General features: G+C 45.4%; 8 protein-coding genes across 25 annotated transcripts; 2 read left to right on the forward strand and 6 right to left on the reverse strand.

Moving 5' to 3' along the window:
- Positions 1-55,801: 55,801 nt before the first annotated feature.
- Positions 55,802-61,131, forward strand: mmadhcb (metabolism of cobalamin associated Db). 2 transcript variants are annotated; one of them, XM_049021527.1, is made up of 8 exons: positions 55,802-55,879; positions 56,655-56,693; positions 56,780-56,915; positions 56,997-57,199; positions 57,301-57,409; positions 57,948-58,078; positions 58,230-58,316; positions 60,502-61,131. In XM_049021527.1, the coding sequence occupies exons 2-8, from the start codon at positions 56,685-56,687 to the stop codon at positions 60,694-60,696; spliced, it is 870 nt and encodes a 289-aa protein (XP_048877484.1). In that variant the 5' UTR covers positions 55,802-55,879; positions 56,655-56,684; the 3' UTR covers positions 60,697-61,131. The 2 variants fall into 2 exon arrangements, with proteins under 2 accessions (XP_048877484.1, XP_048877478.1); XM_049021521.1 differs by having other exon boundaries at positions 55,854-55,953; positions 56,653-56,693.
- Positions 61,132-64,555: 3,424 nt separating this feature from the next.
- lypd6 (LY6/PLAUR domain containing 6) lies at positions 64,556-79,452 on the reverse strand. 5 transcript variants are annotated; one of them, XM_049021532.1, is made up of 7 exons: positions 78,913-79,452; positions 70,586-70,731; positions 69,823-69,976; positions 68,423-68,612; positions 66,836-66,934; positions 66,294-66,424; positions 64,556-66,180 (listed from the first exon to the last, which is right to left on the reverse strand). In XM_049021532.1, exons 4-7 carry the CDS (start codon positions 68,538-68,540, stop codon positions 66,004-66,006), a joined length of 525 nt encoding a protein of 174 aa, XP_048877489.1. In that variant the 5' UTR covers positions 68,541-68,612; positions 69,823-69,976; positions 70,586-70,731; positions 78,913-79,452; the 3' UTR covers positions 64,556-66,003. The 5 variants fall into 5 exon arrangements, with proteins under 5 accessions (XP_048877489.1, XP_048877486.1, XP_048877500.1 ...); XM_049021529.1 differs by lacking the exon at positions 69,823-69,976 and having other exon boundaries at positions 78,913-79,451; XM_049021543.1 differs by lacking the exons at positions 69,823-69,976; positions 78,913-79,452 and adding an exon at positions 72,674-72,783.
- An 11,544-nt stretch (positions 79,453-90,996) lies between these two features.
- lypd6b (LY6/PLAUR domain containing 6B) lies at positions 90,997-111,595 on the reverse strand. Of its 4 annotated transcripts, XM_049024437.1 has the most exons (6): positions 97,998-98,057; positions 97,702-97,843; positions 94,504-94,653; positions 94,186-94,284; positions 92,445-92,575; positions 90,997-92,271 (listed from the first exon to the last, which is right to left on the reverse strand). In XM_049024437.1, exons 3-6 carry the CDS (start codon positions 94,622-94,624, stop codon positions 92,098-92,100), a joined length of 525 nt encoding a protein of 174 aa, XP_048880394.1. In that variant the 5' UTR covers positions 94,625-94,653; positions 97,702-97,843; positions 97,998-98,057; the 3' UTR covers positions 90,997-92,097. The 4 variants fall into 4 exon arrangements, with proteins under 4 accessions (XP_048880394.1, XP_048880387.1, XP_048880378.1 ...); XM_049024430.1 differs by lacking the exons at positions 97,702-97,843; positions 97,998-98,057 and adding an exon at positions 111,399-111,595; XM_049024421.1 differs by lacking the exons at positions 97,702-97,843; positions 97,998-98,057 and adding an exon at positions 111,355-111,590.
- A 962-nt stretch (positions 111,596-112,557) lies between these two features.
- Positions 112,558-137,868, reverse strand: kif5c (kinesin family member 5C). Of its 4 annotated transcripts, none has more exons than XM_049029191.1 (26): positions 137,349-137,868; positions 129,967-130,054; positions 129,559-129,632; positions 127,804-127,908; positions 127,674-127,722; positions 127,525-127,580; positions 127,220-127,307; positions 126,791-126,915; positions 126,530-126,634; positions 125,462-125,610; positions 124,440-124,588; positions 122,693-122,868; positions 122,200-122,268; positions 121,506-121,712; positions 120,480-120,623; positions 119,310-119,498; positions 119,044-119,161; positions 118,574-118,650; positions 117,952-118,061; positions 117,766-117,867; positions 117,605-117,665; positions 117,257-117,328; positions 117,028-117,132; positions 116,391-116,607; positions 116,062-116,179; positions 112,558-115,007 (listed from the first exon to the last, which is right to left on the reverse strand). In XM_049029191.1, exons 1-25 carry the CDS (start codon positions 137,472-137,474, stop codon positions 116,070-116,072), a joined length of 2,871 nt encoding a protein of 956 aa, XP_048885148.1. In that variant the 5' UTR covers positions 137,475-137,868; the 3' UTR covers positions 112,558-115,007; positions 116,062-116,069. The 4 variants fall into 4 exon arrangements, with proteins under 4 accessions (XP_048885148.1, XP_048885154.1, XP_048885140.1 ...); XM_049029197.1 differs by having other exon boundaries at positions 116,025-116,179; XM_049029183.1 differs by lacking the exons at positions 112,558-115,007; positions 116,062-116,179 and having other exon boundaries at positions 116,213-116,607; positions 117,952-118,058.
- A 1,184-nt stretch (positions 137,869-139,052) lies between these two features.
- On the reverse strand, positions 139,053-149,722 carry epc2 (enhancer of polycomb homolog 2 (Drosophila)). The gene is made up of 14 exons (XM_049018131.1): positions 149,298-149,722; positions 147,332-147,491; positions 146,957-147,102; positions 146,641-146,847; positions 146,401-146,549; positions 146,147-146,273; positions 145,823-146,005; positions 145,569-145,658; positions 145,168-145,313; positions 144,726-145,048; positions 142,161-142,297; positions 141,614-141,773; positions 141,087-141,408; positions 139,053-139,937 (listed from the first exon to the last, which is right to left on the reverse strand). The coding sequence occupies exons 1-14, from the start codon at positions 149,448-149,450 to the stop codon at positions 139,865-139,867; spliced, it is 2,376 nt and encodes a 791-aa protein (XP_048874088.1). The 5' UTR covers positions 149,451-149,722; the 3' UTR covers positions 139,053-139,864.
- A 1,820-nt stretch (positions 149,723-151,542) lies between these two features.
- Positions 151,543-175,247, reverse strand: LOC125745235 (methyl-CpG-binding domain protein 5-like). 3 transcript variants are annotated; one of them, XM_049017912.1, is made up of 10 exons: positions 175,113-175,247; positions 164,251-164,938; positions 163,150-163,252; positions 162,820-163,006; positions 160,474-162,486; positions 157,929-158,140; positions 156,715-157,791; positions 156,463-156,536; positions 155,643-155,718; positions 151,543-154,832 (listed from the first exon to the last, which is right to left on the reverse strand). In XM_049017912.1, the coding sequence occupies exons 2-10, from the start codon at positions 164,361-164,363 to the stop codon at positions 154,761-154,763; spliced, it is 3,927 nt and encodes a 1,308-aa protein (XP_048873869.1). In that variant the 5' UTR covers positions 164,364-164,938; positions 175,113-175,247; the 3' UTR covers positions 151,543-154,760. The 3 variants fall into 3 exon arrangements, 2 of the variants coding, with proteins under 2 accessions (XP_048873869.1, XP_048873955.1); XM_049017998.1 differs by lacking the exon at positions 175,113-175,247 and adding an exon at positions 165,625-175,065; XR_007398627.1 differs by having other exon boundaries at positions 154,770-154,832; positions 156,452-156,536.
- A 28-nt stretch (positions 175,248-175,275) lies between these two features.
- Positions 175,276-180,543, forward strand: orc4 (origin recognition complex, subunit 4). Of its 4 annotated transcripts, none has more exons than XM_049018459.1 (14): positions 175,276-175,390; positions 175,992-176,062; positions 176,204-176,280; positions 176,556-176,646; positions 176,900-176,975; positions 177,062-177,147; positions 177,433-177,481; positions 177,595-177,746; positions 178,353-178,529; positions 178,632-178,718; positions 178,876-178,984; positions 179,423-179,518; positions 179,618-179,685; positions 180,050-180,543. In XM_049018459.1, exons 2-14 carry the CDS (start codon positions 176,006-176,008, stop codon positions 180,230-180,232), a joined length of 1,308 nt encoding a protein of 435 aa, XP_048874416.1. In that variant the 5' UTR covers positions 175,276-175,390; positions 175,992-176,005; the 3' UTR covers positions 180,233-180,543. The 4 variants fall into 4 exon arrangements, with proteins under 4 accessions (XP_048874416.1, XP_048874330.1, XP_048874565.1 ...); XM_049018373.1 differs by lacking the exon at positions 175,276-175,390 and adding an exon at positions 175,632-175,803; XM_049018548.1 differs by lacking the exon at positions 175,276-175,390 and adding an exon at positions 175,635-175,803 and having other exon boundaries at positions 178,353-178,526.
- Positions 180,544-180,643: 100 nt separating this feature from the next.
- On the reverse strand, positions 180,644-213,501 carry LOC125745360 (activin receptor type-2A). 2 transcript variants are annotated; one of them, XM_049018157.1, is made up of 13 exons: positions 212,551-213,501; positions 212,192-212,371; positions 196,025-196,229; positions 194,867-194,976; positions 191,529-191,683; positions 189,411-189,434; positions 186,343-186,486; positions 186,074-186,217; positions 185,545-185,690; positions 185,079-185,193; positions 184,701-184,839; positions 184,417-184,547; positions 180,644-183,670 (listed from the first exon to the last, which is right to left on the reverse strand). In XM_049018157.1, exons 2-13 carry the CDS (start codon positions 212,244-212,246, stop codon positions 183,476-183,478), a joined length of 1,563 nt encoding a protein of 520 aa, XP_048874114.1. In that variant the 5' UTR covers positions 212,247-212,371; positions 212,551-213,501; the 3' UTR covers positions 180,644-183,475. The 2 variants fall into 2 exon arrangements, with proteins under 2 accessions (XP_048874114.1, XP_048874206.1); XM_049018249.1 differs by lacking the exon at positions 189,411-189,434 and having other exon boundaries at positions 212,192-213,501.
- Between the last annotated feature and the right edge of the window lie 74,857 nt (positions 213,502-288,358).

Raw genomic sequence — 288,358 nt, forward strand, 5'->3', positions numbered from 1 at the left:
GCAGAGAGATCTCCCAGCATCCTCTGCAGCAGCTCCTAATTGAGCCATGGGCTGCTGTGCCACAGCCTGGGAGATGGGGCCAATCAGGTCACCGGCTAAGAAGCCGGCAAACCGTCATTCCCGAGACGGGTGAGTAAATGGGGGGGATTCAAATAAAGCCCAGGGGGTGGCATGTGTGTGGCTGCGGAGCAGTTGCAGCGAATGCAGAGTGAGATTGAGGGGAGGAAACGCATCTTGGAAGGGTCATGCTCAGGGGCCCAACGGTAACATCACTCTGCGGACCTTCGTATTACAGGCACACTGAGCCGGACACCGGCCCGCATTTCGCTAAGCTGTGGACCTCAGAAACAAACTCCAGGTGTGAAAATGTAAAAATCAAAACATCACACAAACACAAAAGTCACAAAAAAATTAACAGCAAGATGGCAGAGGGAGCAGAAATGTCAGAAGGCAGGAAACCAGGAAGCAGATCTCACTGCAGGGCATAAATAGCTTAGTCTGTAGATTGCAGCGTCATCACGGCAGAGCTGGGAAAAGCTGTGGTTCGTAAGTTTTTAACTGTGTGCCTGCTGGGAAAAGGCGTGTCCAGGTGCATGAGGTCATGCCCAGAAACGGTGAGTCATGCCCGCGTTGGAAACTCCCGTCTTGCATGCTTGTTGTCAGAAGGAAATTTAAAACGAGGCTTCACAGGCGCGGTGTGACCTCAGCCGACAGCATTCGTGTCCCCTCCACGTCCTGTCTGCATCAGTGGGGCCAGCTGGCCCAAGCTCCATCTGGTAGATGGAGGTGTGGCCTGTGAGCGTGAAAGAAAACACACCATGTTGGATGTGAGCAATGCCAAAGGCCACGCCCACTTCTGATGCCTGCAGCAGACGAAGATCCCATGTACTGAATCGAAACTGGAAACGGGTATAAAGACTATTAAATATTAACGTAAATGTTAATGAAACATTATGGTAATCTGATGCTTGGACAACCCATGAAGTACGCATCTATTTATCCGACTAGTCATGAGCTTTTGTATCGATCTAGAATGTGGGAAGGGCACAACTGGATTGATGGAACACTCATCATTATCATTGCATTTTACTCCAAAACATTAATGAACTGATTCAAAGAGCCTGAATTAACGTCTTTTAGTCCTAGAGCAACACAATCAGCAGATATCACTGACTAGTAATGAGTCAGCAGTAAGAATACAGGTGAAACAGAAATATTTCACCCTGGCTTATCTCTTACGTCTGAGGTTCTGATTTTGTGCTCTGGAGTGATGTGGCAATTTAAATGAGACGGCATTATTGTAAAACATGGCTGCATGTACGTGTGCAATTCCTGAATGAGCCACGTAATGCGTCCAGTCTGGGCTCAGGGTTCAGGTGGCTCAGAATCTACGTTTGATTAATTATGTGTGGCATGGTGCCAGAACCCAAGAGGCACCCCCCCCCAACCCCCAGTTGGTGTTTTGGAGCAGATTTAAAGGCTTTGGAAGAATCATGGAGTTTAATAATCGCATTATTTAGGGGCAAAAGTGAATGAGCCTGAGGTGGGCAATAATAGCAAGTATTATTTTTTATTATTTTAAATGAATCTTATTAATTAATTTATAGAGCATATGCAGATGTTTGCTGTTGTTTTTTTATTTATAGTCCTTTATAATTCTTTTTATGTCTGAGTTTACAGCAGAGGATTCTGGGATGTCTCAGTCTGAACATGGCTCTTGTCTGAATTCTGACCGACTGCTCAATTCTGCAGCTTTCGAGCTGTCGGGGGCACGGGATGCTGATTGGGGATTAAACAGCTGGGAATGCAGAACTCCTGCCTGGGAATTAAGCCCTAGCTCAGTGCTAACCCGAGAGACACCGCAGAGTAAAAAGGAAATGTTGGAGCGCGTGCCAGGAACAGCGAAACCCGTCCAAGCCTCCAGTCCCAGCTCCCGGGAAGGCGGAGAGGAAGCTGGCACCACAACGCCCCCTAGATCATTCTGCATCGCGTGCAGCGCACAGAATACGCAGGAAAAAAGTGCCTTTTAAAATGCGGGGGGTCATTTTAAAATGTGGAGGCCCTTTTTAAAAGCTGGGGTCCTTCAAAAATGTGCAGTCCCTTTGTAAAAAGCAGGGCATTTTAAATGCAGACACGATGGGGGCCTGGTGTGCCGAGGCCAAGGATGGTAGGACGGGGTGAGGTCTGGACTGTCATACTCCTTCAGTTCACCTATTCTGTATTTCTTAGGATTATAACTGATTAAGTATTTTGAGTCTTTCCCTTCCTCAAAAGACACTTTAGACCGCGATGCCAGATCCGACTCCCGGTCCTGTTTTTGTGCGTCTGTCTTCCCCTTGTGCTCCCACTCAGAAGGCTATGCTTTGTTTTCACCCCCCTACCTTTGTTAAATCCATCTCCACTCCCAGCCCCCCATCCCCCCTATGTGTTGTGTGGCTCTGTTTACTGTCCCAATCTCACAAGGACAATGCATGATCTCGCGTTAAGTCAGAGATCAAGATAATGGCAGATGAGCGTCTGAAAATGAAAAAGGTTAAAAATAATAATAATAGCAACAATAATAATACTCATAGTAATAATACTCATACTATGACTAACAATAATAATAGTTATAGTAGAAGAAGTAGAAGATGATATGGAAGAAAAGATATAGTGTAGTATTTATTGCATATACTGTATAATATAGTGTATATTTCAACATAGGTATGATTTTATGTTTTGTATGAAGGATGTGAAAGGATGTGAAAATTCTGTTCACCACACGCTGCAGGTGACATCACCGTGAACCTGCTTTGAAGGCACTGCGGCACGGGTGCCTGCTCTGATGGGAGCAACGTGAGGCCCCGCCCCCTGCTATTGATAGTGAGCACACACTGGCTGCCCCTCGGCCGCTGATCGATAGCATCCGTCTGGTCATTTGCACGTTTCTAGATGGCAAGGACGGCGCCGTTGATCCCTGAAGTGCCTCAAAGGCCGAGGCAAAAGCAATTAGTGTCCACAAGCGCAAATAAATCATTATCCCTCCAATAACGGCCCCCGTTACTGAGGCATTCGCATGAAGACGTATATTTATGTGAGTAAACAAAGGGGGCCGCGCCGTGTGGGTATAAAAAATCACACCCTTCTAAATGGATCATTTCTTACATCTTTAATTTCCTGCTCCTTTAATATCTTTTAAATCCTTATTAATCCGTGTCTCGCAGCCAATATTAAATATGTTCTTTCTCGCAGAAAATTAATGGGAGATTTTATTATATCTAGCTGTTCTCCCATTTTTGGGAAGTGGGACATTCCTGAGTGCATCAAGGGTCTGTCCCCTCCAAAGTGAAAGACAGTTCAGCTGGTCCCTAAATGCATCAACATTTGCAAGATTTATATTTTGGTGGGAGGACAACAAAGATACAACAAAGGTAGCAATATAGTAAGACCCTCTTAACTGCCACAATCACTGACCCAGACACCTGTGGGAGAAGTGCATTCTGGGACATAACCGGTACCCTCCCAGCTACTGCTGCATGTGAGGGATTTCCATGGTCTATTGAAATTTATTGTTATTTTATTGGCTGTTACCACGTCAAAAGGGTGTGTTACCATGGAGAGAAGAGAACAATGCATGACTGGCCCAGGCTGGAGAGGGCTTTCCTTGTGTTTCCCCAGAGGACGAGGGGAGGAGGGGAAAAGGGGGTTTGTTAAGAGCCAATGGTCCGCTGTGGTCAGTAATTTCTCCTCTCTCCCCCCCCCCGGTAAAATGTACAATTAACAATTAACGACTGAGAGTGCATGGTATTGAACAAAGCCATCTCCACTCCACGCATCCAATTGATAATTTATTTCCACTGGGATTGGCTTCATCTTTAAAAAAGAATTCAATGGCGCTAACAGGCCTCAGAGTCGGCCCCCACATGGGCAGTAATGTCAGCATTTCTGCTGTTTTAAGGTCCTAGGGCCAGGCACCACACCCTGAGCCCTGGTGGGAGGGGAGGCAGTCATGTTTTTATGTGACTTTCTGCATCTCACCTTCTTCATGGATATACCAGCCTCCCCCCTGCGTGGGGATTGTGTAAGAGGCGTCAATTTCTGAGGAGCCTTAGATATGATGGGGGGGGGATTGGATGTGGAAGGACATACAGTACTGCTGTTAGTACCGGCTGATGTGGGGGGAGGGGCTGTGGGGGGTACTGGGCTCTATGGGGAAGAAATCCTATCTCAGCAGGAGAACCTGATTGTGGCTCAGAATGTATGTGTGCAGTTATACAGACCATTTAAAAACCTGTAAAGTAATAGCCCACTATCCACCGGGCATTACTGTCGCATCTGGGGCCACAAACCTGTATCAGAAAACACGCGGGACGCGTTGCGGCGGGCAGAATAATGCGGCAGGCCATCTACATGCTGGGGAAGGCTGCATCTAACGCAGCAGGGAGTTGATGTGAGTCTGCAATGGATACGATGGCTGTGTCGGCGGCTTTGATTTCCCTACAGTTTTGCCTACGTGTCTGAGTGTGTGGCTGTGTGTGTGTGTATGTGTGGGTGTACATACATAAGCTCTGTGCAGACAGCTCTGCCTGATGCCTGTAAAAATGTGAATGGGGGGGGTGCTAGGAATAAGAGGCTATTATTTAATTGTGGCAGAGCTTATCTCAAACAAGCCATTCCTGGTCGGCGTGGGTGTCGTTTTACATAGATAAGGCAGGAAGAAGAATGGGATGAAAGATCTCATTGTTCCTACGAGGCCATGTGAGAGAGCGCCAGGCTCCCCATTCTAGCAAACCCGTCTGACTCTGCGAACGTGTCTCCGCGGATTTAACCGGAAACTCCCGGGTCGCCGCCGAGCCAGAAATTGCGACTCGTTAAACCTGGGAACTCGACGGGTGTCTCCGTGACCGATAGTTACACTCAAAGCAGAGAGCTGTGCCATAATTTGATGGTCTTACGCAGTTCATTACCCCAGCGGTGCTCGACTTGCGGTGTCGTGGATCCTGCAGTTCTACTTTCAGGGCAAGTTCACCCAGCTACAGGCTGTTAGGCTCCACGCTTAGCGATGATACCTGATCCTCTCCATTTAACGGCTGTACTCAGTGTGCCCAGATGATGTGAATTAACCTTATCTCCAACATATGCAGACTTAGAATTCCAGGCTTTTGATATATTTTTCTTCTGGCAGAGTAAGCTTCACCTGGATAAGCAGTTTGGAAAAATGAATAGGCATGATTTTTTTTGGAGATAGCAGTTTTTGAGGGGCCAGTGTCAAATTTCTCACAAAGTATTAAGTGTTAAACTTTTAAATTGTGAAGGCATGATGATCTTTCATTTTGCCCCTCACAAAACAGTAATGTTTACTGTTTTATCATGCATTGTGGAATTCTGGGCTGGAATGGCAGGGCCAGACGCAGGCCCAGGATACTGGGAGCCTTTCTGATTCAAAATACCAGATCTGTGAATGGGGCTCATGTAGCCAGATCCACGTAAGCATGTTGCAATTGTATTTAAGCAGCACGGCTCACTGTTAGTGAACGCAGTCTTACTGTTTGCGGCCAATCCACAATCTCCGGCACCCCGCTGACCTTTGATCCTAAGAGATGAGGTCAGCTGAGGTCACTGCCTGTCCCCTCCTCCTTTTGGGTTTTCCTTTGAGCCTCTTGCTTGATCAGAGGCTTCAGACATCCTGTTCTAAACCACGCTACTCTGTCTGACCTCTCTAGAAAAGGTCACAGCTCTGAATCTCAGGAGAGGCTGCCCTGTTGTATCTGTGGGGAGACTCTAATCTTTCTGTCAGCAAAGTCATGGATGTCATCTTCGATTCCTCCGTGGAACAATTATAATTACTGGGGTGTCCATTCTTTGGCCGAATTACAGGTTGGACACATGATCTCACTCCAGTGGCATTTCATTCAGCATCATTGATCAGGGTGTCGGTAAACTTCAGGGTCGCCAACTTTGGTCAGCTGGCTGGAGTGAGATTTTCAATTCAAGACAAGTTGCACACACATTTGCATGTATGTAAATTTTATTACCTTGTAAATACTCTGTAGGGTTTGCAGACTGCTCTTGCGATTTTGATGTAGCTAATTTTTGTGCTATGCTAGCAGGTTTAGCCAGTTGAGGATTGTTATTGGCCTATGCGCTATGCTAGCAGGTTGAGATGGCTAAGGTTTGTTTGTGGCTTAGATTACTTCGCCACAATCTTTACTGTACTAGGTTTCTTAGCGTATGTCTATCTGTCAAGACCTGATCCATCAGGCTGTGTTACTTGTTGGCTAATAAAGGCAAACGTTCCCCATGTGACTTATTTTTAGCTCATTAACAGCTGTCCCATGTTCAGGAAGTCCGAGTCTTGCAATGCCGTTCGAAAGCCTCTGGCTCTTCTCATCGTCCCCTGTGCATCTTCAGAATCACTTATTCAGGCTCCCATTAAAGTCCATTCAGACCCCTTAGTGTCTGTGGTTTCCATGCCAAAGGAAAATGTTTTCATTGTATCATCGACCTTCTGCTCATTATGGTTCGGCTGAAATGGCTCCCATCCCAGGCTTTCCAGGTGCTCAGGATAAGGCACCTGTGTGCACGTCCATAGGTGCAGGTCCGTAATCAGGTCCCTGCAGCCTGCACTGGTGTAAAGATGCCCCCCCTCTCCACCCGCAGCCTTCTGAAGTCCATAATGAGGTTTTCAATCTCACTACTCCCCTCTTTGTTTGTCATTCTCAGAAACTGTTGCCTTTCAAACCCCCAGTCTTAACCCTACATATGTTTGTGTGCTGGGGGTCATTTGGACATTTGGAACTTTCAGTTATTGTCTGACTGCCAGTAACTCATCACACACCAAACTGGAGACCCACAATTGTACCACACTTGTTAGTTTTAGTCCTGTGAATTCAGATAATTGACTGGAAATGTATTCCCATGTGATGCTAGTCCTCACGCTAAGCCATCCACGTCCTTCAATGGACTAAGAGATCGTAAGCCGTAATCCCTCACTGCCAGGTCCCCAACACAGGGTTTGCTGTCCCTGGTGATGGTCTTACACCAGTTCATTGTGATTATTAACAGCATAGATCTGACTACATGAGTTTTGTTTCATTCGCCCTGCCTGAGCTGTGGGGCAGAAATTACAGCCATAACCAGATGGATCAACCTCACCTAGCATGTGTTAGCAGGTTATAGCCATCTTTGGGAAAATCTAGAATGGAACAGAGCCGGCAGGCTGAGCAGCCAATTGGGGCAGGACTCAATCGTTGCTCTTGTTAGTGGTTTCTTGCTGTGAAGATGGTTCCAATCTGAGGTGTCGTCACCCATCATGCCTGTCCCATAAGGCAAAATGGTGATGTGGAAGAAATCTCATTGCAAGGGAAATATTTCAGAGCAGTTTTCCCTAAATTTCGTTATCCTCCTAGAAAAAGGTTAAACTGTCAGACAGTCATTGTCACGTAAATGTGAAACTGCAGAGATCAGCTGTCAGACACATAGGGATGGGACAACGGTACTGGCATTTCCAAAACGATGAATTTCTCGTATAACGTCTGTGCTTCACGTGGCCTACACCATGTTAGGTTCTGGGGGGGGGGGGGGGGGGGGGGGGTCAGGGGATTAATAAATCAATATCCTGCTCAGCTGGGCTGTCTCCAATCTGATGTACCTCCGCCGTTTGTGGTCTGCATGCGCAAATTAGCCTGGCGTTGTTGACCTGGAATGCTTTCCTGAAGGTAATTAAGCAGACAAATTAGCTTGATTTCTCCAGGGACGCGGAAAGTGCAGCCAAGCAGAGCACACAACCCCCACCCGCCCAACAATGGGTATTATTTGCACGTATACCTGACGAGAAGATTTTGGTGGAAATTTGCATCTCCTTCGATTTTGTGAGCAGGTGTTACGTCAGTCTATCTGAAAGCAGTGATGGCAGGTTAATCTGCTGTGTTGTTATGCAGGGATTGTAGGGGGAACCTTCATTTCCTGCTTGGTTAGCCCGACACAGTCGATGTCAGTGAGGATGTGTGGAACCTGTGCTGCGCTCCGCTATGGATTTTACTCTGCCTTTCTTGCCTTTTGCGGACCACGGCACAGCAGGTAATGTGTTCCCATGACAATTTAACCTCCAAGGACACGACCCTGTTACCTTGAAAATGCACGAAGGGAAAAAGCGTTAGTTCTGCTAGCGCTGAGAAGGCGAAGCTTCTTGACCCGAAAAGCTCCATCAGGCTGGTTGGAGGACGTGCTGAACGCAACCAAGGGCCATCATTCATTGCCTCGGAAATGTGGGGGTGCTTTGCTGGGATCACATGATGGCTGATCTCTGCACACTGGACCTAAGCTTTAGCCATGAGCGCTAACGCCCTGGTCCTCCTCCAGCCTGCTTCCAGCACCACGTTTATCTCCTCCTTCTTTAAATGGATTCTCATTTAGCACCATGATGAAAGTAATTCCGGAATGATATCTTTTATCGCTATTATGCTCTATTATCGTCTAATTTACCAGCAAGGCAGCAGCTGTCATTTCGGCAGATGGAGAGTGCGGTAAATAAATCATGTGATTCAGGTTATCACAGACTTTTGTGTTTGTTTAGCCATCTAAACCATAGCATGGCATCCAGTCACACAGTGGTGCTGAGAGTCTGTGAAGGGCGGGACTCTCCACTTAGCCTTGCCCACCCAGGACCTTTCTCACTATCATTGGGTGATTCACGCGGCATTTAAGAGGTGCCACATTAATTAGCCTCGCTGCCAGCCTCACCTCCCCGAGAGACACCCGGGCCCCCGCGCTGTCCACGTGCGACTCTGTGCCGCGAGGACGGCCGAGCCGTGCATGAGGGCGTCGCCTGACGGCAGTGCCAACAGCGAGGTGGGTGGTTGATAATCAGATTGTCACAGGGCGTCCCCATGGGAGCCAACTGCGATACATACGCGGCACGGCCGAGGTTTCCGGCCCCATTAGTTACCGTTACTGCAACACTTATGCCTGCATTTAGTGGCTGGGGTGTCATTTTCAGCTTGTAAAAAGTTGCGTTGAGGGAAATTAAAGGAGAGGAACCATAACTGCTCCTGTCTTATGTGGTTCGTGTTCCCACAGCCAGAGCCCCTACCTCACAGCTCCTTGGGCCCCTGTCCTGTACAGTTTTCTAGGGTGGGGGGGGGGTCATCTGATTGCAGGCTGAGCTGAAGTGGAGGGGTGGGGGGGAACTTCCTCTATACCTCCGACTTTAGGATGGAAAGTCTTTTTTTAAAAATCTCAAGCATACTGAATAGTAAAAGTGGACTCTGTCTTGGCCATGTTGGGCAATATTCAATAATAACATGTAATAATGAGAGGTGGGTAATATATTTAACTAAATACCATAAGAGAAAGGAAATTAAGAGAGCAGGACATAGAAATGGTTACACTTTGTATCGTTCTGCTCTTGAAAAATGGACCAAAATGTGTGTAATGGAGGTTCTGACCTCTGGTGATGATTTAAAGCATAGCAGAATCATTAAGGGGTCTATAGATCTACCCCCCCCCCCTCAATTTCCATCCTTATATTGGGGGGGGGGGGCATATAAAACACCAAAGCCATGATTTATGACCTCACTCTGGGTTAACTGGCCTCACCAGACACAGCCCGGCCTGTTCGACATGGACATGGCGAATTTGGGGAGGGGGTTTCTGGGCTAATTGTTTTGCCCATGTGGAGTGAGTGTAGTAAGTCACTCATAACCCCCAACAAGAGAAACCAGTGGAGCCTTCAGAGCGAGCTCTTTGAGGAGAACATCCTGCCAAACATAATGGCCGTCCTCGTTTTCACAAAATGCAACGGCGATTTTTGCCACCATTCATACCACATGTTTGTGTGGGGCCCCTCAGATTCGGGGGCCCCCTTTTGGCCACAAGCAGTCACTACCAGCTAGCTAGCTGCTATCTTGCTGGCTTTTTATTTATTGAGTAGGACCCCAGAAACAAGAAACCCAACCCCCCCCCCCGGCAACATTGTACTTGGCAAGTGCTACATCAAATCAGCTCATCTTCAGAGACGCTTCTATCGTTACCATGACGATGTTGCAGCCGACTGGCTGCCGCTCCAGCAGAGACCCTGCTCATTTCATTAACGCTGCTGCGGGAAGCCTCATTATTAATACGTTAGTATAAAGCTCTTAATGAAACATTCGCCTCCCCCCCATCTCCCCCACCTGACGTCCGTGCCTTAGGGGACCGTGAACACGCCCCCTTCCCCCAGGAGGAGAAACAGCCTGCTGGCCAGGACCTAATGTGCCAAATCATCTGTTCCTGATGCATTAAACTCATTTGGCGGCTTGAAGAAAGCCAGTGGCTGCCGGTCTCGTCCTAACGAAGTTACGCCTGACAAAAGGGGCCTTGGAGAAATTTAATTTGGGACCGCAGACTCTGTTTCTTCATGACGGTCACCTCCATAGCTACACAGAAGCAGTATGAGCGCAATATACCTCAATGAAGGCTCTCCATGAAGGTTTCCATTATATATGTGACAGAGAGGGTAGTCTGCTGGCCAGCCGGAGAGCTGCCACCGACCCCCTAAACACCCCCAGCTAAGTGCCACTCAGACACTGTGACCAGTCCAGTCGAGAAGTGCATCAGAACAGAGGACACCCTTGAACCAAACTGGCCCTGCTGGGTTTCATAGCTGCCCAGTTGAAGGGCTGCAATTACAAAGTGCAACTGGGCTTACGTGGAGGGGATGTGTGATTTCTAGGACAGAGGGGGCAGCGTTTTGATTGTTGCTGCAGGACTGGCCCCCTCCAAGGCCGACCACCTAGCCATCCTCGGGATCCAGCTGTGAACACGTTTCAGTCACTCCGCAGATCCAGAAAAGTCTCTCGCCATTAAGGCTCTTCCTTTCACCCATGCCACGTGGCGTGTTTATCGGCCATGCTCGTACCTAAGTTGGCTGCCTGACAGTCGTGAGTTTCTGTGGTATTATCTGCCATACTTGTATGTCACTTTGGACCAAAATGTCTGCTAAAGAAATAAAAGAAATAAATGTAAGTGTAATATTGGCCAGGGGCATGATGGGTAATGTTATATCAAAGTGCATCTGGCACGTCCTTTGTTTGACCGCGTAGCATGGCAGCAAATGGGCTGTTTTTGCTGAGTCAATCGGTCCTGCCATGATGGGTGGAAGTCGTTCTCGCATCACGTGCGTGTGTGTTTCTGTATAAAAGGAGATGCGCTGGTTTGAGGCCAGAGGCAGAGAGAGCGGCGGTAATGCGGCTGACGGCGAGGAGACAGAGCCGCGCCTGCATCCCAGAGGCCAGTTTTATTTAGAAACGTCTTCGGAGCCAAACTCCACGGGCGGCGCCGGTGCCCGTGCCAAGCAGGCCAAGGCCATGCCAGTGTAAACACTCGCCGCTGGGGCTCCCCGGTGCCGGCTGCCTGCTCCTGCCATCTCTCCATGCCATATGCTGCAACTTCAGGCTGGCTGGTGGCCTCACCTCCTCCCCCCCACCGAACTCGCCCCATTCCCGGCCATCTGGTGCCCCCACTGGCGCCCCTTGCCCTCCCAGCCCCACCGAGGGGTAAAGTGACCCGACACCTGCTTTCGCTCCATGTCCCTGACTGGCACTTAGCTCCCCGCCAGCCCTCCTGGGCATCTCTCTCGAGTGCCCAGCTGGCATCACTCCGGGAGCCAAGGGGTCCTCGAAGGCTGCCCCGAGGTGGTGCCAGGATTTTAATTTATTTTTATTTTGCTCTGAACAGAAATACCAGCCCTTTTCCAGTAGCCTGAACCTGACACAGAATCTGGGAAGTCTGTGACTGCAATGGGCCGTACACATTTACCCTGTCCGCAGGCAGCCTAAGGAGGACTGACCCGCGTCCTGAACCTGCCCTGTCACTGGTGCTGTGTGCACTCAGGAACCAAGGCCCCCATTCCCCGCATCCACGAAAAAAAATGATTGTGGTGATGGTCCAGTTCCAGGAACTGAGGATACATCAACACTGATTTTTCATGGGCTGTTACCATGGAGACCCAACGCCGACACCTCTCCCTACCTTGATGGCTATTAAAAGAAGCAGCATAGTGGGCATTAGACCTGGGGGGGGGGGGGGGCACATTATGCTGAAAGGGCGAGGGTGTGCAGGTGTGATTGGCACCTTTGCATCCAACTTCCTTTTCCTTTCTGCGGAGCATGCTGGGGAGCAATGGAGGAATAATTGCATGTCAGACGGCTGACGTGTGTTTAAATCCATGCCAATTACAGCCCTTTCTTTGCCGTGTAAATATTCATCTGGTTCTGTCAATGGGTCAACAGTTATACACAGAAGCTATAAGAAGCTGTCCGCTTCTACAGCGAGCAAACCTGATGTCAGCATCGCCAGCCAAAGAGCATGATGATGATTTAGCGTCTTCGCTCACTAGCACAAACTGCTCTTCGGGAAACTACTTCTCATTTGGCAAAATGCTGAAATTTACATGTCATGGTCATTTTTCAAAGCTGTTCTGAAATGCTAAATACCTTCAGGTACAGCCTGACATTGTCACGTCGTGATTTTTCCCAGCTTCCCCAGTTTTACTTACATTTTTTCATCATCAGTCATATTTCAGAAGTAGTGCTTATTGGCTCCTCATTTATAAACATTAATAAGACTGTCTGAGCATCCATATCACGTGACAAAATGACTGCGAGAATCCTGTATCTTCATTAGCTGATCCTAATTTTCATAACAAGCGTAAGAAAATGATGAATATGTCTTGACATCCTCGCCCTCATATGGATGAGCTCTGCAAACACTCTGGCCGCTGTTACTGTCACTCCCGGGGAGTGATCATCTCTCTCGGATCATCCACAGTAATCGGAGTCGGTCCTGCCGCCGACCGCGGTGCTCCGTTTCATCAGGATCCCTGGCCGCCGGGCACAGCTGACAGGAGAATGGCCCCCGTTCCTCTCCTCACATTGACAGCCCAAAGTGGGGTCTCACAGAGGATCTCAGGGGACTTCTGAGGAGACGGTCACGCAGCGCGACGATCACGCTCCTCCGGATTAGCATCCCGCTGTCAACTAACCTCGTTATCACGGCCGAGTGTCGCCCGCCGGTCCCGTGCCTGGGGGCTAGGCTTACTCTCCATCCCAGCCTTCGGGTCTCACGGAGCCTGTCTACACATATCACCCCCCCGTGTTGATGGACACAGGGGTTTTAGAAAGGCACTGGCTTATGCAGATGTATGGACCTCCCTCCTGGGAAGGAAAAAATCTCAAGGGATAAAGAGGCCTGAGATATATTCCCTCAGCAAACCCTTAGGGATTTTAATCGGTCCCTCTGGATAACAGGATTCACCATTAATGGGCTTCCAAATTGTGTTGGTGGAGTGGAAGTGAGCCATTAGCATCTAGTCATGCACCCCCTACCTGCTCAGGCTGGTTAATTTGGCATTCCCATTATGGCCACTGAAGATCTGTATGGTATGGATCAGGAAGACAACCTCGAGACAAAATGGCTGCAGCGATACCCACATATGAGTCTAAGGAAAGGACCGGGGCTCCCATGTCGGACTACTGCTTTGCCAGCCGGTTCTGTTAGACAGGTCATAAGGTTGGAGAGGAGCTGCCTCAGCCTAATGAGAGTAGAGCGGGTTCTGACGGCTTGTTGGTTTAATTGAGGGTCTGCAGTGTCGAGGGCAGGACGGGGCAGCTGAGAAGCTCAAGGCATTTCGTCATTTTTAAGTATGCTGTCATCTTCTCTGGGCGGAGTCAGATCCTCCCCCAGACCCCCCCCCCCCCTCCCATATGGCTCTGAAGACAATAGCAACACAGCTCCTCTCCAGACAAAGGGCTGGGGGGTGACACTGCGCTTCACCTGACTGTAGTCACCCAACCCCCCCCCCCCCCCCACTGAAAATACTAGCTCACGCCATTCACTTCCACCAAATCTTATTTCCATTAAGGATTCCTGTAAAACCTTTCAGTTCCGTACTCCCCATTCTCCCGGTGGTTCACACATGCCATGTCTACCAGTATGTTGGCTAATTAATATCCAAATTTAAAAAAACACTGGGTCCCACTGTTCTTATGGAAGCCAGTTTTATTGGAATTTATCTTCATCAAGTGATAGAGCTATCCATGCTGAAATATTTATGAGACGATGTCAGGGGAAGGCTATCGTTGATTTGCTTGACTTGCCATTCACCTCCCCCCAATTTTGGCTGCTGGTAGACTGGTCACCATGGGAAGATCTCTATTTTCTAGGCGAGGCTCACTGGAACCTCAGCTTGATCTGATCTCCCCCCAGTTCTCTTTTATTCATTAGCCAAACACAGAATGACGGCAGAGGGAGCTGGACGGTTTGTCATCACAGACTCCCCTGAGACCTCAACGCCTGAAATGGCGTCATTGTCCTGTGATGCCCATGGCTGGCGAGATCCCAAAGAGAAGGGAGGGAGAAGGCATCACCTCTAGCTTAACTGGGCCATGCCGAAAGTTCTGAGAAACAAGCTTAGACCCTTAGATAAAGAATTCTTCTGGTATTTGTGGGATGTCCACAGAGCTGTGATTCACAATCTGGATGTAATCTAACTGGCACAGTTTACTGGTGACTGCAGCCATTTTATAGAAACCACCATGAATTCCTCTGAATCCGAATAAGTAACATCTACATCCTCTCGCCCTCAGGCTGACCACAGATATGATGGCAGGTTTCTGCTCCAAAGGCAACATTGGGTTAGAGAGGTTGACTGATTAATATTGATTAACGACCGTTCCAGCATTGTAAGAAGTGCTGTTTGTGGAGGAGGTCATCGCCCGCTGTTTAGGATGTGGTTCCATGTCTGACACAAGAACCACGGACGTGGAGCGTGACCCAAAGTAGCAAACCGAGCTCCAAGCACAGCTTTTTGTTTCTGCTTCATGCCATTGAGCTTCCCGAAAGCGCTGGCGCCCTGTGGCAGGATCAAATACCTCTCAACAGCATGCTGAAACACTAAAACGTTCCGCCTTGCTACAAACCTCGTTCCTCCATCAGATCTCTGGCTTGATCGGTGTCTTTGAAAGGAATTAAGCCCATTGCTGATCTGCCTTAAATTCCAAACATGCGCCTGTGAAAACACCTCTGAGTATACTAACCGCTTTGATTAGTTTTTAGCACATATCTTGTGCCATGTGCAATAACTGTAACGAGCTAAACACTGATGCCTTTATGGGTCTTGTTAGTAAAACAATGCCGTACACGATTTCAGGCCACATCGACGTTATCATTGCCGGCTGGTTACCCCGGTGCCATGCAAGAGGCCAATCTTTCCTCAGTTAAAATGCTGCCTGTCATTTCCAGCTTAGCTGGAAGCACAGCTTTCAGTCACCAGGTCCAATTTTCTTTTTTTTTGTTTTGGCGCGACGCTATTTAATGTAGCAGGAATTTTCCTGGTCTTCTCTGATGCCTTTAGGTAATCAGCTTAAAGAGAACCTCAGAATCTGGAGGTATCTAAATGGCGTGTGGGTTAAAGTGGCTCCGAAATAATGTCCGTTGACCAGCTAATGTATTATGGGATGGGAATACATGGGGAAAAATGTGTTGCTGGGGATGAAATATCCCTTTCCCTTCACGATCTCCTTCTCAGAAATAGGGAACCTTCCAGCATTCGCCAAAACCCAAATGAGGTACATTAAATGCTGCCCTGAGGCGTGGAATTTCATTACGAGCACATTGTCTATCAACTAAACTAGTGTTGCGGGCTGCAGCCTGCGGACCCCCCCACCCTGCGGTTTTCTATGACAATGCCGGTGCCAGTGATGGTAAGAACATAAGTAAAACCCCTGGGACGGAGCGTGCAGGTGGTCACCTGACCAGTGTGCTCTAAGGTCCGAGCCCCTCGAATGGTGTTCAGTGATTGACTTTATCTTTCTTCATCTGAAATAGCTGTTTCTCTCCGATAAGTCTCAGGCCCACACTGTGTTCAGGGTGCAGCCTCAGGGACCTTCTGTCGCATCTCATAACATCCCACCGGCAGAGTCTTGTTTTTCCACCCTAGTTGTCCCACGGACTGCAGAGAAAAAGTTACCGGTGCCCTGAAAAATGTTCAGACTGACTATTTTTGGCAAACTAAGCAGGAGAAGCTAAATTCGGTGTGGCGAGTCCTGGCACCAGGACATATCGTTAGTTAATGGTCAGAATTTGTGTCAAGACCTTATTTTCCATGGAAAGACTCCTAACAACATAAAGGCAAAAATAGAATCGGTTTTTAGCATTCATATTTCATTCTGAATGTCATTTTTTTTTCTTTTTATGTGAAAATATTCAGTCTTGAGGTTTGATTCACATAACAAGAGAATTCTTTATGCCGGATAAGAGCCAACAGATCATGGAAATGGCAGAGAGCAGGACTGGTACTGAATTCTCACCTTAGCCACAAATCTCCCTGAAACCAATTAGCGAAGTTTTGGCGCCATGTGTTGATTTAAAGTTTCCCCGGTGAGAAGGCGAGCATCCACAAGAGAAGATAGGGTCTTCTGTTTGAGGAGACATTGATCATCTTGTTGGTCATTGTTTACATGACAGCTTTTAGTGGGAAGCGCCTGACAGAGAAGGTAGGAATGGTTTGTTTAGACTGGAAAATTTATCAAAGTTACCAGATGATGGATGCTGTTCTTTGGTTTCTTTGTTTAGCTCATGCATTTCGTAACCTAGAAATGAGGGAAAAATGCATAACACAAACAAACCGTCAAGCGACCAAGGCCCAGACTTGCCGGTTCCCCTTATTTCAAGGAAGTAGCAGCCCCATGACATCACCTATCATAATCTGATTGGCCAAAATCTTACCAATGACAGGAGGCTTCAAAGCCTCAGATGATAAGGCATGTCTTTGACATGAAGGATTTCAGAAATCTGTCAGGGTGCCAATGATTCATCCAAATCACTGTCTGTTGTGCCATAATTGAGTGCCAGGGGTTTACCTCACATTCACATCCTTTCATCCTCCACAAATATGTCTAAAAACAGCAGCGTCAGCAGCAGACAAAGTCCTGAGATCCGCCACCACAAAAAAAACCTCATGAGAGACGACCAGATTGGAGCAAAAACCCTAAAAATAAAGCGATGTGGGGTTATTATCTCCCAGACTCGTCTCTCGGCTGATTGGCCATCACAGTGGAGCCGTGTCAAGGCAGTGGATGAGCCGGGAGCCCAGGAGATGAGGAGCTCTGCTTAGCGGTCACCCTGCTAGCCGCGGAGCTCTGCTTAGCGGTCACCCTGCTAGCCGCGGAGCTCGTTAGCACAGCCTGCAGGATTTGCAGAGCACCCGGGCTCTCTGTCTTCTCTTCCCCGTACCTACGCTGTGTATCCCACTGTCATGAATTTAGACAACGTTTGCCATTTTATATAAGGTGTGACGTCCATTGAGGCGGATTCTACAGAGGCGCATCCGAATCTCGAATCTTTTCACGACGTCCTTTGCAGTGATTTGTTCCATTTTAAAACACAATCAGAGTGGCTGCTGTTAAAATGCGTATAAATGTTGATGCAAATATGGAAGACCCCATCCTTTACGTGTATTTCAAAACAGTGCATATCTCAAAGGAAACAGTTACCCGAATGTATCTTTGTGGATTGTGATGCAGCCCACAAAACCTCATAGCCTTTTAATCTAATCACTTTACCCAATTAATCTAATTAAATTTACTCCTCTGAGCTGATTAAACTGTAATATCTTATTAGCGTTTCCCACGATGTCATGAAGTTGTAGATCTCGGCCCTGCCTGCTGGGAAGCCGTGTTATAGCCTATAACATCCAAATTCTGCTGTTTTCAAGTATTTCTGGAAAGGAGAGCAGGTTCGAAGAATGCAAACCCCAACGGTGACAGCTTGTCAAACAGAGTTACATTATGCTTGTCCTGTTGGTGTGGTTTTTTTTTGTAGATATTTCTGTGCTTATGCAGAAAGTCCTGTTTATAAAGAAACAGCATGCTCACCTCCCAAAAATAATAATGGTATACTATTGTGGTATTCTATGTTAAGGATGAGTCAGTAAAGCATATGAAAAATAAACTCACGTGCACTTTAGATTATCGTAAAAGCAGCATTTACAGACAGACTTTTTATGGTGGTGTAAACAGAATAACAGTTTATTATCACCCTCCCGTGCAGCGAATGTGCAGTATGGTAGCTTTTCGTTGATGCTACCACAGCGCTAAAGAGTCTGAATATGTTAGCGAGGAATCTCCCAGAGGAGGACCAAGGTCATCTGGCAGCTGATATAGTTTCCAGCCAAGAATTTCCCCCCCCACACACACACATACACACCCAATCTTAATGATGTCATTGGCCTTGATGAACCAATGCAAGCTTTCATAGAGCATGTGCACACAAGATAAGTCACTGGGACAGTGTTAAGGCAGCGTTACACCTCATGTTGAACAAGGGATGAGAGGACGCCAAGTCACTTTAAAATGATAATCTCCAGAAGAGGTAAATCTGCTAGCAACACAATACTAAAGACATATGACTATGGTTCAGAGTAAGGCAGAGCGTGGTAGTTGGAGTTCAGGCAGTCAGAATCATCTTAATGAGCTTCCATCATAATGAAGACTGCTTTTTGTTAGCAGGCTTGTTTAGTCTGTTGATGAGGAAGAATGTTTTCGCCAAGGTTGCAGTGATTTGCTTAGTGTGAGGTTGCCGGGACAATTGCAAGAATATTTGACCACAGGGCACTTAATTGGTTACAAGAGACAAAACATTTCCATCCCAGGCCCTGGTCTCGGTGCTGTAGCCCCCCAATCCAGCTCTGATGGTACCGCCAAACGCACTGTACTGGCTCTACGCCCATTAATTCCTCACTGTGTCTCAGGTGCTGCAGGCAGTGGTGAATTGTATTAAAATCCCCAGAGAGTCACCACTGCTGTACCCTGCAGCTCAATGCTTAACCTGAACTTCTTTGTTAAATATCTGCCATAAAATTCCTTGCTTTTGAAAACCCAGGCAAATATTACCCAGGCTAACTATGCTCTAAAGCCCTCTGTAGGTCTCCTCATTTTAAATGATGAACAGTCAGCACTTATCCTATTAAACACAGCTATCTCTAATCTCCCTACCCCAGTGTGGAGAACCTGACTAGGATGAGTCAGATTGCTGCTCACTTCCTTCTGACAGTATGGTAGGCAAGAACCTGAGGTCACAGGAAGTGATCATCCCCAACCAGTAACCTACAGCCTTATAGCTGTTGATTAGCTCTGCAAAGTTTCCATGGAAGTGACTCTGAGCCAGGGAAATACATGACGTTAAGCAGGGTTTTCATAAATCTGCTTCGCTAAGCCTGTGTGGCCACAGTGACTCGGCTCTGTTTCGAGGCTGTGATATCTCGAGCGCTGCAAACATGACCCCGGTGTTGTCCTCACTCACTCGAGCCTGTAAGGACGAGCGTCTGTCTCTTGGGAAGAAGTCCCACCTACTTTGGAAATTTTCTAAGCTCTGTAAATTTAGACGGCCTCTTTCCCTTTCCTCTATCCGTCCCTGGTGTGACCCAGAAACCCCTACCTTGTGGAAAATGGTGGTGTGTGTGTGTGTGTGTGTGTGTATGTGTGTGTGTGTGTGTGGGGGGGGGGTGTCACACACTTCCTGAAATGCAGATCACTGATCCTGATCACTGTACACCCCTCTATTTCTGGGAAAAAAAACGTCATTTCTGCACACCTCTTAATTATTATTTATAGCACTTGCCATCTCTCACACAGAGAAGCCCCCGTAAGCAAGCTGACAGCACGGATCAGCCTAATAACGTGCTATTTTTCACTAATCTTTTTTTTTTTTTTTTTTTAAAAAAAACCCTGTTGAGATAAGGAGCTTCTTTGCAGAAGGAAAATACCTCAATGGGATTAAGGCATTTGGTTTGGCAAAAAGGGGGTGGGATCAACCGCATGCTTTTCAGCTCATCTGATGTAAATATCTCATTCATCACCTGTGGAATGTTTAGTGGAGTTAGCCTTTAGCAATGACGCTAAGCGGTTTTCACCAAAAGAGCCCGGTAATCCACTTTCAATCAACATGGGAATAAACTGCCTGTTATCTATCTGACCTGTTCATCAGGTTATGCTGTAGATCCAGGTGCCCTGAAGCAACTCTTAGGAAAATATTACAAGAAAAATAAACAAAGCCGGTGGCCTCCTTGGTTCCAGATGGTAAAAACACAGAACAGGGTAGGTTTCAGAGCTTATAGAGGAAATAGATTATTTCCCAAACCACTCACAGAGGTTCCTAGCCAAGACCATCTCCGATCAGTCTGACTGCTTTTTTTCTGTTGATTTTACTGCTGGTTTAAAGATTCTGAAGTATTTCAGCACCTTTGAAAGCCTTTCTGAAAACGACAATCTGAAGCATATCATACAGCTGGTGGCGGGATTCTTATAAACAGGTATTTGGCATCCAAAGTCTTGTGTTTCTGAGCTGAGGAAGCTGTAAAGTCCTACGCGAGGCCTGGGGAGTTTTGATCTGTTTACCCTTTGATGTGAGTTTTGCTCCTGGGTTTGAGTCATTTCAAAGGATCTGTATACTGTTTTACAAATGAATACGCAAAGAGAGGGCAAGGGGCATCTGAAATATCTGCTGGATGTTTCACCAAAACAGAGCCGATGAGCTGTTAGCTGTGAGACTTGAGGGCCAAGGTAGACATGCCACACTGTGATTGACAAGGTGCAAAGAGTCCTGCTGATATTTTCCTTTTAAAAATTTGTTACAATTTTGCAGATGCATGTATACAGTGCGACTTCCTCTTTTGTTGGGAGAGGGTACGGCCAGTCAGTCCTTGCAAGCCCTGAGATTTAAACCAGCAACCTTCTGATCATAGCTACAGCAGCCTGAGCCACTAAGCCACACAATGTCAATGCTGTGAGATTAGCATCATCCCACACAGAATCTGGCAGAGAATCCTCATGCTTGATTGTTGTCCCATTACAAAACATTAAAAGACCGTATCTGATCTCCTCCCATTCTTATTTTGTCATCTAAAACAGAAAAAAAACAAACATAACATAAGGCCTTTCAGGGAGAAAGGACAGCTGTAAACTAAATTCACTGTATTGTATATTAATTTAACAGGAATTTAACTTTAATGCTCTTCTTTCTTGAGATTTGAACTGAGAAAACTGCATTCTATATTTTTCCAGTATGTGTAAGAATGGACTGTTGTACTTGATATTAATTATTAAGGGGTGGTTACTTTTTGAAAATGAGCCTGGCATGTTTCAGGTCTAAATTCATCACATTTTAGACTAAGACTATGAGGATTAAATCGTAAGTATAGTTCTAAGCCTGAGGATAAAATTATTAAGTTCTGATGGTGAATCTGTAGTATAGACCACCCGGTTCGTACACTTACAGGAATCAGTGTGAATCAGTTATTCTAAGTGCAGTGCAGGTCAAGTAGCTTCCTTGATTTGATGAGGTGTTGCTTGAGAGTGCCTGAGAGCGCATCACAGAACCAGCAGTTTGACCTTTGAACCAGGATCCTGATCCTCATTAGGAGAAGCACTTGTTGAGTGTGAAGAAGACTGTACTGGCATTGAACTTCCCATAAAGGTGACACCTCAGGTGTGGTTGGAATGAAACTGGCTGTGTCTTTATTTTATCACAGTAATGCTGACCCAGTCTGGGTCTCTAGTTGTGACTGGATATTTTACTTCTGTCTTTTTGATTGTTGAGATTAAGGCTCTCAGTTTTAATTAGGGCATTTATATTTTATTTAGCAGACAATTTTATGGAAAGTGACAAACATTTTACTTTTTTCAAGAAAGAACAATTGGGGGTTAAGGGTCATGCTCAAGGGCCTAACTGTGAAATCACGCTACCGACCCCAAGATTTTAACTATCAGGTACGGTATCCTAACCCACTGAGACACACTGCTTCTGATGGCTCATCCATGCTGTCTTCTTAAACGCCATCTAGGGCCTGCAGCCTTTGAACCTTCCAGCACATTACCAGCTTGTGGGAGTTTTACTTTAACAAAAATATTCTGAGGGCAGAAGGGAAAAAGATTGGTACAGAGAGATAACCAATCAGATTGTAGAGGAGTTGGGTCCAGGTAACTAGAGGAGGTGGGAACTAGACATCTGATTGGCTGGTCCTGCTTCCTATATCTTGGACACACCTCCTCTTCAATCTGATTGGTTATCTCTCTGAACCAATCATTTTTCCTTCTGCCCTCAGAATATTTTTGCATAAATGAATCTCCCATGAGCACATCAAAAGTATGGCTGTTTCTAGAAGCTTCACCTTGAGGAGAAAAGGTCCAGTGAAAGGTTGCTGACACCCTTTGAAAATCCCTGACTGTTTTTTGCGGTTTTTGGTTGGAGCTGCAGGATGGCATGAAGGTGCATTTCTTACTGATGGGCTACTCCCCTGCTGTCCAGCATTGCAGGCGCGATCTCTTTGGAGCTGCTGAACATTCAGTTGGAGTAAATGTACGTCCACTGCCCATGGCCTACCTTCCACATGGTCCCAGAGTAGAATATTCAGCCTCCACCAGGAAACTTGCTGTTTTTCTTCAGGAAAAAAACACCCCCAGCCGTTATATTTACACAACGTGACAAGCAAATTTACGGGGGCCGCTGTGGCCGACATGTTCAGTCGCTGGGGAGAAATTCCACTGCCTCTGAGTTGAAAATGCAACTTTTCTTCAACAAATCACCCTTCTGACATATCTAGGTCTCCCACCTTGGAAAACATCCACATTCCTCAGCCTCAAGCCTGCAGACCATCCCAGTGACGTGGTCCCAAGTTGTCACTGGAAGAGTGCATCCAAATTGCTTTATTCCATTTTCATTTTCATTTTTTCACCAAAATGTCAAGTTCAAATTCATCATGTACCATTTTTATGGTACCTGAAGCTGAATGTTTTCTGCAAGGTGTGGCACCTCAGACTTGTATATGTGGCACAGCAGGTGATCAGAAGGTCACTGGTTAAAATCCCAGGCTTGGCTGAGTGATGTCACTATCAAGCCCTTGAGCGAGGCCCATAGCCCCCAGTGGCTGCTGGGACTGGCTGACCTTGCTTTCTCAGAAATGTATTTAATGAATTGGAAATGCCAGCTTGTTTTTCCCTGTGACCTATCTCATGATAAACAAACTGAAGTTTTGTCCTGACTCATGAAATTCTAGTGGTGTGTGTAACAGTTTAGTTCTTAAGCTTTGCCTCTTCAGCCTTGTTTGTTGGGAATTCTAGGAATGGGGCCCGGGATGGATCCCTCCTGTTATTTGCATTACCACAAATCACTTGTAGTGTTGTGAATGCTGAGGATCTGCTTCTTGCACAACCGTCGGCCTTCATCTTGATTGGTTTTGTTGCTTAATTTTTTTTCAAAGATGTTGAATGGATAAAGCAGAACTGAAAGGAAACCTGATGTTCCAAAGCCGGCTCTGATTAACAAACCTGAAGCATGAACCTCTTTCCCGTTGGTGATGTCTTGGCATGGGTGTGTCCATTGGGGCGGCAGGCCCATTTTCTCGCCGGACTCCGTGCCTCAGGAACGACTGCGAGTGCTTGTCTATCTTCAGATGAAGCCGTCCAGCTCTTTTTCTCATTTTCTCAGCCTCCCAGGACTGGACTCACCATAATCCCACAAGGCTATGTCTGGACACAGATCCGGTGTTTGGAATAATGCATGCCAATAATGCAAAACAGCCATGTTTTGTGCTGCTGGTGAAACTGTCAGTGTGGGAGGGTATGGCTAGGAGTACTGGGAGGGAGGGACAACCTAGCTGAGAGAACTGGGAGGGAGAGGCTAGCTGGGAGGCCTGGAGGGAAGGAGAGCCCTGGTGAGTGGACTGGAAAAAAGAGGGAGAGTCTAGCTGGGAAGATGGGGAGGGAGGGACAATCTAGCTGGGAGAACTGGGAGGGAGAGGCTAGCTGGGAAGACTGGAAGGGAGGAAAAGCCTAGCTGGGAGGGCTGGAAGTACAGACTGGGAGTGTTCCTACTCAGACTGGGAGTGCAGGATGGTTTATCTCAGCGTGATGTGGGAGACATTTGGAAGCTCAGCTTACCTCATGCTGAGTCTGTCCCATCAGGCTTAGAGGAGGTTAAACCCCTAAGTGGCATCTTTCCTTACATTTTCTCTGCCAGTGGCCTGGCTTTCCTCAAACAGCAGCATCACAATTCACCTATTCCCCAGTATGCCGAAGCGCTGCTCTGCCGTCCCGTACCGGCCCATATCTCTGTGGCCTGACATAAATATTTTCATTTTCACGTGTGAATGCATTTGGGGATTTCAGCCGCGACCACACTCCAAAGAGGTCTGATTTATGATTGTGGGCAAACACAGATCGGAGGCATGGCAGGACAGCTGTAAACCTTTCCATTCAAACGTAGCTGTCAGTCGATTAAACATTCTGTATATGAAACCAAACACCACATTTTTCACAGACAAACATTTACCGTGGGCTCAACCCTATTTCCTTTGTCCACATAAACAATGAAATTTGATTTGTTTTGGGCCGGGAGACAACGGGGTCAAAGGTCGCACAGGGTACAAGTGCAGTTAGGGAGGTACTGCAGCAGGGGCATGTGGTAGTGAGGCATCATGGGTGTATGCTCCTGCCATAAATGATGGGTGGATCAGAACCAGCAGTGTGAGGACAGGCAACCATCATACTAACCAAATAAAATATCTAAAAATATTATTTTGAGTTTCTCCTGTTTACTGTAGGTGAATCAAGACACAAACCAACCAAGCTCTGGAGCCAGTCATTCATCTTTTTTGACACCCGCAACACATAACAGAACACATTCATAAACCGTCAAAAGCAATCGATCATCGATCCAACCAAATCCACATGGTGATCCATCTAATATACACACATGGCATGAATACTTTTTTCGCCTTAGAGTAACCTCCCTGTCATATATCCCAATGCATTTCAACTCCAACTTTTCCAACTTTATCTGTCACCACAAATCACTGATTTTCTTTCTACCAAAGTTGAACATTTTGTTTGGCTATATCGTAACCTTTTCGTTATATGGTATATGCTATAATTTGTTACACCCACAACCCCTTCTCTATTATTGTCAAATTATAGATCATTTAACGGGAGAAACTTACGATAGGTTCTCCATGGAGCTTAACTCTGGTGACAGCAATTTTCGCAGACATTAGCATCTCTGCATGTTGCTGCAGCTCTCAGCAGCAAGGGAGCTGCAGTAACTGATGGCTGCAATTATAAAGTCAGACACAGCAGCCTGCGTTTGGTGTCGCATGTGGGCCACGACATCCTCCCTGCTACACACACACATGAAAACACTCACACGCATGTAAGCATGTGCACCAGCAAAGGCACACGTACATCATCGCATATTTAATCCCATTGCTGATGTACACCAAAAACATTATAATTTATTTCCCTCTTGTTGTGGGGGATTATTGAAGGGCTTTTGTTGTCTGATACTGTTAATAATCAGATCACTAACAGGCCCAATCTGATATATGCATTGTGCAAACAGTCAGTAACTCATAAGCGAACATCAGACATATAGCATGACTGTGAGTGATCCTTCACAACTCAGGATCCTCCCATCTAGACTCGCCATCCCCACCCATGAACGAAAGGTTAGAGTTTACTGCAGGGGAGGACAATCTTATTCGTAAAGGGCCCATATGCATGCAGGTTTTTGGGATAACCTTTAGGTCAGCTGTTCAAACCCAGGTGTGAGGACTCTTCAGCCAATCCGTCCTCTAATTCGTAATCTAATTAGGGAGTTGCAGTAAAAACCTGTATACCCAGCGGTCCTTTCTGGATAAGATTGGCCACCACTGGTCTACTGGCATTTTCTTCGTCCTTCGTCCATGGCAGCTCCCCAGCCTGAAGGTCAAAGGTCTCCTGTGATTGGCAGGGGGTGTCCGTGCCCTGTTTAAGATGGCGGACTATGTGACCAGAGACCCAGCCTGGTCGCTGCATGCCGCTGATGGTCCCCAGTGACTCTGGACTAGGCACATGGAGGTAAGAGGATCTAATGCAGAGCCCAGCTGGCCTCATCCCCTCACTGTCATATTTGACTAGCTGGTGCAGTGACAGCTCTGCCTCCGTGGGCGGGACATGTCTGATTAGATGAACAGTGCAGGCCTATAGGGGTGAGTATGCTAATCTTGTAAATATACATATTAATGAGGCTCTGCTTGATGTTATGTGCATCTGTGATCATGGCATAGCAGACAGTGTATGTGTGAGTGTGTGTGTGTGTGACTGAGTGTGTGAATGTTCATTTCTATGGTGGTGTATATGTGTTTGTGTGTAGTTTTGCATGTCTGCAGGCATGCGTGTGGTTTCGTGCTAATGTGTTGTGTGGGTGTGGTTTCTTGTGTACATGTTTATTACTGTAATGTTGCTGCAGTATCTGTATACCTCTGTACTTCCGTGTGTGTTTCTGTGTGTCGTAAAGCAGTTTGTGTTTGTAACTGCAGGGATTCTGTTTCAGAAACAGCCATCCGTCAGTGGTTAGAATCAGCCCACAGCGGTCCGTGTGTCTGGGGGGTGGTTGGGGGCCCAAAGAGGTGGGAGGGGGGGTGGTGTTCCTCTTCAGCACTGACACTGTCCAGATGTTTTCTGTTAGCAGCAAAACAAAGTTCAGAGCCAGAGAGGCCGGTAACCTCCCAGCCCCCCTTCCAAAGGCTCCCCCAGCCGGAACAGGGTGTCTGGACAGATCGGTGATTTGTGCTTTGGGGGGTGACATGAGAAAGATGCGTTTCTGTAAGATAGGTGCTGAGAAAGAAAAGGGGAGAGGGGGAGAGAGGGAGGGGGAGCAGGAGGCAGAGAGGAGGAGAGATGGAGGAAGAAAGAGAGAGGGGGAGAGAGAGGGAGGGAAAGAGAGGGAGAGAGGGGATAGAAGGAGGGAGAAAGGAGAAGAGAGGGGGAGAGAGAAGGAGGGAGACACAGGGAGAGGGAGAGAGGGAGGGGGGAGCAGGAGGCAGAGAGGAGGAGAGATGGAGGAAGAAAGAGAGAGGGGGAGAGAGAGGGAGGGAAAGAGAGGGAGAGAGGGGATAGAAGGAGGGAGAAAGGAGAAGAGAGGGGGAGAGAGAAGGAGGGAGACACAGGGAGAGGGAGAGAGGGAGGGGGGAGCAGGAGGCAGAGAGGAGGAGAGATGGAGAAAGAAAGAGAGAGGGGGAGAGAGAGGGAGGGAAAGAGAAGGAGAGAGGGGATAGAAGGAGGGTGAAAGGAGAAGAGAGGGGGAGAGAAAAGGAGGGAGACACAGGGAGAGGGAGAGAGAGGGAGGGGGGAGCAGGAGGCAGAGAGGAGGAGAGATGGAGAAAGAAAGAGAGAGGGGGAGAGAGAGGGAGGGAAAGAGAAGGAGAGAGGGGATAGAAGGAGGGAGAAAGGAGAAGAAAGGGGGAGAGAAAAGGAGGGAGACACAGGGAGAGGGAGAGAGATGAGAATTATGGTGGATTAAAATGGACCCCTGGACTGCACACACACACCCTGGTGACCATCATGAGGGTCAGAATGGGCTTCCCTCTTAACCATTCTGTCTCCCATGCGGGACATTAGAACCAGTATGACATACTCAGCCTGCGGACTGCGAAACAGAGGCGCGCCTTATGTTACCCTGTGGGGCTATTAGCGGAGTGGTCTGGGGATCTGAAGGTCACCCCCCTCTCAAATATGGCCCCCTTTTCACAGTCCTCCATCCCAGGCGTGCTGAACTTCTAAGAAAAACAGCTGATGTCAGCATGTTGTTTTGTGGGGCAAAATAATAAGCAAACAAACGTTTGTTTTGTGTCTGATGTTTGTTGCTGGGTGGTGGATGTGTGCTTTGCTGTTGTTGGTTTTTTGTTTTATCTCTGGTTGCCAAACATCGTGTGCAGCAACATCAATGAGAATGGCTGGGTTTGCATCCGCAGTCGCTCCTCCACTGGACCCGGAGGCCAATGATGCTGGTCTTTGGAAAATAAACAAACACAGCGCTGGAGAATATCCATGCTGCCTTTTTTTTTTCGAAGGCAGCAGTGACTTGTATTGAAATTGCTTTTGGTAGGCAAGCTTGCAGTTTTCCCCTCTGGTTCACATGTGCAGAGCCCAGCACGTTTGAAATCTCTGTTTTCCCAGGGGAAAACTCCCATAACTCCATGGGGCTGCCGGAGAAATGGGAGCACCAGCCTGAGAAAGAGAGGCGACCGGTGTCTTTTTTGGCGTGCTGTGATGCCTGTGTGTACAGCAGGGAGAGGCCACAGGGGGTGGAGGGGTGCAGAGAGATTGAAGGGAAGGAAAAGACACCCAAGGCGCAAAAGGAACGCCAAGGAAATCCCAGAGAGCAAGAGGATGAAACAGGCATATGGAAAGACAAAAACCATGAACTCCAGATGGATGCCTAAGACGTTATACTACAAATGGCCTGGAATAGCAAAGTTCTGTTTTGTATTTTCATTGAACGCCCAATGCTCCTTCCCAGTCTCTTCTGTTCCATCTTTTCAGACACCAAGGCCTCAATTAAAGCCCCCCCCCCCCCCCCCCCAAGTCAGCTGAGACGTCACTGGCTGTCAAATGATTATCCCTCCCTCATCCAGGAGAAGGGTTGGGTGTTGTGTTCCATTGAAAGTGAGACTGGGGAATCATTAGTCACAGAACACCTCACCAAAATGGGTCATGAAGTATTAGCATCTACTAAATCTTTACACTGTACTCTATATTCACAGAGGTTCAACAGGAAGCCTTTAGGGTCGGAGTTGTTAGTTGGAAGCCTGGTGTGACGTTGTGGGATCTATGCAGGAGTGTGGTCAGGTGGGTGGGGTTAGAAGGGGTGGGGTCAGTGGAGGTGGGGCCTGAAGTACTCTCCCCTAGAGACAGATGGGCTTTATTCAGCCCTCAAAATGTTCCAGTCAGGTGTGTTGCCCGGGATTCATGATGACTGGATGGTCATAGCAGTGTTATAGCAGAGGGACACACAACTGTAAACTCATTTATTGAGTTCCTAGGGTATAGGATGCCTTGCAGATCATCACCCAAATATTAGACATATTTTAAACTGTAGAATTTCTCCACTAACAGAAGCGGTGTCCATGGCTGTTGAAATCTTTAATGTGTTTCCTCGTGTTGTTACATGAATGAGGGGGAAAATTAGATGATTACATGGAATATACAGCTCTTGCTTTCGACTATATGCTGGAACAGGGGACTGCGTTTAGTGCATTGTTGTCTCGCCAGCACAGGAGGCTCATGGGTGCTTCCGCTAATGCAGGGGTGGGGATTTAATTCCCCGGCCAATTTGTCTATTTAATCGGTGTGTCGGCTTTGTTGCTGAGCCTCTGCAGAGCCCGTGCGGTGGGAAGCGGCCTGAGATAAGGCAGTTTCAGGCACTGGGCATACGTTATCTCTTGGCTTTACAGGGTGGGTGTTGGTGACATCACCATTTCAGCGACAGGCCTAAATATTGCATATTAATAATACTAATAATAAATTAATAATATGAGAAGATCCAAGTTCCCCCAAATGCCCATGGCCTCTTGCATCCTTGTAATGAATTAAAAATTGCCTGTATATACACATTGGAATTCTTTACATTTCCTCATCTTGTTCTGCTTTAAGACACACATAAACACATACAGTCAGCAGCATAAATATTTGGACAGAGACAAAGTTTTTAAATTTTTAAGTTCTGTACATTACCACAATAAATTTTAAAAGAAACAAGTCAGATGCACTTGACGTGCAGACTTTCAGCTTTAATTCAGTGGGTAGAACAAAAACATTGGCTACTAAATTACTAAAGTAATTTTTCTACACCTTTCAAGGGCTCATAAGTAATTGGACAAATTAATATAACTGCAAATAAAATGTTCAGTTCTAATACTTAGTTGAAAACCCTTTGCAGCCATTGACTGCCTGAAGTCTTGAACTCATGGACATGACCAGACGCTGGGTTTCCTCCTTTTTAATGCTCTGCCAGGCCTTTACTGCAGCAGCTTTCAGTTGCTGTTTGTTTAAGGGTCTTTCTGTCTGTAGTTTAGTCTTTAGCAAGTGAAATGCATACTCAATGGGGTTCAGATCAGGTGACTGACTTGGCCATTCAAGAATATTCCACTTCTTTGCTTTAATAAAGTCCTCGGTTGCTTTTTCTGTGTGTTTTGGGTCATTGTCCATCTGTATTATGAAACGTCGCCCAATCAAGTTGGCTGCATTTGGTTGGATTTCAGTAGACATGATGTCTCTGAACACCTCAGCATTCATTGGGCTGCTTCCATCCTGTGTCACATCATCAAGAAACACTAAAGACCCAGTGCCACTGGCAGCCAGGCACACCCAGTGTTCTTTGGATCATAAGCTGTTCCAGAACTGTGCTGGCTTTTTTAGATGTTTTTTTGCAAAGTCCAATCTAGTCTTTCTATTCTTAATGCTTATGAGTGGCTTGCATCTTGCAGTGAACCCTCTGTATTTGCTTTCATGCAGTCTTCTCTTTGTGGTAAACTTGGATATTGATATGTCCACCTCCTGGAGAGTGTAGTTCACTTGCTTGGCTGTTATGAAGGGGTTTCTCTTAACCATGGAAGTGATTCTGCTATCATCCACCACTGTTGTCGTCCGTGGACGTCCAGGCCTTTCTGCGTGGCTGAGTTCACCAATGCTTTCTTTCACCTGCATACTGAGTTCCTTTGACTGCATGTTGTATGTTCACACCTCAATCTTCAAAATGCAAACAAAACACCTCAAATCACCTCCAGGCCTTTTATCTGCTTAATTGATAATGGAAAAATTAAGGAATTGCCCACACCTGTCCATGAAATAGCTTTTAAGTGAATTTTGGCCCCTTTAAAAAGAGGGTGGCACATGTTAATGAGCTGAAATTTTTAAACCCTTCATCCAATTTGAATGTGGATACCCTAAAATGAAATCTGAGAGTCTGCCTTTATGGCCATGCCCATTGTATAACTTCAATTGGAATATATTTCAGTAAACAGGTAAAATAGTAAAACTTGTGTCAGTGTCCAAATATGTATGGACCTAACTGTACATTGGTCAGAATGAAGCTTACGGTGAGCCATTTATCCGGTGTCCTTGGCGCATTTTTCAGGGCTCACTGATGATGTGACTATTCTGCTGACTATGGGATTTAAACCCCTTCTACTAATGGTCACCGAGGCCAAACCCACCAGTCATATACCATCAATATTGGGCATCACTATCCTCAGCCTGCGAACCAATAGCAGCAGCTCCCTCCATGGCCTAGCCCATCCACCAATCACGGTGCGAGGCTCATGTGTGTTTCCAGACGATGAAGATCATCTCAATAGTTTGTGATTGCAAGACATAGTGCAGACAGTCAGGTGTTTCCAGGAATTTTCCTTCTGGAAACATCCTCCCCCTCGCACCTTCGGCTTGTTCTCCACTCACACAAGCACATATTCTTATGACTTTTTTAATTATTCATTCTTCTTTTCATATAGGTATGTTTCCATTTCCCCTGAGCAATACGTAAGGGATCCTGAGTGAGAGTTAATTGTTATACTATGGTGTTCGTTTACTGAACTCTTTAACTATTAAATACGCAGTAACGCGCAACTTCCTCACAAGCGGGGTGTTCAAAGCCATTAACACGGGTCAGTTGCTGCTATGCAGTCAGTGGATTCATAATGGTTAAAGGAGAATGTTTCTGCCCTAAAGGTCACTTTTTAAGTTAGGTTATAGGATGGGCTGTGTAACGCAACTAAAGTTACTGCAGGATGCAACTTTAGAAATGGGTAAGCTTTGCCAATTGTTCTGGATAAAGCTGTCAGTGAACGATTTATGGCTATGCTGCTAAATACTTTGAGGGTGATGGTTTTTGTAATGGACTGATTTACTAGATAAGTACACGTGACACTGAAGTCTTGCTGTCCTGCTAACTGGAATGATCTCTCTTCTTGCCCCTGTCAGCTCTGGCATCCATACAATACAGCAGGAGTTCCCAGTGTTTTTATGTTCACTGACCAGTAAAACGGCAGGGCGGGGAGGGACCATAGTGCCAGATCAATGGATGATTTCATAACTTTAACTGTTTCCATTTTATTTTCAGATGCAACCAAAATACGCAAACGTGAGGGATTGTAAAATAGTGCTCTAGCCTGGTGGAATATGGACCACAGACTAGTTCTGTGGGATGGGAACCACTAACCTACAAGGTCATTACATCAAAATACACTGAAGTCTTTCTTCCAGTCTAAAAGGACTCACACTCCAAGCACGACTATATCTATGAACATTTCAGTGTATGAAACTGGGACACAGGATATTTAAAGAGTTACTGGCTACTTTACGGACATTGAATATTTAACAGATGGTGGTATCGGAAGAGAGGCGAATCGGGCTGGGAATGTAGATCCCCCAGTGTGCGGTATTACACCATCTGGTCAGCTGTAATTTGGGTTTTATTGACAAGCTGAACTCCCTGGATGTGATTTTCATTCATGTAAGGAGCTGACAATGTTCCTTTGAAGGACTGTAATGACTCGCCGTGTCAGACCTTTGTTGTGTAGTTTAGGAAGAGCATCTATGGGAGCTGGTAAGGACCAGGTCCTGTAGGAACTTGTCCCTGAACAAAGCCAGCACTTCCTGTCTGCTGGCCAATGAGAACCCATTGTTCAATGTCAAAGTCAGTGCTGCACTGTTTACCGTGTCTCTCACAACAGGCTAATCCTATTGATGTGACAGAGGTATTTGAAGTGAGCAGTGAAATGCCAGGCTTGTGGGCGCAGTATTAATCCTGACAGCGCCAGCATCGTATGTGTTTGATATGGACTTGTTTTGATTATAACCTCGTGTTCCTCCTGAGGCAAAATAATGATTAATTAACTAATTACATATCCTTTATGTTTACTAATACGGTTCTGCAGCTTTGTAATCAACCTGATGATTGGAGAAGTTGGCTGTGGGATGTGGGTGAATCTAGCTGTTGACTTGTAGCACATGGTAAACCAGGAGTTTAGTCCCCATTTCCAAGTTTCTATCTGAAGACCGTTTCTGTCAGGCTTGATCGGAAAGCTTTAGGCCACACTGTGGAATTGTCAGGGAGATCAGCAATGTTGAGGGTACACAGATTCCGACTGGGTGGGAAAGGCAGTGCAGAATGACTTTTGGCACACCTGCCTGCTCTTGTCATTAGTGTTACGATCAGGATACAAATGTGTGTCTGCCTTCCCAAAGTAGTCTTCTGATCGGGTTAAACTTGGGGTGGGCATTTATCTTGCTATTAGGATAAAGTTTCCCTCCTTATGTATTCATTTTGGCACCCAACACACATAAACACAACTGGTTTGGTACCAGGTGCCCTTAGTCAACAACATAAAACACACTCTGCTCCGTTTCCAGAATCCAAGATAAATAATTGATTCTTTAATGAGCAGCAGTTGTCTTCTTCCTTCTGAGTAACTCTCCCATCCCCGCGGTGTGCTCACACGAGTTTGCATTTTATTGCTGCGTTCTCTGTTAGGTCATGGTCATGTGGATGGCGTTACCTGAGGACGACGTAATCTGTCATATCTGTTTAGCTTCAAGGTCACCTGTATCATTTGCCCTATTAATGAGATTCACAAGCTGCCTTGTTCCTGTGATGGAGAGACAGAATAAGCAGGCAGTGTTCCGGATTTTTCCACCTATTGTCTTAAACTATCTACTTTTTTGCTATAAATAAGAAAAACAGCTGAATTACATGCTGCTACTATTTATATTTGTCTTTGCATTATGTTGTTAGTCAGTTGCTCTGACCCTTGTTTTGCGAGAAAGCCGGCCATGCCATCATTTGGAAGTATGTGATCATTGGTCTAAGACCCCTGCACCAGATATGGGGGCTAGAGGAGCTGTGTGAGACTGGGAGGGGTGGGATGGAAAGTTTTGGAGTTTTTACAGGATGGATGGGGACAGACCAGGACACTGGTCATGTCAATGATACAGTGTTTCAGTGGGCACCAGAACCCAGTACTGGATTAGCTGTGTGGATGGATGGAAGGATGGATGGAAGGATATTTCAGTGAGCATTAAACAACAAACTCAAGTGGGTGAATCATAGAACAAAATAATCTTTGCTAGGTCTTGGAACAGCACAGAGTGAGCAGTGCCTGGTCATGGGAGGGAGAAAAAAATGAAACATCAATTTATAGATGCCTCAAAACAAGGCACAGATGACTAACGAGTCCTCAAAAGCCCAGTCACTTCATTCTCCTTCCTGACACGGCTGTATGCCCCCCCCCCCCCGCCCCCCACCTTGCCCACCATGAGTTGAAAGCACAAACAGATGACAGGTGCAATATAAACATTTCATTTAATGTATTTTTTTTTCATTGTTATGTATAAATGCAAACGGAAGTGCATGAATCAATTTTATTACTTTATATAGAAATGTGTTTAAGTTCGGCATTATACCCTCACACTCCCCTATTTGAAATGCAGTGTTAACTAAGCTAATTAGCGGTAGCTGCACCCAGTTGGAGGAAGGGGTGTCTCCTGGGAGACATGCACTGAAGCCAGTCCCTCCTGGCTTGTTATTCCAGGCAAGCATGCTCTCTCAGGGGCTGCTTCCTTCACTGGGAGCCTGGGGGTCTGCGATCTGGCCCGGTTTCACCTGGCATCAGCGGAGAAGCTCACACTCTCCGTAGGGGTCGCATTATCCTCATCCTGATGTTTGGAGCTCAACCTGTCTGCAGAGGACGACCCACAGAAGATGACCCTGTGAACCAGGGTGCCGCAGGTGAAATCCGTCAAATTTTCGTGGTCCGGCGGCTGTTTTAAGCACCACCCTGCCCATCTTCTCAAGCGCTTTCCGGCACGTTCCGGTTGGCTTAACTCCCAAAACACCAATTTGTTCTTAGGAGAACTTGAAATCCAGTTCTCAACTAACTTGGAGACTAAAAGCTGAGGTCCAGTGATGTCAACAAGCAGGAGTGGAGTTTGAATGTCGCTGGGTCCTCACTTTTTGCTGAAGAACAATTGTCAAATACCTAACAGTGTGAGCAAGGAAGGAAACAGCTATGATAAGCGATGTCCTCAGAGTGAATTATAATGTACTTACACGCAAGAGCCGGGTGGGCCTGTCGTCTTCAGAAACACCAGCCAAATACAGAGTGCTCACTTTGGCTTCAGTACTGAGTGGGAGAGCATAACAAGCACTGAGGGTAAGGCAGCAGGATTTGGTATCGATCTTTCTCTTCTCCAATTGTAGTAATGAAATTAGAGTCAGCTTCCCAACCCTTTCTAAAGTCCGTTTTCAGAGGGTAGGAGTAATATATCAAAAGCAATTTCCTTTAAGAACTCAGGGGGAAAAGCCTTGGAATTTCAAGAGCATGGCAAATGACTTATGTATGAGCAGAATGTATTTTAGGGGGCGTATTATGTTCATAAGATGGATTTTAGGATTGAAGCCCACGCTGTCGAAACGACTTTAGATGTGTAGAGACCCACTCTGGAGAGATGCCCGGTTTGCGGAGATTTCTGGAGGTATCTCCAGAGAAGGATACAAGGATCCAGGAGGACATTAGCAGGCGTGCAGTACTATGGGAATTCTGGCTTGGCCAGAAGCCAGGAGCACAAACCATCGCTACATAAATCACTTGCGAAATTTGACAGAGTTATAGGCTCCGTGCCCGATTCGCACGCGCGTGCATACGCACACAGGAGGTTTAACAGCCTTGCCGGCATTTTGCTGCGCAGGTGTCCTGATGAACACACTGTTCTGGCCTGAAACCCACTACCGGGGCAGGTATGGTCATGCCCCCCATCCCAGAATATACAATGAGGATGTAGCATTTTGGAGCTTGTTTTCTGAGCTGGGAAACCTGTTGGGTGGGGTGAAACTAGGACCAGCGTGCACCTGGTCTTTTCAACGTGCACCGAAACCAGCTTTAACCAGGTGGGCCAGCCCATCATTTAAGTGTCAAAAGAGGAAACCACAATTTAAAAAAAAGAAAAACATATAATGGGGCATATTACAATATATCTGCTTCTTGACTAGCTCCCACCATAAGTAACACCTGACTCCGTGGCGATAAAAACAGAGCAGAAGAAGACAGATCTGAAGAGCTGCCATACAGCCAGACCTCCAGGACCTGGCAGAGCCAGTCAACCAATATAAAGAGTCATCATCATAGGGGGCGCCATCATTTGTACCAGTACTGCAAAGCCACCCCATGACGAAGATTCAAAGCATCCCCATGGACCTCAGCTCAGGCCTTTGACGTGCACCGTCTACAGGAGGCTTTGACTCATGGCCAGCTGTGTGGGAACGGTGGTGTGACGTGGCTTAAAAACGAGCCAACTGCTCACAGCACACTCATCTTCTCATCTGCTTGCTGGCTCAGGCACCTCTTACATCTCCAGAAAGATCTAACTTTGAAATCTCACATTTACATTTTTAATTTGTGTGGCACAGCAGGGACAGCCGCTATCTGTTTGCTTCAAAGTGCCCAGGCAAATATACCTCTCTCTGCCTCCAGTTCTCCCTCCATCTCTGCAGCTCAAAGATGCATTCCTTCTGAAGCATTAATAAAATTAGTTTAGCAGCCACTGAGGAGGAATTGCATTTATGTGTCTGGAGTCGGCTTTAGGGGTGATTCCTGCTCCCAGGAGATGCCGATTGGCTGTGACTCCTGGGAGTGGGCGGGGACACATGACTGAGAAGGCGGGGCAACCTGTTACAGCACAAGGCGAGTCTCCTGTGGGCTCGATGTCCTGAAATGGTGCCGTGTCCCTTTATGAAAATGAGCAGTGATGTGATCGGCACCTTAAGATGCAGACAGGGAGCTTCTCTGCATCCATAATTTATTCCTGTTTGTTGGCAAACAAACTGACGGCAGACGCCGAGGTTTCAGCTTAAAAACAGAAAGCCGTTAATGTCGGCTGGCAGACTGAAATCATGGCCGCGGGGGGAAATACAGTACTGGGTACAGAGACGATGCCCCCCATCCTGTCTGTGCTATGAATCAGGGGTTCCTCAGACAAACCCACTACATCCCCGGGGACAGTGTGTGGTTCAGCAGGATGATGTGCCTATGATCAGAAGGTTGCTGGTTCAAATCCTGTGGTTAGCAGAGTGATTTGACCACTGGGTCCTTGAGCAAGGTACTATACCCCCAGTTGCTCCAGGGCCTGTCTGATCCCGCTTTCTCAACCATATGTTGCTTTGAATAAAAGCATCTGCTAAATAAATATAAGTGGCATACAAACTTGTGCTTATCAGATGCTTGTGTCAAAAGAGATATACAAGTAGGGGCCAGTTAGTAAGGGGTTAAGGGTTTTACTCAAGGGCCCAGCAGTGATATGGTTACTGTGTTGGGCATGGGATCTGAACCCATGACCTGCCGAGTACTTGCCGAGCCACACAATGTCCCAATGCTAGCATTACAGACACTGCTGCGAAGATCAGCCCTCAGGGACTCTAGACAACAGTATTGGACAAATAATGCATTTTGGCAGTAGGAATTCTAGAGGCACGACTTCTTCTAAAGCAGGGGTGGCCAATCTTATCCACAAAGAGCTGCTGTGTGTGCAGGTTTTCGCTGCGACTCCCTAATTAGATTAATAGAGGACTGATTGGCTGAAGAGTCCTCACACCTGGTTTTGAACAGCTTAACTAAAGGTTATCCCAAAAACCCACATACACACCGGCCCTTTGCAGATAAGATTGGCCACCCCTGTCCTAAAGCGTAAATGTTTATGTCAATTGACCTCCAGCAAGGCTGTCAAAGATCCCCTCAGATACCAGGCTGCAGAACAGCCTGCGCCAGACTGAGATACCAGTCTACAGGTGAAGATGGGAAAATGTCGCATTAAAACATAACTGGCAATCGCATTACCCCTTGCCGCGTCGGACAGAATCTGTCAGGAGAACACTAATGTCTCTCACAGCGTGGTTTGTGAAAATGGAGGTAACCAGGTATTGCTGTGAAGCACAGCAGGGTAATTTCTTTCTTGGTGTTTTCTTACCTTGATTTATTTGATTTCTGATTTGTTTTCTTAGCTGGAGGCAATTTCAGTTGCTTTGTGTCTCACTGCCACTTGAGGCTCGCATGAAATCTATTTGTTTTTTCTCCTCCCTTACTTAAAGAATCAGTCAAGCCAAATTGCTGTTAGTTCAGTATATTTGAGGCGGAACTCCGCATGGGGCAGTGTTGCAGCCCGCCCTTCCTACTTCCTGCAACCTAGTCCTCAGAGAGTCCACATTTTTGTTCTCTCCCACCTCCCAACACATTCGTACCAGGTATTTGGTGTTTTTGATTGACTGAGACCATCCGGGAGTTCCCAAGGACTGGGTTGGGAAATGCTGGCATAGTGGAAGGTTGATCAATCGTCATCTGTCCTCATCCCCCCTGGAGTCATAAACCTTTATTGCATATAGTGGCTGTAGCAATATGGAGTGTGTTTCCCATGAGGCACTGCACTTATGGTTTTCTGTGAACAGGTCAGCCTTGCTTAACACCAGATAAGCAACATATCATACAAGGCAGTAATTTTGCCTACCTAAATCTGCGAGTAGAACAGTTTGTACAGTTAAGGACCACCACATTCCTTGATCACCCCTATTCCCGGGAGATATGGTATGTTCCCTCCAACACAAGGGCAGTGTTTGTTAGGCCTGTCACCCTCACTGTGAGGGTCAAGACCTTCACCATGAATAACATTCTTCCCTGTCAAGCTGTGAAGGTGATCTGACCACAAGTCGCAGCTCCTTGAACTTTATGCTGTCGTGGCCATTAGAATAACAGACTGAAGGTGACCAGCCTGGAAACGGCCTGCAGACGGAGCTTGGTGTGGGTGTGTATGTGTGAGTATGTGTGTGCAGTGTGTGCATAATAATGTATATATTACATTGTGGGGACCAAAAACCTGGTATTCGGACACTCTGGGGAGCTCCCTTTAGGTCCCCACAAGGGGAAACTCAGTTTTATAAAAATCTGTAACTGCAAAACTAACATTGTTAAAAGTCTTGTATTTTGTTTGGTTACTTATGCTTAAGGAGTGGGTAGGGGTTACAGTCATCAATGTTGGGATTAATAGGGTTCTGCCCATAGAAATGAGTGGACCGTCTCTGGGTGATTCTTATGAAATCTTGGTTTCAAAGATTTCAAACATGAAAATCAACCCCACACAAAGATACAAATGCAAACATGCATGTCTGTATGTTTGTGCATGTGTCTGTGTGCAGATGTGCAGGCTGCGGGATATGAGAACCCAATACGCACCAGAGATCTACTGAACAAGTCTATGCATGGATTAACTCTGTCTAATGAACCGTATGCGCAGATCAGCTCTTTATAATAAGCCGTATGTGCAGATCAGCTCTGTGTAACATGCGGTACGTGCAGATTTTCCCTATGTAATAAGCCATATGCGCCGATTAGCCCTGTGTAATAAACCGTATGCACAGATCAGCTCTATGTAATAAGCTGTGTGTGCAGATCAGCTCTGTGTAATAAGTTGTATGCACAGATCAGGTTTGCATAATAAGCCGTACAGTGTATGTGCCGTTGTGTATTTTCCCACCTGTTTTTACAATGTTTTCATGCCTTCCATTGCTGTTCCTGATTTGACAGCAGAATGAACGGGGGTTAATTTCTCCCATCTGTGAATGTCATCTAACTTTTCAGTGTCAGTGAGGTCTAGCTCCACTTTCCAACCCTATTTTTTATTACAAAGCCATACTTACATCCGTTGACTTTCCTCATTACACGCATAAAATCTCTTCCTCTCAGCAAGATGTTTTCGAGTTACTTCATTTGCCGACAACTCGGATGTCTGTCTAGACATCCCAAAAACACACATTTTGTCCCTTCAGACTGTTACTTCTGTACAGCAGTGTTCCTCAAAGATCCCTCTCAGAACATTCAGCTGGGAGCCTCGGGGTCACCTGGACCTGTGTGTGGGGTCACACCTTCCAGGAAACGCGACCTACGAAGGATGTGGAGCATGCATGTGGGAGGTCCCGCTGCCTACAATCTTACTTCTTATACCTTACTTACTTTATGTATTAGTGCATTTATCTGATGCCTAGTATTTTGTCTACCTATAGGGTACCAACACACCACTTACTGTATGCAAAGGTGCAAATTGCCAGCGTAGAACATGTGCAATACCGGCTTTGCCAATTAATTGCAATTTCGATTCTGGTGTCCATGTCCGTGGTGTACAGCAGATCATCTCTATAGCGGAGTGGATGGGGGGGGATGATTTGGTTAGCAGTTAAAGACCTGGAGTCATGACCAAAGCTTTCCAGGAGGAAACCTCAAGAGTGGGATTCGGCTGGTGTACCCTTAAGTAACGGCGGGGGATTCCTGGGATGCACTTCCTGTAGGGGAATCTGGGCCCAATAATGCATTTCTCAGGTGTTCTGTATGGTTTTGGCTGCCAGGGAAGAGCAGAGGAAGCAGAGGAGACTTGGTGAGAGAGTATGAAAGACCCCGGCACCTCTGAATAACGGCTGCAGAGGCATCTAGCAGGCTGCATGGAAATGTACGCAGGCTTCGGTGAAATCCTCAGCGGCTGCTGGTTCATGTTTCACAGAAATATCTGTGAATCGTCCTGCCTGGCACTTAATCGCAAGCGAGGCTCCTTCTCTCCTGTTGGACCAAACCGCGAGAGGCGACTCACTGTAATGACTGAGTGAGCCCATCCAGGGCACTGTGGCCGGTTAAAACCAGATCAGCGCGACCCGCGAGATTGGGGTGTCTCTCTGAAGCAGTTCCGGGCCCAGTCTCACGGTCCCTGACAAATGAGTTCTTTAAAGCTGAAAGCTGCCATCTGTAGCTGTGGTTAATCCTGTCCCTCTCCAGTGGATTTGCAGAAACTTGTTTAGGAAATTATGTCACTGAAGCATACAGGGCATGAGCTGTTCTCACCTCCTTTCTTTAAGCGGCTCTTGTTCTCCTTACCTGTACAAACACACAGACACTTTTTGAAAAGTTCAAAGTTAAGCACATTCTTCTAAGGGTCAAAAGAAGTTCCCCTCCTGGAAGTGGCGGTTAAGTATAAGTCACTAACTGACTGCTTTTCTATAGCTGAGGACCTTCTTTTGAAAGTAGCTGACATACCACACTGAATATGCCATGAATTAATGATTCACTGTACCCACCCTTCCATACATGCATCTGCCAGTCAGCATCAAGTGGGGGGGGGGGGGCTGAGGCCTTTCCCATCATCCCTCTGGATCTCCTTTGACTTGGGGAGGAAACCTACAATAGAACATGGAGAGAAGTAGAAGCATTTTAACCCCCAACCCCAGAGGTATGAATCTAGAGTGATATCCACTGAGTCACCTTGATTAACAGTATAACGAAATTTACTCTGCATTTATTTTTTTGGCAGATGCTTTTACAGAAAGCGACATACATTATTGAGAAGGCTGAGTCAGCAAGTTCCAGGAACAACTGGCGGTTAAGAGTCTTGCTACAGACCCAGAGATGAAGGCACTCACAGGCACAGCGTATTTCTCAATATGCATACTTGACTGTACTTGTGTTCTCACATATCCATTTTACATCATCTTCCATTGCTGAAGATCAGTTCCAATACCCAAGAGTAGAGGTGGAGATGACAATACAAATCCCCAGATGTTCTTTTTGCCCCACCTCAAATATCAAGAATACTTAGTTTGCATCCTCGCCAAAGGAGACCAGTCCCATGATTCACTGCACCCCCGAGATTGTTCTTGGAAGATAAGTTAGGAAGACCGGTCTTGCCAAGACCACAACTACAATTCTTGTGTTCTTGGCATTGAGAAACACCCACAGTGTCCCACTCAGCTGAGCCATACACTGCCCCCCCCAAATGAAAATAAATCCTTAAAGGTACAGCACCTATGATTGTTTAGTTATATGCTTGTTTAGTTATAAATGATTAGAATGTGCTGAACAGCGGTGATAAATATACTCAATCCATCCATCCTGTCCATCCAGGCTGGCAATCACGATCCCCCTCCCCAGGCCCAGCTACTGCCTTTCTAATTTCCTGCATCTCCTGCTCCCAGAGGTGCAGCTGTGCCAGTCATTTGCATAAGTAATCTTCCCCATCACCTCTCTCATCTGCCGGCACTTAACGGACCAAGTAGCCTGGTTCTTTGGGAAAGATGACGCAAACACACCAGTACATAATGACACGGAGCGTGCATGTCACGGCATTTTGATACGTCTGTAGGAGCTTTCTGTATTATTATTTATACAGGCGTTTTCCTTGGTTCTGGGGCCCCGCTGAAAAAGACACATTCCCCTTAGTGTAGTCACTGTCTGCGGCCAACAGGGGGCCTCCAAACCTCAGGGGACCCATGCAAATGTGTGGTCTTTAGTGGTGTACAACACCACCACTGTTTATTTATGCTATTTCACTCTCACCTTGTTTACATTTGGGGGGGGGGGGGGGGGGGGGAGCCGGTGCTCCAGTGCAATCCGGAGCTAATGGCTTCTTTATTTTTGAAGTTATTAGCAGAGAATCATTGTTTACTGTGGCGCAGCTTGAAGGTCAGGTCACAGAGGCCAGATGACTCTCCTCAGCTTCATTGATTTCATTACAAATACTCAAGCCTGCAATTAGCGATCCTGAGCTTTCAGAGCCCCATTAATGGACTTACCAAATAACCCGGTGACCAGTCACCTCCTAAGGTGCAGCTTACTGTGTATTTTCTTGAACCTACAACATGGGGGAGTTGGTAATGGTAGGGAATTTTCACCAATTCCACAGCCGGTGGCATAAACTTTACAGCATCGCAGTTCAGTTGGTGTTTATCTTGATTCACCAGGCCGGGTTTGAGACCCGCTTATGGATTGGGCCGATGGCAGGACCAGCAGCCATAATGGCATCTGATGCTTTGGCCAAACATGACAAACCCTGGGTTTCTGGCTCTGTACCATGCCACACATCCTGTCAGACATGCCCAGTCAGATCCTGCTAGCATGGCCGTGGGTCACACAGGAAATAAGGTTATTTTCTTTCTTTTTTTTTGCTTTTGGCAGTCCGTGCTGCAGCTGGGTTGTGGTATGGAGAATGAGGGAAGCAGTGCCTGATGGGTAGGCAGCTGATGTGCATCTTTGGGGATATTCTGCACAACTGCCTGTCCTCCCAGGTGACGTGTTTCAGAGCCTGTCAGGCTGCCATGTCTCTCTGTCTCTGATGCTAAAACAAGCCACTCCCCTGAAACAGTGCCTACGTTGTCCTAACGACGGTAACCAGACTGATGGGAATTCCACTGGAAGTATATCCGCTGCTATGTGCCATATTAGCCACTGTAGCATCTGCTGTACCTTCACACGTATGTTTCTGTGTGCATGTCTGTGATCCCTTCCCGACATGTAGTGTGACTCCCTCAGGGGAGTCCCTCCCTGTGGTTTGAGACACCCCTGCCCCCCACCCACACCATCGCCCCTCCCTGTGGTCCATTACCTCCGGCTGTGTTCATTCTCTGTAAACGGGGGGCCTGGGGCACTTTTCCGCTTCTCCCACTGAGGGGGTCATCTTTGTTTCCTCACAGGATGTCCCCCCTCGATTGACACCTTTTACCTTCCCCCATGGGCACCAGGCAGCATGACCCATGATTTACATGTGGGGGTGGGGGGACAGGGACAGACAGTAGACTTTTGTTAATGGAGTCTTAGCTCCTATATCGATGGCTGTGAACCGGAGACTATGGTCTGCAGCAACAGAGGCGGAAGATGAACCTGGATATTGACTGTCAACAGCACTGGTGGTGGGGGGGCAGGTATGGGCTGGGCTGGCTGCCAGTCTCTTGCCCCTCGGGGCAACTCTGTCAATCGATACTCTCTCAGCGTGGTGCTGGGAATCACCGGGGGGGTCGGACACTGTACTGTCTTGTAGAAGGCTGGTTAATCACCGGCTTGTTTTGTCTGTCAGCTTCTACCAGAGATACCAGTGTAACCAGTGAGTGTTACTCAGCATTTGGGAGATGTGGAGAATGAGATTTTTAATTTTTTTTGCCTGATGATTTTTCTCAGGTTAGTTCTGTACATGGTGTTAGTTCTGTTCGGTCCTCTGAGTCTGTTGGTCCTTTCAGTCCAGGGTTCAAGCTTAGGTTGTGCCCGATATGCCTGGGTGGAGGAGAGTGTTATTTCTGAGCTAGAGGTTATGGGTTCAGGAACAGAACTAGCCTACAGGTTTATGGAGGGAACACATGACAAGGCCAGGCAGGGCCTGAGAGTCAGGGGTGTCAAACGACCCCTCCATCTGCCGTGTGAACATGGTCTGTCCGGTAGTTTCATCCCAGGCTTGAAAGGACAAGTCGTTCCTCCTGCCAGTTTCATGTACCTATGCATCTTTTTCTTCTAATCAAGACACTCATAATTGATCCTTTCACTCTTAGCAGATCAATTAGCGGCTTATAGGTACCATATGGGGCAAGGGGGACAAAGACTGTGTAAAAGATTGTTGATTACCTGAGCGAGCTGGTTTATAGAGAGCTGTCCCCAGCAATATCTCATAGTCACTGGAGCTGGAAATTGCCAGAAAATCATTAAAAGAGGAGCATTCATAAGTATCATTATAAATTAAAACCTGGTGGTCCTACTTGCCACACCTGATGTTCCAGCATGAGGTATTAATGCGGTACAATACTGTTAAGGGCCTCAAAATTTTGACACAAAATATCAACAGTTCAATGTGAGCTGAACAACTTACTTATTCTTATTACATTCCCAGATTCAAATACATGCAATATCAGCACTCAACTAAATTGTATTATTTATGTGAGCACAGTTGAAATTCCTTTTGAGGATCTGAGATGTAATAGATTACTCTGACCTTTTGAAGCCCCGACTAATCGATAGCATGATTCCCCTGAGTCACAGGGTATGAATGCCTTGGGTTAGTCCTGCCTTTAGATAGTGTGATGCTTGCATTTTGAGTCCCTCTCAGAAGCGTCCACCATTCTCTGCTTTCACACTGCAGAAATAGCATTTTCCAATCATCCAGTCATCATATTTCAGGATTGTGACTATACTTGCTTGGCTTGTCAGGAGAGCTTGACACCATTTGAGTTATGCTTGACTCTGGAACAGATTTCTAATTGGTGATACTAGAGGTGTTAGGAGGCTATTGTTTTTTTTAGAGGTGGACATTTCAGGTCCAGAAAGTAAAATATTTTACCAAGATTTTGTTTCAAGCAGCCAGTTGAGTATAAAGAGTCACAGTCACAGAGTCCTCGGCTAATTGATTAAAACAAAATCTTGGTCTGGACTTTTACTTTCTGAACCTGAAATGTCCACCTTTGGTCTTTGTAATTTGCAGCTCTCAGCATCGGAGGTCATTGGTAGGACTCCCATGCTAACGGTGGCTAGCATACTCCATGGGCTGTTTGTGTACGAGGCATCTTTGCAGCTTATGGAGACAGGACAAAGGCCCTGTCGCCATGGTCATAATTCCCTCCCGTTTACGCTCTTAGGATTAGTGGGAGATCACAAAGCGACAGATACAAAATCGATCATGGTCTGGTCAGAGCCCCTGTAAAATACCAGTATGTAACCCCATTAACAAATCCTGTGTGTCGCCTGCTTTGTAGCTGAACACAGGCCTACCTGGTAAGCATTGGAACGAAAGTTTTGGTATCAAAGTTGTAACTGCACCCCAGGCCAGGAGAGCAGGTGCACCCCTGCTCTGTTGACAGCTGCCCCCCCCGGAGCTCCCCACTAGTGCTGATCACTGCCAGGCCCCAGGGATGGTGCCTCCCACTACATCAGGCTCCCAAAGGCGTGACGTGACACGCCTCATTTGGGTTCCAGTAGTGCCGCATAGCGATACCATCTCTTCCTGTAATGTTAATGAGTCCCAGTGCTGCTCCCTGCTGGCTATTAACCACCCAAATCACTGCTGCTGAGTCTTGTGGACTAAAATGATGGATTTAACCCGCGAAGGCCTGATGGTCTGCTGAATTATTCTAGAATTTTCTCTAATGACCACTGTGGACTCGGTCGGTCTCATTAATGCGCCCTCGACATGGAGACGCAATGGCATCTCACCGGAAGCAAAAGGCTTGAGGTTTATGGCTTGCTGGTAGTGACATGGGGGGGGGCAGCTCATTACCCTCTCCCCTCACCAGCTAAAAGACAAGTCTCACTATTGACGGAGGCAGAACAAATCAGTCTTTAATTAACCAGATCGGAATGGCCTCTCTGAATTCGTTTAGGCATAACTTACTTAATCAGGCACTTCTGTGGTCCATCCCGGATTGAGCTGTGAAACAGCAGTTTAAATTTAGGCTTCTTTAAAGACAGATTTCAATGTCTCAATTTAGGAAGAGCTAAAATTCTCCTTTACCATAAAAATAGTGCTCGGGAATGTGGTACTGGTGCAGGAGATGATCCGTCATACTGGCCGCAACTGCAGGCCTGCCTTTGTCGTCGGTTCAGATTCTTCAATAGCAGGACCTTCACTGACCTCATGTAGCACAAGACTCACCGATACCAGCAGCAACCTCAGGATGCATCAAACACAAAGAATCTCCTCTTCGGGCTGGAGGTATTAGTAAAGGTGCCAGAGCTTAACATTAGAGTGTGATCCAGCACGGAGCCTGAAGCGAGCTTCCTCGTCTTTCGGAGTCCACAGTGCCTTTCTGGGTAATACTGCTAATAAAGCGATTAGGAAGCCCCCCCCGAAAAAAAACAAAGAAAGGGGGCATCTTCTGTATAAATAATAGGTTCAGCAGATCACGGCTTTCAGCACGAGTTTTTTTTTCTGTGCAAATCAGCTTGCAGATAAAGGTCTTTAAAGACATTAATGAGGACCACACCCTCACTGTAATTTAGTGGAAAAATTTAAATGCATAAAAGCTCCACATTATGTGTTTCAGTGATACACCCATAGTCATTGGGGTGGGGGGGGGGGGCAGGGTACATACTGTGGTGGTACCTATACCAGCACGACTCCCACCCACCCTAAAAACTCAGAAGAATCTATTGACTCTCAAGTAGCAGGTCATAATAGGATATTCTCCTCCTTATTGTCAGCCACCTCTGCTAATAAAAAGGAATTAATTTGACTTTCATCGTGCTATTTAAATAGTAGTTTTCTTACTGGTTTAAACAGTGCTGGAGGAGATAATGCTCACTATGTACCAGGAAGCCTCCGCACCACTAAAGGAGATTGCTGGGCTGGAATGGACCTGTTGGGTGGCGTCTTTCCCTATGTGATGATAGTCAGAGGAGATGAAGAACACCTATTAAAACAGATTGCTGCTTATATGATCCAAACCACACCCATGACTCCCCCCCCCCCCACGCCCCCCATGTGGGTGCCCCCCTATCCTCATAGAGCAATTGCTTTTAGCTGTTTGTTAGTGCTCGTTATTGCTTAATCAGCCAATAAGCGGAAGTCCAGTAAATCTGCAGTTATTTAGGAGTTACCCAGCATACAGCAGTGATAACGCTGGAGCCCTGACAACAGCATAGCTAGTTTCATGTTATTTCTTAATTGGTTTCCTGTGTTGGAAGAAAGACAGTATTCTTAGAATATGCACTGATGCCTGACGACCTTTGGATGATAACCTTGTGCAATGCAGCGTTCATATCTCCATCTGGCTCTTTGTGTGGTTGTTTGTGTGTGTCCCCCCCCCACCCATTCCCCACAGACTGTGAGTGACCTGTCTGGGGCTCGATGGGGGTGCTGTCAACCCAAGCACGGTTTGGGTGACTGCAGGTTAAAAATGAAGAGACAGTCGACGCGAGCACGCCATTACCTGTTAGAGCTTCCCATTCTCTGGTCGTCTCCCACCTTGTCAAGGGGAGGGTCTAGGGGTTGGGTCTCACGCTCTCCATTCCAGACCGGACCGCGTGTCTCTTGGCCTTAACGCATGGCCAGAAACAGCCAGCCATACCCCGGCCAAATTATCACGGCGACATAACCAGTGTACCATTCATATATGTAGTGCACTTCAGTCTGATCGTCATGGTTACCTGGAGGCGAGATACCATTAAGCAGAAGAGCTACTTTAAGTTCTTTTTATGGCTTAATTAATGCATCCCGTGCAATGACCACCTCCCACACTCAAGTGAAGACTCTAATTAATTACCCATAAGCATCTGCCTAGACAGACCCTTAATATATCATAGAAAACTTCCACAAAAAAACTGTATTTAAAAAAAATTTACTGTGTGTTGTTTTTATTCCTTTGCAGAATGTTCATAACCTATTAATCATCACGCCATTGTAGAGATTGCTGTGATGGTAAACTGCCCTTCCTCCAGCCTCCAAACTCCCCACCCCAATCCTCCCCAATGCAGAACATCAGCACCTACTGGAGCGAGGGCCACAAACTGGGGAACAAACTACTGGACTCATCACTGTTGGGTCCCCAGATCCACATTTGATACCAAGATAGTGACATGAAGTTCTATCTCACCAAATAATCAACCCTACCTACATTACCAGGGAGGAGGTCTACAAACACCAAGGGAGAACTTATTTCAGTAAAACATCATCCCAGAAATGGCTATATTGACATTGTCTTGAATTGTAAATCTGTTCAGGCAATAACTATAAACAGAGTTTGGTCTAGCATGTTGTCTACAGACTTTGTGTTGAACTTAACCTTTGAGAAATATATCTTCATTCTGCATGAAGGAAAATGTCTGGCATAATGTCAACGTAAGATATCCTCCAGCCTGGAGTCCAACTCACACACCCTTCATTGCTGGCTGGCTGAGCCTATTACCATTAATTTAGTGGTTACCCAGACCAGTGTCCTTCACAAACCTACCTAAGCCTGTCTGTCTAATGTTGATTTAAAGTCTCCCCTGAAGAGAATAACCTCTGTCCTTCCTTTATCTGATGACATGTCAATGGGCAGATTGTCCGTGACGGTTCCTCAGAGAGTCTTGAGCCCGGGGGAGGGTGATGTTTACCAGCGGGAAGAGTTACTGTGTTACTGTGCGGGAAGAGTTACTGTGTTACTGTGCGGGAAGAGTTGCTGTGTTACTGTGCGGGAAGAGTTACTGTGTTACTGTGCGGGAAGAGTTACTGTGTTACTGTGCGGGAAGAGTTACTGTGTTACTGTGCGGGAAGAGTTACTGTGTTACTGTGCGGGAAGAGTTGAGTGGGCTGTTGGTCGCTGGCATCGCAGAGGAGGTGTTGTGAAACTGTGAGGGACACATACACACACACATCGACGGACGTTGGTCATATGTGTGATACTCCCTCTCCAGCACCACATTCGGGGTAATTAGCTGTAAACTTGTGTACAAAGATTTCCACAGTCTTCCACAGCTAAACCCGCAGACAGTCATTGTTGGTGTTTGTTGTAAAAAAATAAGCTATTTTCTAACTAAATTGCTCAAAATGTACCATTTAGGTAGAGTGACAGGTTGCATGATTTGATGACAAATCAGCATCCTTCAATCAGGATCATGACTCTATAGAGGTGAGTGCCTGGCATGTCCTGGTGGGGGGGTGTACCCTGCTTGGCTGCAGAGATATGTCCCTCTGAGATGCCCCGCATAGTACACAGACAGTCTTTATGTACCTGCCTAGACCTGTCCCCTGGGGGGGTTTGGTGTCACAGGTTTGGGTCCACACCGGCCCCACTGTCATTGTCTGTGTGATGGGGATGTGAGCTGACGAGCTGAATGGGGGGCCGCCGTGCCGTACGGGCCTGCAGAAATGCCCCACCGACCCCCCTGTTTCTGCCCCGAAGCCCTGATGCCAACACTGGACTCGTCACGCCGCGAGGCCTTCTGTCAGAGTGCGGGGCTCGGGGTGTTTGAGAGTGGTCAGGGAGGGGGCAGGGGCCTGGTTGTGTGTGAGGAGGTAGATCAGGGCAGTGGCACAGACGATGTCTCACACAGACAAAAGAAAGCTGGCTTAACTAATATGATAAAAGGTTCAAACGAAAGATAGTTTGGATCATGCAGAGTTGGACTCCTGATAAATATGTACTTGTCGTTATATCAGCCATCCTGGCCATTCCAAATGGAACCGCCACCTGTCTGATGTAGAAGTTAAAGTCATGTGCCTTGTATTAGGTTAGGCTCATTCATTAGCGATACTGAGGCGATACTCCACAAGGTGGGTTCCTTTTGCTTAATTTCTATTGGCTAGCTACACATCATTTTGTCATCCCGTGCAATTAATGGTAACCTTTCCATTTTCACATGGCCTAACTCTTCCTAGAGATAATGTCGGGAACCTCCTTGCACATGCACAAGTTAAGATAAAACATACATGTTATATTATGTCGTAAATCACAGGTAAGGATACAAAGGTCCCATCTCTATCTTCTTTGACAATTTGACAATGTGCACTTTCCTAATATTCTTTACTGCAGTTACTTTTTAAATATATACATGTTAATTTCACTACTTAAACGTCATTTGATTTATTCTCTGCTCCCACCCTGAGACATGCATTCTCTCCAGTTCCTTCTGTGAGCCTCAACTAAAGCTGTCTCCATAAAGTCCAGCCAACTCGGGGCTTCCTTGAGATTTCCAAAGTGGGCATCAAATCGGAATTAATCAGACAATTATGCCTATTTTGCTGACAGTTCCAGACCATCCTAGCTCCTATGGAAATGGCTGTCTGTCAGCTAGCCCCCTAGGGCGTCTGTAATGGTAATCTCGACCCATTGTGGCAGTTTGGATGGTGCCAGGAAGAGATTTTGACACCCATCTAAGACATGATTTCCTCTTCGATGATCATTTTATTTGGATTTTAGTGAGATGTAGATTTTTTTTAAGTTGCACTCATATTATGTTATATAAACAGATGAGATACATTTTTTTGCAATAATTTTGTTTGGTTCCTTTGTTATAAAGGATGGAATTTGTAAATGTGTTGAGGATGAATCACTGATATCTATGGCATGAAGTCTGCAGAGTGGTAAGTAAGGATTCTAACAGTCAATAGTAATTAATATTAAAAGGTACTAGTGGTTTAATGCAGCCAGGAGGCTCGTAGAGAATATTTACAGGGTGCTGAAAGTGTTTTGCATTTTATTAAACATTAATGAATACCAGTGAGCAATGATCAGGGAAGAGATAACAAAGTTATAACAGAAGGTTGGGGTTTTATGGGTTTGTTCCTTGTTCAGTACGTGGCATGTTCAGTGGGGTGTGGTTTTCAAAGGGACACAGCAGATCCTGAGTGTTCAGCTCCTCCTTGAAGCCTGTTAATATTGTGTCTCACCCCATACGCCCCCTTATGGAGAGAAACCCCGACGCAGCCACATTCATCTTTTGTTTGTTTCTTCAGCCAGTCTCATTCAGTGAATGTTTCTGTCCTCCCTCCACTCATCCTTCGGGGAGGAGTCAGAATGTATGCAACCCCCCACCCCACAACCTGTCCCCTGGCCATTAGAAATTCTCCGCCACAGTGACTGTGGCTCGTGGTGGAGCTCCGGGCAAGGCTGGGGAACAAAGGGGTGTGGAGTCAAAGTGAAGCACGCTCCCCCTCCACCTCCTCCCCTTTGGGTGGACATGGGCCCCAGGGGCTGCTGGGAAGCCTGCCAGCAGAACCCGGCGCCGATGAAATCTGAACCCGCAGAGTCCATCTGGCGTGGTGGTAGGACCCAGCCGCGCAGCGGTTATATGTGTGATGACTGCAGCATAGGGCTCTGGACCCCGGACCCCGAACAATGTGGTGGGAACCCCACAAGCCTGTGACTTTTCATGGTGGGCGTGGTCATCTTAAAAGTGCAGAATGTTGCAAACACCATTGCTCCCTTTGTTTCCAAATGGACCCCCAATCACAGGAAATATCTGAATGCCTGCTGATTGGTTGCCGATATTTCAAATAACATACCTAACATGTCACTGCTTAGAAAACACATTCATTGCAACATGTTCATTTATTGGTCCATGCGCTACACACATAATGTATGTTTGTATATGTTTTGTACATGTGCGCTTGTTACCAGAACATATTCTTGATTTTGGTACATATGTCATGTGACAGGCTCTATGTGAGTTGCCAACGGTAATCAAATTAAGGCTTAGTCTGGAACTTATAATGTATTTTGTTTGTGTTCATTTTGATCTGTAATCGATCACTTTCAATGGGTTATGAAACATCTGAAGGTTCTGGTTGGTCTCCGTGGAGGTTTGGAGTTGTGTGATTCCACCTTCTGTTACATCTTAGTGAAAATAGCGTGTTTATATGTGACGTTTTCAAATGAAAGGCTGCAAAGGAGGACAGGGTGGCCACCCATCGACCTGCCAGTTTCAGAACCCCTTCAAATACTGATGTCTACAGGGGCTCATAGAAATCTTTCCACCTTCAGTCATACCGCATGGAGCTGTGTGGCCCACCAGAATTCGTGTGGGGCCTCGGACATTTGGGGCCCCTCTGTTGGCCACAGATAGTCACCACGCTACAAATTAAACAAATATGTTCCTGGGAGACGTTGAGGCATCGAGAACATGGGAGATGCTGGAGCGACATCTTCTGCTAACTAACTCGCTAACTCTTCTGAATCTTCTTGCTGGCTATTTCCTTTGTTTCCAAAACATGTTGGGGGGAGCGCAAATTTACTTTTTGAGTGCGGACCCAGAAACAATAAACACAAGGGGGACGGGTCAGGCCTGTAGCAGATGGTCTCAGCCGAGAACAGGAGACCATTTTACACAGATGTTGGGAGACAGAATGTAAAATGTGGGCCCATCACACCTGGATCAGGGGCAGGAGACAGGAAAGGAGCTCTAGCTCCCAGCAGTCATTAATATCGACAGTTACAGAGAAGGTGCCTCCCTGACTTCTCAAACCACCACCACTACCCCCCCCCCCCCCCACCACCATAAGTATTGTTCTTGTCTGCTGTTGAGTGAGGATGTCCACGCTACACATAACACACTTTAAGCGATCTCCCAAGGCATTCTGGGTAATATCTTTCGACAGGAAGTGAAAGAGGTCAATGGCAGGTTTCCTCACGTCAAGTGACGATGTGCACTGAATACCCAACAGATGCTCTTTAAAGGAGAACAAAGTGGCTGTTAGGAGAAGTGCTGATTCATCACAGAAGTCATATCTTCTCCTCGCAGCATCAACAGTAGAAGCTCCGTGAGGTTAGCTCCTTTGTCCCTCATCTCAGCGCCACCAGGCCGAAAACCGACTGACATCCTGAGATTTTGCCAAAAGCTGTATGTGTGTAACAGTGTTGTGTCAGTCAGGTCTAAATTTTTATGGCTGAGCCTCATAACATGGTCATGTTTTATAACAGTATTATGTAAGAAGGGTATCCTTTTAAATGCTAAATCTTACACTGAATCTTGAAAGAACTAATAAACTTCATTCTATGTGGAAAAGTCAGCCAGCTTTCCATCAAGGTGGGAGATGGCAGGGAGTCAGATCCTCAGATATAAATACCTACAGTAAAATACCTTCTGGATCCTTCCATCGTCCTGCTGCCATCTGTCCACAGAGTCTGTCAGGCTTTCTGGGTCCGTCCCTGCAGGTGGCACTATAAAGCCGGGCCTTGTAAAGGTCAGTGGGTGATCCGCCGGTGCCCATGCATGGCTCTCACAGAGCCTATTAGCGAGGACCCTGTGGTGCCCGAGGAAGTGCCAGCCAGGGGTGGGGGGGTGGGGCAGGTGGGATTTCTGCCTCTGGGGGCCGCCAGCGAGCTGCTTGGGGAAGGAGATCAAGTCAGCTGTGAATATCGACTTCAAACAAGTTAGGGAATTAGCATTCCATGCATGCAGCATCAAGGAGGATGCCCTCAACTCGTGTGCGGTGAAGAAAGGCCACAAGGCAGCTCCCAGGCCCCCCACCACTGCCCCACCTCTCCCCCACAACATTTATCCATAGCACAAGAGGCTGAAACATTGGCATGTCAGCCTCAGTCCAAAAACACATTAAGTAACCGAATCAGGAACAAAGAAAGAAGGTGGAATGTTTAGGATGAATAATATCCGGTGCAATCACCATTACGATGATGAAAACATTCATCAGTAATGATAGCTAATTGTGACTAATTAATAGCCATCACATTCATAAAACGCAGCCATTACAATAATACCGCAATAATGAGGAGTTCAGGGAAGTGCACAATTAGCAGCCATTAGCGGCAAATTCCTTTCACCACCACTGCTGAGACGGCCAGCGTGAGTAGCTAGGAGTTGCTGGGGGCCAATAGCACTGCTGATAGTGGGGTTTCACTCCCCAGAGAGCAGATGACTGACAGCGGGGGATTCTCACTTCTGATTGGCACTTTACCTTGAAGGTAGACACACGGTTGCCAGTATTTTTAGCATCATCGGGTCACTGTTTGTGTTTACAATACAAACTCGGATTTTAGTGTTTGTGACACGTAAAGCTGTGCTGCACGCTGCTGTACCCCTGTGCCTGCCTCCCTCCCCCTGCCCCCCAGTGTGGGGCTCTGGCAGGCCAGCAGGGCCAGATGGCTCCCTGTTCCACTACAGCTGCATGCAAGAACCTTCCAGCCGCTATGGGGGGGGGGGGGGGGGGCACATCCCCTTCTGATCCACTCAGAGGAAGAGCCACTCAGCCCCTTGGCATCCCTGGGGGGTTCTTCACCTCCTCCTGCCCCGACCTTGACATGGATGCCCCCCCTGCAGGCCCCCAATGCTGTCACCACACGGGACGTTGGCACACTGCTGCTGTCAACGCGTGTCGATAGTGGTGGGGGTGGGGGGGACACCCAGGGGGTCTAGAGGAACAGCTCCAGGCTCCCCCCCCCAATCCATGCCCTCCGACAGGGATCATGAACCATCGTCTTTGCTCTCTCAATTTCAATTTTAATGGATCTTTTTTGCTTGGAAATTAACAATTTTATTACCAAAGCATTTTCCAATAGCAGAATAATAGCAGAGGACAAGTGAATAAAGATAAAGATAAACAATAAATGCAATTATAATATGGTGTGGGAGTACATATATTATATGCAGTAGGCCTATATACAGTACGTGTACCAATATGCTAATGTGTTAATAGAGCAAGTAATAATCCCCGGTCTCTCTCTCCCCTAGGCGCGCATGATGTAGCAGCTGAGCAATTAACTGGGAACCAGTGTGGCGTCCCGTAAAACTATAAATCCGCAGCTGTGCTTCCTGGAGCTCTGATATTAAGGTGAAGCCGATTTGAATTATTATCAGTAAGAACACGCAGGTTCGGACCAATAGGAGAATCGGGCCGGTATCACTCTAATCACCTTTATGACTCCAGTGTCCGTGCCGTGTTACGCTATTCTGACATCTCTGCCGGACTAAATCAGAACCGCTGACATTTTTAATACATGCAAATACATTCTGGCGCAGTTATTAAATGTCCTCCCACTTCATTAGTAGTTCTGCGGTGAATAAGAGCTGAAATGTGCTGTAATAATAACGCAAAACAAAGACAGAGTTGTGAAAGCGTGCACAGTAAGGGAACAGACGGATTAAATAATGATTAAGATTTGCCCTTTCCCGGACTTCTCACTAGTTTTATATTGCATAATAAACTTCTAATGCCAGATAAGATAACTAATCCCAGTTCACACACATGGGCGCATTGCTCATCCATTTTCGAATAAACCGAAATAAAAAAACAATTGCAATCAAGAAAGATGAGTGGAACTGCAGGAAACAGGAAGGAATTATAAATGCATACAATTTTCACTCTGATGCGTGCAAAACATATTTCCTTTTCAATACACTCAAAAGCACCTACAAATACCTACAATCCAAAATCACACGTTCAATTTCTTACGGACTTGCATTCACCGATGGTTGATAATGGAGATTTTGTGACACCTAGTGGAGTTACATTGTCTATGGGAAACCAAATGGTCCATACTAACACCAATTTTCATATTACTCCAAAATCGGATTGTGATTAAACATTTGTTTTTTTAAATCTAGAATTTAAATAATATATAATAAAATAAACATTAAATTGTGATATACATATATTTTGGATTATGCGATATGAAATAAAGTGTCAGAGGTATACTGTCCAATGGCAATTTCCGTAGTGACGCAAAAAGTGAGCGACGCAAAGTGAGTTGTCGGTGAAACTATTTGGATAGGTCAAAACAAGAAGCTTAGGTGAGACAAGTGCGGAAAACCCATGGGTTTAGTCAAGAACCGGATTTTTACATAAATGGATACATTTGCGCGAAAGTTAAGGAAAATGTCGCTGTTTGCCAGATGTGTTTTAGAATGGATATGGACAGTAGCAAATTGAAACACCAGCCTAAAAAGCTAGCTCGTAGATTTTTTTAGAACTTTCTCACTTAGTGATGGGTATTGTGAATCCGTGAGGTCGTGTGGGTATTTATATTTAAAACAGGCTGCTGTCATGCAGCGGTGCCAGTTGTGTTTTTACAAGAAGGACAAAATGATGAATCCCCCGCTTTTTATTACATTAGACTGCTGGTATTACTATTGCATAAAAAGCAATGTTACTAAAGTAAGCAGTAAATATCGATTCGAGCGATAGCGTGCTGTCATTTTTGATGAGGGCTTTTCCGGGGTGACCTGCTTGGTGATATGTGGTTTAGTCATTAACGAAATAAACCGAAAAGTAAACTTGTACTTACTGGAGACCCAAACTGCGAAACCAACATCTAAGAGAACTAGACTAAGTGTGTGTGCTTAAACGCTGTTTACTTTCTTTGCTTTAGCCAATAGCTACAAAAAGCTGTACAAATGTATGGTGACACGTTGCACAGTGTTTTCTTAGGCTAGCTGGGAATTGATCAGTGTTCACACTATGTGGCCCTGCAACAGGATTTAGCAATTGGTTTGGTCAGACTCCAGTCCCCAAGCTTCTCTGCTGTACTTTATGGATGTTGTGGTTTTATTTTCTGTCTTATTGCAGGTGGACAGCAGTACAGAGGGACCCAGCAGGATGGCCAGTGTAAGCGTTCCCTTCTGCCTTGTAGAGATCTGTTCTCATCGTTGGTCTGTAGCTGCTGATGTCTGTGGCGTTTCTCTGTCTCTCAGGTGCTATGCAGTCGGGCCAGACTGGTGTCCTACCTGCCTGAGCTTCAGGTCCTCGTTCGTAGGCTGACGGTCTCCAGGGCATTCTCCTCCTCGGGCTCTGATGAGGCACATACTCCAGTCACATCCCCCGACATGGGTATGCCTGTTTACACGCTGTGACGCTGCCATCTCTCATGAAGCAGCAGGGAACATGTCTGACCCAAATTTCTGTGCCCAGGGCCTGGGACAGTATGGCCGGATGAGGACATGGGTCCTTTCGGTCCGCAGGACCAGCGCTTCCAGCTGCCGGGCAACGTGGGTTTTGATTACCATCTGCAGGGTAGGGTCCCGCCCCATAGGGCCGTGCCGGACGTGCTGTCTGCTCCCACCAGCAGCGAAAGGCATGCGATTGCACTGGCTCAGTTTGTCAGCGAGTTCCAGGTGAGCTGGTGCGTGCCAGTGACACATGACCAAACACTGGCAGAGTGTGAGTGCCCTTTCCACGTAACCCACCAACCTGTCTTCTTGCCTTACTTTCACAGGGAAACAGGGCCCCCACCTCACCCCAGAGCATCAGCAAAATGGAGGAGTATTTCGAAACCTCTGCTGTGGAGTGTGCTGTGCAGCCCTGCCCTGAGCTCCTGAGGAGAGGTGCCTGGCTCCTACACACATTACTGTCGAAATTGCTACGAAGCTTATGATTTCCACTTGGGAATTTAAGTTGCTGTTTCAATAATGTCCAGTAGGGGGATCTGTTAGTGGATTTCTTCTTGTGCTGCAGGAACTTTCCCTTCAGTTTAACTCTGGCTAGCATTAATGGAGGTGGCTTTTTAAGGGCCGAGTGTTGGCTCTGAGGCTAGGGATCTGTGCCTGCAGTCGGAAGGTTGCTGGTTAGAATCCTGAGAACTCCAGCAGTGATCCTACTCTGTTAGGCCCTTGAGCATGACAATGACATCATACCCAGGACAAAGCAAATCTACACCCAGCTCTTTAAAGAGGTCCTCCAAATAACAGGGAAAATTTGGGTTGGTGGTAGATTTGGCACTGCAGCCACTGGAAAAGTTCAGGACTAGTGTGGTGCTGAGGTATCACCCACTGCACGACTGCACTCAGGTGCTGCAATGAACTGTAATCAGCACGCACCCTTTACCTTTTGCCCCTTTATAAAGAAAATCCTTCTCTCTGACAGATTTTGAGTCCATGTTTCCTGAGGCCCCATCTAGCAGTTTGACCGTCGTCACAGTGACTCAGAAAACTCAGAATGACATGACGGCGTGGTCTGAGGAGGTGGACCGGGAGAGGGAGGAGCTTTTGGATAAGGTGAGCAAGCTGCTTGTTGACCAGTAGCCAAGGTTTGTCCCCTAACACTCTGGCAGGCTGAGCCATAACCCTGCCTCAGGGCAGCAATCCTGGAGCCCTGCCTCTTACTTGAGGATGATGCCATTTACTGTGTGCCACTCTCTCCCTCCAGTTTGTTAGTGGCGCCAAAGAGATCTGCTTTGCGCTCCACACTGCGGGGTTCTGGGCCGACTTTATAGACCCCAGCTCCGGACTGGCGGTAAGCAGCGTGGTCTGTGAGGCACAGTGTTAATTTTGTTGACAAAAATGATGATGATAAATTATTCACCAAAGACTTTTAATTGACAAAAATGAGACGATAATAAAAATTACGTTTATGATGGCAGGTATTAAGAAAATGTACAGATACTTTTCTCAGCGAATAAAAATGACAAAAATTTTAAGAAGTGTCTATAAAAAACACACGTTCAAACCTAATGTTATTCCATAATGTGTGTGTGTACGTACATAAAATTAAGAGAAATTTTCAAATAAATGTCAAAATAGTGTAATGGACCTAAACCTGTTTCATTGACTGCAGGTACTTTTACATTTAGTTGACTTAATGTCATAATTTTCGACTAAAGCTAAAAAAAAAAAAAAAAAAAAAAAAAAAGATGAAATATGGCTAAAATAAATGGGATTTTCCTCAAAAGACTAAAACTAAGTAGTCATTCCATATCAAATTACCCAGTTTGAAAAGAAAAAAAAAATGTGTGTGGGTGCCCTCATGTGCCCATTGATTCCAACATCGGGCGACTATGGCATCTGAATGCCTCACATGTCAGGGAATTGCACGATACGCCCACCCAGCCTCATGCAAACCCACAGTGTGACCCCTATCAAACTCCCGGTAATGTGCTGGTAAGGCTGTCTAATGCGTCTACGAGGCTCCCTCTGTGTCTGACGACTAGACCTGCCAGCTCCTTGCAAAATAGAACCATTACATACCCATCGTTGGCCTGCACGTGTACCAAATTACACCCAAATCGGACCATTACTCCTGGCTGCTTAACTTTTTTTTTCCACTGAGTATGTATGGTTACTGCTTACACATGGCCTAAAATGTCATAAATGACTGGGGGGTGAAAAGTGAGGGCTTTATCTCACAAAAGAGATGCCATTTTGAATTTTTGTCCATTTTCACAGCCTTGTAGGAGAAAAAGTAGACAAGATGCAGCTAATCTGGTTACATTTATGAATTCTGCAGGCAAAGTTGGCCCCAGTCACAAAGTTTGCTGAATATGTCATATTTGAGGAGCTATTAATATGGGAATTTGGACCAAGAAGCATGTTTGGCAAAACGCACATTTCAAAGGGCTGTAGTTTCAAAACTTGAGATGCAGACCTAATATTCGGGATTTCTCCTTAAGTTTACTGTAGAAGCACCTGTGCATATTTTTTCAGCGAAAAAGAGGGTGACATGGGAACCATTGGGTGATTTTTATATGTCCCTAAGTATGCTGCGAAAATGAACACTGCTTAGGTATGTAGTCTTAGGCACTCAAAAGAAATGTTTAACGCTATTTATCTGGGTAGTAAGTGCACATTTTCTTAGAACAAAAAAATATAATTTAACATAAGAACATATGGAAATTACGAGTAACACAATAAAAACTAGTAAAAATGTCTTCTGTTCTCCAAAAAGTTACCGATATCTACTTGGATGGCTAGATGAACACCACTTCAGTTCCCAAACTTCTCCTCAGTGGCACCCGAACCATTCTATGTATTTATTAAATTTCACCAGCAGCTCGCTTGATTAATTAACTTAATTAGTTAAAGTGAACGTGATATTGAATAGATATATGAGGTGGGCTAGTGGTCAGGTCAAAAAGTACACGGGTATATTGTATGGTTGCTGGAAATAGTGTTATTTTAGCAGAGGTTTTGAAATGGCTAAGCTGACACACTTTGCTAGGCGTAACAGCATAGTTTTACACCATCATGACAGTTATTTAAACATAGTTTTTTTTTGGGCTTTTGCTCAGTACTGTCGGTGTTTGGGAATTGGTTCAAATGATGGAGCTCATTTAGCAGTGCAGGTAGCAGTGTGGATGACCGGCTTCTCCGGCTCTTTGGGGGAGATGTGTAGCTGAGCAGGTTGGGATGCTGTGCCCATGATCGGGAGGTTGCCGGTTCTATCCCAGGGTCGGCAGAGTGATGTCACCGTTGGGCCCCTGAGCGAGGCCCTTTAAAACCCAGTTGCTCTAGGGACTGACTGACCCTGCTCTCTCAAATGTATGTCACTTTGGATAAAAGCTTCGCATAAGTAACGTGAATGTTGTCCTGCATGTGGATTTGATTGCAGTGAATGCTGCTTTTGTAATCTGGTAAAGACTCGCCAGGCATGTCAGTCATGAGACTGCCGTGAACCTTTTCTTTGTCTTTTTTTTTTGGGACAGTACTTTGGCTTGTACACAAACAACACGCTGTTTGAGACCGACGAGCGTTATCGCCACCTGGGCTTCCAGATCGAGGACCTGGGCTGCTGCAAGGTTATTCGGCACAGCCTGTGGGGGACACGCGTCTTTGTGGGCACCGTGTTCACCAGCGCCCCCCCCGACAGTGCCATCATCAGGAGGCTGCAGGGCTGCTAGCTCCGTGCTCGTGTGGGACTCGCTCGGTGGCCGTTGGAATCAACCAGAAAATGTGTACAGGACGATCGCCTAGTTTTAAAATGAATCAACACTGAAGCTTTTGCTCTGTAGATTTAGCTGTGGTGCAATAGGTAGAAAATACCCTCGCTTGACCCCTGGGATGAGTGAGAGGACTTTGAAGGTAAGGCTGCCCCCTGTCTGAGATGCGGCTGTATCACTCATGTTCAGGATATGGCCAGTTCCGCTGAGCTCAGTCAGGGGGAGATTCCTATCTTTTGACTTGTCAAGTGTTAGAACTCTTAAAGATGTACCATGTGAAGCGTAATAAACCAAAAATGTTTAACCTCAGAAATTAGACCCCAGTCTTGTGTGACTGTGAAACACTGGATCTCACAAACTGTTACAGCTTGTTTATTGATTAAAGGTCAGAAAAGATGTTTTTGTTAAATTTCTCTTTTGTGATGGTGATGTTCCCGTTTGTGGTTTTTTTCTCAATGTTATGGTGAATGTATTTTTCTGCTGATGCCTGTTTCGGTGCGTAGTGCTGGTCGAGGATGCCAGCTGTCTCTCAGGTGTGTCAACTTCACCAGTCACATTTCTCTACAGTCTTTGCTCAGCAAAACAGGCTGTCATACAGTAGCAACGTCTTCTATTCTCCCAGTCACGCTTACGCCAATCAGCGAATCGTCACGTCCACAGTGTACAACCTTCCAGAAGATTCCAGAGCTGTGCTCCTCAGGTCACTGAGTCTGACATCTTTGAGAGGTGGTTTACATGTTTTTCAGAAAGGGCAGGCTGTTAGTATTGTATTTCAGGATGCTTGAGAGCAGGCCGTCCAGAAGGGATGTTTAAAGGGATGCCAACCACCCAGAGATTCAACATCGATGTAGGCGTCTGTAATCAGTGAGTTTGATGGCCCTGTCCAAGACAAATACGCCAGCGGCCCCCCGCAAGCAGCTCTGCGTCACCTTAAGGCCATTTGGGTTCTCAGAGCCTGGAGAGCGGGTCGGGGGTTAGAGGGGGTCAGGAGGGGCCTGGTGTCTGTAAATAGGAGCTGGGTGTGTGTCTCACATGACCTGTATGCCCCATGCTGTCAGAAGCTTTCCTGTTTGTGATGGAGGGCCCGCCATCGTGGCTCGTAGGCTGGGCCACGGCGCACCGTGTTATTTTTGGGAGTTGGCGGTGTCAGCCTGTCTCCTGCCGCTTTGTCAGCCGCTTTTCCACTCCTAACCCACTTCCCACACCCTGCCTGGCTCATTTCCTGTGTCGTGGCAGTCATCTATGCACAGGATCCACGGTCCAGTGGGGAGTGTGTCCGCCGATTGCGATTCATCCCAGGATGCATGTTGCTCCCCAACATGAAGGCAGGAATCGCTGCTCTGACTCCCAGCACTCTGGGAGTATGGAGATAAACAGACTTTCCTCACCACCTGATGGTCTGTGCTGTTGTACCCTTGAGCAGGTCTCCAGTGAAAGTCACGTTGCATCTGTAGTTTGTAAAATGATGCACCAGTTTTTAGTTGTTGTCATAAATGAACAATATTCTAAGGCTTATTGTGGCTTTTACCCTCCAATCAGCTTGGGCTGGGCCTTTATGCATGTACTGAGTACTGTGTTCAGTGTACAGTTTAGTACAGTACCCAAAAAAGTGATTTTTTTTTTGGTTCTTTTTGTATCCATAACTGTAGTTATGATGTTTCTGCTTAGAATCTGTTAAGAATATCATAATTACTCTGAATGGGTGCATTTAACAGGGTAAACAGTGTTTCATTGTCACATTAATTCGGTTATTAGCATTTTCTGTCCTGCTCTCGCTGGTTTGTGCCAGACTGCACCCTGTTTTCCTGCTTTCATTGAGCCGTCACTCGCCTTCCTCTCCGTAAGCATTTAGCACTTTCCTCATCCTCTTGGTATCAGCCAGCTTCTAAGTGGTGGCCGCTGTCTTGGTGCTCCCACAATCCTTTGCTTTCATTGGTGACACTCTGCTCCCCCTGTTTGTGAAGTCATTATTTCAGCACAAAACTCCAGACTGTGCTTAATAGCTACAATTATTCAAACTGTGAAATGCAGAGAGTGAGGTAATTATTGTCCCAAGGGCACATTTTAATAGCGGTGAGTGAAAAATGGTGCATGGCCTCAGTACTTTAATCGCCGTGGTAACAGTGAGTAGGGTGCCATGAGGGTTCTTGGACACCCTGCAGTGTTACTCAGCATTCTGAGGAAAAATGTCTGCTTTCCTGACAGTCCTCAGCAGTCTCCTGTTCCTGGGCATGATAGGCACCAGCACTGACAAGCAGTGTTTTTTTCCTAATCATCCTCAAGGCTTCAGGGATTTTAGGAACTGTAGCAGCTTGGATCGAAAACTGGTTAACTGACAGGAAAGCTAAAACCCTGGGTTCCTCAGAGCTAGATAAGATTTTAACAACCCTGAGCTATTAGTTAAGTTCTCCCCAAACGAGCTTGATGGGCCGAATGGCTTCATCTCGTTTGTAAATTTCTTATGTTCTTATAGGGCATCAGCCTGACCACCCGATCCTTCAGAAAATCTCATTCATCAAGCAATCCAGGTCAGGAAGCCCTTTTTAATATTAAAGGTTTTGTTTTTAAATCTTAGCTTTCACTGCCATATGCCTTATGTTAACGACATGTTCATTAAAAGCACATTTAAGCAATTTTGCATAAACACGCACAAATTGAACCATGAATAAGATCAATCATGACAGCCTTCCTTTTTCATTTTCAAGCATGTGGGCTTCGTCAGACTCCTTATCCCCCCCAACTCCCCCCCCAGAAGCCGGTAAGGTGTAAAAACACAGATAAAGCAGCAGAGCCTGGGCTCTGTGTGTGTTCGGGCTTTTTGTGGCCCAATAGCAGTGTCTGTGGTTTTCCACGGAAAAGCATCCATCCATCCATTTTCCAAACCGCTTATCCTACTGGGTCGCGGGGGGTCCGGAGCCTATCCCGGAAGCAATGTGCACGAGGCAGGGAACAACCCAGGATGGGGGGCCAGCCCATTGCAGGGCACAGTCACACACCATTCACTCTCACATGCATTCCTACAGGCAATTTAGTGACTCCAATTAGCCTCAGCATGTTTTTTGGACTGTGGGGGGGAAACCAAAGTACCCGGAGGAAACCCCACGACGACATGGGGAGAACATGCAAACTCCACACACATGTGACCCAGGCAGAGACTCGAACCCGGGTCCCGGGTGTGAGGCAACAGTGCTAACCACTGCACCAACGGAAAAGCATTTCCATCTGAATTTGACCCAGTTAACCACCAAATTCTGCTGCATTTTTTCGCTAAACGTGTCTTTCCCAGAATTCTGTGGCGTGAGCCTTCAGTGTTTCTTATGCTTTTTAAAACCAAATTTACCAGAAATTTGTTAGTGGATTTGAGGGATACAAGAAAAACCCACAGAGGCGTGACATCCGCAAGAAGCTTGAGGCCCCAGCACTGCACACTCCCATGCAGAAATACAATGATAACAGCCTGCCCTTTCTGAAAAACATCTAAACCACCTGCGTTCTCATGTTTAGAGGCACTAGCACTGCCCGGGCCCCCACCTGCACTCCAGTACAGAGAATCAGCAGCACCATGTGGGCCCCCGCTTGCGCTGACGAGAGCAGTGAGGAGCCAGCATCACACGGGCCCCCGCCTGCACTCCAGTTTAGACGAAGGACCGGTGACTGATGGGCTTTAAGGATGAGGATACACACATCCGGGGGGGGGCGTCGTTTTCTCTGCCCCCAGGTCCTGGGAAATCAGCAAGCTCTGTGGCTTAACACATGAAAGCGAAATCATGTATGTTCACTTTGTGCTGCATTAACATTTATCATGAGACGACAAAGCAAATATTCCATTTTATGTATATTTATACATGACATGCAATATTTACAGTAATGTATACAGAATGCAGTGCTTGGTACAATCCTGCTTCTAATTTTAACAAGATTCAGGTTTATACTGGGGACTAAGGTTTAACAGATGGTCAGCATTACCTTGTGTAAAGAAGAGAGAGTGAGACAACTTGGGTTGGTTACTCCCCTTACTGTTTGGAAATCAACCAGCAGGAGTGAAACGTGTCTTGATTGGCGGGTGGTGCTTACATATGGTAGGTGAGGCTAAAAGGCTATCGGCTTAGCATTAGGACAGATAAGTGCGTTTTCGTATCTATGGGCTGCCAGCTTAAAGCGACAACAGGCAACTTTTAGCAAGATCTGCATTTCAACCACAGGAAGGAAGGAAAGGCCAGAATGTAGAGGGCAACGACGTGACAGGGTGCGCCATCTTCAACATCCTCCCACATCCTCCCACCAGCACAGCCGGGCTGTGCCAAGGAAGCTGTTCAATAGCTTGTTAAAACAATTTTCTTGTTCTAAAATGCATTACATGCTGCATGCAACTGGTAAGGTAAGTGTATGCATGGCAAAACACAGTACTGTACAGGTAACTATGCATGGAACCAAACGAATGTAGACTAACATGCACGTATAACTATCCATAGTAATGTACAGTTACATTAAGTAACATAGGATGACCCCCCTCCCAACATGGTTGATTTTACAGATTTCAAAATTTAGACACAGTCTAAGCAAAATTGTCACCATCCACCCATCCATCCATCCATCCATCCATCCATCCATCCCCCCCCTCCCACTTGTCCTTTGCAGAGTGGTGGGGGTCTGGAGCCTATCCAGGAACTTACAGGCACAAAGCAGGGAATAACCCAAGATGGGGCACCAACCCATTATGGCCCTTGCATTTCAGGGATCCCAACACGTCTGCACAGCAAATATGAAAATACAATAATAAGCTAAAGATCCATCATCAGCCCGACAACAAGCAATCAGCTGTTAGCTCTTAGCTACAGTGCTGCAGGACTCTATATACTCCACGGCGCCCCCTGTCCGCGTGCAAATAAATGTATGTGCATTTACATTTGTTAAGTATAAAAAGTGTGTGTGGGGGGGGGGGGGGGCAGAGACAAGTGCTCAGTTGCTAAGTGCTTTAACTTGCACTGCTAGCATAATTTAACTCTAGCATTAACATACTGTACAAAAATAAATACACTATATACATACAGTATGTTACACAGAATACAACCTGTACTTAGTTTGGCACCCAAAATCTACTAGGGCGTGACACTGCATCCGAGGCCTCATAGTCAGTGTTGTTAAGCCAACATGAAGCTGTTAAAAATCACACTAACGGGGCTAAACAGTCAGGAGAATTAGAAAAACACAACGTAATGTAATACTGTTCTGTGACCGCTAAGCTGCTGCATCTTGCGGCTTTGCTTCCTAGATGCGACTTAAAAGGAGGGCTGAGGCGACTGCGGTGAAACAGGTGACTGCCGCAGGCCTGCGTGACGTCCAGGGAGCGCTGCTGAGCGGCGAGGTGGTGCTGAAAATGGCCTCGGTGTCGTTTAGCGGCACCGGCATGTTACAGATGTGTCCCTCGCAACAGGAAGTGCAGACCTGCAGTCGGGCAACAGGTGTGGGAAAGGAGAGGAAGTCAGGATGAGATGTTAGCAATTCCACCGCTAACGTGCTAGAAGATGGGTTCAGAGGGTTTCTGCTGATACTGTGACCTGGTGGCCAGGGCGGCTGGTGCCGGAACAGCCAGTGGAGAGGCAGTCGGCCAGGACCGCGCAGTGTTTCGTCACAGAGATGCTCACTCCCTGCTCGTCCATCAGGTGGCTCGTGGAGCAGTACCGGGCCTCTGTCGGGGTGTGGGATGCAGTGGAGCATTATGGGATAAGTCCCCAGCAAAGGGGGATGGTGAAAAAAATGATAAAATTATAAAAAAAATAAAAAATCTATAATTTCAGAATTATACACAGTAATAAAAGTATGATAATACAATAATAATAAAATTATAAAAACACACTGGTTCTAAAACCACACTAATTAGCAGAGGAATCCAGAAAAGCTTAAATTTGGAGCAGTGGGATCACATAATTTAAAATTAAATGTATTCATATTAAAATACTTCAGATGAATTAGGAGCACTGGTACAATAGGGGGACGTCTGCTTCCTGGACAAAAGAAACTGGGAGCTTTGAAGACCAGTTCTGTGTGGCAGATTTTTTTCCCGTTTGTGAGGGAGATGAGGGGGCGGCAGGGGGCGTACCTCGCGGACAGTAGACGTCTGGGGCGTAGCGGTTGCATTCGTAGTTATCCGGTGCATTCTCACATGTGAAGCACTTGAATCCCCCTGGATAGGGAGTTGCTATGGGGACCACAAAGGAAGCAGGGAGTCAGGCCAGCGTAAAAGACCCTGCACATATACAAACGGATACTGAATGACAGCCAAGAATGACATATTCAGGAGTGCACCACGGTCTTCATACATGATCCCAAAATTAACGTGAATAAATTGCCTCCAGTGGACACTGAGCATTCCTGAAATACACATTAAACACATAGTGTCATGACCAAACCTGCATACAGAACGAGCAGAGTGCGCCACTGTAGCTGTCAATGCGGGCAGCATGTAGATTAGTGCCGCGTCGTGGTTGAACGGCAGGTCAGATTCGCCTCGCCCATCTAGCCCTCTTAAAAAGACGCCTCCCTTTAGCTCCATCAGCTGTGGGTCGTGGTGGGGGGGGGGGGGGGAGGTCAATCGACCGTGGCTCCACCCCCCCCCCCCAGCCCGGTGTCACCCTCCCACTCTTCTATTTTTATTGAAACAATGTCCAAGGTCCTCCACGGGGATTAGGTCTTTTAGGATATTTAGGATGAGCACTCAGCTCTGTCAAAGAGCCTTATTGTGGCTCCTAACACACTACATACCTGGAAGAGAATAGTGATAAATCAGTAATATGCTTTGTTCAAACAAGCCACCCTCATTATTCACGTTTTCACAGTGCGACGGCAGTAATTAGGGGTGCCATCAAAGGATTATGCTACAAGAGGGGTCCCAGACTAGATGACGTGTATGTGGTTTAAACAAAGTAGCAGAAACAGGATAATGAAGCTGCACACATTCTCATTTACGTTTGGGTGCAGCTGTGAGGGGGGTGGGTGGCCTGTAGTAGCCGAAAGAGAGCGATCGCCTCCGGGAACTTTCCATCTGAGCCCCTGACCCAACAGTGACCCCAAAAGCAAATGAGCTCAAGCTTACTTATTAATCCTGAGCTTTGGTGGGGGGGGGGGAGAGGGGGCAATGAAAGTGTTGTGTCTCAATCCAGGACGGCCAGTAATGTGTGCCCAGAGGACCCTCCCTCCCAAGAAAAGCACCCACCCAATTCCCATAATCCTTTCAGGGTGTAAAAAAGGATGAGGAAGATGTGGGAAAATTAGTAATGAAGGTGATAAGTTTGTTCACTAATCACACATCAACATGCTGAGCCAAAACAAGGGCTGGAAAAGTGGACCCTGCAGATTTGATTGTGTCCCAGCAAACTTTACGGAAAGCCAGCAGAATGTCAATGGCAATTTTATCACCCCAACACAGAAACAGAGGATGACAGCTCACCAGTGACAGGGGTCTGATGTCTCCAAACAGCTGGCTTTGTGAAAATGCAACATGAAACCAAGTCAAGCAGCTGGATGGGAGACCTTGCAAAGGCCTAAGGAACGAGGCATTGAATGCAGGCTATGTACAGAGGGATGCACTAACAGGCATGGAAAATGTCTAACTGATCTGTTGGTGTTGTTGCAGCATGTGAAAAAAAAAGTATCAGGATATCAAAGCTCAGGTAACTTCAGTTCTTACTTGAAGGATGGAGAAAGACGATGTCCTTCACCGTGAAGTCCCGTGATTGGACAGATTTCACCCAATCAGCAATGAGAGCCAGGAGCAGGACCCAGGCCAATACAGGCCAGGGTTCCATTTCTGGGAGTGGCCTCAAACATGCAGCTACCCAGCTGACCGACAACACTTCCAATCAAAAGAGCTGTGGTACCTGTTAAACGAAGAGTTTCAAAATTTAGGAGGATTTTGCCACTGCAATGCATCACTACCATTTAACAAAACAAAGCTTAAATTGACCCCATAACATTTTAATTAATTTTCTAAATAATTCTGTCATTGATGAAGTCTTTTCTTTCCCGTACGCCTCACAAAACAGACGTCTTTCTTTGAGCCCAACTGCAGGTCAGCAGAAAGGTGCTTTTCACAGTGTGCTGCAAGCCTGCAGGATCCAGTGCTACGCATGGGATTAAAGGTTCAAAGAGCAGACCGATGGCAAGGACCGATAAGCACGTGAAGCTCTTCTGCTCCACGGTGGAGATGTTGACTCAGAGCCCAGAACATAAGGAAATGTTTTGTTTTGCCACACTGGAATCCAATCACGCAGCACGAAACACCTGTAGGCATTAAGGGTTTGGGTTGCTGGAAGGCTCAGATTAACTTTTTTAATCATATTTCAAAAACAAACAAAAAAAAAAAAAACAAGATCCTAAAGGATGGGAAAGGACCATCAGAATCATGGCACGTCTAGGGTCACCAATAATCATTCATTATTTTCACTGTTTTAATTTGATTTCTGCGTACCATTTATGAACTCAAAAATCTGAATTCAGGAACAAAGATAAGCTGAGCATCTAAATAAAACATCAAAATGTTTTAAAATCCTTTAAAAAAATTTTTTTTTAAAAACTACGACTGGCATCTCAGTTTGCGGTCTTGTCCAGGCTTGTGAGGTACAGTGACCATAACCAAATTCCAGCACATGGAGTAAATTACCATAGTAACGGCATTATAATTCAGCTTGTTGCATCTTTGGATAAAACGTACGTGCTGGTGCGGGGGCCATGGCTGCCCGTTTCCATAGCTGTGGGGTCCCCCCATCCCTGCAGGATGGGTCACGCTCCGACAAAGAATGCAACACTAATCCCCGGATAACACCCTGGGCTTTTGTGTCCCAAGTACTTTTTTCCGGGGTCAGGGGCAGAGCTAACGTTAAGCCCCTCTTCTGGGGCGGGTGGAGGGGGCTTTAATCACGGGGCAGGAACCGTATTGATTGCGGGCACTGGGGAGGAAGCAGAGCGTGTTTGAGGGTCACTGGGGTCATCACACCAGCCAGCCCTGCCTCCAAATGCTGGAGGATACGAGACTGAGAGATGCAGAGCGTTACTCCTCAAACAAACATCATTACAGTGAATCTCATTTACCTGTCGGCCTCTGAAAACCATCTGCTCTGGCTGTTTTGGTTGCATTCGATTGGTCTTTTAAATGCTCAGTTTAAACAAAGCAGACCAGATACTGTTTCGACCCGTCCAGTGCCTGGGCATTTCAGTCAGTATGGAGATGAGATGTTCTCCTTCCCTTTAATGGAGAAAGTGACAGACCCCATGATGGACTTGGTAAACCACCACACAGCTACGCAAACACCGGACGCACAGGCAACATTGACGTACATCAGCCCCGACCTTGTCAGTCTCGTGTGGCCGATTTGGAACAGTGATTGGTGGCTCCCAATTTGGGAAGGCACCCTTCTGTTTATTTTAAGGCAGGGGGAAGGGAGAGAGAGAAAACTTTCCTTTCTGTGTTTGACAGGCTAGCCATACATTGTGTCAGAGGTGCCTGTTCTCATGCCAAGCCAGCCACTGGGAGATACGGCGACCGGGTCATACCCTGCCACTCGCACGAGGCTACCCAATCACACGCTTCCTGGCAACACACTTCCTTTTTGTTTAATCGTCGCCAATGTAAATATTGTCAAGCCCACAAAGACAAATCTTCCTGAAATGTATTGTTTACTATTTCCTTACAAAAATATCAAATGGGACAGGCTGCAGCACACTAAGTAATGTAGTAGACTGCCCCTTGTAATAATATTGAAATTCTTAATGGCATCGTTCGAACAAAATATTTATGGTCGCAATGATAAACCAAAATGTTTAACATAATACAACAATGGGGTTGCATTAGTACCTGTGTGAGTTATTCATGGAGACCTCCTGCACCTACTTCGCAGTACACTTTCAGCAGTAGAGCTATCCTTCATGCAATTCCACCTTCCGCCCTGTGGACCAGGAATCCAGCCACTTTCTCAAATCATCCCTGTCACATGATCACATCTAAACCAAAACGATGAGAGAGGAAAGAAAGCAACGATGACAGTGTGCATCAATCCCATCCCGATGACCTCAAAATAAAATTTAAATCAGCAACGTACAGCAGATTACTGGTGAAGTTCAAAATGCATAATTCCCATAAAATCAAACCCTACAGCTGCACGGCATCGATACTGATGCTATGATGCCATGATGCAAGGTGGCCATCATGTACCTGCCCTTTTATTCCCATGGGAGCCCAAATCCCATCCACATCAGAACCAGTGCAGCCGTGGGCCACCTTTGGGGTGGTTCACCTCCCAAGTCCCCTGTTCATGCGAGGCAGCCCCCCCTTCTTTGATGTTTGATAGCCCCAGTACAGACCCAAGGCGTGGTGACAAGGTGATAATCTCCACACAAAGTTCTGGAGCTGTCCTCCTGGTCTGCAGAAGTTCATCACTGACAGTCTTACAGAGAATTCCAGAAAAAGTCTGTGATAACTGGTATCGATTAGGAGATGTGTGATTGATAGCCCCTTTTGAACTCAAGTCTAGATGTTTTTCCCCATTGGTTAGTCATCAGTGTATCTCCCCAAAGTCACTCTCAGAGTTCTGAAGCTGAGATTTTACAGACGGCCATTGCGTTCTGCTGGCCTGCATTTCATTATAAACTCAGAATTTATAAAAGCCGAATTGCCTCTTCTCAAGGCCAGACCTTTGATTAATGTCTGCACATAAAATTTATTGCAGCCCTTCAAAGAGATACGGTTTTTCAAGCACCTGTGTCTCCTTCCTGCAGCTCCAGGAGATGATGTGATACAGCATAAATACAGCAGGCAGTCGGACCCCTCCCATGTCCACGGCCCATTATGGAATAAAGCAAATAAGCTGGCATTTCAGCATCGGCTCATCACCGGAAAACACTGCCCTTTCCCTAGCCGTAAATGGATCTATTTTAAGGTTATTCCCAATTACTATCACAACACACTCCAGGGGATTTCCCACTGCCGTCAGCCCAAAGTCCGATGGGACACTTATTTAAAGCACAAGATCCGTTTTCACAAATCCCAGGAATACAAAAAGCTGCTGGAATTTCTGCGGGAAATGGAATTAATTTTTTTTGCTGGGTACACACACACACACACACACACACACACACACACACACATGATTTACTGCTACCGAGGTGCTTTAAAAGGCCTGTGAACTTGACTTGAACCTATAGAAGTTGCCATTGACCTCAAATCAAGTCAAATGGGCTTTACAGTCACACTGGCGTACAGAGGCAGGGGGTAATGTTCCATCAGGACCACAGTCCACAGGGGAATGCCTAGAAATGATGGCCCCCCTGACAAAATTCTACCTTGCCCCCAATCCCACCAGCCCTGCCCAGTTTTACGTATAATTTTATGTACTGAAGGGCTCCTGTCAAATGCTGGGCCCCCTGAATCTGCCAGGGTGTCCATGCCCCTCTAATGTCTCCAAAAGTTGTAACAGTAATAAAAGGGGGGGATTCACAATTTACAGAAGTACAAAGCACAGGACAGTTCAAGAGGACAACCCTGGTCATGCACGATAGTTTGACACAGCCGTGATCATTTATGCAAATGACAAAATATTTAACATTTGAAAAATCCAATTTCTATTGCATAATGGTCAGAGGCTTTTCACGGTTTTAAAATTACCAGTAAACATGGTACCAGATGCGTGGGAATTCAGATGGCAGACTGGACGCCACAGGCAAATGAAATACAGCGAAGCCTGATCGTCACCCAATACCAGGGCAGAACTGGTACAAGCGCCTGGCCTCTATGCTGCGTCACAGAAAGGGAAGGCTTGTCACTTAGGGCGTCGGAAAGGTGTCCACTGCAGCTGCCCGCCTCCATGAATCCTAAAGCACTCGGCATGTCACAGCCCGGCCAGAAAAAATGCATGCTCTAGAAAAAATAAAAACCTCGTACACCTACCGCACACAGCCCCTTCCCAGCTGCTGCAAAACAACAGGAACATAACAAATTGCATCCCCCCCAGTACCCGGGACGAACTGCCTTTCTTCCAGCCCAGCACAGTGTGGGAGAGGCCATCCATGCCGGCAACGTGATATTGCAGGTCACACAGCGCTCTGTGAATAGCGGTTCCTCCCATTGGAGGATAGAAATGCTAATTCCCTGCCCCCACGGCGTCTCCCGAGCCACACAAACCCCACAAACCCGTTGGACCAGATGCAGCCTTGCTGGGTGGCGATGGCAGACTGTTCCGCGACTTCTCGGCCTTTTTCAGCAAGTTTCTACGGCAGCAAAAGCGTCGACGGATCACTGGGACGCTTTTCAACCCCAATGGCAGGGGTGGGGGGGGAGGAAGGGGGTCGAGAGGAATGTGTACCCCCAACATTTACATTTGAATCCATTCATCCTCCTCAAGAAACAGACCGTTGTATTTAAATTAATAAGTTGTGTCACCCCATTATCAAAGTCTCTCCTACCACAATGCTCGATCCCTCTAAAAGGGTTTGTGGATGTTTCACCCGCTGGAAGAGTTACCATTTCGGTCACTACATGACTGAGCAGAGGGTCAAAGCTCAACCTCACAATTCTCACCTGCCTTGAAAAGTTGAAAAGATAAGGTCTCCCTTATCATGTGACACAGAGACTAATACAGCTGTGGGATACATATTACAACCACCTTCCTCAGGACTTCATAGGATCCGAACCATTCGCGTCCTTAATTAAGCACTAAGCTGCCAGCTGTATCTTGCTAGACACACCATAATTCCTGCTGCATTCGATGTTCTTCCAGCTGCCTGATTCCGCATTCCTCTGGTAGCATCACACACATGAGGACCAGCGGGATTAACCATGTACTAATTCCCCCAGATTACCTACCACTAACACACCTTGTGACTACAGCTTTCCTAATCTAGATGTAAAACCTTGGGAGACTCTCCCACGTTCCATAGCACCACCACCTACATTGGGTGAGACTGAGACCAGGCAGAGGTAGGCCTATCGTATTAGCACAGGATGGATGTCACAGCTCAGCCTCTAAGTGTCACAAAGTCCTCTGGATCTCCTACGCCCAACCTCAGTGTTATGGATGAACAGAACAACTCAATGGCAAAAAGGCAGTGTGACAATGTTCGGGATGCACAAGCCAGCAAAGTATGGTATCGGAAACATATTTACACCACTACAGCTAAAACCATTGTTAAGGGACTACATCACATAGCAAATTAATGGAAAAAAGGAGGTTGGGCACTGCACTCTGCAAGTCATCCTTGAAATCTACAGAAGGCGACACCTGCCCATCAAGACAAAACACTGGAGGCTATGCCATTGCCCAGCAAGGTGCGGGGACACAAAACCGCTTTGAAGACAATGTGAGACATAAAACTTCCTGCCTGGGGGGGGGGCAGTAATACTCCCCCGCGGCAGCCAACGTAAGAGACTGGAAGAACTCGAACTCAATAGTTGTGGCAGTTAAAAGCCAGAAAGATGAGCTAATTGGGATCGGAGGGCCCTCCTATTTGGCCTTAAAGGCAGGACTGAGGAGATCTCCCCGCCCCCCCGGCTGTAAAGAGTTAACTGGCAGCTTGGCTTTCATACACACAGAGAACAAACATGTGAGGGCAAAGCTTCCGGAGTGTTCCGTTTCATCACGAAATCTCAATTAATGGATCTTACTGTCAGAACTGGAACATGGCAGATTAAAAAACTTTATATATTGATATCAGAACTTGATAAGAAAGACGAGTCAATATCAAGTTTGAAAAAGGCTCGAGAAACTGATGTCACCCCACAGAAGAGAAGAGCAGGACTGAGTCTAGGTTGGCCAGATCGAGGCAGCACCTGAGGTTCTACCTTATTGCAAACTGTTAGCTGAAGAATAACTAAATATTATTTTTTTTTGGGGGGGGGGGGGGGGGGGAGCACACTGGCCTGCAGGTTAAGGGGCTGTATTCACAGGCAGCTTCCATATGGAAAGCCTGTGTTCCCCCCCCCTTTTTTCAGTGGAAGGACAAGCCCTCCATCTGGACCTCATTAACATGCAGCTGCACTCGGTGCTTGTGAGAGGTGGGGGGGGGGCAGAGGGGGTGGAATCCTCTGAAGGGGACAGGATGGATAGGTGGATGAGTGTCCGGAGCGCGGCCCTGTTGGCTGAACCAGCAGGCCATACCCCCCATGCCCCCCCCCCAGCTGTCAGGATGTCAAGAAAAGCATTTACCCAACACCCCCCAGACACGACCCTGAAAAAGAGAACACTTTGATGTCAGCTTGTGCGATGTTGGCTGGAGCGGGCGGTTCCACACTCCCCTTCAGAAACGTCACAAGTTTTACGATTCCGGCCACGAATTGGATGAGGAACACCAACGTCAGATACAGAGTCGAGAAGAGGAAGGTAGAACAGGGGGACTTCAAAGCGTAGAAAGATCTGGATAATTCACAACTGCAATGAATCAAAAATTAACCAAACCATATCCTGAACCAACTGATTTAGGAATCCTTACAGGAGAAAAAAGCTTTCACTAAATATTGGAGAGATTTGAGAAGCTTTTTGAGAAGCTAAAGATGAACAAAAAAGATAAACAATTTTTTTCCAGAATGACTTGTGTTGCTGTGTGTGTCTTTCACAGAAAGAGCAGTCGCATGGCCAGCAGCCCGCTGGTGGTAATTATGTAAGTGCTGAAAGGATTATTCTCATTGGCCACACTGGAGAGCAGCGAGGGAAAAATAAAAGCATTTTACTGAAATGCAGTGGTTCTGCCTTTCAGGCCATAGACTCTGGGTATGACATGCTAGAGGCCCCCCCCACAGAATTACGTGAAATAAGGAAATAGGAAATAAGGAAATATTTCTTTTCATAAATATCAGTATTTAGTTTCTGTGAACAGAACCAGACAGACAAACGCACAGTGCGCTCACAACAGGCGGCAAAAACCACAACAACGCAACCGTGAAAATCAGATTTCATCCGTCTGGCGGATACATCTGAAGTATAACTCTAATCAGCTTTAGGACCAGGGCAAATTAAAAACCTTTCCCCTCCAGATAGAATCTTCTAGAACGTGCGCAGCACTAATTTCCCAGAATGAACAGTGTACCCCAGTCACAAATTCTTTGAATGGATTTTCCATGGCAAGGATACCTGTGCAACATCCTATCAGTTTGGGGCCAGAAAATAGTTCTTTAAATGAGCCTGAGACTAATAAATCACTCATACAAAACTGTATGTAAAATTTTACATCCATATCCTTTATCCCTTCTAAAAAAAGGGGGGGGGGGGGGGGGTACCAGACGCATTTCAAGGTTTCATTGTGTTATAAAACACAGATTAACCAGGGGAAACACTGAAGAATGAGCCACTTTGCATTACTTTTTCTCTCCTATTTTACAGATTAATAAACCAGCACACATAGCATGTTAAACCTGATTACTAAAAGGCAGGTCTCTCCTGCCTAGATCGCAGTGCACACAGAATAGGTATGTTTACCAGCAGACTGAAGGCTGTGCTTTTACAGACAGGAAGTGATGGGGAGGGGAGACTGAGCAGGTTCTGTCACCCCCAGGCAGAGATACTGTCCCACCTCCTCAATCCCTAATGAAACGGAGACCGGGGCAATTATGAGAAGCCGCCCTGGGGGCAGATTCTGTCTTGTAAAGGCAAGGCTTCCTATCCTAAAACCAAACAGTATGAAAGAAGTGGAGAAGCCCCAGAAACAGGGTGTTTGGAAACCTGTGATTCCATTTACGTTTTAGTATTTTAACAGATGCTTTTATCTGAACTGATGTATATTATTGAGAATGCAGAGTCAGGCAGACTGGGGTCTTATCTGGGGTTTGCTTAAGGTGACATCATTATGTTAACACGGGGATTTGAACTGACGACCTTCTGATCACAGACATAGCACCCCAACCCACTGAATCACACCAACATAGACAGTTTCTCCATCTAAATATGGGATCCAGAAAACGAGGTCCCTAGTACTTCCAGCCCACAGTGACCCCAACACTGGACAGCTCCAACAGACTCCAAGCAGCTTTGCTTAAAAGGCCCTGGATAGGATACGCCTGCTCATTAATTCTGCCGTACCCAATTACGGCAAAGTTCAGGCATGTTCCAGACAAATATGACATCCGGATGCATACTGCACTAGTATTCAGGACTGTGTGGAAATGAAACAACCAAAGTGAATGAAAATGGAACAAAAGTCTAAAGGATCAGAACCCCGACACTGCAGATCCGGAACAGAAATGCATTTGGGTCCAATGGAACGTGTCATATGTGGCAGAGAGAAGACAAAATTACTACCACATGTGACAGAAAGCTTCAGCAAGCAATGACCCCCTTGTCTGAATAAGGAACCCCCCCCCCACTCATACCCAAGTGACAACCCACATGTCACGTCTGTCATCACTCCTGCACAGCCTGTCACACTCCGGGTGACACCAAGCAAACACCTGCCCATAATAAACCACTCCCCAGGCCAGTTTCACCATGGGCACGTACATATGGAGCATGATGGGGAAATGAACATCTCACAGGAGGTCTGGAGGACCCAGGAACATGCTCACCTTCATGACCACAGAGTGCACCGCACAGATCATCCATAATAAATACGTTAATTATGCCTCAAAGCTTATCTGGTCCAGGAACATCTCTGTTTGCCTGACATTATTCACACTTTCTGCAGATTCGTCTTATTAGGTTCTTGCATTGGTTCACAGATGTTGTGTAGCTCGTGCTCCTATACTGCTTACACTTATACCTGGGTGTTCACAGAAAGCTCAGCCTAGCAGCACTTACGCTGAATGAACTCCTTGAGAGCTGTGTGTTTGTAATGTGCCATTTGCCTCGTTTGTACAATGGGTTTGGACAAATGCATCTGCTAAATAAAACAAATAAAATAATCACACAAGCACCAGAGTCATTCAGTACTTATCTATGCAGCGTCATGCTTGAGTGGAATTATATCTACCTTACCCAAACCGTGCAAAGTTCAGGGGGTGGAACAGCAATGTGCCCTGCCCCCTTTAAAAAAAAGCCCCCCTCCCCAGTTTACAGGCAATTTTTGCTTTTAACATATAATCAGTCCCTCTAAGTTCATCCCCCACGAGAACATGCATTTCACCATTAAGGTTTCTGTGAGGATTCCTAACACTTCATGGTGTAGGGCACTACAACCAAAAAAGCTCATTACCGAACCAGTATGATGTATCACACCAATTAAGATAAAGGTGCAATTTTCCATTTTAACGGGCTGAGCAGAATACTGTGTGTTTTTTTTTTTTTTTTTGAAAAAGAAGCAGGCAGCACAGAGGAAAATCTCCTCCCCCGGGGGTTTGGCGTGCAGACAGCCGGTGACTCCTGACCCCCCGGGAGCCCATCTGGTAAAGGAGCCCGTAAAGGCGCACCTGCTGCACCATGAACAGAGAGCACCGCTACCTAACCGGTGACTAGTTTCATGTTATACTAACCAAACGTGTAATGATACTTAGACATACTGCGTTTTACCACACTGACCGCGAACAGACGGTTCTCAGCTGCCCAAACTCATACCTATATCACCCACTAGGGTGACCATACGTCCTCTTTTTCGGGACCGAAAATTGTCTGAAATGTTCGGGATTTCGCTTTGTTTCATGGTGACGTTTGTTTTCTACAGTCAGAGTACTTTGTATATAATTGCGTTGCTTTGACGCTTCTCTTTGCGTCCTGCCACTGCAGTCCTCTTTTCTGCACAGTAAAACATGGTCATTATATCCCCCAGTTCACCAGGATACCACGAACCAGTTATTTAAAAATAAATCAAGCGCAAGAAAAATCTGTATATATTAATCCAAATGTCCTGAGTATTTAAAGACCGAAAAAAGTAACAGATTTCCTCCGACAAGTTCAAAGATTTTCAGACTTTAAGGCGTTGCAAGAATTTTACGCAAAACATTCAGGAAGCTGCTCGCATGTCCTCCGTCTTGGAAACCGGGTGATTTACACCTGCAGTGATCAAGGTGCGGGCGGGTGAACCTGGAGAAACGCAGGATATCGAAGGAGCTGTGGCCGCAAAACTACCTTCGCAGAGCAGAAAACCGCCGACTTCTGGCTCCGCTTCTTCCCCACGCTCCCAGGATCATTAATCATTTAGCCAATTTTTTGTTAATTTTCCCGGTACTTAACATTAATATCAGGTTATTTCTCGCGGCGGCGGACCTACCGGTAGCTCCCGATCTCTGTCTTCCCCACGGTGCGTCCGCTCCTCGGCCCCCAGCGCAGTCCAGCTGACCCTATCGGAGGTACCGAGAGGCGTGCTTCTACCCGCCGGGACCGTCCCAGTAGGCTGCACCCTGACTCCTTTAAGGGGGGAAAGACAAGCCAGGAAAAATCCCCCAGCACCCTGACAGCGCTCTCCTTTAACCACTAAATAAGCTGCTTTATTTCCTTCAACCAAAACTCCCTCTAGTAATTTAGGAAACGCGTATGGCGGTGTTTTCTGTTAGCAAAATTACGTTTTCCGCTTGATATGGGTGCCGTGTCCTTAACAAAGATACAATCTTTTCCGTTTTTATACACTATATCATTCTATAAATGTCTGACGTGTAAGCTTCTCTTATTTGTCAGTTTCATATATTTTAGATTATTTTTCAATCAGAATAAACTAAGTTGGTCAACCATTTTATTGTTAAAGATCCATGTTAATGAGAGATAGCGCTCTGTGACAGAAGCGGAATGAAATGTTTTAAGACTCTTCGAGAAATAGCCGCGAGCGTAAGTTACATCTACTGAAAAGTCATTTTACATTTCCGAATGGGATACGTTCCAAACAAAACAAATAAATCAGTAAATTGAATATGGTTGAAGGTATGCTTTTCACTTTATATTTAATCATTCAATACCAATTCATCTATCCAATTGTGAATTATAACTCATTGCCAGACAGTAAACACTGGTATAACGATTACCTTTTCACATAGGCTATCATACAGTATATGATCAAACAAAAACGCCATCTGTTGGACACGAAAAATTACTTTTTTTAACATTATCTGACCGATATTCAAATCATGTTCTCTTTTTAAGTCTACTTCTATATTTTATTCTTCGCCTTCAAAATCCGCTCTAATTCAACGCCTGATAACTCGTCTTTACTTAAAACTACAAATAAACTGCAGGAATGTGCGTTCACCTATTTTACTGACAATTGAAAGAACAAAAACAAACGTGTTTAAGGCAAAGTCTTGCCCACGTAACTTAGTTAGTTTGATACATATCCTACTCTGCCAGTAAGCCTATACAGCTAACCCTGTTTTACATCATGCTAATTTTAATTGTAAATATTAAAATGTCCCATTGCTTCTGGGATAGGCTCCAGACCCCCCGCGACCCAGTAGGATAAACGGTTTGGAAAATGGATGGATGGATATTAAAATGTGAACGCTGAAATTACTTGTATTCCAAGAAAACCTGTCCCGTTTATTGCCCCGGAAAGACTCCTGTCAGACAATAATTGTAGTGTGTAAGCAAGAAGAGGCTGCCATTTAGTATAGGACGCAGTCCCCATTTTACATGAAATGTGTCCTGTTTTTGAGTAGACTACAAATAGACATAAATACACGTTATCATCCCTTTGTTCTTGATGTCTTGACGGATAAATCTAGCCGATTTAACCTGTAATTCACATTCTTTTCAATCGGTAAGTGATTCCATTTTCTAATCTCCCCCTTTTACTGTAACTAAAGTGGATGATGACACCAGAAAATTTAGGGATTATATATAGGCATAGTTTACCCCAGAGCCATAAAACCATGCATCACAATCCGTATTCATTGTTTTACAGAAACAGGTGCGGTTATTCTCCTGCACATCGTGGATGATGTTGCACTTAAGGTGGTGTTTTGTCTCCCACGCCTCAGACGCTCGACATACACTAGTCTGCGTTCCATAAAAAAGCCAACCAACACATCCCAGTAAATCTGCCTGCAGACACATATTACATTAACGGGGTTTCGTTTAAAATGCCATTTAATCTTGACTTGTAAAGGGACAAGGGAACTGATATCATATGGCAGCGTTATGCGATACGAGGCATGAGGGATTAATGGAAGCAATTTGCAAAAAAAAAAAAACACCCTCCTTTAATATGCTGTCGGTCACAGGGATTCTGGGGTTTTCTGCATGCTAAAAGGCCAACAGGCGTCACGGGGAGCCACGTGCACACCGATCCACACCTGTTATTACTTGATGTGGCCATTTTTACGTTAGACACACGTTTACAGCTATATACACCATCTTACAGGTTTTGTTACTGGTTATAGTTAACTCTGTACACATGCAGCGGGTAAAGTAATGGTAAGGACAATCAGTCCCAAGAGGGCGCCCGCTGTAGTAGCCTTTAGTAAGCTACTTAACCTGAATTGTTCTATAATTGCTCTGCAGAAAATAGGCTAAGTGAGAAATGTATTGAAAGGGAGCTTGTTTCTGGGTGTATGTTTTCCCATTGCAGACAGGGGACCTGTCTATGTTACCTACAGGGAGTCGAAAAGCAGATGGGTGTAGTCTTAAGGGTAGATTAAACCATAAATGTAAAATTACACTTTAAAGGTGACGATACACACAGGGCAACTTTTTGAGCAATGTTGTCGAGCGATGTTGCTGGCCAGTGTTAGTCGCGCACTTTCCCATTGATATTGGACAATAAATTTCTATTTGAAAAACTTTGATTAGTGGTGGGCAAATTTTCGCAATCATGCGAGTTGCCCTTTGTCTCACTTGATTGGCAGCTACCTGGCACCATTGCTCAAAAAGCTGCCGAGATTCATCACCTTAAGCCAGGGGACATGAAGTCAAAGTAAAATAGGAAAAAAATGTGAAAGTTGCCATTTTCATTAAGAACATTTATTTATCCATTTGTAAAAAATAAAATTACATTCATGCTGCAGTGTGCAAAAAGTAAATAGCCTTCAAAATGTAAGTGAAGGGGATTAATTGTCGATACACCATCACACACAATAATGAAATGTATCATCTGCCCTTAATCCATATGTGATACAGTAATGAGCGACTAATGCTGTGCCTGAGAATCAGTGTGAGGTACTTTGCTGGTTTGGGATTCGAACCAGCAACCTTTCAGTCACAAGCACATTTCTCCATCCATTAGGCCACTACACTTGTAGAACATGTTTGTGTAGTTAGATTTATTAAACACAGTTTTATTGTTCTACGATATTATCACTTCCATGTGATAACATCAAATTATACCTGTTTCGTGTTAATGAGAAGCGCACTGGATCCTATCATGGCAGAAAAGGGCCCATGATTTTCTGCCGGTGTTGAGTCATGGGGCCAGAGTCAGTGTTGTTACTGAGCCAAACTGTATACAGGGAGCTCTCTAAAAAGCACAGCTGTGAGATGAATAGGGGGCAGCTGCCCTCATCAGCACAGTGCATTATCATGCAAGAAATCCATATGCAATTAATTACCCAGATCCGCTGAAAAATCATTTATAGAGAAGGGACTCCGCTTTCCAACCTGCTGTGTGTTTCTAAATGGGTTTTCTCCTCGAACTCATAAATGTCACTTGATAATAAAAAAATTCGTGCTTCTTTTTTCGGTCTGGATAATTTATTTTTAGATTAGTCAAACGCTTGGTAATCTTGGGGGGAAAAAAGTTAAATGCAGTTTCAAAGTCAGTCTCTGTGTTTTTTGTTCTGTTTGCTCGATTGTGATGGCTGCCGACTCAGGGCTCTGCTTATGTGGACTAACCTAAGTTAACATTAAAACATTCTGTCAATATTGAAATATATATTTCATATTTAGCAAATATTTGAAGCTTTCATCTGTTGTCGTGGGGAAAAACCAACATAATGTCATGAGATATTTCTGGTTAATAATCCTATCAGACCCTCGATAAGGGTTGATGGTGTTGAGTGCTATGAGAAGCTGAGAATCTAGATCAGTCCACTTCAGAATGGTTTGCATATTTGTAATCCTCAGGAACAGATGTGAGTCAAATATCGAATGCATTTAATAGAACATTAATGTAAATACATTGTCTTGCACCAAGGTCTCTCACCTCAGACTCAGGCTAGCTTCTCCATTGTAAAGCGGGGTTTAAAAAATAAACAAAAACACATTTCATGTAGAGATTTCAAGCATGACTGAAAGTTAAGATCGCCAAACAGCCATTTCAGCATAATTATAACCTGTGGCCTATGGGCGGGACCTCACCTGGCAGTAAATGTCAGGGCTTCCCTGAAAGGAATAATACTTCCTCCGGATTAAATGGGATCTTCAGGATTATTCGAGTTATAGACAAAAAACGTGAAGGAGACAGTAAATATAGAGAAAAAAAATGATTTACTCTGCGGATGGAACCACAAACGTCAAACGTGTATCAGAGTGACATGCCCAGAGTGACACCAAGCTGCGTTTTGGGTTTAAGAACAGGATGGGGCCCCTGATTGGTCACAAACAGTCACTACACTTGGGGGGGGGGGGCAGGGTGACTTTTTGAATGTGGTCCCAGAAAAAACAAACCCCACCATCTTTGTTTCCTCCTGCCCATGTCTGCAGCCCCTTTTCCATTGGAAAAACAATGCAGGGATTGTGCACCTGGGCTTGGGCATGACTGTGCCAGACTCACATGAGGAAAAGCCAGGCCTGTTTCTGACACTGCGGCAAACATCCGGATGTCGAGTACAGGCTGCTTACGAGTTCTCTGACTAACCGGCAGGCTGCCTGTCATGACCAGTTCTCCATCCCACCAAATCCCTCCACCCTACGTTGTAAAGTCCGCTGTCCTACCAGCTTGCGGCTGAGGTTCCAGCTGGCAAATCCGTTTATCTCAGAGTGAGGCAGGCATGAAATGAGCTCAGCCAATTAAAACCTGTTCACCTCCGACAAGTGAAAACCACTCACAGATATAATAGATAATTTGGTGATGGATGCTTGGTGATTCCTGGGTAACATAGTGGGGTCTGCCATGTGCTTCAGGATTACCTATTGTCCATAAGTGACTTTACACAAATGAGAGTCAGAATCTGCATGCAGAGAGGAAGTGGGCAGCTTCTTAATCTCACAATTCAGTGTCACATGATCCAGTCACATGATCTCTAAAACTCTGCACTGTGTTTGGTACCATGCTGCAGAGAATGCTGGATAAGTGAATGTGAGTTCCATTGCTGCTAAGATAACCATAGTCTTTTTTGTGCGGTTGCCCTTCTGTTTTCATTATAAAACATCTTCTAATAACATAAGTGTGTATGTTTTTATAACTGAATTTAAACTAAATTACAGAGTACAAGGTTTATTTGCCCTGAATAATTGCCTGGTTCCCAAAAGTGGCACAAAGCAGTGCATTCTGGGTTAGGGTCCATTTGCGTTATCAACAGTGGGCCTGTCAATCAGCGGTAATAGCAGCAGCCATGAGGATGAGACCACTGACAAGGGTGTATTCATATCAGTAACTTTAATGGCTTGTAGAAAGTCACTGGGTGCATTTCTACTGGAGACAATGCCTGTTGCTGTTTACACTGCTAAGCTGTCTTCAAATGTGCCTGAGCAAAAAGACCCTGCGTCGAATTGAGTTAACAACGTGAATGCCTTTGTGTTTGCTAATTTGAGGTGCAGGAGTACAGAGGAACCCAGACTAAGCTCAGAACTGCACCAGTAAATGCAAAATGTGTAAAAAAAAAATGTACGCACTTAATGTGTTATCAACTTTGCTCAATAATGCATAGTACGCCTATGGAAGTGTAGTTATAACTGACCAAGAGTAGTGTGGAACAGATTAATACCACTGACAAAGTGTGTTGTAGAGAGAATAAAGGCAAATCAGATACCTTAAAAGTTTCATTGATGCACTTCTGTGGGCTTTTTCCCAATCCATAACTGGTTCTGTGTATTTCCACCACAAAAAATGGCCCTAAACCAAAAGAAAGTTGATTTCAGAGTTTGGAACCGTAATGTCAGTGAAAATGGGTTGGGCTATCACATCCAAAACTTCTGCATACCTGGAAAATTCAATCCATAACAACTATAGTTTTGTCTAATATCGCTGGTGCCAAAAGTGACACGACTTGGCAGCTTATTAGTGGAATAATGTTACATCGTTTTGTTTATTCTGTGGAAAAAGAAAGACTGATCTGTTGGCAAGGTTTAACACAATGAATTATAAACATGTTGCATAAACCTCCCTTTAGGTGCCACCCTGCTGTGGCGCTTGAGTGGCGAAGAGATCATGAGGCGGACAGCGAAATTCAGTTTGTTTATTCTCGAAATTCAGACTTATTGCGCTATCCTTAAAAGGACAGCGGTAAAACAGCGAGCAAGAATAAATTCACATAATCGGGGAGCCTTTCAGGAGACGAAGGCGGATACAGGCAATAGAGACATACTCTGAAAATTATGAGACTTTTTTCTCCATAAAGGCTCAGTTTTTCAATTCCGCAGCTTATAAAATGCTAATGGGAATGAGGTACTGGTGATCAGAAAGCCAAGAAAGAGTCACTTTGACTCACTCTGTAGCCACACCCACTAAGCTGTCTGAGTCTTGGAGCTCATGGAAGAAGAGAGTAGGACGTGTGTATCTTACAATTTTATCACATTATTGTCTCTCAGTCAGAGGGCCTGCTTCCCCATAGGGACATGCTTGGGCAGGGGTACACCCACCCACGCCCCCCCCAACCAGACTCTGGTACACGACAGGGACAGTCCATCAGCTACAAGATCTTCAAAAGGTCCCAAGCTTCAATGGATGCCCCAGGCACATCATTTGCTCCTTATGAAGGACAGGGACATTCCCCAACCCCCACATCCCAGGCCACCTCTCTTCAGCAATGCCACTGGCAAAGCAATCATTTTTACAGGCTCCCCCCCCCCCATGCCCCCACATTGACAGATCCCATGTGTGATTCTGACGCATGCCGTGTGTCACCTGCCCATCGGCATACTAGAAGCAGCTGTCCCTTGGGGCTTAGGAAATTTGCAGGAGGGCAAGGCACCTCAGTTGATCTGTATCTGCCGACATCCAGTCACAACTTGCAAGAAGAATGATGCATTTATCACGTAGCGGCAGTCTTCGCATGGGATGTACAGAGGCAGCACAAAGAGGGAAGGGTTGCTCTTTTAGGTCAGCTGTAGGGGTGGCATGTGGCTCAGCGGTTGAGCATGCTGTGCTTGCTATCAGAAGGTTGCTGGTTCAAATCCCCGTTTCAACCCTTAGTTTCTCCAAGGACTGTTTGAACCTGCTTTAGATAAATATGTATGTCATTTTGGATAAAAGCATCTGCTGTGAATAACAATAACAACAAAATATCCATTTTCAATTGTGGCCGAAAAACAGATATTGTCATTCCTCATATAACTGTACCTGTGGTGGAGTATCACAGGAGTAAAGTAGGGTGATGACCCTCAAGGGCAGGTGAAGAGTCAGGTGAAGGGAACAGCATCAGACTGTCATGGCAAAGCAGCCACCCTCATCAAGGCATCATGAAAAGACGGTAACACAGGATCCCATCAGGTGACATAACTGCCCACCTAGGGGGCCATCTTCTCAGGGGGTGCCAACTTAGCAAACTGATTTCACCCTGCCTTAGACAGGGGGTGCAAGACAAACTTGCCTGTGTGGCTCCATGTGCTTTGACTGGTACTACATGGGATGCTATTAACAGCGAGACACACGACTGAGATGGATAGTGGGGTTTAAACACCGTCTGGGCTTGTTTACCTAGACACCTAAAGGGAGGTTTAAATGTTTCCATTCTGTCAACATATGTCATATGCATCAGGGCCTTGGGGGGGGATTCAGACTGGTACTTCAAAGGAAGGCACCATGTGGGGACAGGGACTGGTACCTGGATCTACCCTGGGGAGTGGGCTCACTTGTGGGGTGGCAGTTAAACACTGTCCCTACAGTCATGGGAATCTCTGACCCCCCCAATAAGGGAGGCGGGGTCACAAACATCAGACAGAGAGCCAACGGCCTTCACAGCAGGGTGGCACCGTGCTCCCAAGGGTCATTACTTTTACCCCACCTGTGCCTGGCATCTCCCTGTCCATCTTTGATTTTCCCAGTGAATTCTGGGAAACAGTCCAGCCCCTTGTTCTTATTGAGTCCCTGCGGCTTACGGCGATGTAGGCGAGCCCGACCCCTGTTTACTTAAGCTGAGTGTAAACGGCTTTAAGAGAAAACACACACGTCGTTATCTCGGAGTATGCAGAGAAAGGCGTGTGTTTGTGTGTGTGAACAAGGACTGGCCTTTAATCACACATAAGGGCCTTTTGGAGAATATGGAGGAGTTCACCTACCTCCCTGGCTGAAAGCTCTTATCGATGTCATGAGCCCTGAAATATCAGGATAAATGAAGGTGATGAGCAGACAAGGAGGGCAGAATCCAGAGAAGATCTCTGAGGCTTCTGTGTTTTGTATAGTTTTATTTCACTTTCAATTTAGAGCTTATTCTTGAAACTTGTTGGAAGTTATTCTGTAGCAATTTAGAGAAACTTTGATCATTCTTCACTGTTATTTTGATGTGGATCTTCAAGCGCTTCAGGTTTTTATGTCCATTTTTATGAAAAGAGCACCAAATTATTCCATACACACCCAGGACATTAAACAAAAGTCACCTCCTCATCACACCGGACATCATACGCACACAACAATATTTGACGAGCACTGGGTGGTGTGATGGTTAACGAACTGAACACTGCAAGGAAACTGCACACATACATCCATCCATCCATCCATTCTCCAAACCGCTTATCCTACTGGGTCGCGGGGGGTCCGGAGCCTATCCCGGAAGCAATGGGCACGAGGCATGCACACCTACGGGCAATTTAGCAAGTCCAATTAGCCTCAGCATGTTTTTTTGAAACCGGAGTACCCGGAGGAAACCCCACGACGACATGGGGAGAACATGCAAACTCCATACACATGTAACCCAGGCGGAGACTCGAACCCGGGTCCCAGAGGTGTGAGGCAACAGTGCTAACCACTGCACCACCATGCCGCCCCTTGCACACAATCTATTGTACATTTTTTTGGAACCATTTTACAATAATGCTCCCTTTTGCCACTTGGAAATGTCAGCATTTCATTAATAAAAAGAAAACTGTGTTATAACTTGTTTAAAATGGTCTATTAATACTTTACAAAGTGTTGCAACCTAATTAATAACCAGATTATAAACCATTCATAAACCGTTTATATGGGTAGCCTTATTGTAAAGCGGTACCATTTTTTTACACGGTGATGTTAGTGATTTTACCACAGATTTTAGTCAGGCTTCATTTGTCTTTCTGAGAGGATCTGAATCAGGAGCGCGACCGTTCTGGGATTTGGTAGGACTTGTCGTACTTGAATGGTCATGTCCTCATACCTAATTACCTACTTATAATCACCCACGTCCTGTTGCCGTCATGGACTGCCTGTCTCATCCCCCAAGGCTACCATTTCTGGAAGGATCCGGGGGCAATGCGTGTTGGTGGAGCATGGGAGGCTTGTCATGGGCTCCGTGTTTGGGCCATCGGACATCAGCCCTCCCCGATGTCACATTAGCTGAGAACTTGCCGGCCAAGACGAGGCCCACCTGTCCTCACGAAGGGAAATGTCTGTTTCCTAAATAAAGCAGGCTGTTTGGGGAAACGTTCAGTTTGGCGGCCCTTTCAAGAGTCATAATCAACTGTAAAAACTATAAGCAATTGTGGTGATCAAGCTGAAAGGACTTGCTGCCAAATCAGGGATCTCCACAAGCTTACAAACCATATTTGGAAACAGAACAGCAGAAATCACGCCTGTCTGGTAAGACGTCATCCTTTCATCTCAGCCATACAGCAACCTTGCTTTCTTTCCCTAATTGCTCAAGGGGGGGGTCATTGACCTCATGGGGGTCACTGGACCCCTTCGAGGATCCATCTCAGCAGTTGGTGCGTTTAGGGGCTCAGATTCAGCGCTCGTTATGACCGAAATCAAAGGCACAAAGGGAAGTGCTGGAATCCCATTGGAAGAGTAGCCCCAATTAGCACGGGAAAACCTTCTCCTGGGTTGGAATGTTAATCCAGGGAACACTGGCAGGCAGGCCGGATAGATATGCCGGGGTAGCGTTTCCGGAAAGGGGGAGCAGGCTTCTTTTTATCACCTTAAAATGAGCTAATGTATTTCAAGGACGGCAGATGGATAAGGAGGCGGGCAGACAGGATATTTTACACCCCCCAGCTAAGCTGTACTGTTAGGATAGTGCTGGCTTTGTTTATATAAGTGTATCTAATGCGGGCCTGCAAAAGTGCAGCCCCTCTCTGGCCGCTGTGTCGTTTACTGATGCAGCTAGCGTCAAACCCTGTCCCAAAGCCGTGGTGTTCATTTATCAGAGGACGACGGAGAAGCCCAATTACTTTAACCACTTACAAAGGGCTCGTGTGTACGGACCCAAATTTGGCACAGCCAGAGTTAGCAGCAGGACAAAAGGAACTTTCTAGAACAAATGGTGTAGTGGAGGAATGTGTGCAGTCACTGCAAAGCCTGGTCGACTTTCCCTCGGTTAGAAATGAGGAGATGCACCTTTCCGTGATGCTGTAGAACAATGTAACGTCCCTCACAGGGCCAGGTCATATTTGCATTCCTGCGGGTAGACTGTTTGGGCTTTCCGCTAACTGATTAGCAGGAGAACAGTGCCACTATCCTGGGGAATGTTGTCTTGTAAGGATTTTAGAGCCTGCAAAGGGAAACAGACCCCAACCAGTGGGTGGGTTTAGTGCCACCTGATGCAAAGCAGACGTGCTTTTAATGGACAGCTTCCAGGAGACGGTGATAGGTCCACATTCCATCAAGAAACAGGCTTGATGTGTACATCTGAATGGAGGACCAGAACACAGCGGGTGCCTGCCTGTTCATATTGGAAGCTTTGGGTTGAGACATTCTGATTACATTTACGGCTCATGCTGTGGTTATTTGAGTTACATGCATTTCCATCAAGGTTTGTGGTGGAGCAGATACTGGAAAAGCTGGTATATCTTGTGAATATCTGACCAGGAGCTGTATATCACCTCAAAAGTATCACAGAAAAATACTAGGGGTGCAGGATGGATGGCTGGCTCTGCGCTCAAACTCGATGAGAGCAAGATGGAGGCACACGTGCCTGCTCTCAAATTTATACAAATGCAAAATAAAATGTAATTTTTTTCCTGTTTGGCCAGCCCCAAATTCCCCAGTGTGAGGGATGCATGGGGTCTGTGGCTGGCTTCACAGCCCCCAGAGAAACAGAGGTGTTTCTGGGAACCCCGATGAAGATAATGTCTACGGTGCTTCAGTGAGGGCGATGTGTCAGAGCAGCAGGGACCGGCAGGCCTCAGCACAAGCCAACTGTTAATCATACCCCCCACAGAGACAGTGAGTTAGTGCTTTTAAACTGAGTGTCCCCCCACAGTGGGGCTCCAGGCTCCCAGTGCCCAGCTGTTTAATGTCACAGATGACGGCTTGCTCACTTTTCAGGCCTCCGGTAAAAAGCACGGATACCACATGGGCACGGCATGCACAAACGATCGACGCAGATGTGACAGGGCTGTGAGGAGCTGCTGATAGTACGGAGGAGGTGATTTTCCTGAGAACAAACACAGAATAGCTTAACAGGAAGACACAACACCTCCAATAATGAGCATCAACTTGGGATTTTAATCACATACCAACTGCTAACCATTTACTCTCACACACACACACACACACACACACACACACACACACACACACACACACACACACACACACACAGCTTCAACAGCTACAAATGAAAATTAATGTAATATATGTATATGTGTGTGTATATACACTTACAGCTTAATATTTAATATTTTGACTTTTTACCCCCTTTTTCCCTCCAGAACCTTCTGGAATAAAATCTGTGGCTAAATATAATGAAACCTTGTTTTCTACTTTTATGGAAGAAGTTGTGGAATTTTATCACGCCGTGCCCCCTCAGTGATCGTGGGTATCGTTTCACTTCCTTAGAAAGGTCAAAATCAGCGTAAAACAACAAGCGATGGCTTGTAACATTCCATAGTCTTAAAAATCATCGTAAAGGAAGATTAGAAAGATAGGGCTCGTGTGTTTGTCTCTCTGTTTTAGTGCAGCGCAGCGTAAAATCCACAGCCCTCTGGGTAAAAGCATCACTGCCGGCCATATATTGGTCTCCAGCTTCGGGGAAGGTTTAAACATTTGCGATGATGCCCTTAAGGAATCTGAGCCACACAAGAACTTCTTACAAGCAAAATCACATCTTCTGCTCCACACAAAAAAGAACTATGACACGAATAGAGACCATTCTCTTTATTACAAGTGTTATCTCTCCTGAGAACTTACAGGTTAGAATTTTGCTTTAAATTAAAGAGTTTCCTAATTAAACACTGAGTCTTATGGGATTAGGAACTCGTCATTATATGCATTAATTTAAGAGGACATGTTAAGAAAGAGCGCGCGTCTGAAATCGCATGCTTACATAGTACATACTGAATGTTATTACAGGCCTACTACTCATATGCATGAGAACAGTATGAAAGCACTTTTTGTGGTTGCCATCTCGCATATTACTTGTTCCGGATGTTTACCAGTGGCATAGTGAAAGTAATACGCATTAAAATGAAATTACACAACTTGGCACTGTTTTCTACTTAAATGTGTACGGATATGGCAGTTCCTCCTCCTTCATGGACACAAATCTCTAAGAAAGTGAAGTTCTTCTTCTCTGGCTGCAGCTCCAGTGGCCTTGTGGTGTAGCGTAGCGTCCATCAACCACACAATTTCACAGAATGTAGTATGTCATCCATGTACCGTTCACCTCTTGTCATATCCATAATCAGGATTCGAACATTCTTCTCAAGTCGCATACTACATTTTGCCTACTACGTAGCAAACAAATATGCGATTTCAGATACTCAGTTTTCTTCCCTTTGACAAAGTGCTAAATGTGTTTTGTTGGCTGCAGTAATGCACACTGGATTTCTTACATCCTGGCACTATCAGATGTCCTCTTCTCATCTTCAAGTAACATTGAGCAAGCATGCTCTTCTAACACCAGCCTTGCTGATGGAAGTCCTACGACTTCCCTGCAGGACTACTTGGAGATCTCAAGTTTTGTGGCTGTTGGTACTGAAACCCACTGCCTTGGAGAAGGCCCTCCCCTCCCCTAGAGGGCCTGAAGATGTTGACCTGCTCCCAGGTGTTTGACAGAAATATAGCAGTTCACCATTCTTTAGTTCAACTGGCTGATCCAGCAGTCAATCAACTGTAGCGGCTGTAATCTGATAGGCCGGCCGAAGGTTCTACCTTCACCTGGAACCCTGACCCTGTGCTGTACTTCTTGGGATAGCTGTAGGTCAACATAGCAGCCTGGGATGTAATGGTGGTGTTGAGTTCTCACCACAGCATTAGTGCAGCCAACGTCACCAAGGCAACAAAAGATGGAGGTTTCCAAGCAGGTATGAGGTGCACAGACGAGCTCTGGGCATGTCTGAGGGCAAGCACGGCATTGCTGTGATTGGTTGGGACCTCGACGTTACACACCATGCCCTCACAGCAGGATACACATTCCTGCAAAACATCACAGACAGGAGGAGGACCTTAAGCAAGGGGAGGAGTCTGGAATTTATTGTGGAGAGGAGGAAATAAAAATCAGTTAATGTGACAGGTGCTTTAATGAGGATGGGAATACCCTAGAGGATGATGGGGGTGGAGCTTAACACAAACAACGTTGAAGGACTCACAGTGTGGTCTGTATCACGGTGGTGTCGGCAGCCCACTGTAAGGCAGTCCTCTCTAGCTGCACAACGTTTGGTGACAGACCTACTCTTCCCGTAACTGCTGAAACGATGAACTGTCATACAGAACCTGGTGTCTGTGGATGGTATGACAAACAGCCTTTAAGTCACAATATCACAACACCCTGGAGGCCATGGTGTAATGAAATCATTTTAATAAGACTGTAATATAAGTTAAGGGCAAAACCATGATGTCATCTATTCATGTTTATTAAATTACCATTAGCACGGAGAGCTTTTTAATATCTTTTGTCCTTGTAACTGCTAAATACACTCATTAATAAAGTCCTGAAGAAGTCTGCCTGCTACGAATCTCCACTTAAATGTTTGCTCAAATATTCAGGCTATAATCTGGTCTTATTTTACATTGCTTGACAGTGCCAATGTATGTGTTCGTGCGCATCGGACTTGCTGGGACCAGTGTCGTTATCGTAAACTAAAACTGAAGTAAAAATGGACACTAAAGAAAATGATTTGTGTTCCTCCCCCTCAGACCACGTGGATTAAGGATATTCTGTTTTTTGCTAAAGTTGAAAAGATAAGGTGAACACTGAATGGTTCACTGCACAAGTTTAATAAGCTATGGGGTCCTTTTTTTTTTACACATGTTCAAAAACTAGGGTTGACAGCCATCCCTGAGTAACTAAGATTTATTTTTGTATTTTGTAGCCTTGCTGGGTTTGGAATGTTGTCTGTTTTTGCTTGACAACAATCCTGTATCTGGTTCCATTTAACATCCGGTGACCAACATGTTTGATTATTAGCTGCATATAATGTTTTTTATTTTGTTTTTTTTTTTTGGGGGGGGGGGGAGGGGGTCCTTTTTTCTCTTCTATGTTTGACTTTCCATTAATGGTAAAAATGTCTTCTTGTTAATTTTCATGTCATCAAAAATTCAATTAAAAAATTTGAGGAAAAGAAAATAATTCCTGAACTGAGATAAAAATGAAAACCCAATAATAATAATAATAATAATAATAATAATAATAATAATAATAATAATAAACACGCCACACTTTAATCTTCTTAAACATCTTTTTACCCTGTTTAACCACAGTATCTCCTCTTTTAAAAGAGGCTGCTGATCTGTCCCTTCCTTCATCATGAGTTCAGTGTTTCCTGTGGCATGCCCCACGCTAACCAGATATATTATGCATAAGGATACGCCAAATCTATACAGATTATTAACTTTTGGCCATCACAATACGCATCTCATTAATATTTTAGGCAAAATACTAATCTGCTTATCGAATTGTGGGTGAAAATAATGTGCTGAAAAACCGGCATGCATTACCCAAAGCCCTGCAATGGCATACAGCTCGTTGTTGTCAAAATTAAAGTAACTTGAATGGTCAAATTAATTTTCTGGAGGAAAATTAATAATTTAGATTAATCAAAGCAATCGATAAAATAGTTGATTCATCTATCTATAGAAAATAGTAATTAGTGGCAGCCCTACTGTAATACTAACACGCTAAGACCGCCTCCCAAGATATTTACACGACAAACCCATATAACGGTAAATGATCATCTAAAGTCAATAAACTCATGACTTCAGATGACATCATATATTTACTAAGCCTTTACTTTGCACATCTCGCAGCACAATTTACTCATGATATTAAGAAAGGTATGTGAGGATGGAAGTTTAGCCCCCCCCCTCCTCCGGATTCCCGTGAACACTCACTCTCAGGGCACCACTTATCCTCTGCCCAGCGGTTGCAGTTGTAGTTGTCTGACTCCTGTTCACACGTGAAGCACTTAAAGCTCCGGGGGAAGGGTGTGGCTGGAAAAATCACACACATGTTCCTGATTAAATTCAATAACAATGAGTTTATTCAATTACAAAGGAACTTGAAGTACAGAGTACAGAATAGCGACTGCTGTTGCAGTGGTAACGCTGGTCTGTGTAAGAACCACCACTGTGAATGTTTTAAAATAGATGGTGCGTTTATTTTGGTCTGTACAGGCATGACCAATTTCCCACTAATGAGTTGATGCTTACCATCCACTGGGGGACTGAGATTGTGGAAGTTGATATTTCTGGTGTCCCCTTCGTCACACGCTGTCAAGAGCAGAAGGACGCGAAGCGCAGCCAGGTGACGTAGGATCAGTGGGAGGGGCATTCTCACTGTGCAAGGGCCTGTCAGGTCACCTGGAGACCGGCGGGGCCAAAACGTCAGAAGGTATGTGCAGAAATGTAAACGCAGTCTTAAGAGTAAATGGCAGCTGGAGACCAAACGGATGAGCTACTGATGCTCTGCAGTGCCCTTAACCCCCGATTCTCTGCAGTGCCCTTAACTCTCTGCAGCGCCCTTAACCCCCCGATTCTCTGCAGTGCCCTTAACTCTCTGCAGCGCCCTTAACCCCCCGATTCTCCGCACTGCCCTTAACTCTCTGCAGCGCCCTTAACCCCCGATTCTCCGCACTGCCCTTAACTCCCTGCAGCGCCCTTAACCCCCGATTCTCCGCACTGCCCTTAACTCCCTGCAGCGCCCTTAACCCCCGATTCTCCGCACTGCCCTTAACTCCCTGCAGTGCCCTTAACCCCCGATTCTCCGCACTGCCCTTAACTCTCTGCAGCGCCCTTAACCCCCGATTCTCCGCACTGCCCTTAACTCCCTGCAGCGCCCTTAACCCCCGATTCTCTGCACTGCCCTTAAGTCTCTGCAGCGCCCTTAACCCCCGATTCTCCGCACTGCCCTTAACTCTCTGCAGCGCCCTTAACCCCCGATTCTCCGCACTGCCCTTAACTCTCTGCAGCGCCCTTAACCCCCGATTCTCTGCACTGCCCTTAAGTCTCTGCAGCGCCCTTAACCCCCGATTCTCCGCACTGCCCTTAACTCTCTGCAGCGCCCTTAACCCCCGATTCTCCGCACTGCCCTTAACTCTCTGCAGTGCCCTTAACCCCCGATTCTCTGCACTGCCCTTAACTCTCTGCAGTGCCCTTAACCCCCGATTCTCTGCACTGCCCTTAACTCTCTGCAGTGCCCTTAACCCCCGATTCTCTGCACTGCCCTTAACTCTCTGCAGCGCCCTTAACCCCCGATTCTCCGCACTGCCCTTAACTCTCTGCAGCGCCCTTAACCCCCGATTCTCTGCACTGCCCTTAACTCTCTGCAGCGCCCTTAACCCCCCGATTCTCCACAGCACCCCCTAACCCTCTAATCTCCAGCCCTTGACCTCTGACCTCAGGCAGTCAGCCACGGACCCAGCATGTAAGGACTGAACCACAAACATGCCAACAATGACAAAGAGCTCCAAAGACAACCGCTGCTCACAAAATCTCTCCTGAAAACAATCCCCATTAACAAGACTTTATGCAGGACTGGGCTAGGGGAGGGCAAATCGTGTTCCTTTCAATGCCGGCACATTTCTGGAACTTTCTGTGTGACGACAGCGCATGAAGGTGTCCCAGGAAAGGCTTTGGGTTCTACTCCACCTCAGTGCCCGTGGCCCTGCCCCGCATTCATGGTCAGACCGCCGTGCCAGGCGTAGTCTGTCAAATGGGGCTGCGTGAATGGAGCCGTAACGGGGATGGTGTTGGCGCCGGCCAGGGTGAAGGCCGGGTGTCAAAGGCGCGTTAATTCCCAGACGTCTCAGGCTGTAACGGGGGGAGGAGAAGCAGGAGGCACCGACAGGGACAACCCGCCGTCACACAGTGTGGGCACTGGCAACCATCCAGGGGTCAACATATGGCCCAAGGTGGGTGGCACCGTGGAGCTTTGCCCCATGGGAAAGTAAACCCAGAGGCACCGTCTGGTCCGCCCAGCGCATCCGGAACCAAAATCTCCACAGCTATGGAATGACTGGCAGGTTTGCTGATGAATAGTGAATGCGACCCCCCTCCCCATTCCCCCGCCCCCTCTGTAAAAAGCACAATGCAAACTGACACATCTCAGAGAAAAGCCAGGAATATAAACTATGTGCTCTGCTGGTGTCTAATGGATCCCAGCCATGACACAGAGAAATGCCCAACATGACAATGCAGCGCTAACACACTAACAAAACGCCTTCATATACATAGCACCTGACATAACAATGCAGCGCTAACACACTAACAAAACACCTTCATATACATAGCACCTGACATGACAATGCAGCCCTAACACGCTAACAAAACGCCTTCATATACATAGCACCTGACATGACAATGCAGTGCTAACACGCTAACAAAACGCCTTCATATACATAGCACCTGACATGACAATGCAGTGCTAACACGCTAACAAAACGCCTTCATATACATAGCACCTGACATGACAATGCAACGCTAACATGCTAACAAAAGAAGTACTGTACACACACCTTGAACTGTGTATGTCTATTAAGCAGGTACAATAGATCGTGTGCTTCCCAACCCAGAATTAGCTGTACGCTAAATTTCAACTGCTGTGCCTGGACCGGTGACATACCTACAGCCATCCAATAAACAAACACCAATGAGGGATAGTAAAACACAGTGATTTTGCAGAATATTAGAATAAAATTTAAATATACGTATATATACACAACAAGATACACAATATAATGTCATAAAATCCAAGTATATAAATTATAAAACAATGAATGTCCCAGCTACATAACACCTGCATGGTTTCATCAGCTAACGGATAAATCCTTTCTGCCAGATTCAATGGAAAAACAGCTGCACACTGGTATGATGAGGCCAGCAGGTTTTTTGTTGTGATTAGCATTGTCACTATGATACAAGGCAGAACTCTCTAACCAGCCTGGAAACTATGGCACCCTGGCTGTTTGCATGACGATGAACTCTGACCTTGCTTGTTCCGCAAGCCAGACTGGAACGCAGCGTCCTGCAGATTCACCCAAACTGAGGGGTGTCCGTCTCGCTATATATCAATAGGGCAAAAAACAACCGCTGGAAGAGACTGCTCGGATAGTTGTCATACATTCTGGGGTTTTAGAACTAATGTCCAGACCAGTTTAATTCCAGTAATGCAGCGTGGTGGGCCACACGCAGAAGGCATCCCAGCATGCACTACAGAAGGCAGCTGGGGCAGATCAGAGGTCCTCCAGGGCAGCCCAGAGGTATTCCTGCAATGTGCCTGAGCCGTGGCCGGGATCTTCAGGTTTCAGGGCGTGAGGCCAAACTGTCGGATGGTGCAGTAAATCACATGCTGCAGACACTCGCTCACAGAAAACATGGCTGCCCCCCTTCGTGCCCGATTCCAAATATTACCCTCAGTTTCAGCCGCCTTCCAGCTAAACAGGTCTGGCCTCTCCTTAGAGCGTCGAGGCTGTTAGTTACAGCTGACAGGTGATGTACTATTTTAACTGCTCAGCCCAACCTCACAGTCTTGAGTGCAGGGTCATGTTTCCACCTTAAAAAAATACAAATTCATGAGAGGAAAAAAAAAAAACAGCCTTTTAACCTACAACCTCAGATCCATATAAAGCAATCACACATGCACCTGAGTGTGCATAAAAACAGCATCTTTTTTCTGTTGGGGGGAGGGGGGGGGTCCTCATACCTACCCTCAGTCCCATTATCATTGACGCCCTTGTATGGACGTCTGCTTTGTGATCTGGAAAGTGGAGGCTACCAGGATCATCCCAGACTGGCTGATCAAACCTTGTTCTAGAGACAACAGTTGGCGGAAAAATGCCAGCAGCCTGGATAAGATTACAAAACCCCTGACTGAACAAACAAGATAGAGGCAGACATTTATACGCCCTGCACGGTGCACGGCCCCACAGAGCAGATCAGACACCAATCTCTCAAGAATGACATGTTCTGGCCCTCCGAAGCCAAAGCAGAGCCACTGAGCAAACAGCTCTTCCAGGCTACACAAACACAGAAAAGCCCTCACTGTTAATCTGTTTAAAGTATGCACTTGTTCAGTCTGACTGTGTGAAAAGCAGTGAAACATACACACATGCACAGTTTAGACTGGGAGGTCTCGGTAGTGGATTCGATGGAGTGGGATTTTTCTGCACGACACACAACCCCAGCATACGAGTGTTCTTGCCCGTTCTGATCACTGCAATTTCACATTTTGGTGGCTGGTGGAGTCGACATATAAGCAGGTGGTCCCCAGCGTCATTCCCCTGTGACAGTGCTGATTGATAACTGTCCATATCCAGAGTGAAATTTTGCAGACTTGGACCCATTTGATGAGAATGTTTAACAGCAACACTGAGGGCCACACAGCTCAGGACAAACAAAAAGCAACCGTAAAGCACATACCTCACCTGCACTCCTACAATCCCGGCTGTGATGAGACACCCCTTCATGCAGAGCATGCAGCACTACAGTCACACCCCTACCTCCACACTACTTTGCTCTGATTGGATGACTGGTCAGTGTGGGAGGAGCACAGCCAGCTGGGCAGGATGTAAAATTCACGGCAGAATGTGACTGATCCTCCCTGATGACTAATTACATTCATCAAACACATACACACACACACACACTGAACCTCTCCCCAGTCTACCTGTGTGGGCTTGACCATCTTGAATACTCCAAGAGGCACACAATTAGTCTGCAGTAAATTTAAAAGTGCAATAATGAAAAAGGCTTAAAATATAATCCGATGAGGAGATACAACATGACACTGATTTGACATCTGTTGTTGATTTTTATGCAACTCAATAAGACACCAGTAAACTGATAAGTCTGAAGCCCTAAAACGAATTTTCCTAAACACTAACAGCTCACAATTATTTAACATGCAGGAAACACGTGTCTTCAATGAGGGGTTGTATAGCGCTAACAAAGTGCCCATTTATCTAAGCTTTCCTGACATCCATGCTTTAACCTTTGACCCCAAACCCACAAAGGTCATCAGAAGCAAATTAACCCAATTGTTTCCTGAATTTAGGGAAAACACCACGTCTCCCAAACATAAGCCCTCAAGGAATCAACAGTCGAAGAGTCGACCCTCTTTGTGGCAGCTGTCCCCCACACACACCAATGACATCACACATGGGCCACCAGGCCACAGGTCCGGGATGCCCAGGAATCTACCACCACTTCAGCGTGAGACTGTAAGACTCAGCAAAACCCCTCACTTCAGAACCAGCCCCGAACACGCCAAGAATTACAAAATTCAGGGACAGTCCAAGTCCATCTTTGCTGTTTAAGCCTCTAAAACAACTACCCCCGGGAGCCCCCACCCCCACACAGAGGAAACCATATGAAAGTGAAGGAAATTGAGATGGGGGGCGGAGGGGGGGTGCAGCTAGGTAGGCCAAAAACTGTATTGCTCTACAGGATAAAATCCCAAAAAGGCGGACAGGACCCCTGCACCACTCATCTATAAAACTGAAGAATGAAACTAAACATTTAAATGACTCTTAATACCCAGCAGCTAAAGGCAAAAGACAGTCTGTTGCTGGTCCTGGGCAGGGTCAGCTGGTGTACCCTCAGGCGGGTACTTAACCCGAATTGTTCCAGTAAATTCTGCAGCTGTACAGATGGACAGACAAAGGCATAAAAAACTTTGCTTGAGTGTCGGGGGGGTGACATTTTTGTGAACTACAGGGTCTCGAATTTGTCAGGTTCCTGGAGAAGTGCAAGCTTTGGGTGACCACTTTAATAAAAAATGACATAATAAAAGTGGGATTTTCGTCACGCTAAGGAACTCAAATGCACATCAGACCTCGAACTCATAAAGGGTCTGACCTGTTCTAACCCGCCTTCAAAGCTGAACGCCTGTAACCCAACCCAAGCAAGTCCCTCCGTCTTGGAGGAGTAAGATGCAGGTGGCAAACTACAACAGGAGGTCAGGAAGGTCACAAAGGAGGCGCCTGAATACGCAAGCTCATCACATCCATTCAGATGTCGCCGAGCCCGGCTCATGCGCGGTCACAAAAAACAGGAAGTGGAGGGGAGTTTATAGATACAAGAAATAAAAAAACACTGGGTAGGTGACAGGCAGGGGAGGCGCTATAGGCGGGCAGGCGGGGCTACTGCCCCTGGGGCGGGGCAGGGCCCTCCCCCCAGCAAGAGGACCCTCCCATATACTAAATACACATAAAGTTATACTGATATAATTTCTCTGAAGCTCTTGACAGTTAGAACATAATTTTTATACTTTAACTGTGACTTGCGATTTTATATATCTGTCATTTTTTGTATACATTCTTATTATGGTGGGTGTATGGCAGTGGTTCTCAACCTCGGGGCCCACTGCCCTGTTTGTTTTCCAGCTATTCCTGCCCTACACTCTGCTGATTGACTGAACACACCTGATACAAGTAATCAGAAGCTGAAAGACAGCTGGAACTTGTGTGTAGGACAGGGATAGCTGTAAAACAAGCAGGGCAGTGGGTCCCGAGGACAGAGTTTGAGAACCACTGTGTATGGTGTAATTTTAAATTTTTTGAAGAAAAAAAATCTGTAAAATTCCTACAAACTTAAAATATAATACATAGTAATGTTCTGAAGTCAAAGTAAGCTGTCCCATTTGTATTTAATGGTTTTCCGTTTCAGGAATTTGCAAAAAACTGCAATGATGGGTAGGATCTAAAGGCTGCCTAACGTCCTCATTCGTCTGACGACATCAAGACTAGGAAGGTGCATAATGTTCATGCCTGGTTGCGTTTGTTGGTCCAGAAAGTAATTCAACATGTTTAAAAGTAAAAGTGGGCTATTATATGCCATGGGACTTTTCATTTGTTTGCAATTTCACCAGGTAGGCTACCTTCTTTAAACTGCGTTTTGTTATACTGTATATTTCGGGTTGTTTTATTGTAGTCTTTGTAAATATGTGTATAGTTTAGCCTAACTCAGCCACTTAAGGGAGCAAGCCAGCTCAGCTAGGTGCCGGTCCCAAGCCCGGATTAATGGGGAGGGTTGGCGTCAAGAAATAGACTGTATCTTCACTGCATCACTGATGTCAAAATGTGGGAAATACGTGGTTGAATAAATAAATGTGATAAAGTAGGAAAATGATTCTATGTTGTCTAAATTGTATAAAAAATCTCTAGCCATAGCCAAACAAATCTCCTCCTGTCTGAAAAGGCGTAGAAAACGCAATTTAGCCACTAAAACTTTACAGTTTTTGTGAGGGACAGTCAAATTCTCTCGTTAAGTTTTTTGTGATCCTGCACCTACACTTTAAAACTCGTTTCACCGCCGCTACATACACGCGTGCGGGGGGGGGGCACATTACAACTAGGAAATGCGCCCCCATGAGGGCGAGTGCCGCGACGTCAATAAGAAAGCGGGTCCCCTTAATCTCCGTCGGACGCGACTCGAGTGTCTGTGACATAAATCATAGTGGTGACAGCGACACTTGTAGCGTTTAGGGATCTGATGCAAAGAGAATACGAGGATGAAATTCAATGAGGCCGAGCGGAAAGCTCCGGAAGGCGATGGTGCTGCAGGCTTCAGGTCTCTGCTCAACAGGAACAGCGCAAAATGAAAGTCCACACTCTCCTCAGTGAGTGCTGCTGGGAAACCATATACAAACACACACATACGTAAAAATAAACTGAACCGAATGAGTAAAGTGTTTCCCCCTTTTTTGTTTTTAAATATCAGCCTTTAATGTACTGAAATGAACAAGATGGTGAGATGGGAAAAGCTGTAACACCATTTAATATACAAGCCTTTTCATTGAATAATGGACTCATTCATTTGCATGAAAACCCCTTTTCTGTTTCTACAGTTACAGCAATCTGGAGCCGATTGCAGGAGGATTAGGTCACGGCACACCGATGACATGGTGTCAGTACGTCATAGAAAGTATTTTTTTAAATACTATTTAAATTATCAATTAAAACTAGATGACATTTGAACAGCACCAATGTATTCCCTGGACGGTCCCATAACACACCCCCCCCCCGCACCCCCATTCCTACTCCCACTCCTCCCATATCCCCAAACCTCTACAATCTCCCCCTACACACTCTCCCCACCTGTCCAGAAAAATCTAGTAAAAGCCCAACTTGGATTGTCACAATGCGATCAGCTGCCCCAGATCAGCGGCTGTGGCTGGTCCTTTCATTTCTCACCACTATGTCTCCCAATTTCCATGCAATTTCATGCATATTTATTTATCCCAGCTAATTGATGATACTCAGTGCAGGTCTTTTAAATTCAGTAAAGGAAAAGCTGTCATGGTATCGCTCCATTTAACAGATCCTGCGTTCTTGCATTTTCCACTCATAATAATGAATATAATTTGGGAGATAAATGGACTACAAAGGCATTACAATCATCGTTTCATGCTCTTTACTTTGTTATCAACCCCAGTATTTCAACAAGTGACCTATATATCCCTGGGTGCATCGGTTAAAAAGATGAAAGAGGCCCTACTCTTAAGATGGAATTCTCCATAATTACTCTGCTGCCGATATGTTGATGGATTAATTATTGGTTGTGGTGGCCGTCTCGGGGTGGGCAGACTGACCTGCCAGGGACTCGAGGTACCAGTTTCTTAATGGCACTGCCTTCTCGCACGCAGAGCGGTAAGAGAACATTTGGGGCGCGGCAGCCGAACACATCGCAGGAATTTAAAAGCGGGGTCTCCGGCTATTTTATTTTTCTGTCACATGAACGTGACTCGCATTCTCCCCACACTCAACCGTTAGGTCCCAGCAAATTCCAGATGTGGTTTATGACACTGCGCTGATGCAGTGTGGTGTCTGACAGATTTACGGTTTTGAGTTGATGGCGTGAAGGTAAACAATCACAGTACTCAGCCTGACAGCTGCCGGGGGCTGGGATGTGCCCAGCTGTGTTGTTGGGACATTTGGGGAGAATCCTGAAATGTGAGGAAGCACCGTCCTGCCCAAACACGACGTGAACCTACTTTAACCACACTTATAATAAAAGGAGGGAAAGAAGTCGTGGAGGCAGAAAAGAATTGTGGGATATTATGGTATTTCATCAGCGACATTTAAGTTACCGATATGTGATTTCATGCACGTGCTCAAAAAAAGACCATAAAATTTAACTAATAACAGGATAAAAAGGGCGCACTTATTTAAGTTAAAAACAATGTAAGAACAAGCCTCAACTATTCAGGATCTAAAGATAATGGTTCTGTGCAGCCACAGCAAACTCTATGAAATCCCTTCAACCTGTGGCACCACCTTAATGGGGACAGTGCCAAATGACAAATGAAAACGCGAATGAATCAGAATGCACAGGAATGCTGGCATCGGATACCCGACCAGGCGGATCCATATCTGCCGGAACACGAAGGCGCATTCCTCAGACGGACCTGGATCAGAACAACGGATCCTCCAGGACCGTGCAAACGAAAATCACGATTAAGGTTATTTATCTGAGCCTTGTGTTTATATTCGCGCAGAAAAACACTGTTTAACATTATATAAACACATACATACATATTATTGTATTACTGTTAATGTAACAATACTTTCCTTTTCATCAAAACCATTCTTCAAAAAGTCACAGATCTCTGGTGGCGTAGCTAGATAAACACCACTTTCGTTACCAAACCTCCTCACTGGGACCCCCCCCAATTGAACTTGGGCTCTCTGTCCAAATCCTACCAAGGGTCAGAAGCCCACCCCCGCCTAAAACTCATCTCCCTTACAGATGTACATACCACAGAGAAGCAAAACCCTACATCATGAATGTATCTGCAAACCAGCTGGCTTATGTCCCATTATCTACCAAACCAAAACATCAATGGGCCTGCCTGAGTTTGCATGCAGTTCCTTAGCAACTTAGGATGAGTGCTTTGAACCTGCAGGTTATGAATCAGTGTCCTGAACTACTACCCTACCTGCTATTTTTCACATCCCTTCACCAACACTCACCCCAGTAAAGGAAGTCTCAGTGTTTACGGGGTATAAAAACTGCAGACAAAGCAGCCAGGAATGAGAATCCCTACCACATCCCTTTACTGTGTCATTCTCTACCCTGACACTTTGCGTACAATGGGCCAGTAAAGTCTGCCCTCCGCCACGTCAATGGGACCCCCCAGCCCCCCGCCGTGACCATTGTGTGGAGTGCGATGTTCCCCAGACCTGACGCCGAGTGACTCATCCGCCCAGGAGGAACGGCAGAGATTGCGTACCGGCCTCTGCGGGAAACCCTCTCCAGCAAACGCTCGTAAATGAGCGACACACGGCCTGGAGGTTAACCAGCCGCAGACATGGCATTCACCTACCAATTAACGTCGTCTGGTGTCCCTGCAGGCACTCGCAGGCACGTAAATCGTGGCACGTTCAAGTAATAAATTTAGTGATACCCAGAGCATTTCGCTTACATCACTGAGTCACATCCCGCTGTATGCATGGGAAACCATCCCAGCTGCACCTTGTAAACGTGACGGGGGGGCTGCACAGCATTTCGCTGGCCCATCTGAAGATTTTTATTGAGATTTCTGTCTGGTCTTCCTCAGCGCCGTAACTCTTTTCCCTGAGTCCTCATCTCGCTTTGAAAGACATCAGTGACTCAGAATCACCCAGTGGAGCCAAGAGAGATTCTGACTTAAACAGCAGAAATCCAGTGCGCCTCAGTCACCTGACCTCCAACCCAAAGCCCTCTACTCCTCCCCCAGAATCTGCCCAGCCCCCCCTCCACACCATCATTACAAGGGGGGCAGGAACTGGTCCCCCTTAATAGGCCGTTCGATTACATCTCCTCCCAGGTCCTCAGCCTGCTCGCTCCTGGGGGGAGGGGGGGGGGGACAGAATCGCTAACCCTTCACACAAGGCCTCTTTGTATGGACTGTACAGACAAGGGTGGGGGGTAATCGAGATGCCCCCCCCCGCCCCCGCCATCAGGGCCCCGTCGTAGCCGAGTCTCAGGTGTCCTTCCTTGTAGGACCACCTCCTGCTCCAGCCTGTGCACAGACCAGGTGAACCTCCAGAGCTGTGTCCAAGGACAATCCCTTTAACCTTCAAACGGGCCATAAAAAGAATGGCTGTAAGGAGAGGGTCTAACAGTGGATACAGCCAATCAAAACCACCGTGTGTTGTATTAGGAAACCTAGGGTAACAGCTGCCATTAATCACGTCAGCTCACAACAATAAACTTTCCAGCTGACGGTTGATCAGTGTATAAATTCTGACAGGCCCAAAAGCCCAAAAGCCAGCAGAAAGTGCAGTGATTTCAGACATTAGGTTGGGATCTGAAGGCTATTGCTTCCAGTCTCAGCAGAGACCCTGATCTTATACCCCTGAACAAGACACTTATTTATTTTATATGGGTGCATGACCGTAACACTGCAAGCAAAAGTGAGAAAATTTCAATGATCGATTAGGTAAGTAAATTGTATGGCCCATTTAAGGAACAGGTAAACCTCTATAAGCTACATTACTGCTATGTCACTCTGAAAGCATGCATTGGATCTGTATCAACTTTGTAATAGAAGGACAGACTGAATCACATGCACAGGTGTGACTTTCCCTACTTACTGTACTCTGGTAGATGTGCAGAGGGGGAGCAGTAAAGCGACCCAACAGAACCACCTTTCACACTCAGAATACACCGGGCCACTCACAATGCAGGGTACCGGAGCAAGGTCTCGAATGGGTGGAATATGAATGAGATACATTATTCATGAGACAGAAAGCATGTCCGCCTTCAGCTATGAGCTTTCCCTCCCAGAGACAATGGGGGGTCTGTACATGGCTAAGCCAAGAATACAAAACCAATACGGAATGGTGTGGAGCCTTGGGAGGGCGATCACATGTACGCGTCATCAGGGAATCGCGGCTTGCGGTTCTGTATCCGTTACAGTCACAGATTCCCTCCCGCTTGCAAGCCATGAGCGTCTCCAAGTCAAAGAATTCTGGACAATTCTATTCTGGGTATTGGAAACCTGTCTATCACAGAGTCGACAGAAGAAATGACAAAATAAAGAATTCAATGAAAGAGTGTTTGTGTGCTCTAGAGGGACTTGGAACCTAAAGCATATGATTAAGACATTCCTCGGCTGGGGGGATAATTATATACACAAGGACCTCTATCCTGCAAACACAGGTATAATCTAGGGCCCCATCCTAACCTTTAATCTGACCCGAGACCCTTCAAGAACGGCTCTTTATTAAGGATTCCCGGCTTTCCTGGAAAGCGAGCAAGAAAAGCACAAGAATCACCCGCCTGCCCTCAGCACTAGATCAGCGTTCCTCTACTTGGGCTTCACAGGACCATTTCCGTTTGCTCATGGAGTTTGTGTGTTTTTTTATACATATATAGTTACTTTTACCATCACCTTGCTCCCCCACCCTAGTCAACGACTTTTAATTAGGGCCTTAAAGAATCTGAGATCATCACACAGTTGTGCTTTCGATTCCACCTCCATTAAGCAAAGAAAGGACGACCATCAGATTTCCTGTAACATCTCTGAGCTGCTTCCAGCGCGGATTCAAGAAAATCACAGTGCCCCTGTCAAAGGTCCAGGTCAACCGAGCATATAATCAAACTAATTAAGGCAGTGGTTACCTGTTCCAGCAGCTGCCTCGTTACACTCTGTCACATGGTGGACCCCCCCCCTTCACTCCGCCGCACCGTTTATCTCGGCCGGCGATCTAATCTTCCCCAGCGATGAGAGGCAAAGCACCTCCCAGCCTCTGATCCTTCTGCGTCCGCCTTAATGGTTAAGATTAAATCGTACCTTTCAGCTGTCCCGACCTGGGAGTCACGCCAAAGCAATTTAGCAGAGGCTGCAGCTTTTCCTGCTGCGGTTTGCCCGTCTCCCCCTCTTCCTCTACTGTCTCCTGGACCCTAGATACCCAGCCTGCCCCTAAAACTCCGAGCTGTACGCAGCCCCAGCTACTCAGGACCTAAAAACTCCACACAAAAACCCCAGAGACCATAATGTCACAAAAATATTCTAAAGGCAGTAACGTAGAAAAATGACGGATGTTTACCAACATCGAATGCTAATACAGCCGAACAGAAAAAACTCAGTAGTCAATGAACAGTATCTTGTTTTTAATCACAGGGAACAATTATGCCGGCAGTGGGAAGCGGGAAGACGGCCGTGCTGGCATGAGCCGCAGCTGGTCCACATTTCTGAATGTCCCATGAGAGACACGGAGGCCGGAGCAGACGAGGACGAAACGGGAGCTATGCCCCCCAAAGGCGCCTGCGGGGGCTCAGAGGAACGGAAGGATTTACAGAGGAAGAGAAAAATCCGGAAAGAAGACCAAATGCGGAGCGAAAATGAAAAGGTGTGCAGACATATCAACAGGCAGTTATTAAAAAACAGCTCAGGGAATAAAGAAAAGCACGCAAGCACTGCGGTCAGAAAGACAAACGGAAACATGCTGTGTTAATGCTTATATGGGTTGGGGCAGGTTGGACTATCCCAGCTGCAGCCTGGGCCAATAGGAGCGCAGCGTGTGCGGGGGCCATTTTCCATCCATTATCACCTCAGACACCCCGAAAGAGAAAGACAAGCATATTCCCTGTACTTCCCGCCTTTCAGTGCCAGGATCGCGCCAGAATCTTAAGGCCGCCTGCGATTAATTCGGAGCACGTGGGTCGAGGACACCGAGGACAAAGAGAGATGGAGGAGACTTAGGAACGCCTTCAGACATGTTGACAAAGCAGGCCTGCCGAGCGCAGGAACCTCTGGCGGGCGGGGACGCGGACGAGCGCGGTAAGACTCCGAGCGCGGCGCCGGGCGGGGGAAGGGGGGGCTTTAAAGGCAGCCACAACCCGGCACAGCCAGGCATACAGGGGGCGAGGAGCTAACAAAGTCAACCATCATTAATCTCGGTGGAGTTGTCATGCAGTCACTTTTCATCCATCATGAGAGTCCCCCCCCCACTGTGGATTTCAAGCCCCCCTCCCACTGCTAGTTTAGAAAAGGGCACAGTTTACATGCCACATGGAAAGAAAAGGTACGACCAGGCCATCGCCCCGATGCCCCTCCCCCCGGCTCGGTTCCCATGTAAGGCCTGGTAGCTCAGGACTCTAGGCCAACCTATACAACCAGATGAGCTGGTGATATGCAGAGACTGCAGAGACTGCTCCCTATCTTACATGGGCTCCTGGTGACCAGTAAGTGGAGCTAAAGACCTGCCTCCTTAGTGTGGCTCAAACTGGACCAGGAAGTGGGCGTGACCCCCCCCCCCCAATCCCGGTAATTCAGGACTAATCACCATTCCTGGGTCACAGCCCGTCAATACAAGAACAAAAATGGGTGTCACTTTGAAAGGGGGGAGGGACAGGGACAATATGGAGCATATTAAATTACATATGTGAGGGGCAGAGGTGAAGCAGGCATACCCCCCCATAATCTGTGACCACAAGGGAGGATGAAAATAACCAGAAAAAGCTTGAGACTTTGCAGAAGTGGAGAGAACCAGACACCACTGGGCCTGGCTGCACCGAACCTGTAACAAGTGTCACAGGTCATGACTCCAGCTGCTGCTGTCGCATAATCAAGGGCAGCTAAACAGCTGTGAGCAGTCAGCTCCCTCTAGCTGCCTGGGCCGCCCCAGGGACAGACAAGTGGCACCGCGTGACCCCAAGTAACCATTTGGATTAGGTTTGGTCCCTGAAAGAAAGCATCTGTAATCGAGCCAGCGAAGGAAACAACATTTCAGCACCAAGTTCAACTAAAGAAGGTTCAGACTTTTAAAACTAATAAAAACATGGGGAAAGAATCAGTCTCCACCAACTGCCAGTAATCAAAGTATTACAGAAACCCTACAGAAACGTTAACGCTCTTCTGAGCACTGGACTGCATTCCATCGGATGAACAGAGAGGGCGCCATCCTACCTTTACAAATACTCCCCGCTGTAAGGCAGGGGTGTCAAACTGCAGTCCTGGGGGGCGGAGCCCTGTGTAGCTTATTTCTTTCCCTGTTCCACCACAAATGATTCAGCTCAAGTGCTGTGTGCTAATTACCACAAGGAGTTGAATCAGGTGTGTTTAATGAGGGGAAACCTAAAAATGTGCAGGGCTGTGGTCCCCCAGGACTGGAGCTTGACACCCCTGCTGTAAGCACTGGTTAAAAAGCACAGTAGCCCTGACAGGGAGTTGTATGCCCAGCAGCCCATGAACTTCTGACCTTATCAGTCTGTCTACACCCTTGGTGTAAACAAACACTAACAACATCCCGTCGGTTTCCTCTATCATTCTTCTGTTTCTACCTCATGGCTGTGATAAACCAAACCTGAAAAAATACACTCCATTCTCAGCTCTAGAGAAATGTGGATTTCATTAATATTTTCAGCTCTGACTTCTCATCATTACACCTTATTCTCTCGGTCATTCGCTTATATCTACAGATGTTACGACTCCATAAACTCTTCCTAATCGTGCGGTCTTCCCCTGGGGGGCTTGCTGAGGGACTGACAGACACATGACTGCAACTGTTTACAGAGCACCACAGATACAAAAAGTGAAGTAACTTTCTCAGTGCTGCGCTGGACAGCACAGTCATCCACAGTAACATGGGGGGGGGGGGGGGGTTTGGAGTGGGTTTGGCGGTGTGTGTCGGAGAGGGGAGTGGTTGTACATCTCACTCTTGGCTGCTCAGGAAAATCACTCACAGACACGCCGCCCCCGCCCCCCAAAAGTTGCCTGTGACACAGGTCTTCAAGCTCGGATAATCAAGAACCCGGATTATAAGATACACAGGGTGGACAAGCTGAAGGAAGCGAAGGTGAACAGGCGTAACAATTAGCATTGTTAGAGTGCGCGCCTGAAGGTCAGCTTTTTGCCTAAAACGTACAATAAGTACCTAAAAAGTGAAATGCTGATCGCATAGGCTCCAAAGTATGGTACCTGTCACTGTTACCCTGTTGTAAACAGGATAAGCGTAACACAGAAGGAAAAGCATAATTCACTACTTGGGTGCAATATCTGCTGAACCGTAAATTGTGATACCGTTCCCCATAGAGACAAAAACGTTTTAAAATCAGGTACAATATTCCATCTTATTTGCACTATAATATACGAATCAAAGAAGGCTTTCCCACACCTAAAAGCCACCTAAACGTTTCGTCCATTATGCAAAACACCACACTCAGTAAGAGTAAACGCTTTCCCTGCTTATAATTAGAAAACTGGACATTTAACATCAAAACACCCTTTAAGTTGCTTTTTTCGCATCCACTTGAGTGGTTCCCGTCGTAAAAACGGTTTCACCGTCTCACTTTCTTTTTCCTTCAATATCGTTATGTAATTTTAAACATGATATTTTGTTTCACTACGTATTATGCACTCACTGATAAATAGAATGATTCAGCGACCTATAAATATTATTATATACTTTATTTTAAAATTAATTACATCGAGGTGCTTCTTTCCGAACCGTCATTTTAAAAATGAAGTATTGTCAGACATGCCGAAAGCTGTTTGCGATAATGGATCAGGGAACCTGGCAAATGTTAGGGGCGGACCCCCCTACAAACCTCACACACAACACAAACGCACAGGCGTATACGTATAACCCCAAATCCACACACAAACACGTAGAATACACCTAAACAGAACAAACCCAAATGCACATACATTTGCGAGGAAACGCATCGCAACAAATTTTAGTGTATTAGGTCTATGAAATGCGAATTTCTCCTTCCCATCCAGATTCACAAAAGTCACAGTGCACCGCGTTTCAACACATTCTACCGAGACTGGGGAATCTGAAAGCCCCGGTTCAGACAGTATACAAAGTTTTGGCCCATTGTGTCCCAAGCCTAAACGTCAGTCTGCGCGCATTTCAATGGGTCTCACAATAGCTTTTGTCGGTGCAGCCGGCTTTGGACCCTTCAGCAGCCTTATCATCTCATTGCGAAGAATTAAAATCCATAAAGCCCGGGTGCGGGATCCACCTTAAAACCGCACGCCGATCGGAGATCTGCGGCTTTTAAAATGAAACTTGTCTCAAAGTTACTATCTGGACTGCGAAGTCTCTGCCCATTACACAGACCGCGTCTTACCGTCAGCGCAAACTCCTAACGCCGCTGCCGGGATCGCTTCATACCTCCGTCCCCGCCGGGGCTCAGCTCCCTGTGTGCCGCTCCCTGTCCGCCGCGGGCGGTGACTGCGGAAGGGAGGAGTGAAAGACGAGCGGAGGCGGGGTGCAGGAGCAGGTAAGGGAGACCCAAGATCTGGAGAGAGAGTACTGTCCTCCTGGTGCCTTCTACTGCCAACCAGTCCTACCGTTATTACTACTTATTTAGATATATTTTTAAAACTGAGTTGCACAAGCTAAAACTCGAGATTCAGCTGCATATATTGCATTAATAATTCACATTATACCCAATGGCAAAATTAGCCGTCTTTGAAATTCAGTAAACCATAAGATTAAGTAACCATTAACACGCACCCTCAGGTAGGCTATCTGACATGTTAATTATCTTCAAGAAAGCGCGTTTTCGGCTCCATGCTAAATCCTGAAAAATATCCCAGAGGAGTCATGGAGGTGTAAAGTTTTATTCGACTTTATTTATACCTTTTTCCACGCTTAAAAAATACACGGTACAGTAATAACTGGCATTAGCCAAACTACTAACCAACTACGTGTGATTTATTAACTGAGTATTATTTGTGGTGTCGATTTTAAACCCAGTTTTAACTGGTAGATCGTTCCATTTACTCCTATGTATCTATAACTTAACACACCATTATAAAAAGGCTCTTTTACATACAGCATGACACATCTGCAGTTCACACGGCCACGTTTCACGAGAGAAATGGACATAGGTTACGCCACAGCAAAATACCCAAAGGATCCACTGGAATGACGGATAGATGGAAGCTTAAACCATAATTAGTATCGTCGCGAGGACGTTTGCGCTCAACTTTGGAGAAGAAATTTAAATGTGTTTGTGATGGTAGCGAAGAGGAACCGGACTTGGTCTTAGGTCGAGGGTTTTCATGTATCGTATTTAAGCCTAGGTTTCAAGTTGATCGTGTAACTTTCAGTATATATTCACCAGTTGCCTGACAAGATTAGTGGAAAAATAGCCATGAATTGAAAAATTAAGCAATATTTCGTTTTGGTGTGACTTGCTGTGAGCACACAGAACAAGTTTAAGATTAATATATCACGTCCAGGGGTACGAGTTCAGTGCAACTGTGGACTGGGGGGGGGTGATGTGAACACACCCAATAACTGCATGGTATTAAGCTGCAGAAGACTTTCTTAAGTATGTTCAGCAAGTTTATTTAACAAGTTGTACCTCAAAGTTAAGGTCAAACATCACTGCGACACATGATTTGGAGGCATAAGCCAGCACAAAGAATGTCTGAGTTACATTTCAGTCTTTGGACGGCACAGGGCTGATTGGAGCTATGGCCAACAGGTGCCTGCCTTTAAATTCAGTATTCACTTATGAAACAAAACAGGCAGATACGCCGAACAACACACGAGCAACCTTATCTCAAAACAGACGTGAATAAAACGGATACATACTTTAATAAAGGTATGAAAAATAAATAAGAACGGAGTTATAAAGTATCTCTGTAAATATAGAAAATGTCAGAGACTAACACCCAGATGCCGTTAGGAAATGCCGGCATGTGACAGTTTCATTTCCTGTTAAGTGATGGCAAAAAAGTGTGAAAACAGACAACAGGAAACTGTTAGTAATGATTACCTGTCGGGGCTATTAGGAGGATTAATAACCAACATGAAAACCATTGTTTAGAAAAAACAAGATGAATTTATGACAAGTACATTTTTAGGCAAAATGCTTTGATTTATACTGTTTTGACAAACAGGACAAATTTACATTCAGGAACAAATATGATCAGTCCAGTTTTAGGTACAAAATATTAGAATCGAAAGAAAGTCCGTAACCTGAAGACCGGTTGCTGAGTGGGGTGGGGGGGCTGCAGGTCCACAGTTAAGGCATGTAAGGTCGTGTGAAGTAACTGTAAGTGCACAGTAGTATATGCATGTAGACCAAGGTCAGGTTACTGTCAAAAGACAAATTACCTTTATACATTAACCGACTCATTTAATCAGCACAGGCGAGTTTCTACATGAGAATTCGTACACGCATGCGTGTAAAAATAAACCCGGAGTCCTAATGACCAGCGATCCTGTATAATTCATAGTCGGGGGATCATAGAAATAGCAAACGTGACCATAAATTCATCAATTAAAATTCCACCTTTTTTCTTTTCACGGCACGATGGACTGATTTGCTGATCAGCATCACTGCCATTATAATCAAACGTACCCATCTATAGTAAACCTTCCAGAAAACACAGCTATAAGGAGTCATACTTTGGCTTTTGTTGAATATTACAGGAACCATTAGGATTAAATATTATGAAGAAATAGCACTGGTCCAGCCATTCTGTGTTGTATCGTTCTAGCGGTCAAATGAAAACGCAACGAAGTAAAAAGGTATAAAAAAAAAAATTCTGTCCCGTAGATTTTAACATGCGCCTTACACCCATGCACATAAAAACAGGTCCGTGTTCAATCTTGCGCCAGATAAGAACATTTTGTAAACATTTATATAAGTGCTAAATAAATATCTGGACAAAAAAATTACAGCTGAATAAATTAAACGCAATCATCCATCTGAAAATACACTAAAATGTAAAAGCAACAGAAATTAGTCCAAAATAAAATGTACAGATAAATCAAGTTTGTGCAAATATAACGAAAACAACAAACTGTCCGTTCTGGTGGACACAAGAGGCTTCGAAGCACGTTCCTGACCTCATTGCTAGAGAGATCCTTGTCACCGACAAGGCGGGAGTGGGGGGATTTCCCACCAATCAGGGAAGATTTAACATCCCCCGTGCCCGTCCTGAGGGTGCCAGTGTCCAACAGGTCTAAACCCTAAACCCTCAGCAATTGTATTCCATGTTTTGCTCTTCCTTCTGAAGATACGTTAAATTCTCTCTTAATGAAGTGGCTGTGATAGGTGGGGGTTACTGTTCCTTGGGGGTGGGGGGATTTACTGGTATCACCATATGACAAGCTTTCCAGAAAGAAATCTAATCACGAGACAGGGAGGCAGGTCACATGACACGAACGACCAATCAGAAATGTGGGTGTTTGCTGCGACTGTGTTTACCACCATTCAAACCACGCATTTGCATGGGCCCCCCAAGACAAACAGTCACTACACTAAATATTACATTAAGGAATTCTTTATTTAGGAGATGCTGCTGTGGCATCTTCTGACTCTAACTGTTTAGTTTTTGGAACATTTGAGGGGTGATAGGGGTGTGGGGGGACCACAGAAACCACAAAGCCACCCCTAGGTGTTTGAACTTGAACATGGGAGTCACCAAGAATAGCACCAGTGACTAGGACCCTCAGACGGCGGGAGAGTCAAAGCTGCTGCAGGGGTTCTGGAGAGGCAGGCAGTATTTTTCTCCATCTGGTGAACCTCAGCCAGCCAGGGACTTGAAGGTGAGAAGGTGGAGGTTTGGTCCATAGTTCTTGTTTTGCTTCCGTCAGTCAAGACACTTGCTGAGCCTCTGAGACGTGGTTGAGGTAATGAATCATTTGGGGTATGTGTGTGATTGGGGGGGGGGGGTAGGTTCAGGTCAGGTGGTATGTGGGGGGTGTAATTGTACCAATGGGCAAGCCTTCTGAATACTGCTGGCCCGGAATCCCCTTCTGCAGAAGAAGAAAGCGACAATGACAGGTGAGAAGCCACTCCCATTATGACCCCATGACTCCGATGTCCCCACAATGTGGTAAAATCCGTTATTTTGCCCTCGCGGGGCATTGTTTTCGGTCCCCACAAGGGGAAACTAAATTTTATGAAAACCTGTGACTGCAATCAAAAAACTAAAAAAGCTAAAAGTCTTCTATTTTGTTTGATTAAGGTTAGGGCTGGGTAGGGGTTACGGTTGTAATTGTTGCGATTAGGGTTTTTCTCATAGATATGGAGAGTCCCCTTAAAGATGTGAATACAAACACGTGTGTGTGTGTGTGTGTGTGTGTGTGTGTGTGTGTGTGTGTATACATGTACCTGCCCTGCGCTGGACAGATGTCCTGTCCAAAGTGTACCATTGCTTTGTGCTCTATGCTCTAACACAGGGGTCTCCAACTCAGTCACACCTGTTCTCAAGTATAAACCAGGAACAGGTGTGGCTGATCAGAAGCCGGGTAGGATAGAAAACCTACTGGGTAGTAGCTCTCCAGGACCGTTGGAGAGTTGGAGAGCCCTGCTCTAACACTAGGAAGATCCCACAGTAAACACATCACTGACTTCGTTGCAGTTCAAAAGGATTTGTGGGAGAAAGCCATTATTTTGAGGTTTTATCGCCCTCTAGTGAAGTCTTTCATTAATTCACAGCAAAGTCATTGCCTACATGAATTATAAATATTAACCATGTAAATACTGGCTGAGAAAGCGATACTTCAGTTTCCTCCAGCAGTACAAAGACATGCAGACAGGCCAAGTGGTGTGTAGAAAGTGTGTGCAATGTATCTGAATTTCATCATTGTTTAGTGTTAAATTTAGTGTAAACAGTCTCTGATTTGTGTGTGCAGTGCAGTATTTTGAAAGGTCTGCCATTTGTCTTACTGACTGTTTCATAGTTTATTCTTCAAGTCTTGGGTGCTGAACAGTTTCAGACCACAAATAAGACACTTTTTGCATTGTTTCACCATTTTTGAGACAGGCACCTGGCTAGACGCCTCAGAGTGTCCTCTCGACACTCACCCAGCCCATTACTTGCCGCTGTGGCGATGCTGTTGGCCACCGACGGCCCCACCTCCACGGACACAATGGCCCGGGGAGGGATAGGCCACAGGGTGGTGACCAGGCCGGATGGGCTTAGCTGTGGAAAAAAAAAGAGTTCACTTCCCATTTCCATACTCGCCGACTGTCATTCCCGGAGACAGGTGCCTATACGTTAAACTGACATAATTTAACTGGTGCTGGAAGGTGTGAAAATGCAGAAGGGTGATACCACAATGTTTCAGCACTGTGTCTATATAGTAGAACTAGATCATTGATTTTTATTTCCCCTAGTGGTGTGGTCCTCTCACCGATCTGCGCGGAGTGCCCCCTCCTGGCCATGTTCTTGGCGCGCACGGCCTCCTTGATGCGCTCCACCTCCTGCTGGTAGCGCTTACGGTCGCGCACCGTGTTCTCCTTGGCTTCCTTCAGGGCCGACTCCAGGGCCTTGACGCGCTCAGCCGTGGCACGCAGACGTTTCTCCAGCTTGGGCAGCTCGCAGCGCAGGTCCGCATTGTCCCGCACCAGCTGGGGGCCAAAGGGGGGCTCCGCAGGTTAGCGTAGTGACATAACTGGTGCACTGACCTAACCAGTGACCAGCAATGTGGCAATCTGACCAGGGTTCTGTAGAGTTCTAGCTTCTATCCAGCTTCTATTAATGTCTGAATCACTTTTAGATTTCACAGTTGCCCTGCTCATTTTCATAACACCCACACTCTTCAGAATTAATTATGTAAGTGGTGATCCAGCGTCCCCACAAGGCAGCTTGCAGAAACACACACCTGCTGATTACTGTTGATAACTCCACCTCTGCTGTTCATTTTATCAGTGGAGGGAGTTAATTTCCCTTAGAAATACTCTTACAATCAAAATATGTTTCTTTGCAGCTTCCTGTTTAGTTAATCACATGTTTACGGTGACAATTCCTGTTCACCATGGTCTCCCTACCTGCTTGTGAACCTTGGTGAGCTGTTCCAGGTTGTTTTCCAGGAAGGTGATCTTCTGCTTCTGGGCAATGCTGCCACCCGCATCATCACAGTCCAGCTCAACACTCTAGAGGAACGGAGGGAAATGTCATTCACCACCAGGGGGCGCGTCGCTGAGGACACCACACTCTTCATCAACCACGGAGCGCAGGAAGAGCCGCTGCGTATTGTCAGAAGATGTGATGACTTGCCTTCTTGACACGGGTGGTGAGGTCCTGCACAAAGAGCTTTCGTAGGTTGTGGAGGGACTGAAGTTCCCTACACTGTACAAAAACAGAACACAGCATTTCAGGGAAAGAAAGCAGAGATGAGCCTCACCCTAAGCTTCCTTTGACATATTATCTGCAGGTGGATGTACAGGAGAGCAGGTGGCATGGGGCAGAAGGACATAAACTTCCTAGAAGGAGATTTTACTCTTGATATATGTTCTAAACCTGAATTATAAGATGCTTTAAATACAAATATCAGGTTTGAGTCTAATATCAGTGGCAATGAACAAATGTAATAGGTAAATCCTGATGTCCTAAGGCAGCACTTACCACAGTCTCCTCGAGACCTTTGAGGTCCTCTTTGGCCTGCTGCCTTTTCTCCTCCAGCAGACTGAAGCATGGGGAGATGATCGGTAAGTTAATCAGGAAGAGTCATTTTCTATCTTGCACCAGTAATGGCAGAAAGGTGTGGACATCTAGGAGACACCTACAGAAGCTTCCGCAGTTCCGCATCCTTCTCCTGCTCCTCCGCCTTGAGCTTCTCATTGTCGGCCATCAGCTTCCTTTGCTCTATCTGCAGACCCTGGTTGAGGCTTAAGGAGAGTGAGAGTCAAAGACCTGCACGGGTGAGTGAGAAGGTGACAGTGTGAAAGTCCAGCCAGGCCAGGGCCTCTTACTCCCTGAGCTCGTCCAGGGTGTGCTGCTTGTCCTCGATCTCATCACGCAGCCGGCTCAGCTGCCTCTGGTGAGCCTCCCGGTGGCTCTCCATCTGCTCTTCCAGGGCCTTCTGTAGGGGGGTAGGGGGAGTGGTTAGACAGCACACAGGTCATAGGTTATAGACCTTCCACCCCTGCCTCCCCAGACTGCCATTCATCCAGACAGCAGCCGTCCAGGGTCTTAGATAAAACCGTACTTGCAGTCAAGTGATGATTCTCGGGCAGAGCAGCATTTCTACCTGTGGCATCAATAATTTACATAATAATCTTGTTTTGAATTACCAATGTCTCTGATGTCATCACCCAGACCACACCATTCTTAATGAAATGAAGGAGATAATTAATTTACTAAATTAAGGATGAAAAAATTTGCTTCTCCCTTAACTGTCCCATCATCCTCCTCAATTACAATTACAGCTTTGCTCATCATATCCCTGAATTCAGGGTTAATTGCATTAGCATTAATTTTATTACCAAATTGGGATCCAACCAGCATCATACAAGCCACTCATCAACAATAGAAGGCACTGTGATTCCCAAGCACGGGAGTCACAGTGAACCTGGCTCTCTGGGGAACGCTGACCTTCATCTCCTCCGCGTCCTGCAGCCTGCTCATATGCTCTTTCTCCTTGTCCACCACTGACATTTCATGCATTTTCTCTGTGGGACACAACACATGCAGCTGGTGGCAGTTCTAGGGCAGAGGTGATGTCATCCTGTTGCATGTGACATGTCTCTTAAAGGGCAACTGCAGATGGATTTCTCTTACGTCTCTGTATCCATGACAGCTTCTCTGTCAAAAACCTCCAATTTTATGCATACGCAGGAATTTCAAAAGTCAGTTTACTCATCAGAGTCATACCACTCTCCATGTGCAGTGTATGTGTAACTGTATTTTATTATAACAAGGTAAATTTATCCATTGTAATTCCCCTACAGGTGTCATTTTGTGTGGCTGCACTGCTGAAGCATATTTTGCTCTCTTGGTACCCAAATGAGGATTTAGCGGCAGGGCAACTTTAACAAGAACTGGTGGCAGCCTGAAGGTCTCACCCTGAGCATGGAGTTTAGCCAGCTCCTCCATCAGGGCATCCTGACTCTCCTCCAGTTGCCTCTTCTTCTGTTCCACGTTCTGTGTATAGTCTGTCAGGGACTTGATCTTTGCCTGATGCTTTTGGGGATGGAGGAGGGGTTGATGATTAAGCAGAAGAGCTCCACACTGGATTCTTCTAACACCAACCAACCAGCCAGCCCCATCGTTCTTTAAATTAAAGCAAGCCCCTCCCCGTTGAGTGACTCCACCCCTTGCTGGTGGTTACCTGGGAGATGAGCAGCTGGCAGGCAGCCAGCTCCTTCTCATTGGCCTGCATTTTGCGGTGGATGTCAGCCTGGGAGGTCTCCAGCTGCTTGCCGCGGTTCACCAGCGACTTCACCTCTGACTTCATCTTGCTGATGTAGAGTCTCGCCACAGTGAAGTCCTCCTCAATGGCTCCGCTTGGCTCCGTTACCTGCACATGATCACATGGGTTACACAGCAAATGCAGAATAACACTAATACTTCTACACAAAGGCATGAGAATTGACCGTGACAGATGCAGCAGATAGGGAACAAAATCATTGCATGATGTGGGGAGGGGGGGGGGGGGTTCTAATAGCTAAGCACTGCGTTCATGGAGAGGGGGCAGGGACAGGAAGGAAACAGATCCCTGGGGGAAGTGAAGGAGGATCTGCTATTTCAGCGGAGAGCAGAGAGGAAGATGAATAATGAAACACAAATACACACTGTTACGAGCCCCAGTCTAGAGGAGGGGAGTAACAGAATGTTTGGAAAGAGGAAGTGGAGTAAGGGAACGACAGGGTATGATGGACAAAGGGGTATTTTTTTCTATAAACCCGGTGCAAAAGGACTCAGGAGTGACTAAGGCCAAAACGACAAACACAACCCAGCTTCCGAACGCAACCCACACCTAAACTTACCTTAGTGCAAAGAAAAAAAAATGACAAACTGTATACCCAGCTCCCTATCCAAATAACAGCATACAGCACACGTTCAGAAAAGAGAAATGGCAGTCACTCCCTACGCACCTGAAACACACACACAGGTCAAAGTTCGAAATGACAGCGCATAATAACAGACACACGCACACAAAGATGCACACGCGCACAGACACACACACAGACACATGCTCTGTTGAGGGTCACAGTAAAAACAAGGGAGGAAGAAAAGTTCCTCCTCTAAGGAGGAAGAAAGGATAGGTGGTAGGAATCGATGAGACCAGTCATGACTCTCCTTTATTAGACAGACGGCACCCCCTGCCTGTTCTCCAAGATAGCTTTTCATTACAGTGTTCATGATTGGAGTGTGTCTGGGATGGGGGGAGGGTCACCTTGGTGTCACTGGTGCTGATGATCAGGGCATGAAGTGGGGAGGGGCTCACCTTGGTGTCACTGGTGCTGATGATCAGGGCATGAAGTGGGGAGGGGCTCACCTTGGTGTCACTGGTGCTGATGATAGCTCCAATCTCGCCCAGATCTCTGAGCAGTAGGCTGAGGACCTCAGCGCTCCGCTTCCTGTGGTGGGAGCTGACATCCTGCAGCTGGGTCAGCTCCCTCTGCATGGTTGCCAGGGATGCCTGTGAACACCGATGCAGAGCACAGTCAGCTCAAACCCCACACCCCAGCCAATTACCCCTCTCCCACCCCCCGACTCTGGAGATCTCTCTAACAGCCTGCATCCCCCCTAAACACCACCCCTCCAGCTCTCTGTAACAGCCTGTGTCCTCCCCACCCCCCTGCTCTCTGTAACAGCCTGTATCCCCCGGAACCTCACCCCCCCCCAGCTCTCTGTAACAGCCTGTATCCCCCGGAACCTCACCCCCCCCCCAGCTCTCTGTAACAGCCTGTATGCCCCAGAACCTCACCCCCCCCAGTTCTCTGTAACAGCCTGTATGCCCCCCTGCTCTCTGTAACAGCCTGTATCCCCCGGAACCTCACCCCCCCCCAGCTCTCTGTAACAGCCTGTATCCCCCCGAATCTCACCCCCCCAGCTCTCTGTAACAGCCTGTATGCCCCCCTGTTCTCTGTAACAGCCTGTATGCCCCCCAGCTCTCTGTAACAGCCTGTATGCCCCCCTGCTCTCTGTAACAGCCTGTATCCCCCGGAACCTCACCCCCCCCCAGCTCTCTGTAACAGCCTGTATCCCCCGGAACCTCACCCCCCCCCAGCTCTCTGTAACAGCCTGTATGCCCCAGAACCTCACCCCCCCCAGTTCTCTGTAACAGCCTGTATGCCCCCCTGCTCTCTGTAACAGCCTGTATCCCCCGGAACCTCACCCCCCCCCAGCTCTCTGTAACAGCCTGTATCCCCCCGAATCTCACCCCCCCCAGCTCTCTGTAACAGCCTGTATGCCCCCCTGTTCTCTGTAACAGCCTGTATGCCCCCCAGCTCTCTGTAACAGCCTGTATGCCCCCCAGCTCTCTGTAACAGCCTGTGTCCCCCCCGAGCCCCACACCCACCGTCTTCTGTGCCACCTCCTCCGCTAGTTGCTCGTTGGCCTGCGCCTTGTCCTCCACCTCCTGGCTCTTCTGGTCGTAGTTCACCGCCAGCTCCTCCAGGGCCTGCAGCACCTCCTTCACCTCCTCTTTGGCTGCCTCGTTCTCTGTCTGCAGCTTCGACAGCTCCTCCTGGATCTTGTCGTAGTCGCGCCGAGTCGACACCAGAACCTGCAGGAGACGCGGTTGTTTGCACACCATGATTTCACAATAAACATTATTACACTGTAAGCCACCATATTCTACTGCAATGTCCCTTAAATTAATGCAGGGTAAATTAATCACATGCATGCTAAAAAGAACCATTAACGTCCACCCATACTGCTGCTGTTTAATGAAGATTAAGTTCTTTTGTACCAATTACGCCCACCAGATGGCATCAGTGTTTTTGAGCCGACCGTCCAGAGAGACACCAGATTACTGAGCTTAGAATCAGTGATAATCACTCAGCTTCCATTGTTTCCAAATTTATTTAATCTGATTTTAATGGCATCAGTTACATGAAAATGGAAAGTTCTGATTAAGAAAACATTCTTAAGCTACAATTTAATCACATTTTAAAATAATTTTGTGTCTTTTCTGGAATATTCTGCTGTTTGTGTCTCCCCTATTCTAGCCCCCTCCCCACATGACTGCCATGTAAAGAATGAAGAGGCACCTCATCCTGGTCCAGCATTTGCTGCATCAGTTTCTCGGCCATCTGACTGTGCTGGTTGATCTCATCGTCCTGGGGAGTGTTTGCACACGTCAGACCCGCAGGGCATCTGCTCATCGTTCACAAAACATCATTTTCTGGGAAAGTGGGATTTCGTGCATATGACAGAAGCAAAACACGATCTGATCCTCTCGGGGGTCTTAGCATGCCAAGCTAAACATTTATTTCTACTGAATTGTGATAATAATAAAATAAACTTACACACACATATATATATATATGGGGGATTGACATGAAAGAGGACTGAAAATTTTGTGGAAAAAGGTCTGACAATCACCACTTTGATATGTGACTTTTCAGAATCACATGGGGCAGCTAACAGGTTTCCAAAGAGGCCATAGAGTCAGCAGCCAATAACAATATTATTGGGCATGTCAAAAAATCATGACATCATCCACCAACGATGGGCAAACTGCCAAACCCCCCTCTGCCCCACCTTGTCATCCAGCTGCTTGTAAAGCTCAGCAATGTCTTCTTCATACTTCGTCCTCTCATCAGCAGACAGCAGGTTCTTGGGGGGACTCAGAGCACTGATGACAGGTGTGTTTTCTCCAAGCTCTGAGCTCTTCTGGTCCTTGGCATTCAGCTGCTCCTCCTTGGGCACAGACTCACCTGCAGGGGGCAGTAGGTAGCGCCTGCCTGGGATCCATTCATACTTCTGTTCCATTCATTCCCCTTGCCACAGAGTGAGCTTCCTTCTGAGCATGACCCTAAATCTCACAGCCGCAAGATGCAAGTATGGCACCGCTGCTGGATTATATTACAGCAGATAAACCAAAGAATTATGGAAAGTGACACAGTAAAACCCTGCTGCTGTGTGGGCAGAGTGAGATAAGACAGGGTGCTTATCGCCTAAATACTCTAGCAACAACAACAGAGACTCAGTAGTGCTGATAATGACACCTGCCAGCATACACCGGAGCAGCGGGGGCTGCGTGGGGGAGGGGTGTCTGGTGGCATTTAAACCTGAGCATGTGACCGGACAGATAGAGGTAGAGACACCACCTGCCACACCGTGCAACTCGTCATCGTCTCTTCGTGGTTCTGAGCTGCCCTGCATCAGATTGAGATAAAAATTTGATCCACTAAATTCCACAGAATTTGGGCAGCACTGCCACAGGAGATGGTGGCCAAAGGCCTCCCCACCCACCCCCTGCCCAATAGGAAAGTGGTGGACCTGTCTGCTCTTTGTAGTCGAAGCTAATCCCCCACCCTGTGTTAGCGGGGCCGAAGCCAGAACCTAGCACTGGGAGAGGGACAGGCATGCAGGTGGAGGCATGGCAAGTTGTCAGCAGGTCAGTGGTTATCTGTCCCGATCCTTTCCCGATCTGTCCTGGTCCGGATGTGGCCCCTGTTCTGTGACTGCTGCTGACTCAGCTCTCCAAACTCACCAAACTATGCCAACTCACCAAGTCAACTGACCCCCCTCCTAAATCAGTCCCCCAAGTTACACAACCGAACCAACTGTCCTACTGCTTTACCTTTAAGTAGCTTCTAAACATAGATATTTAATTAAGAATTTCTTGCTGAATGGTTCACCAGCAGTTTCCCTGCACAGTGCTGCGACTGTGATCCAACTGCTGGTACCAAAACAAAATCCAACCCAGCTGCATATTTCTATGGTAACTCTGACCACAGATACTGTGGTGTAACAGGGTTTAGGTGGCTTCTTTTCAAAGACAATCCAATGCTGCTGCAGATATGATTCGCTCCATCTTTTAGCCTCGGCTTCCTGTCCATTCAGATGAGGAAATGGCCCAGCGATAAGCACCCAAGAGACTGCAGAAACGTGTCTTTAATGTAGAAGGCAGGCAGCCCTGGCAATGGCTGCCGTTCTGTTTAATAAGGTCATTAACCCTTTATCTATGCTTGGTTTTCATATCCTTGTGTTCCTCAGATCTTCAGGGATCCCGTAAATGTCATATACTCTTACTCAGAGGATTATTTGCTAGTCTGATACGTTCTACATGAGAAACTGACATTCCCAAGTCAAAAACTGTAAGGACATGAAATAAGAAATGTAAAAGCTAATGGATATATTGATCTTTGCTAGATGAGGTAGCTCTCTCCTGTGTACAACTACAGGACCCCCTTCCCAGAATTTGTCCAGTTCTTTAAGCACTGCACCGCATGCTGGCCACTCTCGGTTCCCCTCAATGCCTCGTTCCCGGCCCTTCGCTCACCTTTCCTCCAGCGCAGCAGCTCGATCTCTAGCCGCTGGATGATGAGCTTCAAGCCACGATTCTTCTCCTTCTCCTTCTCGTACTTCCTCTTCCACTCTTCGGCCGTCAGCTCCTGGTTGACAGTCACTGTGTTCTTGATGGTCTTGGCTCTGCAGAGGAATGAAGAGGCAGAGACCTTCATCAGCGCTAAAATGAGGCTTTAGACTTTAGAACTCGTTAAACTTTACTGTGAGGTGTAATTGCCTCAAGCCATTAAAGAAGTTACAGAGCTCCATAACACAAGACAAATGATACTAGTTTTAGATGGAACAGAAAGTGCAGAACCATTTAAAGGTCTGGACACACCTGCTTGTAGTACATTTGTCTGCATTGTAGCTGCTGTTCACTTTACAGTAAAAGGCATTGAGACAAAAAAGTGACACATATCACATATTGCAACAACGAAGAGAAATTTTCAATTTTAGATTTTAGACCAGGGGTGGGGAACTTGTTCCATGGAGGGCCGGTGTGGGTGGTTTTGGGATGACCTCTCTATCAGCCAGTAATAAAACACTGGTTCTCAACTCCAGTCCTGGGGAGCCACGGTTAATGGCTGATTGAGAGGCCATGCACCCGCACCGGCCCTCCATGGAACAGGTTCCAAAACTGTGGTCTCTTGGCCACCTGGAATACTTCTCCAACTGTCCTGATGGAGCTTCCATAATGCCTGTTCACACATTGGCTACCTGGCTCTACTCTTTGATCCAGCTCATCTTAAACCAGCTCAATACAGTTTAGGTCAAGGGATTTTGGGGGCCAGGTCATTTGCATCTATTAACTTGTTCACATGATAATACTTACTACATAACCTTGAGGTACTGTACGCTTATGATTTTCAGTAGGTATGCCCAGACGTTTGACTGTCACTGTAAATAGAGGTTGGTAACATCAGGTCCTTCAGAATTCTTATTGAAAGGTTTGTGGGTTTCCTTTAGAATGTTAGCGTGTCGCACCCTCTGTTTTTCGACAGCAGTGGTGCTCACCTCTGCCCAAACATCAGCGTGGACTTGGTCTCAGCCTCGTTGAAGATGGAGGGCGAACAGCAGATGATGATGGTGGTCCTGCAGTTCCCACCCAGTGAATCCTGCAGGATGCGCGTCATCTTGCTGTCCCTATATGGCACGTGGGTTTTCTGAGCATGGGGAGACATTGCTGTCACTGATCAGACCCCTTCTGGAGCATTCTGATCCTTGTTCCGTTTACCGGAACCAGCACACATACATTTTGGAAACATGAAGAATACCATCTGCCTTTAATATTTAAAAAAAATGATCTTGGTTGATGTGCAGATATCAGCAGCCCCCTTAAAAGTACATTTCCAGATTACTGCCATGGCCAATGGCTCCAAATCAGTCCAGGTCACATACCCACTGCATCATTTTCATCCAGCCTGGATCCTCGACCCAGTCAAAGGTCACGTATGGAAACCCAGACAGATAAGTGGAGCCATTACCTTCCATCCTAGTGTAGAACAACATGCCTGGGTGCAGATGCTGACCATGCTAATCAACCTGCTAATCAGGAGGAGGAATGGACGTTCCTCTTGGGCCAATCAGAGAGGCCCAAAGGAGGTTCTACCCTCAGGCCATCGGCTTTCTCAGCATAGACATGCTCTATGACTTGTTTATAAATGTACGTTAATTATTATTCCCGCTTCACTGCAGCTTATGTCAGCATTCCACATCATAGTTCACTTGCATAACTGTATATAATGACATTTGCACACATTTGCCTCTTTAAATAGTATTTTTACCCATAGCCTTCTGTGTACCTCCTATTTAGCCTTTGCTTTTAGCATATTAACCCCTCCCTTAATATTTGTTATTTAATTTGATTTAACTTTTATTTATACTCTCTTTTAGCTCAGTCTCAGCAGTGAGCCAGACTTACATTTCACTGCAAGTTGGACCAGTGTAACTGTGCATGTCTCAAATATGGTCTTAATCCTTGGGGAAGGCAGGACAAGAGAGAAAGAGGGAGAGGGGGAGTGAAAGAGAAAGGGAGAGAGAGAGAGAGAAAGCAGGAGGATGGAGAGAGCGAGGACTGCTTACAGTTCCCTCAGCCAGGGCAGAAATGACATTCCCCAGGGCTGAGAGGGACTTGTTGATATTTTTGGCCTCATCCAGCACAGCTCCCTCTGCCCCCGTCTTGCTGACCTGAAAATGCCAGAGAATGAGAGAGGAGGCATCATCTCAGCAGTCGAGTTTCTGATACCCCCCCCCACCCAGCCACCCTGACAGAGACTCAATCTACCCCTCCTGGCCACCAAATGGTCAAAATCAGATTAGCAAAGCCAGGTGGACCATCCTCACCTTCTCGCTACCAGCCAGGTCCACCAGGTAGAGCTTCCCGGACAGCTTCTTCTCAGTCTCTACGTTCTGCTGCTTGATGTTGATCAGGAAGATGCTGTGACTTCTCGAACTGTGCTCATTCATGTCTGAAGGAAACACAAGGTGTATGTTCTGGGAACATCTAGCATAGCCACCACAGATACGAAATGATTGAGTAACCTACAAACATAACTGCTAATTTATGTTCATTAAAGCCTCCAAGTCGTTGTATATATAGATTCAGGCTGATGTTGCTATGGGGAATGCGGGCTCTACAACTGGCTTGATCTTCCCGGCAATCATCCTCCAATCCAAAGGAGCTTCCTCTGGCAAGATGAGGACTGGAGGTGTCTACTGTATATGGAAGTCGGGGCAGTGAGAATCTGCCATGTGCCTGTGGGGTCTACATACTTGTCACAGCAACGTGTCGGTTGGCTTTTCCCTCATCGATGACGTCCATCACCTCCTCAGGGCTGGAGACGAACCTTTCCGTGCAGCCCTGTATCAATGATACACTTAACCACCTTCTTAAATGTATTTACTAGTCATCACGTAGTCTTTAATGAAATCTGACCCTCAATTAGACTGACATGCTGTCATTTGACATCTTGTTTTGAACTTATGGAATTAAGAGCGTCAAGTGGAGCACTTAATGCTCCCAAGATTGTGCTAATTTGGAAGCTGTGAGATGCATTTGCCTACAGGTGTTCTCCTACCTTGACATAGGGAACTCTGTTATTGTCTTCATGTACGGCGAGATTGGTCTTGGACACTTAGGAAGAAGAAAAAGTTGGGTCAATACCTGTCGTTCTTCCAAACTGTAGTTATTCCTCCAAACACCAGTGTGAGAACCATTGCCACTTACCGTCCAACAAATCTCTTATTTTGTCCAGATAAATCTCAAAGTATGAAACCTGTGCAAAGACAAGTGAAAAATACATTTCTAAATGAACGGCAGAGTTATAGGATGAACATTCAGTGACCTCAGCGCTTACCTTGATGTGGAACTCCAGGTTCTCGTCCATGGAGTAGATGTGGTCAAAGATGTCATGGGCGATGCGGGGGATGATGCCCATCTGCTCGGGGTCATGGAGCTTGCCCTGGGGTGGGGACAGAGGGAATGATCTGTTTGACATGTTGCTGTCTGGAGAAGGGTCTCCTTTACGCTTAAGGTCATGACACAAGCAGAGTAACCAATAGCTTCCCCTAGCTATTGTCATATTTCTAGTCATATTTCAGGTCAGACATGATAGCAGGATCTGGTAAGGCCTGTTAAAGGGCACTGCTCCGAGCAGTGTCAAATAACACCCAGTTATTTCCATGGTACAGCAGGACATAAGCAATGAATATTATGATGCAAAATGAACTCCACAATGGTTCCTCCAGCTTCCATAGACTCCTGAGTGCACAAAACCCCAATAAGAGTCCTGCTTGCAGAGAGGCATTCATGTACAGGCACTGAATTCCCATTAGGGGCATATTTAATGTCTGGTTCGTATACACGGCTGACCTATTTTCAGGCAGACTGGCTTGTCATCCCCATGGCGATCTCCACAGATCTGATGGAAGGGATAATTACCTTTTTTTGCAATGTCTGTTGGGAGTTTTGGCCCGGCCACCATCATTGGCACCATGGAAATCTGGCGTTGCTGGGAAACGCGGCACCACAACCCCCCACTCTGCCTTTGGTCCTGATACACCAAAGCACCACGAGAATACCTGCTGGGAGGCGCTCTACTGGAAGAGTACCCAGAGAGGCTCTTCGGCACGCTCTATTTTTAAAACGCGAAGAACAGACGATGCATCGTGGCGCGGCGGTGGAGATGAACCAGTGTGGGAGTGAACGTTTATTGGGTTTGTTTTTCCGAATGATCGATGCGTTCATCCATATACTGTAGACAGGAGGAATGTTCATAGCACATGCATGACAGGCTTAATAAATGCCACAGTGCTGCGCACTCTGAGTTCACCACTGAGGGTTTTCCCAGAATGACAGAAGAACAAGCAGCCATGGAGTTTCCCAGACTGGCTGGGGGGAAGCTTCACACAGTGGACAGTGCTTTAATGAACCTGCTTAGGCAACCCACATCTACCAAGTAACCACAGAATTACTAGCTTTTTGTAAAATATAATACTTCTTAGAGCCAAAGGCTACACCTGCTACACTGTGTACAGAAACTACGCTGCTTACAGCCCTGATAAGGTGATCTGCTTTTAATCCGTCTTTAAAGCCAATGTGATTTAACAACCAGATTAATACAGTATCACCAGTGATTTGCGCTTCATGATGTGACTTCCCCGAGCATAATTTAATTTATAGTAACTGCCTAGTCATAAATAAAAAATGTTTGTAATTGCATTAGAAAACAGAGCCATGAATCAGTCATTCTGTTAGTGCGTATGTTGGCGTGTGTGTCTTTATGTGTCTCTGTGTGTATCTGTGTGTGGGTTTGTATTTCCTACATTGTGGTGAAACTTGATACCTCATAGCTTGTGGGGACATTTTTCAGGTCCCCACAATAAAAATCACAATTTTACCAAGATCTGTAAATTCAATCGAAAAACCAAAAATTCTTGTATTTATTTTTGGCTACTTATGGTTAAGGTTAGGGCTGTCATAGGTAGGATTAGGGTTATGCCCATAAAAATGAATGGAGAGTCCCCACAATCACAGGAATATATGAACTGTGTGTGTGACTTCTAACCAGGGTTTATAATGGACCAGAGCTGAGGGGGCCACATACACCTACCTCCATGGTGTGAGTTTTCCCTGAAGACGTCTGTCCGTAAGCGAAGATTGTGCCATTGTATCCTTCCAGGACATCTGGAATGACCAAGTCATATTGTGAAGCATAGAAAATACAACCAGCTGACACCTAGACGGGTGGTATGCTCTACACACGACCAGCTGGTCGAAAAACACGGTGTCACGCGTCAGGAGTCACTCAAGCTCTTCAACCAGGATGCAAAACAGCATTGAAAATGGTGGAAATTCTCCAAAAGGCTGCCACCTCTCACTGACAAAATTCTACCCCATTTTAACCCACCATTTCAAAGTGCCTCCAATTACAATGTTGTTTCAGAGGTACAGCAGCAATTTGCTCTGGCTGTAGACAGTCAAAGAAGAATAACCAATCAAATAACAGGAGAGGGGGTACCTTTGACGATCTGTTTGGCACAGGTGCTGTAGACTTGGTCCTGGGTGGTGCTTTGGGGTAGGACTCTGTCGAAAACATATGACTTGCTCTGTAGGAAGGACAAAGTTACTCTGTATGTGAATCTAAGATACTCAACCGAAATCCACACAACCCCCTGTCTAGTTCTATGCCTCACCTACCTGCTGGCCCAGATATTATGGGGGAAGATATGTACAGACCCCAAAACTTTGTTACAGAACAATTAAACTAATGTTATTTGAAGTCTCACAGGCTGTTCATTATGTGATGAATGGAGAAGATGGCAGGTGACAGCATTTGCAAAACAGCATTTGCGGGACTCAAAGACGACTCTAGTGAAGGCACTCAAACCAATTACTGTGCATGTTACAAAAAATGTATAAACAGAAGGCATGTAATGACACAGCGATTCCTCCCTTAATTTAATGTGTATGGGAGGTCTCTTGAATCTCAGGTTGATTCCCACCATATCTCATCTTCCTAAAGCTTCAGCGTTGGCAGGTGAGCCCAGAACAGACGCTGGTGCCTATGAGTCACCCTGATGCCAAGCCAACCAGCGACCACTTACAATCACACAGTCTGGCACTCACCAATGAGAATCTGTGAGGAGGAGCCTCAAGAGGAGTGGGATTTAAGTGGACACCCCTGAAATGGACACAGCTCCATGTTGCTGAGAATACAGATGACCGTAAAATGACTGGATGAATACAGAATAATCGGGAAACACTGAGAAGAAACCAAGAGCTGGAGACAGTATTCAAAAAAACAATTACAGCAATAACCTTAAATTTTACTGTGAAGTTTCTTAGTCCTTTAGGATCATAACTGATTAGGAACCATCAACCACAAGAGTGATACAGATAGTGATTACACAGTAATGCACTAAAATGTTAATATTTAGTACATCCTGCTCCGGCTAAGCTTTGACATGCTTGTTGCTTTTGTTCTTGTGAGGACCTGATAATCCTTTTCAATCCTGCTTTCAGAAGATGCAACACTAATGCAGTTCTCTCCACTCTGAATCCATCGGGACTGGAAATGCAATAAGCAGACACCCTGTGGATTCTTTGAAGGTCACTGGGTTTGTCTGACCTGCTGGGTTGAACAGGTCCTAATTCAACCCAGAACCAGCATCTACAGATACTGTGCTCCAAAGTGGCAATCAGCTCAGGGCTAATAATACGGACATTAAGCCACAGACTAAGAGCATCAACCCAGTAGGTAACCAGCATGTGCAACACAATAGTCCCATCGCAGGATATGTGATCTACAGCTGCAGGAATTCCATACACGTCCTCCTGGTACATAGAAGTGTGCAGTGAGCATGCATGCATTCAGCAGTGCTGTCTTCAATGTTGCCCATCTAAAGTGTGTTGTAATTCCGTGCCATGCAATAGAAAAAGAGCAGGTCATATTAGCCTGGAGGCTGGAGAGAATCAGTGTATCTAAAGTAAACAATCACAGATGAGCAACAGCATCAGTAAAGGGGGAATTAATCAGCCACTACAGCAGAGAGACTCAGGGGGTAGGGGGTTGGTCATCTCACATCTTCAGAGGAGACGTTTTAGCTCCTGAATCTGTGTCAGAGCCCCCCGCTCCCACCCCAAACGTCTGGTTTTGGGTTGGCTTTGGTAACAAAGTTTAGTCACACAACCCAAACCTGTTAAGATATTTCATTACTCCAGTTTGACATGTAGTCCCAGCATTATTATACATTCTGTGGGACTGAAACATGGTATGAATTTTGCAGACCCCACATGAGTAAATGGTTATTCAAAATATTCCTGATGGATCACCACCGAGAAGCTCTATTTAAGGCCTGAAGCATGATATGTCCTAAAACAGCAGATTCCTGGGGGAAATTATTGTTAATGTGCCTTTTAAATGTCTGCCCTCCCCAAACAAAACAATAACTTCTCTCTTTTTCAATGTTTCATTATTCTGCTAGAGGTCATACCATCGCAGCAAAAAAAAATGGGTTGCCATAGGAACCGTATCCCACAAGGAGAAGCCACTCTGACTACTCTAAGTATCCCACGGCAACTTAGCAAGGACACGGAAATGGTCACGTGCACAAAGAATGAAAGCTCTTCATCTACCCAGTAAAACCTCAACCACCTTTGGCTAAAGTAGCATCATACCCTGTAGAACACCGCATATGGTCTAAGTCCAACAGCATTCCTCAAAGAGTAAAACAGGGTTGACATCCATCACACATCATGCAGGACAGATCTTAGCTCATGGCTGCCTCATCATAGCTACTGAATACCAGGGCGAATGGAGCTCAACATCTTAGTGCTGTTATGCTCATCATCTCCATAGTGATGGATCCCTGTTCCATCACTCAGGGAACAGAGATCACAGGGGAACAGCTGGTCTCACAAAACAACCATAAAGTAACGCCTAATAACATGGGTTACTTAGACCTATTCATAATCTAAATGATGATATTGTATATGGTCCCCTAGATGTTCTATAGATGTCTGTGGATATTTTCTGTTATCTTTGGTGTGAAATCAATTTACCAAACGGTTGAGCACAATTACGTGAGTCAGTCTCTTGAATTAATCGGCGAATTCAGAATCGATGGCAGACACATTCAGAGGTGAAGACAATCATTCCGGATCATGCCTGAGCACAATTCAGACACTGTGTCAACTACCTCCGTGAACATAAATATTCACCCAAGGTCCCGCAATCAAACCTAATGACAGTGTGTTGCCATTGCCATGGAGACGAGCATCACAATGGAGGTCCCAGAAGGAATAAAATCACCTCCAGTCACATCACTCCCCCCCCACCCATTTTTTTCGATGAATTCCACTGAAGGACTTTGAAAATCATCACAATCAGAAAGATCAAACAAGGCATTTGCACTAGAGGCGTAGCCTTTGTCAGCTTTTTCTCCACAAGTCATTTTCAAACAGTCTTTTATGAGCGTTCACCTTCGACTGAGAAAAAAAAAATCACCATCGGCAACTGAAACAGCTTTTTTGTACTCAAATCAGGAGCATAACACCCATTTGCAGAGATGTTAGATGGTGCTCTGATACACTGTAATTTAGATTTCAACTGAAAATAGACATTTATCGTGCAAGCTCTTCCTCTGCATCGAATCACTTCAGTATCCCTACATGACATTTATATATATATATATATATATATATATATATATATATATATATATATATATATATATATATATATATATATATATATATATATATTAAACAAAACAACAAAAAAAAACGCAAAAATGACTCCTATGTATTTGTCCTTTTGCCAAACTGGACATTAACTGAAGCCAAACTTCAAGCCAAATCATCTTCACTAAATAATCAAAAAATCACTGCAATTATACTATGTCTGTGTACCTTGGAGACTCCGTTCAATATTATCATTACTGTTTCCATCTCAAACCAAAGTATTTTCTTTCAATATTTTAAAGGTGGTCATGCCCCCTAATCATTAATCCAAACAGCCATGAAATGCTTTGGACAACAGAAAATTTGTGATCCTTCTTTTGTTCATTAAAATATCCTGGCTCAGACATAGCTAAAGAACAAAGGATTACAGTAACATAGAAATACACAAAATGCCCTAATCAATAACATTACATTATGGCATGGAGAACAGCCCATTTCTGGAACATTCCACATCCTGACAATCCCATTATTCAGCCCAGTGCAGCTCTCCTTTTTTCAAATGAGGCCAATGCATCACCAGCTAAAATTTTATGAACAAATATTTTAAATAAAGTTATTGAACCTTGTCACTCCCAAGGTCACATTGAACACAAGAGAGTAAATTAATTATGAAAAGGGAACTTCTGGACACTCTGCCAGCTCAGTGGGCACAGACAGCCTTTGGGAATGAAGAGCCAATCCCAGAATGCAGCGGGCATATGGCCCAGAACCCGGCAAACAGGATGCCGATCCATATGATGGAACACCCACACACAAGGACAGACGCAGAATGGGCGGTTCACCTGCGGCATGCATCCGAGGAAACCCGCACACATAAGGAGAGGCCACGTAAAGTCCACGGCCGTGCCCAAACGGGCAATCCCAGCAACAGTGGTACTGCACAGCAAGCGACACATGCCCGAGTGCTACAGGGGTGCCCCACTGCTGCCATTGTCATCGCAGGCTTAAGCCTGGGGGGGTGGGGTGGGGGGGGGGGCTGTTCATCGTGAGGGAACAGGTGCTGGGCTGAAAGGCGCTCGCAGCACGCCAACATGTCAAACATCCTCTCTCTCTCTCTCTCTCTCTCTCTCTCCTGTGCTGTCCATCCATTTTAAGATGGTGTGAAGCTGACTGGATGGGCTTCCGAAAATACACGCCATCTCAGACCAATGGCATGTGATTGGAAGGTTGCTGATTCGAATCCCAGGGCTGGCAGACTGATGCCGCTTTTGGGCTCGTGAGGAAGACCCTTAACCACCATTTGCTCCAGGGGGCTACACCCCAGGCTTGCCATCAGCTGTGTGTCTAATGGAGAGCATGGGCTGGAGGACATGCCCATGGCATGGGGACCATCACAGCCTGTTCCCGTCTCAGTTCTCCATTAAGGGAAACACGGTTGGCGTTTTATTCTTTGCTGTGAAACAATTTCTGCCATTACCCAGGCCCTCCATTCCCAAAGGTGTCAGATATCAGACTGAATCAGCCAGATGAGAGTCAGTGCTTTAACAATTTAGCCCCTGACTGAGTCTTCCGTTTGTCCTCAGGGTCTCCTTCATGTGAATCCCGCGAGCTGAGGGCGAACCAGGGCAAACACGAGGTTTGGGTTATTTGTGTTTCCATGGTGACTGATCGCCAACCCACAGGCACCTCAGTTCATAAACCACGCTGTTCCTGATTGGACTAATTGACTTATTAGGGTTCTAAATTGGCTCTGCTGGCCACATGTGGGTGCAGAGCTGATGTGACGACTGTAAGGTAAATGGCTTCTACAGTGTACTCGGTAACATGACATTAGATGGGTTTTGTGATGACAATTCTGCCTTTAATCTATAATGCACCTTAAATTCAGTACTGCCTAATCCATATAACACACCCAGAAACCTTTTAAATCTGCCTTAAATTCAGCTGCATTAGCAATAGGAATCTAATTAAAACGAGAGTCCATTTTTCTCCTGTCATGTGTGAGTCATCACTAAAATAAAAGCTTAATTGACTTGCCTCCACTATTTAAGGATTTTAGGAAGCAGGTTAGTGGTAAAGTGTTATTTTATCTGTGATAGTTTTCCACCTCCAGACCCTGAAAATGTCATCTGGATCTGGGGAGATTAGCTCATTTCCAAGGAGAATCACTGCATCATCAGAAGACTTTGTCACCTCTTTCTTAGCAATCGATTTATACCTGGAGAACCTGGTGAACTCAGACACTGTCCTAATAAGAGTTTCCCTAAAACAGAGCTGAGCTGAGAGAAAACCCAACAGCCTGCAGCCCTTGATGGATCCAGATTCTCCACTGTTAATCTGAAAGCTTCTCCTCCCTCCAGCCTCATTTTCCCAAACCCTTTAAGCCCTTGTCTTCTCCTTGTCCAGACAAAGGCATGATGTGTCAGGGGATGAGGGGGAGGGTCACCTTGCTGTCCTCCCACTATTACTGAAGGAGCACCTTCTCATTAGTGCCCCTTAGCCTGAACTGTGCATCTGGACCTGACTGTGTGCCATGTTAGCTCTGACGCTAACCAGCAGGCCGCAGACAAGATCCACACATGTGGGGCAGAAACAGACAGAAACAGACACCGAATACACACAGGTCAGACAAACACAGTAACTGCACTGTAATGTCACTGGAAAGCCTTTCATAGTTCAACCACTGGTTCAAGAAGAGGAAAAGGTATGAATCAAGTTAAATAAAATATACATTTAAAGTCCAAACAATTTACTGCATTGACTTTCATTCATGCTTATACCCCCCACCCCCACCCCCCCAAAATTATATTTAACAGGGTAGTGCCCTCCTTATACTGATGGATAGTATGCTTACTGAATTTAGAAATGGTATTTTATGTTATTTTGGCTATTTTACAGAAATTGTTTATTATTATCATTATTATTATTATTATTATTATTATTATTATTATTATTATGCATCAAATATTTTCTGTAATTAATAACTTATTTGTCAAAGGGAGTTTGGTGCTCTCTTTTGATAGGCACTGTTTATCAATATTAAAGTTTAGTAATATCTGATGTATTGCTGATATATGCAACTGTTCCACTGCCCCACTGATTTTAAACAACAGGCCTACAGTACTAGAAATACTGGAAATGTTACATTTAATACTTGACATACTTGATGACTAAAGAGTTATACTGACATTTATAACAACACAGTGGAGATGTCAACAGCACACACACACACACACACACACACACACAAACACACTGAGGAACACATAACCAAGAAATAAACAGCTTTTTCCGTGTAATTTAAAATGTAATTTAAAAATGGAAAAAATGGCACCAACATGAGCGATAAGACCTGAATTAAATCAAGATGTTTTCAGGATCATTTAAATTATTGTTCCGATTAAATATCAGAGCCTGGAACCAAGCTGCAATGGGAGGCAAAGAAAAACGTCCTGGAAGGCAAATGCCCACGTTCCTGATTTGAGTAAATTTGACATCGTGTATGCATTCATTCTTCTTTTTCCAGAGGCATGGAAGGTGTCAGCCATAAGAAAAGTGTCAACATGGCCACATTGTGGTCCACTATGACGAATATTATCCACATTAATCTGCAACGTTAAACATGAAATATTACAAATGTGTGTATTTGGAAACTTGGTAGTTTGTTTTATAAGCTTAATTTATTAAATTTTATTTCGATCATTCTTTGTTTTACGTTTGAGAAAAAAAATATATAGATGTATAGAAAAATAGATAAATAGACAAATAGATATATAAACACCGTATCCATGCGTATATTACAAGTTTTGTATATTTGTACACTATAGAGAGGTCTGTATAAAGCACCTCATCTCGCTTTGTCCGTTCAGATACAAATTAAAGCGCATACAAAGCTCCACTGAGGAAGACAAACAAAATCACAACATATTTACCTAACATTTTGCGAACAAATGCTGTTATTTTACCTTTCAAACTGGTGTATAAGTTAAAAAGCAATCCCTGACAGATACCTACGGAATGATTTCGTCTAAAAAGTGCCTACACATGTTGCGCAATGCTTGGCTTAAGCGCACCGCTGCGCTTTGCTGGGACTGAGCCTTTCCGTCCGTCCGCTTTTTGAATCACAATTCATTTTTATCACCTAAACTGCAAAAGCGCTCAGTACGTCTATAATGATCTACAGTACAGGGAAAAGCGAAAATTGTTACAGGAACTTACCGCTACGACCACGGTATCTTCGCCCTTGAATTTAGGAATGTACGCGTCTCCCCTGGAGATTTCTGATTGATTCAGTGGCCTGAAACGGCACATTACTTTCACGCCGCACTCGGCTGCATCCGCCATCTCTTTCTATCCAGGCAGGTCAAATTAACCAGAATTAATGCGCAGACAATTCAGAAAAACATGTATGCAGAACCATCATATATGGAAATAGAAAAAAATTGCCGCCGCACACCAGTGCCGTCCTGCGAAAATCAATTGCAGCAGTATATTCCAATTGGATCTTTTTGGACCAATTCGGTATTTAATAATAGTACGATATAAATTAAACACTTTTTGAAAAGAGTAAATTTACTTTAAAGAAACAAGAAAGTTGCAATAATGTCGTTATTGAGCGAGAATACGACAAGCGCAGGAGACTTCAAAATCCGCATCCCAGTGAAAGCGATGCCATCCTGCCTCAGCACCAGGAGCTGTCCCCAGGTCCGTCTACCTCGCATCGCACCTCCAGCACGGTTCACATCTCTTTCGATTACGTCAGTCGGCCAGGGCGCATGCGTATTTATTAAAGTCTAAGAGATTATGGGGCTTGTAGTGCAATGCACTACAGTAAGGGTTTCTGTGCACAAAGCAAAATAGCATTATATATCCGATTTTAATACTCTGCAGCTTTATTTACATATTTTAAAAAATGTAAGCATGACATAAAAATTAACTGTCAGAAAAAATTGTATTATTAGTAATATGATCTTTAACACAAGAGCGTAAGATTGGTTTCAACGTTGGTAGGGACCAAATCAGCTCTGAAAACCCCGCCCTCCTAGACAAACATGGTTGTACCACGATTTGGTAGAAACCGTATATTGGACAAATCTACACCCGTGTTTTAACAAGCTACTGTAGGAATAATGCAGAAGAATAATCATTATGAATATGGTACAATTTCACAGGAAAAGCTATTTCGATGTGTCGCACGTTCCTAGATTAAATCTTTATTTTAAAACTAATGATACGTGGACATATATTTTCAAATTATTTTCTTTGTACAAGACTTCAACACATTTGTAAATGAAACTCACGTTTCAAGTGTGGTACTGAAATTTCCTACACTAAAACACACCAGGGTCGCACTAATAACGGGAAGGTAACGCCATCTAGCGTTTGATTAAAAAAAAAAAAAAAAGAAAAAAAAAAAATCACAGGCCGCACAGGAAAATGTCTGATCCGAAAAACGTTTCCGAAATGACCGATCTCCGATCAGTGACAAAAACACAGCGTGAAATCTCCCGGTCTTAGACAAATTCAGCACACACCAATGTGTACTTTAACGTTATTTTAATAATGAAAATTGTGTTCCGTCAAATGAGGAAGAGAGACATTCATACAACATCCTATTATATATTTATATGTATTTAATTCCCCTGCATTCCCCCAAGTACAAGTAACAGGGAAAAGGTTTGTCTGAAGTGGCACATAAATTAATATGTTCAAAACATCTTCCTAAGGGTTTTTACAGGAATTCACGAAATCACCGGGACTGTAATGAAACCAGTTGATGAGCAAGACATTACCCCCTACTCTGTTACTTGCATTGTGGGCAAAATAATTTCAATGCATACGCCAAACCCTTAGGGTTTGGGTTTAGCAATCAAAAAATATGATTAGCACGATTACACCAGATAAACGACAGATACAACTATCCATACTTGTGTAATATTTATTGGCTTAACCCATATGTTTAAAAAGGCAAATATATTAAAAAAATTTTTTTTTCTTTTTACATTTGCAGACCGTGAATGTATGACGCAAATCTGTTTCTTTAAAAAGTTAAATAAATAGGTCCCTATGGATACAACAGCTCATCTTTACATCAGAGAATGTATTACAGATTCCTACATTGAAATGAAACAAAGTAAAAAAGTAATAAAACAGCTGAAACAGCCCCGTTACCCCTTTGAAAAGAAATATAGAAAATACTTCATGAAAATGCCACTGAACAAGATATTCAATTATTCAATTTGTGAAACCAAATTAATCAGACGTATAGTACTTTGTCTTCAGAAAAAAAAGTACAACTTTTATGCTAACTACGTCAATGTTTCATAGACACAAAAAATCTGATTTATACAAAATGTAAACATTACAAAATAAATAGTTAAAACAAGTGACGAAGGATACGCTTTCATGCTTGCGATCCCCAAAATGAACGCCTGCACATTTTATCCCCTCCATTCAGTTGCATTTTCAAGTGCAAAAGCATGATGACAAATACCTAGAATTCAAGTAACAAGAAATGATATACTAATGATACAAATAAACTATTTTACAAAGTAGTGATATTCCACATTTTACAAAAATGTACAATAATATATAGACACGTGTTCTTGATATTCTGATATGCTGCGATTTAGGACAGGCCCGTGTGAGAGCAACCCCATGTTTTGGGCAGAGACCCTGCCAGGTGTGGTCACACAGGGCCGCTCGGTACGGTCATGCGACTCCCGTCCAGACAGCTATGTCACCTCCATTGCCACCGTGGTCTCAGATATCCCATTGAGAGCGAGGCGTTCTGGCTCGTTGTTCTCCCTGCGAACAAAGACAGGAAATGAGACTTCATTTTTCAGAAAGCAGAATCAGACGGTCCCTGAAGCAGTTGGGGTTAGGGTCTTGCTCAGGGTAAAAATGATGCCACCACTCTGGTGACCCTGCGATTTGAACTGGCAACCTTCTAATCAGGTCCTAACCTAATAAGCCACATTCCACCCCCTCATACCACAGGGTGGGGTGGCAGTGAAAGTCCCAGTAGTCTCTGCTGTTGTGCCCTAGAGAGTGGTGCTTAACCGCTAAACTAACTTTATCAGCTTTTTCATAAAATACATACAGATCACGTTTTTATTTTTTTCCTCTCAAGGCAGATTTTAGAACCTAAATTTATGTCATACATTTAAAAAAAATATCATTACAAACTTCAAGGTTCTCTTTCAAATAGTCTCCCTCAGCTTACACATTTCATTCATTGCATCTTACTTCTTGTAGTGGCTACACCAACTATGAATGACATAAAATGGCACTCGAAATCAGGCGGTTTATGTTTGTCATTTTCACAATGGCACACATTTTTCCGCCAAAGAAAGTCTGCAACAAGTTCAATCATTTCTTGACAGTGTTGATTAAATTAACTCATCCTCCAATGAAAACCGTGACCGTGATGAGTATTGTTCTAAAGACTGGCACAAAACAAGCTGATTATTCTTAACCATGCTAAAACAGTTCTTGATGTTCCCATTCTGCCATACTTATGATTCCTATTGCTTTCAACAAAGAGGAAAAACTACAAAAGATATATGTTTTTGTCTCCTTTCACACCGACATTCGGCACATGATACGCCCACTGGCAGACTGATTTGGGTATGGGGAGTTCCCCAGGTGAATCTCATTCATATTCATGACCTCAGCTGTTTGCCTAGGTAGACACAATTGAACAGATACAGTGAAACGTAAGTACTAGCTTTCTATTTAATAAATTGAAAGGAATTTGTAAATGACTTTAATACATTTACATAGCGAAGAATTCTACCTACAATGGTCTGTGTTCCAAAGTGTTCAGGATATGGACAAATTTGTGATTTTTGACATTGTAGAATGTCTTGAAAATCAGTTTTTTCTAAATGTTTCTTTAACAGAAGGGTTAAATGACTGATAGCATAGTCAGCATTAACGAGAGCATAGCCTGACCTTGCCATGCTGCTGACAGCGCTTCCAGGTGTGACCTTGGGCACACGGTCCAGGGTGGTGGCGACAGTGGCAAGCTTTAAGGCAGACGGAGACGAGGCGGGGGCTCGGGCACTGAGGGGCTGGTTGACAGGAGACACCACGGTGACGCTACTGAGGTGGGCGGCACCTGCCCCTGGGAGGGACTGGGGGCTGCTGGTGTACAGTGTGGGCAGCAGCTGGCTGGAGGCGCCATTGGGAACAGTCCGTAAGAGCTGGACAGGGGCACATGGCAGGGGATCGCTGCTCAGTGACATGCTGGTGGAATGGGGAGGTTTTGAAGTCCCTGGAGGATAGAAGAAGGGAGGGAGAGAAAGCGAAAGAAAGACATCCATTTTACCCTCAAAATCATGGTACTGGAGATGAAACAAATGACAGTTGGACATTCATCAGGAGGAACAACTTCAGAACAACTTCGAGTAAGTGTACAGATGAACCAGAACTTGTTGGTGGACCAAATGGAACAGCAGACTCCCACCACGATGACGCACCTGACGTATGGAAGAGTCCGTTCATGCTGGCGGTGTGATGCGTGCCTTCTTTACTGGCCTCGCTGCCCGCCGCACTGGGTGATGAAATCACGGCCGATGCAGCAAACTGGGCGCTGGCAGAATCAAGGGTCTTTGACGTGTAGTCAGATGCGCCAAATACCTGGGGTGGAACAGAAACTGCAAATGAGCCTGTGATGATCCTCTCTAAAGCATCACTGGCATGAGGGGAAATACTAAGGAGGGATTGTAGAATGTTTTTGCTTCTCTCAAAATATTTATTGATGCCATGCACAGACATCATTATTATAATTCACTCATGACCACTTGAGGTTTTAAAATGACACCTAAAGTGACAATTAAAACCCTTAAGGATTTATATGGTAAATTTCCCTACAAGTCTGTGGAAGTGGGGGGAGGGTTGGGTTGTCCTCTATGTTAGTAGCCTACTGGACTAATGACTAAGTACAAAAATAAAGGCTCAGTTATAAAAGGTATGTGAAAACAATACTGGGGCCATTGAAGGCTAGCGGTGGCAGCAGTGCCTTACCTGTGTGTTGCGGCGCTGGAGCTGTGACGGTGCTGGGGACAGTGCTTTCTGTTGTAGCTGTGCTAGCTGCTGCTTCTGCATCTGTGCCAGCTGCTGCTGATGTGTTTGGAACTGCTCTTCTGTTATGCTGCCTGTTACTATGGGAACACAAATGCTGTGAGACAGTGCCACCTATACATCAGTTAACATCTTGGGGGTGCAGGACCATAATACTGCCATCACACAGTTCATTTTTAACATGTACACACATTAAAAACTCCACTGGCCAAAATGACCTTTCAGGTCCTGCAGTAGTCCTACCGATGTATGCATGACAGAACAACTTAGCCTCTTTGAATTTTACATTCAAAATTAAAATACAAGACACAACCCTAAACTAAAACATTTCATATTTCCATTAATACAGTAAAAGTGGAATTTTCCATTCTGCAACTTGGAAACACTGACTTAAAAATCACTGGCAATTTCCTTCAGTTACGCAGTAACATAACCCAAGGCTATGCGGCACATCACTGTCATGAAGAAAACATGACGTCTGCACTGGACATTAAGACAGAGGCATCCACACCCTAGTCTGACAGGCCCATGTTTGGTCAAGACAATCTAGTATTCAGGGTGCAGAGAGAGGAATGAGTCAATAATAAAGGAGTAGCAGAACATGGGCCTACTGAAGGGGAAAACCCTCAGGTACAACGCAAAAGAAGCTACTGGAGAGAAAGAACTTCCTGGCTGCTGCTGCTGGTCAACGACAAACCATAACAGACGGTGGCGAGACAACAGAGTGGCAAAACAAACATTATTAAGGATATATTATTCCCATGGCACAGCATAAATACCGTGGAAATTTTATTCTACTCATTTTGAATTCAGGTCAGCTTAATTGGCCCAAATGCTTTCAGACATATCAGCGGTACACATATGCGCCGATGACTAGTGTGCCATTGTGACAGACTGCACAACACCCTCCGCAATCACAATTTCACACAGTTCGCCTGGAGCTACACAAGAGCTGGCTGCATGTCCATGCATTCTCCACGGGTAATAACAGTGCAGCTCTGCTCCAGTGATCCGGAGGTCGGTGCACTTTCTCCGGTATGGAGCTTCAGAGCCAATGCTGATTATTAAGCCTGAAAAAAGGAAACTTATCAGTCTTCTGCAGGTTTGAGATGTTTTGCGGGGGCAACTCGTTGGCACGATCGTGGCCACTTGGCAGATTCAGCTTATAATAAAGTCTGAAACTAGGCGTCAATGCTGAGTAGCATGTTTGTTCAGGAGTTTGACTTCATTACAAGATTTGCAAGTTAGCAACTGAAGCTGACTGCGCAATGCATACATCAAAAGGACGGAAATCAAGACAAAATCTGGGAAAGGAACAAAGCACTATGGACAAAAACTAAAGCCCAGTACATCGATCCACTACAGACCCAGATCAGAGAGATCTAGTAGTAGTCCGCAGTAAACACAACCATGAAAGGAGGGAATCTGGCCTATGCAGTAATAAAAAAAAATGGAAAAAAAAATACAGATCAGAAATGACAGGCCTGTCTAATGCAGCACTTAACAGCAGACCTGACCATGGGTCAGAAGTAGCCTAGGTAAGTCAGACTCTTGGAGGGACCTTGTGCAGGTGTGATGCTCTATGCTGGACTGGATGAGGCCAGTCTGGCTGACAGACTAATACAATTTTCATATTCTTATTTAAAGCTGGTTTATACTTCACATAGATGTGGCAATGTCACATCACCACAGTAGATGCGGTGAATGAAAGTTATCTATCATCATAGGGGCCGACCTTGGACACTGCAGAGAGAAGCCACAATCGAGGCTGAGCAACATTTGAAAATTTGTACAAGGAGGCTCTGGCTAAGTGATGTAAGTGAACCTTGAACAAGAAAGATAAAAATGGCTAGCAAGTTTGAAGAATAGTTGACTAGAAATAAGACAAGAAATATTGGCATTTATACTTCAATTCCTTGCTAGAGGATTATAAATACTCCCACAATTCCCCATTAGTTTAGTTTTCATATGCATTTTTGGCTAAAATCGAGTTTAGTTTTCGCTATAGTTTCATTAGTATTGATTTTTAAGATCTAGTTTACATTTTAAGTTCTTGAAATTTTATTTCTTTGATAGGTGGAAGGTTGTAGGAATTTGCTACTACAAAATGGTGAATATTTTTGTATTTTGTTTTATTTCAGTAATATTTTCATGAACGAGAATACGCCTGACTTGCATACTGTAAGTTCATAGTGCACGGTTAGTTTATTGTAAATTTCTTATTTATTTTCATAACATCCATACCACATCTCATAAATGTGACTTGTAAGAGCAGCTTTGCTCTACAGTTTAACCCCAGGTCGAATGTCAAAGTACACAGTTGCCTGGTGAATTCATGCAAAAAGAACGAACATTCCGGACTGCAGACGGGCCAGCACTACATCATGCCTACTTCCGCGTAAAATATGAACTATCATATGGATCCTACAGTACATGCTGAATACCTCTGTAGCCAAACTCAAACCCTTCCATGCTCAGCAACAACAAATAAAGCCATCAGTTGCCTACCTGAAGCACCTTTTCTGGAAGTACTAAGAGCAGTGGGAGAAGCTCCTGACGCCCTGCTGCTCTCATTCAAGCTCACTTTCGTCCTGCTGCTGTCCTTGTGCTGGGCTGACTGGGGCCGGAAGCACCGCAAGCGACATGCTTTAATATTGCTTAGTATGTCCACAAGTGAGCCGGCCTGCCCAGGAAGTGTTCTGGAAGCATTTGTCCATGTAGAAGGGTCCATAGAGTGGGAGGCTGAACTACCGGGACTGGAGGTAAACACTTCAGGGTCCAGCGGCTTCAGGATCTGATCATATTCTGATGATGTCCGGTCCAGAATAACCCTGAGAATGGATGGAACAAGTTTCCTGTGACTTCAACCACAAACCAAAAAAGGGAAAACCCAGTACCGCATGCATGATTTCAAATGTGCAAATGTTCCACGAAGCAGGGGTCAGCATACCGGCCACCGCGGCCCACCCTGCGCCGGGCCAGACCCAGACAGCGCCAGGGGACAGACAGGACCACGTGGGAGTGCCTGAAGGGCAGCGGCGACATCCCAGCCAGCTCAGGGTGATCCCATAACAGGTTGCTGCTTTGCTCCAGGGTCTGCAGGGGGTCAGGTGGTGGGGCAATTACACAAGTTGCCAAACTGGTAGCTGAACTATTCTATTTGTTACTAGTTATCATCATCCGCATGACACATGCGACAAGACAGATTTGGCTGCATGAAACATCATTCATCTACCAGATTGTCCATCCATCCATCCATTTTTCAAACCGTTTATCCTACTGGGTCGCGTGGTCTACCAGATTGTAAATGTTTGTCCTTTAAAAAAAAAAAAAAAAAACTAAGTGACTCACAGCATGATACTGGCATCCAGCTTTCCTTCTGAATGCGAAAAGCCCATCAGGGTCATTCTCCTCATCTGGTTCAGATGCAGGAGACTGGACCTGCGTGAAAATATAGCACAACTTAGGCATGCTACAATGTATAGGGGACAAACAGTGAGGTTAAGCTCTGCAGAAAAATGACACAATAGCTGAAAGCACCGAATATTAATGTGGCAAATGGAGATGACGCACAAATGGCAGAGGGGTATTCAGGATGCACTCACCTGTGGGTAGTCCTCGTCCCCGGAGCTGTGAAAGTCATACTGCTTGATGTCACACTTGCTGATTGAGGATTGATCAGTCCGGGGCTGCCGGAAGGTGTCGAGTTTAGCTTTTTTAATGTGATGTTTCTTCTTTGGTCGAACCTCAAAATACGAGTCATCCCTAACTGAGATGTGGGGTTGATGCTGCAAAAGGAAAATAGTGAACAACATCCATTCTACTCAACACTGCAATACAATCTAACTATGGTTATCTAGGTCAAACATCATTACTGCTATGTATCCATATGATAAAGCCGGGACACAAATAACAATTGAAAGAATTACCTTTATTTTATTTTCTATGTTGTAGTGGTTTCCATTTGAAAGAGACGGAATACTATAAACAGGTTTCTCTGTCAGCGGAACAGCCACTTCATTAAGAATTTCCCCTCCAAAATCCCCAAGCTGATACCTAGAAACACACAAGTGGACAAAATGGGTTTTTTTATGCAGCAGAACTGGACCTTGAAGCTGCTTACAGACTCACACCACAACAGGCACAGAAGAGGACCAACAGAGAAACACCGAGAGCCTCTCACCTTTTCTCTACCACCTCCAGGGTCAGATGCAGAAGCTCCCGTTTGGACTTCTCTCGCCTTTTGATCATTTCTAAGATGGTCACCGTCCGGCTAAATTCCCTCCTCAGCTTCAGCATTTTCTCATATGAGGCCTCATCATTCTTACGATTCTAGCAGGGGGTGAACAATATAAAAAAATGAATAATGCGCAGTGGAATGTGACAGGAGCCGAGTGATTTTGGGATAACGTGGCTCTCTCACCTTCCTCGTCTGCATCTTTTCCGTTCTCCGTCGGAAGGCCACATATGGGTCATTGTTGGTGGAGCCGTCCCTCTTCTCCTGCTTGACCTGAGGAATGAGTGAGGGCCCTCGGCAGTTCTTCCGCTTCCTTACCCAGTAGTCGTACACCGACTTCAGAAGATAGTCGTCCTCATTTAGCAACAGTTTGGCTTCTTGAAAACTGACAAGCTGCAGAAAGATCGGGAAAGTTTTTTAGAAAATACAGGTTGGTCAGCCAGGACTCCACAGAGGTAAATGCAAAGAGTGTTACCTTCACACAACCATGCACACACAGTACCTGGTTTGTGCTAGCCTTCTCTAGCCTGTCCACCATGTTTTCAAACTGGACTTGCTTTATCTCCATCTTTCGATTAAGTCTGTTGAGGAGTGTTTCATCCTCAGAGTCCATGTCATAATCAGGCTGCTCGTGGTCCAGGCTGAATGCTGGAGGAAGAATAGACAAGCACTGATTATACCTTTGTGCATGATGGAGCGTAAAGGAGCACAAATCTTCACCACTCCTTATCCCATCTGTTAGAGATCCCATGATGTAAATACAGCACCTCCATAAATGAGACCAGACTGACTTACAAACAGAGCAGTAAAATACCCAGGTAAAACAGAATCTGTTTCGTGGGGCAATTTAGCCTCTTCCAGGTCAAAGGCCACTCACGCTGAATGTGGATGAGCTGTTTAGGAATCCTGAATTCCCCCTTGTACAGACGGTCATAATAGGTGATGTTGCTCTGAGCTTCGGGCACTGGAATGACCATAGTCTCCTTCTTCTCCCTGAAGACTTGCTGTGCCGAAATGGCTCTCTGCAGATGGTGTTCCTAGGAGACACAGCGCAATGGCTTCTTATCCAGCCTCCCCACAAACCCCTGTGCTACTGCTCCCAAGATACAGTGTAGAACTGATGAAATCAGCTGAAATACTGTCTACGCAGTAGCACAGACATGCGCACACACTTCAACTCTACACATCACTCTTCACTGATTAATAAGACCCATCCAAGGTTTTGTGCTAAAAATAAAATGAAAACACCATTTTCTAAAATGCTCACCATGACCATTAAAATCAATTAAAAATATCCATCACCAAGTAAAACTCTCTCACAGCTTCCCACTGGTTATCCAAGACAAAAGACGGGGGTATAGCCTGAACTGGATGCCAGTTTATGAAAGGGCACATATGTATATACACTCTCACTCTCTCTCTCGTGTGCATACACACACACACACACACACACACACACACACAATAGGCTATGATGCACTGATTTTCCAAACTGCATGTCTGAATACTGTAGGAGGAAACACATTACATGTAAACTTCACGCATGAAAAAAAAAACTGGGATTATAACCCTCCCACCCCCACCAAAAAAATAATAATCCCGCAGCTGTAAAGCAATAGTGCTACTGCCTAAGAAACCAAGCCACGGTAAGCATTGTGTTTAAGGTACTAGAAGAGGAACCCTTGTGGGAATGGAGAAAACAAAAAACCTTCAGATTCAAGTCCATACCCTTAACTAGTACTCTACCTACTGCTCCCATACGTTACATTGCATAGTCATCATGATCAGTCGAGTTTAATATGAAGCACAAAACTTATAGACAAGGGTGGAATGCAACAAAGATATGAGACACATGTGGAATTTTGTGAAAGAAAGCAACCTTTTCTACAAGATAAAATTATATTTTTTTAATCAAGGAAATCACAACACTCAGTAAACCATAACCACTGGCAAATTCATGCAAGTATAATCAAAAAGCCTTGTGATACAAAACGAGTTGGAGAAAATGTTTGTTGAAAGAGTAACCCGTTCAATTGTTGGATCTTTTTAAAAATAGCTTTGTTCAAGTTTCAACAGTTTAATCATTCTCCCAACAAATGTAACATTTAAATCACTTTGATTATAATGAAACATGCAAATCTGACTGGTTCACAATTTCAGGTGAGTGTCACCACTGCTCCAAGTACTGGTAGTGACTTGAAAGAAAATGATGCTTTAATTAAATGAAAAATAACGCCATGACCGTACTACATGTCAAAAATGTCTAACAGCTAGCTGCATGGAAGACATTCAGTTTTATTAAGAGAGTGTCCAGTTTGTAAACAGTCCAGAAGGCTGAACATCCCTACCACTATACGTCGGACAGACCAATCGGGTGACATTATAAGGTTTTGGGGGACAGACAGCGTCAGCAACAGTTAATGGGAAGAGTTAGTCTGTTTTAGCTTACACTTTTCATTAACAAACATGCACAAAAGCACCACCGAACTGCACTGGTTACCGCTTTTGCGCAAATCACAGCACACAAAAATGAACATAAGCCGCCGGCTACAACTAATCACTACACGAAACGGTGCCGGGCATTCACGAAAGCATTTACGCACACATATATTGCGTCACATCCGGATCTACCGCTATCCGACGCAAGATACTTTCTCTACGGTAAAAACGTAAAAATGTACCCTCGTACTGGAATAGTATACGCCATGTACGTAAACTGCGCTGACTCTTGCATATCCAAATCAAGATTTGCGCCAATATCGTTGCGTAAACACATAAAGAATACCGATACCCTGCTTACTCGGGGCGTAACAACAAAATAATATAAAACATTTTCTCCCTACCAACTCCTCTTCTTTCTCCATCCCGGTTGGCATCTGAGGCACGGCCCGGTTGATGGAGACGCAGTCGTTGAGGTCCGGAAGGTCTCTGCTTCGGTATACGGGGAGAGGTTTGGCGGCGTCTAGCGCCCGCGCTCGGAAGGATAGTTTACTCATCGTTTTCGTCTATCTCAACAACGTAAACGTGAAAGAAACATGTATCCCGTCAGAATCCGCATAAAATTTCGGTCGAAAGGGACCGAGGGACCCGACGCGTTTCACTGCGGTCGGACTGACAGATTCCCGTTGGCAGGTGATCCAGTCTGAGAAGCCATTTTTGGTTAAGTTTAACTGGATTTAAAGCCTTTTTCTCTCGTTCGATCCGCTCCCTGCGCCATGAAAAACATGGCGGACATTTCCACAAAGCGGCAAGGCGATCCCGGCAGCCAGCGCGAGACGCCCGACGGCCGACGCGCGCGGGCCGCGGCGTTGCGCTGCGCGCGCAACTCACACTGCACACTTGCACGCGCATGTAACATATAACATGTGGGACGCAAGAGCTGTGTTGGATACGAGAGTGTATGTGTTGGATGGGGTTGTGTCAGATTTGTCCTGTCTTTCAATGAATCATATCTGCGCAACTGCTCCAAACTACATGGAAAGTTAAGTCATGTTAATTGCAGTTCTTCAGTCAAATTGTTCAATCTTAAGTACACACAAGTAATTGGTAGTAACTGTTTTTTTTCGCCCCCACAGTCCAAAAACATGCTGAGGCTAACTGGACTTGCTAAATTGCCCGTAGGTGTGCATGTGTGAGTGTGCCCTGCGATGGGCTGCCCCCCAATCCTGGGTCGTTCCCTGGCTCGTGCCCACTGCTTCCGGGATAGGCTCCGGACCCCCCGCGACCCAGTAGAATAAGCGGTTTGGAAAATGGATGGATGGATGGATGGATGGACGTAGGCAGCATTAAAAGCGGAATGAAAAAAAAGTATCTTCTTTTATTTATATATATATATATATATATATATATATATATATATATATATATATATATACACACACATATACACACACACACACATATACACACACAAACACATATTCCGCTGATCTTATAAGGAAGGTGGAGTGATGATTTCTTAATGTCTTTGTTTTAAATACTTAATGCTGTTTCATTTAAATACAAATTTATGGAACTGAGTTTTTATCCATATCATTTGTACGCATCTTGAATTTATGTACTCTTCAAAGACTTTTACTTATTCTCCATTTTCCACATCCCCGTTCTTGAATAGCACTTCAAAAAGAGTTTGCAGGAGACATACTTTTCCTGAAACAGGCCTTACACATACACATGAAACCTGTTCCCTGTTAGGCTTTTTCTGTTTGGTCTTCGGCGTTTCAGAGATTCATTGTTGTACATTTCACAAAGAACATCTGCTTGTAAAAATGACAGGTTAAGTGGGTTACAACAGGTTTGACAGTGAGACATCAGCAATGCTTGTAATGGAACTGACAGTCTGTTCTAATCATGTACAAGTACTGACAGTGACCAAGATTTGTTTTCTGTTGCATCTATAGGCCTTACAAGAAGTATGTTTAGGTAAGCGATACTGGACACATTTACACTGAAAATCTGGATTCTGCTGGATCCAAAGTCAGTTTGTGGCATTGGGCTCCTGTATAGCTGGGGTGTTGAACTCAAGGCTCCACCACCACCTACGCCGCTGATTACGTGGTTGGATCCCATATACTTAAGATATATGATTGACCCACTCCCCATCAATACTAGCAAGTCAATTCATATAGCTGTAATTGTACAATATTACATGCCATATGCATGGTTTTCAGAGTACCTGGATAAGAAGCAGTTTTTAGCCTTATTTTAGATAAAGCTGAATATGGTTTGCTTTGAGGTACATTTCAAAACCTTATGCAGGCAGCACCATCTCATTACTAGTCATGGGATAACATGACCTTGAAAGGAACAAGCATGTACATGGTAACCAGAAGCGGTCACATGTACTGTGCACAGACCATGTGGTTGTTAAGTATGCCAGGGGGCAAAACCAAGCACTTTTTTTGCAATACTGCATTGGCTCCATGGTTGTGTGGAATAGCATCTGCTGAGCAGCCTGATTCCTCATCTGTTACTTACCAGAACTTCGATCCCTCTCTCTACATTGTGAGCTGTGTCTAAATGCATGCAAAGCCATAGTTATGATTTGATGAAAATGTTAAAGCAAACAAATAGCATGGAAATAGTATATACTCAGTACAGCATCATTTTATTGCAACTGAATGCAATGTATACCTTTTGTAAATCCCTTTGGAAATGCTAAACACAGCACACCAAGATTTTAGACAAATGTGGCCACCTTTGATCATCTGTATTTTAAAATATAGCTTTCTAAACTAAAACTACTCCTGCCTTAGAAAGATAAAAAAAGAGTAGTTCTGAAATGCAAATAATCTCCTTTAAATATTTATAACGAGCAATATAAACCAAGATATGCCAACAAATTTAAGTATGAATGACCATTTTGAAATTTTAACGTGGTGTAACGTTGCTGAAACTGTTACATTGGTGCACCGACTGCATTTCTCACATGTATTTACATTACAATTCTGCTTACATAAAACAGAAATTAAAACCAATGATCATCTTCCAAAAAAATATATTTCTAGCACCCACGCCAACACTATCTGCAAAAACAAACTCAAGTGCTTAAATATACTTTACAAATTCAAGTGTTGACACAATTATATAAAACAAAAATGTTTTGGTCATACTAAATACAGTTTTTAAGGGGGGGGGGGTGCAAATACTATATATAAACACTCACAGGCACACTATCAAAGAAAAACCACAAAACAATAGGAGAACAACTCAGGGGAAAATATATATAAAAATATATTTTTAAAGGGAACACATCAAGGTTTAGACAATGAAAACAGTGGGATGTTGAATGACAGATCTGACACGTGGGATTCAGTTGTGGTGGATCTCCAAGCCATTGCACAAGAGGCAGAATGAACTTTACCAATGGGGCTGATGTCTCTTTCCTGGCATCAGTCATGTGACTTTTACACAGGCTTTCAATGCATCGTGATACATAATTCAAAGCACTGCCTGACTGTGGACCTCATTGGACAAGGAGGCTATTTCATCCGTTTTCGATGGTTAAAAATTAAAAGCAAAGCTTTGGACTAATGATTCCTGGGTAAAACACTGAAAAAAATGTGACCATGCAGGAGCACAAACAGATCTGCCTGTTAAAATACAAGTGGACAATTAGACACACTTACGGCAGAATAAACACAAGCAATCGGTAACTATGGCAACATGCTGTCCAGCCCCTTGGATGCATAAATACTGAACTAGGTATGGATCCATCTGTTTGAGAAGCTTGAAGTGGTCCCTCCACACACAGTTATAAAGCAGGTGGTGTTGGTCCATTCACTGAATTATTGGTGGCTCCCACAGCTCCTGTCCCCTAAAAAGGCAATCCCAACACTGAGGGACACTGGAAACAGCATCCCAGACCAGTAGCTGTCCTGCTCTTTGCGCTCTGGGGGAAGGTTCATCCTCGATGAAGTAAGAGGAGTGACCATCCTCTAGGAAGGAGTTGAAAAACACAACAAACACTGCAAACACTGTAGAAGGAACCCTACATGAAGCTTCCAATGGACATCCACCGAATACTGCCAGCAGGGACCATTCTGCTTCAGCCCTCCCACCTGATTATTGCATCTGAACTGTCAAATCCTAATCAATTAAAGACTAATCAAATCTTCTCAGTGTGATGCTTATAAAAATAAGTAGTGTCTACTTGCAGAAATATGTACCCTAAGAAACAGCATTGTCTTCCTGAGTCATCTGTACTCTATTAAATTACCCAGTACCCAACCTAGCCATGTAACACAGACTAAAAGCAACGATGTAGGTACTGTGTGTATACACACAAACACAAAAACACACACAAATATTTATTAAATAAAAAAATATATTTATGTTAACTGCTAACGCTAATATTCTGTCCCTCCTGTACAAGAAAAAAATATATAATATGTACACACTAAGGCGCGTCAGTTTACAACTTCAGTATTATTGCCAACTATTATTTCGACTTCAAATAAATATGGTATATATTAATAATTTAAAAGCAAGAACAAAGATTAAGCCCGCTGTTTAAAAAAATAAAAACCAAAGCAGAGAGCAGTCCAGTCTCTGGCAGTTGATTTCAGGTCACAAAGACCGTGTGGCTTATTTGGATAAACTGCAGCTGGAGTGTTAAAGGGGAAGGACAAAGTGACCCATGTGTCTTGATGTTTCCTTGATAAACTAGACCATTCCCAGCACGCTTTATATAGCGTAATAAATGCATATTGCAGTGCAGTGGCCAGACAGATGCATACCCTGGTTTTCCTCGAGTTACTATTTCCCTTTGTCAAACTATAATCATGCCATATCTATTTTTACTTGCTTTACTCACACAACTCTCATATTTACTCAAATGTCCTCCTGCGGGGTTGCAGCATCAATAATACTAAAGGAAAACTGCCGATTTACTATTAATGGATGAACAATTGATTATAAACCCAGGACTTTCATACAAATCTTCCCCATGATACCAATAGCAATGAATCTGTCATCAGTAAGGAGTAACAGAAAGGGCCTGAACTCACTTCAACAACAGACTATTGGCTAGACTAGAGGGGGCAGGGCTAGTGCGTCACACTGGTGCTGTCCCGTTCCTTTTCCATGGGGAATTAGAAGTACTTCTGGCTGGTAAAGTTCATTCTGTTCAGACAAATGTATAGGATCACTTTTCAGGCGTGAAGTGTACATCATTATCCAGGGATTACATAAACCACACCAGAAGTCCTGCCATCCAGTACAAAACAGCAGTCTTCCATGTGATCATAGGAAAGGTTTAGGCTGCATTTTATCATCATCATTATTATTAATCCCGGAAACACTCTATGTTGTATTGACTGTACTGAATAAAAACCAGAGTTTTGCACACATTTTCTGCTTTTTTTTGTACAATAAAAGATAATGTGCATCAGGTATACTTGTACATGACAATATAATACAATATATACAGCTTTTCTAAATATCACCATGAGATTTCTGAATTGTCTATGTACATATTGAAAATGTATCAGAAATATTTGGACTGAATTTTTTCATATGTATGCGTGTTCTTTTTCCATTTAGTTCTTTCAGTATTTTAGAAAAAAATAGTTCTTCAGCACGCTGCAGGCGAATTGCATCTGCCGCTGTACAGTCTCTGATTGGCTAATCCAGCACCTTCATGGTCAGTCTGTGTGTTGAGGCAGAAAGGGAGGAGACATACTGTACCACTGCTTGACCATAGCACCTGGGGATGGGGTGGGGTCGGTGGGTGTCACTGAAATGTTAAGACATTGTATGTACACAGTTCCATGGTTGGGCACTGGACCGATGGCTAACATTCAGTGTTATCTGGAGATCTTCCTCCGTTTGAGTTTGGGTGGCTTGACCTGTCTGTCTCGTGGTGGCATCTGGTGGACCTGAGGGTAACAGACAGAGGGCGCTGTAAGAACCATCCATCCATCTTCTTTAACTGCTTAATCTATTCAGGGTTGCAAGGGGTGTGGAAGCTATGGGTGCAAGACAGGGAATAACCCAGGATGGGATGGCAATCCATCACAGTGCACACTCACACACCACTTATTTACACATGTACACCTATGCGCCATTTGTTAACTACAAATAACCTCAGCATGTTTTTGGACTGTGGAAACCAGAGTACCTGGAAGAAACCCCACAAGGACATGGGGAAAACATGCAAACTCCACACACATGGAACCATGGCAGAGACTTCAACCGTGGTCCCAGAGGAGTGAGGAAACAATGTGAACTGTTGGTGCTCCTAACAGGGAGAGGATTTCTTCTGTCTGTTCTCCTCTCCCTCCATCACACAGTTATGTCAGGAGGCCAATTCTGTAGCAGTGAAAGATCTCTCAAGGTTGCCCCTATACCATCTCCAGTTTCCTTTATCACATCTATTTGCTGTACTTTCTAAGAGAACCTGTGGCACAGGGTAGGCCAGCAGTTACAGAAACTCTCAATGATCACTCAGAACTAGGTTCTTTCTTCACATTCCTCTCTCTCATTGGCAGCTTAGACGTGATTCCAGAATAGAGGGAATCCATCATTATCCAGAGTGACCAATCGGTAGGAGACCACTCCACATTTCAAGAATGAAAAACCACTTTTTATTTTTCTTGGTTTCACTGTAAATACATTCCCTGCATACACTTGGCAGAGAAGGTCAATTAATGACAGAAGAGCAGCGAGGCCAGTGCAGAGATACTCACACTTCCCGTCATGCTGTCCAGCCCGCTCATCGCCTCCTGTATAGCAGCCTCTAGATGATCATTTAGCTTTCCACCTCTGTCAGGAAAGGAGACATGATGCCAGGGGCCCCTAATCAAGCACATCCAGATGTGGATGTATACATAGCACAGTATACAGCACCATATGCATATATGAATAGGGAACACAGGATCTGCACATGCAGGTTTTCTCTAGCTGGACAAGGAATGAGAGATGTGACTAAGCTCTGAAGGGAGGCTGTGGGTCAGAAAGGTATCACACCCCTCCCACAATGAGGTCATTCAGACTGTCAGGCTGGGAAGCCACGCGACATGTGGGGGAGGGGCACACTTTAATAATACAAAGATCCAATGGGGGAGGGCTTTCATCTTTGACAGGGGCAGCATAGTGAAAAGACAGAGAGAAGAGCTACACAGATTTGACGCTCAACGCTGCAGGACCACACTGGATGCAGGAGAACCAGCCCGCATGGCCTGCGAGGGACCCCATGGCAGGAAAACACTGCAGCCAGCACATGGCTTGCCGGGCAGCCCCTCTCCGGAGAACCAGCACAGAGACTATCATTGGATACAGCCCCTACACCCACATAACTATTCATTTATATAAAAACTATAATTAACAAAAGTGCTGCACATGACGGATGGCTTATGGAACGAGGATTACTCTCACATCAGCACAATGCGTGGAGAAAAACCAATGAAAAAGCTACATGTACTGTATGAGCTGCTGAATGTGAATGGGGGACAGGCTGTTTACAAGCGTCTGTCTGCTTGATATGGTCTTCACATACATGTCACTTACTTCCCGTTCCTCTTCGTAGCCCTGCTGAGCGCTTCCAGGTCCTCTGTTAGTGTCTTCAATTTCTCTGGTTCCACCTGGGTGAAGAAACGAGCAGACAGATGCATCAAGAAGGCATCAGGGACACCTGGGGTTAGTGGCAGCATCTCATCTGGAGCAACGCAACCTCCTTTGAATGCTATGGTCAGATCAGCAAAGGTGGTGAGTGTGGGATTGAGGTAATGGGTGACATGGCGGGTTTGGGGAGCATCCCACCTTTCCCTGCCGGCTGTCCTGCACCCCAGGGTGGTGCGTTTGCTCGGCCGTGCCCAGTTTGCCGGCCCATGGGGGAAAGCCCTTGATCTGGCCCCACAGCAGGTCACCCACGTTGAACATGCGGGGCCGGTAGTGCAGGAGCTCACTGGAGCAGGGCGAGTCAGGGTTCCGTAGCTCCTCCTCACTGCTCAGGCTCTTGGTGTCAGAAGGACTGGGTGCACAGCCGTTGTGGTAGCCGTTATAGAGTCCGTAGTCCTTGGCAAGTGGGCCCTCCAGGCTGGTGGAGGAGCCCGGGGAGCCATCGTCGGCCAGCAGCTCTGGCCTGGGATGGCCCAGCATGTCCTTGTAGCTGCAAGGCAGTGGCAGGCCGCCATTCACCTGGCTGCGGCGCTCCACCGTCTGCTCCAGCCGCTCCCTGAAGTTGGCTGCGGCTCGCTGGCAGCTGCTGAAGTGAGGACTATCCTTGGGCTGAGTATTGCGGACGTGGGGGGGCTCAGGGCGAGGGCTGTCCCGGACACGGGCAGAGCACTCAAGGTACTCGTCGCCGTGCCATGGGGGAGGGCCATCCGAGCATGGTGTGGCATCATGCTCCCATTGTCCCCGGGGGGCACCGCGTCCTGGGGAGCAGAAGCGATCATGGTCTTCTGTGCCCCCGGGGTTGCCCTTCACACGCTCGGAGTCCCCGCAGGGCTGGCACCCCCCGTGGGGGCGGGGCTGCGTCCCTGTCTCCTGGCAAGACAGGCGCTGGCCATGGGCAACAGAACTGACAACATGAGGGAGGCCAACAGGCTCCCTGGTGGAGGCGGTGAAGGCACTCATGGCGCTCGGAGCAGGGGCGGAGGCGGGGCTGGCCTGGGCCATGACTTCCGCCGGCATGCCCTTGCTCGCCGACTCTGCCACCGTCCTGTAGATGGCGTCCACAGACTCACCCCGGTCCCCCTCGGAATGGGGTGCACAGGGGCGCTCCAGGAATGGTGGTGGAAACGGTGGCGTCACTGGGTGCTCAGGAAGTGACATCATGTCAGAGCGAGTGCTCATCTGCCTGTTGGGCATCGAAAGGCTCTCTGCCATTCCCGTCTAGAACAAAGTCATGTAAAAACAACCAGACATCATCATCATCATCAAAATCATAATACCTGATGAATGAATTTCACAAAGAAATTTGTGCACCAAGGCGCAATCTGTAGCCTAATTCATTTTCCTACATATCTCACCTGGAAGCTCTGGAAGAGGCAGGCCATGGGGTTGGAAGGGGTACTGACAGAAACGGGAGCTTCTGGAAATGGATGTGGGCTCTGGAATGTCGGGCCCCTTTGTGCCCCCTGCGGAACTCTGTTAGGCTGGGGGTGCGTGAGTCCGTTAAGGACAAGTGTCTGTAGACCACCCAGGTGCTGATTACCTAGGCCACAGTTCAGCAAGTCGCTACCTGCAGGAGCCCAAAGAGAATGCAACAAACAGGTGGTCAAAGTCGAATTTCTCAAGGTTATTTTGAAAACTTAACCAGTGCATTTCATTCAGTGTTAAAGAACTTAAGCACAGAATATCTTTGTGCATCAGTATACAAGACATCCGTGGCATTACAGTTCGCTCAATTTTATAAAGTCTATCATGATGAGTCATGAAATTCTTTATGAATTATTAATGTTTTAAAAGTCCTTTCACAGTGCAGAAACTGCATTAACTCAGGCAGAACCTTTGGTAATGTTTAAAACTGATTTAGAGTATGGTGTATTCCAAGAATATTTATAAAGAATGTTTTACTCTGATCTTTAGCACATTCCTACATTGGACTAGGGGCACATTATCCCAATGTAAGAAAACATTATTCACCTTTCACAGATTTGTTGCAAATTCCCCTAATTAGCCAATAGAGGGAGCTCTAAGTGTTGCCTTCAGAAAACAAGCTAATTGGCTTCCTCCCTTGCAAAAGGCCTCTGGGTCATACAGCGAAGGGAAGCTGCAGTCTGTGGGCTTTAATATAGCAAAGGGGGGGGATGCTACAACTGATTTTAAGAAACATGCCTACACATAGGAGGCAAAGCCACAATGGAAGAGGGTTTATGGGGTGGCTTTGAAGTTTACTGTCTGCAGAGCCACAGGGGTTGTCAACCTGTCAGCAGCTCCCCCATAACACAGACCTGCAGGCTAAAAACAAACTGAATGCCAGACACTCCAAGGGTTAGTTCCTGTGAACATCCAGAACCTCACACTTAACAACGACAACCTCCGTTTACATGAGACAGACCATGACTATCCAGACAAACGCACTGCATAGGGGGCATTTCAGCCAAAGTGAAAAATACCAGTTTTATTTTTGCCTTTCAGAAGTATGGATCCTAGAGGAAGAAAAGTGAAACACCACTGTCTGTTGAGTAGAGCTTAAAAAAATAGTGAGTGCATAGCTCATTTCAGGAGGGCAGCGGCAATCTTGTGTTCATCAATGTACAGTAAAATATCCAAGGTGATACTGAAAACAAACTACAAAAATGACCAATCAGATTAGCCTAGCTAATGTGGTGACTATGTACAGCAGGTTACTTCACAGGGGGAGAGAAAGGAATACAGATACAGCTGGGATAAACTAAGTCGGATCCTTATTCCGTCACACATGTGACGTCTCTTTGCTGTTTCCATTTTCTCACTCTATACCATCTCTAGCTAAAGAAAACTGGGCCTGCCTATCTGGTGGCTACAAGGCCCTCAGAGCCTCGGCAAAGGGAGTATGTCACTTCAGGAGGAGGGTGAGGCCAGGTTCACAGAGAAGCAGAACTGGGGAGGGGCAGGGAAACGATGCACCATCTTTGTGAAAGTGATGACGCAGCAGCTGGGCACACTTTGCCATGGTAACTGGGGTGGGGGTCGGGGCGGTATCTGCGCTTGGGTTCTGGGGGATCCCATGCAGCCGGGAGTCAAGGGAACAGGAAATGGTCAACATGCCAACCAGAAGAGAGCAGTAATACATCACACCCAACTTCCACCAATCACTGACTGTTATCCTGCACAGAAATTAAAAATTACCAAGACCAACAACCTCTGCGGCTTTCGAGTTCTCATTTCACAAGAAACAAACAGTTTTCCAACAGGGAGCCAAATTAAAACATTTTAATGCCCAGTCAGGCTACACTTTACCCTAAAAAGAGAGGTGAGCTGCTAATAGGCAGCCAGAATGACAAATGTGGCAGGGGGGCAGTTCTGTACGATGGCCAAAATAAACACATTCAGTAAAAACTCAGGTCAACTGCTGTATATTTGTAGAGTAATGGGCACTTATGAGGACGACTATTGGCTGGAAATACAATGATGTATACTGATCACTTATCTGGGGAAATTAAGCAACAGACACCCCGTGACCTGAGTGTCAAGTGAATGATAGTATAGTCAAGAACACACACAGAGTACGCCTTAAAACACAGCTAGCTCGCATGCAACCTGTCATCAGTGGAATCTCCTTCTGATCGATAAAGGGTGTATGAGCGCGGAATGCGATCGGTTTACAGCATCTGCCAGATCATAAGTGTACCGCCACAGTCCAGACGCTGCACCCAAACATTACGCAGCTGGGAAAGTTAGGGCTTAGTGTAGAAATCTCCAAATGTGTTCACAGCAAGTGAGTCGGGACCAATCTTTTTCTGGCTTCCATAGCAAACTTTTAGCATAGCTTGAGGCACAAGGTCATCCCATTGCATGAAAGGGACGAAACTCATTCATTCACAGATTTAGGAGTATCTCCTGCTGGTCACAGATCCACATTGGACATACCTTGCTCCGAGATGGACTGCATGCAGACTTCCCCATTGACTGCAGATGCAGCAGTCTGTTCCCTGGAGTGAGGGTGGCCATGCGTCTGGATATGGTGTTGGTGGTGTTGCTGCAGGTGGGGATTGGAGTGAGCCAGCGACAGGTGGCTCCCCGATGAGTTCAGAAGACGGCTGCCTGGAGCTCGTGGCCCACAGCCCACCATCGCTGAACCCTGGACCTGGCTAGGCAGCCCCAGTAACGGACCCTGGAGACCGTGGGCCCGCCCACGCATAGGCCTGCCGTCCATGCCAGCGCAGAGCTGCCCTCCTCCGGTGGCGTGGAGCCGCGTCGGTACCTGCGGACCCTGCAGGCTGGGTTCCCCAAAGTGTAGCTGGCCAGCCACACTGTTCCCGGCACTTAAGGAGCTGTGGCAGCTCATGGATTGGAGTAGCTGTGCCATGGAGGTGCTAGGGTGAAGGCCAGCGTGCCGCGTCGCCTTCCTGGCATGCTCCGGGGGCCCCATGGGGGCTGTGGGCTCTGCCTCGGGCTGCTTGCGCTTCCTCAGCGAATCCTTCTGCTGGGCCATGAGCTTGTCCCGCAGCGCAGCTCGGCCACTCTGACCCTCGCTGCTGGCCGCTGCTGTGACACTTGGTGGGAACGCTGGGGGCAAGGGGCCGTGACTGTCCACGCTTGCCGGGCGAACCCCGTTAGCGCCGCTGCTGACTCCGCCCGTCAATTTGTTTTGATTGGCTAGCTGTGCTTTGGCTGCTGCTGACAGGAGGCTGCTGGCTGGGAAGGAGGCGGCATTATGCTGATTGAGGATCTGGTTGAAGGGCATGCCCAGTAGCCCGGGGTGGGTTTTCTGGGGCATGGCGCTGCCTGAGGCTGGCGGGAACAAAGCACCGTGCTGACTGCTGTGGGTGCTATTCATGCCCACTGGCAGCTGCTCCTTGTATAGGTGGTGCGTATCGGGCTTTGTGGAGGGACTAGAAGGCATGGAAGGCCGTGGCGAACCCATTGAGGACCTGGGGGATCTGGGAGGGGCTTTAAAGCCACCGCAGGTTGCTTGGGCGCCCCCTGGTGGCAAGGTGAAGCTCCCATGTTCAGAGGAGGAGGAGGAGGAACGAGACCTCTGGGGTGAGGCCTCGACTCGACACATGGTGGAGGGCGCCAAGTGTACCGGCGAGGTGACTGGCGGAGAGGACACAGATGTTGGGGCAGCGTGCTGAAGTCTTGGCGGGTGTCCACCATGGCTGACAGGTGCGGGCTTGACCGTCGGCAAGGGGAGGTTGCTCGGCAACGGAACAATGGCCGGGGGGATGTTTACATTCATCACTGGTACCTGAGAGTGGACACTGGGTTGGAAGCCAGGTGGATTCATCACCAAGGGGCCCTGGGTGAGTGGTTTACTAGGGATGGGGTCCAGGATGCCAAGGGGGTCCTTCTCGGAGGTCACCTGCTTCTTCTGCAGGACACAGGGTGGGGGTGGTAGAGGTGGTGGTGGCGGCGGCTTGTGGTGAAATCCGGTGCGGGAGGCATCCATGCCCGGGGCAAAGCCGCATGGGGGCTTCTTCATGATGGGGCTTTTGGCAGCGAGGGTGGGAGAGAGGGGCACGCTAGCTCTTCCCGCCATGGTGCACGATAGCTGAGAGACAGGGGAGCCACGGAGCAGAGTGTTGGGCGTGGCTCTGACAAAGGCATCTGGGCTCCCCAGAGGGTCAGTCCTGGGGGATGGGGAGCCATCGCCATAGACCAACGAGCCTGAGGAGCCGGGACTCAGCAAGCCGCCGTGCATGGCACGGTACGGAGACCTTCGGTCCTGCTCGCCGCTGCCCAGCCTCAGCCGGGGCCGCCCGGCATATGGGTCAGTCTGCGTTGCCATGCCCAAGTCCTGCTGGTATGGCCGCTGTCCCGGAATTAGGGCCTTGAAGGGGTTCTGGCAGTCAGCAGCCAGGGAGTTGGGTGGCCTGTCATGAAGTTTGCTTCTTATTGCTCGGGGAGTCGACGAGCGAGCAACGGCTGGCAGCGTGGTGTCTGTGGCAGAAACAGCGACGGTGTAATACTAGTTTATACACATTACACTGTATCATTCTGAGTACCACAGTCCTTGCAATAAATTAAGAGACCCAAGTTTAAAATGTAGGCTGACCTCTCAGATTGAGTAACTGCAGTAGATCAAGTGGGCATGATGGACACTGCTAACTGTAACACCATCCGAAACACACTAGTTACTCACAAGTTACTGAGGGCAGCCAGAACCTCTGAGCTGGCCTGGATGATGGGGCCCCCAAACCGTCACTCCAGACCCCCAAACCAAAAAATTGGCATTCATTTAAATGGCCGATGCAGGAAGGTTGTTGTACTAACCTGTGACCCCCCTCGGACTGGGTAGAGCCGAACCGAGAGAGGGATTCGGAGTCTCCATGCTCTTGTGCAGTGTTGCCACGGCGATGATCTTCCTCTTGTGGATGCAGAGTTTGGTGACGTCTTCATCAACCTTGGCATCCTCCGCCGTCCTCTGCCTGACGGCAGCTCTGGGATCAAAGTTGAACACCTAGGAGGGGTGGAAGTTTGCGTTTCTGTACCGCCCAATGGTAGCATGCCTAAAACCCAGCAAGAACCACGCTGAACCAGCTTCAGATACTTCAATGATCTGGCTTGATAATACAAGGCCAGCTCGAGCTGGCTCTAACTCACCTTGGGCAGGATGAGGGGACATTCCAGGCCACACTTGCAGGTGCCATCAGTCAGCAGGTAAGTCTTTACCTGCTCCAGGCAAGAAAGCATGGAGCCACTGGGACTAAGGAAGTCAGAGAGAAGGAATTACAAACAGACACTGTCAAGGCATATGAATGAGCACCTGCATGATGTTGCAACCCAGAGGCTAGAAAGGGTATCACAGCTCACATTTTGCTGGTCAATTTGCTGGGTGGCAACGTCATTCATCTAAACGATGCTTGGCTGGCTTATGAGGCACCAAGTGACTATGGGCTATGCAAGAGGGTGGGAATAGAGATGGTGACAGCAAGTAGAGGTCAGCTGACAGGGCACCCTGGTGGGCGTAGAAATGTCCGACACAGAAATGGACACTGCTAACATCTGGGTTACTAAAAAATGGGGGAGTAAAGGCTCAGCATCAAAGCACCACCAGATCCATTATCGTGCCAAGTGGGGAGGAGGGGAGGACTCCAACAGCGCCTGCCAGTGTCAGGCTGTAGCCACGGAGACGACAATGCCAGATTATCAATCTACGTATACAGGCACATCACAAGTCTCACTGCCACTTCAAATATGCTTGACAGGACATTGGGAACATTTCTCAATCTCCTCCATGATGGCCGTTTGTGGATTCTGCCCCGTGTTGGGAACCTTCTGTGTTTCAGGTTATGTCTCGTATGAACCTGCCCATCAGGTACTGGGTGGGAAAGCAGGCAGTCGATCTAATGCATCACCACCATGTGCCAGCCATCAGGTTTGCAAACACCTTCTCCACCACCTCGTTAAGGATGACATTACCTGACCTCAACACAGCAGACCATGAAACCGGTGCCCGTAACATTTCTGTTTTGGAAATTGCAATATTTCATGTCCATTTATACAGCTGATAAACCTGCCTGATTAGAAAGTCTGACGTCAGGTCCATCTCGCTCACAGAGTTCGCTCCCCCGCCACTGAAAAGGGCTGCCAACCCCTCTAAGCAGTCACCTGTCTAGTGCCGTGATTCTTGCCATAAGCCTCAGACTATTGAGCAGTTATGAAATGAAATAACCGGGTTGATGCACATGACTCAGCCCTTACCTTATGTACACCACTCCGCCAGGTCCTGCCTCCCGGCGCCAACCAATGGGCACCTGCACAGCGAAGGGCGGTCCTTCCCTGTCCGCTCCATAACACTCTTTTCCTCCATTCATGGTACAAGTTCCTTTGGAGATATCACACGTCCATGAGTGTCCACAGGCTACCTGCCATCCTGGGTCATTCGAAGGGGGGGGGAGGCTGTGCGCCACAACCTGGCACTCAGAACCGTCTGCTACGGAATCGGAGGTGGGTGAAGGGGAAGGGGTGAGGAGGCACGGGCCGGGTCCAGGCCTCGGCTCTCCTTCAAGCTCTGATGAGAATCTCCATCATGGCGTTGGTGTCACTGGGAGGGGGAGGGACCTGAGCTGAGGTTGGAGGGCACGGTGGGACAGTGGTTTTGGGCCCTACATAGAGCAGGTCAGGGAGGCAGCCTTTTGCACAAGCACATGGCTTATACTTCCGTGGTTTGGGTTGGGGGGGTGGGTTAGGGGACCCTTCCCGTCACAGGGGAGGGCGGTGCCCAAGGAGGCAGGGCTGCTCTCGACTGGCTCTGAGCACTCTCATTTCTAATGATGCAAGTACATCCCGGTGACTGCCGGTGTCCTGCCTGCGGTGCCTCTCATCGCCGGCGGATAGTCAGTTCAGCTGTGTGATGAGCCGTCCCACGTCTCCTCTCATGGTGTCCGACCTGGGGACCGGGGACAGGATGGTGTGAGATCTTCAGAGGGTAAGCATGTTCTGAGAAACAAAGAAGTGCAGCCCTGTCTATTCAGGAGAGGAAAAAGGACCCTTAGAAAAAACATCAGTATCCCAAGTAAACATTTTTAAAATAGGGTAAATTACTAAGTATTTACAGGTGCGATGACACAGATTTGGAAACACCACCACTTTTAAACCCATGCCTGATAAAGGAACGTCATCAGGAGGAAAATATATATAAAATAAGCATCCTGCCATCTCTGTTCCCGATGAACCTTCAGAGTAGATGCATTTTGTAGTCAGAACACCGGCAGGAGAGAGACCAGGCAGAAAACAGGTCTGGCTGCACACGTGTCCAGCCAGGCATGACGAAGCTAAGGGAATCAAAGCAGGGGCGGCACTCAGGCTGGGGGATGGAGACACCCCCCAACTCCATCTCCGTTTATTGCCAAAGACACGGACCAGGAGCAGCAGAAGCATACTTAAAGGCTGAGAGCCAATGAACGGGGGTCGGTGAGTCACAGTGATGTCGACACAAACTGACACGGAAGGGGATTCCGCTCAATGCTAATTATAGCCGCAACAGCCTCTTCCTCCCTCACAGGTAACAGTGAACAGCAGTATTTTATATATATATATATATATATATATATATATATAAAAAACAAATCCCACCTTCAGGGTGAATCACATGTGCATGTGATAAGCTATCACGGTGTGGGGGTTGTATAAATAAATAAATAAAATAATAAAAATAAATAAAAATATTCCTGCTCTTTTGATCAGCAACTCATTCTGTGGAAGGCAGTAATAAAGATGAGGGGGGTGGTAGGGGTGACCTCATCATAATGTTCCACTGAGGAGTCCGATTAAAACAAAAAAGAACAGGACGAACAGACAGGAGGGGCGACTGTAGGTATGACTGAGCTACGCTGCAGTACGTGAGGAAGCAGAAGCCCTCAGTGCGGGACCTCTCTGACACAGGGGACCCAGCCTGCGACAGTCAGCCCTTTCATTCACCAGCCGACCCCAGATCATATCCATTCAGAGTTCTTTTTAAATCGGCTTTAGTGCAATTACAGGCTGCGATGCGCAAGCTCGCATCGCGCCGTGTGACGTTTTCCGCCGTCGCCGTCCATCAGGCGTGCAGCCCACGGCCCAGGCAGGGAGGAGGAGCCCGGGTGTCACATTACATCACGGATGCTCTCGCCAAGCATGAATCACGCTCACAAAGTGCATTTCCTGTCGCCAGTGACTAATGCTGGGCATCACGTGCACAAAAAAAACCCTTGAAATTAGATTGAACGTGAGCAGAGGCACAGAGATGGACCTCCCAGGCACTCAGCACAGGCCAGACGTCTGCCTGAAGCGAGGAAGTCTCCTCTTTCCCTTCAAGGCAGAGACAAACCTGCCAAAATGCTGGCTTCATCTTAAACTGCATAGATCCTGCAGTGTAACACTTAATAGCAATATTGAGTTTACATTATTTGTTTTTAAATTAAGTTTAGTGACAGAGTTGCACCAGGGTAACAGGTTTTTCTGACAGACAGGCGGGCCCCAAGGCTGAGCGGATGCATCAAATGCAGGACACACACCGAGGTCTCAACACTTTCCAGGAAAGAGGAACCAAAATGTAGGCCAGACCACCTTCTGGCCTGGTATGGTTGCAAGGGGTGACCGGCAAAAGGCAGCACTCAGAAATTATTTCTGTGTGTGTGTGTGTGTGTGTGTGTGTGTGTTTTAGTAACTATCCATCCTGACAGAAGGGAATAATTTGCAAATAGCATTACTGCGCCCTGGTGGACTACTGTTGAGATGAAAAATGTGACAAATCATTAAAACCTAACCATAACCCCTTGAATACCTTTCCACATATCCATGGAACACCTTCAATCCTCTTTATAAAAAGCCTATCATAAGAGTCACATTTTTTGTAAAGCCCTCCACACTGACAACATACACCTGCAGTACACACTTTTCAATAAAAATGCACACCTTCCTCTTACTGGAACTCGTATAGTGAGAGCAGTAAAATGTTCGCCATCCAAGCCACAATCTCAGAACATACATTATAGTAATTGTTGTCTGCGACAGGACTGTTATATTCATTCACTGAAAATGAAACAGATCATTGGGAGAGAAAAAAATTAAAAATTAAAACCCCCACAGAAGCTGCACTAAACAATGATACATGGGACTACATTAAAAACTATGGCGGGTCACCACGTAACCTAAGCCAATATCCAATTCCCACAATTCCTGAATAATTGATTTTTTTTTATACAAATTAACCCTTGGCAGAACTGAAATTAAAGAGGCCCACAATAATCTGTGAGGAGAGACCGTGTGCTATTTGAACTCAATATTCTCGACTGTCAATAAATAACCTGGAATGTTTACAGCCCGGGGGCCACCCTTAGTGTATTATGCTCATATAAGCCCTGCACCATGCTTCGTTTAAAGGAAACCCACATACATACAACACTGGGGGGGTGGGCAGATGACAGCCTCTGAATGAACCATGCCCACCCATCCCATTTGGTTTTAGTGGCAACGGTACCAAGCCGTTCCTATTTGCCAGACGTCATGCATCCGTCAATGGCTTAGGTACGTGCAACACTTGAGTCAAACCACAGAATGTTTTTTTTTTAAACTCATGTCAATGTGTTAGCTGGCCACAACAGGGCAGGAGAGAGATGAGGGTTTGAGGCAACAGTTTGATTGACGGTTCCTGATGCCAAAGCAGCTCAACACCACACCGTAGAGAAAAGCAGTTACCAGGAAATAGGTTTTAAATGTCCACAAACCATAGGCTTCATTCCGAATTTGCTCCCAGTGTAAAGAATTTAACAGCCAGACAAATATGCATCACAGTAGCCTGATTTGTTGGCGTGCAGCTCATGCCAGACCCAGCAATGCAGCGCATGGCTCAGCGTGAACCAAACACGTTTTAAGCACGGAGTCAGAACAAGGATCACTATCCAAAAATGAAGCAGAAGAGGAAATGTTAAATCCCAATTTCTTTAACAGCCAGCCTGCATCAGGAGGTGACACTGCAGAAGTGTTAGATTTTATTTTTAACCAAGAGCTGTTTTGTTTTTAGCAGTTTCTCTCGATGTTGGAGGTTCTTTTGAATGTGACCATATGTTCCATCAACTGGAGTTCTACACATCATCTCATCACCCTTCAAGTCGTCTTCAGCAGGAAGCTGACCAGGACTCCCTGGGTACATTTTTATCAGTCTTAACAAACCTCTAAGCGTCTCTGAAGGCTATAGCACCAATCCTGAAAAAAGAACCGGAAGATAAAAAGGAGGCCATGTTTGTCTGTCCACATGACCAGGACAGCAGGCCCTGAGATAAACATCACCCTCCACATCCTCAGACAGACATCATACCCCCCTGGGCCCTATGCTCTGCCTGATAGGAGGAGAGATATTTGAATTTAAATGTGACTCAGAGGGAACACTTTGGTTTGCTGCCCTCCATGACATTTCCTGCTCCTGGCTTAACAACATGAAATGCAGTAGGTGACACGTCAAGGAAGCAGATAAGTTACAGTTGACCTGCACCGAATTCTGACGACACCCGAGGAAAATCAATGAAGGCGATGGGGTCTTAGTGTGAGTGCGGTGCTGCATTAATAGAAGGCTGATTCTCAGTCAATTAAAGGACAGCCATCACCATTGCCCGTTTCCATCTTTGTGCAGTGCTCTGGAACACTGGGTTACCAGCTGGAGACCCTCCAATATATTATATATGAACATGTGCGTCTGCACACACACCTGCACACACTCTACTCCAAACATCCTCTTCAGGCCCCCGTTAAAGTCACATCACAAAGAAATTCATGTTTCAAACAATAATACATTAGTTTGAGAAATTATTTGGCTTAGTTACTACAAGTTGATAGGAAAGGTGACTACTGAGCAGTCAACAGGTGTCTCTAATCATTCCGAAATAAGTAATCAGGTTTAACTTGCAAAGCCACCAGAGTGTGGGGCTCAGTAGGACCAGGCTTGGTGACAACTGGCCTGAATGACATCATCCACGCCTCTCCTCAATGCAAATGCACCCAAGGCGTCTGGTTTCTGGAAGGCGTCCAGCCAAACAAAGGGAGCTCAGTCCGTGAGGGCTGCACCTCAGCACCCCACACACCGAAAGGGAAGCCTCACCGCTGAAATAATCCTGTCTCCCTGGGCGCCGGACCCCACACTGGAGCTCTCTGGACCCGTAACACATGGCATCACCCAATCAGATCACCAGATTGTGCGATGGCTAATTCAGCCCACTGACAATGGCGGCCACATTAACAGTCTGCCCAGGGAGAGGTGACCATGCCGGCAGCTGAAGAACAGACATCTGAAGGGTCTTTTAAAGCCGCCCCCCATGCCCCCGCCTTGGCTACAGCCACCAAGGATCTGGGAAGAGGCGTCTGAAAGGAGCCCGCTGAGGCCAAGCCTTCTCACTCCTCAGGCTGCTTCCAGGGGCCAATTAGGCGTCGCTTCTGTTTTCTGAAAGAGAGAGGCTGAGGGGCTGCATCCAAGCACCCCCCGGGCATGAAGCTCACTCTGGCTGAAGGGCAAAACGGCGGGGAGCGGCGGCACTGTAGAGAGGCCACGCCTCCACCCCGGGCTCGCAACACTCGCCTGACCATGTTGCAGGCCGTGAGTGCCAGAGGGGAGTCTGACTGTAGGGACCTGTTGCAGGCACATCTAAGAGACTCGGCTGTGACGGGAAGCAATCACGCTGATCTCAGCCTCCGGTGCTGACTCATTACAGGATCATCTGATGGGGTGGGCTGATCATACTGTGGGGGGAGGGGGGTTGTATCTGAATGGCCAAAGCTCTGCTCTTCCAATTCGGGCCTTCCTTGTACTGCAACTGAGGGGGCAAACCACAAAATGCAGCTCTGCCCAGGAAGAGAGGACAGGATGGTGGGAATTCGCTGTATTCCTAAACATAAGGTTCAGTTGCAAAACCAGGCCTCAGACTCCCGGGAGCTCTCAGCACCCCTCCTTCATAAATAAGGAGACCAAAAGCGGTTCAGACCTTCCCAGGCTCCCAATACCTCAGTTCATGGGTGTGAGTAGCTTAACCAAAGCTGCAAACACGTTTTATTGCTACAAATGAAATTATATTCAGCCATAACTGGTGTGACATATTCAGCCATCACTGGTGTGATGTTTTCATGGACACAGGGAGAGCCTCCAAGGTGTCAGAACAAAATCACTGCAAGGGGGGAGGAATGAAACATATGTGCTTCATGGGCTCAGCCATTAATTGCAGTGCATGTAACATTAGCAGGACAGCCTGCAACATTAGCTGAACTGGTTACTAGCTAAGCTACCCACTCCTGTTAATGTGACATGCTAACTGGCTGAAACAGCATTTAATATTAGCAGGCGTGGTTATATAGCTAAGAGGGTCCGTAATATAGGCAAGACTAGTTAGCTAAATTTTACAGCCTGTAAAATTAATAGGAGTGGTTAACTAGCTAAGGCATCCTGCACATTAACAGGAGACGTTATCTAAGACAACATATAACATTAGCATGAACATCAGTAGGCAACTATGCCCAGTTTGTCCACCAGCAAATATTAAATAATCTTCAGTGAAAGGACTTTATACACACACACACACACACACACACACACACACACACACACACACACACACACACACACACACACACACACACACACACTTCATTCGTTGAAGAATTCCAGCCAAAGGTTGTCTTCTCCCTCTTTGTTTAAATATTAGAATAGGAAGCAAGTTAACCAGTTAAACCGGATGCAAACTGGTATCGGACTGAACAAATGCTGCAGCAAGCGGGGTGAGTTGAAGGGAACTGGACGGGTTGGCAAGGTCATGTGACACTGCACCATAAGCCAGCCTGCTGCCAGTGCAGATCACAGCACCAGGCCACACTTCAGGGCTGTGTTTGGAGGATGCCACGTGGGAATAGGACACTTGAAAGCCAGCACATGAACAAAGAGGGAATACTCAGCAACTCCAAGACCCTGTATAAATGCCCCAGATGATGGACTAGCTAATTTCCCTGTCTTGGTGTGATCACAGTTCCACACCTAGAAGAGCAGCAGTACCTGGCAAATGAGAACCCTTAAAAGGGCCACAGTGAGACAACTTGGAATCTGTGGCCCCGGGAATGACATTAACTGAGCAAAGCCTAAGAGCCTTTTTGTTGGTTTTATGGTGGAGCAGTTAACCTTGGAGATGTACGGCTGGGCCGACTTGTTAAACAACAGTATTTTTTTCCCCAAGTAATCCAGTTCATCTTCTGCTCAGAAAGGCTATGAAAAAACATACAAGACTCGAAGAGCAAGTAAAAGTGGAGACGACTACCATTCTGAAAAGCATGAGGGTAAACAGGTTCTAAGTGAGCAACGTGGAAAAATGACCAGATGAGGTTTTGCTGGACTGGATCAGTAATTTCAGTCTTTAGTAGAGAGCCTGACTGGGGTGGGAAAGCTGGGTCATTCTCCAGTTGAGGGTCCCACTCAGTATGACTGGGTTCTGAACAGCCCTCCAGCACAATGAAAACAGAGTGTAAAAAAGCAGATCAACACATTTCTATGGTATGAAGGGGGGGGGAGGGAGGGGGAAGAGATAAAAAAGATTTCAGCACTGCCCAAGCAGCACAGGCATCCGCAGATGATCCCCAAGCTGGGTGGCAATCTTCGAACTCTGACATTTCACTCGTGCTTTTCCTGGTATAGGGTTGAATGGAGGACAGCCAATCGTAAAATGAGCAAAATAATTCACAGAGATTCACTTTTTCCCCTTCCAGTCTGTCCTTAAATTGCTCCAACGGCAGTAAAAACCATGCAGGGAAACAAGACAGCAAGTGAAGAGAAGCACAGCAGGGTATCAGAGCATGGCTCATGCCATACATGCAGGGGGAAAGACTCATGCATATACAAATTTGTTTCTGGAATACCAAATCACACTGCCAATATATAAAGAATTCCGCTATCTCCAATAAAAAGCTTTATCTAAGTGAATTCAGCCCTAGAGCTATTGGAATGGAATGAAATTGTACTGCTTCAACTATTCAAGGGGTTGGTTTTTTGGAAAGGTATAACTAATCACTGACTATAAAACATTTCACTTTGCTGATCATTTCTCTCAAATTTCAAAGAATGCGAAATATTTTCTCCATTAATTAAGGATGTTAAGCCTCGTAAGTGGCAGAGACATGTACACTTACTAATAACATTTGTTCATTAAGCAAGAGTTTGCTTAAGAAAGCCATGTTTATCCAGACTGTAATTTTGCAATTATGCAACTTCTTAATAGACCTTAAATTACATTTCAAACAGATGGAATTTCCATTAATTTCTATATAAAGCAAGGCATATTTTCATATCAAATTTATTATTTTTGCTGTTCGCAAAGAACATGGTTGCAGACCTGGTTCTATCAGACACGCATCTTCATGGGTGCAATTCAACTGATAATGTCCTGTCCCATCATGGGCACTGCTTGTCCTATGTACCATAACAACCTCTGCAGATCAGCCTGGTCAGGACGGACTGCTCAGTTGCACACTTTGCCAATTGATCCCAGACAGCACCAAAAGCGGCCCAGTCATCGCGTGCTACCCCCTGAACTAGATGGAGAATCGACGAGGAGACACACCAGATGGTACAGCTGTGCAGTGAGGTCCTATGTAGCTTTGAAGCACTTGGGGTGCATATTGTGTCACGTGACAGTGGCCAGAGCCTTCTGCTGAGGACTAGGAAACAAAGTCAGCATACTTCAAATCGGCATGATGTTCTATAAAAGTGCAGCAGTATATGCCTGAAAGAGAACAAAAGGTAGTAGAGTGATAACTGATACAGCAAACATTAGGGCTGTATCATTTAGGAAAAGTCAGTCTCCAGCACAATTGAGGAATGGCGTCCTGGGATGGCTTATGACATCTTACGTCGTAAGGGCCCTTAAGACAGCCTGTTTCTGAGAGGGTAAGCCATCAATCCATAAGAAAACCCAAGTTCTTCCACATTCACTGTCACGCTGTTAGTTCTGTTCTTCCTGCAGATGGATGTTGAAGGCAAATCCATTTAAAAGTACCCTCAAAAGTACACTAGGCCTTCAGGAGGCCCATACTGGACCTATAGCATCAGATCCCACAATAAATCAGTTTTGGGCTAAGCTTGCCTTCTTTGAAAAGAGTCAGCATAGCTTACCAAAAGACAATCGTGGAAAGATTTTACCCATCTAGAAACTCAACGGACACACATAAGTCAAAGTGTGGATGGGAAGTTATTCTGGGGACAGGGTGTCCTTGAAGGCACGTGATGATTTTCCTACAATATTTCACAATCAAACAAGCTCTCAAGTTATTCTGTAATCAGTCAGATATTTCACACACATAATGATGCAAAGACATGATAGCACAAAGAAGTCTCTGCCTTAGGACTTAAGATTTGTTCATGATTCTACCCGACCCCAAAAAAGAGCGTGGTTGATAAGAGATCACATACTCAAACACAAACTTCTGCAAAACCTTAAGAGATGAGTGTCAAATGGAAGATAAACTGAAGTACCTCCTCTCTAATTTGTACCACACCCTCTAAGATTCTGTTAGGGAGTACTTCACGGCACCTGTTCAGCATATCTATTTCCAAGGACAGCATGTGCAAGGGTCTGACCAAAGCCTTAGCCTTATGCAGCGCTGACGTTAGCTTCAGACAGCTTAACTACCGAACAAAGACTCCAGGCAAATGTTCTTAGCCTGCTAGAAGGTGGGCAGACCTCTGAAGGTTCCTCACCTTTATATACAACTTCAACACTCAACTTTGGCACAAATCCTCTTCAAATACTGTTTTGTATAGTACTATGGTCAAGGGCATTGTTTTAGTTCCAGACCGTCCTGTTCTCATTCAAAGTATCCAGTGGACTGTCTGCTCAGCTTTAAGAGACCAGAACACGTTTACTATAAAGGTCCACCAAGTTGGAAGAATTACACACAGAAGAATTGAGTTTAGTGTTAGGTGTGAAACCACTTAAAAGCAAATGTTGTGCAACCACACTGCCTGTTGGTGTTACTGTTAACATCTTAGGACCACAAGACTGAGCTAACCACTGTCACAGAACTAAATGAGCTACATCTCAATCTTAATAGGCCTCTTATGGATAGTTACAGGTAAAAATAACCAAAGCAGACATCCTGCATACACGTTAAGACCGGCTTTGTCAACCATGGATATGACGAGGCAGAAACTCAGCGCTGAAGAGACACAAGATATTATGGCTATAACGAGACTATTTTTCTTTAATCCAAAAACTGAAAACAACTGAGAATAATATACTGCTTCAATTTGTTTCCGTAGCAAAAACAATTACTCGACTCGTAAAACTGAGCCGGTAGGGGCAGCAACCATGGAAGATGTGCAAAGAAAAAGCACTGGCAAACACACTCACAAACATACACATACTACAAAATGAAATCCTGGTACAACGCCTCAGAAAGAAGCAGGATCAGGGAAGTCGTGCTCTGGTCACAGAGATGGTGTTCAATTTATCAAATCCAGAGCTGGTCGGGGTACTCTGCGACTCCCAGCAAGAAATCCAAACTGCCAAACGCAGTCTACATCATACCGGACCCGACCTACGTCAAACGGCCATATGTAAATACACACACACATACATACATTACATTCTTATATATTTATTTAAGCAATTGTGGGCCAGAGGTCTTGCAGGAACATAATTACAGCTCTACCAAGCAACTAATAATGCTATCTGAACTATTTAATTCCTTAAATTTACTGCTATGTTGGAAAAACGTTGTGTCAACTGGCAGAAAAGTGCATTAAAGTGAAGCAAAGTGCCGGTGTGCACCGTGTGACCGTCGACTGTCTACGCAGCAACCCGTCAGTCTTCACCACCAGCGACGGCGGCCGGGGCAGCTCCGTGCATCCCGACCCTTGCCTTGCTATTACACGGCCACCCACACACACCGGGGCGCACAAACGCACATTTAACAGCGGCCATCCCCGCCTCAGTCCGACGCGGTCCGGATAAATAAAACACGTCTAGAGGTTCATACTGCCAGCTAGCCTGCTAGCCTCCGAGGCTAACAAGGAGAAAAGGCTCCCGGAATGACTAGGAACTAAACGCGAGTTTACCTACCTCCGGTGCCCCCCATAGCAAAGCACGGCCCAGCAGGGTGAACGTAGCCAAGTTTTTATAATTTTAATTTTATTTCTGTGTATAAGCGGAGGTCCCCGTTGCTGTGAAAACCTCCTCCTCCAAGCAGGGCCGAGGAAGAGGGGAGCAGCGGGCTGCGCTACGAAGAAGGAGCCGCAGACACAGAAAAAGAAGCCTTTTCTGGATCCTTCTCCCCTTTAATATCTGACTTTCTCCGCGGATATCCCCATTTTCCCCGTCCCCTTCAAGCTCCTCTGGAAGTAAGGGCGGCGACGCGGCAGTTCCGAGCAGGTTAAAATTCGGTTTCGGTCCCTTTAAAAGTAAAAATAAAACGCTTCCCCCATCAGCTGCTGCCGCCGATGCTTCTCTGGGCTTGTTGGGATAGACAGATGGGAGCTTCTCATCGCGCATGCGTGGGACTTGGGGTGGGGGTCGAGGGGGAGAGTCTGGAGGACTTAGGGCCTTCCCGGCGTGCAAAGTTGGTAGAAATTGATTTGAGACGCGAAGAAGTAGTTAAGGAAGTGACGTGTGTTTAGGGTTATGAGTTCATATGCGGACAGAAGTGATTGTTGCTGTACCCGCCAATATATGGAAAGGGGAATATTGTTTTTTGTTATTGGAAGAAATTCCAGCGTCATTGGCTTTTTAAAGTAAAGATTTGGCGTAAAATCAGGTAAAACCATGCTGCGAATATGGATCACGTACGTCTTTATCGTCTCTTTGTATTTTCTGGATGCCACGAGATGAGATGGAGACATCAAGTTACATTCCACAGCACTTGTGATTCGCTGCACTGTCCATGCTTTTTGCACAGATCGTCAAACTATGATTTTGCTTTTAAATTTGTGTTTATTTCTGAAGCTTAACTTGCTGGCATGAGTAAGCGGAAGACGATGGACACTCAGTGGACTGCAGGAGAATGCGTTTCGCAGGTCCTTGTATATTAATGTAAAATGTTGTTTTTTGTACATATTTATATTCGCGCATACTTATTCAGTTGACAACAGACGGTAAAGTCTGCTCCGTGTTACCGATGTGCATTGTTATATATATTGCTGGCTCTGTTTGGACAGGCTCAGAAAATACTAAGGGAGAGATACTGCTACCAGCGGGTTCCATCGTCTCCGGTGGGGATCGAGTCGCAGCGCAAGTACATATCCATTCTCTTTACTCCGCTGAAGCAGAATTGACCTCGATTTAAATGCTTGAGTAAAATTAATACACTAAAATTGATCTATAACGGCTTGGATTTGCAAATATGACTGTTTTGGACCCGGAATATTTATATCTATGCTTCCGCAATAGAAGCGGAGGGGGATACCGTGAGAGGTGTACTAGTTAAGAACCTAGACTAGTAACTTAAAGGATGTTACCGTTGGGAAGATAATACCTCTGACACAGTGGTGTGTGGGGCTGCTGTTTCAGAAACCTGTTGGAGCTGCTGAGGAGGACAGCCATTCATGGGGAGAGTAATTCTGTGCTCATCGTGGGACCCAGAGGGTCTGGGAAGACGATGGTATGAATGTGTGGGCCTTCTCTGAACTCCACACCTTCCAGCTTACTTTTAGGACCTTAATTTAGGAAATTCACAGTTCATGATCCTCTCTTTGGCAAGGAAAATGGTATTATTTCTTGATGGATTTTTAAAACTGTTTAATTATATATTTAATATGTTGATATTTGTGGTTCAAATGCAAGGCATACACCAATGCAATGTGTGCCACTATATATTGGATATAATAATGACAAAATACTGATGCCTTTTTCAGCTTCTCAAGTCGGTCCTCAAGGAGCTTTTTGAAGTCAGAGAGGTCCAGAGCAATGTGCTCTTGGTTCACCTGAACGGTAAGTGCAAATGGAATGTGTGTCATTCGGGGTGGGGGTGGGTATAGTCTGTGTATATCTGAAGCAGCTGCTCCTTCCCATTCCAGGTCTGCTACAGACTGATGATAAAATCGCTCTCAAAGAAATCACCCGTCAACTCCAGCTGGAAAATGTTGTTGGGGACAAAGTGTTTGTAAGGGTCTTATGATTTGCTTATTTCAACACAGTACTTTTGTTTGACACCCCCACACCTCAACTTTCTGTGGTCATTGTGGATAAGTGACTCTCTCTCTCTCTCTCTGTGTGTGTGTGTGTGTGTGTGTGTGTGTGCGAATATATATATATATATATATATATATATATATATATATATATATATATATATATATATAATTTTTTTTTTTTTTTGCATCTTCTGGAATGTGGCTTTGCTTTTGAAACCTCCCATGAATGTAATGGCAGAGCTTATCTGTTTCAGGGCAGTTTTGCTGAGAATCTCACCTTTCTTCTGGAAGCTTTAAAGAAAGGTAAATATGTTAGCATTGGTTCAGGTGCTACAGTTTTGAACACCCCCTCCCTAATAACACACACTCTCTCACACACACACTCACTCCCTCCCTCCCTCCCTCCCTCCCTCCAGGCAATCGCAGCTCCAGTCGACCGGTGATCTTCACGCTGGATGAATTTGACCTCTTCGTCCACCACAAGAACCAGACACTGCTTTACAATCTCTTGGATATCTCTCAGTCGGCGCAGACGCCAGTGGCTGTGGTTGGCCTCACCTGCCGTCTGGTTGGTCCCCACTCGATCTTCTGGATATAGCAGTTAGGTCCCAGGCTCTCAGGTTTTGATTGGGTGGCTAGTATATGACACATTTCAGTTCAAAAAGCCGTGGACAATTAAAAAATTTTTTTTTTTTGATTCAGTAGAAGAAATGCAGCTTTATCCAGTTAAAACTGGATTAAGCCTGACACCTTGTGGTGTGAACTTTCATTCTCACACTGCAAGGAGTGAATTTGCATCATGTTTGCTGTTTATTTAGGGTAAACATTCGGGGGAAGTTAATTGCATTTGGACACAAGTGGCCCACTTTATATCTCTGAAGGAACATTTTGGAACACTGACACCATTCTGCTGCCTGTGTACACCACAAATGGAAGCCATGTTGGTTCTAAGAACTTTGGTTATATCGCTAAAAAATGCACTGAAAACTGCTGGACCTGACAGACATACAAATGCTGCTCCATAAGTAAAACTCCATAGTACCGCTCTGGTTACTAGGATATCCTGCTTTCCCAAGAGGCCTTAATCAGCTGAACATGTGATGGATCTGCTGGGTGCGGGATAGCGGAGGAGTTCCATGCTCACTGCAGCTGGCTCTCTGTCTCTGCCTGCCAGGATGTCCTAGAGCTGCTGGAGAAGAGGGTCAAGTCGCGCTTCTCCCACCGGCAGATCCATCTGCTTAACCCCATGGATTTCCAGCAATACATTGAGGCCACACAGGAGCATCTGGCTCTGCCCCAGGACTTCCCTGACGAGTGTTTCGCCCAGGAATGGAACAGCAGTATCATGGTGGTACTCGGATGGCGCATTTACACTGAATGTTACTGCAAAGATGAGGCAATAGTAGTACATTGCACATTTTGATGGATTTTTCTTACCTCTTGGTCTCCGCAGACATTGTGTGAGGACAGTTCAGTGAAGGACGTGTTACGGAAGCATTTCAACACCAGCAAAGACTTCAGATCACTGCACATGCTGCTGGTGAGGTTTTCGGCAGGGTGATCAGTGCCATTGGGAACATGATGATTTGTTGGTGTTAGGACTCTAGGCCCACTCAGATCTTATCTCACTCCTTGGGTGGTGTTCTCAGGGGTTGCCATCTCATGAAAGCCGCTTAACACACTGCTGTGTTTTGCAGTTGATGGCCTTGAGTCGTGTGACCCCAACAAACCCAACCATCAAGCCAGGAGACATCCAGGAGGCCAGCCGACTCTGCACCATGGATGCCAAGGCCAACATCTTGCATGGTAAAAATGGCCGCCTGGATGGTCTTGACTGGTGACACTCCTGTTACAAATGCTGGGCAGTGACAGCCCGGGCCTTTGGGGACATTGTAGATCTCCCTTCCAGTAATGTGTCTCCATGAAGTTTCAGTGTCAGTATCCATATCTAAAGTACCTCAGAGAATCGAAGATGTTGAGTCTTGTTTTGACTTCTTCCTCTTGCCCATCTGTAAAGTGGGCCAACCCTTGTTGGCCAGAGTTGGGTAATTCAGGTCCAAAGAATAAAAGTCCAGACTGGGACTTTGTTTCAACCAACTAGTTGAGTGCTCTGTGACTGTCACTCTATGCTCAACTGGTTGGTTGAAATTAAATCTTGGTCTGGACTTTTGCTCTCTGGATCTGAATTACCCAACTTTGTGGGTGCTTATGGTCTCAACCCAACCTCTCTGCTCCCATTTCCAGGTCTTTCCATTCTTGAGCTCTGTCTGATCATCGCCATGAAGCACCTAAGCGAGCTGTATGATGGGGAACCCTTCAATTTCCAGATGGTTCATAATGGTGAGAACCCAAACCTGAGCCCCAGGGTTCGAGGATAATGACCATCCTGCTCAGTTCTTGCTTTTTACATGTGTACATTTTTTTCCATCCACCCTACAGAGTTCAAGAAATTTATACAAAGAAAATCTCATTCCATCCACAATTTTGAGACACCTGTTGTATTAAAGGTGAGTATCTCACAAAATAGCTTTTAATAAAATAAATAAAATGGTCCCTTGCGACCCTGAGTAGGACAAGCAGTTACCATGGATGGAAAAATAAAATGGTAATCATCTGCAGAATTCACTGTTGGTCTTATGATGACCAATCCTGTAAGACAATAGGAATGCTGGACAGAAGCATTTAAGCCCTCTCCTGCCATCTAGTGGATTCATTTGGGCATTGCAGTTTTGGAGAAACTTCAGACATTTGTTTGTTTCACTGCAATTATGCCCTTTCTGTGAGGTGATGTTCAGTCATTGAGCTTCCCTCAATTAAATGTGATAGCTGGCTGAATTATGTTTCACTCACGGTGTCTGGCCCCACCCACAGGCATTTGAGCACTTACAGCAGCTGGAACTGATCAATCCCATGGATGGACCATCGGCCAAGATCCAGAAGGAGTACCAGTTAGTAAAGCTTATGCTGGACCACAACCAGATTATGGAAGCCCTGCAGAAATACCCACAATGCCCCACCGACGTCAAACAGTGGGCCACCTCTGCCTTTGGGTGACGTGTCATTGATCTGAATTTAAGGCTCCTAGCATGGATTTGAAAAAAAAGCATAGCAGGATTTTCATAAAGGTAAAACCTAACTTGGGAGAATTTGTTTATGTAAGTAATTTTAGTGTCCCCACTTGATCACTTGTATATCACCAAATGCTCACTTAACTAAGGTATCAGCCCATTGATACCTGATTGATAGCAGGATGGATCCTGATCCATGACATCATGTGTGGATTTGGCCCCTGGTTGTTTCCCAATGTGACCTGGGTTTCTGTTGGACACCATCTTTACTGTCCTATTAAAGTAACTTCCACCTGGGTGCTATAGTATGGTTATTAATGAACTGTCTCATAAGTTAACCGTATGTTGGGGGGGGGGGGGGGGTATTTCCAAGGCTCCAAAAGGGGACACAACAACAGAGCAATCACTATACTTTATTTCCTGGGGGGGTCAGGGTTCCATACAATGTCTGTACAATACTCAGCATCCACTTCCAACCAGTCCAGTCATCTGCAACTCAAATACTCATGACAGACAAGTTGGCACGTCGGTGTCTCCCGATGGTACTGCTGTTGGGGCCGGAGACTGAAAGAAAGCCGGCAAACAAGGAAGTAAATGTCCGATCTGTGGTATAACAAAGGGAGGCTCATATGTACTTCTAATGGAAACAGGCAGAAAGCATGGCTGGCCTTTCTGCATCCGAGGCCTCTTCACGGCTTACAGCGCCATCCAAGGGCTAACATGGCCACAGACATCGGCGGCAAGCCGACACAGGCAGTCCCGTGGGTTTTCCCTCTCAGCTGTTTCACAAAACTCAGGACCACGCAAAGGAAACGGGCTTTTCTGTTTGGGCTTTGACATAAATTAATACAAAAACTTGATATACAAAATAAACAAAATCTTCGGAAAAGTCATTTTATAAAGGTTTTTTTTTTCTGTTTTTGCTTTGTTAAAATAAAAAAAAAAAAAGAACATCATGCTAAAGTCACAAATCTAAAAACATTCATATTTACATACTGTGCATTTTCACAGCCGTCTGCTGCCAAGGTACCAGCATCTACTGAGACTCAGGAGAAACCTTTCTAAAAAAAAAACCCGCCTTTCACTGACACATGAATCCAGGCTGCAGCGGCAAAGTCCATTCACACGTGAACACTCCAGGAATATGCACTGTCCCACCAGCCCTCCAGTTTAAAGGGGCAACAGAGCATCCACAGAAATGACACCAGCTGGGCCCACTGTAAGATGGCTACATCAGCTTCACTGTTGTCCTTAACTCCGGTCCTCAAGGGGGGCTCGTGGTCCTTTTTGTTTCCCTCCCCCATGGCTCTTTAAACTGCTGACAGCCTAAGGGCAGGGTTAGGGGCCAGAGCTGGTTTAATTAGTGTAGCAGTTCATTCAGATGAGTTGCCTCATTCGGCCAACGAGCCCTAAAACGTGCCCACGGTGCAGGCTGTCAGGATCCAGGTTTAGAAACCACTGCGTTTAGCTGCCACACCTTCCCACCGCTGCCCGCTCGAGGATGGGGAGACAGGGCTCTGGGGAACTACTGGCCATCGATGACACTGCAGGCCAGACTATAGGTGCAAGCTGGCTTCGCAGTCTTTTTTCCAGAATGGTAAAGCGACACTAGGGACTCATACAATGCATCTGGCACCTTCCCTTCTCACTCAGGCCCGGCTGTAATAGTCCACAGACAAACACAAATGGCAAGTCCAATCACTTAAAAATGCTACAGGTGTGTAGAGGGTAGTCGTTATGGCATGACTGTATGGTGGCTGTACCTGCACAGATTGCATATCGACTTAGAGAAGCATAGAATTGTATCCCTGAATGTCGCTGTGGATTGACACACAACACAGCAGAATGCTGGGAGGGAGGGGAGGGGAGGGAGGGAGGAATGATAGCCAGTTTGGGATACTGGCGCCCCCAGGTGGCTGCAAGGCTACAGTGCTGTCGTTGGTCTGCAGTAAGGACTCCAACTCTGTCGACGCTGGACTGTTTACGTTTGGTAGTTGGCACCTTGTCGCCTAGAAGCACATCATCGGGGAAGAATGGGAGACATGCAGCGGCAGCAGCTGGATGCAGGATGGGGCAGAAGGCGCCCCTCCCCCCACCCCCCCCGGCTCAGAGCGGAGGGAACGCTGGGTGAGATGGGCTTTCCTGAGGAGTATGGAGCTTGTCGACGAGGGCAAGATAAGATGTCAGCTTCAGGTACAGCAGCAAGGACGACAGACAGAGAAACTACACACAGCAGAGTCACATCTTAGCGAGGGGCTAGAAAAATAATTTAAAAAGGCATGCATATCTTTAAATACTTAGACACCGCAAACCTAAGCAAAGTAGTGCTTTCAAATATCTTTTTTTTTTTAACATTAAGATCTTCTGGAGTCTTGGGTCCAAAAGAGATTTATAAAGAAAAGCAATTTGAGCGCATAGAAGCTTTCACTTTAGGAGAAAAGGGCAGAAAGATGGTAAACAAAGGAAACTCGAGGTTGGAACACAGGTCTCTGAAGGGTCATTTTCTCCTGTTGGCATACAGATATAAACACAGCGAGTCTTTTTAAAAATCATGATTACTGAGCAGACGTCATCTGAATGCTTTTGATTGTTTTTAGTGTTAATGATCGATCCAAGGTGGAGCTGAGGTATACCTTGTTGTGGGAGGTTAATGGTTTTTTTTTGTTGTTTTTAAAATAATGTTTTGAAGCTAATTCCAACAGATGACCTTGCTTACCATTTTTTTCCTGTAGATGTTGATAATATGTACAGCAGCAGTACAATGAACATTCAGAAGCTGTATCTTACTGGCGTTACGAGTCTGAGAAACACAAAACAGCAAATTCAGCTTTATAAACGACTTGCCCTTTTTATACTGAAATGAAACAAGTTGTCCGTTTTCTTATAAAAACTACCATATGTCTGTCATTCAGTCTGTTTTTCGTCTTCATAAAAAAAAAACCAGTTGCATGTCCTTACAGTAACTCAACATCTAGGGTTATTTTCTTCCTTTCTCCAGATCACCACCACAAAACCAGCTTCGAATCCTCACATGCTGGAATTATAGGCAGAATTCAGTTCAGTTATTCCTGAATGTGAGTGGAGTGACCACACCCCTCCTGTGTACCCAATTGCCGACTGGCTGGTCAGAATGGAAGGTGGGGCCAAGGGGAAGGAGGGAGGCCCGAAGTAGCCTTCCCAAAGGCAAGTCACATCGGCCTTCTGCATTTATCCATGCTGGGAAGGGCCATCATAAGCTGGACTCCTTGGGTGGGAAGTCTGTGTTGGTCACCATGGTGACGACGGTGACGATTTCCTCAGGCGGCACGGCGCTGATGAGCCGTTGCATCTGGATGATGCGCTCTTCCACACAGCCGGCTGACAGCCGCGCCTCCGCCTCGTGGTCCCAGCATTCCTCGATGGTCTCGCAGAGTGCCGCCAGGCCCTGTGAGACACAACAGGGGGCTCTGGTCAGAGGAGGGGGGCCCCTCCGGGGCCTGGTCGGCATCCCACCCCCCCACGTCTGCTCCTATTAACCTGGCCCAGCATTAGCGAGCAGTGGGAGACTGGGCTAATTAGGCCACATCCCTCCAGCTGTCACTGAACATGCTGCAGGTGACGTCGGCTTCACATGCCGGTTTCTGCTCCCCCAAGCGCTCAGATGACGCTGGGAAGCCCCGTCACCTGACACTGGAGACCGAGGTCCAGAAAGCTACCACCCTTTTTACAGTCATCTTTGTTCGTAAGAGGTACCAGTCGCTACCCTCTCCACTCCCAGCCCACCCTGTCACCGCTGCCCACCCGCCTCAGTGATCTGAAAGCGTGGTAATGCGGCTGTATGGGCCCCCGCCTTTAGTAATGGAATAAAGACGACCGCGCTGTGCCGTAATTCAGACGTCTGATGTGATATTCCACACCAGGCCAGACTGGCATTCTGCGGAGATCCGAGACATATCCAGGTCAATAACGTCTAGACGGAACACAGGCCACAAACACAGTATCGCCTACAGAGCCTCTTGCAATCGATGCTCATTTATTTATTTTTTTAAGGGCATTATGGGTATTCCTATGTATGGCTGGTAGCGAAAAGCCTCTGGGGAGTGACAGCACACTCACGCTTCTGCTGGACCCCCCAAACACGCCTCTGCAGCCAAGCCGGCCACTTTGCTTCTCCAGCCTATCCCCACTCACCCCGTGCTTCTGCCAGCATTCTCTCAGTGTGGGCCTCTGCTTCTTGTGAACCACCACTTCCTGCATGTCCTCCAGGGACGGGTGCTGTCCCACCTCTTCTTCAAAGGGGAGCATGTACTCATCCACTGGACCTGCGGGGCAAATCCGGGGTCAGCAGGCAGTACAGATGGCTAGACCACACTCTCCGTGATCTGTAACCATGTGACTCCACAGCCCCGGCCACACCCTATATCGTGTCAGTGCTCCCATGCTATTCCAGCGTCTTCCTGACAGCGCCCCCTCACCGTCGGCTGCAGTGCAGCGAGACGCCAGCTCCCACAGCACCAGGCCCACAGCGTACATGTCTATCCGCAGGAAGGCATCACGTTGGAAGTTGATGGCTCCTTCTAGGACCTCGGGAGCCATATAGCGGCGGGTCCCGACCTAGAACGAGAGGTCACAGAGATGCTCACAGAAATGCTAAGAACCCTTTCACCTTTGATCTTCAGGTGTGAAAGAGGTGGTTCTCAAAGCCCCGACTCATAATTTAGAGGGAAGACACTTCCACAGATTGAGGGTCACACTCACATCCTGACATTCTCACTGTTTTGTTGTGAACAGCTGCTTCATGCTGAAAGTCTTCCCCCTTCTGGCCACCCTCTGCCATTACATGGGACACTCACCTGTCCGTGGGTATCGCTCACAGACTTCCCTGCCTCAAACCTGAGCGCTAGCCCAAAGTCGGCAATGCAGACTGTCAGGTTGGACTTCAGCAGCACATTCTTACTTTTGATGTCCCTGTTGCCAGGAGCGACAAATGCACCAAAGAGGCAAGGATCAGACATTATATATAAAGTGGACACACAGCTCACTCCACTTCCTGCATTTAGCGATTAGCTGAATACTGTTCAGTGCTAACATGACTCAACGTAGCTCCACTAATTCCACACCTTTGTGAGGAGACACTTGGGGTCAGATTCTAAGTGATTATCAGGACAGGAAACTATTTATATAGTTATATATCTCCACTACTGGGAGAGCAGGCCAAAGCTTAGCACTGTTTACCGTCAGTGACAGTCATGCTGCTTAGGGAGGGGGTAGCAAAAGGGGCCAAACACAGATGGAGAGGGAGGCAAATCATGGACACACCGGTGTGCAATGGCGGGTTTGTGTCCGTCCTTGAGGCCTGGGATGTCCTCATGCAGGTAGGCCAGGCCTCGGGCCATAGTCTGGGCGATGTGGCACAGTTCATTCCAGGACACCATGTTGGCCTTCAGGTAGTCTGTCAGAGAGCCCTGGGGTGCAATCAAATGGTTATAGGCAAAAGGAAAAGCCCATCCCTGCGGACATTCCTCTGGCGTGAGGAAAACATTTTTATTTGCAGTTGCAGCTTGTAACCACCAGAGGGTGTAAACAATACCCTCAGGCAGACAGAGAGGGGAGAACATTTTCAGAGCAACATAACATTGACCACCAAATACTTCACATACAGGAGATGCTGATATGAGAAGCTAACCTTGAAAACCCACAGACTGGGATTACAGTACAACCTCAATCACTGGCTCATTTCTCCATGTTATTCAGGTAGTGAATGAAAGTGAGATGTATAGCAGCCCATTGACCTTCCACCCTTCAGATCCATCTCATAGATTCGAGGACAAGGCCGGCACGCAGTTACCTTCTCGTGGTAGGCGGTGATGAGCCATAGCTCCAGGTCCATGCTAGCGCCCCTCTTCTCAGCCCCGATGAACTGCAGCAGGTTATCATGTTTCATCCCACTCAGGGTGTAGATCTCATACTCGTTCTGCCATGACTGCTTGTCCTGAGAACACAGGATGTAGCATGTGTTCCAGGAACCGTAATACACTTTCTAATCACTTATGGCAGTGTGCCCCCTACTGTTTAGGAAGAGAACTGAAACAGTTAGACATGGAACTCCGTAGTTACCTGCAGGGGGAAAATCTTGACGGCCACGTATTCATTCAGCAGCTGCGCTTTCCACACGCAGCCAAAGCGCCCCCTGGCTTTTATCTCTAGCAGCTGCAACGGTTTTTGTCCCAGCAGAGGAGAGGGGGGTGGGGGACCCGGGTCCTAAAAGGGAAGTATGGGGGGGGGGGGATACTTTAGGGGTGAAAAATGAAGCTGCCAAGAAGCAACAAACCACATTTTGCAGTGTTTTCTTTAATGCTGGATCCAGGAAGCACCTGAAGTTGCTCCCCCCCCCTCCCCCAAGTCTGAAGTATGTACAGTGTACAGTGACCTTCCGTGATGAACCAGCCTGAATGGCCTCCAGAAATGCAGAACACTTCAGCATCAAGTATGGACAGCGTGTGACTGGGCTAACTGTCTGTTCTCCACACTGGCCTGACATCCAACACTCTGTGGGCATAGAAATCTCAGGGGACCCACGGGAAGGTCACCATCTGAACCAAAGCTTGTGTGGGGGGGGGGGGGGGGGGTGGCTCAGAGATGCAGTGACATTTTTGGGACACGGAATATGCAAGCTTGTGATGAAAGGGGACCCCAGTACGCTCTGAGGCTGTGTGGGACTCGTTGTTCTCCTGATGTCGAGGTCAGCTGAAACTCCAAAGCTCTCAAACGGAGCGGCGAAATGAGGGTGACAGTGACAGAGTTCTGCAGCAGGGACATCGGATGCCTGCCGTCCTTCGCGCCCCCGCTATCATAGCCCTCAAGCGAGTGTGAGAGAGAGGGGGACATAGACGGCATCAGCAAAAAGGACACGACCATCGTTTCTGTCAACTTCTGAGTTTACGCAGCAGAATGCATACTGCTGCACAGTGCTTGTAGGGGGCGCTGTGGACATCCACGACTGCGGGTTGCGCATGGCTAAGTGATGTGGCATTCTTCTCGATTTTAACAAGCATACACAAGTTCACAATGACACCAGAGGCGAACTGTTTGCCCAAAAAGAAGCATCAGCTTCAACAGACTAACAGGACCAAAGTGTGCGGGAGGGGGCAACTTTGTATGCGTCCCACAAGAAGCCACAGCGAAACACCAAAATCATGGTAGGAGGTCAGTACAACATAGCTTAAAGGGTGAATGGACATTGGCTTGTGGTAGTGCATGCCCTCAATGTGGTGGCATGATGGTTAAAGAACCCAACATGTAATCACACAATATTTTTACATTGCAGAAGAACCTCACTGTGCCGTTTGGCCTTCGTGTAAAGTGCTTCTCTGAAAGGCTTCCAGTACAATATCCATGTAAAAGGAACTGAAGCATCACTCAACATTACATAAGAGCCTGACCACTGAACCGTCCAAAAAAACTAGTATAACTCATTAGACCAGGAGGAAACCTTCAGAATTTCTGAATTAGACATCCAGTCTTTCAGAGGTGTGTCCTTTCAAAAGGAAATACTATGCCACCCATTGGAGGCTTTGTGGACTGCAGTCACAGGGGTGAGAAATTGTACTGTTGTACTATACACTAAGGGTCAAAGTAGTCCAGCATGTCAGCTGTGATCTGCACAGGTTCTGGTAGTAAGAAGGGGACTGCCGGGGCTGATGCAGGAAGGCAGAGCCCCACCCCTGACATTGAGTAGGGTCAGCGGCATGTGGAACACCAACACAAACTGCTTACACCTTTGTTCTGTGTCATTTCAATAATTAAACAGATGCAGAGTCATAAAGATTAACCAGGCCTGCCTTTGCTGTACAGTTGTGTCCCAGGACACTAATATGAGGCCTTGTGGACCCATGAAATAAACATCATGTTTATAATGTCTTACTGTCGTACTGGGGGGGGATACAGCTGGGTACAGATAAATTATGACCTCAATATCCTCCACTGTACTGGTAAAGAAATTGCAAGCAATAAAATGTGTTTTATTGGGGGGGGGGGGGGGGCAGGAGGATGGAGGTTTACCACCATGTCAGCAAAACACAGGGCGCAGAATAAAACAACAACAGTGAAGGTTAAATCAATGGCCGGGTCACAGTCATGATTCAAAGTGGCCGAATTGGCGAGTACAAGCGTGTGTGTGTGTGTGGTGGTGGGGGGGGGGGGGTTAAAGCCAGTTCCCCCTTGAGAGAAGGATGGCAGTAGTGTTGAAGCCCTCCCCTGGGGGGGTCTCTGTGAGGTGGAAAGGCTCTCGGAGCTGGCTGTCGTCCCAGACCCCTCGCGGCCTCATATCGCGCCAGCATATGGCTCACAGCCGCCCCCTATATGTGGGCACAGGGAGTACTGGCCTGCAGCCTTGCGCCACCGGCCAGGATGGGCCCCGAGTACTTAACCCTCGCTTATTTATTCCCTATGCTGGGGGTCCATCACCCTGCCAGGTGAGAAAGCAGCTTATCCAAGATGGGGCCAGACCGCTCGGATCAGATGGATCACCTGTTAGAGGCGAGGATTTTCCGACTCTCGCTCAGCACCCCCGCGGTTCAAAACTGACACTCCCTCCTCCCACCCTCACATCTCCCCAGGAATCTGTAAAGATGGCTTTTACACAGACATGCACCCAGCCTTCACACACCAACACATACACACGTGCACAAGCATGATGGAGCTCTTGCTGGAGGACACTAGCAGCCAGGGGCCATGCAGTACCGCAGGACCCCTCCGCAGGCCTGCTCTTACATTCATTTGCACTGGCCAGGTTTAGTTAAGCACCTCGTCTGAGGGTATAACAGCAAAAATAGCAGGGGCTAAGCAATGGGGCGAGTCGAGCGCCCCTTGCAGGTCAACTGCGGTCATGCACTCCAACAAGCCATCAGACCCGCACGGCGTCCAGCACTGAGCGTCCAGAGTTCAACGAGACACCCATGCAACACAAATGGAACCCCCTCCCCCCCCGCCTCCAAGAAAAAAAAAAGTCACAAGGCTGGTCATTTCAAGGGGACATCAGGATGGTCATTCAAAAATATAAAAATACACAGGAATACAACGGGGGCAGAACCATTTCAAAATTAAATTGGGGTGGGGAGGGGCAGGGACAAATAAAGATGCAGGCTGGCTCCAGAACTGAAAAGCTGGAGGATTAAGAGTCTTACCTCTATCATTATATGAAACGCGTGCTAGTGAAGAGAGGAAGAGAAAAATTACTGGTTCCTGAGATGAGAGGAGAGGAGGCACAGACACAGCTGGCGGGTGACTCCGGGCTGGAGTGTGCAGCCCCGAGCCCTGGGAGCCGCACGGAAGCCACAAGGAAGCCATGCTGAAGCCCAGCTCTGCTCGGTGTGAGAGAAGGAAGCAGAGCGAGGGCCTCTGAAGCAGGCAGCCACACGCACACAGGCAGGATCCACAGACATACAATCTCCTTCCAATTCTTCTGTAAAGTGAGCTCTTCTGTCTCCAAACGCTCTGGCCCTCCTCCGGTGCAGTCTGGTGAGAGTCTGAGCTGGAAAGCCAGGCCTGCACGGAGCACAAGGACCACCACGCCTGCCTACCATACGAGCTCCAGTGTCACACGTGCATTAAACGCTAGCCCTGCCCCACAGACAGAACCAGTACCATAGCGATGAGCAAAACAGCCCCAGGTCCTTAGCAGGGTGCCATGGCGACAGACAGTGGCGTAGCCCGTAACTGCCGTGAAAATGGCAACAGGTTCACGCGGGCAGTGTCTGGTCTATAAATAGAACGACGGCAGAGGAGGGTGGGCTGCTGTCATCCTGCAGCCCCTGAGCTAGTGCTCAGACCTGTGAAGCTAAACTCCATTTTTCTGGAAAAAGGCTGGCGGGGCGGGAGGCCTGAGCGCATGGCTCCCAAATGCGCAACACGCTTTGCACCTTCCTGAGACGAGCCCCTCAGGAACACGAGTCAGAGACATGACTGCTTTCATGTGTCGTGGTGCACAGCAACATGCCCAACACCCATGGAACTGAATAAACGGGACACCCCCAGGGACCGGAGGTCAGAAGAACAGAAATGAAGAGGCACAAGGCACTGTGGGAATCTGCTTGTACCTGTAACTGGGATCTAAGGAAATTCAGTGTATTGTGTGTCCAGCAGCTCCAACACTGCAATCCGTGCAGATTCACGGGCCAAACTAAGTGTTACAGAATCACAGGGGTGGCTGGAAACAATTCAGGTCCAGAATCTTAGCGAAAGATACCAGGCACCGACTGTTCTAGGCTTCACTGCACTTCACCACACAACTCAGATGCAGAGTAAATTAACTAATTCTAAAACAAGCTTTTTTCAACCACTTACTAATCAAATGAGCACTTTCATAAGCGGGTGTGGGCCCGACTCCTAATTAAAAACATGTACTCTGCCTGCATTGGGGTGGAGGGGCCAGCTGGGGGGGATGTTGCTCTCAGACGTTAGCAGTGTGTTCGACACACCCAGTAGAGGGTAGCAAAAGGGCTCTGAGGCCTCAAATTAAAATAGAGTAGAAACAGGCAAAATTGAGCACTAACACACATGTGCAAACATCTGGAAAACGCCTTCCTGACTTTTCAAAAAGTAACTACAAAGCGGAACAGAGGGATCATGGACGAATAGTGGGTGTCTGAGATAAAAACCCACCAGGCAGACAGTCACCCAGCCAGATACTGCCACATTCTTCTTCTGGAAGCTTGTAACCACAACTCGAAACCAAAAATGCTGAGACGGTCTCGGCAAAAGTCTAGCCAAGGCAAATCATGCATGGCTATGCTGCCTACCCTAGCCACTACATGCTCAATGAGATACACATACAGCTGAGAGCAAGCTTGGGGGCAGCCAGCCAATAGGCAGACCCTGGGGTAACTGAGGGTTAAGGGCCTTTCTCATGGGCTAAATGGCAGCATCACTCTGCCAACCCTGGGATTTGATCCAGCAACCTTCTGATTAGTGTCCCAATCCACTGAGTGACACACTGCTGTCAACCATCATATCAGGATGCTTGAGATCCATGCATCCCTGACAACATTCCCGAGGGGGTCATAAGCAAACAGGTTCCATGGACGTGAAGGCGTGCACACAGACCAGAGCCAAGCAGGCGTGTTAGGGCCAGCTCATGTGAGGCTTGTCAGCGCAAATCTCCAGGGGGGGGGGTGAACCAAGTAACTAAGCATCAGAAGCATCCTGCAGGATGGGAAGGGGTCAGGACCAAGGTGCTGTTTCCATGCAACGGCCTAAAAACCTGCACCAAGTTTATTCCATAAGTTTCAAGGGGCGACACTTACTTGGGTGGGCACTAGGACCGGGGGGTACGCCAGCTTGTGATGGCGGTACATCCAGAAGGAGAAGACGACAATGATGGCGACTCCCATGATGGGCACAAGTGAGTAGAGGAGCGTGCTCAGGAGCTGGGGCTTCGGCTGCACTGGGTTCGATGTTGCTGAACAGGTTGGGGAAGGATAGAGACCAGTCAGGCCAGTTCTCAAACATCAGATTAGTTCCACACGGAAATGTTCATACATGCATGTGGGAGGTGGACTTTATCCAGAGAAAAATCATTTATCTCCCTTACTTCCTGCACACACAGATTCCTGCTGGTATTTTGATCACAGATACAGTAAATGCGGTGGAGACAGAGTAGGCCATGTTTCAGCTAATCAGAACTCCACATGAATTTGCACCCCCCACTCCCTGACGTCGGGTGACGGAATGCAGGCTGACGAGACCCCACCCCCAACACAAGGTCCATTAACAGCTGTCTGACATGCGTGTTCACTCTCCCCATGAGAATAACAATAAAGCTTTGGTGCCACAGAGCCACCACAATGTTTCTCATTTGACTCTCGTGAACTATGGTCCCAACAATGTAGGAGCAAACAGATCCTCAGCATGCCTCATAGAATAGAATAGAATAGAATAAACCTTTATTATCCCACGAATGAGAAATTTAGGTGTTACAGAGCTCTTGCACAAAAACGTAATATAGAACAATAGGAGCAGGTAGATACACAAAGATATAAATACAAATGTACAAAAGTTTTGGAAATAAATAAAGATGTACAGAGATATGTACAAAATGTACAGAGATATGTACACAAGTGCGGGGGTGGGGTGGGGTGTGAATGATCCTGGTTACAGCATGTGATATGTCAGTTAAACATATATGAGTAAAAAATACTCACGCTAAACTGTTATAATGTCTGACAGCCGCTGGTAAGAATGACCTGCGGTAGCGCTCCTTCCTACACTGTGGGTGTAGAAGTCTATTGCTGAATGAGCTGCTCAGAGCTCGTACAGTCTCATGCAGGGGGTGGGAGGTGTTGTCCATAATGGATGTTAGCTTAGACCGCATCCTCTCATCCCCAACCTGCTCGATGGATTTCAGTGGGCAGCCCAGGACAGAGCTGGCCCTCTTCACCAGTTTGTCCAATTTCCCCCTGTTCCTCTCTGCAATTCCACCACACCAGCAGACCACAGCATAAAAGATAGCAGATGCTACCACAGTGTCATAGAAGGACCTTAAGAGAGTCCTGTTCACCCCAAAGGATCTTAGCCGCCTAAGCAGGTGAAGACGACTTAGACCCTTTTTGTAAACTGCCTCAGTGTTTGTAGACCAGTCCAGTTTGTTGTTTAGGTGAACACCCAGGAATTTGTACTCCTTCACCGTTTCAATGTCCAGACCCTGGATGTTCACCGGTGTAGTAGGAGAAGACTTCTTGCTGAAGTCAATCACCAGTTCCTTCGTCTTGCTGGCATTAATATGAAGATGGTTCAGTTCACACCAGCTGACAAAGCGATCGATGACCCCCTGTATTCCTCATAGCTCAATTCTCAGTCCCCTTCATTCCGACGTCCTTCCTTGACCTTCTTCCTTACTGCATTTCGCAGTGGTAGTCATATTTACACAATCACTGCATACACTTATCACGCTGCCTGCAATTACCATCACTTTTACATGTATACGTTTCACAGCGCCTAAACTGTAAACCCACGCTGGACGCTATTCGGAAAAGCGCTGTGTCAACACTGCCGACGCCGTGATGGATGATTTCTGCAGCTGTGAGGGGAAGAGCCTGGACCCTACGATAAGTCACCTGCCAGAGGGTGATTTGGGATGTCAAACGTCAAACCCGGTGCTGATCTAGAACAAGAGACCACTGAAGAGAACCGGCTCAGCCATCTTATCAGGAGACCATCTGCAAGGCAGCGATGTGGCGGGGGCCATTTCCAGGAGGACAAGTTCTCCTCATGCATTTTTTTAAACCGAGATAACGTATCACAAGTACTGGCTCCCTACCCCCTTCACAAACACTTCACTGACCCATGCTCAAGGAAATAGGACAGGACCTGATGTTTAATTAACATACAGAGATCTCCTGTGTGATCGTGATGCATAAATATATGTCAGAGGTCGTGGTGTTAAAAAACTTTAGACGGGACAGTGGCGTACGTTCTCTTTAAACTACAAGGGTGAAAGGGAGGAATAAGACTGACACCAGTGGTAGATGGGACTGCAATGAACTGTCAATCACCACAGGGTCCAGTGGGAAGCAGGTTCACATTTCCAGTGACTAAAACGCTCTGCTAGGGGATGTCTAGCTGAGATTTTATTGTTTTAAAGAGAGTGCCGAAAAGGCTTTAACACCTTGTAAGTCACAGCAGCCAGGACTGTGGAGCCTAGTCTAAGCACTAATGCCTTCAGAACTTGCGTCTAACTTGAAACAAGCATGGGAAATAAACGGATAGATGCCGGTCCCCGTTCTGACCCTAAAACCCACACCGTGTGTCTCAATGGAGAGCACATTGGGATATTTCAAACCCAAAGGATACCACTGCACCTGTATGATTTCATATAGGATAAAAGGATCTTAGTATACGCATAGTGTACTATCCTTAGTTAGGTGAAGTACAAGGGCGGCATTAACACACCACAGACACAAACCACATGTAGTGAAATAAGGAGGGCGCTGTCTCCTTTCAGAGTCGTTTCACGAAGAGGGGCGCGGAGAGCCACATACAGGAAGTACTACACGCCACAGACGTTGCAGGAAGAGAAGTGTGTTCAGGCTCATCAGTCACTGTTCCTTACAGAAAACGGGACCACACTGTAACAAGTAACACTTGCTTTATAGGGTTCTTCGGAGAGTGCAGCTAGCAGGGAGCTTGCCACCCTCTCCGGGGAAATGAGAGCAGGCCGCAGCAGTGATTCAGAAAGCCTAATCAAGCAGTCTGACAACATCAAGAACATTATGCTAATATTCCCAAAACCGGGACTGGCAGCGAGCTTGGAAAATTCAGCGATGCATTATTCATGATGCGACTCCCCGTGGCAGCTCGGGATTTGACTAATGCTTCATTAGTTTGTCCTCCAGCTGTTACACAGCATCGGGGCGAGCTAAGACAACTTGAGACGTTTTGTCTTTCGAAATGTATCGATTGTTGCCCTGTACATAAAACCGTGCGTAAAACCATTTTGATGGGAGTCCCGTGAATGGCTGGAACTTGGCTCGTTGATAAAAAAATGCCACTTCTAGGAAACGTCAAGCTGGGTTTAGTGCGTCAGAATGTAGATTAACGTCCCAAAATGTGCTGTCAATCATTCCCCAGTTTGGGGTGGACTTACTCTGCACGGGCTGGGCTTCTGGGCTGTAGAAGAACCTCTCGTTGCACATGTTGCCCTCACAGCAGCAGAAGAACACGTCCGGGCTCTCCTTCTTCTCCACGCACTCCTTGCTGCATAGGGCACAAGCCAGAGCCAGTGGTCACATTCCAGATCATTCCTGTCAGAGACGATGGCCCCAAAGGGCTGTGATGGATATGGTGAATGGGGCCACAGCGATGACACAGTTACCCGTCCATAACACGTACAACAAGTTTAAGCAGGGTAAATAACTCCTCTTAATATGCATGATGGTTGTGACAAGCCCGAACTAGGAAGCGACTATTTTTAACGTGGGTAACAGGATAAAGCCAATGACATCCTTTAGTGTTCAATATTTATGACGAGCTGAGGTATTTGCATAGTCATTTGATAAGTGCCACCCTTTATAAATCCCCCTGAACGGTGCCCCAAATGCAAAACAGATTTTCTTTTTTAAAGGCGATTTATCTCGCCACCACACACTTATGGAAAGTCTGATCACGGGCGCACACCTCTCGCCGAGACATTCTCGCTTGTGAGACGACACGGCGATGAAAGTCTGTGCTTTGAAACGATCAAAATCGGGAGACTTCAAAACGCAGAAGATGCCAGTCGCCAGCCAGGCAGACAGGAGCGTTTACATTTGTTTTTGCAAATGCGTACATTCCTGTCACATTCGTAAGTCAGTAGTAAAACTCTTCCCTTGGCACGCACAGCGATGAACATTAATCGCCGTAAACGCCACAGAGGCGGGTACAGGTGTCCACCAATGAGTCGGGACAGGTGCTGCTTACATAGACACATGCACGCACACAGACACACATGCACGGGGAGTTCAAGCCACCTTCCCATAGCTGTGGAACAAGAACACACCAAGCATCACCTTCTGCCAACATAAATTCAGATTTTTTTAATAGGTAATTATGGCCCCGAGTCATAATGTTTGACTTTACATTTGACTTTAAATTACATTTATTGGTAAAAATCGCTAAAAGAAATTTACGATCATCGTCTTTTTGACTCATCCTAACGCGTACACGAATAACCGCAGATCACGCGATTTCCTAACCATAATTCAGGCTCACATCCGGGGCCACTCCCCCACAGTCAGACCTCCCCGTGCCTTGGCCAGCACCATACCTGTCGTAACAGTTGACGTCGTCGAGCCAGCAGCCCTGCTTTACGACCTCGATGGTGCCCGACGCGTTCTTCCAGGTAGCGAAGCAGTGCCGCCGCTTATCCTTCTCGCCGAAGCACGGCTCTATGCCGCTGCGGTTGGTTCGGTCCTTCTCCCAGCTGGCATTGTAGTACACACACTGTGTCTCTGAGCGGCCCAGGATGGCACCTGTGGGGAAAGATAAATGTCGTGTGTGCAAAAACTATCCCAGCATGCTCTGCTGACGACTCCAGCTTCTGGTCACAAATCACAAACAAAATGAAAACAATGAAAAGATATGTAGTGAATTAGTTTTGCATTTTATTTATTTAGCAGATGTTTTTCTCCAAAACGTACATTACATAAATTATTTTGAAAAAGCAGGGTCAGCCAGACGCTGTAGCAATTGGTTATGAACCATGCTTACAGGCCCAAGAATGAAACTACTCTGTCAACCTCAGGATTTGAACCAGCAACCTACTGATCACAGGCACAGCATCCTAACCCAATGAGCCACACCCCCTCCCCATGAGCCACATACCACCCCACATGACCAAATGCATTCAGGGGTCCAAATATGGCAGAAGATCAGGGGGCCACAGTGGCAGAATGCGTCGCAGCGATACTGGCAGTGCACAATGGAAATGGCTCAGCCCAGCCCCGAACACAGGAATCACACCAAGCTGCTTTCCAGAGAAGCCTTCCTCAGAAAGGCCACGCCTCCGTCCACACAGTGACAGGATGCAGGCCGGTCCACGAGTGCCCACGAGGGACAGTGCACCAGTGAAGGATTCTCAAAAATAAAACACACACAATACGAATGAAAAAAACCGAGTGGGAGTATCGGAACGGTGGAGTCATTCATACGATAACAACATTTCACGACCAAGACCTCCAGAGACATATTACAGTAGAGCAGGGAAAGAATATTACTGAAATATAAACGCCATACAAGTAACCGAGCAATAAAATACAAAGGGTAGAAGAACTGGAAATAAAGTTGAAGCAGAAAGAGAATTTCAGTGCATTAATGAAGATGGCAGCCTTCCTGTCACGAGCAGAGACATTTCCAGCTCCTATATGACCGCTGAAGGCCTCATTTCCCATGTGCATCCAGGTTGCACAAGCTGCATGTCATCCCTTGTCAAACTTACACCAGAAAAACTGGTCTGATGTGTGGGGGAGGCACACTATAAATCCCTACCTAAATAATGTCAAAAACATAATAAAAAAAAATAAAATCACAATCAGGAGAATTGTCCAACAAACAAAGGAACCTGGCAGTCAAATTTCAGCACATAGTGCGATTCTTAAAAATAGAAATGACAGTTTGAACTCCTAGGCATCAAGGCCAATAAAAACTGTACAGTTCTGGGGGCTGGGAGGTGACCTCCTGATAGAAGGGAGCAGAAGCAAATCGAATAACGTCAGCGATTAACGGACAGCTGACCTTCCCCTAGCGGCAGGGCGCTACAGATCAATCCTGCGGGTAATGAGAGAGCCTTACGCCCGGCTAGCTCTGCTGCGGCCAGCAGAAGGTGACGGTCAGACGGACTCTGCAGGACATCAATCTGCAGGGCTCGCAACAACCCCGTCCCCCCTGCCCAATAATCCCGCCTGAGGTATTTGAGGGACCATTTTCATGTACAGAGGAGGTGCGTGAACAGCTGAGCCACCCTAGAATGCCTTGCACACATGCTTTTGCCTACTGAAGCAGCCCTGTTACACTGCCCTCGGTGATTATCAGATGGAGCTCCTGCATGCTTGGTTAGGGATGGCAGTACGTCGGTGGGCTACCCTTCTACTCTCTGACAAAATCGTTTTGTAGGAATCCATTTGTTAATTGCCTGCAGCGGCACTAAATCCGGGATTAGTTCCATCACATGCACTGGAGAGGCACGGGTTGCCATTATCAGGATTACAGGAATCTTGGAATTAGTTACACCCATATTACGCTGACTGTAGTAAAAACAAAGACTGACATTAACATCTTACAATGAGGGAACTTCTGAGCTTTAAGCAAGCCTTGCCTCTCATCAGCAATTTTCGTGTCCTCCACAGTACGTGGGGGCACTGGGCACACATGATATTGCTGTACCCGCCAATGCGCTCTTACAGGGGCATCAATTGTCTGGGGGCTGTTTCCCCGGTAGCCGTCAACTGCAGTGATGGAGGCACCCCACATTACGGACACCCTTGCTGCAGATTTGCGAGGTTCCCTGACACCCACCCGTTAAATGCATAATGTTATCGGATAAGCAGGCCTGACTGGCTCCCTCAATTAGGCACCCCCTCTAGGACGCCAAGAGCATGTGCGTGTATCTCGTGCTCCCTGCAGCTCAAACCAAAGAAGGGCTTCAGACCTTTAAATTCTGTGGGGGGGCAGGAAGAGGATCTCAGAGCCCCTGCCACGCTCGCAGAGGGAGGCTGAGCCTGTCATGTCCTCAAAAGCGGGCTGGCTCAGCCCGGCCCACTGGTCCTACTCCAAGTACTATCTAGACGAGGGAGCCTTCAAGATTCTCCATTCCCAGCCATTCATGCGTTTTCAATGAAGGCTTACTGGTGCCCCAGACACAAGCCTGAGGCCACTCACAGGGACACTTTTTTTTTTTTTTAATCTATTTCACCATTTTCACTTGGCCACAGTGAACTGAGCCACGGTGCTTCCATGTCTCCTCTGATCAACCCCGAGCTGCTGCTCACCAGCCATCTTAGAACATATAGAACAGAACAGTGATACTTTATTCATCCCCATGGGGGAATTGTCTTTTCGTCCCTCCAGTCTTACTCTCCAGGAGATATAGAGACATATACAGGTCACAGCACAAGGTTGCAACTAACTCAGTGGCATCAGTCTGCCAGTCCCTGGATTTGAACGAGTAACCTTCTGATCATAGGCGCAGAGTCCTAACACACCACACCAGACACCAGCCCCCAGTATGGTTCCGTTTCATTCCCACGTTTGTCTAACTCCAACCCCCTTTTGGTGAGAAAACAGCCCCCATCCTCACAGCTCATTTCCACAATCCAGCCCTCCATGAAAATGCCAAGATGACCCACTGCTGTCTTGCTCCTCTCTTGGCCAATCAAAGAACATCATCATGCTCTGGGTCTGCTCAGTCACGTGACCAGCGCCTGCGTGAAAACCATGCCGCAAAAAGCCTCCCAGCTGACAAAATTAAAACGTTGGATGGGAGAGGCCAGCTGTGGGCCACCAGAGGCACAGACCCACTTGAAATTCTTTTCTTTTTTTTTTTTTTTTTTTTTTACATTTATCACCACTGTTTTCCCATCAGCCACCTTCAGTGAAGACTGAAGTCAGAGATCTGAGTCAGCTTGAGTGACCCAGGTGTGGGCGCATACCCTGAAACACCCCCGGTGCAGGTTCAAAACACTTTGGTGGGTGCGCTACTAATTATGGTACGGTGCTGTGTGTGCCACTGGTTCTTGGGAGTTTCTGCGATCTGTGAGTGTATTCACGAGGAAATTTAATCTCGCCACTTAAAGTTGGGGGGAGGGGGATCACTCCATCTTAAAGCTGCATTATGGCAACAACACACAGAATCTCTATCCCGAGATCGCAGTTACACGATGCATTAGCTCCTGCGACTGACCGTTCCTTGTCAGAGGGTGGCCCCCCCAAAGCTGCATTCCTCGTGGACAGCGGGTGAGGAAACAGGTCAGCAGATGGGATCAAGCCTTATGGAAGCACACTAAGCAAAGGCCCCCCATGCTGTGATCCCCCCACCCCACCAGACAGAGAGGACACACTGCCCGATGTGTCATGAGTGCTCAGCAAAGAGACGAGACCAAACTAACTATGGGTTCTCAGCTTATCTATAGCACTGTTACTAACTTCAGTCACTCAGACAAGTCCAATCAAACAGGTCCATCTTGGTGAGTGACTGCTGTCCAAACCCTTAATCTCATGCAGAAATACTACCAGACTTGAGCAAAGGCTGTGCTATCTGTGAAGCCTGTGTATGTGGGACAAATCAAGCGGAAGGGTCTCTTACACATGAATCACAGTACACATACAAAACAACCTAGAATGAGCAGTGAAATAAAGTTATTCTAATGCTGAACTTCAATCAGTGTCATTTGGCTAGAAGACTACAAACTCAAACCCTAACCAAACACTACTGCCCAGAACAGGGGTGGGCAATCTTATCCAGAAAGGGCCGCTGTGTATGCAGGTTTTCACTGTAGCTCCCCAATTAGATTACGAATTAGAGGACTGATTGGTAGAAGGGTCCTCATACCTGGGTTTGAACAGCCGACCTAAAGGTTACCCCAAAACCTTGAATACACGCTGGCCCATTGCGGATAAGATTGTCCATCCCTGCACCAGAACATGTGGCAGCAAGTATACAAATGCGGGTTTGTAATTATACCTTTGTGGGGACTCTCCATTGTAGGAAGGAAAACACTAATCCCAGTATGATGACCTTAACCCCAACCAAGCCCTAATCTTAACTATAAGTATACTATAAGTAACCAAACAAAATACAAACTTTTTGGTATTAATTTCAGCATTTTTACTTTTTTGATTGCAATCACAGATCTTTGTCAAGACCTGAAAAATGGTCCCACAACGTCAAAATATCAGGTATTTTATCACATTGTGGGGTAAATTTGGTCCCCGCAATGTAATATAAACCTAATTCACACACACACCCGCGCACGCACACACACATGCATACACCTATAAAACACAGTATTCATGTCCCATGGGATTTCTCTGGCTTACCGAGGAATGGGAAAGAAACAGACAAAATAAATGACATGATTCAGGGAATTAAGCTCAAACCCCAAGGGCACATAACTGAAGTTCCACATTCCAGATGCTTCAAACAGTGCATCTTAATACTGTACTCAAATAACACCAAAGAAGGAAAAAGTGAACAGCCTGGGATACTTAATAATTCAGGGCTCTGAAGTCTAATACTCAATCCTCTGCTCCAAGGAAGACCGCCAACTTTATGAAGCAGGCGATTCCACCATAATAAGTCAGGAAGCTGGCATCATCACTGACATTACTGGCTGGTTATAAGAGTGAATTCAGCACCTGTTAAAGATTCAAGACGGTAATCACCTAATTCAGTATAAAGGGTCTGGCTTATCAACACTCTACACCTTATTTTCCCCTTAAGGAATTAAAAATTAAAACATAATTGAAACTAAATTTGCATTTGACATAAATTAAATTTTTTTAGTTCATACTGTCCTATATGACTCATCCATCATAAGCTTAACAGGGGTAAAAAAATAAAATAAAAACACTCTCTCCTAGCCCACATGCAGAAGACTTGAAGCTAACTTAACAGTTTAAGGTATTGTTCGATTATGGAGCAAACTGGTGAGTGTTACTCCTGTTCCTGCCTGCCTTGCCTGTATCCTTCCCCTTTCTGCCCAGCTGGTTACACTCTCCAGTACACCTATCCAGCTGGGTATCATTATGGCTGATGATGCTGCTCAGTCTTTAGGCACTGGGTAGCAGCAACAACTACTACAACTACAGTACTTACAAATAAGAGTCAACTAGGCCCAAACGTAATACCTTAGTAAAAGCATGAAAGCAGAAACACTGGCCGTACAACGCATGTTCAGAGAATTACAGACAACGCTCATATGGATCCTATAAAAGCTTGGTCCATAAAGATTTAATGTCCAGTAATGGAAACAAATTAGGCTGGCTCTGCCTGGTTTGCTACCCGCCAGCTCGCTTACATATTTAAGGCGGATCTCGCGCACACACACACACACACACACACACACACACACACACACACACACACACACACACACACACACACACACACACACACACACACACACACACACACACACACACACACACACACACACACACAACGGGGGGAAAACAACCTTGGCACGAGAATAAAAGACGAAGCAGAGGGAGAGAGCTAACAGGAGAGCAGGATAAACGTATGACGAGCGGTTTTAATGATGGATCAAAGCAGGCCGCGGCGCAGCCAGGCTGTCTAGACTGCAGACCGCTGCAGGAAGCCTGTGAGGCGTAGAGAGCGATGTCTGCCCGCTGCATTAATCACACTTACTGCAGGTCCTTTCCTCGGGGTCCCCAGACACGGGAAACTCGCCGCATCTATTAAGCCCTCAGGTTTTAGGGCAAGGGGCTCATGCTCAGAAGGAGGAAGAGGGAACGTGCACCCCCAAAAGCATCGGCCATTTTAGGATTTTTTTGGCCCCTATTTAACCATGGCAGTGGACCCCCCTTTGCCTCTCTACTGACCGATGGCTGAGCAGATAGCCTGTCGCTAAGAGCTGCGATGTGATGAAAGCATCACTTGGCCTAGACATTAAATAAAAAAAAAAAAAACTGATTTTAAAAACAGGTGGCCAAAGTACACAGAACAAGATTCCGAAAAAAAAGCTCCAAAAATAACTAAAAGAAACATTAAACATGAGAAACACTGTCCCTCCTTCCCACCAAGCCAACTAGCCTCACCAATTACCAATGTCCACTGCAGCCAAGTACAAACAGTCCAGTCTGTTTATGTCTCCAAAAAAATGGGAAGTAATTTCCTAAATGTCTCAATAATCACAAAAGGAGAGTGACGCTTCATTTGAGGGTAAACGTTGTAAGGGAGCTCGCCCAGCACCCAATCACATGGGACTTTGTAAAGTGTCAGTAGAGTGTTGAATCGTGCACCCTTATCCCCAAGACCTCTGACAGACTCTCATAAGCCTTGCGGGCATAAACATCTAAAGGGTTATTTTTCTCAAAGAACCACAAGCTAAATTTCTCCGTTTTTAGCGGCTGCTGGGAGAAAAGACAAGATCCACTGTTTATGTCTGAGCTATGCAAGGTGTAAGAGTTAGAGAGGACGCAGCCAAAACACCGATATCCCTGCAGGAACACACGTCATAAAGGCAAACAGGTGTACCATAGTGTTTGGCTACAAACAACTGACATGAGAATCCATTAATCTTCAGCACGTAAGAACAAAGAGGTGAAAGCCTGGCTACTTGATGACACACATGCAGCTAATCCGTGTGAGGCAACTGACAAATAAGACGCATTACGAAAACAGCACGATCACCATCCTCTACTGCTTCAGACCCACATTGAGCACTCGCTCGCCCGGCCGGGTGACAGAGAGAAAGCCGAGACAGGCGGATGCTCCACGCTGGGATCTGTTATGTCAACACTCGAAGGGAGCTTGCAGTGCCCAGAACCCCATCTTTTGTACCTCAAGCGGTATTCATAATAAACTGGGGTGAAAAGGTCACCATGAAGTCCTGCATTCAGGGCTAAAACAGCATCCAGCCTTTAATGACTCATGGCCAGCCTATGCCATTATGCCTCCTTAAGAGGCAACGTTGGTAATGGACCCCTGGGCCGAATGACGACTCAGGATAATCTTACAGAGCCCCGTCCCTCGGCACAGGGCCATTTGTGTGGCGAGGGCTGAACCATACCACGGACTGGCCCAAAATGGGTCACGATTTGAGAGATGCTAAGCAAGAGACCGCTGAGCTTTTCTGAATTTCAGTGTACGGTGAGAGAGAGGAGAAAGGGAAGAGTGTGTGTGTGTGTGTGTGCGCGCACGCACATGTGTGTATGAAGTTACTCTGGAAATGGCACCATCAAATTTTAATTTGCATGTTAAAGTTAAAGGGGTGGAGTGCTTCTCTGCAGACCCGGGGGGGGGGGGGTTTGGTAAGGTGGAGCCCCCACCCCGGACTCCCATGGATCATCACTCACAAAGCTTCCACAAGACCCTTTTACTGGATTCAGCAAAAGCCCATGGAGACCAAATGGACACACAACCCCCTCTCCCTACCCCCACCCCCCACAACAAAGAGCGGGTTCCATTGGCCGGGCTGGACCGGCGGGTGACGGGGAGCGCTGTATGCTAATGCTGTCAGATTACCCCAAGTAATGCGCTAAGGCGCATTGTAACTGTAGCCTTTGGGGGTCAAGAGGGTGAAGCAGCAATTGTAGAAGCTGAGGAACTCATTTTAATTCAGGGCAGATGCTCGAGGGTGGAGGCGGGGGGGGGGGGGGGATTTCGGGGTCTGTAGTACAATACCCCTCAAAAACCACCATTTAAAGGAGAAAGGGCCTTCAACCATTATTACGTTATTCAGCAAATTGGCTTTTTGTGGCATGAAAGGGTAGCTATTTCTCAGTCTGACCACAGACCGTGGGCACTGATTTTTTTTTTGTGCAATTGCTTAGTGGGGTTTGGTGCCTGATGAGAGAGCTAATCTAAAATTCCAACTGTACAGAGACTATGAGCATGAAGACAAAAAGCAGTCAATAGGGCAGCTGAAGCGGATCAGAACTAGCATTCAGGATGACGGCAGAATAAGCCACCAGCAGCAGTCACAAAAGGTCCTACATTCACAATATTTTGCTAAGAGCTACGGGGAAAGGAGGAAAAGAAAAAAAAAAACAGCAGACGTCAAAGCCGGCTGGGGAGGGCACAGCACGTCACGCTGGACCACCAGGATCCTTCAAGCCTGCAGTGCCACTACAAATGAGGATGGCTCCCTGACCCATCTCAGTACAGGGGGGGGTATTACAAGCACATAGCCATGAACGTGCCTGTAGCTGAGGACAGCTATGTTTGTCCTGTAGGCTAAAACAGGCTCAATGTTCCTTCAACTCTGTCTTAATCCATAACAAATTAAAAGTACAAAGTTCCTTTATACGACCCCATTTACAGGGCGGTGTAATGACTGCTGCTGATTGAGTTTGTGGACAATACAAAGGCTCAATCCCATCCTTTAACTGCTCCTACAGCAATCCTTCATGGCCTCGGGGTTAGGGGTGGGCGGTACAGCAGTGTCATAGTCATTACCGGAGGGACTATGCGCCACTATATGAATTTGCACTATACCGTTAACACCAGTCAACAGCCTAATTATACAACAGTTATACAACTACGTTTTTCAAAGCTTCAATTGTAATTTGAATACCTGTCCTTATATAGTCTATGTAACTGGCTTAACTTTGTGTGATTTTTCTATTACACACTCTGACGGGGTGTTGAGATAGCAAATTAAAATTCAAGATAAACATTCTGTGTAATTATACACATTAAGGAAAATAACCTGGTTACATATATATACATAGCAGCAAATTAAAAAGTACAACATATTTGCTAAATTAGCATATGTGCACAGCAGCCTTCATGCAAGGTGCGTGGTAAAAGGCACTACCCAGTTAACAACAAAATCTCCATTTCCCACGCCAACGGACATCAAACTACTTTAACCTCCAAGCAAGACGTACTTTGGCTTATGAAGCCCTTTTTTTGAGCTGATGCCCCATTAGTGTTAATAACAGCTAAGCAGCCACTCTGTTAGGAACATGACGGCTTTTCAGTTGAGGTGAATCTAACACCCTCAAGCAAAAAGCTGCAATGTCTTAGTCCTGAGATCGTACAGCTTAAAAGTTTTCAAATGCAGTATGTATTTTATAAAATGTTGGATTAATAGACGTAGTTTTTCATCAAAGTTAAGGTTACTTCACTGCAAAGTTATTTTTTATACAAATCAACTAAGATTAAACAAAAAAAAATGTATGTTTTCATGGTTGCCAACTTCCACGCATCTGGCATGACTCTCATGCTTTCAGACTCTCACAAGAAATTTTACAGCAAGTCTATATTATTCCATAATAAACCTAAAAGTAGCTACATTAAAAGCACTGGGGTAGTTTGCAAACCCTAAGAACATTTTACAAGGTAATAAAACTGTGACATGCATGTAAATGCATGTGCAGACATTTCTCAAATTGAAAATCTCACTCCAGACAGCTGAGCAAAGTTGGCAACATTGTATTTTATTCGAAATGAAAAGTAAAATCAGCAGAAGCTGTTTGTGTTGTTACTCAACCTATGACAATTATAAAAGAAATAGTAGAAATCCCCTATGTCACTTTTTGGATCTTTTCAGAATAAAAATGCCCATACTCAAATGTAATAGTAATTAACATGTACTTGTGTAAAAAAATATTTCTTTGAATTTATATAAAGGCACAGACCATACTACTCCTCCCAAAACCGTGGTATAATCCCGTCACCATCCAAAAAGTGAAAAATACCATGACAATTTTAGGTCCTACTGCCCACCCCTACTCGGGGTCAATCTGTGATCCCAAAGATTGAGGTGAGAGCTTATCAGAGAAAAGGGAGCTCCGGATATGCAGAGGCGGGCCTGCAAAGCCAGGCCTCACGCATCGTCAACTCCATGGGTACTTTTCCCCTACACAGAGATATCCTTCCCAAAAACCAACAAGCCAGTAAAAAAAAACACAAATGAATCAAGAACTGAGACAGTCGGTGCAGTTCTAGCTACAGTGAGTTTACCTTCTGCTGTCTGTGAAATGATTGGAGAACATTCCGTACAGTTTAAAAAAAAAAAAAAAAAAAGATATCAGGCTTTCCTTATTTATGCAATAACAGGACTAGATTGGCAAAGCTGCTGTGTCAGGATCATAAACATGAGATTACGAGACAAGCCTGCAGCTCAACATGACCCCTAAATGGAAGAACACACTGATAGGATGGACCTCCAAGTCTCGGCAGACAAAGACTGCTCTTTGCATGTAGCCCAAAACTGCTGTTAAGCGTAATGCGAAAAAAAAAAACCCAACCCTTGCAGCGAGACATGCCAGGAGATGTCTGTCGTGACTGGATTTGAATGCTGTCAGCCATTCTTTATCTAAAGTCAGCACCTAAAATCCGGAGGGCAGGGCCTGGACTGGATTGGACCGGGGCAGCTTCATGTCATTCCTGGTCCCTCACATTGCAGCCACACAAACAGCAGCCAAAACCCACAACAGAATCTCCAAGGTTCTGCTTTCATAGACCGTCACTGTAGGTATGAGAGGAACACAAAAGATCTCAGGGTGCACGTATACAAACACTGGGAGATCAAGAGAAAGAAGCTGATGGCAAGCCAAAGCAATGGTCCACAAGTCCAAGACTCACTAGGGTTTTGATGCAGCTTTAGAGAAGCAATGAGATCCCCCTGGACTTCACAGAGCATTCCTCACTTGGTGGTTATGACATCATTTGCTGCTGGAGTTGTAACCTGTATTGAGCAATTTTATTCTCCCCGCTGTGATTATTTTTATCCAGCGGTGAACATTGTCCTTGTTTGCCCTCCCCCCTTGTACAAGCAGGCAGGCAAGCACGCGCACACGCACGCGCGCACACACACACATACACACCTTCCCTGGGTCTGAATGACCCCACTGGAAGAACACAGCAGTGGCTGCTACAGACTCGCCACACCGATACACTTCAGAGCTGCCTCTCTGCCCATCATGCTGAATCAGGACGCAGGCTGAGTGTCGTGCCGTAGGTGATCCGCCGCTGGGCAGAAGACATGAACCATCCAAGGGTTTCTGACATGTCATTAAGCTACTCAAATCTCAAACAAGCTAAACAATATAGATACTATAATACAGAGAAGTATACCGGGCAGTATAGGAAGAAGATTGGAACATGGAAGGTGTTGCTTTTCATTCCAGGAGGAAATGGGGGTTTCCCCCATCCCATCTACCTGCAGAGGATGGGGTATGTAGGAAGAAAAACAACAAAAGAATGTCTCACACTATGATAAAGAAAAACCAATAAATTAAAGAAAAGCGTTGTGGCCAGTGAGAGGACACCACTGCTAACTGTCTCACAAGGTCACTCCCATGCCATCCAAGCATGTCAAACACAAGATCCCACCCATTACTTTCCTTTCCTTCTTGAAAAACATACAGGTAAGGAAGAAAGTGAAAACACTGGCAAAATGTCCCTCAGTAGGCCACTGGGCAGACGTGCGCAGCCATTACGGCATGGATGTGCCGTGGCACAAAGTCAAGAAGAGCCTGGCAGTGTACTGTGGCATCTGGCATGGCCTTACGTGCAAAAATTCCTCGAAAGTGCGCCAGTTTGACGGAGGTGGAAACAGAGCGCCCCGGGAGATCAGGGCCAGGTGTCTGGCAGGGAAGCACAAGGCACAGAGGACCATCCTCTCAGGCCTCAAACGAGCAGCATGTACAACCAACCAGAGTCTGCACCTAAATATCACTGGACAGAGATAGTGCTGTAGGCAAATGCATATTCTCCATACACCATTACCCAGCCCTGGAAGACACTCCAGGGTAGAGGATTCTATTGGTTATCACCACTATAATATGCTGTCAATCTAATCAAGCTTCACCAACCAGCACAGCGCCATCTGTGGGAGATGTACCATTCCAGCAACACTACATTATAACCCAAAGAAAATCTCAGCAAGAGCGCAATTCAAAAAAGGCCTGCATGCACTTCAAAACTATGTGGCATAATGTTTTTTTGATCATAGTATTTCAGTGGCCTTAAACCAGTAATAGAGCAAGATTACAACTTAACATCACACAAAATAAGATGGCTGCTGGCTATAAACAGGACAAGGCCAAGGATTCAGCATGTACTGGGCATCACAACCTTTCACTGAGAATATGAAGGCTGGAGCGGACCTGTCCCATGTCAGAGCGACATTGGGTGTTTCATACTGTGCACGAGCAGCCGAGACCCCTGAGCAGGCCCATTTACCAATCGTGTAGGCATCACATCCCCCCTCGCTTTCTCTACTGCGACTGTGGCATGTCACTCGATTATTTAATCCTCTTCCGAGTCTTAAAAGCAGTTTTTCAACCTGTTTTCCTGATGCTCCGTTATAGTTATAGCTGAAATGCAAAAGCTCAGATCCTGAAAACCTTACGTTGGACTACTGGTGGATATTAAAATCCATGTGTCACACATTAACACCGAACAAACAAAGCCATATTAATTACCAGTTAGCTATTTATAACTTGATAGTCACTGAGCTATTAATTAAGTGCTAATGTTATTAAACAAAATTACTATGCTGGTCATAAAATTAAAATTTCAATCTTGGCCCTTTTCCCACTGCCAAACAGGAACACTTCTTATCCTGCTTGTTTTTAGAATAACATGAGCCCATGCAAACTGAAGACTCTTCCTAATAAAACCTGTTGTCAAAATTGAAAGAAAGCAGATCAAATCTGCAGGATTATGCTGTCTGTTCTAGTATAGCTCTTTTCTTTTCTAACAGATAACCTTCTTAACCTCGTTCCATCCATCACAGCAGATATCCCTTACAAAACAGAAATTACAATCCATCCATTTTCCAAAACACTTTTCCAATATGGGGCCACACTGAAGTTGGAACCTAACTCAAGGAATGCAGAGTACAAGGCAAAGTACACCCAGGAGGTGATGCCATTTCCCCAGACCCACCGAAAGGAAGGGTAATCTGGACACCAGGGAAGCATAAACTGCATTTTCCTTGGTCAATCCTGCTTTGTTTTTCTCTTTTTAAGCCTGACCTGCCAATCCCAGTCCTGGCTAATTTTCTTAGAATAATAATAATTACTAGATTAAACATTTTTAAACACTTCAAATTAACTGTTTTCTGCAACAAAATAACTTAACTTTTACAACAAAAATGGCTCCACCGATGTTGAATAAAATTGGTCCTTCCAAATACGTTGTTCATTCATCAACTACTTTTTCACAAGCTGTATACAGTGTGACTAACAGATTTGTCCCACACTGTAAAGGTTGGCTGGTAAACTACTTGACCAGCTCATAAAATTGGCCATTACAGTGACTGGCTGATTGGCTGGTCAGCACAAATCAGGGTGAAAATCTGCCAATTGATTGGTGCATCCTTAATGGACACTCCATTTCACCAGAATTGTGCCCTTGGGTAGAGTAATCCAGAGTACCCATGGGAAAACCATGAATACAGGGTAGAGAGAATGCCAAACAGATGAGACAGGAATCATACAAACCAGAAGAATAAGAGTTCACAAGTCTACTCACTGAGCCAAGCAACCAAAAGCTAAGCAACATGACTAGATTAAAGAAAGACACAAAAGACCTTTTCCAAGACAACTGAAATTACTTAAAAATCATGAGGCATATACCTTTTCAAATGTCACCAACTGCTCATGGAATAAGTCTGCACATCCTCAAGTCCCTATGGCTTTACAACAGCACAGGATTATAACTACAGCACCCTCTCCCCCCACCCCAAAAAAGAAGACAGCAGCCACATTTACTGGTTGCCAGGTTTCCCCTCAAACCAGCACAACTGTATCATCCTCATTAACGTTGTTCACTGAAGTCTAGCAGGCATTAAAAAGCCAGATAGCAACGCATCGATCCAGACTTGAGGCAAAGAGCTCCAAGTAACACCAGAAAGCTGGTCCAGCAACTCTCTCCCTGTGGACTGACAGAGTGAGGAGTTTATTATGGAAAATATAAAAATCACCCATGTGAATTCTCAGAAGAGAGACAACTGGCTTGCTCAGCCAACTGTGTCTTCATTTCCTTGATTATATCTCGGCACCTGTGCTGATGAACCAGCCTCAGACACCCTTTTGGGCTGTGAGTGGGCGGTCGTCTGTGACGCTTTTCACCATCCTAGCTACTGGAATTAATGCTGTATTTTGGATTTCTCATGCACAAGCCTATGAGGCTCATGGCACGTATTCGGTGTCAGCAGACACCTAGAACCAGCTTCCTCCTCTATCAATGTACTGACCGATAGGTACCGGGATACAAAAGGATGGCAGGAATAACAACACAATCACCCATAGCTACAGTATTACTTTTCACAAGGTATAGAAACTTGTCTTGGTGCAGAATGGCATAGTTAAATTTAAATAATCTCCTAGCAAAAATATCAAAGGTCTACGTGATTCAAAACATTGCTATGGAAGGCAGACAAAAAAAAAATCACAGACGTGGGAAGAGGTGTAACTATAGGAACATGATTGCATACGTAAGCACACTGCATGGATTAGAAAAAGAAAAACTTTCCCCAAATTTCTCAAATCTAATTTGCTGTTCAGTATGCATGGTGTGCATAAGTGATTCTCCCTGGTCCAGGCTCAAGATCAGCTCCTGTTTTTGCAGTGCCTGAGGTTCTGTTGCTGTTTCGTGACTCAATGTTGCAATGGGTCATCAAGCCAAAAAGCACACAGTGCACATATCCTGCAGCTGACTCAGGGGTATTGTGGTCTTCCAAGCACCCAAACCAACCAAGAGTGCAGTAATAAAATGAAAAACAATATAAATGAAAAAAACCTTTAACCTTTAAGTCTACACTGTGATTTATGGTGCACTTTATTACTGACTATCATGGACTTCCCCCTTTCGAAAAGGCTCTGGCAACCCTTACCCTCAAAGGGGACGTTTACCCAAGACCAGCTAAAACCACAGATAATCCTGCAATTCCAACTTGGCTGAAACACAAGAAAAGCATGCAACATGACTGGTAAAGGGACCTCTTTTTACCTTCAAATGACCCCAAGCGATCGCTTAATAAACGATCAGATACATGCATAATTTCGACCAAGAACGTCAGTGAAACTGATATCAAGTCGAAGTACAGATATGGTCAAACTGTTTTCTTATCGTGAAATCGAGTAATATGAGCCGAGAAAAGACTTGAACTGCAAAACACCAACATTTTTGTATATCAAAAGGTTGCAAAATGAATACGGGCTACAAGTAAATTAATGAAATGAATGCAACACGTAAGTACAGTACTTAGAATCACACACGCATTATTCGCCTCAAACACCATGGAATAATCGGATTTGAATTGTCTCTGCATGCAAGGTACTGTAATCACTCCTAGCCCTCAAATCTACCAAACCCCAAAGCTTGGTTGCTCTACTTATGTTTTAACATTGAGCGATTTCAAACGGCAAAAATTACTTAAAATTCCTTAGACTGCTTCGATGCGCAATAGCAAGAATGCGGAGATCGAAAGCAGCACATATAATGCGTATTATTACACACAGCATAATTACACATTCCACACCTATTGAGGTGCTGGAACAGACCAGGTACACACATGCACCGTCGTATTTAATGGCTGTACACTGCATTTGTTTAAGAAATAAAAGTTCAATAGTGTTACTCTTAACGTTACTCATTGTACACCAGCACAGGAGAATGGGTCCCAGGCATTTCTTGGGCTGAATGTGTGCGCTGCGACGTCCCTTCGCGTGCATCAGCACGGGTAATATATTTTCCTGCATTAAAACTTCACACGGCTCGCGGTGATCGACCCACCTGAGGAGCAGGAGATGAGGAAAACGGCGAACACGAGTTTGGTGGCGGCTCCCATCCTCCTCTCCTTTTAAAATCCTTTCCTTTATCCCAGTAAATCCGACCCGTCTCCTCCACTTGTGTTTTCGAATCGGTCTCCTCTTATTCTGAACTCGGGAAACACGTCGCTCGGGGGCCTTGCAGCTAAACGACCGCCGGGGCCAAAGCCCACATGCGGGGAAGATGAAAAGGTTTACCGACAGATAACAAGCCGACACGGGAAAAAACCCAAATCCCAACGGGAAAGGGGGGCAGATCTCCTCATGCACGGCGTGCAGCCGGAGAAACTTGCCATTTTGCCGGATGCATGATAGGGTTATTACCGGTGCTTATTATCGGTGCGTTAAATCAGTGAGATCCTGTGGCAAAGCGATCCCACCTTAGATCATTTTAATTAAAATAACAGCCGCTCCGCAGTCTTCCGGGGGACAAACGCAACTAACCTTAAATAATAAAAACATCCCCTGTTTAACGTGATCTTTAGTTGGATAATTAGAGCAGAAACTGCCGGATCAGACAGGCAGGGGATGGCGGTTTAGAGTCGAGGCGGGGGGTGGAAAACACGCACCCCCGGCGTCTGACAGCTCCGGCATTTAAACATGTGCCTGTCCGGTTTCTGGTTAACCAGCTAGTTAACTCCGTTAATCCAACCGCCGCCTATACTGAGGGGTAGGTACTGCCGAGGGCTCGGATGTCCTCTCCCGGAGGTTCCTTCGCGGGACCCTATTCTTTCCCACGGCCAATTTGGCTGAAACGCGGCGGAGCTGCCTGCTGGTTTACGAGAGGAAGCTTTCAGCTCCCCATCCCCGGACGCCCAGCTCGGCCGGCCGGTCAAACAAAACGCCCTGGAAAAGGGGAGGGGGTCGATTCTTCGTCGGCGAATTAAAAATGTCAGTAATAAAAAAATAAGAATAAAACACTGAAGATGATTCAGCTTCTTCCGCCTGAAGTCGGCCGTGTGGCGCTCTGCAGTAGCTTTGTGACAGAGACGCCGCTGTCGGGTCCCGAAATCCGGCTTCTCCGAATAACTTCGCTCGTGCTAAGTTCCCGCTAACCAGACAGGGGAAGGACGCGGATTCACTGCGAATGATTAAATCCCCTCCCCACGACGCTCCTCAACACTGAATAATTAGAGTGGGGAGAAAAAGAATAAAACAATCCGCAGCAGCTATGCGTGTCCCCCAGCCGACGGGATCCGCTCCTATCGCTGTTTTCCACTCATTCAGTGAGCTGACGAGATTCAAGATGGCTGCGCTAATGTATTGTTTTTGTTTTTTTTTCTCCCCCCCGCCTCCATCGTCCTCTCATCTAGACCCGCCCACCTACGAGCATCGACCTGTCATCATGCGAGGAGGATGAAGTTTAAATGACAGCGGAGGTTGCCGAATCGGAAGGGCGGAAAACCACACGAGCGGCTGGGGGGCTTGGCGATCCACCCAATCCAAGGTGACGTACCCGCCTTTTTCTATAGGAATATGACTGATAGGAGTGTAGGCCAAACAGAGCTCTGAAAAATATCGGCATGGTTTATCTGCAATAACTAGTGAAACATACTCCAGTCGTCCAAATAAATTATTTGCAGTGAAATAACAGGAGTGCTTATGATTCATTTCTTATTGGTGATGTGTTTGAATTGTTCTGCATTTCATGCAAGCTGATAAGCATTTTAAGATAGGTCTACCAGCGAAGGTACCTCCAGTACAGATATTAACCTTTTATTACAACAGCAGAAAATAGTTGGAACACTATTTTTAAGACACTTAACGCCAATTATGGGTCTTGTCAGAGTGTATCGCCTACATATTCCCTCCATCTTTTAAACCAGATGTCCCAGTAACATAAGAGTACTTTATCCAGATGTGTTAGAAATGTTATCTAGGAAAGGGGGAAACTCTTTTAGCTTCAGGTGTGAAATAAAATCAAAGAAACCCAGGGCTTGGTGATTTTCTGCAGATTCCAGTGTCCTTCTGAAAGTGTGGTCCATTCTAATGACACGACAACAGGTCTTTCCCATTTCCTAAACAAAAGATTTTCTTGCTGGCTGCTTTCATTAAGCACTGTATTTAGAACCCTTTAAAATTATGTTTGATAGAGAATTCAGGAATGAATTAGGTTTGTGCAGTGTTTGTGTGATTATAATCATGGCACATGTCATTTATTTCAAAGACATTTGTGAATCGTCATGGTAACATGCATATATTATTACCTGGTGTACAGTAGTATCATAGACTGAAAATATTCTTCACATCTTTCTAATAATTCAAATTTTCCTTGCATATATTTACAGCTCATGAATGTGAACATATTACATTACACAAATCCCAATAAATGCATAACTTGGGTTATATAATATATTATTTCTGTGCGTGTCCATTGTTTATTATTTTATTGGTGTTGTTTTGTAAGCATTTGATAAAAACATATGTAAAGCATGTGTAAAAACCAAGGAAGGTCCCTCGCTACCAAAGTCCAAGGCCAACAATTAGCAGTAACCATAACATAATGAGAGTTTTTCATTAAATAGCCACTGCTCCTTTCCTGCTGTGATCCAGTATCATTCATGTTTCTGTACATAAACAAGAATATAGAACCAAAAACATTAGGGAAAAGGACATGTTTAATGTGTTTGTCAACAGTTTACAAGCCATCTAAATCTCTCTCCCTCTCTCTCTCTCCCTCTCTCTCTCTCTCACATCTATATTAGATAGAGAGAGAGAGAGAGAGAGAGAGAGAGATAGATACAGTGTCAGAAGCATTTTGAAAGTGGGGGGACACACTGACATAAAACTAATATTTTATGTTAAATGTGGGGGGGGGTCCAAACGAATAATTATAAAATGTGAGGACATGTCCCTGTCAGATTTAATGGGGGGCGATGCCGATAGATAGATGCTTACACTCACATATGCAGTGTCCTTCTGAAAACAGACAGGCATGGCTTAGGCAAATGAAATACCATATGAATGCCAACATGTCTCTGTGGAATTCAGTGTCCACCTACATGAAATATATTTCCACCTGGGCACAAAATATACACTCTCCAAGACTGACGGTATTCATAAGAGCTTTATTTATGAGATGTGGCATTTTAATCCCTAGCAATGACGGTGGCTACCAGCTGCAAGGCTGCCTTCTTTGTAGAGATCATTTGGATTTCTGGGAAAAAAGGGCTGCTAGCTAGCTTCAGCTTTCAAACAGTGAAAAAGACTCAGAGGAAGAATTGTTGAAAAGGCCAATTTATTTACAAACAGTTACATATATAGCAACAGCCATTGCTGAAGTACAGTTTTTACAGATTTCGAACTAAAATGATAAAACATCTGTGGAGTTTGTGCCTAATAAAAAAATCACAAAAGCAATTTCACTCAGCTAATATAACAGATCTTTCTAGCAATCTATACAATGCAAATGAACTTTTACATGTAGAACATACATCAAACCGACATTCAGCAAATCATAAGATGTCAACAAGATTCCTTTCAGGTAACAAACATTCATACTGTGTCCTGTCCAAAGACCTTGGCATTATTCCAGCTCTGTCAGAGCAACACTGGTTTTAGTCATTCTAGAATGTTGAAGGACGTGACATTGACTCTGACAACATATGCAACATTTGTCATTTTTTTTACATAAGGTACAGTCGATGGTATGGATGTTTAACTGAATAATATGATATAAACAATGTCATTTATTTTTAGACAATGATCTGCAATTTCAGATATCCTTGATATAATTCATTTAAATATACAAAACAGTTACATTTAATAAATGGTATGATTTGATGGTATTGATCAGTTGAAATGGGAGGGGGGGCATTTTAAAAGGACGGGTTCTCATTTGTGTTAGTTATAAAACAAATGATAACTAACAAATAATAAATAGCAAATGCATTTACCTGGCTTGTAAAATGTGCATGTATCTTTTATCTGAAAGGTTTAATTTAAAGCAACGTGCAGTATTATTCACCTCATTCAAGGGTTAGGGTTAGGGTTATAAGGCTTTAGTGGGCATTTTGTCTATGTGGACGGGGTCAGTGTCAGGTCACCCACGGCTGATATGCATGTCCTCATGTCAGAATGTAAATATGTCAGAAGAGCACAGGTGTGTTTTACTGTCCCATAGAACTGGCAGAGCTCATTCCCTGGTATTGAGCTGACGGATGCCTAAGCCTGAGAATATATCTCTCTGCTGACACATAGATTTTGATGAATGAGGACTAGCTGATTTGGTCAAGGAGCACCTGTCTTTCACTCTGCAAAGAGTGGTAGTGTTTCTGGGCCTCTCTTTGGTCTACTGTGGCCATCCTCCAGTGAGGCATTCGGCTCTGTGTTTGCTGTTGTCAGGCGGCATTTATCACAGCATGTATTTTTAAAGGCTTTTGTGATGTTATTGCATGCAAAAAAAAAAAAAGTTGTCATGCAATTTTTTAAAGCACAATGGCAAGCGCAGAGAACATACCCTGTGATAAAACTGCCCGGGCAATAAATTAAGTTGTGTGTTTCTTCCCCACCCTGGGACAATCCTTCAACTCCAGTGAAACGTGACTCATTGGCTGTGTGTTTATCTTACAGCGAAAAAATGTGTAATAATACGCTCTAAGTATGCACACTCCAGGGTGCCAGATGTGCCCCAAAGTGATATTAGTTATGGGAATTAAGAAATGCCAGGGGATATTTTCACATGAATATCAACACCAGCATTAGGAACATAGGAACTCAAGAAGAAACAGGAGGAGGCCATTCTGTCCCTTGGACGTTCAACAGTGTATTTCTGTAAGCAATGGTTTGCTGCTATTTTGGCTGCCTGCTTGTTTGTAACCCAGTCTCCCATTTTTCATGACTTACCCACAAAGATTTTATCCCTAATAAAATCACGGTTGCTTAGCAAAGCATTCAGTTACAGCAGAGCAGATCTTTGGATCATGAGTTTTAAAGAACGTGCTGTGTGGATTTGTCCTGGAATTCCCCTGGAAAATGAACTTGTGGCTTCACATTTTCTTTTGATGTGTAAAATTAAAGCGGGGATAAGCTTGAGATGTGACTAAAAACCTATTATAAAGATTCGAACAAAATGTTCCAGGTTGGCCTTTTCTTGGTCTTTATAACGTTATTGAGGAGAGAGGAAACTCCATACTGTCTACAATATTGGAGGATGGAAGGAAAGAAAAGGTAGGAAGAGAACTAATCAGTTAACATAAATACAGCCCTATAACATCTGTAACTACATTATCATACATTTAATGTAGGTTTTTTTTTGCTTTTTACTCATTTTCTACAGCAAGACATTTTGCCTGTTTACTTAGCTGGATGTTTTACTTGTTAAGTACTATGTTCAAGGGTTCTGTTGCACGGCTCGTAATTGGACTTCAACTGTCCCTGTCCATAGCTGCCAGCTCTCACGCATCTGGCATGACTCTCACACTTTCAGACTCACACCAGAAATCTTACAGCAAATCTATATTCTTCCATTATAAATCTAAAATTAGCTACATCAAAAGCATTGTGGTAGTTTGCAAATCCTACAGGCTATTTACAAGGTAATATAACTGTTACATACATGTAAATACGTGTGCAGACTTGTCTCAAATTAAAAATCTCACACCAGCCAGCTGACCAAAGCTGGTTTGTCTTTCTAATTCTGCTACTTGTTCCCCAATGGACCTGGCAGAAGTGGCTTTGTCATATGAAATGTGAAAACAAACTAGAGACGCTCAATAGTCTTTGCATTACTTTTGGAGAACATTACACTTTCACTCACCAATTTAACTAAAGAGACAGCTTTATTAGCTTACCGTCAGAAGCCCTTAATACAGCCTGCCTGCCTCTGCATGCTCAGCGTGCTTTTTAATTTTTTAATTGTGCTTCTGAAGGTGAGAAAGGTTTTCGAGGTAGGACACGGGGAGGACGCTGAATGTTTATCTTTAGCAGGCCGATGTGGCCATCAGCGTAGTGTCAACGTTAGCGGTGTTTTTAACAGGCCAACACATAAATCGCTCACGCAAACCATAAGCATCCATCGTGTTTCATGAGTCCTGTGCCAAAATCCTCTAATAAGTTCTGCTGCAGTTAAATTCTCCCAAACTTATACTTAAGTACATGAGCCAGATTTATTACTTGGGAAAAAAAAACACTGAACTACAAGCTGTGAACTTACCACGCCCAGAAATGCTAGCATTGTGGCTCTTTACTTTGGCAAGAAAGAGGCCATTGAATGCAACTGCTGCAAACAAGATAACAACTTAGCCAGTATTGGCCAGCATGTCCTTCTGAGAAGTGTACGGCTTCAGTGAGAGAACGACCCAAAATACTTGTAGCGCTGTGTTTTTGACAGCTAAAAGATGATAGCTGTCCTCTATTTGCAAGTTTGATGTTGATGTGTCTTGTGAGTCAGGCTCTTGTTCTTGGGGTGACCTGTCAGTAAACTAAGAGACAGTTGATATGTGCTTCTCTGCCCACAGGCAAACGCAGGCATGGGTTTGGACAAATTCAAGCCCTGTACTGCTTTGGAGCATTTCTTCAGAGCCAGGTACAAAGCCAAGTGTTAAAGGCGAGGCTGGATTGTGGGGGCCACGTGGGTGACAGGTGAACCACCTCCATTTCTGCCTGACGTGGGGTTCTTCAGTGGGGGAACATTGGTGACAACAGCCGTACCAACCGAAAAAGAAAGTTCAGAGATGAAACAGTTGAGTTTTCAGTGTGGCAGAATGGAGAAATTATTTATGGCACAACAGACAGGATGTGTGGGCGAAAGTATGATGTCAAGGGGCTGGTTTAGTGTTTTTTCTTAAATAAAATAAACTCCTCTACTTTAGGTCAAAGGGAACACAGACTCATCTGTTTGGTATTTAAATGCCAAACCACTCTCTTACCTTCTTATCATTAATCACTCTGCTTAGGCACAAGGAAATGACATTATCCCCTCTTCCCCTATATCATGTTAATGGTACGGCGCAGCGCACACTGCTCTGTTCACCAGGAAAACGCTTGTGTTTTGCTTTCAAAATGTAAGATAATGTCTACAGAGGATTGCTAGTGTTGCCTGCCTAAATGTTTAGTATACTTAGCCTTTAAAAAGACAAAAAGCAAAACTTTCTGGTTTTATTAAGATTTCACAGGGTCTGCGGTTGCCCGTTAGACTGGAATAGCTAGTGTGACCAGACACATGTGATCTCTCCCAAAGTTGCCATGGTAATTTGAACCCGGGCACATTGCATGATTGGTGACGCTCGTCTTGATTCCTTGCACGGGAGCCAGGCTCTGTGGCACCAAATGGTCTTAAAAAATGTATTCTAAAAACCATTGCTTGGAAAAATGCCTTTGCATGTAGGAACTTAACAAATATACGGTATATTTCTCTTAGGTAGCACCAGTCCATAACTACAGGCCCTTCTTGACTGATATAAATAATCAATCCCATATGTAAGTCAAACTTTACATGTCAGATTTACCTTCCCATACCACTCAAGGCACCTTATAGCAAAAAATACTAGCCAAAGTATAATAGTAATACACACTGAAGAACATATAATAAAAGAAAGATCTTTTTACATTAGTGCTCCCATAAACTCAGATATTTTTTGCATAAGTCCAGATTTACTTCAGTCGCTCTTGTGTAAGTGGGGAGCTGTCACTATTGGCTGAATTGCAGGTTACAAATGCCGAGGCAGGGAAGTGTCACGCACTAGTGTGACAGGGCCTCACTGACACCTGCCGGAGTGACACGCCAGGGGTGAACATGGTCACGCTTCAACGGACCTTCACCGGTGTCGCCCGTGCCGCTGCGAGTGGCCTCTCTCACTGACGAGACACATCTGCTCCTGATCCACAGCCGCTTCCACAGACCACCCCGGGGGAAAGAGTATGGTGGATGTGGACCGAAACAGGTGCCACCACGGTTGGGGATGAGGGGACGCCCAGTGAAATGGAAAAGCATGCCCCCCCCCCCCGGGTATGATTGCTCACCGGTGGCATGTTACATCACCGAGCGCTGATGCAGGATTAGTCATGTGACTGGGAGAGAATGGCTGCCGTTGCAGCTTACACCAACTCTCCGGCGCTCCTGACCTCATGCCCCTGGTGAGGGGCCCAGCTTTCCCCACCAACCCCAGCAAGACAATAAAAAAACCTTCAACTGGTGGGAATTCGCTGACATATGTACCTTAAGACTTTAGGGGTAGTTTTAAATTCTGTAGGATCAGCCAGCTGTTTGTCCTGGCTAAGTGGAAAGCCAGGCTGTACCCATAGACAGAAGGACCATGAAACATAATAGTTGCATTTTTCATTTATAAAATTTAAATCAAACACCATTAGCACATACAATAAATATATATATATACACACACACACACACACACACACACACACACACACACACACACACACACACACACACACACACACACACACACACACACACACACACACACACACACACACACTATGTGGGGTGGCATGGTGGCGCAGTGGTTAGCAGTGTTGCTTTACACCGCTGGGACCTTGGTTCAAGTCTCCGCCTGGGTTACATGCGTGTGGAGTTTGCATGTTCACAGGGGGCGGCCGCATGCAGTACATGCACAGCCATGTTCTATATTCATATGCAAGCAGGTACGATTCTCACAGGTTTAAAAAAAAGCGGGTTGAGAATTAAGAAGTGTGCCTTAGCTGCTGCCGGAGGACGTCTCTGTACAGTGTGGTGAGCGTAAGGTGGCCTTTGAATGTGCTGCATTGGAGGTAGAAGGACCTTCAAGGAAACCTGGAAATGTCAATTTGAAAAGTATTTAATAAGAAAAGAGTCCACCATGCATTTATACAGTAAGAGGTGGTTTAGAAAACCATTTCAACATGAAGACCCTTTGCATTTCATAAGCAAGGGCAATTAAGTATACAAAAAAAAGCTTAGCGATAGCAATTCCAGGGATAGAACACTTCAGACCCCAGAAGCACGGCCTTCCAAACCGGGGTGGGGGGGGGGAGGTTGAGTAGCAGACCTTCATTTCAGGGGGGGCTTTTAAGGGCTGAAATCTGGCTGTGGTCGGCCCTGATGGCTCGTTTCGGTAAGTCGGCCATGTGTTTATCTCCACATCTAATCCGGTTCCATTTCATTCGCTGGATCAGTACTTGCAGATACCATGAAAGATGTGAGATAAAATACTCTTAGCAAATCCAGCAAAACATCCATGGTAAAAAAAAAAAGAATTAATTGAATTGAATACTATATAAAAGCTTAGTTAAACGGTGGCTATATTGTGCTCAGATTTAGAGTCTTTTAATTAATTAATTAATTTATTTTTACTGTTCAAGTGAATTCATTTGTGGACTGAAAGAAACAAACCAAGCAACAAGCGGACTTAGCACAGTTGAGAACTTTGGCTGCGACGTTTTCACACAAAGCTTAAGGATTAATCCGTTTCATTGACGCAGCGGTAGGGACTCAGATGCGACTGCTCTGCTCACCTCTGCTCCGGGTGATCTCAGCTGGGACAGCACAGCCGGCCTGCCCTGTGTACTCTCTCATGAATGGTGAATGCCTCTTATTTATTTCTTGGTAGAAAAAAAATCCTCTCAATTGTTCATAATATCCAAGGCTGCCAAAACCGGGGCGGAGCGGGGCGGGGCGAGGGGATGGCAGTTCACCACATTGAGGTTGCTGACGGGAGACGGTTATATGTGTCTGTAGGTTTTTAAGACTATACAGCATATTTGCCCCCCCGCAGCAGGCACAGCTCACAGGCTGCTAGACTATCATTGACAGCTTGAGGGAATAAGACACCCCCGAAAACATCTGGGGCTGTGACCCCTGCTGCCCCTCACACCACCACCAGTACTCTCACTCCACGACTGCAAAAAAGCCCAGCTCCCGCCCTGACATGCTCGCAGGAGATATAATCCTTTGGAGGTGCTGGGTAGTGGGTGGTGCAGGGTGGGTTTTTGCGACAGAGTGCCCCCCAGCCTGTTTTGGATTACTGAGGTCCTTCGTGCTGCCTGAGCCCGGGCGTGTACGGTCACACGCCTCGAGTCACGGGCTCCGTCCGGCCCTGTCGCCGAACCCCTTCTTACGGGAATAATAACCCCGCATCGCATGCCAAGTGGGATGAGCGCCAATGGCTGGCAGCAGAAAGCTGAGCGCGAGCTGCCTCAGCCGCCGTGACACCTATTCGAGCCATTTAGCTGGAGGATTTACAGCCTCCCGCCGCTTTATTACCGCCGCTGGTGTAAGACGCCCCTTTTCCACAACCTATCACACAGGGTATTACCCAATGATCTCGGCAATGGCGTCAGTTCAGACACGCATCCAGAAGGGACAAAAGGCGCAGGTATGAAATTTGCGCTCAGCATGCGACGTTTGGCGCAACGCACCCGGCCGCACTGCACACCGCGAGCACGGTGGGAGACAATAAATCAATTACACCCCGCAAGGAGCACCGTCGCCATGCCCCGACCTGCGAGCGCTTGTGTTCCCTCTGTAAAGCATAGCCTCGCGGACTTAAAGGGATTACAGCGACTGAAAGATCTGCTTCGGCTTTTTGTGCGCTCGGCGTGGCCACTTCAGATTTAATCGCCTTGTTTATGGGAACATTACAAGCGGTTTTCACCGCAGCAGAAGGCCTGGTTTCCTGCTCTCTCCCTGCAGCTGATTCAGAGTTGGCGCACGCCGCGGGGGAGCGGAGAGGTGCCCACTTACGTAAGCGAATAACCCCCCCGTGTAGACCTGCAGGTACAATCCTAACTGTCTGGTTTCTGCTATTATCAACCTATAATAGCAGACACCTGTCTGGTTTCTGCTATTATAAATAAATATGAACCATTAAAGATTATGATAACTTTTATTCTTTGTTAATCTCCTCCATGCTATTATGTAGTGCCAATTTATTGTTCTGCTCCCGTTGAATATTCACGCAGTATTCTTCTATCTGAGGATTTCGTCACAAAGTGGTTGCTCCCCATGGCCAGTATGCTACAGTCAGCCACCCTTAACCTACTGCCATAAAATCTCACTATTAGCCCACTGGATGCTTAGCCTGTCATCAATGCTGTTTCGCCAATGGCAAAAGCTCATCACCACACTTTTCACCACTAGAAGCTAGTCGTGATCAGGAATCCCATGGGTCACGGGATAGAATATTTTTCGATCTGTGAATGCATTGTAACAGACCTTCCGTGTGCAGTGCATAAGGTGAAAGTTGCACACCAACAGAAAAGTGTACTTATGTGCTGGGTTAGAGTTGTACAGCGACAGGAAACTGCTGGTGTGTCAGGTGCATGCAAGTGTGGATTCAGTTGCAGGGAGTGTTGCTGCGTGATTGTAGTTGTGTTTATGATCTTATTGCGATATTAGACTTGGTGCAAACCATAGCCTAGGTTTGCAATCTTAAAATCATTCCCTTGGGATCGGAATGAGACTGGGATTAATTCTCCTGGGACTGGGACAGGACAGGAATTTTGTTGTGGGAATGGGACTCACTAGAGTAAGTCTGTCGACATATTTTACCTATGCTTGCAGATATTTAATTTGTTGCAGATTATCTTAAAATAAATCGTGTTATAGGTAGGCATTAATGGAATCTTCCTCTGAAAATCACAAACTCTTGCACATGATTTGCCTACAAATTCTTTGTCATCACTGTAATTCCTGGAGGAACACCATGGCTAACCCATTCGGTCATGTGAGAAAGGCCAGGCTCCCTCATCAGTTTAAGCCATAAAAATATATATCAGCTTCATGGGGCTGATGGCCTTATGAGTGAACGCCTGTTAAAGTTCACATTAGGCTATGAAGAGAAGAACTGGTACATTCAGATGACATTTCAGCAGGCAGCCGGTGTGACAATATGCTGTAAAAGTAAATCAAAGCACAGCGTTTCCCACCTGGCAACACCAGCCCGCCTTTCGAGTGGTACTTTAATTTGGTGTCTTTTCTGTGGGAGTGGAAGGTAATTTTTTTTTATTTAGCTCACTTGGCTGAGGTCAGTTTTTATATAAACAAACCAAACAAATGAGTGGGACATAACATATCCGGAAAAACATGCAGTAGGAGTGTCTGGTTTTTCGTTCATGTGTAGCCATGCCCATCTGTGCTTGTGCCCACGATACCAGTCTGCCACTGGGCAAATGTGAATGCATAGACAATCCAGCATGAATGTTCCTTCATATCAGCCATGCTTTTTATCCATACTTCACACAACTGATATTTCATAACACTTTCACCTCTGAAACAGACATCCATGCTTCAGAATCTACCAGTTTAACACGCTAATAAGTTTGATTGGTGTGATGGACAATTTTTAATGTTGTATACCAATATTGTAAAAATGAAAAAAATTAATAATTATTAGAAATGATCTGGCATGTTCTATACCGCATGACAGGCTGTGTAGTTCCTTTTCTAAAGACGTAATTAAAGGTGAGCTGTGGCAAGATTAAGGCCTGACCACAAACCTTCCACCGAGTGACCTTGCTCTTTGCAAATGGGAAAAATGAGGTGTGGTGAACAATCGGAGTGTTTCCCATAATTCCTGCTGGAGACGGGGGACAGCTGGGTCTGTTACTCTGAACTCCCCCCATTCCCCCGCTACGCTTATGGACTGGTAGCTGCTTTCATGTCATAGTCACAGATGGCACAGTGACTTCCTGGGGACAGCTAAGTGATTTTTTTTTGAAAGTGGGTGTTTCCAAGGTGCAGCTACCTTTTTGCATAAAGACTAAAATATAAATAAATGAATAAGCAGTGTAGCCAGCATGCAAGGATTGCAAGGAAGTGACCTTATGGAAGCTTTTGCCAAAGTGCGCTCACGCAAGTCGCACTGATTCCCTCTGATATTCACCATTAGCCATCTCTGACCCACATTTCTGCGTTTAATGGGACAATCGACACATCTTGGAAAGGTGCTCTGAAAGTGCGCAGTCTTTTGAAATTTTCCTGTCCTCAGAACACCACGCAGCTCACGTATTGAGCGACACATAAATAGAGTGTTGGGCAGACGCAGAGATACCTACGACAGGCGAGACCGCGCGTAAATCGCTGAGACGTCAAGCGAGCGTGTTTCATCTCTCCCAATGCTTTCTGTTCACTGGAACGAAAACAAAGCATAAAATAATTCAGGCCACCAAAGCAGGCAGCCTGGACTCCCTCCATCTCTCTCCCCCCCTCCTCCCTCTCTCTCCCTTACTCCCGAGTCTCTTCCCCCTTTTTAATTTGATTCTCTCTCTCTTGCTGTCTCTCTCCATGTTGAAGTCAGTCTCCCGCTGCTTTCTTTTTCCCATCAAGCTGTGCAGCGGCCCGGCTACCAGTGCCGTGCGTGGACATACTGGTAATGGCCCTTCTCCGCTAATTAAAAACCCACTTCATCTCTCGGCTGGCTCCCCCCTTATTCAGCCCCATCCTTGATGCGCGTGCTCTGCTCTGCCCAGTGTCCCTGATGGAGGAAAAGCAGCCAAAGGGCCAGCCTGCATGTGGAGGCTCACTCTTCAGAAGCTAACTCTTCCTGTACCTCAAATAATCCCACAGTTTATATTGTATGTTTGGCTGCCTCAGTTCAGATCACTTTAAATGATTTATGGTGTCTTATATTGTGTATTGTATTGGCCATCCACATTTCAGTATTGTGTGTCATGTGAGAATCAGAGTGGCACATGTTTTTTGGGTAGTTAAGAGTGTTAGTTCTGACAGTTTGAGGTGGTTCAATAAAGTTCAGAAAAATATGCATAACAGTCCAGTTGTTCACTCCTTCATGACACATACCATGTCCACTTACAGGCCTGGTTTCTTCTAAAGCTATTCGAGTTACCCCTGGACGTGCAGGGCCTGTTCAGACTTGTCATGCTATCTGGTGTCTTGCTGACAGAGGCGCACTGTTACGAAAAGGTTTCTGCATCATGCTGGAAACTCGATTTTCGTCCAAAACAGAGGAAAATAAGCAGCTGTCACTCAAGGCTTCACCATGAAAGAAACACAAGAGTCGTAATCTGCTCAGATTTCCCCCTTGATGTTGTTTTTCAACCTAATTCAAGAATGAGAACTTTCTGATGTTTTACTCCAATGTCACCAAAGCTTTGCAAAGACTGACCTTCACACAACCTCAGGTGAAGGAAGAGAGCTCTTGCACATGTCCTCTCTTGCTCTGCAGATGTTTTCATGGAAACTAGAAACAGTTGGAATGGAATAATAGTAACCAGGCATATATCAGGATGACTTGAGATCCGGTATATTCAGCACTGTCCCTTCACACAACATTGAGTAATGTGGGACTGTGGAAATCCTTCCAGAAGCTCCCGATTGTGTCAAGGGCCAAAGAAACTCTTATTTATTAGTACAGGTGTGATGGTCTTGCTTTATTGCGACTGTCACTGTTTACAAATATCCAATGAGCCTTATGTAGCAACTATACTCTATAAGTTTAAGAGAGTTTCAATGTACAATAATTGTTTTTACCTCAGTTGAACATTAAGCACCAATGGAATATATTTAAAAATATTGTTTAGCTGCGCAGTCTGTCTGAATTGAGGCAGCACTTCTCCTGTCTGTATGAAAAGGTACAGCTTTCATAAGCTTATTCATTTTTCATCATTCTTTTTATTCAAAAGGTCAAGTTAAATGTAGTAAAAAGCAGAGCTTAGCCTCTGTTCCAGTTCATCTCAAGATACAAGGACCATCTGGATTCAAGGTTTCAGTGTGTGGGCTCAGGATCTCGGTGCTGCGATACCTGATCTCACATTTGTAAATCTCTCTCCAAGCTGTCCAGAACGCTCATTATGTTCCCACATATTGAGTGACTATTTAATCTTTTCTCCAGTGTCCCTGTGTGTCTAAAACAGTTACATCTCCCTGGCTCCCCCAACCATTTTAATTAGTGACCAGCAAAATCCATGACCTGCTCATTGTCAGGCAACTCACTGGTTAACTATTGCATCTGACTGGCAAATAGGTCTCTTGTTTGGCGCAAAGTCCAAAAGTAGATTAGGACTGGTGTGTTGCTTGTTGTCTTCTGGTCCTGGGATCCAGTTTAACACCGGGGGTAAATAAATTCTCCTATTGTTTCTCAGTAGAGGCAGCAAGCCCAGGAATCCCCCCAATCTTATTAGTAAACTCAGACATTAAAGCTTCTTAGTGGTCTTTGCTGATTGGAGCACCAGGGAGCTAGCGATTAGCATGCTACATGAGGGGCTCTTAAGCAACTGTGATAATATGCAACCCCAGGCAGATGGACACATGGAAGGTAGCGATTTTGATAGAGTGTATTTTTACATTGTCTTAACTGTATGTTTCCTAACTTCTTGTTTGAGGGGCCCGGGACACAAAGGCAGCTCTCTGGACAGGGACCTTATCAAACAGTACCCTGCTTGTTGCTTGGGGAAAAAGTGAAAAATGGCCCATTTCAAACCAGAGAAGGGGGAGCACTCACTCCCTCCCATCAAAAAAAAGCTTAGCCAGGCAGATGTATATCCGCACTCTTGAAAAGAGATCACTAGTGCTCATATCCAGGAGTGACATATACGGAGGGGAGCGGAGAGAGAGCAACCACAGCTTTTGCACAGGGAATTTGAAGGATGAGCCTGTTTGAGCTGCCCAGTTAATATCAGGAGTGGAATTTGGATGAACCGGCGGCAAGCGAAATGCATGGCTGACTGAAGGATTGGTCCGGAAAGCCGTTTATAAACACCCGAAGGTATTGAGAGGTTTATCCTGGAGTCTTGTACGGAAACAGCGAGGAAAAGCTTTTCCGTCTGGCCTTTATGACCTTACATCCAGGCCATTAAATGACAAGTTATGAAAGCTCTGCTTCAGGCATGACTGAAAGTAGATTTGAGCTTAGTGTGTTTGCCTTACGCTTACAACGAAATTATCGTCTCAATACATATTTATTGCTAGATTAACTGACTGATATGTCCATGCCGACTGTGATCAGACTATAGATACGGGTCTCAAAGTGTGATGTATACATACGCTGTAAACATGCACATATAAGTATGCGTACATGTTAAATAAATGTTGCAAGATAATATAAATAGCATCTTCAGCCAATTATCAGGCTTTGCTCTTATTATTACAGAAAATACAACAAGCACATGTTTAGCACTGAAACCCATGTTTGTTGATAAGATTTCCAGGCGATTTGCCACTGTATGCTACAATGTAGGCATCCAGACAGTGTCTTGTTTTAGCTCAGGTTACATAAAATGAAAAGATTTATTGAAAAATGTGTGCGTCTGTGTCGGCTTGTTTGAAAAGGATTGTCAAGAATGTGCCTTAAAATTTCATATATTTTCAAGTGATCGTCAAGTGTTTCAAGCCATCTTCAGTACATGTTTGTATTTCACCATGGTTAAGGTAAAATTTGTAATTTCTCTTGATTTGGCTTTGCCTAGTGAACAGCAAGTCCCATCTTATGACATCACCCCCTCCCCCCCCTTCGCTTTGCCATCTCAGACCTTCTCAGTGCCAGCACACTTGACCATTGGACAGCTCTGATGGCCTAAGATTTGGAGGGTGCTGATTCTTAACGCCCTTCCTCTTACTAAAAATTGGAGATAGAGTTTGGGGTAGGGCTAAAGTGAAGGTTTGTATTACTGTTAGAGTTAGGGTTAGGGTTGACATTAGGGTATGGCTAAATTTAGCATTGGGGTTAATTCTAGGGTGAGGGTTAGCCTTAGAGTTGGGCTTAGGGTTCATGTCCAATTAATATACAAGTCAACAACAGACAATCACAGAAATTCAACATCCACCAAAAGTGGATGAGTGGATTTGTTCATAGATAGACCCATGAACTTTTGAAACCATGAGGTTATAAAATGCATGAATGCTGAATGCAATGTACTTATTCATTTTACACACTATTGAACTGTTCATGTTATCTTCTCTTGTGAATAAAAACAAATACAGATCTTAAAAGCTGTCATTGAACCATTCATGTCGCTTGGTGGACAATGCAAACATGTCACCGGGGCCTGTGATGGAGGCCCTTGCTGGAAGGCTGACACCTCAGCAGTAATGGCCCCAAAAACTGGTGAGCCCTGGTGTTGCCTTTGTTCTGGCACCCAGATTCCACCCAAGGCTCCTTCAGGTTGAAAACTGAATTGAGTAGCATCAGAGTCTATTCAGCCTGAATGTCAGCACATCACAAGGTACAGGAGCAACAAAACTCTGAGCTAATTTTGGCCCAAAAAACCCTTTTGATTTGAATCCTGCCTTTTTGGGATTTTAGTTTCAAAGTTGCCCCTTCATTTGCGAGTTAAGTGGCATGGATTACAAGAGTTTCAGCAAATCCCAGGGCCAATTCGCCGTAGCAAAGTCACATGGATGAGTTAGCCAGTATCATAAGTAGTACGGTTAACGGAGAAATAAAATTTGGTGCAGGTGTGATTGAAAAGGTCATGTCAAACATTCCTGTCTGTGCTCTCCTGAATGCTCCAGATTGTCTTGCCCTGACATGCATGCATTTGCAACTGACTGTAGATGATTTGGAAGAGAGCTTACTCACCAGCACAGGAAATCTGAAACACACCAAAGGAATGGAGTTATTAATCTCCTTCAGTAGATTTAGCAGAAAAGAGGTAGGATATGTCAAAATAATAGTCATGTTAAAGCAGGAGACCATGAGCCTGGATGACGTTTTTTGGCTCTTATATGCATTTTAGTCATACCCATATCATGTTACCCAGGTATTTAGCATACACAGGTGTTTAAAATGGCTTTTAAGTGTTTTTTTTAATCCTTGGGTGGCAGGAGGTACACGGCTGCATTTGCAGCAATGCGTCTTTTTACTATAAGACCTGATTTCCAGACCAATTCTTACAAATGCCTCTGGTATTTAAACCAAAGACCTGGCAACATTTATAATCTGTTAAAATGAAAAGCATGTCAACTGGGACTGCTGAGGAATGCACACGGGGGGACTCTGCATGTCCCCCCACCTGTTCTGTTTGCTACTTTCATTCCTCATGAGTCTTTTATGGTTTTGCTCCTGGCCGCATTCTGCCCTTTGGTAGTTGTTTACATTTAAAGGGACCTCACTCGCTCACTCCTATGGTTTTCATTTTTAGGTAGAACCCTCTTGTCTTTGTGAAAGCTTCTCTCTAAGACTGTGGGCCTGTGCTCTGCCATTCCTACCACCATTAAAATGTAGGATGAAGACAGTCATCCACATCTCCCTACTAAGCCCCTGCGCTACATGCACCCTTGGCACGCCACCAGCGCAACTGATCGCACTAATGCGATTTGTGCAGCACCTGCATGTGCCATCTGATCGATACGGCTCCAGGACAACATCGTTAGGATACCATTGCACTGCATCCTGGCATAGCTATTTAATGAGAGAGAGGATTGAGAGCATTTCAGCATAGCAGAGCATATTTAAACCTTCTCATTTAAATAGCAGTGAGCATGGCAGGCCGCAGCTAGAGCCCACATCACCCTGCGACGCCTGCTCTCCCATGCTGCCGTACGCTCCGCCACGTGATGTGCCCAAAGGTCTCATTCCATCATCAGCATCAAAATTTGGAAGCTCAGGCAACTCATTTCCTGCTACACTGTAATTATCGATGTTCTGAGGTTTGTTCCTGACAGTGACATACAGCAGAGCAGGGCTGGTCTTACTCAGCTGAACATGACTGTACTCTACGTCACTCCATGCCCCCTTTGTCAGACCCGAGCGGCTGACAGGCAGATAAACTTTGAGAGAATGCAGGACCAGGGGCTGCCTGCAGTTACGTTGTTTTCCTTGTAAATCCAGACACTCTCTCTCTCTATGTAAGCCCTACCCAGCCCTAACCTTAACTATAAGTAACCAAACAAAGCACAAGATTTTTGGTATTTTTTTGATTTTTATGATTTCATTCACAGATCTTTGTGGGGACCTGAAAAATGGTCCCCACAATGTCAAAAAATAACAGGTTTTTATTACTTTGCGAGGAATATTTGTGTGTGTGTATGTATATTATTTGTTCAGCTACTGTACTCAGCCTTAATTAATCAGGTACCTAATTTGAGAAGAGGAATGATTATTTGATTGATGTACAGAATACAAACAAGTGTGTCCATTCTAATAAAATGTCATATGTTTAGGAAACATATTAGACAAATAAATAATTGCCTAGGTAGTTTTTATTAAGCCTTCACTTACTCAGTTGTTTAATATAAATAAAATATGGGCAATTAAAATGTCATTTAAATAATTATCTGTCAACCAAAGCTCTCTGTTTTATGTGATTTGAATCATCAGATACATTTGACCAACAGTGAAATCAAGATTAATTAATTAAGAGCAGAACAGAATATAGTGGCTCACTGGGGAGCCAGATTGGGAAACATGGCCTCGGTCATCATGGAGCCGGGACATCCTCCCTTAAAATGAAAGAAACCCGAATATCACCCAGCCAAACCCACAAAACAGCTGTTTGTATATAGACACATTATAAAGGGAAGAAAGCCAGAATTACCAGTGGGTGGGGCTTTGAATGGAAAAGGTACCTTTGTAGAGAGTGCCTTGCATAACAGTATCCTCGTAAGAATCATAAGAAGATCAAGTAAGCTTTCTCCTTCAGGCTTTTAAGAAGCGTATGAGATAGTGAATGAGAGAAAGTTTGCCAGGATATTAGAGGAAGGACAGCATAGGGGACTGTAAATATACCAGCTGTTTATATTACTTTACATTAGATCCACCCAGAGAGAAGCACAGATCAGTGAAAACTGAGATGGAATCAAATATTCTTTTGAACAGGGAGGCGATAAAATGCAGAGGTCCTCCATGGTAGCTCAAGCTATGCTGAGAAGCTCTGAGATGGCTATAGGAAGATAAGGCTAATAGAGATTGCACATTTGGGGGTGTCCCATATCTTCAGAGAACTGCTGTCCTGACATCTCTGGTGTGTGTCTTGCATCATCCATCCCTGGGGGCCAATCAGCAGCCTCTGATTACTGTTCTCATGCCTTGACACCCAAAATAACATCTTCAAACATTTTTTTTCCACTTAGAAACAGCAGCTTTACTGTATTTTGGCAGCTCTATACTTAGGACCTCTCTGAACCCTAAATATAAACGCCATTGCACTTTTTGGTGGTCTCACCCTATTGGATTATGTCCAGAACTGTATCAAATGCACCACATCCAGATGATCAAATGAAGCCAGTTTTAAATATCATGACATCGCCAAATGATCCCGCACTTACATCACCATTCGAAGTGCAAACACAGTGAGGGCAGGTGGTACCCTTTTGAGTGACGGTTACGTAGGATGCAGATTGGTGGCTCTGCTCTGTAGAGGAAAGACACACCCGGTAGTATTAATGGCTGGTAAATATTTGGACGCATACATTTTTTCTAGTGTGTATGAAAAACACAAGCAAGACCATGAGTGCACACTGTTGGGAGGGTGTTCCCACCATCGTGGAAGGGCACTGCTCCGGTATGAAAGGCCGGGAATTCATTCCCACCGAGGGCTGGTGAAAAGGGCGTTCCTGCACAGATAACATTGAAAGCCGTCCACTGTCTTTCTGCACTTTTGATATGGATGCTGTTTTCATAGGATAGAATGTTCTGGAAAACAGGGGGACTCTTTGCCATCCTATTCCTGTCGGGTTCAGCGTGAGGAGAGAGCCGGTGGCATGTGGTGCAAACACGCCCTTAAAACGTGCATGGATGCCCCCCTTCCTCCTTCGTGAGGGAGTTGGCATCTCGGCATGCCGAACATACAATCGTAACACACCCAGAAGGTCCCTAAAAGGAACTCAGCTCAGGTTGTGGGGGAATACGCACTGAGCAAACACTGCTGCGGCAACAAGCACCAGGCTAAAGCAACCTCCGCTGCACCTAATCCATTTTATATGGCCAGATCAAATTTGGGTAGTAAAAGACAAATGTGCATGTGGTTTATTAACGTTCTTCACACCCTTGAACAGCTGTACTGAGGCCCTCATGTATCAGCATTTAAGAAGAAAAAAACACTGTGACACTATATCCTATCTGTCTGTTTTATTCTCGGGGGGGGGGGGGGGGGGCACCTCTCCAAACCTCGGGAGAGCTCACCAAACCGGACAGACAGTCCCTGGATCCAGGCCACAACCTCTAAACGTACAAGAAGACCACCATAACTTCTGCTTTAGTCCTTTTATAGAATTTGAAGGACTTATTTGTCAGGGAGGTGCGATTCTCCAGTCGTGTCGGCTGGAGCTGAGCCCTAGCTGCGGTGGGTGGAATGACGGTACGCCGCGGTGATCTGAAAATCAAGCGTGTGGGCAGATAAACTCGGTCTGGTCTGAAGTGGTCTTCGCCACTAGTGCATGAAAACAGACAAAGACATTCACCCTGTGACAGAAAGCTCTGGGACAGTCCTGGCAGAAAAATAACAGTAATAAGTAGTGTCAGAACCCGAGAGAAGGCTGTTCACGGGCGAAATTGCCACCAACTCAGGCCTCTTAGTGTCTCGGGTGTTCATTTTGTTATGTGTCACAATCCCAGTGCTTTCAAGTGACTCCTTTGTCCTTCTGAAGTGTGTGTTATATGTTTCTTATTTTTCTCACAAGAGACACAGGGAGTCATGTAACTTCTGTTCCATCTACAGATTTTTTACCCTGGAAACTCACTAAAATCTCTAAACGGATGTTTTTAATGCTCCATTTCATCTGCAGGGATACACTGCATAAACTGTAAGTAGTATTATGTTAGTAGTAAGATGCCCCGCTGGTTATTTTGAGCTAATTTTGTTTCGACCCACACTTGCTGCATCCAGAAATCGCACCTTTTCCATTTGGCATGCAAACACATTGTGCAGCAGTTTTCTCATAAATTCCCAGTGCTGATTAGAGCAGGTTAGGGATGAGTCTCACAGCTCGCTTTCCTTGTCCTGATGTTCAGAATGTGCTTGTCACAGCATGTTTAAATTTTTCCCCTTCATAGTGTGAGATACATGTTCTTTGGGACTCCCCCCCATCTGAAAACTGACAGGGACACCCGCCGTGCCCTTTCATTGTGATCACTGCTTATGCGTTTCATGAGTTTGCTGTCAGATCATGGACAGGGTTTACTGGGCATTTTCAGAAACAAGTTACCACAATAACAGCAGTAATATGTCGGTTAATACAGCAAGATATAGAATAAATGCAGGTCATCAACAATGTTTTTTGCGAAACGTGTCTGACTAATACAGACAAATAAATAACATTTTTTGGCTCATTTCTATACATACAAGCTGTCCCTGGGATTATAGCACAAAGAGATTTTCATAAATTGCCCACATTATTTTCCCGAGTACAGAAATGATCATAAAACTCTGTCAGCCCCAGATATTATCACAACTTCACCAAAGGAGCGTCATCATGCTCAGGTTTCAATCGGGGAAGCTGCGGATGAGATGGGAATGCTTCTGTTACTGTATCTACTGCCCCAGTTTCAGATTACTGGCCCAAAACTCTCTCTGCTTTGATTTGCTCCCTACATACAAAAAAAGATACTCCACAGTTTTTTATAAAAAGAAAAAAAAAACAACCATGCTGTTAGATCGATGTAATTCATCACCAGACTGATTCTGTGTTGCGCATTTAACCCATAAATGCCTCCAGCATCGCGGCCATGTTCGCTGTTATCTGAGGAAAGATGCCTTTCAGATATGCTAGCAGCATAGACCGCAACACAACCACGTAAACGGACAAACGGGAGCCATGCTATGGTAAAAAAAAGAAGCAAAATTCTAAAAAGGAGGAATAAAAATTCAAAGAAGGAAATGAAAATTGTAGGTTCTTGGCAGTGATGTGTTACTATTTGTGGCTGGGATTGAAAATGCTATATTGGATAGGCTGGGCTCAGCACCACTAGCAAACCTTTCCGGATTGTTCTCTCCCCCTGACCCCATAGCGAACCCCGACTTCCCGGCCCGTGAGCACGGCAGACGGACTGCCGCCTGTGACCAGCCTGCGTCTGGCCCTTTTTGGGCGGGGGGGCAGTTGGGGTTGGGAGCCCCTCCCCTGCAATCCCCAACCCCTCAGGAGTGCCGTGGCTCGCTTTTCAGCGCTGACCAGCCCGGCGCCCCTGCTTCCTGTTCGGGAAAATCCAGGGCGACTCGAGATCCCTGCCGATAAGCAGGGCCGGGGGCCGTGGTCCCACTGCAGCGAGACGGGTGAGTCGCATGCGGGGCCGGTGGCAGCCACATTCTCGCAGTTTTTAACCTTCTCGCCGGATGAGCGTGACAGAGATGGGGGGGACTGGGGGGGGTGCACCATCTGCTGCAGGATGACAGAGCGGTGTTGATGGGGGCATTGTGCACGTTTTTTTTTCTCACCGGCAGATGCACGCCTGGGTCTCGGCGCCGTGAGAGAGACGTGTTTTCGGGAGATTCTCCCCTAGAGCCGCCCCCCCACCCCACTTGCTCCTTTGTGGTCGTTCTGTTCTGTTCCGATCCGCGGCTCACGGCCTGCCAGCCAGGGGCCCAGCCAATGGCGCCGTGTGGCCCCTCCCTCATGCCGCTGTCTCCATGGCAATGCGCCGGCGACGTGTCTTTCAGAGCGAGGGAGAATATCTTCCCCGTCTCCTCGCTGCAAGGGCCTCAGCGTCGACTGGAATTTCGACGCGCAGTTTGCGCATAATTAGCTGTGGATCTTGTGTGTGATTCCATGACAGCCAAATGCAAGCGCTCATGTTCCCTTCCACTGAATTTTCCAGGAAAAAATGCCAAACGCTCATATGTTTGCAATGTGCTCCGTATAAAAGGAAAAAGGATACTAAAATTCCCATCTGTGTCCAACAGATTATGAACAGCTCTTTCCCACATCACTGAGTTTGCAGCCACATGGAACAGGTAGCAAAATTACAAGGTTGAAACCCCCCACGTAATTTAACCCCCCCCCCTGGCTGGGGGGGAACCCTAGCCAGACTCTCCATGAAATTTATTTCTTGCTACAGGTCTGCGTGTTTGTCCTTCAATGCTTGGCCGTAACCTGGCAGCACAGAGAGCAGGTTTTACTGCATGATGTTTCAGAGTCTTGTGGTCATACTTTAGAGAGAGTCCTGCTGTCCTACTGCTTTCTTTTGTAAAGTTCAGAAGATGTAATTATCTGTTTGAGCTATACTCCCAAAGCCAGACATGAGAGGCACTGTAGAGAAAGCCTCAGGTCATGTGTGGCCCATGCTATTCTTCTACTATGACAGCTATAGCAAAGGGACAGGACAGCGCCCCCTAGTGACTTTCAACCAAATTAACTGAAATAAAGGGGAAATTGGTGCGCTGACTATGATCCCTGCTGAGACTTCGGTCAGGATGCTGGTGGTTTTTTTTATTAACTCTTTTCAGGCAAAAATATTAAATGATATTTTGTTCCCTTGACTGCTCACTGAGAGTGCCTGTTACAGGGGGCCCGTCCTCATTAGCTCATGCAGAACACCGAACGAATACTTACCCAAACGCATACTAGAAGAAACTGTAGTGTTCTGTGAGCTGTTGGATCTGGTAGATTCCGACGGAGCTGCAGCAGGTTCCATTTTATGGAGACTCTGCACCTCTGAAATGAAATCCTGCTTTATTTGCTATTTGCACAAGCAGGACTGCACATACATTGCAATGTCTTCCTCAAGGGCCCAATGGTGACGTGACTATTCTGCCGAACATCCGACGTCTCTTAGCTGGCGTCTGAAGGAGTTGGCGGATTCTGTCTGCCGAGAGCTAATCGCTTCATTTATGACCCATGAGGGAGCAGCCAAGAATGCAAGAATGGCTTCAGCTTTGGGGGAGGATCACACCCATTTTTTTGGGGGTGGGGGAGCGGGTGCTGAAAACATTTTTAATAATCGAGATGCAGAGAATGAGTGAGTGAGGGTGGGAGCGCGACTGAAAGGGAAAAGCACGAAGCCTTCGGAGAACAAGAGTCTGTCTCGAAATAGGAAGCTGACCCAGACTTGCGGAAACAGCTCTGTAAGCGAGATAAGGGCAAGTAAACAAGCCCACAAAAAGATCATTTTGATACAAAAGCCTTCCTGGTAAATAAAATTCCAGTAAAAAAAAGAACTACTCAGACTAATACATTCAGTGAACTTCTTTGAATCAATAAAGCGTGTTTTGCTCAGTTGGTTCAGATGTTTCATAATCATCCTTGCTGTCCATAGACACACAGCCTTCCCCGAGAGCTGTCTGTGGAAATGAATGCTGATGAGACCAAACGGCAGAGCGCATCAAGGCAGACATACACCTACACCGCGTTCTCGAATCTGTTCCACTGCTTCTGCTTATTTCAACATTTGGACGGCGAGTTACTTATTCTATTGTTGCAGCAGTAACCCTGTTTTGCCTCTTGTCTTTTGGAAAGAAATAGCAAGGTGCTATTTTTATGCTTAACAATGCAACGGAAATCGTGAATCGCAATTCAATGTCAGAATGAGCTAATCAAGAGGACGATTGTGCCTGGGTCAAACATGAGCACAACCAGGTGTGGGCAGATGAAAGATGAGTGAAAAATGAAATGATGGATAAATAACAGATAAAAATCAGGTGTTAGCTAAAAGGGCTTGTGAACAACCTGTTGAAAACCTTTGTTATGTTCGGTTGCTCCAGCCTCATCCTGCAGGTTATGATGTTTAAAATATATTTCCTGTGAAACTCACCCTTTTTTCCTGCCTGTGACTACCTTAGGGGGGGTCTGCGACCTCTTCTGGACAACTGGGGTGATTCCTCGTGCCCCAAACTGAGGATGATGTACCAGTGTCCAGCCCAGAATGCACAGCATACCTAATTTGGAGCAGAAAGCCTTTTCTGAAATTGAAAGGAGAGCACTGTCAATATCCGGCTGTTTTCGGATGCAAGACGCAAGACCTCATCCAAGGAATTGTGTTTACAGGAGACTGAGTGGGTCCAAACATTTCAGTAGCCGAGAACTCCATTATATTCCTGAAAAAAACAGCGAGGTGCCCATGTGGCATTTGATGGGAAATGACACCAAATTTCTTCTTATTCCATCTATGAATAATTCACATATGACAGACCACAGTCTTTGACCTATTTTCTCATTTCCACGTACAGCGACAATTTGATTAATAAATTATAAATGGAATTACATCTGTGAATTTTCCCAGTGTTTTGCGGCTCCTCAAAGAGGTGGCATCGCTTATCTAGAGATATGGGAACATAAAAGACAATGAAAACTGCTTGACCCTGGAAGTTGTCTCACGAACACATCCTCCCCTCAGCTGTCTCCTTCCTCTTTTGTGTACAGCTCAGTGATTTAGGCCACCATGCCTGTGATTGAAAGGTCGCCGGTTCAAATCTCAGACCGATTTCACCATTGGTCACCTGAGCAAGGGCCTTACTTCAGGGACCATCCAACCCTGCTTTCTTGAAAAAATGCATGTTTCTTTGGATGCTAAATAAATTACATGTACTGTAATGTAAATGTTTTCATCAGCGGGATGGAATGTCATCTACGAGATGCACCATGTGCAGTACTCATGGAAAAGATGGAGGAAAAAATGCAAAAGAGAGACACATAAAGGTACACCTGTGACCTTGGGCTATGAGATAACTGGCTTGTCGTAGGAGCCATGGAAAAAAGAAAATGCGCTCCACTCTCTCCCCCTGACTGTACCCTAGTCACATCCGTCACATTGGGGGTTTGCGCTGATGTAACATCTTTTGTTTAATGTAACAGCGGACTCAATACAGACCGGCCCTTATGTGTGCCATTAGAGCTGACCTGATTTCCAAATCCAGGTAGGCCTGTGCCTGCTTGTGCCAGCATTTATCACGGCTCGGTGAATGTCAAGTTGACACATTGCTGGCCTGCATGCAATTTAGACCAAAGTATTATCCTCTGAAGGTGTTGCACAAGGAATTGCTACCTACAGCCCCCCTCCCAACCAAGACTGGATTGGTCAGGATCACCCCAGAAGGTGCTGGTGAGCCTGTCAATGTGTCCAAGCCCCTGGGTCTCCCACTATAAACACCTTCTTCGGGCTCCTGGGGTTGCTACCATCTCAGTGAATGGGGTGGAATTTGGCTAACCCCCCCCCCTCCCCCCCACCAACAATGCATTAGGTCTTCCTAACCACCTCAAGTCAAAAGGAGGGGGAAAAAAAACACAAAGTGCAAATTATGTTCGTGTGGCATGCTGCTCCCAAGACCATCAGCAAGCTGTGGGTTCAGGTGGTCCACTTAACACAGCAAGCCAAGCTCGTCAGTCGAGATCCTAATTCATCTCCTCCGAAGAGCTTCCTCAAATAGAGGTTGGGGGGGGTCAATTGGTGCCTAGGCTCTGGTGTCGAATGAGCGGCGCCAGGCGGTCACAGACGCGGTCCCGCTAACCAGCCTTTGAAATCAAACACCCTGAGGCCGCAGACTAGTGGGAGTCAGTAAGTGCAACCTCTAACAGCCACACGCTGCGGCCTTCGTAGAGAGTGCCGGAAATATTGGGTGGTCGGAGGGCTGTCCTCCTCTGGAATGGGGAGGAATGGAAGTCGTAAAAGAATGGAGTGTCAGATCAGGATGGCAGCCTATTTGAGCAAGACGCTCGGATCAGATTTAACTAGGAACACCTAGGTAGAAGTTCAGATTACTAGAATATGCAGAGAAAGTGTGGAGTTTGGTAAGAATTTAAAATGACTTCACAGAAATTACTTCTCACTTAAGGCACTTTTGCAAGCTCATCCTCTATCTTGCACTGGTAATGTTTTGACTACAAACCCCTTGCCTTAAGTACGGTGGCACCTTTGCTGTCTATCAAAGGATCATGAGCACAACACTGTAAACTGTGGCAGGGCACCAAAACTAGGTCCCGGGAATGTGGCTGACTGTTGAAGACTGAAACAGGATGCTCACGGCAGTGTGAAAGCCAGGTGTGAGGAACACCACCCCCCTTGCCAGCTTTGGCACTCTAGGCATGCAATTAGATGCTAAGTGAATATTTAGGTTACACAAACTGCGTCAAGCTACGTCTTAACTGTAATAGTACCTGAATGGAATCAGTGTGAATTCACTCACCCAAACACTTTTTGCACTGCAGAAACAGGTATTGAGACTTTACAAAAGTTCCCTACAGCACAGCATATAAGATGCCCATGACTTACCTCTGTTTAGTCATTTCTATACCCAAATACTCGTTTTCCTTCAGAAGTGTGCCTCTAGGGATCTTTTTCACGTCTGTAGGGCCAAATCACGTCAATAAACAGATAATAAGATAGAAGTGTGTATTAAGTTTAAAACATATTATTTTCAAGAGATGATATTAGTTATTGGTAGTTTTCAAAGTATATAGGAGTACTTCACCTTACAGGTAATTTCAGATTAAAGCAGTTAATCGTAATTTAGCTAGTCAAGATCGGGAAAAGACACGTGACGTCCAGCGAGCTGTGCTGTCAATAGCATGTGAGTTTTTTTATATATTTTATTTTTATTCAGAATTCAGTTTTAGTGGCCTGTAATGAAACATACTGTTTAGTAATATACCGGCCACGACTGTCATGGAGTATCCCTGTATGTGTTGATTCAGTGACTGGTGAGTAATTTAATCACGATGGTGCCAGGAACGATATATTTGTAATTCTGAGTAAAACACACAACTCAAAACTGTGGTGGTGAGAGAATGGGGACAGGATGTTTTCACTACGACATGGGGAACTTCACAGTTATAATTTTATACGGTGATATGTTTGCTGGTAATTAAACTGGCCACACAGGAGGAAAGGAGATCTGGAGACATGTGCTTCTTAGAGCCATAAAAAGCGGGATACACCGAGCAGTAAAGCGGATATACTGCCGTACATCGGCCTGTGTAGCTGTGCTGCTCAGCTTTCATTTCCCCGGGCGGCGGAGGCATCCCGTATAAAACGATCCATTACCTGTAATATAGTTCACTGTAAATGTGAACAAAATTATTGTTATTACTGGTATCCGCCAGTTCGGGGGCTTTGCGTGAGACACAAGACCCAATCGAGTTTTAGTCTTTACAGCACGACTTAAAACTATTATTGCACAGGAACATGTTTTTTCAGGTGAAATTGATTGGTAAGTATCTGGGGAAATTTTAAACGAAAACCCATCATACATTTCTGCTTTCTCCGGTATATAAGATATCTGAGGGTGCATTGGCAAGTTCCCGTAGAAACTGTCAAAAACGGCCCAGTGTTTGGAGTGCCTTCTATATTTTAAGAGAACGAAATCCATATTTATATCCTGCTTTGCCTTATTACGTTTAAATTCCCAGAACTGACGCTTTGTACTATCCGGTATTATTTTATGCGAGATACGATTAAAATGTAAATCTCTGTGATCAGCTCGTTTATGTTTTTCATTGATGAAACACACACTATTAGCGCTAATAAAATCAATTTACAGTCGCTTCATCTCTTAAATACAGATTTTTTTCCATTTTTTTTTTTTTGCGTGGCCTGGACAGTCGCGTTAATGAGGCTTCGGGGAACGGAAATGGCGAAAACGTCGCGTTGTCATGCAGTATTACGCAAGAGTTCTTAATCTAGCACTAATGGAGAAACTACAATAACGTGTGTTTTTTAATTTTTAAACGTTTGGATCAACTGTTATTTATATGCGGGCAATGACGTATGAATGCTATTGATAATAATCCAGATGCATGTACTTCTGTACATTGGTGTAGCTAGAAATTCTTGGCCCCATGACAAATTTTCACATTGCCGAACCCACCCAACCCAATCGTCTTACATTACGTAATTTAAAAGTTTTACATATTGAAAGACCCAGTTAAATTGTTGCGCCAAACCCCCTGAATCTGCTAAGGCAGGGGTGTCATACTCCAGTCCTGTGTTAGGGTGTCCATGCCCTTACTGTGGCACTTCTTCTGTAAGTGTTATGACAAGACCAGGTTTAAGAATAGGATAAGACCACGGTCAATAATAATAAGACATCTGAATGTGTGATATGAAGGGAAGGAGATGCTGCAATTATGGACAGGAATGAAAATACCTTTAAGTTGCTTAATCTGAATTTCTGTAGTAAAGCTGAATCCACAGTAAAATAACAGTGGTTGGAGGAAGGCAGATACTGTACAAAAGAGATCAGTTTCTGTCCTGGAGCATACAGTCTTCAGTGCTTAACAGGTGGCTATGATAATCATTAATCCCCCTAACACCTGCCCCAATATCTTCCCAGGAGGCACCTGTTCCCAAAAATAATGACATTTTTAAAAAATATACCTTACGTTACCACCTCATATACAGACAAAAGAATGTAATATAATTCATTTTTTCATGGCGTTTCACATTTTTGTCGTTAAAGCATCGAGTCTCGCTTGTCCTTCTGGGAGTACATGTCATGTAAATATCATTTCTCATGCTTGGTCTAATAGGTAGAAGTCATTATACATTATGGTACATTGTTATTCTAAGTTTGGAAGGGGAGGTGCACCCCCTGACCTGCATGCCAACCCCATGCCCAAACCAAATCTTTGCGGTGTAAAACAGTCAAATGATATGATTGGCTAATTGTTTTTTTTGCTCTTATCTGCAGTATTGCACCATGAAATGCTACGGGGCATAAGCGGTTTAAATTGTTTTCTTGTTCTAGTGAGCTGCTGGCCAACTGGAAATACCTACGCAATTAGTTTTGTGACGTGAGACTAGGATGCACTGTGGCTAAAGGCTGTGACCAGAAAGGCTAATGAGAGCCTTCCGGATTGTGAGCTGTGTGGGTAAGACCTGAAGGACGAGGGGCAAGGTCGTAAGTCTATGTAGCCAGAATGAGTTTTCTCTGTAGTGTTGCTGGACTCTTTGTATGAGTATGGAGATCTGAAGCAAGCTCAAAACAGTGCCACTGCTCCTTTGGATCGAGAGGAGTGAGCTGTAATATTTTGGACATCTTATTAGGATGTCACGTGGTTGGCTGTTCTGGGCACTTCTGGCTGGGCAGAGTCCCAGGGGCAGACCCAGGACACTCTTGAGGGATTGTATGTCCCAGCTGGCTTGGGAATATCTTGGGTTCCTTAGAAGGAGGTAGAATACTGGTTGGCAACACTTTGACTGCAAGCTACTACTAGCTCACACGTAGCAAATGAGTAGCTAGTGTGACACTCATGGATCAGATTAATTTAACTGTCGCCCCCACACCAGATGCGTAGCCCTCCACTTTAATTTCCGTATAGAAGTACTTCTCACTGTAAAAAAGGTTAGAGACTCCTGAGCTACAGTCTATGGACTTGGAACGACGATGATCCTCACCAAGAAAAAAAGTATGAATAAGTATGAAATAAGTAGATTTAAGTGTCTTTCTCGGAAATAGAGTGTCAAGTTTTGACTTTCCCTCTCTGTGCACAGGGTTGTCTGGGTGAGCTCCGAACGGTGTTTTATGTTTTTAGAATACATGTATATTTTGGAAATTTGTCTTAGTCTTCATTCAACATGTAATAAATCTAAAACAGATTTAAGAAATCCTACGATTTTTCAAATAATCTACAGTACTTACCCACTCTTGTATATCCTGACAGTTACATGCATGTGTGTTACCTGGTGAAATCCAGGTAAGCATGTCTGGGATTATCATGAAGAAGGAGGATGGACATCCAGTGTATGAACTGCAGACTGTGGACAAAATCCCCTATGATAACATCCTGAAGGTTTACTTATATCTCAGCCTCATGCGTTGACACAGCTCTGCTGTGTTACTGATAAAGAGCAATCCCAGTACTCTCAGAATGTAATGCCAGTATTAAACCTACAGGCTAAAATGAATTGCCACCATGACTCCCCTCGGAAAAGCATTTCTGTTTGTTCTTCTCACATTTGAATGTATATATGTGTACCAGAATGACATTCCCACATCCTGCTTTTGGGTTCCTGGGCAATTTTCCAGGACTTTTTTTAAGGGAGGTGAGAACAGAGTTTGGGATCAAATAACCCTGCAAGGCCCCCTTTTTCCCTCTATAAGGGGAATTCCTGTCCTTGGATATTATGTTTCACTGGGAGGCACATAAATGTTGATGGTCTCTTGTAATTCTGCAGAACGGTTTCCATATCAGTAACAATAAATGATTGCTTCTGAAACTTCTTATCAAACACCATTCTAATGCTGAGCATGATAATATTGTATAATGTCAGGAACCTGATGATCTACAAGAGGAATCTGTCACCTTCCCTCTAGGCAGAGAGACCCTGTTGATGACACTATTAGAGCTTCTGTCAAATAATCAGGTTAACTTTTGCCAGATTTGTATGAAAGTGTACCTTGTTTCTTTTTGATATTTTCATGTTGGTTGTGCACGTCTTAACTCAGTTGAAGGATTACTGTAGCCTTAAGTGAAGACACTTGTGTTTAGTATAAATTGAGTAAATAAAATGATCCTGCTTTAAGGTACTTCAGCTGTGTAATCAAGAGGCCTGGCTTTTGCGTGGCGATTTTGTCTCCCTGAGCACTCGTCACCCCTTCCCCATGGCAATGAGGGGTGAGTCACCTTATCAATGAGCACAGAATGTTCTTTCATAAGCCCTTGTCATCTGACACATCTTCATCATCGAGTCGTCGCTCTTTTCATGAATGATTTGTTACAAATATATACAGCCTCAAATCAAATTATTAACGCATGAAAAGGGTGAAGGTGAGCTTGCCAGTTAGGATTACAGCTGGTGTTAACTTGCCTCTGTGTCCCCCAAGGGATTCTGATTTTGGAAGTTTCATTCTGCATAACCCCTGTCCCTCCCATGTCTCATCAGACCGCCTGTCTTAAATTTCTTTTAGCATTGTATGCTAAATTTTGGTTTTGCATGGTTTGCAATTATATTAACTTTAAGCACAATTTCTTTTTATTGGAAGTGCATTATTCAAGCTTTAGGGTTAATTTGGTGCAAAGTTTGTCACTTGCTGGGGCTAATTATGCTAAAGGACTGCTCTCCACAGGTTCATCAGAGAATGGTAAGACCAATTCTCTACATAGATTGAAACTACTTGTACAAGGAAGTGATCTGCAGCAGTTTGATTTCTGTATAGTCACTGTATTTCCCACTTGTCCTTTGCCCCTCGAATGGTCTTCTGGACAGAACTGTCTCACTATGGAGATTTCAATTTTCCTTCCATTTCCTTGACTATTTGATACTACTGGGAATAGTCCCCAACGGCATTGTACTAATACCTGCATGAAGGCAGCAGAGAAACTCTTCCTATCACATCCATGCTGCATTTGGTTACTTTGAGACCTGCTTGAGTGTGTGATCCCATCCTTGTTCTGGTCTGAAGGCACTGGCTGAAGCCGTGCGCAAAGTCTCGTTTGGGGCTTCTGTCCAACTACTGCTGTGAGCCCGGGCAGCGATTACGAGGCTTGGCTCCGGTGCGGTATCCCGAAAACCGCGGGGGTACATTAGCAGTTAGTAAATGTGCCGCGACTGACGGAGTGCTCTAAGAGGCCAAGCCATGGGCACTCACAAAAATTCCCGTTTCGCTCCAAGAGCTTTTTTGGTAGAATTTGTCACAGTGGTCGAAATGAAAGAACGTGATTGCTTTTTCGATCCCCTCCGTTCTCCCTCTTGACCAGTGTACCTCGGGCTACAAATGTAGCCTTCCTGCAATATCCCTTTCACCGTTGGCCAGATCGAGTGATGATTCACAGTGAAAGCCGCTAATGCCTCATAGCTAGAAACAAACATTAATGAGAAACAAACTGTTAGCTGTCTGTGTTAGCGTGGCGTCTGCAAGGCAGCTGCCCATGGAAACTAGTTTCCATGAACGAGTGATACAGGGTTTGTTTTTCTTCTTTCCTCCTTTTTTTAAACTCTGTGGGACCTTGGCTGCACCCCCCTTTTTGCCTGGCCATATGTGTTGGGATTTAAGCTCTCCTCACAGTCTGGAGCACCTCAGCACCAGGGCTGAGGGTCACTTTCCTCCAACAGTGACCTGGATTTAGTGTTTCTTTTCTCTCGTCAGTGTGTCGTTCCTGGTTCCGGCTGACCCACTATAAGTCCCCCCCCCCACCCAGGGTTGTTTGCTTTGTTTCAGCATCCAACCTTATTTGGGAGCTTTTTGTTTCGTCTTCGTTATGACCACCCTTCCCCCCCCCCATCCCTGCCTACCTGCTGCAATATAATGCCACAACATTAAATCCAACTGAAGCAAGGTCACCGTGGATCTTTAGACGAAGGCTCTCCTGCTCTCATAATGAAACTGACTTTGCTTCATTTCCGTCTCTGAGGAGGCCATTCTTCTGTGCCAGATTATATTCTGACCCAATGCCACCGTCTACGTGTCAGTCTAACAGCGATTTAGATAGATGCCGCTCTGTAAGCACACTGGTGTCACGGCGCTTTTCTTTCTGCATCCAATTAGACCTCAGCTGGGCATTTTGCAGGATCGGGTGGGGGCGCTTGTAAACAGCAGTGTACTCTGTGACCTTGTGTGACATTGTGATAAGCACCCTCCTGTTAGCATGTGGATTTCAGCCCCCTACTCCTCGGTCCTGATTATAATTTTACTGTGCTTATTTAATACCTTATTCTGAGTCACCTTTATGATTGTATTCAGCAACACACCTTGGTGTTCTGCTCCGCTCTTTGTTCTTCTGCATAATGTTACCAGATGCTCCTCCTCATGTTACTTTCTTTGAATTTCCGAGGGAAATACTCAGTATCTTCATTTTAGATTTTCGTTTTTCTTGTCTAAATTGGTTTCCCTATCATCGCTATTGAGAATAAGAACCTGTGTTTGAAAGAAAATAGAGGTTAAGTTGCGTGAGAAGGAGATGTAAAGTTTCTATGATCACTGGAGGTCAGGAAGAAGAAGCTGATGATCTTCTAGTGCTTAACGCAAAGCTGAGTTCCCGGGCCCTAAAGAAATCTGTTATTTTTAGGCTCGACTGAGCATTCTGTCAGATTTCAAACATGAAGGGTCTGAGAACTGTGAGTCCAGACAGCAAGTCTCATTATCGCACTGTAGGCATCTTGTTTTTCACCTTGGAGGAACGTAAAGACATTGGTGCCTTTGCTCCTTTGTGAAAATGAATGAAAGATTAAGCCTTGTGATGGCCCCTGGGAGTCTCATTTAACTGCATTTTTATGCTTCTGTTGAGTTTAAGATTTCTCTTTAGCTTCAGCTGAGTGCAAACACATGTATACATTAGTAAACCTCACACGGAATATTAGGATTCACACATGCAAAATGCTGTTTGTCCAAGGCTGAAGGTGTCGAAGGGATTAGGGTCGCTTGATGTTCACTATGTACCATCTCTGTTAGCTGTTCTCCATTTCAAAACACATAATGTGCAACATACTGCAGTGCTGTGAAGAGAGAGGTATCTGCTGATGAACACTTCTTACACTTAAGGACTAGGGATTAATCATTTCGAAATTGGGCTGATTTGAAAAATGAAGAAATAAGAACAGCGTACAGCAACAATATTAACAGTATACCGATGGATGAGCTATAGATCATTTTTACTGTTTTTCTGTACTGGTGATTCATTGCCTGAATTTCATCCGATATTTGGGTTTCTATTAATATATTGTTGTAATGCTGTATGACTTTGTAAACAGGATATTATATAGTTCTTGTAAATAATAGTAGTAAATTTCTTGGGAAGAGAACCTAATTTGTCCGAGTGGAGTTGTTAAAATAAACATTTGGAAACATTGTGTGTGTGTGTGTGTGGGGGTGGGGGGGGTGGGGGAACTCGCCCGTTGGCTGATGGCCCAGTTTCCATGGAAAAGCGATTGAGTTACTGATGAATTCATTCTCTGTTTTGACAGCGAAATAATTCCAGAGGACCCATCCACTGAATCGAGTCTATCTGCAGCCATAGCGCTGGCAACGTCGTTTAGATCGATAGCGACCCGTGCATCCGTGCCAAGGAGATGTGGTAGAACCTTTTCATATTTCACATGCAGAACGGAGAGGCGGACGAAGCAGAAATGGAGCTGCCAAGCTCTGAAGCCTCCATGCTGTCTGCTGGAGACATCAAGCCAAGCACAATAAGTGATGTCAGCTGGAGAACAATGAAATAAATGTATGAAGTTTGTTGTGCTGATTCGGTTCCCATTTTATTAATAGTTGTACCATTTTGAGTCAAGTCTGTACCCTAAGTTGAATGTTATTAGTGCAGTGTGCTAAACAATGATAGAGCGATGCCTACTACATTTCGAGTCACTTGAAAACCCAAACATGTTTTATATGTATTATATTTATTTGTATTATTCAGTTTTTATTTTTGTGATTTTGTGAACATTTTTTATTAGAAGATACAACATATCATGAACATATAAACCACTCAGTACAGTATGATATAAAGAATACATAAGAAGCAGATAGTGACCATAGTCGATTACAGAGAGCTGATACAAATTGAGACCACGAAAATATATTCTCTACAGTTTAGAATTCTAATGACATCTAAACTATAACATATGTGGATTATGCACTGACGAAAACCCCTCTGTGGTTTGGGACTCTGAAGGTTGCTGGTTCAAATCCCTGGGTCGGCAGAGTGATTCCACCATTAGGCCATTGAGAAAGGCTGTTTCATGAGGTGAACTCCTGGAATGCTTTTCCAGCTGTCCTGAAGGAGGTCTTACATCTGAGCATTGATTGGCTGCTTTTCCTTCACTATCTGGTCAGACCCCCATAACCATTTCTACTCTTTAGGTCAGGTGGGCAGGTCATGTGGTTCAACTCTATCACATCCCTTTATAGGCAATGTGGTGTGTCCAAACTTTTGACTTTGACTGTATAAGTAATGACCTCAGTGATGACTGGCCCCAAACGTATGTGACAGGCTGAGTGAGCTGAAGGAGACTGTCTATCTATTGGGCTTCTTGTTAACTGGATAGATGTCAGAGTTCTAGATGAATCTTTTATGATGGGTTAAGGCTTTTTAATGACGTGAACAATGTGTAATAAGTCTTTGCAATTAAAAAAAAAAAAAAAGTCAGTTCTATTTCAGGGGGGTTACGGATTTAATTAGCTACCAAAGACAGAGCTGTGATTGATCAGCCATTGAAATTCCTGTCAGTTAAGACACTTTTCTCAGCATGTTTTTCTGAACTGATTTTTAATTAGTTTTATTATGAATTTGACTTTGACGGCTCTCACCACTTGGATATGGCCATTTTCTGTTTGTCTTCATGGCCTGCATGAGGTTAGGGCACCTAATACCAAATTAATGCCTCTTTCTGCACATTTTGTGGGTAGGGCCCTGAACTAACCTGTGCTTCTGCTCCAGTCGTCGCAGAATTAGTATCATATTTTTTTTCTTCCACGTGACAATTGTGGGAAAAGTCGTCTCACTAGCTGGCCAAGGGTGCGTCTGGGACGTTTCGTATGTTGCAGAGACCATTAAAAACTCTTGTATTTTTTAGACCCCTCCCCTTCTATCTGATTCTGGAAATTTTTTGGGGGGTGGGAGACATCGATTGTGAAAATGGTTCCCCTCCTTCTAAGATGGGGGTGTAATACTTTTGCTAAGAACACTGGGTGCAGTGAGTTATGACAATCTGCGACCACTTCATTCAAGTGACGTTTTCTGTTCCTAAATGCTTGTCCTTCCAAAGTAGCTTCTGGAATCCACTTCTTATTTCAAAAATGAACAAATCCAGTTTAATCCACACAACATTAGTGTTACATACCATAATCTTCAATGTATGAGTTAAAAAATCGATATTAGCCAAATACAAATACTGCATAGGCTATAGGGCCTATTAAGTTTTTTTTATGGCATAATTACTATTTTATTTTAGCTATTTTATTGTTGCCACATGAGAGCATGAAATAGTAACCGAGGAGTCATAACTGCACAACTCTCCCAACCGCATTAGCAAATGAGACAACCAGAGAGCTGGACATCAGCATAATCCTGTTCTCAATAAGATTCTGGGATAAAAGGCATTTAATATGTGAAGCTGGTTCTAAATAGCAGATACGATTAACAGTAAATTGTAATTATCCTAATTAGGCAGCACATTAGGTGACTGCATTAATGATGGAGCAAGTTTTGGGTAATTGACTAGAGAAAAGGGGAAAATGCAGAGTGCCTCATGTTAATGACCCAAATCGGCTGATTTGTTTGCTGAATGTCAGAAATATTCCACCCATGTGGGGAGGGCTGAAAACAGCTTTTGCAGGTTAAAGCAAAGGCCAGACAGTGTATTGATCTGCACTTTTTAATGGATAGGCATTTTTACCTATTAAAATCTCTTATACATTTTGCATAGAAAATAGAACTATTCAACCAAGTGATAAATCACATTTAAGAACTATTCTTTCTTGCTTTTTAATGAAGTTTTAATACATTTATGGACATTGTCCTTGTCATAGGATCTGTGAGACCGTGAGTCAGTGTTGTCTGTTAGTCCTGTTACTTGCAGGATTACTGCATTTATTAATTTCTAAAATTGCTAACATTTGGCAGCATTTGAAATACTTGTCTAGCCTGTGAGTATTTTTCTGCAATGACCATGTGACCATATCATAAATCCTGCAGAGGTAATGGAAGGTGTTCTCCTACCCAGGGTACCATTGTCTATTATTAGGCAGTCACTATTAATGCCGAATGGTAGGTTTTGTGTTGTCATCTTATCAAAGCATGAAATAGTCGAATCCCAAAATGAGAAAGAAGTACCCCTCACTGATCAGTTCCTCGTTAGCCCTCCCCGATTAGAAATTAGATTAATGACATAGACTGCTGGAGCCCAGCCAGAACACAGATGTATGCCACACTCAGAGAGCATGATAATTGCGTTATAACCTCCATTTGAAAGTTTCAGTGCAGCATTACAGTTCTCATTTGGTTTGTCCTTCTTCGGCATCCGTCATTTAAACTCCTGCCTTTCTAGGGCTGTTTTCCAGCAATTGTTGGAGTGTCTATCTATCATTTTTATCAGGGTTTAATTTAATGCACTGGTGGTAATGGTAAATATATCGTGGTCTGTGTATATTTCTGCATGCACGTATGTTTGTGTATGTGGGTGTGTGTATATCTCTCAATTATATCTGATTATATCTAATCAACCTATCAGTCAATATCAGTCAATCTATCTCATGGCACTGAACAGGAAAAGCGGTTACAGTAAATGGATGGATGGATGCTTCTGAAGGGGAAAAGCACTGGCATGGCAACTGCATTGTAGTTATTACTGTACTCTGAACTGTATTACTAGGACATTATGTCACACAGTCTACAGGTATTTTAAGAACATTTATTGTGCAAAACAGAACCATAAAAAAAAATACAAAATCAGTTCTCAAGTTACTTCCGTCTCTGAAAAACACTTTCATGAAAGACAGTAAAATGAAGCTGCACAAACTGAAAAAAAGTGCAGCAGGAAGCGTTTCTATTTGATATGAAGATTGCTTGTATTACCACACCACTGTCACCCGACATACTTTGCAGATTATTGTTTTCTGCTTGTTGCCGAATCCATATAATGGAAGTTCCACTGGGTTTTTAATGAACTTCTCCTCTTTGTTGTGCACAGCACTTTCTGCCATTACTTTGTTTAAGCAGTATGGACTCTGATGTTTTCTAGATGATTTGCTGGTGCAGGCTGATGACGATGAAGCCTTCTCTACCAATTGGCACGGTATTGTCGAAATCCGTACCTTAGAGCAAATTCATAACAGTGTGCTACGCATACCGTTCATATTGTCCACTCCCAGTAGACTTCACTCAAACCATGAACTGTCCAATCCAGGGCTCAAGATCAGCATGCAGTGCTTCTGTAAACAGTTAAGGTACATGGTATCAATTTAAGCATTACGGTTACGTGCTCCTAAATTGTATATGTTCCCTTTCCTCTTTAAATATACATTTTTAATCCATTAAAAGTTGGATTTGGCATAAAACCAAAGTACATTATCAAACATTTTCCAAAAAACACCCCAAAGGGAAACGGCTTTCCTCCTAACTGACCTATGTTTTTATTAATTCCTTTTTTTTTGTCCCTTTTCTTAGTTTCAGGTTGAACTGGTCTTGATATGTTGTAGACACCTAGGGTAGCGAGACGTTAGTCATGATATATTTTGTCTGGCTGTCAGTCATCCATGTGTGCCCCTGTTAACATATGTAGGCCCCAAGAAGTAACACAAAGTGGTCTTCATTTGTATTGTGTCACTTGGCTGTCCTCAGGCATTCCACAGATCTAGTGATGTCTTTGGGACCCTTCCCAAACTTCAGAATGTCTTTATGGTTTTGAATGTCTGCATTACCCCATCCTGAAACATTGCAACTGATCTTGCAAGTCAGCTTGAACTTACCCGAGGATAAGCTCTGACTCCATACAACAAAGTTGTCAAAGGAAATTCTATCTCAGGCACCTTTAACCGAATGATCACCTTTTTGTTGGTGAAAACGTCCGCCCTGTGATTTTTTTTGCACTTTCCTTGTGCAAGCAAAAGGTCCGCAGGATTCTAGATGCCGATCAGCTGCAGGGAATTGAATCAAATGATGGTTGATCTCTGTGGTTGTGTGGAGATCGCCAACAGTGGGGATTTTTACTGGAATTTCCCATAAAATATTTACCTCCTGTTGCTCTGAGAGTGTATAGTGATAAGGAATATTTTTCTTGTGGCTTGTGATAGACCTGTATAAAAAATGTGAATACTGTTTTGAGGATTTGGCTTGAAGAACATATTTGAACTCCTGGGAACACTCCTCAGTTTTGTAATTAACGTTAATGTCCACAGGAGAAGCGGTTGATTCACGTTCGCTTGACAGAACCAGTCATTGTTGCGTAGCACCTGAGGGCTGAGGAGCGCTTTTCAAAAGCCAGTGTAATTTTACCTGTTCGCCTTGCTGCAAAGATTACTTTGAATAGGTGTGAAAGATAGGACCTGGCCTTTATCCAAGCACAGTAGGGTTTATAGATGCAAAATAAATTACAGTTTGAATCTAATGCTCAATCAAAGCTGACCTAGTTTGGGCTTGTTATAGAAGCTTGGAAAGTGTTGTAAAGCCCATAAATTCAAGATCTGCTTTTGCCCCATTCTTGTGAGGTGACCAGGATAAGATGGGTGTCTTTTCCAGTGTGTAGATGTAGTATATCTGTGGTTGATTTGTATCCAGTGAAAATTTTTGAATTTCTGCCCAGCAGACAAGCAGATCTCAATGTTCTGACTGCCTGCCATCTTGTCAAAGACGGTCATCTGCTCTCTCTTGTTTTGGGCTGTCGGTTTTATCACTCCTTCCTCTTATCACAGCACAATTATGAATATGTGATGGATTCCATAATAAGGTGTTTGACTGATGCTCCTGAACAAGTGTCTACAGGCCTGTGCAGTGCTTACGTGGGGAGTGTGTGGACTGTGGAAGGCAGAGTGGAGATAAATGGTGATGAATTCAGCTCTGCAGTAGAGAGGGACAAAGCAAAAGACAGGCTGACCTTGGCTCTCAGACCAGTCAACATCATGTTTCTGACCTCGGTGGTGCCAGAGAGAATCTATCATTGTGAATAATTACCCACATCAAAGAGTTGATGTTTTATTTCATGATTGTATCTGTCGACAGATCTGTCCAAATGGAAATGAATTTTCACCAAAACTGCAGGCATTGAGGAAAGCAGATTTAGGTACAGGTGTTACATACCATGATATTTTTAATGATTTGCTAGTTTTTTTGCATAGCTGTGGAAAACCTAGTAGAAACTGAAAACAAGGCCTTGTACTCTTAAGGATGCTACAGCAAATGTCTTCATAAATGGTTGCGTGTACAAAACTGTGACATACAGGCCACTGTAGGAAGTGTTCTTAAGCTTTTTCATTGCATCTGCAAGCTTGTGTTATGCTGGATTGTACTGAAATAATTGAGGGGGGGGGGGGTTGGGAGCAGGGGTGGTGTTTTATGAAGAATTCAACAAAAGTCTTCCTGCTGCCCTAACATGGTAGCTTAAACAGGAAGCATTATATGCATGCCAACTGAATTAACCACCATCTAGCTCAGATAGAAGAATGCCTCTGGTTTATCCTGATTTAAGTAGGTTTCTCTTTTGTGCAATGTGCAATATAATTCTTTTGGATTAAGAGGTTATACTCGTGTCACTGGCAAATGTTGATCTTTCCCTGCTCTGAAATGAACTGCAAAACTGATCCAGTTTATTTTAGTGATGGCCTTGTTTCAGCCCCTTGATTCTCTATGACCTTTACAACCATATACAGGCATGATGTTCATTTAATCTGAAGGAGATACTGGGTCATCTTGTTGGACTGCTATGCTCTCTTGATAATCTTGGCCTTCGCCGTGGTAGTCCTGAGCTGGGGGAACCCGACAGGGTCTGCAGGCACCCAGGCGGTTTGGGATAATCAGTTTAAGACCTGCATTGCAGGCCGTCTTGCTCGCTGGCTGAGACAATCACAGGACAGTGCTGTACGGGCAAGGTCAGGCGTGCTTGGCATCCATTAAGCTGCAGGTACGTTGTGGCGCCGGCAGACGTGGCCGGGCCCAGACGACCCCGTAGCAGCTGGGTGGTGTTTCTTGGGTTACTCTGGCCTTGTTAGAATACAAATTTGACCAGGAGAGTGTCCTGCATCTCTAACGATACAAGCACATTAGGCAGCAGTAGCTTAGCTTCAGTTCTGCCCATTTCAATGATTTCTTACATATTCTTACATATAAGCGCTGGAAACAAATCTTGCAACAATCAAAGGTAGCAGCACCCAGAGACTGATCTAAAAGCATGTAATGGTTGACTATAATAAAAAACGGGGCAGGACTTTGCAGAAGGTGATAGGAAAGATTTCCAAGGTAGCTACAGACCTCTGGGGTTTCAAGACCAAATGGCTTCCTAATGGCCACGGGCACATTAACCTTACGGAAGGCTGTGGGATTTTTATTTATGGATAGGAGTCTGGATGTAGGGTGGTGTGGGAATGGGGGGAGGGGAAGTGACCTTACACTAAAGTCAGCAGCTCTCAAACTGCCAATAAGGATTTTGTCAGTTGTTGTGGTGGGGGGTGCAGATAGTATAGTCCGTTTGTAACTAATGGATAGAAGCAGGTCTAAACAGAACTGATTCTTTTGCGGGAGAATCACTGTTCCCCCATTATTGCTGCTCACTAATGATGATTAGCTATGAAAAACCCTGTCAGAATAAATAACAATTACAGATGGTATTAGGCGAAGTGGTGCTCCATTTCCAACAGGTGAAGTGAAGGCCTGTGCCTTTGGCCCTTCCCCCAATCTCTCCTTACCTGATCTGCTATGTCCTTTGCCATGACATTTGTATTGTGGCCCCATGCGTACATTTTCCCCCTTGAGGAAAGTGCCTATCTGGTTCCCCTGGAGTGTGGGCTTGCAGTGCACGGACTTCGCTTTCCCAAAAGGTATGGAGCATCTGGAAAACTTCCAGTGGAATCTGGAGAATGATGAGTCCTTCTGCCAATACTACTAGTTATAAAGAAGCTTGTTTGGGTAATCATTTTAGCTGCTTTGGTGGGCTCTTGGACTCTATGTGAATGTGACAGGGAGGGAAAGAGGGAGGGAGAGAGGGGGAGTATGTGTGTGCTGGGATCTGACAGCTTCTCATTTTGGCAGTGGCTTTCACATACTGTCATAAGTCAATGTGGCGTCTTACAGACATGTTATCGTGCTGAAGATGTCCTTTCCACAGAGATTTCTGCTGGATCTGTGCTGTAAGATGCATCTCATCTTAGAGTCTTTCAAATGGGAGCATAGTAGCCCCCCCCCCCCATTCTGAAAATCGAATTTCCATAGCAACGTACGTTTATAGATGTCCTGTGGTTCAACTGCACGTTACCCTACTCCCTGCTCACACACAAAAAAATAAAATTCATAATCCTACAGCATCTAGCCAGGAACGAAATAAGCTCTGCTCCCCTGTACAATATACAGAAAATAAATGCTCTGAGTATTACTGTGCTGTGATCAAAGCGTGCCTTGTTGTCTGGTCCTCCTAAGGCTACACTTATGTATCTTAGGTTTCGGCCTTGGCAAGGTTGACAAGGAAAACAATCCCATCCAATATAATCAAACCATGGTATAGATTTATGAAAATACAGTATTTTCTATTTTAGTAAATTCTTTAAACCCTGGTAGCTCTCAGATGTATTAAGTACAAGTATGTGTTGGCAGGTGGTAAATTGTAGCTCTACTAGTTGCTCATTAGTTGGAAAACGGCAGGGTAAGGTGATGAAGGAGAAGGCTTCTGCTGTTTTGCCCTTGAAAAACCCAAATGGAAAAGATCCATGAAGAAGTTTTTCTGCCTGGTGTTCAGTTTTGCTTGTGAAGACAGTGGGAACTGTTCTGCAGTGTATGATTCATTGGTCCTTTTAATAAACACTGACCTGCATCTGAATCTTGTGTGATGTCTTTTATATGTTTCATAGTGAAGTTAAAATATCCATAGTTTTATATTCTATATATTTTCTTCTCTGCATGCTGGAAAAATATGTGAAATGTGTAGATATGAAAAAAATATATATATCAGATTTTTATCAGTAGAATGCAGAATTCCATATCAGTGTAAATAACATTATTTATCATGATCACTGAGGTGTTTGTACAGACCTACAAAGGTACAGTTAGGTCCATATATATTTGGATACTGACAACTTTTACTGTTTTACCTGTTTACTGAAATATATTCCAATTGAAGTTATACAATGGGCATGGACATAAAGTGTAAATTCATTTCATTTTAGGGTATCCACATTCAAATTGGATGAAGAGTTTAGGAGTTTCAGCTCGTTAACATGTGCCACCCTCTTCTTAAAGGGCCCAAAATTAATTAGACAATTCACTTAAAAGCTATTTCATGGACAGATGTGGGCAATTCCTTCATTCTTTCATTATCAATTAAGCAGATAAAAGGCCTGGAGTTGATTAGAGGTGTCTTGTTTGCATTTGGAAGATTGAGGTGTGAACATACAACATGCAGTCAAAGGAACTCAGTATGCAGGTGAAACAGGCCATCCTTAGGCTGTGAAAAGAGAAAAAAACTATTTGAGAAATTGCCACAACATTAGAAATAGCAAAATCCACAGTTTGGTACATCCTGAGAAAGAAAGAAAGCATTGGTGAACTCAGCAATGCAAAAAGGCCTGAACGTCCACGGAAGATAACAGTGGTGGATGATAGCAGAATCATTTCCATGGTGAAGAGAAACCCCTTCGTAACAGCCAGCCAAGTGAACTACACTCTCCAGGAGGTGGACATATCAATATCCAAGTTTACCACCAAGAGAAAACTGCATGAAAGCAAATACAGAGGGTTCACTGCAAGATGCAAGCCACTCATAAGCCTTAAGAACAGAAAGGCTAGTTTGGATCTAAAAAAGCCAGCACAGTTCTGGAACAGCATTCTTTGGGAAGATGAAACCAAGATCAACATGATGGAAAAAGTATGGAGAAGGGCTGAAACAGCTTATGATCCAATGAACACCACATCATCTGTAAAACATGGTAGAGGCAGTGTGATGGCTTGGGTGTGCCTGGCTGCCAGTGGCACTGGGTCTTTAGTGTTTCTTGATGATGTGACACAGGATGGAAGCAGCCCAATGAATGCTGAGGTGTTCAGAGACATCATGTCTGCTCAAATCCAACCAAATGCAGCCAAATTGATTGGGTGGCGTTTTATAATGCAGATGGACAATGACCCAAAACACATAGCAAAAGCAACCAAGGGCATTATTGATAGATTGCTTGATTAATGAAACCTTTTATTGCTGTTGCAATACACCATGTCATATATATACCAGCGAAAAAACTGGCCATCAACCCGACCATACATATACACAAAAATCACAGTATAGGGGGTAGACAGGTCAGCAAAGAAGCAAAGAACTGGAATATTCTTGAATGGCCAAGTCAGTCACCTGATCTGAACCCCATTGAGTATGCATTTCACTTGCTTAAGACTAAACTACAGACAGAAAGACCCTTAAACAAACAGCAACTGAAAACTGCTGCAGTAAAGACCTGGCAGAGCATTAAAAAGGAGGAAACCCAGCGTCTGGTCATGAGTTCAAGACTTCAGGCAGTCAATGCCTGCAAAGGGTTTTCAACTAAGTATTAGAATTGAACATTTTATTTGCAGTTATATTAATTTGTCCAATTACTTATGAGCCCTTGAAAGGAGGGGATTGTGTAGAAAAATTACTTAAGTAATTTAGTAGCCAATGTTTTTGTTCTACCCACTGAATTAAAGCTGAAAGTCTGCACTTCAACTGCAACTGACTTGTTTCTTTTAAAATTTATTGTGGTAATGTACAGAACTTAAAAATTGAAAACTTTTTCTCTGTCCAAATATCGATGGTCCTGACTGTAGCACCCCATGCCTCATCCGCACCTTTCTTCTGATCTCTGCTGTTTGTTGCATGATGGTCATGTTAATGGTTTATGCTCCTCAGCTTATGTAATTAACGCTGAACGACTCCACCTCTGAACCTATTGCGTCACACTTCCGTATCTGCTGCTGTTTAGCGGCCCGTGGCTTCCCAATGTCCCTTGCAACTTGAGGACTGTAGCTCCGGATGTCAGGCAGCGCAAACCCTTTGATACATGAGGCTCTGCTGGTGCTGTAGGGTGTCAGCTGCAGCGCTCAGGATATTAGCATCGTTTTTAATGGGCTGCCCACATCCAGCTGTGCCTATGGAGGTGGGTCAGTGCCATTTACATATCTGGCAGTTTGCCGATAGTTCAGAAGAGCAGGGTATGTTAGAGTGCAGAGGCTGGGAAAGCAGAGAAATGACTGCCCCCTTTTAGCACTGCTGGTTCAGACCTATGTTCCAGGACAAAACCGAGTCATGCAGTCCTAACTAGAGTGCTCTGTGTCTCCTTACCAAATGCATTGTTTCTGCAGGTAACATTTCTCCATGGCTGCCCACCATGCCAAAATCTTTGCCGGCATGATAAAAAATGACTATCCAACCTATCAATCATCCAATCCAAAGCCTTGGTGATTTTCTTGGGAAGCCCGATTCCCTCCCCCAACACCCATGCACGCATTACGGAATTCAGCTAGTTAATTGCACTAATAGGATATTTTACGTTGTCATTTAGCCTATGCTCTTATAAAGCTGCAATAAAATGAGCTTACTTGGGTGTCACCCAAGGGAAACAAATCAGATGAGCAGGTAAACAGAGGCAGCGTTTAGTTAGGTGGAGGCTACCATGCATCACTCTCCTTGCACTTTCACACACACATTGAAACCCATTAATATAAAGCCATATTACCACTATGATGTCCTATGGGAATTGGAGCAAAATGATGTAATCTACCTGTGTAATGGTGTAATCCATCCTTTGGCATCGTAGTAACTTTAGCAGTAACTTTCTGACATGGCTGCGGTGTGAATGCGAAACTGTAACAGATTACCGTGTCCAAAAAGGGCAAAGGGGGGGGGGGGACTTTTCCACCTTTATTTACTACTTTAATATCAGTTGGGAGGACATGACAGCCGTTACATTTTGTTGGGTCACTTCACACCTAAATGGAGTAAGTGACAAGTCTTAGTTGCTTTAGTGCTGTTATGGGAAGACCCAAAGCCTTCGTAAGCTCTGTGGTTCTGGATGAATGGAGTCAATTTGTAAATGTAGTGCCTTTTGGAAGTAGGAGTAGATTCCATGCATCTCCTGACACCCTGCACTGCTGTGGCCTCCCCCGCCTGTTTTGGGGTTGGTATCTGTGCCTGTGATAGTGAAGTCCCGTGCTGTTCTGGAAAGCATGAAGTGGGGACATGAATGGCCTTGTCACCATTCTCTATGTCCTGGGGCCAGGAGTTATTATGGTTCACCCTGCAAATGTTTCACTATTTTGACATTTACTGCTCATGGCGGTTTTTGGTTGGGGTGGAGCTGAGTGCACTCGGGAGGATGCATCTTGAAGTTAAGGTTTCCACATCCAGAACATAAACACAACATGAAATACAGGAGAAGGTGAAGAATTTTCCAGTCTGTTCACAGTTTTTTTTTTCTTTTTTACACGATCAGGGTAAAATAAGTAATTTTCAATAACAGCGAGCATAAGGACCATTTAAGCTTTGGTTACTGAGGGAAAAATATACTAGTTTTGACATGTAATGCTTGAACTTCAAGTTGACTTTTGCGCCCTGATGTAATTTATGTCGGAGCTGGACTGAGTGGTGCCTCACAACCTTGTAAACACATCAATGCTCCCGTTTTTGTGCTTGCATGTGAAGTAAAACGATTAGGTAGAGAAATGACAGGTAAATGACAGACAAACAAGATCTGAGACTCTTCTAAAAAAGGTGAATGGTGAAGTCATAGCTGACAGCTGAGGCATGGGCCTTCCTGCGCGCTAGCGCCGTCCTCTGGTGGCACCTCCGTATCGACCTTCCAAGGTCGAAAAAGTAGTCCGATTCGCCCATGTCGAAACAAGCGTTGCCCCCCTGCTGACTTCTGCCAATCGATTTAAATCGGAATTTATTATGACAACCTCTGGCAGATAACTATGAGTGACTGTAATGGCACACATAGCATAAAATAATTAGGGTGCGAGGTTCATTTTTGTCACCCAGGGATGAATGTCCTGTTAGGGGCATCCATAGCAGATCTTCAGACTTCTATTAGCACCACAAACATTGCATTCTGTCGTCTAAAAAAAAAAAAATCATTCCAAAAGCACCCCAAGCAAGGGCTGGGCAGGGAACAGTTATTTGAAAACCTTGGCTGCTCAGCTGCTGAACCAGCTTCTACATGACTGGAGATAGATGCCTATCCCCCCTTGAGAAGATGTCGCTCAGAATAGCAGCCCTCATCCTGGCGTGTCCCCGTCTCCTGCAGTCCCCGCATGAATTCACCCCGTCATGAACCCCAAGAGAGTGACACTGACATGCATGTGCTGATTATGGCAGCGTTCCTCCCCACGCCAGCACATCAGAACCCGCATCTCTCATGAAGGGAGATTTCTATCGCGTGTCTTTTAATTCCCAGCCTTCAAAAAAAAACTTGACTTTTGCCGGTTTTTAAGGTGCTAAATATGTTTATGGGGACGACATTTTGAAATGTCTTCACGAATACAGAAATACTGGCAACACACTCACGTGCTGAGAGGAACGGGGGCTGGGGCCGTCTGCAGCCTGGTTGATATCGAGCCAGGAAGATAGATAGTGGCCATTTGCTGCAAAGTCATGGCCCCAACCCCCACCCAGGTCCATTCTCACCGTAATGCCACTTGTGTGGAAACCGTTTAACAGAATGTAATCTGATCCTGGCAGAGACTCTGGCTTCCTTCCTATGATGATGCGTACATGTGTACCTTCGCTGGTAAACCTTGGTCATGAAGGCAGGCATTTTCACGGCCGATTGTGTCTCCTAAACATTTTTATAAAGATTCCTGTACAAGGCTGTTCTTGTATAAACAGGCCCTGACTGCGAGGTAAAGGCCGACCCTCCCCCTCTCACAACACAGCACAGCGGTGGCATTGTTACAGATAAGCAGCCAGTTTCATTGAATAGTGTCAACATTAAGGTTGAATAATTGCATACATTTCAGGAATATAGACGTGTTATTCATGACCAAGTCTTAAGGTTGACAATAGGATCACAAGCCCTTTATCTCTGTACTATGCATTCGGCTTGCTGTGCTGGCAACAGGGTGCATTTGCTGTATTTGCAAGTACATTTTGTAAGATAAAAGGCTTCTGGACCTTCTCGGTGCACCTCAGGGGTCAAGTGCTGTAGTGGCAATTTATAATGGTACCACAAAATAAACTATATCATGTCCGTTTGTGGAGCTGAAGTGCATCCTGATTCGCGTGTGTTGGGAGAGTCTTGTCAGTGGATCTACAAGGAGGTATGCTGTAATCTAAGTCAACTTATAGCTATACAGTTTGAATATGCACCCTCTGTTCTTTGCAGTTTATTTTCACAATTTAGATGGAATTATTCCATGCAAAACATGTGTTTTATTGCCATCTAGTGTTATATATGGGTAACATGCAGCCATGCTGAAATCTTGTACAACAGGGGCAGATTGGTGGCCAAGGCTGGTCGCTTACCTGCATCAGCGTAACTCTTTTTAATTTAATGAGATTAGAGAGAGGACAGCTAGGAAGCTTCGGGGTGATTTCCCTTGACGGTTCTCTTAAAGAGTGATTGTGACACTACTGCTGTGACACAGGCTCAGATCCCATCGTTCTTAGGGTATTCCACAGATTCAAAATACCTGCTAATTTCAGATCCTTTCATAAGCCTAGTTTATAATTTATAAACTAATATATTTCATTAGAATTATATTAGCTACTACATTTGTATTATCTGCCCCCACTGGATTGGCCTCTTATCCAGGGTGTAACTCAACCTTGTATCCTGTACTGCCTGGAATAGGCCTTGCCCTCCCCACAACCCTGACCAGGGTCATCAGTTATAAAATGGATGGATTTTAGTAAACTTATATACATTAGTACATGAAATATTCTCTGTTTTTTTTTTTTGAAAAGAAAAGGAACGATAGAAAAGAAGAAGGGAGAAGAAGAAAAATCAACTCAAAAGTACGATGAAAGAACCATTAGGCGTTGGTGTGCAAAATATATGTGTTGGCTGTGAGGGCACATACTGCAGATTTTCTTTAATGGTGGTCATGTCTTTGTGTGTGTGCATCCACCCCACCCAGAGGGCAGAAGAGCCACCCACCAAGCTCATGGCAGTGAGTGCAGGGATCACAACCAGCTAGGGCAAATGGTGGGATTGGGAGGACTAGTGAAGTCAGTGCAGTCACTCCTGCTACAACATGTGATTTCACACAGCAAATCTGTTCTGATGCGACTCATGTATTAGACTTCGTACCCAAGTTCAATACAATGTGGAATCACATTTGTATTTGTGTGATTTTCAGTCTGAGAGAGAGCGCGCTACGCAAACTACAACCCCATATGATCTTCCTGAGAAACACTGCTTACACGCAAAAGCAGCTATCCTCGTGACCGATGGCGATATCTGATTCGTGAATGAATCATTAGTTTGAACCAGTTATTTTCGGTGAGTTGGTTGAACTGGTTTTTAAATCTAAAACAATTAAGCTTTTTTGTCTTTTTGTACATCCAGGCTTTGCACAGGTCTTAGATTCTAAAAATATTTGACAAGTTGTTGTATAGAAACACAGGAATGTTTTTCTTAATTCACTTGCTTTTGTTTTTCATAGACTGCATGTAGGGATGTTGCTTTCCGTGTGGCAACTGTGGCTCACTACTGCCGACTATGATGACCCAAACATTTGCTGCATTTACTAACCACACTAGATGGTGCTCTCTGTTCAAAGAAAGTCTCAAAGCATCCCCCAAAGCAAACCAAGAGCACCATCTAGTGGGATCAGAAAATACAGCAAATGGTTCATGAAGCCTCGTTTTGGCCATTGCTACTCCTAACTCTTGGCAATCGACATGTCAGTGACCTCGGATCGTTCATTTGAAGCAATTCTCGTGAGACTCATAAGATCTATAGGGGATAATATGATATAACTTATTCATGTAATATTATTATTTCTTATTTAAAATGCATTCTCGGCCACTGGAATCACTGTTTTTATTATTTAATTAATTTAATTTGGCATATATTAATAAGCTTTCAAGTCACATTTCAATAACCCTTTATTCCATTGTATATGTATATTTTAGTATGCAATTTCTGTGAACACGGGGTTTTTCAGGAATGCATTAATCGTGTTGTATCAGGACTGACCGTATTTAAAGGAAGGAGCATTAGAGGGATGAGAAGAAAGAAAAGAAAGAGAAAAATAATGACATGATTATATTTATGTGGGATGGTTGTGAATGAGATGCAATTGTCAAAAAAGGAAAAAAAAACACACGTGCACACATACATCACATACACACACAAAGAAATATATACATACATACACCCATATACACTAAGCGACAAAAAGCACCTAGAAGTATTGGTCTGATTTGGATGTAATTTGCTACACGTGCAGACCAGTGTTGGGTATGTGAATGATTCAACTTACAAGGAGCTGGCATGTCCAGTCACCAGACAAATGCCTAGCAGATGCATTAGACAGCATTTCTAGCACTTGACAGAGTTTGATATTGCCTAGGTCACACTGTGGGTTTGCATGAGACCGGGTAGTCGTATCGTGCAATTGCCTGGCATGTGGGGCATGCAGGTGTCACAATCGCCTGATGTTGGAACCAGTGGATATAGGAGGGTACCCACACACATTGTGAAGGTTCCAGTTGTCCAAGACAGACCACACCAAAGCAGGATCGTCGTATTGTGTGGCAAGCATTAACGAAACCCATGACACGTGTCTTGAGGACTGGCATCAGCCGGACTACGTGTTCACCGTCCCATGCATAGGCTGTTGTTAACACCAGTGCAGAGACAGCTGTGTTTGGAGTGGTGCTCTTACCGGGAGGTATGGACTGATGACTAGATCACGGATCACAGATGACCGTCATGTGGGCGTATGGCGGCGCCAAGGGGAGAGGACCAGACCTGCCAATGTTGTGGAGAGACACCGGCGTTACTTCTGCCAGTATCATGTGGGGAGCCATAGGGTTTCCTGATGGCACAGCGCTATGTCAGTGAAATCCTGCATCCACATGTCTTACCTCTCCTGAGACAGTGCAGTCTTTCAACAAGACAATGCCCATCCACCCAACATGTATGTCTATAGATTGCCTTTGTCATGTTGAGGTCCTCCCGTGGCCAGCCAAGTCTCCTGATCTTTCCCCAATCAAACATGTGTGGCATCGGCTCGGACATCAACTCAGATCCATTGCCAATCTGCAGGATCTCGAAGGCCAGTCACAACAGCTGTGGGCCGACTTGCCACAGGAGAGGATACAATGGCTGTATGACTCCCTTCTGCAATGTATCGCCACATGTATCCAGGCCCAGGGGGGTGCCACACCCTACTGACATGCGACCAGCAGTGTACCCATACTGCCAACTCTGTTGTCCGTTTGATCTTATATTATAATCATTGCGATAGTCACATGACCTTTCACTATGTGCAGATTCATTTGATTTCCACCAGTCCGTCTGTGGGCTTAACTTTTTTTGTCACCAAGTATATATTCAAGGGCAATTCTATGCTTCCAACTTTGTGGGAACAGGTTGGGGAAGGCTCTTTTCATTTCAACATGACTCTGCACAAAGTCAGGTCCTTAAACACATGGGTGTGTGAGTTTGGTGTGGAAGAACTTGACTAGCCCGCACAGAGCCCTGAACTCAACCCCATCTAACACCTTTGAATGAGAACAGAGATCGAGAGCCAGGCCTTCATGTTCAAGATCAGTGCCTAACCTCACAAATGCTCTTCAGGATAAATGGGCAAAAATTCTCTCCGACACACCCCATAAATTTGTGGAAAGCCTTCGCAGAAGAGTGGTAGCTGTTAAAGCTGCAAAGGGGGGGCTAATTCCATATTAGTGCATATGGATTTAGAATGGGATGTCATAAAATTTCCTGTAGGCATAAAGGTCAGGTATCACAATACTTTTGTCTATATAGTGTATATTTGAGTCTGCTGAATAATAAAATATTGTAATTACAATTAAATAGCACTACTATTCCCTCCACTACCAATAATAATAATAAACATTACTATTAATTTCATTGTTCTCTTGAATTTTGTTTGATGTTCATTTAAATCCATAGGTGTAATTTAGCAGCTATGAAGCTTATTTTCATGGCTTGGTATTGTTAGGGACCTTGTGAAGTGATTCATATGATTATAAATGTTGACCATGGTGACATCAGCGGAGTAAGCAGTATATCGCCATGACAACTTCCCTCCTTCCCAGAGTCTCTTCATGAATTCCTGTTCTAGCAGACAGCAGCAGTAAGAGAGCCATAACCCTGGCACCCATTTCATTATTTTCTCCAATTTTAACACTTATTTTGCAAATCATAAGTAGAATGTAAGATAATGACTTGCTGCAGCAAACATCGTTTTCATCCCATTCAAAGAATTTCCCATCCTTTCAAAGCAATTTGGAAATGCTCATTGACAAACATTTGCGATGTATTTCTGTATATAAGCAATAATCAAGCCTTCAACCAAATTTAATACGCCATCATAGCTTTCCTTTTGGGTCTTTTGAAATATTTCTTAGTTTACTGGAATAATTACCATGAAGGAATAGTTTAAGATGAAATTGAAGCCTCTCGTGCTAATTTGTCGGTGACATTGAGAGTGTTTCTTTGAAGGTTAAGATTCACCCTATTTTAAAACTGGCTGCTTTAGTTGTATGCGTGTGCCTGTGTGTATGTCTATGTTTATTTACATTGTAAGTAAGGTTTTCCCTGCTACTCAGATGCAGTACACTAGGGCAGTGTGTAATCCCTAGGGATACTGATGAACACTGTGTTGTGTTGCCTGCAGAAAATGTTAACATGCAATATTGGCACAGATGTGGTACTTGAATATCAGATTGATATGGCATGTCACTGTTAGCAAACACCTGGGATTCCTCTGAGAAACACATTAATGTAAATGGATTGGCTATTAAGTAATCTCCCATTTTTTTGTGAATTATATGTGAAACTCCTAATGTTACAAGGAAAAAAACCCCACTTCTATTAGCATATTAGATTACATGAAGACATTCTCTTTTGAAGGTTTAAAGTGTGCATTTAGAACCATTTAGTTAATTAAGAACGGCTAATGGGTGTATACATTCTGTAGTGTAATTGATAGTTAATTGCCAATATTTAATCTGAGGTAAAATAGCATTGTGTTAACTGTCCCCTCGTATTGGGTGATTTATTTTAAAAAAGCAGCATTTATAAAATTAGAGTTTTATTATATTAGAGTTCAAACTGGCCTATTAAATATGGTATTTTATTAAAATTTTTTATATTACAGGACAGGCTTTCCATAATGAGATTCCCATTATGCATAATTGGACATTCAAAATTACAACTTATTTTAAGCAGTATATGGATTATTTCGATAAATGTTTTGATGGTGGAATTTGATTACAGCTTTATTTTTCAAAGCTGAGTCTACCTTTGGGAGGACTATAATTGTGACGTTGGACATTTATTTGAACTATGCATTTTAATAATGTTGTAAAAATATGTTGTTATTTTTAAAAACAAATCCGCAATCCCATCAAGATAACAGATGATCTGAAGTGTATGAAAATTGATATTGTTTATTCCTAATGGTTAAATAGCCCACATGCAAACATACGATAATGACTTAATTAGCGCAACATAATTGGCGATGTTGCTGCAATCTCTGATCTATAATTTAAGCTGTCATTATTCACAGGCCCTCCCCAGACTTTCGTATGCCTCGTCGTATAATTTGCCAGGGGGTGTCCGTAGGGAATAGGGAGTCCTGTTGGCAAGGCAACCCGCGTGTGTCCGCGAGCGTCGTACAACAGACTTGTTTGCGTTATCTTGGCAGCATCTGTGGGCCATGTTACTTAGAGAGGCTAAACATGGACCCCCACTCTGCTACATTCCCCTGTTCCTCACTTGTGGAGGACATCCGGCAGGTAGAATAATACAGTTCCATTATGCCTGTTTGTGAAGCGTTTACATGCAACCAGACTCCAGCCCAGGCATGAGTCTTGCACACTTTTCGTTCTGGGAATCTTTTTCTTTATACGTAACTATAACTTGAGGATCTCAATTTAGTCCCCCCCCCAGTCCCCAGCAAGAAGTAGAATGATCTCATATCAGATTTTTTGATGTTGTCTTATATGTGTAAAATTCGTAGCATGTAAATTTTCATTGGAAAGCGTTGATAAGGATGTATGAGTAAAGGCTCAGCAGTGCTGTCTAACTGCAGTCTGCATTGGTTTATGAAATATTAAAGGAGAAATGTTCCTGCAATTCCCACAAGTCCTGCATTTTCCTCAAAACACTGGATTGCTGCAGAATTGCACCATGACTAATTAGCATTTTTAGTATCTGTGTGTGCAGGTCACAAACTTGGATTTTGGGATTGATTTTATTTCTGACTGTATATATTTACCCTAAAATCAGAGCTTAAGCATAAACCTGGGTTTTAATATGCATACATTTAATAAACTAATGACATGAGTTATTATAGACAAGTCAATTACATTACTATTGTTAAATTTCTTTAATACTTTTGAAAGGAGAGACAATCCCTTGAAGGTGATGGGGCCATGCTAGCAGCCTCTAAAGATCTGCCGCTCCCCTCTTTCAGGCGCCTGAGGTTCTCGCCTGTGTTCTACAGGACAGGAATGGAGAACAAATGAAGTGCATCTTCCTGAATGGGGCGTCTTTCGGGCCACCGATAGACTTTCCAGAGAGAGTGGCGGAAATGGTGGCTCGCTGTGACAGGCTTCGGTTGTGCCTCAGCACACAGGCATTTACACCCCTGTTCCCCCTCCCCCACTGTCAGGTAAAAATCCGTCAAGAGGAAAACAAACAATTTCATCTCCGTCAGCCTGCCATATATCGTGAATTATGAGTGTTGTCTCTCGTCATTTTACAATGGAAATGACGCTTTTGTAAAAGCAGGAGTGCCTGGCTTCGCTGTCACTTCAGAGCAGCACATTAAAAGCATAATAACGGCTAAATCACATAATCCATCATGAGTGCTGTCCTTGGCCATGGCGGGGGAACCGCATCCATTTCTCAGGTCACAATTTTCACCATATTAGGTGACAAATAATTGGCCATTCATCAATAACAATAGATGGAGGCTGAAATGATTTATTGCCTTTACAACGACGTTCTGATGGAGTTTGCTGGTTGCTTGTGTACTGTCGTAAAAAGGGTGTGTGTGTGTGTGTTTGTGTATGCATGCACGTGTCCACACACACGTGTGTAATTCCATGGGTGCATATTGTGATATTGCTGTTAGAGACAGGATTGAGTTCACCTGGAAAAAAAGGGGGGCTGACTCCCTTACAGGTGATTGGTGGAGGAGTCCTTTGTGGGTGATGGAAGCGTTCTGGGATTCGTTCAGATGGAGCTGCTACTCCGTCACTCAGCATGTGGACCCTGTTAAGTCAGGTTGGAGAACCATCCGTTATGTAGAGTCTGGGTGTCTACATGATTTTGGGTTACCTTCCTGGTAGAATCTGATGTACTCCTGGAGCACCAGGTGAACTTAGACTTTGTTCTAATAATAACTTCATTAAATCAGCTCAGAACTGAAGGATACTGAAGCCAGAAGACCCTCCAGTCTTTCATGATCCAGGGTTCCTAATAGCTTAATCCCTGACAGTCATGAGCCGTTTACAAAGGGAATGAGGAATATTTACCTGAACTCTCTTGCTGTGCCCCTAACATATTTATTTGAGACTGTGTGTCCACAGGATAAAGGCAGAACGACTGTTTGAATCAGCTCCAGTTCTCAAGCTGCAACTGTAAAAATCCTGGATCAGCTAATGAAAATCAGTTAATTTCTGCTAACACTAGAGGGAGGTAAAGAACATTTAATAATTTTCTATGGGCTAAAAGTACAGTATTTTGAAGCATGTGTACAATACGGTTGAGTGACTGACTAGAAAACAAAACCATGGAGTGTAGGTTGTCCTAGTTATAGGGATAACTTCCTCTAATCTTTATCTTGCTGTATAATTGATTCCTTTTCCAGCCAGCCTCAGTCAGCATTGTCAATCAGCTTGTCAGTCAAGGTGTCTGTAGTTTGGAAGCCGGCTGCTGTGGGTATGAAAGCCTTTTCCCATACTTATCTACTGAGCAGATGAGCTGACGTTCTTGCACTGTCCTGTTTTCTGGCCAGGGTTTTACTTACTGGGTCAATAGAGGCAGTTAAAGCTTGTTTATCACAGAAAAGAGCAGCTAAGAAGCCATTTGGCTCAAGTGCTTTGGGAGTCAGACATCAGATGCAGGGAAAATTAATGAAGGATTATTGATCCTCAACCCTGAAGGGTTCTCTCTGTACAGGTAGGGGCTTGTTCCCATCAGATGTCTGTATATTTCTTAAGGTCATGAACTAGTGAAGGTTCAAGTCCTAGAGCCCTGCTGTAGTACTCTTGAATATGCTGCTTGACCTGAACAGACACTCTGGGTGAAATTCATAGGTCACTTTTGGCACCAGCATGTGCTAATGAATGGGACTTAAAGAGTATGTGGGATTCCGTGTGACACCAAAGAGAGAGAGTGACGGGGACAAACTGACAAGGCTGTTGTCATCATCCCTTGTTCAGAGTTCAGATTGTTGTAGTAATACATATTTAGAGTTCCACAACAAGCAAAGGGAGAAATGTTTATAACTGGAAGACCTGGCTGTCTTTTGCCGTTCTGTTGCCATGTGCTAAAAGAGAGAGATCATCTTGATGGTTTGAACCACACCATCTCGCTCACTGCCTCCTCTCCTCCAGTAACTCTACTCATTTTCCACCTGCCTATGATGAATGTAAGGACTCCTCTTCCACTTTAGCAAGCCTAATTAAAGAAAACATTCCATGATTGCCTATTTTATCTCATGCATGACAACCTATTATTCTCCCTACCACCTGATTAGGGAGTTGTTATGCTTAGATTTAGATTGATTTTGTGGGGCAGCCTAATAAAACCACGTTTGGTTTGACTTAAGGGGATCATAGGGTCCGCACTAGTCACGCTGCTATTGCTGCCTCCGGCTTACTCTGCGAGTTATTTTCAGGGCCAGTAATGGGTGTGAAGTTGCTGTATTGGATTCCTAGACACTGAACACAACAGGTGACTTTTTGGGGATCGGCATAACTGTTAGGAGAAGGTATTTTACCTCTCTGCATTAATTTTCATTGTAACTGTTGGAAAGTATTACTGACAAACATGAGTCATCCTCTCATCATAAGAAGCAAATTTAACCACAGTCTTGCTGGCACTGCCTGTGAACTTGGAAACAGGTTTTGTTTGTGCTTGGCGACGATTAATTTTATTTATAGAATAAGGATCAGACGTTTTTTGATCTTCATGATGTCTGGATCATATCTACAATGTCAGACACTGAATGATTATATTTAGACTTAAAATTTGGCTTTGTTGCTGAGACTGAGAAACTAGACTTCAATGCTATGAATAAGGGTGTTGTGGTTGTCTGAAGTCTGTTTCTGTACCATGTAATAATTGCATTTGTCTAACTGGTTTTAGTGACAAGATGGTCTACGTTGTATCTTAGGGCCATAAGTGGGGCTTAAGTTCATTTTTCACATACAGTAGGACGTTTTTATTGAGGATCATCTTTTAATTCCAACCTTTCTGTATAGGCATATTGAAATAGCAGTAGACAAATCCTTGTGGAGTGATTGTTGGTCTTCGATCTTACAACTGATAATCCCTGATATTAAGCTTTCATGAAAATATATTAAGTTTATTTGGCTTTTTAGAGAATAGAATTATGAGTAATTCATCAGTAAATATGTTGAATGGCCTCCTTTCCTTGTGATTCCTTAACCACAGTGTAGGTGTTTAAATGCCAAAGGCTCTGTAAGCGAACACTTCAGCACATTGGTGATTTGTTTAACCCTCAACAAACAAAATCTCTGACCATACTGGGGTTAAGCCAATAAGGGCGTATGCAAGTGTAATTAGAATGCCAAATCTACAGATTATGTCATTAATGTTAATTATTGGTAATCAGTCAGTTTCACTGTGATCAAGCGAACAGTTTGAAATAAATGGGATTTTACCCTTTACGTTGTGTCAGCTGTCTCACTTGGATTTTCCCATGAAAAATGAGCATGGAGTGAAATGTTCACAGCTTAACTGGGTTCAATTTATTATAAAGGGCCCTGACACAGACATTCTTGGCTTAATTTAACAAAGTGTGATTGTGGTGTTAGAAACCCAGACAGCCTTGGTATCAGGTCCTTACCTTAAAGCCAATGAAGCACGTACTCTTCGACATAAGAACGAAACCCAGGCTCTGCAGAGCATGTTCGTTTTTTTAATGTTACGCTACTTACTTCCCTTCTCACACAGTGTTTCCTGTAATAGCACTGTCAGCTCAGCTGTAATTATGACTTTTAAAAGGTTGCTCCGTGGCTTCTAAAATTTTAATCTCACCTCAGCGTCTGTGGATATTTAATTCGGAGCGGAAAACATTCCATTTTCCTTCAGCAGCCACATCTAAATCCGGTGAAGGATACATGCATGTGTCTACAGAATGCAGACGTGGTCTGTTTTTATACAAGTCGCATTTGGTTTAGTCTGTGGTAACATTCGGTGATCCTCTAGCTTTCTCAACTGGGATTTTGTCCCATACCTCTGGTTTCAAAGAATGGGCAAATGGGGCTTCCAGCAATCTGTCTGGTGGGCATATTTTCTCCCATTGCTGTGGTTGATAACTGTGAAATGTAAATTGATTCATGGCAGAACTTAACCAGCTAAATAAATAATGACACTAAATACTGTTCAGCTTTGGAAATTCTTGCAGCTGGAAACATAATCACATTGAGCCTGTGTTACATATATCACAGAAACATAACCCCCCCAGTTGTGAAACATGTCAGATATTTTTACATATACTATGGTGTGGCCTAAAGCTATTGACATCAATTATGCGGTGTTTGTATGTGTGGCAGAGGAGTTACAGCCGCGACGGCCCACGGCTTCGTAACCAAGTCCGCCGGGACGCAGTGACTTCACATGTGAGGTTTATGAATGTGAATGAGCTCCCCCTCCCAAAATGAATGAGCCCCCCCTGCCGTAGCCACACGCCTGGGCAGCGTCCTGATAAACTACCACATTAGAGCAGTGTTTCCCAATCCGTTCCTTGGGGACCCATAGACAGTCTACGTTTTTGTTCCCGGGAACTGGGAGGGAGCAAAAATGTGGACTGTCTGGCAGGGAGCTCAAAGGGAGCAAAAACATGGACCGACTGTAGGTCCATGAGGACCGGATTGGGAAACACTGCATTAGAGGGTTTTGTTACTAGCTGCATTGCACACTGTGAATTCTCATGTGTCCAGCTGGCTTTTGCCAACTCCATTCCTCTGATTTAGCGACACCCGTGCGCTGCCATTTCTGTGATTGTGTTGCATTCACTGCATTATAATGACAAAAGCCTATAAACTCATGAAATGCGCAGCCTGTGTAACTATCAAAAATAATATTTCAGGAGCAAAGTTTTATATTTTTCGACTCATTTTTTGCTAAGGCTGCTGAACTCCGGGCCATTTTATAAATGCAATGCCAGAGTCAAGAAATCAAATCAAAATGTTCAACCAGAACTTTGACCCATGTAGGTATGAGAAGCAGATCCCACTTGGTCACTATTCAGACTGAGTAAAGAAGAACAGCGCCCCCTGCTGGTAAGCAGCGGGAAATGTAATGCTTAATAATGATAATATGTCGTGTCCTGCCCCTCAGATGAACACACTGTGGCAGGAAGCTGTTTTCCCATCACCTCATCATGAGGAATGTTTTGACCCAGCAGTTAAACCCAGTTAATTGTCAGTTCAAATCATTGTTGTCCGCTAGCCTGAAAAGATAAACAGGATAAAACATCCTCTATACTGGGGGAAAAAAAATTTGGAAAACTGTCCAGCAAGGCAAGAATAAACCTGAAGATTTGAACAGGCAGTAGGATCAAGAGCCTGCAGTTTATTAAGCCACGGTTAAAAGAGATATTGTGACACACATGGCCACAGCTGAACATTCAGAAATTATTTCTGAAGAAATGAGTAATACTCTGAGGCCATTGTTGATCAGTTACAATACGGCAGACTTCATTACGATAATTAATGGGTTCTCAGTGACCTGATCTAATAATTTGATTTTAATGCCAATGGATGAGCGTATTGTTGCTTGTGTGGTTACTTGGAAGATCCAAGCAAGAAGGGAAATGTTTCCTGAGAGGCCTAGGATGTGGTGATTCTGAAGAAGGGCCTTAATGATGGCGGTGAGGCCATTTGATTTATAAACCTGAAGATCTAAGGAATCAAAAGTAGCAAGTGGGGAGTTTATGATTGTGAAGAAAAGTCTCCATCCAGGGTTTTCCCAGCCTGTGCATGTTTCTCAAATAGCCAAGCTTTGTGCCAAACGCATAACTCCTTGTTGAGAGGGTCCTGTTTGCAAAAGTTGCAGTCACACCTAAACCGGAAAGGACAGAACACTCTTTTAACAGCAACATCTGTTGTGGAGATGTTGCTCGGTCAGTTGTTCTGCTTCCCTGTGTGTCGGTTCCTGTCGTTTGTGAGGGAGAACAATTTCCTTATTCCTTTCTCAGGCATCAGCCAAGCTGAGCGTAAAGTAATCAGCTCAGATGGGTGATCATGAACTGCAGCCAAAGTGAACGCGCACAGCTGTTAATGTAATTCCTCAGATGGCCTCGGCATCTCGATTAAATTAATCTCCAGCAACTGACTTCTGAGGTATGGAATATGCACATACAAATTATTAGTACATCCACCTTGTGAAATATGGAGCTACACCCTGAGTTTGGAGAGCTCTGTGTGATGGAAAGTGAATGGAGGACAGGACTCGATATCTCCTGAAAACTTAATCCAGGGCACAGCTTGGCTGAGCAGGAATACCGCATGAAACAACTTGCAGCATGTTTAAATGGTGAATTAATCACTTTGCCGGGTTCCTGGCTCCAGCCAGAGCATCTGTCTCCCCCTGAACGCACCAGCGGAGGGCGTAAGCTTCACCTTGCTTCGCTGGCTCTCATCCCAGGAACAAATCTGATAATTGCCCCCCCCACATCTTCCACTGTATGTCATTCATAAGAAAAAAAGGTAGATGTCTGTACATTATTACAGAGAGTATGAACAGACCACAGAATCACATGCTACATTTGAGGATAAATTAATTATTTTAATTCCAGTTTAACATTGCTTGTTGCCACCTGCAGTGTAAAATGCAAGTAACCATGCAAGTTATTGCTTCTAGAGATTCTAAACTCCTGTTTGCTGTGACTTGTGTAGAACTGTAGTAAACTGCAGTGTTTATGACCTTAGCTGCCCTGTATTTGTGGGTGTGTCCATATTTTGATTGGCTGGCATCACATCCTGGATGTCTCCTGCCGTATGCATCCCGGAATGGCCTCCTGGGATGATGGAGTGTTATTCTCAGGGCCTGTCTACATGCTCTCATTATCATGCTTCCCAGAATTCCTTGGGATCCCCCCCCCCCTTGCCACTTCCCCGAGGCCTTCTTTCACAGTTTGCCACGAGCACTGGCAAATGGAGCAGGGCAGGTCATGTGACAGATCAGAGCTGAGTGACGGGGCTGAATCCCCTCTAATTGTGATGGTCATGTTACTGTGGAGTTTAATGGCAACTGTCAAAACTTAACTTTAGCCTCTCTTTGTAACTCTCAATTTTACTCACTCATTGCCCCTCTTAACCATTTTCAGGTATAATAATGCTACACTAAGACGATTCATTTTAATTATCATGGTTTGTTCTCCTTGCAAGCTTTTTTTGTAAAAAAAAAATCTTTAGCCTTTTGATGTAAATTAATAACACAACAAAAAGTATATTAATTAATATTTGTGGTTGTTAATTTCTGGCAGTGGGGCTAGCTCGGAGCAGCTGGCACCCTAGACCATGCCAGGGCTCTGCAGATGTAATGCCCTTATCTCCTGCCTGCTACTTTATGCGAATTAATTTGAACAATTAGCCTTTCGCCGGTCTTTCATGAATCATGCGACGAGGGCCGCCAAAAATAAAGCGCGACGTGGAAGAGCCGGTTAATGGCTTCCTTCTGAAGCTCCTTGTAAACTGCAGGCGCGCCGCTGAAGTCTCGCTTATTATGCGATTTTTATGCTTCCTCTCCACATCGCCTGCTTTGTTTTCCGCCGCAGACGTCCGCATTTGCTCCCGTCTTGTCTTTAATATGCGTGTAATGGAATGACATGGCTCTGCACACAAGGTGGGGGCCTCTTCCGATGAACATCTGATGAAAACCGCTTATCTACAAGCGCACTTTTGGTTCCGAATCATTCCCGTTGAGCTGCCGACCATCTCACTCTGCTTCAGTCTTATGAGAGGAATGGGAACTTACTCACTTTAGCTATTCAGAAACTCTTTCATCTCTTCTCTTTTCTCCCCAGTTGTTATCCTATGGATGTGACATAGTCCATAGATTGAGCTGCCCTGTTATGTGATTATTTCTGGTCTTTGGCAGAGAAAAACCAGACAAGAGCAATTATGAGCTGAGATCAGCTCTGTTGAGGAGTGTAGTACTTGCGGAGTTTGATGTGACAAATCTGTTTGTGTGGACAGGTAGTACGTTTGCTATTTATCTGACATCATCCTCTCCCTCTAGGCTGTTCCTTCCTATTATTATCCTAAATTGTATTCTCCATCAGATTCCCTATTTTCTTTCATCTTCATTGTAGTTATGTCTGCTTTATGAAAATGAAATTTGTGCATGCTGCTACATATCTATATCTGTACTGAAAACTTTGTTCTGACAGAAGGTCATGAGGTGACCTAGCAGGTGTCACTTCTGTTTGACGCTTCACCCAGCTGCTGTTTGGATGTTGTGGGACCTCCATGTTTCCGTGCATCACCTAAATGAGGTACCTGTGGTTGATGGTCAGCCCATCCAACGTTTACCCTGCTTTACAGTGTTGGCCGGGACAGAAAGGACAGGATAAACTTCTGTCGATGATGACACCGGCGAATGGTCACTGTTTACAAACTGATTGATGCCTGGTTGAAGAATACAGTGAATGTTATCAGCTAGTGCAGAACTCCCGCAGAGAGCAGCAAGTTGACAGGAAAACGTGACAGGGATGGCAGAGCTAACACCCAAAACCTGCAAGTGAGATGAGCAGGAAAATGCTTTGTTTATCGAGCAGCAGGTGGGATGAGAGGCTGCAAGGTGCTCCTCACCCCTGGGCCCCGGTGAATTAATTGGAGGAAGACGCTTGATTAATCGCTGCAGCGTGTTCCCGGGCGCATGTTTCTATGCATGACAATGTTTGCTTCTGCGCTTTGGAGGGCCGGGGGGCAGAAAAACTCAAGGGGGGGTTTTTCATTTTCCATAGTCTGCGGAGAGACGTGCACCTTCGAGGTCCTCGTGCTCGTGAGTCAGGCCGACAAGTCGGAGGAATAAATAATAAGTTGCGGACAGATGTGGATGACTCTGGAGGAGGTGGAGCTGAAGTTGAAGGTCGTTTAGCTTTTATGCTGCTGCTTTTCACTCCATGGAGTAGCTCAGTTTAATGATGCCCCCCGTTTTAGCTTGAGCAGTTTAAGTCTATGGATATTTAAGTCTAAATTACTAAAGTTTAATCTTTAAGTGGCTTGTGGATTTGAAATTGAGGTTCCTCATTTCCTAAAACAATGGCGACTCTTTTCATGCAAGTAGGAGTCTTTCCTTAGTTAGCACTACCTTATTTGATTCTGCTTGTGCATTTTTCTTACGGCTGCCATTTAATGTGCATTATGGGGGTTGGACGTTGTAGTGGAGGCCTGCGGTGGATTGTGGCACCGTATGCGGGGCAGAGTCCTGCTCTCCTTACAGGAACAGCAAGCTCTACAAAGGTCCTCCTTAACATACGGTCCTGAGATTTCTCTCTCCTGTAATAGATGGAAAACCATGTCGACAACATTGGGCAGGAAGACCTATCAATAAAAATGATAAAATAACAGTGTGTCTGTGAGACAAAAAACTTGACCGGATGATGTTAAAAGGCTTCTGATGTTGACTGCTGCATTCTCTTCACCTGAATACTCTTTACCTCTAACATAAGTCACCAGAATTACAGCTGTGCTTCCTCTAGACAAAGCTCACTAATTAGCTGGCTTGGTAACTGACCTGGCTAATTATATCTGGGTAGCATTTAGAGGTATGCAAGTAGCACATAACTACAACATATAAGCACGCAATATGTTCCAGGCTACAGGCTGGCAGGAACAATACACCGTGCAGTGATGTAAAAATCTTTCCTCCTTTCTCAGCGCTGTTACATGGTTGCTTCTGCATCTGTCGTAAGTGCTGTTCCCCATCGCATAAGTGAACGTGAGCAGTACCTTTGAAATAATGAAAGTGTTTCCCCCTGCGAAACGAGTGCTGGAAGTGATGTATGGAGTTCAAGGGGAAACCTGAAAAGCGGACACATTTCTGATCTTCTGAATGCTTCAACGAATGAAGGCTCGTAATTATATTTTCCAAAAGGAGCCTTTAGCCCAACATCTTCATCACGACATCATTAGTCAGAATTTTCATGGAAAAAAAATAAGCTTGCGGGTTTTTCTCCCCTGTCCCATTTACAGAAAGTTAATTTCTTTGAGTGGAATGGAAAGGAATTAAAATTTGCCCCCTCTCAGAAGGACGTTGATGCATATTATAAGAGTGAGCATATGACACTGTGACGAGGCTCAGAGAAATGGATGCTGATGCCGCATCCCGCAGAATGCCTTGTGTCTGAGAAGAAGGTGCGTCACTTAATATGGGTTTTCCTGCTTTGTCTTTCTACACAGTAACTGTAGCATCTACTCTGTTACTGGTTAAGGTACCTCTGTCTGTACCACCTTACTTAAAGTAGATTTCCTGTGGTCCTGCAGCTTTGTGTACCTTAGACCCCCCTCTACATGTGTGTATCTGCAGCTTGGCACATCCCAGCCGGGGATTGATGTGTTGGATGCTGATGACTCAGATTTACAAGATGCCTCCTTCATTTCATACCCACTAGGCCGCTGCAGCTTTTCAGTTTGTCAGAGTAAGAGCAGGATTCAAGTGGAGGCTCATTTATAGGTTTATATTTAGCTTGATCTCGTCTTGAACGCGTGCTGCGTCATTCTTGATTACACGCTGACGTAATTCTGTGTCCTCCTCATGTGCTGCAGCTGTGTATCTCTCACTGTCGCATTTATTTATCCTCTGACAGGCACGTCGTCCGCATCTCCTCTGCCTGCATCCATGATAAAGTCATCGTACTGGATGAGAAAGTGCTTCACCCTGATACCGTTACAAAGTCGCCGAAATTGTCATGCAGTTTTGTAGCTGCAGATTTTAGCAGGCAGCTTTATTAAGTCAAAGCTTGATTCTTCCGTTATTTCCATTATTAAATAATGTAACAGTTAATGGGGAAGCAGCTATTCCAGGCACTGAATGGAAGCTGAATTCATGTCGTGTTTCCTGCCTGCTTTTGACAAATTAGATGTTCATTGGACAATTATCATCCTCGGTATCAGAAAAGTGTTAATAGAATCTGTCACTGTCTTATTTTGAGCGTTTAAAACCTTATTAATCAGCTGATTAATTGTTACATATTACTCACTGTACTACAGTAAGTGAGTGAGACAGTGAGTGTGTGAAAGAGAGTGTGCCATTGCATGTTAACATTTTGTTCCTCTGCATTTATAAAGTGAAGGTCCCCATAATGCCCCACAGTGAAACCCATGTATTCATTTTCTGTCTGGGCTTAATGTCTTTTTACAGTATTCCAGTGTTTTGTTTTTATTTGGTATTTAGTAGCCAAATATAATTATACCTGTTTTTTGGAAATAAGTTTAACTGGAAAAAATATTGATATTTTTAAACGGACCTTATTGTTGGCACTTCAAATCGTGTGTTATTCCCATGAGGAAAGAATATAGCATTTTTTCCCCAGTAAAATATTTATCTGTATTAAATAAGCTATATAATTGGATAAACAAGGTGTAAGAAAAGGATATCAGATTTTCATTGACGTGTTGGTTGAGAAAATGTCATTAAATACCATCCAAAAGTCTACTCAAACCCAGGTGTAGAATAATTTTGATGTTTCTAAAATGTACAGCAAACATCCTGTCTATATATATTATGACAGTAATTTGTTTAAATGCAAATAGGAAATAAGCAGATGCCATAATTTTCATTTTGTTGTTGTACAGATGTATCAATCAGATTACATTTGTTGTGAGTGAAGTGTAACACAAAACATAATTTTCATGCCTTGTGTTTGAAAACCGCAGATTAGATTTTCATAAACAAGGCTTGCTCGCTGAGACCTTGCAAGCCACCAATAATAGCTTAATACTGAAAATGATCACTAGAGGGAGCTAAGTCATTGTGTCATGTCATTACTTCGATATCCTGCTGGTTTTTCTTTCGGAGAAAAAAAAAATCAGCACTTCCTATTAAAATATAATGATTGGGTCTTTTGCTTCCCTAAACTTTGCAACATAATCACTGAATCTTCCTAAAGGGTGGGGCTTGATTCAGTGATATTTTACTTAAAAATGCGAATAGGACAGCTGCTCTTAAACTTGCATCACAGAGCGAGCATTTATATGAAAGAGGACTGTCACTTCCTCTTTACGGTCACATGTCAGGTGTTAATGGATGCTGGTCGATGTTACCCACCCCCCCCCCCCCCACCCCCATCATAGCTGCACTTCAGCCCAGATGATGCGCAGATGTGGGTGTTTCAAAGAAACTTCCATAAAAGAAACAAATGAGGAAAAGATGCATTAAAAGTGTTTGATGAAATGATGACTCTCCAGACCCATACAGAGCTGGAGACTAGAATAAAGTGCCTTGAATTGTGGTTCATTCTCAAGATATGGGACATGGGACTGACTATCCCCCCCATGAATGAAATATTGTTGTAAATTCCCAGGTACTTCCATCTCTCAGCTGACATAATCTGTTTGGACTCGGTTTGCCCCTCAACCCTTGTGGCCTGTGATGCCGCAGACATCGATGCGGCCTGATAACGGCCTTCCTAGTCTCTCAGGGAAGGTCCAAAACTAGCTGGGCTGCTCCCTTTAGTCACGCCAGATCAAGGGGGCCCCATACAACAAAACAAGAGGTATCTTACTGAGGAAATAATTGACTGACAATTCGGAAAATCCTCCTCAATCACGTGAAAGAGCAGCAACAGAATGCAAGATGGTACAAGCCTGGCGTCTCCTTCAAGGAGCCTTCCAGCACAGGCCTGTTTCCCAGAGTATTATGGTCTGGCACAGCGCTGTCCTCAACTAGGTATGCAATGATCTGTTTAACCTACGGGGTGCAGGCAGAATGATTTCATGCTCTTTATGGACTTTTGCGTATAATTTCTTTCTTCTGTGCGCGTGTTTGTTTCTGGGATAGCTCAGCCCTTCCAGGAGGACAGTTTTCTGTGACAATAAGAGTGAGAGAAAGCGGCTGTTTGTTCTGGTGGTGAAGCGCATACCTTTCTGAGTGGCGTTGGATGGATGCCTGAAACAATAGGAGGCGACGGCGAGCTTTTGGCAACTGCCGCTGTGAAGATAAGGCCTTGTTGACCCTCCGCATTTACCGAATAAAGAGTCTCCCATATTTCCTTTCACTCATTGTTATATGATGCAAAAATGTTTCTGTTTTTTTCCTGCTTGCAGTTCAGACCAGCTCAGAGTCTTAGATTATGCAAATATCTGTGAACTCATGAAGGACGGAGCGTGTCAGCCCTGTCCAGGTGTCCCCCCGTCCTGCCACTTTGTGTCCGGTCCGTCTTTGCTGTGGCGCAGTCTCTCCACCTGCCTGCTCCTCATTCTGCGTCTGACTAATGCTGGCATTCAATTGTGCTGCAAATTCATCCTATTATTTTTCTATGGCTCTAACTGACATGATCGCAGGGACTAATGGCATTTATTCAGAAACAATCGACACGCTTATTTGCTACAAAATGCTATTACTCTGACAGGCTGCTACCACGGTAATGGTTAGGTAAACAGAGCTGCGATCTCTTACCTTTTTGTTCAGGATGAATAGATAACAGTAGACTGTTCCCAAGGAAATATTCTTCACAGAGTGTCTACTTTTGCTATTAATTAAATATGTACTTAACACTCGCAGGAAGAAAAAAACTTTTAGTGCATCAGCTAATTACACAAGCTAATTACGTAAACGGCATGTTTAAAACCTCTGTTAACTGCGTCGTAAGTATTTTATGACAACACTTTGCTCAAGTGTGTCAGACCTCAGCACCATAATCGTATGTTGGAAAGAGGAAATTTAAAGCTGACTTTTTGTTTTTTATTTTTTTTTAACATCATAATATTAATTTCACGACTCGGAGACTTAAGGGATTAAGATGCCAGTGCCGGACAGCTTGTGACGTTTACAGATTAATTATCAGCAAATGGACTTGCCTGTGTTGCATTAATTATTTTGGACACAGCAAAGGTTATCGCCGGATTATTAGCAGTTAGACACAGATCTGAGCTCCACGGAGCGGTCCTGGCAGACCCAGCCCGTTCCGCGTTCCCCGTTTTCACACATCTGGCCAGCGGGCTGCCTGATTAGCCCCTATCCGATTGGGCTAAGTGGGTTAAAAGGCATTCTCGCCACTGGCAAGCTTCGGCCCGCCTTGGGAGAGTCTGGCTTGTTCTTCGAGCCGGTTCGGTTCCCGGAGATTTTCCGGTTGTTGGGCTGGTTTTGTGAAGCACTTAGAAAAAAAAATAGAGCAGTGCAGTTCCTTAATGTGGACTCCACGGTGCCACGTGGCAGTTTAAGCCACTTGCGATGGACGGAGGACCCCCTGTGTCCTGTGACGAGACGGCTTTGCCTGTTGGACTCGAGGCCTGATAACAGGGCTATAGCCGATTTTTCTGTGTTTGCTAAATGAGACAAGGGAGTGAAAGTAGCCACTTGAGGGCGCCTTCTCAGATTAAACATGGATGAGAGGCACTAGGGTGCCCCCCAGTCTGTCCCTCAGGAAGCCTGAACCCGGCTGACCAGGACTTTAATTGCTTTTAATTGGCCTGACTCTCCCTGATGTTTGCAGGTGTTGCTGCACCTGGGTTCCTCTGGGTGTAACCGCCCGCACGATTGCCAGGCTCAGCAGATGTTTTGGGATTATATATCGCAGCTTTTTTCGTTTATGAATGTTATGTTGTTGATTCTCATCTTCGACCATCCGGGTAAAAAGGGTCACCGTTGTTGCAGTGCATTTGGTTAGTCACCGGTCCCCTGAGTACCGTGCGGCCTTTGAATCCAGTTTGTAGTTATTTAAAAATATCCACAATAACCATGTTTGTGTTTCAGTTGACATGAAAGCTTGATGTGCGCCGGGTTCTTCAGCTCTCTCTAAGCTGACGGGGTAGCAGGCCTAACAGACGCGCCAAGTCCGCCGTGTGACAGAGGCTTAAACAAGGGGAAGTACCCACCTGGGGGGAGTGGGTGAGTGGGGCAAACACAGAGTGTCTCAGGGGCCTCCTGCCAGGGAGGAGATAGGCCCCGCCAGCTGGCCAAATCCGGGGGAAGCCGTCCTCCTTCCCAAAAGAAGGGGAGAGATGGTGTTGGCATCAATGGCGATGTGTTCTGAGCAGGAATCGCTTTTGCGAGGTTGCGAGGTGCCCCCCTCGAGCAGAGCATGCCAGCCTGGCAGTCTCCCACATGTCTTATTTTTGTCTTCAGCCGGACGTTACAGCATGTTTTGCTTCGGCGGGAGCTTGTACCTGATCACGCCAGAGCTGATTCGCCGTGTGAAATCGGCACAGAGCAGGGGTGTGAGGAGTCAAGCCGCATTCTGCCGTCGCAGACATCGGTGGGCCTCTCACTCCGCTCTAGATCGTCTACACAGAGAATGGATTAAGTTTCTTTTTTTGTTTTTCTTTTTTGTTAAAAGGCCATCGACGTATTTTAGCAACCGAGACATGGGTGGCGGGTTTTTCCCTGTGCAGAAGCAGGGGGGCAGTGAGCTGGGGTCTGCAGGGACGAGCGTTAATCCTGTCCCTCTTTTTTCTCGAACGTGCGCCTAGAGTGGCGGCGCAGCGCGGCCTCTCCACTCCTCCCTCTTGCCTGCAATCTGCCGGCGCAGATGACGGCGGCAGACAGAGAGCCGGCCTGCCATTGTTAGCCTCCGTACAGCTGTCCGGCTGCACAAGAACATGGGAGTTCATATCCAAGGATAATCTGTTTTTCATTTGCGGGCAGCGCTAATTCCTTATCTCTACTGAATTGGAGCTTTCGGTCAAAGAATAGAAATGAAAAAAAAAGGAAAACAGGGCTTACAAGTTACAGGCCCCAATCCTTAGGTGACCAATGATGATGCCTGAGTGAATTGTAACTGTACGCCACAAAGAAAACAGTTCAAAACTACTGGGGCATCTTTTGTCCGTTGCCGAGCTCTACAGCAGTAAGCGGCGGCCAGAGACCGAGCTGCGGGGGAATCAGCATTGTCAGCTCACTGCTAAGGAGACTGCAAATCAATTTATTAGATTAAGCAGTCTGCTTTGAGCTGCTTCGTCTTCCAAACATAATATTGAAGGAGAGCCTGCGTTTGCGCAGATTACGGCCGCCTGTTTGCATTCTGCAGCCGGAGTGAGTTTAAATTCCGCTCCCACCATTTAAAATCCTATTTCCACCCTTTTGCTACGTTGCAAACCGCACGCGCTGTGCCTGTCTTCAAGGTCGGGATCACAGGCGCGCGGGAGCGGGTCATAGCACCGTGGCCTGCCCCCCGCATTATGGATACGAGCCTCTCTAATTTGCCGTTAGTGCTGGCGAACGCCCGGAGACGTTAACAGAGGCAGGCGAGCGTGTTTCTGTGTCTGCAAAGCAACTGCAACGGTAACTCGTCTTGAGGATCCCTTACGTGTCAAACGTGAACGTGAGCAGAATCATATGAAGAATCGTATAAATGGCTAAACTAGAGCAGTCCAGAGAATGTATCCCTTTAGGCTATGTTTATATAGTTTCAATGGGAAATGAATCTATAATTAAATTATATATGTGTAAATTATGAGATATAGATATAATAGATTATTTATAAGTTATAAAAGTGGATTTATTGTTGTTTCATGAGCAAAATATTAAAAGATTATTTGCAAAATTCAGTTGTATTTGAGAAGAGGATTCAAATTTGGAGAATCTATATACCGTATATTATACACATAAATACAGCTCATTACATATGGGACTGTTCACTGTGAATTTTAATCACATGTCACAGACGGATTAATTTGTTCTGTAATTTATATAATGTTCTGTCTGAAAATTGATGAGTGATTTGATTGAGTAATGAATGCAAAAATTTAGAACTGAATTTCTATGGACATAAAAATGCATCGAGAGAAATATGTTGTAAAATGTTTTTCCTGTTTTGCTATGTCCTATTTTAATTTAATTTCTTTTTATTGTGAAGTTTGGGTCCAAGCTCAAATAGAAGTGACTGTTTAACCTATGGCATAAGTTTGCCTTAAGGATTAATAAAATTAAAAAAAAGCCTGATTTTATTGAGGGTAACTTTCTGGGTTTGGAATAAACCGCCTTCTCTGTTACATGGGCAACTGATAGAGGCTTTGAATAGTACTTTCCTTCCAGTTCTTTGTCCATCTGTTCATCCCAGTCCTCACTCCCCCTCGACTGCATGGCTTGATAGCCGACTGCGGGCGTGCTTGCGCTCCCGAACGCATCCCTTGAGTGAACGAGCTGTGGTCCACGTGTACCTGTCACCCCGCGTGCATTAAGCCCTGAGGGGGGAAGGGAAGAGAAGAACATTTGTGTGAATAAGCCCCCCGACTGCCACCCCCTTGTAACCACCCCCACCCCGCTGATTCTGTTTATCAAAAAAGCCAGTGTTTTACTGCTCCTAATGGACGAAGATTTAAATAAAATCTGACCCCTGGAATAAAAGCTGACATTATGGAAACAATGAAATTATTCATTTGCCTGACAAAATGGCAGGAAAAATGGCTCAAATCTTTCCGATAAGAAAAGGAGAGTAAGGCTAACATAAAAGGGGTTATTAAAATGATAGTGGTTTCATTCTGTAATGTGGCTGATGCCCGAATGCTTTAAGGTGGATTTATCCAGAGCACAAAAGCAAGGATGAGATCTAAAGTAACACTCTCAAAAGGCAGCCCGCTTCACTCTCAAAAGGCAGGCCGCTTCACTCTCAGAGGTGCTTATCAACGCACGGCTTTCAAATTAAGGGATCAGAATTTACTTTCATTAGCTGTGGAATTGTATAAATCGCCCCAATACAAGAGCGAACTGTCAAGTGCTAACTGAGTTTAGCACTCTTATGCCTTGACATGTTACATCTATTGATATATTGTCTGTTTAAGTGCAGTAAATAGTCAGGCTATTATCCAATTAATAGGAGGATTTCTGTGCCAGTGGCTGACGGTAAGTGGGCTCTATCACACCAAAATAAATTCTGTCGTGTTACTAGTTCCCCCGGGGGACAGTTTAAGATACGCAAACGGCAAATAGGGGATTTCTCTTGCACTAAGAAAATGTGAGTGCCCCACTAGCCTCTCATGAAATAATCAAGTAGCAATTAAAAAAAAACAATTAAAGGAAAACCTTTTTACTGGATGAGCATGTCAAACTGATGTAACACCAACTGAGAGTATACAGCTCACCCTTTTATCAGTTTTAACTTTTTAGGGCAAAACAGAAAGGCAGCTACAAAAGAGTGATTACTGAGGTTTGTTTTTGTTTTGTTAGTGGTGATGGAATTTCTAAGACACTTGTGTAGTGAGATCTTACACACCCCAAGAAGGACCTGTCCTCAATGTTACTGCAGCCTGGAGACCAAAACAGAGAGTGAGAACAAGTTTAAACTCCTATAGCTATCACACACTTACTGATTGGGGACTCCTATAGCTGACATACACTTACTGAATGGGGATTCCTATAGCTAACACACACTTACTGAATGGGGACTCATATAGCTGACACAAACCTACTGAATGGAGACTCCTATAGCTGACAAACAATTACTGAATGGGGACTCCTATAGCTGACATACCACTTAGTGAATGGGGACTCCTATAGGTGACACAAACTTACTGAATGGAGACTCCTATAGCTGACACAAACTTACTGAATGGGAACTCCTATAGCTGACACACACTTACTGAATGGGGACTCCTACAGCTGACATACACTTACTGAATGGGGACTCCTATAGCTTACACATACTTACTGAATGGGGACTCCTATAGCTGACATACACTTACTGAATGGGGACTCCTATAGCTTACACATACTTACTGAAAGGGGACCCCTATAGCTCACACATACTTACTGAATGGAGACTCCTATAGCTGACACACACTTACTGAATGGGTACTCCTATAGCTGACACACACTTACTGAATGGGTACTCCTATAGCTGACACACACTTACTGAATAGGGACCCCTATAGCTTACACATACTTACTGAATGGGGACCCCTATAGCTGACACGCACTTACTGAATGGGGACCCCTATAGCTGACACATACTTACTGAAAGGGGACTCCTATAGCTGACACGCACTTACTGAATGTGGACCCATATAGCTCACACGCACATACTGAATCTGGCGTCCTATACCTGACACGCCCTTACTGAATCGGGCCTCCTATAGCTGACACACACTAACTGAATGGGGACTCCTATAGCTTACACACACCAACTGAATGGGGACTGCTATAGCTGACATGCACTTATTGAATAGGGACTCCTATAGCTGACATGCACTTACTGAATGGGGACTGTAATAGCTGATACGCAGTTACTGATCGGAGACTCCTATTGCTGACACACACTTACTGAATGGGGACTCCTATATCTGACACATACTTACTGAATGGGGACTCCTATAGCTGACACACACTTACTGAATGGGGATTCCTATAGCTGACACGCACTTACTGAATGTGGACCCATATAGCTCACACGCACATACTGAATCAGGCGTCCAAGAACCTGACACGCCCTTACTGAATCAGGCCTCCTACAGCTGACACACACTAACTGAATGGGGACTCCTATAGCTTACACACACCAACTGAATGGGGACTCATATAGCTGACACAAATTTACTGAATGGGGACCCCTATAGCTGACACGCACTTACTGAATGGGGACTGCTATAGCTAATACGCACTTACTGAATGGGGACTCCTATAGCTGACACACACTAACTGAATGGGGACTCCTATAGCTGACACACACTAACTGAATGGGGACTCCTATTGCTGACACGCACTTACTGAATGGAGACTCTTATAGCTGACACGCACTTACTGAACGGAGACTCCTATAGCTGACACACACTTACTGAATGGGGACTCCTATAGCTGACAGGCACACACTGAACGGAGACTGCTATAGCAAACACACACATACTGAACGGGGACCCCTATAGCTGACACATACTTACTGAATGGGGACTCCTATAGCTGACACACACTTACTGAACGGGGACCCCTATAGCTGACACATACTTACTGAATGGGGACTCCTATAGCTGACACACACTTACTGAACGGGGACCCCTATAGCTGACACATACTTACTGAATGGGGACTCGTATAGCTGACACACACTTACTGAATGGGGACTCCTATAGCTGACACACACTTACTGAATGGGGATTCCTATAGCTGATACGCACTTACTGAATGGGGGCTCCTATATCTGACACATACATACTGAATGGGGACT

The sequence above is a fragment of the Brienomyrus brachyistius genome, chromosome 1, assembly GCF_023856365.1.
Source record: "Brienomyrus brachyistius isolate T26 chromosome 1, BBRACH_0.4, whole genome shotgun sequence".
Taxonomy (NCBI): Eukaryota; Metazoa; Chordata; class Actinopteri; order Osteoglossiformes; family Mormyridae; genus Brienomyrus; species Brienomyrus brachyistius.

What these genes read in the sequence shown, in the direction of transcription:
- mmadhcb (XM_049021521.1), top strand. An exon ending in GACCCAGCAGGATGGCCAGT is followed by an intron (nt 56,694 to 56,779) that starts GTAAGCGTTCCC and finishes TCTGTCTCTCAG; the next exon opens with GTGCTATGCAGTCGGGCCAG. An exon ending in CCCTGAGCTCCTGAGGAGAG is followed by an intron (nt 57,410 to 57,947) that starts GTGCCTGGCTCC and finishes TCTCTCTGACAG; the next exon opens with ATTTTGAGTCCATGTTTCCT.
- lypd6 (XM_049021532.1), bottom strand. Translation starts at nt 68,540, where the DNA reads ATGGAACCCTGGCCTGTATTGGCCTGGGTCCTGCTCCTGGCTCTCATT. An exon ending in CGTCTTTCTCCATCCTTCAA is followed by an intron (nt 66,935 to 68,422) that starts GTAAGAACTGAA and finishes TGGTCCCCATAG; the next exon opens with CAACTCCCTATCCAGGGGGA. An exon ending in AGACGTCTACTGTCCGCGAG is followed by an intron (nt 66,425 to 66,835) that starts GTACGCCCCCTG and finishes ACACCCCGACAG; the next exon opens with AGGCCCGGTACTGCTCCACG.
- lypd6b (XM_049024430.1), bottom strand. Translation starts at nt 94,624, where the DNA reads ATGCCCCTCCCACTGATCCTACGTCACCTGGCTGCGCTTCGCGTCCTT. An exon ending in GGATAAGTGGTGCCCTGAGA is followed by an intron (nt 92,576 to 94,185) that starts GTGAGTGTTCAC and finishes TACCATCCACAG; the next exon opens with ACACCAGGTTCTGTATGACA. An exon ending in ACCGTGATACAGACCACACT is followed by an intron (nt 92,272 to 92,444) that starts GTGAGTCCTTCA and finishes GATGTTTTGCAG; the next exon opens with GAATGTGTATCCTGCTGTGA.
- kif5c (XM_049029174.1), bottom strand. Translation starts at nt 137,474, where the DNA reads ATGGCGGATGCAGCCGAGTGCGGCGTGAAAGTAATGTGCCGTTTCAGG. An exon ending in TCAGCACCAGTGACACCAAG is followed by an intron (nt 119,499 to 120,479) that starts GTGAGCCCCTCC and finishes GATCATGTGCAG; the next exon opens with GTAACGGAGCCAAGCGGAGC. An exon ending in AAGGTCTCGAGGAGACTGTG is followed by an intron (nt 117,329 to 117,604) that starts GTAAGTGCTGCC and finishes GTTTTTGTACAG; the next exon opens with TGTAGGGAACTTCAGTCCCT.
- epc2 (XM_049018131.1), bottom strand. Translation starts at nt 149,450, where the DNA reads ATGAGTAAACTATCCTTCCGAGCGCGGGCGCTAGACGCCGCCAAACCT. An exon ending in GGGACGAGGACTACCCACAG is followed by an intron (nt 145,659 to 145,822) that starts GTGAGTGCATCC and finishes ATTTTCACGCAG; the next exon opens with GTCCAGTCTCCTGCATCTGA. An exon ending in TTCCAGAAAAGGTGCTTCAG is followed by an intron (nt 142,298 to 144,725) that starts GTAGGCAACTGA and finishes GTGTTCCCATAG; the next exon opens with TAACAGGCAGCATAACAGAA.
- LOC125745235 (XM_049017912.1), bottom strand. Translation starts at nt 164,363, where the DNA reads ATGAATGGAGGAAAAGAGTGTTATGGAGCGGACAGGGAAGGACCGCCC. An exon ending in GTCCCCTCATCCTGCCCAAG is followed by an intron (nt 163,007 to 163,149) that starts GTGAGTTAGAGC and finishes CACCCCTCCTAG; the next exon opens with GTGTTCAACTTTGATCCCAG. An exon ending in CAGTCCGAGGGGGGTCACAG is followed by an intron (nt 162,487 to 162,819) that starts GTTAGTACAACA and finishes TTTCTGCCACAG; the next exon opens with ACACCACGCTGCCAGCCGTT.
- orc4 (XM_049018459.1), top strand. Translation starts at nt 176,006, where the DNA reads ATGAGTAAGCGGAAGACGATGGACACTCAGTGGACTGCAGGAGAATGC. An exon ending in GAGGGTCTGGGAAGACGATG is followed by an intron (nt 176,647 to 176,899) that starts GTATGAATGTGT and finishes TGCCTTTTTCAG; the next exon opens with CTTCTCAAGTCGGTCCTCAA. An exon ending in TTGGCCTCACCTGCCGTCTG is followed by an intron (nt 177,747 to 178,352) that starts GTTGGTCCCCAC and finishes TCTGCCTGCCAG; the next exon opens with GATGTCCTAGAGCTGCTGGA.
- LOC125745360 (XM_049018157.1), bottom strand. Translation starts at nt 212,246, where the DNA reads ATGGGAGCCGCCACCAAACTCGTGTTCGCCGTTTTCCTCATCTCCTGC. An exon ending in CCTCATCTCCTGCTCCTCAG is followed by an intron (nt 196,230 to 212,191) that starts GTGGGTCGATCA and finishes CTTTCCCCACAG; the next exon opens with GTGCCATCCTGGGCCGCTCA. An exon ending in GACGTCAACTGTTACGACAG is followed by an intron (nt 194,977 to 196,024) that starts GTATGGTGCTGG and finishes TGCCCTATGCAG; the next exon opens with CAAGGAGTGCGTGGAGAAGA.